At 40.7% G+C, this 288,358-nt stretch overlaps 7 protein-coding genes across 17 annotated transcripts; 5 read left to right on the plus strand and 2 right to left on the minus strand.

The window, feature by feature from the left end:
• The first annotated feature begins 16,004 nt into the window (after positions 1-16,004).
• Positions 16,005-63,379, plus strand: Tmprss7 (transmembrane serine protease 7). Its single transcript, XM_041672996.1, has 18 exons — positions 16,005-16,285; positions 18,635-18,842; positions 30,737-30,867; positions 32,794-32,861; positions 33,893-34,086; positions 35,527-35,565; positions 36,260-36,488; positions 37,677-37,807; positions 39,030-39,142; positions 43,286-43,392; positions 49,467-49,603; positions 51,094-51,201; positions 54,478-54,588; positions 55,328-55,444; positions 56,306-56,477; positions 58,031-58,299; positions 60,430-60,566; positions 63,125-63,379. Exons 1-18 carry the CDS (start codon positions 16,238-16,240, stop codon positions 63,293-63,295), a joined length of 2,490 nt encoding a protein of 829 aa, XP_041528930.1. The 5' UTR covers positions 16,005-16,237; the 3' UTR covers positions 63,296-63,379.
• Positions 63,380-65,405: 2,026 nt separating this feature from the next.
• Positions 65,406-93,431, plus strand: CUNH3orf52 (chromosome unknown C3orf52 homolog). The gene is made up of 7 exons (XM_041672995.1): positions 65,406-65,502; positions 65,670-65,853; positions 71,106-71,235; positions 81,466-81,593; positions 88,576-88,646; positions 91,937-92,118; positions 93,242-93,431. Exons 2-7 carry the CDS (start codon positions 65,716-65,718, stop codon positions 93,244-93,246), a joined length of 654 nt encoding a protein of 217 aa, XP_041528929.1. The 5' UTR covers positions 65,406-65,502; positions 65,670-65,715; the 3' UTR covers positions 93,247-93,431.
• A 7,101-nt stretch (positions 93,432-100,532) lies between these two features.
• Gcsam (germinal center associated signaling and motility) lies at positions 100,533-108,839 on the minus strand. 2 transcript variants are annotated; one of them, XM_041673357.1, is made up of 6 exons: positions 108,737-108,839; positions 106,124-106,192; positions 103,778-103,834; positions 102,762-102,808; positions 102,397-102,425; positions 100,533-101,424 (listed from the first exon to the last, which is right to left on the minus strand). In XM_041673357.1, exons 1-6 carry the CDS (start codon positions 108,763-108,765, stop codon positions 101,107-101,109), a joined length of 549 nt encoding a protein of 182 aa, XP_041529291.1. In that variant the 5' UTR covers positions 108,766-108,839; the 3' UTR covers positions 100,533-101,106. The 2 variants fall into 2 exon arrangements, with proteins under 2 accessions (XP_041529291.1, XP_041529293.1); XM_041673359.1 differs by lacking the exon at positions 106,124-106,192 and having other exon boundaries at positions 108,737-108,765.
• A 6,704-nt stretch (positions 108,840-115,543) lies between these two features.
• Positions 115,544-186,074, minus strand: Slc9c1 (solute carrier family 9 member C1). Its single transcript, XM_041672703.1, has 26 exons — positions 185,927-186,074; positions 184,550-184,650; positions 182,738-182,866; positions 181,686-181,851; positions 178,166-178,291; positions 172,405-172,566; positions 168,915-169,014; positions 167,586-167,729; positions 163,811-163,985; positions 161,491-161,572; positions 160,837-161,003; positions 158,682-158,807; positions 150,992-151,089; positions 147,480-147,599; positions 144,696-144,891; positions 143,284-143,469; positions 141,991-142,140; positions 140,639-140,690; positions 138,820-138,968; positions 127,716-127,841; positions 126,425-126,523; positions 125,373-125,546; positions 121,116-121,247; positions 120,814-120,999; positions 117,566-117,692; positions 115,544-115,611 (listed from the first exon to the last, which is right to left on the minus strand). Exons 1-26 carry the CDS (start codon positions 186,072-186,074, stop codon positions 115,544-115,546), a joined length of 3,489 nt encoding a protein of 1,162 aa, XP_041528637.1.
• A 7,033-nt stretch (positions 186,075-193,107) lies between these two features.
• LOC121461808 (OX-2 membrane glycoprotein-like) lies at positions 193,108-216,315 on the plus strand. Of its 10 annotated transcripts, none has more exons than XM_041673095.1 (7): positions 193,108-193,230; positions 193,604-193,767; positions 198,061-198,399; positions 199,049-199,348; positions 208,234-208,336; positions 209,813-209,913; positions 215,587-216,315. In XM_041673095.1, exons 2-7 carry the CDS (start codon positions 193,704-193,706, stop codon positions 215,661-215,663), a joined length of 984 nt encoding a protein of 327 aa, XP_041529029.1. In that variant the 5' UTR covers positions 193,108-193,230; positions 193,604-193,703; the 3' UTR covers positions 215,664-216,315. The 10 variants fall into 10 exon arrangements, with proteins under 10 accessions (XP_041529029.1, XP_041529038.1, XP_041529031.1 ...); XM_041673104.1 differs by having other exon boundaries at positions 209,813-209,904; XM_041673097.1 differs by having other exon boundaries at positions 193,108-193,200.
• Positions 216,316-263,874: 47,559 nt separating this feature from the next.
• LOC121461609 (OX-2 membrane glycoprotein-like) lies at positions 263,875-270,095 on the plus strand (the record flags this gene model as incomplete). Its single annotated transcript, XM_041672704.1, has 3 exons — positions 263,875-263,884; positions 268,788-269,138; positions 269,788-270,095. Coding segments are annotated over 3 exons (669 nt in total), but the record flags the coding sequence as incomplete, so codon positions are not given.
• LOC121462038 (protein SET-like) lies at positions 266,854-267,597 on the plus strand. The gene has a single exon (XM_041673463.1). It carries the CDS (start codon positions 266,854-266,856, stop codon positions 267,595-267,597), a length of 744 nt encoding a protein of 247 aa, XP_041529397.1.
• Positions 270,096-288,358: the final 18,263 nt, after the last annotated feature.

The raw sequence follows: 288,358 nt of genomic DNA on the forward strand, positions 1-288,358 counted from the left end.
ACAAGACGAAGCATCAGGATCTCTTGTATGGTCTCCTAGGAGATTATGGATGGGTGGATGGATGGAGGGATGGTTTTCTCAAACAACATTTTTTTTAAAAGTGAGAGGGTTTTTATGTTGTTTGTTTTTTATTGCATGAATTTTCTTCATTAAGAGTGGATCTCAGATCTAAGCTCACATTTATGCAGTGTCCTCCCACCCAGCGACCAGGAATGATGTAATGTGTAGTACTGATCTCTACACATCGCTTATAGAACCCGATCCCCTAAAACTCTTAAGATTACTCAAGATCAATATCTGACTAACATGAATGAATTTTCAACATTTTTTTCTCCATGGAATAAAAACAAGGAAAATAAGTCTGGAGACGATCAGTTCACCCTATTCTTTAAAATGCAGTTAGTAGCTAAGTGGAGATGGCACATGCCTTTAATCCCAGCAGTTGGGAGGCAGAGACAGGTAGATCTCTGTGAGTTCAAGGCCAGTCTGGTCTACAGCAAGTTCCAGGACAGCCAAAGCTACACAGAGAAACCCTGTCTCAATAAAAAAAAAAAAAAAAAAAAAAAAAAAAATTAAAAAAAATGTAGCTAGTAAGAGAAATGGAGTATCTTTATTCACACAGTGAACCATCAACTATAAGAAAAGGTAAAAAATAAATTATATATATATCCACTCTAAATATTTGGGTGATGGATTTTCAGATTGAGTTCTTTGCAGTTCTAGGCTCTTGCTGAGGTTTCTATGAGATCCTTCTCAACTACCCAGGAAGTCTCTGTGACCCTTTCATAGCTGTTGTTGAGTTTTCCATGGTACCATCTAAATGTGGCAAAACCTTCCTCAAACCCTACCTTGGAGCTGTCATACGAGAAAGGAGGGAAGCTGAAGGCCCTGCCAAAGTGAAATAAACCTAGGAGGAAATTCCAAGAGAAAGTTAGTTGGGTTCCTGTTTGGGTGTGGATTCAGGAGGTCTGGGAAACACCATCCACTAGGGAGGGGAAGTTGGAAGGAAGCCTGGTATCTGTGGGGAGAAAATTTTCTGCTCTTTCTAATTTGTGCTCACTGTCAATCAAGGTAATATGGCCTTAGGGAAGAACGCATTGAACAAGTAGATGTAAGCATTACTTCGCTCTGAGAGAGAATCATTTAGAATAAGCCAAGTAAACACACCAGCAGTGGCAAGGGGAAGCTCTAGAAACATAAAATGGTAATCTATTATGAGGGGAAAAAAGCCTCATTATAGAACAGTAACCAAAATGAAGAGAATAAAATGAGGCTTGTGAGGCTGGAACCCAAGGACGCATTACTAAATTAGAATACTAAGAAAATGCACCTCATGAACACTCACAGATGTCTGGTGAGTACAAAAGAAATAGTAAAAATAACAGATAACAGTCATGGGTTTAGAGTCTCAGAAAGGAGAAAAGCCAATTAGGAAAGGAAATGTAATTAAGTAGTTTATTTATTTCTTGTGCAGATGTTTTGCCTGCATGAATGTCTGTATGCCACAGGCACGCTAGAGGGATATATTTGAAGAAATAATATTAAGACTTTACCAGAGGTTTTTTTTTTTTTTAGACAAGAATTGTTTTAAAACACTTATAAATGCTGGGAAAAATCAAAGCCTTTAATGAGTAGCATTGTAGTAAAATGTTTGACCACTGAAAATAAGAAGAAAACTTTCAAAGCTTAAGAGAGTATGTGTGTGTCTGTGTGTGTGTGTGTGTGTGTGTGTGTCTGTCTGTCTGTCTCTCTGTGTGTGTCTGTGTGTCTATGTATGTGTGTGTCTGTGTGTCTGTCTGTCTCTGTGTGTTTATGTATGTGTGTGTGTCTCTCTGTGTGTGTGTCTGTGTGTCTGTCTGTCTCTCTGTGTGTGTGTGTGTGTGTGTGTCTGCTTGTGTAAGTGTGTTTGTAGGTGCACACATGCACAAGAGTGCAGAGCACATAAGACTGGCAAAGGATTTCTCACAAGCTTTGAACTCACCAAATAGGCTGGGCTGGTTGGTCAGCAAGCATCAGGGATCTACGTGTCTGGGCCTCCCCAGCAATGGGATTATAAGTACGCCACCACATCCACCTTTTAAAACCCAAACTCTGGGAATCAAATTCCTAATGCTAGCATAGAAAATGTTTGGCCAACTAAACTATCTCTCCAGCCCAAAGCTTTTCAAGAGTAAAAGCCATCACATATAAGAAAAGAGAATCTTGTTCATCTTTAGAGTTTTCGACATAACCTTGGGTACATGACATAATAGTTTCAACAAGGAATTTTCTAGTTTAGACCAGTGGTTCTCAACCTTCCTAATGCTATAACCCTCTAATGAGGTAACTCATGTGGTGACCCACAATCATAAAATGATTTTCATTGCTATGTGAGAACTGCAATTTTGCTACTGTTCTGAATCATAATGTAAATATCTGATAGGCATAGTATCTGATATGTAATCCCTGTGAAAGGGTCATTTGATTCCCGGAAGGGTCCCAACCCACAGGGTGAGAACTGCTGATCTGGACAATGTAAATTTAGAATACCACTTTAAAAATGATATTATTTAGTAATGTGAGATAAAGGACCATGGATGACTAAAAGCCAGAATCTTGAAGCAAAATAGAAAAGTTATTTGCTTTTAAGTCACTATTAATTAATTAATTTTTGAGACAGGGATTTTCTGTAACAATCCTAGCTGTCCTAGCGCTTACTTTGTAGACCAGGCTGCCCTCGAACTCACTGAGCTCTATTTGCCTCTGCCTCCCACGTGCTGGGATTAAAGGCATGTGCCACCTCTGCCTGACCACACTAAGTGGTTTTTAAAGTCTGGCTGGATTCCACCAGCCTTGGCGCCAGAAGCCTGGCCGGAGCACAGCATGAGATACACAATGTGCAACTCTTTTCCTGTGGTGTTTGGAGGTCTGCTAGAGACTTAGGTTGGTCACACCCTGATTCTCAGCTTTATAAGTCCCTCCCCTGCCTGGGACCCTTGGTCAAAGTTCCTCTAGACTATAGGAACTGAAATGTTTGCTAACAGCAGTGTCCTCTGTAGGCTGCTCGGCCTGCAGTGGGAGGGCCTGGCCTATTTCTTGCTGCGTTGTTAAGCCAGGCAGAAAGATGAATGAGAAACTAATAGCCTAGTGCCAGGCAGACAAACTAGACTCGGGTTCTCCTCTTTCAAGTCACCCCACCTACCAACAAGTGGCACTGAGGCTGTCTCACGCCAATGACAATGAAGAGCTCGCTTTTCATAAGGCTTTTCTCTCTACTTGACTGCGCTCCATCACTTTAGTTACCATCCACAGGAAGCTTTAATAGCATAATATATTCAGTGCTATTCCTAATACATTTAGTTGCCATGACTTCGAGCTGGTAATGCTGTTAATTCAGTACCTGAGACTGGAACAGTGCTGCTGACTTCAGACATTTTGTTGTCATGGTTACTGTAAAGCATAAAGATTAAGGCTTGTAAAGTATGGCTGCATTTTCCCGGAAATGATTATATCACGAGTGTGTGTGTGTGTTATGTCTGTTTTCTTTGGAAATTTTGGAGGCTGATTTTCCTATTACATGGGCCAGGGTCAACTTCTGACATGCTGTAGATTCTGGGTCCTTTTCCACAGAGTCTTCCTATTGTGCAAACAGCGAGGGATGCAATGGCCCTGCCACCCCTCATCTAAGATGCTTTGTTCCCAAGCATGAGGAGGTTCTCAGATGAGAGACTCCAGTTCCTGGAAGACTATTTATTCAGTCTGAAAAAAACAGCTGTTGGACTGGATTCCAAAGTGTATTCCAATTTTTGAATTGACTGATTTTGCTTTTCTGAGACAAGTTCTTACGTAGCGGAGGCCAAACTTGAACTCTTGATCTTCCTGCCTCCATCCAGCGACCAAGTGCAGGGATTACAGGCCAATGGCATTGTGGTGGTTTAAATAAGAATGCCCCTCCAGTGGGCTCTTAGATTGGAATGCTTGGTCACCAAGGAGTGTCAGTGTTTGAAAGGGCTAGGAGGTGTGGTCTTTGGAGGAAGTGTGTCACTGGGGGTGGGCTTTGAGGTTTCAAAAGTCCACAACAACCCAGAGTCTCTTAGCCAGGGAATTAGAATGTAACTCTCAGCTACTTCTCCAGCACCATTTCTGCCTGTGTGGGGCCATGCTTCCCACCATGATTATAATGGATTAAACCTTTGAAACTGCAAGCCAGCCCCATTTAAATGTTTTCTTTTATAAAGAGCTGCCTTAGTCATGGTGTGCTTCACAGCAATAGAACACTGACTAAGACAGGCATTATGCTGGTAAGCCCTTTGTTTTGGCAGTGCTAAAGCCTCTAACATGCTAAGCAAGTACTCTATTGTGAACTATAGCCCAAGCCCTCTTTTTACTTTTTATTTTGAGACAGGGTCACCTCAGTCATACCCAAAATATCTTTAACATTTCTCTGAAGCCCATTAAGGGCTTGAGTTAGGGGCCTCTTCCTCAAGGCTTCTGGGTAGCTGTATTACAGGCCTGTACCACCAGATCCAGATCCAGGACTATGATTTAAAAGAGCAATCTTCCCCCCTCTTAAATTGTACTCTTATTTAGCATGCTACGCATCCTTTCCCATTGCAAGTGGTAGTGATTACTGGAGAGTAAATTCTAAAGAGTCATTATGCAAACCTCAAGTGTCCTCAGTAATACCTCTCCTGTGGCCACTAAAACCACACGTTAGATGAGCCACCGGTGAGTGCTCAGCTTTCTGTGCGATGCCAACAGGCTGCTAATTGTAGAAATAGGAGTCTTTACATTAACACAGGGCAGTTCTAGCATATGCAACAAAGAGAAGAAAAAGAATTGGCTATATTTAACAATCTTTTCTTTGGCCTATGACCACTCAGAATGACCTATAGTATAGCCTACAGTAGGTGAGAATCCGAGCCAATTCTCCTTGGAGAGCACATTTGTTTCTGGAAGCCACTTTGTGTCCGTTGCCTTAGAACTCAGAAAAGTCATCTAGTATTTTGTGGTTGATGGAAGACTAAGCCTATGTCTGGGATAACCGGCACATACAATTTACCTATGCTAGCACGTGTGTGCTTATAGTATGGTTTCCGTAATCCCTCTTGAATATTTTAAGTGAGAGAGTTTATGTGGAATATGGCTAACTGGCTTATAACTCAGCAAAATCAAAGCTCTGTTTGGCTTTTAGCCTATATAATGCATTCTCAAAATAAATTCCCAAACTTTAATAGCCTTCAGCTAACACGGACAGCATCTCCTGACTCTCTCTGCCCTCATGATCTTTTGGTAGTATGTTTCCTCCAGCTGCAACCTGCTCAGCAAGAAGCCTTCTTAAGAACAAGGAGCACAGACATGTTCTTATCATGCATGTGCCATGTGCCATGTCCTAGTAAGATAATATGAGGAAGCTTATCCGTTCATCATGAAGAATACCTCCACATGGAAGCTACTGCACAGTTTACTGTTGAAAATCCACTGGATATGCTGGACACAGTGGTCCACACATGTAATCCCATTGCTTCGCAGAAGGAAGATGCCATGAACTTGAAGACAGTCTTGGCTAAAAGTAAGACCCTGTCTCAAAAAGTAAATTGAAATTAAACAATATACAAATAGAAAATGAAATCCACTGAATGGATATGTCAGCTCTTATTTAATCCCCTAATTTTTGGATTTCACTCTTGAAAATAAAACCATAAGAAATATCCTTGTAGAGATCCGTGTTTAGCCATTGTTGACTAATATTACCAAGTTAGCATCCTCACTTCCAGCTTATAGTGTCTCCCACAAAGTCTAACTCTACCAATTTCTCCAACTCCCATTTGAATGATTATTCTTTAAGTCTGCGACTATTTGAAAAGGCAGCAAGTTAGGGCATTGGTGGAATCCGAGGTCCACAGGCAGCTGTAGAGGAATTCCCAAAGGCTCACTGCCCTGCTGCAGTGTTGTTTATGTCTGCCCCATAGGACATTAAATCCATGCTCAATTTATATGGACTTATGAAGATGACAGGGTTGGGAAAAAATTGACTTGTGAGAATGACCACAAAGCATGGCACCAGAATAGAAATTATTGCTTTCAGAATTCCGCTTGAATGCTTTAGGCAAAAGAACCTAAGTGAAATGTGGTTAATTGAATTATCTCTCAACACAATCCAGGGCTCTGATGTGCCCACTGGCCTATAATATATTCTCAAGATAAATACAACAGCTTTGTAGCCTTGAGCTAAGAAGGTAAAGCCAGTTTGAAGGGCAAAGATAAAGCTCACAGAGTGCACGCTTGTCTAGTGCAAATATTGTCCTACTGACCTTTATTTTAATGAAACACATATTGAATGGCCTTCTGTAGGATAAAGTTAAAGATCCATTCTGTTCCATATTCTTGGATCAATACTTCTTTGAGAGAGTATTACATCAGTCTTGGAATGGAGCAGTCTTAGATCATACAGATTCAAGAATGACTAATGGTCTGTGAAGAGATCCTGTTTCAGAACAAACTAAGAATTAGGCTGTGGGGCTTTCACCTGAAAGATACCATAGGTCCAATGGCACTGTTCTCACAAAATGCCGTAGCCTGGCTAAGTTATAATGATGGAAATGCATTTCTTACAGGTGTAGAGCTTGGGCCTCCAAGATCAAGGTATTAGAAGCTTCATGCTTTGTTCTTACCTTCAAAGATGGAGCTTTACTGCCGTGTCCCTGGATGGGGACAAAACCTTTGTCTTCACATAGTGGAAGAGATGAAGGGGAATGGGAAACTGTCTGAAGTTTCTTTCATTATAAATATTAATGCCATCTCGAGGGAAAATCCTCATGATGTAATCACTTTATAAAGGTCCCATTTTATTCTCTCTCTGTGTCTCTCACTCTCTGTCTCCCCGCCCCATGTGTGTGAGTGTGTGAGTGTGTGTGTGTGTCTATGTTTGTGGAAACCAAGACATAACCTAAGTGTCACCCTCAGGAATACTGTCTACAGGGTCTTTCATTTGTTGGGACTCAATTAGGCTAGGTTGGAGGCCAGCGAGCTCCGGGAATCTTCCTGTCTCTCCCAGTGCTATAATTATAAATGTGTACCGCTGTACTATTTCTATGAAGGTGCTAGGAATTCAGCTCATGTGTCCAAGAAGAAAACTTAACCAACCACCCCACTCTCCCAGATCTCGGAGGTTCCATTTCTTTTTGTCTTTTTAAAATTTTCTGTTTTTATATAATTTTATTACAGGAAAAGTAATAAGCATTAGTGAATAGCATTGATTTTTATTATCATTTTCTTTATTCCTGAGAATTTCATATGTATACTATGGAATATAACCATATTCACCCCCCATTTTCTCCCTCCAACTTTCTCCATATTCCTCCACAACACATTGCTCTACAAACCTCATCTCTTCATTTTTTAAAATTAAATCTTATTAATTCAAATTAGTATTGCTGTTATGTGCATGGGGGTGGGACTGTCTACTGGGACACAGAATACCTACCAGTGGGAGCACCCTCAGAAAAAATAATTCTTCCTCCCTAACAGCCATCAGCTACCTATGGTGTAAATATTAACATGGATTTAAGAGTGACATGTGTATTCAGACCATAACAGATATTTATTTAGCATGTGATGAATGTCAAGATTTCTATATAATCCATATTATTTAATAATTATAATGATCTTATAGCATACTTAACATAATTTGATTCTTTTGAAAAGAAGAATAAATATAAATTTGGAGGCCAGACATGGTGACACATATCTTTAATACCAGCATTTAAGAAGCAGAGGTCGACAGATCTCTGTGGGTTAGAGGCTAGAGAGTTTAGGCCAGCCAAGGCCACAGAGGGAGGCCCTGTCTTAAACAAACAAACAAACAAAGAAGAAGAACAACAAAACACCCAGTATTGTGAACACTGTGATTCCCAAGTCTTATGAGCATCACTATGTAATGATGCCTTCTGCATTCTAGATCTGGAGCTGGGCTCTAGGGAGTACATGGGTAAAAACATGGGTTTTGCACTCGGATAGTACTCCATCTTCCCTCAGTATAAACTGACAGTGATGTCTTCTTCCAGCTGTAGCTCCGTAAAAAGCAGATGTGTCCATTTCTCTGGACCCAGTTCAAGGGATGAATTTAAAACTTTCCTGTGTGCATATTAATAGACAATATTTAATGTAGCTTTTAACGCATTAGAAAATTTATCATAGAGTTTTAGATCAGAATTATTCCTGCAAAGCTACATAGATATTATGGAAATTATCTTTTCTTCTTGGATCTTTTCCAGAGGGGAAAATTGGGGTAAGATAAGTGAGCATTTAATTTTGAGAAGCAAATGCCTGCAACACTCCTCTGTATAACAAAAAGAAGCAAGGACCATAAAATTAGATCTTGACAACGTTGTATAAAATAACCTAACTGATTAAAAATTAATACAAAACCCAAAATTTTTAATCACTCAGTCTGCATCAGATTCTGTGCTACCCTTCAAATAGCATAAGGAACATGACGTCCCCTAGCTAGTGTAGACTTGTCAGGAGAAGAGTCGGGCTGTAAAGCCCCCTGCTGTACAGCCACTCCTCCTGACTAGATGATTTTGAAGAATGACTCTCAAGGTTTGACACCAGCCTTGTAGACAAGTTCCCTCCTCCGCTGTTTTGCTCAAACACCAAGGCAGATGAGTGAGTCTCAAGAGCCCGAGCTCAGAGTAAAGGGATTTAGCAGCCGTGGGTGGCTGTGGGTGGATGCTGCTGCTGCGACTTCTAGAGAAACTCAACTTGTGAAAGTGGAAAACTCATTTAAGTCAGAATTCCTTCTGGTCTTATGGATCCAGTGAAGGATCAGTTAGCAGAGACATCTATGCACATGCCCTTCATACCTAAAGAGAAAGTGGAAGGATTGCTACCAAACACCCCCAAGAGACAGAAGCCTGTTGAAGAGGCAACAAGACTCCATTGGAGTCTTCCTTGTGTTGGTAGGCCCATGAACTTAATCAATTTCATGGTTCTCATTGGAACAGCAAGCACAAGACAGCCAGGAGACCTCTAGAAGTCAATACTCATCTGGGTATTTTAATGTTTAGGCAAGCCTAGAAAGAGATGCCAGTGGGATGAATAAAAAGTTATTTAGTAGCCATAACATAAAGCTCACAGAGATGCTGGTTGTGTTGGCTGGAACGAAGATAAACCTATACTTCAAAGATAAAACAACAACAACAACAACAAAAACCCTAACAAGTTCTATGTGACTTCTTAGTGAAGGCAGGAAAACCAAAACCAAAACAAACCAAAAACCCAACCAAACCAAACAACCAAACAAACAAACAAAAAGCCCCACAAAACCAAAAATGTTTATAAGGTCTAATTTAATTCTGAAATGGACCATCTTTTGGGAAGAGAGATCAGGATGAGTATGATGTGTTCCATACATTGCTGACACTGGTAAACGAATTTCAATCTCAATATCTGGACTTTGGAAGAAATAAGTAGGATATCCATTGGGATGTTTTTTTACTTGTCGTTTGTAAATTACATCAGAATTGTTGAGGCCATTAACTGGGTGCATTTGGGGGTGAGGAGCAAGCAGCTGAATGAGGCATTGTTCAGATTCCAGCGTCTGCACATAGTCTGTGGAGTGGTTGTCCTGACAACCACACTGAAGCGGGGAGTGTGGAGCAATATGATGGCCATGAACTTGTTGGCAATGCCAACTACAAGGCTGAGCAGGGCTTGACTCCTCACTGATAGTGCTGTTATTCTCCAGGCTAGTATCTACCGTAGAGCACACACATCTACAATCTCCTAGAGGAATAATTTTATTCATTTTCTCGACCTTTCTCTGTGCCCAGCATATTTGCATTCATGTTTCATTTCATTCTTTGTACCATAACTATTTTTATTCTCCATCATTTTTTCATGTTCTTAGTCATTTCCTGTCATTCCCTTTTAATACTATGACCTTTTCATGATTTCCAAAATCAATACTTTCTAATGCGGAAGATATCTTTCTTTGCCAAGGATGAAGCCAGTTCAGCTCCTGCTGTGAGCCAGCAGTCTTATGTAGCTCACGAGAGCGATGGCTTTCTGTGAGATTGTTGCTTCCTTTGGATCAGTCTGGGCCTCCAGCTGTTTGTCTGGTTAAGCCTGTGAGTCAGAGTGGTTGTGAATCTGTCTGTCACAATGCCTGTCACTTGATCTTAGCCAGCAGGTAGATAAGAAGAACCCCAGTGCACCTTAATCCAACCACATGAGCAGACCAAGTTGAGCACTTCTTCTACAAAACAATTTAAAGAGAAACACAGAGCATTGTAGTGGGACAATTAAACCAGAACAAAAGGGCTACTAGCTCGCCACACTTTCATTTTGCCTTTCTCCGAGGATTAATATGGCTAACCATGGATGTTGCCTTCTGAAGCAGCAAGATTCCCATGGGGACAGTGACAATCCAGTAAACACCAATGATGGCTGGCAAACCATCAGGAGCAAGGAATCCAGAGTTTCAGAGGAAGCATGGCCCTGCCCACACCTCCATGTCAGATTTCCGTCCTCAAGTTCTGTGGGACAGTAGGGCTCTGCGGTGGCTTTTTCAATCTCTCGGTGTGCGGTGGTGATGCTGTGGAAGTTTAGAGATGGCGGTGCACTCTGAGTGCCAAGAATGCCAGTCTTGACCTCCATATTCTTCACTTCTCAGGGTGTGTTTGTAGTGAAACTCGGGGAACAAGGTGCTACCTGCACCTTCTACCATATGTTTATTCTTTCTTGGGAAAGTAATACATGCCCCAAGCAGAGATCCCTTCCGTTGTGATGAACATAGTGCGGCACCAGCATCCACCTGTACTGTGTTGTAGCATGCTCCCATGAGACTTAAGGGGCAAAAAGAAGAATCACAAATGAGTTGATGCTAATCTGCTTTCTAAGCCCAACTCTTATGTCTTTTGCCAGCACTTATGAAACAGTAAGAGGCTCATTTATTAACTTGTAAATAGAGTAAAACCAAATCCCAGACTCAACAAAATTCTGTCAAGTCTCTCTTTCCTTGCCCCTCTTCAAGGCTATTGTATGGAAGACATTAAGAGAGAGCCTTGCCTTGAAGGAAATGAAGCGTTGTTGGATATTGAAGAGGACATGACAATCTGTAAACAAGACAATGTCAGAGATTCCATAGAGTACTGCTTGATGAATTATCATAACAGATGTCTCAAACAACAGCATGCACCATAGAGCTTTCGAGGCAGGAAAAACAAGAGATTATTGTAGGCTGGGATGCAGAAATTTGCAGGAGTGCTACAAGCAGAATGTAGAGCATGGTTAAAACATGGAAAGCAGAGTGGGCCTGATGCACAAGGCCAGGAGGGAGGGCTGCTGATGCCGTCCTCCTCTGTGGTCCAGGCTAATCTTCACATCTTTGGGACTGGACACATTGCCTCGGGATGTAATCAGCAGCCTACATGCCTTTCCCTCCTCTGAGAGCTATTTTAGGACCGTGATATATTTTATCATTAAAAATATTTGACATGTGTCACCGAACGCCATGCAATAAATGTATAAGCAGATGGATGGATGAGTGCATTGACAGTAAAGACTAAAAATGCATGATTTCATGAATCTATTAGTGTTTGTGGCAGAAGGACACAGATAGGAGCTTTTTTGTCACCCTAAGAGAGATCTTGAGCAGCAGACGGGGGGAACAGATAAGAAGGACTTCTGTTTGTGAAGGAATAATGTGACCCTGGAGTCATTTTAAAAAGCTTAATTTTTCAGTATTGAGTACACCACCACAGGGGTCAGTTTCAGCGTGGGTGGGGCCTAGAAGAGGAAATCCAGTTAAAGAGACAGGGAAGTCCAGATCAAAGAGGCTTTGCTTTTTAAATCAGATCCATGGGATGTGACACAAAGCATTAAGATCACAGTCCTCATAAGAAGGAAAAGGAAGCCAGCAGTTTATTACAGAACGTTATGGACGACCTGAATAACCTTGAGACTCCCACCCCTGTCCCGGGGGCTCAGCAGTGAGTGCCGATCAGATGGCAGCTCTCTGTGTGTGCATTTATCATAACAGGGGGGAGCGGAGCTTGAGTAGCAGAAAAGCTCTTCTCAGCTGCTGAAAAGCTGGCCTCTCCTGCAGTTGGGCAAAGATGGACGAGTCACCTCCCACTGCTGGGAGCCTCCATGCCAAGATCTCAGAACCTTTCTTGTGCTGGATGAATGACTTGGTGCTGTCTCTGAGTCTTCACCACGCAGTAGCTTTGGTGGGGAAAGTCGAAACACTTGCAAGGTTTTCATAGATCAAATTTACATTGAGGTTAAGTTTCTGTTCTCTGTGACCACTGCTGACTCCAGTGGAGAAATATTTCTTCTTGGATTCTGGTCACTGTGTGCTATCTGCTTGACTGGCAGGTACTGCCTCCCTCAGTACAGGGCCTTTGCTGCAGACAAGGACCGTCTTTCAAGCTGCTTCTGGTGGGAACACTAGCCTGCATTTGATCCTTGTATTGTCTTTGGTGATGTGTTCTGGAATTTAAGGGAGTCTGCCAGAACTTTAACAGTAAAAACAACGAGGTCAAAGATGGCTTCCTCTCCAAGATGCCTGCAAGCTTGTCTGCCTCACAGCCCAGCTTCCTTCACTTCTCTTCAGCTCTGTGCTGTCTGGTGTGTTTCACTCCCAGAAATGAGCATTTCCTCACCAACATTTTAGCAAGAGAAATTTTGAACTTTGCCTTGAAAGAACTTCACAGCACCAATAAATCTATTCACACTTAGATTTTTATCCTTAGCATGTAGCCACCCACGCTTGTTTCGTCATATACCTGTTCACTCAAACGGGATTATATTTTGCGTGTTTGTTTATTTTTAATGTTTGGTTTTTTGAGGCAGGGTTTCACTGCCTTGCCCTGGCTGTGCTAGAACTCTCTCTATAGACCAAGCTTGCCTGGAACTCACAGAGATCCACCTGTCTCTGCTTCCTGCGTGCTGGAATTAAAGGCATGTGCCACCACTGCTCGGCCGAGGTTATATTTTAATTACAACATTTTCCTCTTCCCTTTCCTTCCTCCCAACTCCAAAGCCTACTCTGAGCCCCCATTTCTGCTCTCCTTCAAATTCCTGGTCTTTCCCTTTTTAAATCAATTATTGTTGTATGCATCTATGTATTTGTATATTCCTAAATATAACCTGTGAGCCCATAAAGTGTTACTTTAAGTATGTGTACTTAAGAGATGACCATTTGGCTCCGGAAGACCAATGGGTGTGCTCTTCCCTGGGGAGGACCACCTTGCCCAACTCTATTCAGGTGCCTGCTCCTGAGTAAACGATCCCAGAGTATTAGGACTGGGAGTGTTTTGTTGATGTATCTGTTGGTACTGGATTATATTTTAACACCTTCTTTCTCTATACTTTGAAATTATTTTTTGCAAAAAAATTATATAATACAATGGACCAGTAATGTCTGTAGAAAATGGGAAAAATTATTCAGCTTTGTATATATTACCACATTAGTAAGAGTAAAATTAACAAAATAAATATTTCTCACAAAAATATTACATGTAAAAGCATAATACCTCACTGTTCCATCTTTGCATAACTATAGTGAAGTTTTAATCCAAATTAACCCTGAGTGGTCACATGGAAGATAGAAATGAAATCATTTAAATTCCATTTTCTTGTCTCTGCAGTCCCTATGACTACAATTGTTCTGAATCTCCTGTTTTGGTGTGGGACTATGCAGTCCTTCAGGAGTAGATGGAAACAAGCACCCAGCCCCATGTGAGTGTGAGTTGAAATGATTCCAGCAGCTGAAGAACTTATCCGTGATCTGGGCTTGGTGGTGTATACTTGTACTCCAGAGCTTTGGTTACATAAGGAAGGAGGGAAGAAAGATAGAGAGAAGGAAAGGAAGGAAGGGAGGAGGGGAAGAAAGAAGAGAAGAGGAAGGAGGGAAGAAAACTTAAAGTGAACATGTGTCACAGGCTTCTTGTTAAATACAACTGAGCATTCTGCAAATTAACTTCAACATTCACTCATCATTTATTAAAGCTTGAATATTAATGTAATCACTTGATATTTAGACACAAATTATGAAAACTCAATTGTGATAGCAATTAATTTAGATTAAATTAATCAAAAAATTTCCAGGATGGGATGTTTTTTATCACTGACTGTTGTTGGAGAGATGATTGCAAAGCAGCCGTGGGGGGGGGTCATATAGTTTTTACATCTGGCACTTACAACGCAGCATCTTATTATCTGGCTGCTACTTTTCCCTCTTGGGCATGTCAAAGAGGAAGGGCAGTGTATTCATTACTTTCATATTGCTGTGATATTGTGATATTCATATTGCTGAAGTATTGGTGTGATAAAACACCAAAACCAACAGTGTTTTGTGAAGAAGAAATACAGTTTATTTTAGTTTACAGCTCCAGAGGAACAGTCCATAAAGGCAGGAAAGGCGTGGCAGCCTTTGTGGCTAGAGAAGGAAAACAAGCAATCACACCTACAACCCCAAACCTGAAGCAGAGTGAGCAAAGGGGAAGCCAGGCAAGGCTATAAACTTTCAAAGTTCATCCCCAGTGACATATTTCCTCCAGTAAGACTCTAACTCCTAAAGGTTCCATATCTCCTCAAACAGGGACCAAGTGTTCAAATCCATGTGCCTATGGGGAAACACTTCTCATTAAACCACCACTGCAAGCATGAACTCATTTCAGGCTACAAAGACTGGTTTTATTGGGCACCACTGCAACAAGGGAAAAAGACCAGAATAGAAATGAGCTCAACTGCACCATAGGAAAGACAGTTGAGTTGTTAAAGCTAATGAGTAGAGTGCGGATCAAGAAGATAGAAAATGCTTAAGAGAATTCATCAACAGGAGAGGGAATCCTCGAGGACTAACCTAAGAGAATTCTTGCTCAAGGCAGCCCAAGGCTTACAGAAGCATAGAGAATGAATGTGGCTAAATATCAAGAGTCATCCTACATCAAGCACATGAGGATTTCCACAGAATCACCTTAGCAAGTCTGTTTCCATGACTGAGCTAGATGAGTGATGGACAGGGTCCAAGAACAAAGTCTAGTTAAAAAGAGAGCTCAGGAGAGTCTGACTAAACTTGGGCCAGAGATAAAGTCTTCACTAGGGACCATTGCTTAGGGACCACTGCTAAGGATCGTTATTTAGGGATCACTGCTTAGTGTGGATATTTTGCCTATATTAATAGAATATAAGTTTATTCTAGAAAAAAGTAGAATAATCAGAAAGAACCTAATTAAAGGTTTAAATTTTAAAAGGCCTAATTTAAAACCTTCTAGTGCCTTTAAATTATAAAGCCTAAAGCCTCCCCATGATGCCCAGATGGGGCTCTCCGAGAAAGATGTATTAGCTTGTGTGAGTTTCCTCAGCAACAAGAGGACTTCTGACCTTGCCTTCCAGCATTGCTCTTTCCATCCTCAGATCTAATCCAGATTGTTATTAAAGAGATGGTTATAGGGGATTTACATCAGAAAGTCTCCTAGGTTTTCATAGAATCCAAAACAATGGGGAGAGATGGGAGAAAGGCTGCTAGGTAGAAGATTTCGAAGAGTAGGAGAGCAGAGGGCAGGGTTGAGAGGGTTCCTTCAGGAGCACGCGAGATATATTAACCAGGCAGAAAGTTCATGGCTTTTTTTACTTTCTTTGGAAACAAGGATATGTAGTTGAGGATATCCTCAAACTTTGGTCCTCCAGTTTCTATCTCCCAAGACTCCATCCAGTTAAATTACATGATTTTTCTGTTGTATAATTAGTAAAGACTTCTTAGCATAAATAGACTAAATCTCCCTCCGATGGTTTGAGCCAAGAGGTTGATCTTATAGATTTAGAAAGGCAAACAACAGAAGGATGACAATTCTGAAATCACCGTTAAGATGAGGACACATTGAGGACAAAAGGAAAAGGTCTGTTCTGTTAATCTCAATCTTAATGACGTGTATCAATGTATTTGGACTGTTGAATTGAGCTCCTGGTAGGGAATTGAGCCTTTGGTTCATCGTAGACTTACATTTAGAAACCTTCCATTGTGGGTGAAATGCTGAGCGCTAGGTCCCTTTAACTTTACAGTGAAGCAACAAGGCAGCTTCAGTTTCTGAACTGGACCCAGGGAGGTAAGCTGACTCCATTCCTCTGTAAGCTAGCTGGGTACAGTGACCGTCTCTCAGTTCTTCTTGAGCGAGCATGTGCAGGAGTGAGTGAACACTGGCTGGCCTGCAGACGTCTCTACGTGGTCACACACAGATGCCTGAAAATGGACAAAGAAAATGGTGATGCTTCTTGCAAATCCTCAGACCTGAAAGTAAGTGCAGAGTGGGAAGCCCCAGCTTATTCTACTTGAACACTGTGTACTGTTGACCCTGTTGGTGAAATGCATTCATGTCCCTGTAAAAATTAAGAGAACAAAAAAATAAATACTTAATTTTTTATAGTATTTAATAGATTTTGTGACTGTGAGCTTGTTTTGAAAGACTATAGTTGGTAATTGATTAGTGCCTGTTTTTAGAAAACCCCAAGGAAAGCATACTGATCTCGATGTAAATTCCACTTTAAACTTTAATCAGTAGCACTGAGACTGCCTCTACTATGTTCTGGTACTTAAAGGTCCAGCTCGAGTCTGGGTATTCTACATGTGTTGGCATTGCTGTTTTTTTCTTTTACTCCTTTGGAGTTATGCTATGCTTGAAAGTGGTTTATTTTCTTTCCAAAAGAACAAACTCGCCCCTTCAAGAAGCCACATGAAATGAAATCTGTCTAGTTCAGTTTCACCAGGAGAGACACAAGCAGCATTTCATTCCAAGGGTTGACAAGGATGTTTGGCAAAAAGAATGAGGGCGTCATGAATAATGTAAAGTGTACTTGGCCCCTTATTTTCCCATTAATTGGCAGGATTAAAGACGGGAAGGCATGGCACTCTGAAGGAAAGAGAAAGGAGAGAGTGAGAAGATGAGAAAACTCTAACACAACTGTTAGGAGCTTATTTCTTCCTCATTACCCCCTCCCCCCCGTTGCTTCCTTTAAGAGAATGTGTGTTTAAAAGTTCTTTCATCACTGGAGTTTAGTTACCCTGACGTGTATAAATCTCTTTGTCTAAGAAGCTAAACTCTCATATGCATTATTAAAGAATTCACAGAATCAGATGACAGGAGGGAAAGGAGAAAATAAAGGAGGAGGAAGGGTAGAGTTAAATAATGTATTTTTCCTCCTTTCAAGCCATAGAATGCACATAAACCAGCAATTTCACCAGCCAATGAGTCATCTGCTTCATTCCTTGCTTTACTTTAAGATTATTCTTTTATTCATGATGGAGAAACTGAGTCACCGATCAGTTTAGTGGCTGTCTGTGACAAAGCAATTGTGTTGGCGTCCCTTTCTCCAGGCCTACACAAATCACCACACCTCTTTAGGCTTTCTCCCTAGTCCAGCAGTCAGAAAGTTACGATGAGGAAATCAATGTATTTCTGTGAGAGACCTACTTGTATTCTTATTTTCAATCTTGCCAGGAGACAGAAGTAATAAGAAACAAGAGAAAAACAGGATAACACACACATTTAAAAGTCATAAAAACGTCTGGGCATGTTAATACATTCATGTAATACCAACACCTAGGACACAGACAGAAGAATTATGAATTCGAGGGCAGCCTGATCTACATGGTGAGATCTTGTCTAATAAAGCAAATGCCCTCAAGCCCAGTCCCTTCTGAATCTCAAATTAAAAACTAAGACCTCAAAAAAATGCATAAAGAAGGCTGTGCCAACCCAAGCATCGGGACACCATCCTCATTTCCCAATCTCAGATCCCTTTGTCTCTTTGCCTCCATGTGATAGGACCTCTGCTCCTTGGCTTCATTCAATAGGCTTGGAGAGGACCTGGGAGGTTGCCTCTATGGTTGGTACGATGTCTAGTTTCTCCTTTTCTTTATATATGAGTGAGTGTGCATGTTTGTGGTCAGAGGATAACTCTCAGAAATTTTCTTTCCTTCTATGGCTGTAGGTTTAGTGCAGTGGTTTTCTTTTTTCTTTTTTTTTCTTTTTTTTTTTTCGAGACAGGGTTTCTCTGTGGTTTTGGAACCTGTCCTGGAACTAGCTCTTGTAGACCAGGCTGGCCTCGAACTCACAGAGACCCGCCTGCCTCTGCCTCCCGAGTGCTGGGATTAAAGGCGTGCGCCACCACCGCCCGGCAAGTGCAGTGGTTTTCAACCTGTGGGTCCTGATCCCTCTGGGGTCCAGTGACCCTTTCATGGGGTCACCTAAGATCATCGGAAAACACAGATACTTATATTACCATCCCTAACAGTGGCAAAATTACAGTTATGAAGCAGCAAGGGAAATAACTTTATGATGCTGGGGGTGTCCATCCCAGCACAAGGAACAGAATTAAAGGGTGGTGGCATTAGGAAGGTTGAGAACCACTGGCCTGGAGGAGACAGACTTAGGTCACCGGGTTTCGTAGCAAGCGCCTTTACTCACTGAGCTATTTTGCCAGGCCGAATGTCTAGATTTTCTGAGCTCCATTTTGTAACTGATCAAAACCACTTACTGCACTCACACAGGTTTGACTGATAGGCCTTTTGGCACCAATGTCTTCTGCATGAGTCGCTCCAAGCTTGAGATGACTTCTAATCGATGATTTGTCTTTTCTTTGAAAGATATCCAACATCTCCATTCAGGTGGTCAGCGCCCCGGGGAAGCTTCCCGGGAGAAGGCTGCCTCGAAAACCCATTGGCAAACCCAGGTCTCGCAAGCAACCCAAGAAGAAAGTTGCCCTTTGGAATGTTCAAAACAAGATCATTCTCTTCACGGTATTTTTGTTTATCCTGGCAGTCACAGCTTGGACACTTCTGTGGCTCTATATCAGTAAGTTAAAATTTAAATTCCTTTGGGGGCAGGATGAGTGCTGCCTAAATCAGCAGGCCTAGGCCATCTCTGGTACTTCCATAGAATTCCCCTCTTTCCCAGACAGACACAGTGCTTCCACGGAAGGATTTGAGATGCAGATAGGAAAGCCACCATAACTGTCTGTCATTTCTTCTTTATCGCCATCTCTTCCTTCCCATGAGTGGACAAAAGGAGGAGGGATGTCGGATGGGAAAGGAGCTGTGGAGGATGCCCAGATGAGGAGGATGGGAAGGGAGTTGACTCACTCATAAATGCAATGCATTTGTAGCTCTTAAAAAAAATGAATGGAACACTAAGCTGTTTCATTTCCTTGTTCCACCCACAGCCTGTTACTAGGCAACCTTAAATTTCCGGCTCCCGGAGCCCCCTTTCATATAAACATCTTTGTCTCCCAGTTCTGTTTTTTCCCCCGTAACTATGCTTTTGTCAGTCTGATTGATCCTTTGGGGGCAGATGTGACAACTAGACTCTTTCCTACGGAGTACTTACTGATTCATCCTGGTAACCATAGCACTGGCTGACTTGCATTGGCATTCCCTTGTGTGTAATACATTTGATATAAAGTACACTTAATTGCACAGAAGTGAAAGACACATTCCTGTGGTCTCAGTCCCTGCTTTCCAATAAGAGGCTTCTGACATTCTTATAACTTCCTAAATGATAGGAGATGGGCTGTCTTTTGTTGTCATATTTCATCACGGTCTAGTTCTTCATTGCTAATACAGAACTTCTAAGAATATTGCTTTTTTTTTGTTTTGGTTTCCTTCTCATAATGATAAGATGATTGGTACCTGAAAGTGCCCAGAAAGACAGAGGATTCATGGCATTGCCATGCTGTATCTTTCAAATCTAGGCCATATTGGAAAGAGGAGAGAAGCTAGAGATTAAATTCAATCACCAATGGCTAACAATTTAATCAATCAGGCTTTCATAAGAGGGAGGACCTCCATAAAAACACCTACAAATTAGGGTCTGAACATTTCTTTTTTTTTTTTTTTTAAATAATTTTTTTTATTAAGAAAAGAAGAAAAAAAAAACATAAACAAAAAACAAGTTTCCACCTCCTCCCAGCCTCCCATTTCCCTCCCCCTCCTCCCACCCTTCTCCCCCTCCTCCCACCCTTCTACCCCTCCCCCCACTCCTCTCCCCCTCCCTCTCCAGTCCACAGAGCAGTCCAGGTTCCCTGCCCTGTGGTAAGTCCTAGGTCCTCCCCCCTCCGTCCATATCTAGGAAGGTGAACATCCAAACTGGCTAGGCTTCCACAAAGCCAGCACATTAAGTAGGATCAAAACCCCGTGCCATTGTCCTTGGCGTCTCATCAGCCCTCATTGTTCGCCATGTTCAGAGAGTCCGGTTTTATCCCATGCTTTTTCGGTCACAGTCCAGCTGGCCTTGGTGAGCTCCCAGTAGATCAGCTCCACTGTCTCAGTGGGTGGGTGCACGCCTCGTGGTCCCGACTTCTTTGCTCATGTTCTCCCTCCTTCTGCTCCTCATTGGGACCTTGGGAGCTCAGTCCAGTGCTCCAGTGTGGGTCTGTCTCTGTCTCCATCCATCACCAGATGAAGGTTCTATGATGATATGCAAGATATTCGTCAGTATTGCTCTCGGATAGGGTCATTTCAGGTTCCCAATCCTCAGCTACCCAAGGAACTAACTGGGAACCTCATGTTGGGCACTTGGGAGCCCCTCTAGGGTCAAATCTCTTGCTCACCCTAAAGTGGTTCCCTTAACTAAGAATTGTGGTTCCGTGCTCCCCTATCCACCTTTCCTTTATCCCAATTCTCCTGATTCCCCAAATCCCCCCTCCTTCCCTTCTACCTTTTCTCTCCCCATCTCCCCTTACCCCCATCCCACCCCACCCCCAAGATCCTAATTTTCTCCCCGGCAATTGGGTCTACTTCCCTTAGCCAAGAGGATAACTATATGTTTTTCCTTGGGTTCACCTTCTTACTTAGCTTCTTTAGGTTCACCTATTGTAGACTCCGTGGCGCTAATTTATGGCTAGAAACCAATTATGAGCGAGTACATCCCATGTTCATCTTTTTGGGTCTGGGACACCTCACTCAGGATAGTGTTTTCTATTTCCATCCATTTGCCTGCAAAATTCGAGAAGTCATTGTTTTTTACCGCAGCGTAGTACTCTAGCGTGTATATATTCCATACTTTCTTCATCCATTCTTCCATTGAAGGGCATCTAGGTTGTTTCCAGGTTCTGGCTATTACAAATAATACAGCTATGAACATAGTTGAACAAATGCTTTTGTCATATGATAGAGCATCTCTTGGGTATATTCCCAGGAGTGGTATTGCTGGGTCCAGGGGTAAGTTGATCCCGAATTTCCTGAGAAACCGAAACACTGACTTCCACAGTGGTTGCACAAGATGGCATTCCCACCAGCAATGGATGAGGGTACCCGTTCCTCCACAGCCTCTCCAGCAAAGGTTATCCTTGGTGTTTTTGACTTTAGCCATTCTGACAGGTGTAAGATGATATCTCAAAGTTGTTTTGATTTGCATTTCCCTGATTGCTAAGGAAGTTGAGCACGACTTTAAGTGTCTTTTGGCCATTTGAACTTCCTCTGCTGAGAATTCTCTGTTCAGTTCAGTGCCCCATTTTTTAATTGGGTTAATTAGCATTTTAAAGTCTAGTTTCTTGAGTTCCTTATATATTTTGGAGATCAGACCTTTGTCTGTTCTGGGGTTGGTGAAGATCTTCTCCCAATCAGTAGGTTGCCTTTGTGTCTTATTGACTATGTCCTTTGCTTTACAGAAGCTTCTCAGTTTAAGTAGGTCCCAATTATTCAATGTTGCCCTTAATGTCTGTGCTTCTGGGGTTATACATAGGAAGCGATCTCCTGTGCCCAGCTCCTGTAGGGTACTTCCCACTTTCTCTTCTATCAGGTTCAGTGTGTTCGGGCTGATATTGAGGTCTTTAATCCATTTGGACTTGAGTTTTGTGCACGGTGATAGATAAGGGTCTATTTTCATTCTTCTACAAGATGACATCCAGTTGTGCCAGCACCATTTGTTGGAGATGCTTTCTTTCTTCCATTTTATACTTTTAGCTCCTTTATCGAAAATCAGGTGTTCATAGGTTTGTGGGATAAAATCCGGGTCTTCTATACGATTCCATTGGTCGACTTCTCTGTTTTTATGCCAGTACCACACTGTTTTCATTACTGTAGCTCTGTAATAGAGTTTGAAGTCAGGGATGGTAATGCCTCCAGAAGATCCTTTATTGTATAGGATTGTTTTGGCTATCCTGGGTTTTTTGTTTTTCCATATAAAGTTGATTATTGTCCTCTCCAGATCTGTGAAGAATTTTGATGGGATCTTGATGGGGATTGCATTGAATCTATAAATAGCCTTTGGTAGAATTGCCATTTTTACTATGTTGATCCTACCAATCCAAGAGCAAGGGAGGTCCATCCATTTTTTGGTATCCTCTTCAATTTCTTTCTTCAATGCCTTAAAGTTCTTGTCAAATAGATCTTTCACTTCCTTGGTTAGATGTACCCCAAGATATTTTATGCTGTTTTTGGCTATTGTGAATGGTGAAGCTTCTCTGATTTCCCTCTCTGCTTCCACATCCTTTGTGTATAAGAGGGCGACTGATTTTTTGGAGTTGATCTTGTATCCTGCCACATTACTAAAGCTGTTTATCAGCTGTAGGAGTTCTTTGGTGGAGTTTTTGGGGTCGCTTATGTACACTATCATATCATCTGCAAATAACGAAAGTTTAACTTCTTCCTTTCCAATTCGAATCCCCTTGATTCCATTATGTTGTCTTATTGCTATTGCTAGAACTTCAAGCACTATATTGAAGAGGTATGGGGAGAGTGGACAGCCTTGTCGTGTTCCTGAGTTAAGTGGGATGGCTTTGAGTTTCTCTCCGTTTAATTTGATGTTAGCTGTCGGCTTGCTGTATATAGCTTTTATTATATTTAGGTATGACCCTTGTATCCCTAATCTCTCCAAGACTTTTAACATAAATGGATGTTGAATTTTGTCAAATGCTTTTTCAGCATCTAATGAAATGATCATATGGTTTTTTTCTTTCAGTTTATTTATATGCTGGATTACATTGATAGATTTTCGTATGTTGAACCAGCCCTGCATCTCAGGAATGAAGCCTACTTGATCATAATGGATAATTTTTCGGATGTGTTCTTGGATTCGATTTGCCAGTATTTTGTTGAGGATTTTTGCGTCGATATTCATGAGTGAGATTGGCCTGTAGTTCTCTTTCCTGGTTGAGTCTTTGAGTGGTTTTGGTATCAGAGTAATTGTGGCTTCATAAAAGGAGTTTGGTAATGACCCTTCTGTTTCTATCTTGTGGAATACATTAAGGAGTATAGGTATTAGATCTTCTTGGAAGATCTGGTAGAATTCCGCATTGAAACCATCTGGTCCTGGGCTTTTTTTGGTAGGGAGGTTTTTGATAACCTCTTCTAATTCTTCGCGACTAACAGGTCTATTTAGATTGTTCACCAGGTCCTGATTTAACTTTGGTATATGATATTTATCTAAAAAAGTATCCATTTCCTTTACATTTTCCAATTTTGTGGCATATAGGCTTTTGTAGTAAGATCTAATGATTCTCTGAATTTCCTCTGTGTCTGTGGTTATGTCCCCCTTTTCATTTCTGATCATATTAATTTGCAAATTCTCTCTCTGCCGTTTGATTAGCTTGGATAGTGGTTTGTCAATCTTGTTGATTTTCTCCAGGAACCAGCTTTTTGTTTCATTGATTTTTTGTATTATTTTCTGTGTTTCTATTTTGTTGATTTCAGCCCTCATTTTGATTATTTCCAGTCTTCTACTCCTCCTAGGTGAGTCTGCTTCTTTTTTTTCTAGAGCTTTCAGGTGGGCTGTTAAGTCTCCAATGTGAGCTTTCTCTGTTTTCTTTAAGTGGGCACTTAGTGCTATGAACTTTCCTCTTAGGACTGCTTTCATAGTGTCCCATAAGTTTGAGTATGTTGTTTCTTTATTTTCATTGAATTCCAGGAAGACTTTAATTTCTTTCTTTATTTCTTCCTTAATCCAGCTATGGTTCAATAGTTGACTGTTCAGTTTCCATGACTTTGTATGCTTTCTGGGGGTAGCATTATTGTTGAATTCTAACTTTAATCCATGGTGATCTGATAAGACACAGGTGGTTACTAATATTTTTTTGTAACTGTGGATGTTTGCTTTGTTACCGACTATGTGGTCGATTTTCGAGAAGGTTCCATGAGCTGCAGAGAAGAAGGTATATTCTTTCCTATTTGGATGGAATGTTCTATAGATGTCTGTTAAGTCCATTTGATTCATTACCTCCACTAATTCTCTTATTTCTCTGTTAGGTTCCTTTCTGATTGACCTGTCCATTGGTGAGAGAGGAGTGTTGAAGTCTCCTACTATTAGTGTGTGCGGTTTGATGGCTGCCTTGAATTTTAGCAATGTTTCTTTTATGTACGTGGGTGCTTTTATATTAGGGGCATAGATGTTCAGGATTGAGACTTCATCCTGATGAACTGTTCCTGTTATGAGTATAAAATGCCCCTCTCCATCTCTTCTGATTGATTTAAGTTTAAAGTCAACTTTGTTAGAGATTAGTATGGCCACACCTGCCTGTTTCTTAGGTCCATTTGCTTGATAGGCCTTTTCCCAGCCCTTTACTCTGAGTAGGTGCCTGTCTTTGTGGTTGAGGTGTGTTTCTTGTAAACAGCAGAATGTTGGATCCTGTTTTCTTATCCAATCTCTTAGCCTGTGCCTTTTTATAGGTGAGTTGAGTCCATTGACATTAAGTGATATTAATGACCAGTGGTTGTTAACTCCGGTCATTTTTTTTTAGTCGTAGAGTTTGTGTGTTTCCCTTCTTTGTTTTGTGTTGGTGAAGGGTCTCTAGATGTCTGAGTTATTGTGGTCATTGTTGGACTCCTTGGTTAGTGATTTTCCTTCAATTACTTTCTGTAAGGCTGGATTTGTGGCTGCGTATTGTTTAAATTTGTTTTTATCCTGGAAAATTTTATTTTCTCCATTTATAGTGAATGAAAGCTTGGCTGGGTATAGTAATCTGGGCTTGCACCCATGGTCTCTCAGTTTCTGCATTACATCTATCCAGGACCTTCTGGCTTTCATGGTTTCCATGGAGAAGTCAGGTGTAAGTCTGATAGGTTTACCTTTATAAGTAATTTGGCCTTTTTCCTTTGCAGCTCTTAATATTCTTTCCTTATTCTGTATGCTTTGTGTTTTGATAATTATATGGCGAGGGGATGTTTTTTTTTGATCCAGCCTATTCGGTGTTCTGTATGCTTCTTGCACCTTCATAGGAAAATCTTTCCTTAGGTTGGGAAAGTTTTCTTCTATAATTTTATTAAATAGATTTTCTGGACCATTGAGCTGCCCTTCTTCTCCTTCTTCTACTCCTATTATTCTTAGGTTTGGTCTCTTTATTGTGTCCCATATTTCCTGAATGTTTTGTGATGAGAGTTTGTTGGACTTGCTGTTTTCTTTGATCAGTGTGTTTATTTTCTCTATGGTATCTTCAGAATCCGAGAGTCTTTCTTCTATCTCTTGTATTCTGCTGGTTATGCTTGTTTCTGTAGTCTCTATTCGTTTACCTAGATTTTCCATGTCCAGACGGCCCTCTGTTTGTGTTTTCTTCTTTGCCTCCATTTCAGTTTTCAGGTCTTGAACTGTTTCCATTATCTGTTTGATTGTTTTTCCTTGGTTTTCTAGGGTATCATTCACTGATTTATTCAATTCTTCAAACTTTCTGTTATATTTCTCATCCATTTCTATAAGGGCGTTTTTTACATGCTGTTTAAGGGTGTCAATCACTTTCATGAAGTCAATCTTTTCTCCTTCCTCTTGATTAACGGGTTCTTGTCCTCCCGTTGTGGGGTCGCTTGTTTCTGGTAGCTTCATGTTGCTTTTCAGCTTTTTGGGCGAATTCTTGCCTTGACGTCGGCCCATCTCTTCTTCCAAATGCTCCCTATGGATCTTCTTTTACCGGATTAGGTCTCCTTGCCTACCAAACGCTGTCTCTCCCCAATGTTGGCTCTCCCAATGCTGCGTCTCCTGGCGCCGAAAGATCAGGCCTCCTTGCTGGTTGGGCAGCTCGCAGACAAAGCGCCTACCCCGCTTGGTGCAGGCAGGCCACAGAAACAAAGGAACTGCTGCCCCCCCGGGAGCCCCGGGTACTCGGACTCAGCGCCCAGATAGGCTGGGCTGGGCGATGCCACGCGCCAAAAGAGGGCAGTGGGGGCGAAGTGGGGAGGGCTCTGGACGGAAGCTGGGTGGGCCAGGAAGAAAGAGGCAGCACCCGGGGAGTAGAGGCCCTGCAGAGAGCCCAAGCAGGACAGGGGGCCAAGAAACCCCCGAGCTCCCCGTCCCAGGCTGGCGCCGTGGGCCAGAAACTCACCCCAATGCTGGGTCTCCTGGCGCCGAAAGATCAGGCCTCCGTGCTGGTTGGGCAGCTCGCAGACAAAGCGCCTACCCCGCTTGGTGCAGGCAGGCCACAGAAACAAAGGAACTGCTGCCCGCCCGGGAGCCCCGGGTACTCGGACCCAGCGCCCAGATAGGCTGCGCTGGGCGATGCCACGCGCCAAAAGAGGGTAGTGGGGGTGAAGTGGGGAGGGCTCTGGACGGAAGCTGGGTGGGCCAGGAAGAAAGAGGCAGCACCCGGGGAGTAGAGGCCCTGCAGAGAGCCCAAGCAGGACAGGGGGCCAAGAAACCCCCGAGCTCCCCGTCCCAGGCTGGCGCCGTGGGCCAGAAACTCACCCCAATGCTGGGTCTCCTGGCGCCGAAAGATCAGGCCTCCGTGCTGGTTGGGCAGCCCGCAGACAAAGCGCCTACCCCGCTTGGTGCAGGCAGGCCACAGAAACAAAGGAACTGCTGCCCGCCCGGGAGCCCCGGGTACTCGGACCCAGCGCCCAGATAGGCTGCGCTGGGCGATGCTACGCGCCAAAAGAGGGCAGTGGGGGCGAAGTGGGGAGGGGTCTGGACGGAAGCTGGGTGGGCCAGGAAGAAAGAGGCAGCAGAGAGCCCAAGCAGGACAGGGGGCCAAGAGACCCCCGAGCTCCCCGTCCCAGGCTGGCGCCGTGGGCCAGAAACTCACCCCAATGCTGGGTCTCCTGGCGCCGAAAGATCAGGCCTCCGTGCTGGTTGGGCAGCCCGCAGACAAAGCGCCTACCCCGCTTGGTGCAGGCAGGCCACAGAAACAAAGGAACTGCTGCCCGCCCGGGAGCCCCGGGTACTCGGACCCAGCGCCCAAATAGGCTGCGCTGGGCGATGCTACGCGCCAAAAGAGGGCAGTGGGGGCGAAGTGGGGAGGGGTCTGGACGGAAGCTGGGTGGGCCAGGAAGAAAGAGGCAGCAGAGAGCCCAAGCAGGACAGGGGGCCAAGAGACCCCCGAGCTCCCCGTCCCAGGCTGGCGCCGTGGGCCAGAAACTCACCCCAATGCTGGGTCTCCTGGCGCCGAAAGATCAGGCCTCCGTGCTGGTTGGGCAGCCCGCAGACAAAGCGCCTACCCCGCTTGGTGCAGGCAGGCCACAGAAACAAAGGAACTGCTGCCCGCCCGGGAGCCCCGGGTACTCGGACCCAGCGCCCAAATAGGCTGCGCTGGGCGATGCTACGCGCCAAAAGAGGGCAGTGGGGGCGAAGTGGGGAAGGGTCTGGAGGAAGCTGGGTGGGCCAGGAAGAAAGAGGCAGCAGAGAGCCCAAGCAGGACAGGGGGCCAAGAAACCCCCGAGCTCCCCGTCCCAGGCTGGCGCCGTGGGCCAGAAACTCACCCCAATGCTGGGTCTCCTGGCGCCGAAAGATCAGGCCTCCGTGCTGGTTGGGCAGCTTGCAGACAAAGCGCCTACCCCGCTTGGTGCAGGCAGGCCACAGAAACAAAGGAACTGCTGCCCCCCGGGAGCCCCGGCTACTCGGACTCAGCGCCCAGATAGGCTGGGCTGGGCGATGCCACGCGCCAAAAAGCGGGTCTGAACATTTCTATATGGGTGAATTTGGTGGGAGCCACTGAGTTCTAGCCTCAGAGGGAGAGGAACTTCTTGGCTCCGGCTTGTCTAGGCTTCACCTAGATGAAGTGGTCCGCCTAATTGTTCATTTGTGTTCTTTATACTATCATATGTAATGAATAAATAATGATGAAATATCTTAACTACGATAACAAGTTATCACAACTGAGGGGGTTATGGGGAAACCCCTGATTTGTAGAAGCAGCATAGATTGCTTAGGGGTACACAAACTTCTAATTGATATCTGCCGTCAAAACATTATTATGTGAAAAAGGTAGGAACTGTATAGTTGGTTAAGTTACGCGGAGTCATTGGATACTCATTGCTATCCGCAGAGAATTGGAGAGTTGCTTGATGCAGAGACAAAATTCACACATCTGGTGTCAAAAATATTATGAGTTGAGAAACACGTTTCCTGTATCTGTTGTCAAGGATATCAAAGTGTGATTGGAAGGCAAGACAATTCTTGGAAAAGATTTCATGAATGTTCTTGAGCAGTTTGGGTCACTCACTTATCCTTATAAATTGATCCTCAATTATTTGGCATATTCCAAGTACTCAGGCAATCTTCAGAATGCTTACTGATGCATTTTCTACTTTTGAAAAGTCCACAAATTGGTGTTCAAGAAAGAATATAGGTTATGTTTTCATTCGGAAGTGATTATTTTGTAATTATTGCAGAGGGGCACTCAATGGCCCTAGAGAATGGGCCTCCAGAATGGTCTCCTGAAAGTTCATTGGATATATTGTGGGTGTGCCAAGGTGGGCTGACTTCTGTGATAGGCATGGAATGGACTGGTAAGTCAGACACTATTTCTGAGTCCAAGGACATTATCGACTGACAGGGCAAGTTAAGGCAATGGGCAATAAAGACAACACACTTCATATGAACATAGACTTTCCTGGCATTTCAACTTACATATTTGCAAAATCCTATTATTAAAGTTTTAGAAAGACATACAAAAGTAGCTTATTTATATATAAAAAAAGAGAGGGTCATTTCATGGAAACAGAACAGCAATAGGAAACAAGAATTTTGAATAAGAATTGTTCAATAGAACACAGGTTATTTTTGACATATACAATTTGGTCATAGAAGGTGGCCATGAGACTTGAGGTAGAGAGTTAATCAGGAAAAGCATCAAGGATCTTCTGCTCTGGGCCAAGCTAAAAGTATTAAGTAAATATAATTGGATTCAATGCTAAACCGATCATTTTTGCATTACTGCTATTCTGCCCCTTGATTGTTTAAAAAACAATAATATGTAAATGAATAAATAACTACACAGAAATTGTCTCTGTGGAAAAACAAAACCAAAAGCAATTACTAGTGTTAAGTGTGAGATCTAGCAAGGCACCATAAGGGTAAGACGAGATGATCTGCCATGGTCAGGAACAGAATGATCAAAGTCCAACCAACAGAAGACCAAAATATGTCCCCCCAAAAGGCTTCCTGCCTTTACCTTATGCACCCCATCATTTCACAGCCTCACTTCTTTGCTTTGGCCAAAGCGACCCCAAGTAGACTCTAGAAGAGGCTGATTTCTGTCATTCCTATAGAGTTCACCTTGTGCTAGCAAGGGTATATTCTCTTTCTGGAGGCCTAGCACAGGGATAGTCTCTTTCTCATTTCAGCACCCCTCCATCTTTCCTTCCCCACCAAATGTCTTAAGGTCCAAAAGTAAGACAAGAACTTACTACGCTGGGGGCTGAGGTAAAACAATGGTTTACTGTGCGTTCCCTCAGAGAGCTGGAAAGGGTTGCTCAGGGGTGACTGCCACAGGGGATAGGCTTGCAAGGCACTGTGAGAAGCTTCGTGGCAGTGTATTACTGCAATTCTAGCACTTGAGAGGCAGAGGTAGGAAGATTTGGTACTGAAGGAGAGCCTGGGCTGTCTTTGTGAGATTATCCTGAAAGATAATAGATGGGACTATAGAGCGGTGGCGATCACTTGACTCTATGTACAGTGCTCTGAATTTGATTCCCAGCTTCGCAGTAAATGCATGAACGAATAAATAAATATTAAAAAAATTCATGGGGAGCTGTGGAAAAGGAGAGAGACCTTGGTAAGGAAGAGAGACTGTAGTCTGGTGCTATAGTGCTTGCCTAGCAAGTGTTCAAGCCCTGATAATGTGAGGGGGTGTAAGAGGACTAGACTTTAATTCCCCCAGTCACTTCCAATTCCTCATTCTCATGGACCCTGAGTCCATGCAGATGCCGCCAGCCTCGTCTCTGTCCATCTGTCAGCAAAGTTCATGCCAAGAAACCTAGCCTTACAGTTCTCAGAGCAGATTTGAGTAGGAGTGAGCCCATGCTGAGCCGAAGGTCATGCTGGTAAGGATAAATGTGCCATATGTTGGACAGAACAGAAATGTGGCCTCACTCCTCAATCTTAGGCACACAAGTCAGCCAGCAGCTCAGTGGAAGCTCCCAAGAGTCAGGGGATTTCTTCTGTCTCTCTTCATCATGCTAACTGCACCCCAAACCGTGATGGTGTGTGTGTTAGCACCTGACACCTTGCAGACATGGAATTCACGAAAACTGCGTATGTTTTTAACTCTCTAGAGAGACGTTAGAACAAAGTTCAACACGTGTAGTTTTTTTTACCTTTAAACAGCGCTTTTAAGTATTTGCCAGTAGAAAACAGGAAGGGCAGAATGTATCAAGAGTTACAGTGATGGGATAGATGTCACTGGGGCTATTTTGACTTTCACAGATTACGATGTGCAGGAGCGTGTATCGGCCTAAGATGCAATCATTTTAGGAGAGTGATGCTGACTCGGATCAGGTGTTGCTTAGCTGCCACAATCTTCTCACTGCCTGCCTTTTTCTCTTGTTTTGCAGGTAGGACAGAGAGCAAAGACGCCTTTTATTTTGTTGGGATGTTCCGCATCACCAATGTTGAGTTTCTTCCTGAGTACCGGCAGAAGGAGTCCAGGGAATTTCTCTCCATGGCAAAGACAGTACAGCAAGTGGTGAGGCTGAGGGCTTGGGAGCAGGAGGGTGGAGCCTGCGGAGCAGGAGGGTGGAGCCTGGGGGAGCAGGAGGGCGGAGCCTGAGGGGGTGTCGGTGGGCTTCCTGACATCCTAGCTCACTGAGTTTAGGAAATAGAGGGCAGAACCCCAAAAGAAAGCTGCTGGAGGAAAACAGGGAATGAGTTCATCTGGACTTTAAAATACGCATTTCTGCCCTCTATTTAGCCCATGTTCACTGTAAGATACAGCCACATTTTTTTCTTTTCGTAATCCTAAAAGGATACAGCTTTTCCCCCCCGTTTTTCTCCTCTGTAAAATAGAGACTACCATGTGATCTCTAAAATATCCTCGAGTTCTGAAGTTCAAACACACTGATTAATTTTGTGACTTCGACATATTTATTCCAGCCTTACACTGGCCATCTCTTCAAAAGCAACAAAAACAACAAAACAAAAACCAAAAGCAAAACATCCTTTTTATTCAAATAATAAATATTATGAAAATTAGTAAAATCCAGAAAAGTATATTTTTAAAAAGATCATCAGTTTTTCAATGTCATTTCCAGAGAAAGGTCTGATTCTGTCTTGCAAGGACACGAGGGCACAGAAATAATGGAGTATTAGCAGCTATCCTGTTAGTGCGGTATTTTTATCTTACCATTGCATTGCATGCTTTCTGTGCAAGCAAATATTCTTTCAAAAGCAAGTGTTAATAGTCTCAAAGTTAACAAATCCCTTTCTAATGGATGTTTAAGCAGTTCCCCAGGTTTTTTTTTTACATCATACATAATACAAAATCAAAACTGCCATGAATTATGCATATCTCTGATTTCATCCCCAGATGATTTCCTAAAAGCGTCTATTAGAAAAAAGTCCATTCAGGGCTCCTGGCACAGGGCGAGTATGGGGAGGTTTCTGCTCATTTGGACCTCTGCAGCAATGCAGAGGGCTTGCAGGGACCTCGCTGCAGTGGGAAAGGAGGAGAGGCTTTGAGAATGACAGCAATCCTCGGAGGGCTTCCTACTGATGACCAATAGCTACAGCAGGAAATCCGTCACCTCAAATATAGGTGCACAGATTATACCTCAAGTTATGCCTGCTAGGTAGGTGGGGTGAACCCAAGCCAACATTGCCCAGCAGGTTTATGTAATATTTCTTGTGCTGTAGGGCTAGTTTAACCTTCATATTCTTTTCCATAATATTATAGAATTTTTAAAATTTGGGCAATTAGGTGGGTGCTTTTCGTTTAGAGTTGGAGAGGAGAAAAGCTAAACAAGAACAAAGATGGTATAGTGATTGGAAAAGGTCTTCTTTGAGAGCCAATTATGAAATTTTGGACCTGCTGACCTGAGAGAGTTGGCCCGACTCTGGTCACCAGGCGCCGCCTTGTGGCTAATACTGGAATTTGTCCTAAGAATTACCAGATCTGGAACAGGTGATAAACACATTTGTTATCTGTGGAGAAAAATACAGGACTGGGAAGAACTCAGAAGTTAAACTTGATGACAGACTTTAAAAGCAGAAATAAGGGCTGGAGAGATGGCTCAATGGTTAAGAGCATTGTCTGCTCTTCCAGAGGTCCTGAGTTCAATTCCCGGCAACCACATGGTGGCTCACAACCACCTGTGGTGGGGTCTGGTGCCCTCTTCTGGCCTGCAGACATACAGACAGAATATTGTATACATAATAAATAAATATTTTAAAAAAAGCAGAAATAAATAGGTAAGAACAACTGATGATTCTTCACATCAGAATAAAAGAGTTCTAAGAGATGCTTCAGAAATGAGGAGTTAATTAAATTTAGGAGATAATGTCTAGGTTTGGAGTTAGAAACCTTTGGTTTGAGGCCTGCTTTCCCCACTATTAACCATTGGAATTAGACCCTGAGTTTGAAAGAATTAATATAATTTAGTCTCTTTATTTTCAGATTAACCTGGTTTACACAACATCCGCTTTCTCCAAATTTTATAAGCAGTCTGTGGTTGCAGACGTCAGGTAATGGATGACTCTTGCCCTGGGAATCTTACCATTCTTGCCATGCACCCTGCTTACAGCCCAGAAAGGACTGAGATTTCCCTACTCAGAAACCATTTGCTGTTGGTGAACACCCCATTAGCAAAACTAACGACCCAGCTGTCTGCCAGGCTGCCACAGCAAGTCTGTTTTTATATCTACCAAGTCTTTCTTCCACCCAAATGGAATCCTGATTTCAGTGCCTCTGGAGGAAATGGCCACAAACATGGCCACCATGGTGGGTGGATGGAGGAGGAAGAATAAGACACAAACCACTACTTTCCAAAATATGTTCAGTGACAAACTGGCTACGATAGACTATCTGAGACTTGTGCTATGAATGATAACTTACTAGGAAAAGCTGTGCTCCGTATACTGTAATCTATTTCTCTTACCCTTCGTACGGATGCAGAGGCACATAGAACATAGGAAAGCTACTGAGAAGTCTTGGAGGGGATCAGCTTGTTTCCCGAGTTCTTTACTACACAGCCCCATCATATTCTACCACAAAGCATGTTGTATTTGTACACCATGAGCGCAGACTCCATGGTCAATTTGGAAAGAAATCTGGACCCTGTTTCTAGCTCCATCACATATGAATCATGTGGTTTTGAACCACATTTATTCTCAAAGTGTGCATCTGCAGAACCGGACCATTAGCAGGCTAACTGGACAAGCAGGTGTAATTCCGTGTGAGGCTTCTTGAGATATGGAACTGAACCGTCATTATTTGCAGTGGACAGTGACTACTTTGATACCCTTAAAAGAATCTGTGCAGATGGAGCTATTGCGTAATGCATCCAGACTGAATCCACCACAATGATTAGAACACGTAGAGCATGAATTTTTCTCTCTCCAGTCCTTATACCGGCACCAAAGACAACCTGCAGAAGGGCATTAGGTTCCTTCAAAGGATGTTCTCAGTGGTCTTTAATCTGTCAGCTTCTGTTTTCCTGGGAATGTTTACTTTCTAAGAGGCATCCTTGAACACTTCTCTCTCTCTTTCTCTATAGCAGTAACAACAAAGGTGGTCTCCTGGTCCACTTTTGGATTGTGTTTGTCATGCCACACGCCAAGGGCCACATCTTCTGTGAGGAGTGTGTGGCAGCCATCTTGAAGGACTCCATCCAAACCAGCATCATAAACCGCACCTCTGTGGGAAGCTTGCAGGGACTGGCTGTGGATATGGACTCTGTGGTACTAAATGGTGATTGTTGGGTAATTCTCTTTTACGCATATTTTCTGTATCACTTCTGACACCATTATCAGATGTAACATTGTAATATAGATTCTTCCACAATCCCAGGAGCAGAGGACTAGCTGGGCATTGAAGCTATCATTGGTGAGGGAAATTCTTAAATGCTATACACAGTATGACTGAAACGGAGACTTGTGAACACAGTTTTATTAAAGTGTGTTCCTTCATCATTTCTGAAACTCAGGCACCTTCAGACTGTGTTCCAAAAAATTTCCAGATGAGAAGAACTTTTTTCCTTTGTTGTATTTTACGAGTGCTGTTGCTGGGGACTGAGAGTTTAGGTTGGTCCCCGATGAGGTGGTAGAAACTAGAAAGAAGGCTCTCCTAGGCAAAGTAAATGAGAGAGAATAGAAAAGAGGCCACATGAGCTTACGGTGAGGGGAAAGGAACGTACTATATAACATGGAACGATGAAGTGAGCACAGAGAGAGGGGAAAAGGAGAACTGGCTCTCCTGAGTCTTAGCATTACATCTCAAATTGCAGATGTGTCTGTCCACCATGGCACATGTGTGTAGGTCAGAGGGCCATTGGTGGAAGGTGTTTCTCTCCTTCTATTCTGTAAGGATCCAGTCCAGGTCACCAGGATTGCCATCAAGAGCCTTTACCTGCTAAGACACTTTTGCTGGCTCCAGAGTGGTTGTTTTTTTGGAGACTTTTGAGGTTAAGATGGGGTCATGGCAACACGGATTTTGTGTGTGAAAATGAGCCTAACCATGTGAAAATCAGATTCCACTTTTCAGGTCTTTGCACATCTGTATTCAGTGTGGGAAATCCTGCCATAAAGGTTGCATCAGATGTATCCTGCGCCATGTGCAAGTGAGTGGGCCAGATGCCTGCTTTTGCCCATATAGGTCTAGTGCCCTTCGTGGAAAATTATACTGCTGTGGCTTGTGACCAGACATGGGTGTGGTCAAAGAATTAAGATGCCTTTTGATATAAGTGCTGAATGTATAAATACCAATTATACACACACACACACACACACACACACACACGACATATAGTAGGTAATTGATATTTAATTTGAACAAATGAAAACTCTCTAGTGGAAAATTCCACACTATGTTTTCTCTTTCAGTCATAGTACTAATTATTATTATTTATATAGTTGTTTTCTTACCCTCAAATCATTTAAAATTTGTGTCTATAAATGCTTGGAAGCAAATAAAATAGTATGTAGAATTCTCCTGGATCCTTAGCTGCAGTGTTGGCGTCTAGCTATTGTATTTACTTTTAAATACTGAGATAACTCTGCTCCTCACTGGACTACTGTTAAGTACAACCCATGTCAGATGTGTCTGGTTATTTTATAAAGGGACGAGGAATGTTTTTCTAAACAAATGAACCTCTGGAACTAACAGTCTTCTTTCTATACTGTTTCAATGCAGCTGGGCTCCGCTCAGACTACTCCTCAACCATAGGATCTGGTAAATTCATGCATTTCTTCTTTACCCCTCTCTAGTGTGCATATATACTAGCTACACTTTGCTTTCTCTAAGGATGTGATCTGTTACTGTTCTTTTGTTGCTAGTGACAGAGATATGAGTGACATTAGCACCAAAGAAACTTGATCGGCTGACGTGTTATGTAGTTGAGGCAAATATGGACTATGTTGAATTCAGACATGGGTGGGACTAAGCCCTAAAATGAGATGCTGTAGGAATCTCTGTCTCTGCCTTCATGTGTCGAGGCTTTGCTCTCATGCGAAGTTCCCCTTCTTGTAGCAAGTCAAAGCTTAGGGTTGATCATTTGTGTCACACCTGAGAGAAATGATCTCCTGCACACAGACTTCATGAAAGTTCCCATGGAACTTCTGAGCTGAATCCCATTATGTAGATTGGTGGATGTGCCCCTTCCTGAGACAACTGGCCAATCTGGTTATGTGTCCACTTATGGAATCAGAGGTGCATTTTCTCAAAGTGATAGGCTCTGTCACCAGAAGAGAAGAGCATGGAGTCTCTAGGCAGGCAAGGAAAACAAGTGTGGGAGTTTTCTTTTGCTACCCTTTTGTAGAGATTTCTAGAGAGGTCATGGCTTGAGAGGAGAAAGAGAGAGAGAGAGAGAGAGAGAGAGAGAGAGAGAGAGAGAGAGGACAAGACTAAGGACAGCCTTTCTCCACAGACAAAGGCTGCTCACACTACTTCTATGCAGATCATCTGACCCTCCGCTACCCTCTGGAAATTTCTGCAACCTCAGGACAGCTAATGTGTCACTTCAAGCTAGTGGCCATAGTGGGTTATCTGATCCGTCTCTCAATTGAGTCCGCCCAATTGGAAGCCGACAACTGTGTCACCGACTCCCTGACTGTTTATGACTCCCTCTTGCCCATTCGGAGTGCCACCCTCTACAGGTAAGATGCGATTTTCATACTCTTTATTTACAAACCATTTGCTTTAAAAAATTAAGTGTATTTATTATGTTGAAGACTGACCCTGATACCCCGGATACTTCAAGTGTCTGTCAGATTTTGCATTTCTTGTTCATTTGTAGTACACAAGACTCATAGAGTCCACATAGGAAACACTTTGAGCAAGATATATAAAAAAGCATCAGATATTTTGTGTAATTTGGCTTTCACTTCAAATACAGTAAAGTCTATTGTATCAATGGAGCTTGAAAATCAATACCCTAAGATGATTAGATCACATTAAACAATTAAAATTTTCTTTAATTACAAAGGTGTTCATTATAAAGAAAAATGAGGCCAGAAAAATAGTAACAATTACTTTACAATTTTATCCTCCAGCAAATTTCTGTTTCACTTTCATATAAATCTATCCATTCATATATATATCTACTAAGTATACAAATACTTACCTATTTCTTAATTTAATAGTAAATTTCTATTGTGGACACTTAATAATCAATAAGCTAATGATGGCGATTAAGATTTATTTAGGTACTGTGTTAAAAGGGCATGAGAATATTTTTAACAATATTTACATGCATCACAGTGCTTTATATGTGTGCATATGCATTTATGTTTTGGTGATGAATATACATATCAGAAGTCCAAACACAATATATGATATGCAATGAAAAGTAAGTTCACTCCTGTCTCCATTCATTGTTAGCTTCTCCTCATCCTTCTAGACACATGGAACTGATATCTCCTTTTGATCCGTACTGCAGAGCAATGGGCAACATCAGTGCAAGTGTTTACCATTTCAAGGAAAGAACTCTGGAACTTGCATAAATTTAATAGTATGACTGTTTGACATCTTTCATCCAGCTGATTCAGGGAACCACACCACTGCACACATCCTCTTTCTACCCTGTTTGCTCTCCAGAAGAGCCCACAGATGCCCGGCTGAGAAAATCCCTTGGTACTCATTACTAGAGGAATGCTTCTGCATCTCTCCCAACTCCATTCTGTCTGCAGTACTCAATCTGCGACTACTCGCTGATGAAGCTCTAACTAGCAGAGACCACCTCAGAAGAACTGAGTGATGGCTCTGGGAATGTGAGAGATGATGGTATAGTCTGGAGACCAATCAACGAAACAAGCAATTATTCATGTGTTGTTATCTGGTTGCAGACTCTGTGAACCTACAAGAACACTAATGTCATTTGTTTCTACAAATAATCTCATGTTGGTGACACTGAAGTCTCCTTATGTGCGGAGGCTGTCGGGGATCCGGGCTTATTTTGAAGTCATTCCAGAACAAAGTAAGTCTTCTCCAATTTAAACACGTCACTTGCGATACTTGTGAAGATACTGTAATCTTTCTATCCTGAGGCTATGCTGTCATATTAGTGTGCCAGGCAAAGAAGTTGTACGGGACTTTAACCCTGACTCAGAAGAGAGGTTCAGAGTAAATTCAGTAAAGAACTGTTAGCATCAACATGTTGATTAGGTAACTCAGAAGGGCAAAGGAGAATTGAACGTGTGTTTTGAAGAGTAAAGAGAAGATTGGAACTAACGTGATTGAGAGCATGGAGGAAGGGGTGTGCGGCTGAAGCTCTGGCCTCTTAGCAGGTCCACCACTTACCTACTTCTGGTGTGTCTCTGAATCCAGAACCATGCTTTAAAGAAGGTAGTCAAGTCCTACAGGTCTGTGCAAAAATGAGGCTTGGAAAACAAGTCTAGAATGTGAGAAATACATGTTAGCTGCACAAACTGTTAACATGATCACTCCGTGATATAGTTAAAAGGAAGTTTGTTTTTGTTATAAGATAGAGAGAGAGAAAGAGATAGCTAGCTAGTCAGAAGCATCTGCAAGAGTCCATAGCAGAGAGGGCCAGTAGACCGGACCTGGCCTTGAGAGAAACAGAATCAGAGGAAAGAGAGAGAGAGAGAGAGAGAGAGAGAGAGAGAGAGAGAGAGAGAGAGACGTGTAAAAGGCAGACACAGAGAGAAACAGCATTGTTATAAGGGGAATGGGTAGCTAGGGGAAGGGAAGTCAGTGAGCAGGGGAGAGTTTAGGTTAGGGGAGGAGGTTAGAAGAGCTAGGATGCTAGCATCTCTTTGAAATGTGTCATGGGAACTTGCATACTGAGGGAGCCTGCAGGCCATCACCAGCCTTGGTATGCTAATTGGCACACAGATAGCAATTTGTCCCTCTGCCAATGATAAGAGACGTAACTTCTTCTGATAGAGGGGGAAGAGTTCCTGAGGAATGTTGGCTTTTATCTAACCTCCAGAAATTCTCCTATAGTCCAGGCAGAGCCCATTTCTGTATATCTGGACTACCTTGGGAATTTTGGGGACTGGAGTTTCCTTGGGACCTGACCTTAGCTAAGTATCTACGGGGGGTTCTTTCTTTGAATAGATAATGATTCAAAACTACGCCAGTTCAATAGTTGTGTAAATATGCACATGTAGAGAAAGTGTGCAGCCATGCCCTCGTCTCCTCACGCCGGGTCCTTGTGTGTGGATACCTTCTTTCAGAGTGTGAAAACACGATATTGGTCAAGGAGATCAACAGCTTTGAAGGGAAAATTTCAAGTCCGTATTACCCAAGCTACTATCCTCCGAGGTGCACGTGTACCTGGAAATTTCAGGTAGCCTCAATCTTCTTAGTATCTCGGGGGGAAATTGTTCTATCTTAACAAAATATGTTTTAATCCCTTAGTTTCTGAAATTTTAAGAACAATACCATTTAATGTTAGGAGCTATAAACTTTGTTGAAATATATTATCTAGAAAATGAAAATTTCCATTGTCTACATCCTCTGCTGTCAGGATAGCTACAGTTTTCAACTGATTTGATCTTATTTCTCCAATTTATTTTGTTTATATTTATCTTTTAAAATCTAAAGATATTGTTGCAGAATCAACAAATTATTTTATTACAAATAGTGCTATTCATAATGGAGATTAATAAAATAATAAATTAGATTAGATTATTTATATTCAGTATATGAGTAAATCAAAATGTAAATTTTATATGAAATTCATAATCTCCCTCTTCTGCTTGTCAAGGCATTGCTTGCTATCTTAAATTTTGGTCTTAAAGCTGTTTTTCTTTTCCTACTATACTAACATATGGAAGTAGAAGATGTCACTATCACTCACTTAGTACATACGCATAAACTCATTAGTGTGTGGCATCATATTTGGACTGGATGTAAATGACAAATATATACAGTTTGAATTCATCAATATGTCACTGAATAATAGCTGTGGGCCTGGAACCACGTATTAAATAGACAGGAAATCTGAAATAGAAAGTAAGTGAAGAGTTCGTCTTTCATGGAATGCGCCTTCCAGTAGGGGGAGACAGGTGATAGGCTAACAAGCTACATAGACAATGAATCCTCCCTATTTGTGGGTTTCACATCTATGGGTTCAGTTAAACAACTCCATCAAGTGTGCACCTATATTGAATATATATAGCATATTATTTCTCAAACAATAGAATAGAACTGCATTTTACAAAAAATATTGCATCATATTTGCCAGTATGAACAAAATGGATATTTGGGGTATATGAGAGAATGTGTGTGAGTTTTGCAGATAGTATGCATTGTATGTAAGGGTCTTGAGTATCCTTAGATTTGGAGACGAGGAGGGTGTATAAATCAATCTTCCCAAGATACTGAGGGACAACTATATGTAGTGTGTCACATGGTGACACGGTGCTATGGGGAAAATGATGAAGTTGAGGAGGTGTGAGAGTTTGGAAAGGAAACTGGAAGTGTGAAGGGAAGGAAGTTGAGGGGTTGTTAATAGGAGGTCCGAAAAGCCTCATTACCAAGGGGAACATTTGCAGAGGTGCTGAGAGGAAAAGAGGAACCTCCCCTATCAGTGCCTAGGATAAGGGTGTTACAGTCATGGGAACAGTTGAGGGGAGGACCCTGAGGCAGGAGGAAATTCGACATGTGTGATCATTTATACATAGTCATGCAAATTTAATATTTCAAATGATCTTACTATTTTCACCAAATCTGATGCTTGCTTCAATGTCCTGGTGACAAGTATCCTTAAGTTGTTTGTTGCCAATAGGATGGTCATCTATAAACAAGAAGCTTGATCCTTGCTTGCCCTTTGCCAGATTTTCAGAATTTAGTGTCTCAGATGGTCAGAGGATTGGGTAGCTAAAAGGGTAAGAGAGAATAGATAAAGAACTAAGGAAAGAGGAGGAGAGGGGAAAATACCATATTTTCATTCTGCAATCCCTCCAAAGCACAGATGTATCTTTTTGAATTCATTCAACAACCAGAATAAGGAATGTACCTTTCCCTGTAATTCTGCCAAATGTTTGAAATTCCTGTGATATAGAACAAATTTTGATTCTGTAATAATCCAGAGACTTAAAATAAAAATCCATAAACACTTGTGATTTTTTAGTAAGACTAGAAATAAGAATATTGGCTTACTTTCTATTTTGCTCGAGGTTTAGGGTTGAGGGCTGAAGAAAAAAATCTTTATAAGGGAAAAGTCCTATCATGCCAGGATGTGAGGAATAGAGGAGGGGACATAGAAGGGACATGAGACAAGGCTCAGCAGCCTTCAGTGGAGTTACAATGAGCCATGGAAGTCCCCTCTCCATGTCACAGAGGAAATTGGTGGGGTGGCTTGGAAGGGAGTCACCTGTTCTCTGCCTCTATGAAGGAAATATGCAGGCATCTTTGCCATAACAATTTCTAATACTCAGCTGGCGTAATTTCCTATTCTACTTGAGTCCCTCATGATATATTGTGTAGAAAGCGGGAAGTAAAAGATTAGGTTAACTCTCTGGTCTGCATTCCCTAACCTCTAGAAAGCTAGTCATCTTCTGTCAGCTACGGTTTTTATTCGTCGGTAAAATGAGGATCATATTACTGGCTTAACAGGTTAATTATCATGTTAAAATGAGCAGTAAAATGTCCGATTTAGTCTCTCTCAAAAGTGGGTAATAATGAATGACTACCTATATTTATGTTAGAAAGAAGCAACTTTATACATGTATGTACTTGCAACACACACACAAGTGCCTAACCAGAATACGATATCTGTCAGAACAGTATGCCAATGGATAAAATCAATCTAAAGAAGAACATAATAGGATTGAATGGTAAAACATTTCCTACAATTTTTAAAAGCAATTTTATCATTTGTCAGTCTCATACACGAGCCCTTCATCTTCATCACTTCCATTCTCCTCTCTCCACTTCAGTTCCTCCTCTGTGTTCCCCTGCCCCTAGCCAGATTCGTGATCTCTTCTTATGTTATTATTATTTTATGTCGATTTAATTACATAGTTCATGTAGTGTTTCACATGTATACATATGAAGCTAATCCAGAATGAATTGTTTTGAACTGGACAGTCTCTGCAGAAGCTCCTCCATGGAAGAAACTGTTCTCTCTCAGGAGCTACTGACCACTTGTACCTCTTCACGTATGGGCAGGACCACGTGGAATTTTCATTGTCCACAATATCCTGCCAGCCGGTATTGTCATTATGCTGGTCTTGTTCAGGCAACCATATGTTGCTATTTTGTGGGTACATAGTGTAATTTTAGGGGATACTGTCTAGCAGCAAACACACTTATCATCTTTTCCCCACTTTTCAGCAGTTTTTCCTGAGCCTTTGGTATAGGGGTTGAGTTGCAGACCTATCAGCTGTAGTTAGGCATGCCACAGTCTGCCTTTTGATCCCTTGTGTATATGTAATAGTATCCATCTTTACAAAAAGAAGCTGATTTGATGAGGAGCGAGAACTACACTTATCTGTAGGATAAGTAATTAGAACACAGCTAGAAATTATATTGGCGTAGGAAAATGATGGCAGTAGACTTTCCGCCAGGGACGATGACCTCACCAATCATGAATGGTTGTGTAGGTTTATAGTATCAGGTGTAATTTCCCTGTTATCCACCAGGCCTTCAGTCAAATTAGATAGCTGTTGGTTACCTCAAAGATAAAAGTGCCACTATTACACCAAGGGGGGGGGGGTAAATTGCTCAGCAAGTCATTTTTGTGGCTTATAGACTTTATATCTGGGTAGATCTACTGGTTACTTTTCTCCTTTGGCAACATTCCTAGAACTTTCCAATGCTATGAGCAACGGTTCTCAGGGAGGAGCCTTCCAAGTCAGTTCCAGCCCTATTCCTCCAAGCCTGTGTCTGATGAATGAGTCTTCAGCAATAATAGGTTCTTACCATCAAGTTCTGGAAGGGAATCAAGGGCAATGGAAATAGCCCTTCTTGTTTCCTTTGACCAGCAATGACAAAGGAAAAATTTCCATGACTAGTATTGGAATTTTTTTTTTACACAGTGCTTGACTCTTGGGAGGAACACTGTCACCCCATGTGCTGTGACCCCATTAAAATACATACATAAACATACACATATATACATACATACATATACATATATGTGTATGTGCACGTATTTGTATTTTTAAGTAAACATAAAATAATGCTTCCCTATGACATTATTGAATATCCTATCTCCCCTTCTTTTCTCTCCCCCTGCATTATCTGTTCTTCCACCCCTATTTTCCCCAAGTCCACTTTATAGCACCTGCTTCCTACAATTCCCCTCTCCAGGTTCCTTCTCCCCGACCACCCATGGTGCATCTCACCAAGTGCTACATACCACAAAGCGCAGAACATCTTTAAAACAACAACTCAAAAGAACGAGGATGGGGAAAACAAGGGCATTTTAACTGGAAACGAGTTCTACGGAGGCATTTTCTGACTTGCTTTTCGCTTTTTACAGACTCCCCTAGCAACTCTGGGCATAGCCCTGAGATTCTACAACTACTCACTGACCAAGAAGAGTATGAAAGGCTGTGAGCATGGATGGTGGGAAATTAATGAACACATGTAAGTGATTTCCCAACGTGAGGGATCACATGGAAAGTTCCTTGTCCCCTGGGAGTCTTCAGTTTACTGAGAGAAGGAGCCAAGAATAGAGCAGGTCAGAAACATACACATGAAGAGTTGGCACCTGTGGTTATCAGAATTCAGATGTTCAGCCCACACCTTCTCTATGCTGCTGGGCTGTTCCTGAGGGTATTCTGTGTTTTACAAAGGCATTGTTGAATCCTGGAGCTACTGGGAAAATTAACAAGGGCACCTCTCATTCTGATGTACAAGAACAAGAGACTATTAGCCAGCTTTGGACATGGCTAACCTAACACTAGAAAATGGTTGACCAGAAAGAATCTCAAACATGTAGGTGCATGGGATTCCTGAATCCATCACATAGGTCCTATCATCCTATATCTTAACTTATTCCTTAGATATTATTGTTGTTGGTTCATTCCTAAAACTATAAACTGCATTAAAAAAATACAGCTGTGATCTCTTTTGGCAGAATAGCTTCTCAATTCACACTCTAAGAAGTATCTTGTGAATTAACGGCTTTTCCAGTCAATTCTTTTCTCTTTGTTGTTTTCTGAATGAAACTTTCCTTTTCCACAAGCCTTCCCTTTCTCTTTCCTCATTTCTTTTTATTTTTTAAATTTTTTTCTTTTGAGTTTATGTGTGTGTGCAGCGTGCAAGCATATGTGCATGCATGCAGTACATGCATATGAGAGAGAGTGTGTGTGTGTGTATACCCATGCTGACATCCTAGAGATTGAGATAAGGTATCATCCTCTATCACTCTCAGCTGTATCTTTTGAGACCGTATCTCACTGAACTGGAGTTTTTTGTTTTTTTTTTTGTTTTTTTGGTTAGGTTGGCTAGCTGGCCAGCAAGCCTCAGTGAGTTTCCTCTGCTCACACCCTCACAGCTGGCTTTTTATGTGGGTGTTGGTTTCCAAACTCAGGTGTTCATGCTTGCACAGGAAGCACTTACCACTGAGCCATCTGGCCAGCCCTTTAAGAGGTTTTTCTGAACAAGACATCTTTCGATTAGAGAGACAATCTGTAGAGTAGCCATGCTCCTGTTTTCATTGGAAGAGATCTAACTGAACCCCATCATTAAGATGTGACCTTTATTTATTATTGAAATACAGCTTGAAATAAGTTTATGTTATTATTTTTTTTTGTTTTTGTTTTGTTTTTTGAGACAGGAGCTTTTTACATAAATTTGACTGTCCTGGGACTTGCTATGTAGACAAGGCTGGCTTCATATCCCAGAGAGATATGTCTGCCTCTCCAGTGTTGGGATTAAAGGCATGCACCACCATGCCCAGCTTCAAGCATCTCTTATATGGGGTCAAATTCAAAACTTGTCTGCCTTCTAGTAGTTTATTGACTAGGAAAAATATTACCACTTTTTGATTACAGCTATTTTTAAACTTGTTTTTGTTAGCATTCAATGTAAGGATGCAAGCTGAATGTCAAAAGTATGTAGTGCATGCCTTTAATTCCAACATGAGAGGCAAAGGCAGTTCCAGGACAGCCTGCTATATGTAACAAGTTCCAGGCTAGCTAGAGCTACATAGTGAGACTTCCTCATCTAAAAAAATAAAATAAAATAAATAAACCCAAAACAATATATCCCTAAAGCTTTAAGAACACCGAACTTCACATATAAGGAAAGTAAAGATCTGGGGCACACGCTCTTACCCAGCTTCTGTGGCGCTTTGAGTTTAGGAATGGACAAACTGTGCCTTGAAATGGAGAGAAAACCCCAGCAGCCACCTTAAAGAAAGCTAAGAAAATGAAGAAAAAGCAATCAAAGAGGTGAAGGAAACAGTTGAGAACATGAAAATTGAAAGAGAGTCAATAAAGAAAATACAAACCGTGGGAATTCTGGAAATGGAAAATCTGGGTAAACGAACAGGAACCATAGATGTAAGCATAACCAACAGAATACAAGAGATGAAAGACAGAATTTCAGGCATTGAAAATATGATAGAAAAAATAAATTCATTGGTCAAAGAAAATGTCAAATCCAGCAAATTCTTAACACAAAACATTCATGAAATCTGGGACACCATGAAAAAACCAAATCTAAGAATAATAGGGATAGAAGAAGGAGAATTCCAACTCAAAGGAATAGAAAATATATTCAACAAAATTATAGAGGAAAACTTTCCTAACCTAAAGGACACACCTATGAAGGTACAAGAAGCTTACAGAACACCAGCTAGACAGGACCAAAGTTCATAGCAACATTATTTGTAATAGACAGAACCTGGAAACCACCTAGATGCCCATTAACCAAAGAACGGATAAAGAAAATGTGGTACATTTACACAATGAAGTTTACTCAGTGGAAAATAACATCTTAAAATTTACGAGCAAATGGATGGAACTAGAAAAAAAAAAAAACACCCTGTGTGAGGTAACCCAGACCCACAAAGACAAACACAGTATGCCCTCACTCATGGGTAGATATTAGATGTAAAGAAAAGGATAACAGGCTACAATCCATGGCCCCTGAGAAGCTAGGTATCAAGGAGGAGCCTAAGGGTGACAGGCATGCATGCCCTTGGGAAGGGAAAATAAAGAAGATCTCCTGAGTAAACTGGGAGGGGAGCAGGAAAGGAAAAGTGAAAGGGAAGGGGGAGGAGGACATAAGGCAAAAGGTTGGTTGAGTTGGGGGAAGGGCAGAAAGGAAGAGTATGGAAAGAAATACATTGACAGAGGGAGCCATTGTGGGGTTAGGGAGAAACCTAAGCTAGGGAATCCACAAGGAAGAACCCAGCTAAGTTCTCCAATAGTGGAGAGGGTTCCTGAACTGGTATTCCCCTGTAATCAGATTGGTGACTACCCTATTCCCATCATAGAATCTACATCCAGTAACTGATGGAAGCAGATGGAGGAATCTACAGCTAAGCCCTGGGCCTAGTTCCTGGAGGCCAGTAAAAGAGAGGGAGGAGAGATTATATGAGCAAAGGGGTCAAGTTCATGATGGGGAAACCCACAGAGACGATTGACCCAAGCCAGAGAGAGTTCACTGACTTCGGACTGATAGCTAGGGAACCTTCATAGGACCAAGTGAGACCCACTGAATGTGGGGGACAGTTGTGAGGCTTGGGCAGTCTGTGGGGCCACTGGCAGTAGGACCAGAATTTATTCCTAGTGCATGAACTGGATTTTTGGAGTCTGTTCCCTATGGAGTGATACCTTGCTCAGCCTAGGGGAGGGCCTTAATCTTGCCTCAATTTAATATGCCAGACTTTGTTGTCCATGGAAGGCCTTACCTTTCTGAGGACTGGATAGGGTCGGGGAGATGGGGGGAGTGGGAGGAGGGGAAGGAGAAGAGGGAGGGGGAACTATGGTTGGTATGTAAAATGAAAAAAAAACATTTTTTTTTGGTTTTTCGAGACAGGGTTTCTCTGTGGCTTTGGAGCCTGTCCTGGAGCTAGCTCGGTAGACCAGGCTAGTCTCAAACTCACAGAGATCTGCCTGCCTCTGCCTCCCTAGTGCTGGGATTAAAGGTGAAAAATCTTTTAAATAAGAAACTAAAAAACAACAAAAAATAAACTAAAACTAAACAAAAAACAAACAAAAAAGAAAGAAAGAAAAGGAGAGAAGACTTTCCCCTCAGAATGAACAAATATGATATGATCCAGGACATTTTGCTTCAAGTAGAAGAGTCTTTTCCCAACCAATACCAGGAAAACTTCCTGCCCCTAATACTTTCCCTGAAGCAAAGCTGCTTCTTTCTGGTCCTTTAGGCCAGCTGAAGAACTATAAGACTCATCTGATTCTGCTTGTCCCCTTGCTAGGTACATCCCCAGCTCTTTCTAGGCCAATACTTTCCATCTAGAGGAGAAAGACTCTGCTTTGTTTCATCAAAACCAAACTGAGAAGTGGGACGAGGGAATGTGGGCTGCAATGTGGAAGCAGAAAAACAAAAAACAAAACAATAACAACAAAAACCAGTGTTGATGGAAAGAAATCCAAGGTTGTCTCTGGAGCATCAGATAACATCAATGGGGTATTTGTATCCAGGGGAGCTGAATGCAGTATTGGAATTCTAGAGCAGTGAAGAACAACCTTTGATGTCTAAGAAAGTGCTAGAATCTAGCATTAGGCCAACTGGTGTACAGATTCTGAGTCAGCAGAAACATCTTTGCTGTCTGAACTTTAACAAATCCCTTCACTTCTTCATGATAACCATTCCTTGTCATGTGTCTGAACACAAAATATAAACAGACTCTTTCTGGGTTTCTTCCATCTTCCACTTTTTACATTTTTAATCTATAACTCACCTCCATGCCCTGCAGTGCACTAATCTTCAAACTCCAGCCCAAGCATAGGTGCAAAGGCTCCCTTCTCCTTGAGCCCCTCCTTATGTATGCTAGTTAATTTCCTTGTTGCTATGACAAAATATAAGGCAAAGAGAAGGAAGGATTTAGTTTGGCTCGAAGTTTCAGGGGATTTTAGTTTGTTGTGATGGAGGAGTCACCATGGTAGGAGTCTGGTGGCATGGGGCAGCTAGGCACATTGCAGAGACCAACCAGGAAGCAGAAGGTGAGGCAGGGGCAGGAGTGGGGTGGAGTGGGGTGCGGCCAGGATAATGTACCCTTTAGGACTCCACCCCTAACTATTTACTTCCAGTTGGGACCTGTCCCCTAAGTGATTACAGCCTTCTATAGAACTGTTACCATCTTAGGATCGACTACTCAACTGCATGCTCCTGTAGGAGACCCTTCACATTCAAACTATACCAATACACCAAGAGAAGCTCACCTTTGCAAGAAAAGTCTAGATGCTAAGAGAAGGCACAAAGCACAAGCAGCCACTCTGTGACACAGATAAGACAATGGCCATGTCTTCAGTGTACATGACCAGCTACTGTATGCTCCTAACAGCTTGACTTGGCCTTAGGTGCCTCTCAGACCCCACAATAGCCACTTTTTTCTGTGTCCTCATAGCGGGTTATATCCTTTCAACTTCCTGACTTTCAGCCAACTGCCAAAGATTTCTGAATAATATAGGTGTCCTTTTTTTTTTTCTTCAAGCCTTCAAATTTGTAGATAGTGCTCCTGACAGCAATGGGACATTAGTAGTTTCCAAATGCCTTGGGAGCCCAGAGTGCTTGGCATTCACAGGTACCAAGCAATCGCGCCCTCTATTCTTATATCGGGTGTTTCCTACAGAGTCTTGACACTTCCCATAGGTTTCCCACTGGAAAAGCTTTGCCTACACCGGGCAGTAAACTAACTTATCTTGCTATAAAGTAATATTCTATGCTCCATTAGCTACAATGCTCACACAGCGAGAATTATTAACCAGGTTGACATTTACTCAAGAGGACCCTGGGAACCCTGCTCACGTGAAAGGATGGGAAGTAGAGAAAAAGTCAAGGTAGGGAATACTGTGCTTAATTGTTCCTTTTTTGAAATGCTGCCAAGGACAAGCCCCGCAGTGCGAATCAGATTTCAATTAAGATTGAATTAATGTTGTTGTCTTTTGTCTCAATTGTGGGTGGGAGTATTTGCATATTTTCAGCCTGAGCTCACAGATTCTGCTCCGCTCTACAGAGGAGTTTGTGGAGAAAAGCAGGCCATTCTTGTTACATATTTTTGACTGTAAAAATACGAAAACTCGGCCGGGCGGTGGTGGCCCACGCCTTTAATCCCAGCACTCGGATTAAACTCTGTGAGTTCGAGACCAGCCTGGTCTACAAGAGCTAGTTCCAGGACAGGAACCAAAGCAACACAGAGAAACCCTGTCTCGAAAAACAAAACAAAACAAAAACAACAACAACAACAAAAATACAAAAACTCGGAGAATTTGAGCCATTGTCTTGTTAATCTGAAGTGTTAATAATGAAAGCAGCAGGTCAACAGTGGTGTGTTCTGTTTAGCGAAGGAGAACTCTTAACACACCACAGTCCCACAGCACAAAGTAGCTGTCATTCTTAGCTCTGCCAGAAGCCTCTCTGTTCACGGAGCCTGAATGGCCAAAGCATCAGTGATGTCTACTGGCAATGGAACAGAGTCTCTGGGACCTCACACCACACGGACCCCCTGACTCTTGTCTTTTCAGGTACTGTGGCTCCTACATGGATCATGAGACCATTTTCCGAGTGCCCAGCCCCTTGGTCCACATCCAACTCCAATGCAGTTCCAGACTTTCAGACAAGCCTCTCTTGGTAGAATATGGCAGCTATAACATCAGTCAACGTAAGTCTGGAATCAGTTTAGAAAATCTGAGGAACCCTTAATGATAAAGCAAGGCTAGTTTTTCTTTACTTCAGGCCTTGAGAATTTAAGGAATTAATACTGTCTCATTTTTGTTATTTGCTATTATTTATCTTCTAAAATAGGCAAGTAACGTATACTACAAAATAATAAAAGATATATTAAAGTATCTATTAGTTATATATTTTAAATTATAGAAAAATAGCCTTTTGATATTACTTAGAGTTAAAATACATTTTTTTCATTTGACTTCTAAAATATAGGAAAAGCCCATATTTTGGTCTTTTTAAAAAATTTTCTTCCCTCACCTTCTTTTTTTTTCTTTCTACCTCTCTTTCTTTCTCTCTCTCTCTCTCTCTCTCTCTCCCTCCCTCTCTCTCTTTCTTTCTCTCTTCTTCTTATTATTTTTTGCCTTTTGAGACAAATTCTAACTGTGTAATTTTGGTTAGCCTATGTAGACCAGGCTGGTGTTGAACTTGTGGCAATCCTCTTGCCTCAGCCTCCACAGTACTCATTGTAATGTTTTCTGTGCTAGCCACAAATCCATGTGATCATAGTGTTTATACAAACATACAGGGGCTCTGTGAGGGGCATTCTGTATTCTCCTTGGCTGACAGTGACTGTGGAGAGATGGTTAGGTAGGATGACTCAAAGGTCAGCTTTCAGAAAGTTGAAATTTGTATAAGAAACCACAGAACAGAGCCAGGAAGTGGTCCTGGGAAAGGCAACGTTGAGGGAAGTGGTTGAAGCTGCTGAGGGTAGATAATGACTTGGAGATATTTTAGACTCTTTTGAAAGGAGACAAATAAAAGTGACGCAGTGGAGATGCCATGAGGATATGACAAGAGAAGCTTCTCTCTAACGTGTTCCACTCTGCCAACTCCAAACACACCGCTTCTGGATTCAGTGCTGCACTCTGATACTTTCCAGTGGGGACATGGGAAAAACAAAGCGTATCCATTGCTAATGGCTTCACACACCCTGATGATGGTCTAGCATCCCACCCACTCTTCCCACTGCCCCTGAGACAGTAGCTGGTCTGACATGTGTTCTCTGTTCTTTCATATGACAGGAGAGAGGACTTATTATTGGTGTGATGCTTACCCATAAGCTCTGGCTCAATGGTTTTATCTTTTATGAGTAGCCTAGTTAAATTGGAAGGAATGATGGGCAGTGAGGGAGGAAGCAGGAGCTCTGGGCTTTGGGAACAGACATTGGTCTTCCTATATTCAATTTTTGTAGCTTTGATTTGCTTTTATTCTTTGCTAATGGAAATTATGCATTAAGAGTTATGCATAGTCTTGGTTGGATGGAGAAATTATATCATTGCTTCAGTTTGTCTGCCAAATCTCTAACCAACTAATACTTTGTAATTCTTTGCTAAAGTAGTCTGATGACTTTTAGGAACCAAGCCAAGAAGTTCTGTTTCTTTTTATCTTTCTTTCTTCTTCTTCTGTTTTAATTGCCTGTAGCTTGTCCTGCTGGGTCTTTTAGATGCTCGTCCGGTTTGTGCGTCCCCCAGGCCCAGCGCTGTGATGGGGTAAATGACTGCTTCGATGAAAGTGATGAGCTTTTCTGTGGTAGGTGGAATATGACTTCGTTATGAGGAAGTCACTTTTTGGAATCTTTGCTGCTGCTGGCTGACACCGGTGTCTGTAGTTGCTCTGCAATCACTAGCTAACCCAAAACTCAATGGCGTAATTAACCCCATCATTTATTCTTCATCTCGCATTCATGAGTTGCGTAGGCTCAGCTTAACTGAGTGGCTCAGGTTCAAGCACTGGGCAGTTCTGTGCTGAGTCTTTCCAGGCGGGGATTATGGCTGGTATTTATCGCATTTTCTTTCAATGAGCCAAGGAACTAGTAGTAACAAAAGCAAGGAAAAGTAACCAGAAACATGTGACTCCCCTATGGCCTGGCCTTGAAAAGTTTATCTTGTATTCCATAGCTCAGAAGACACATAGCTGTGCCCATAGTCAAGAGGGAGGGAAATTCAGTTTGCATACCCCAGGGCTGTGGCATTACTCTGACCATGGGGACTAAAGTCCTATGGATAATGACTTAAGCCACCACAATCCTATGTCAAAGCTCAGATCCTTCTCCTTGCTCAGAATCTGCAAGAATTAATTTAGTGTGGATGCTCTTGGAACACAGACATGGTGAACAATTTGGATTTATTTATATTTTCTGTTATAGTTACTTTTTTATTGAAAAAGTTTTTTCATAAAATATATTGATAAAGGTTTTTCCTCTCCCAGTTCTTCTTAGACTCTGCCCACTTCTCCACCAATTCTACCCTCTTTCTCTCTCTTTAGAAAACGAGCAAACAAAGAAAACAGAACAACAACAAAAAATCAACAGAAAAAAACCCACAAACACACACACACACACACGACAGACACAAAAACAAAACCCATAAAAGTACAAAATTGGAAACCATAATTTGCAACCAAAAGATCGGTAAGGCAGAAAAAGAAAAATACCAAACAAAGCAATAAGAGAGAAAAGGCTACAAAAATTCCACTGACTTTGTTCTGTGTTGGCCATCTACCGTTAGGCCTGTGGCCGGCCCTTAAGTGTAATTAGTATACCCAGTGAGAATCCGCTGGGAAAAAATAATTTTTCCTTTGCAAGCAGGTGCCACTTGGAGATAGTATCTTGGTTAGCTCCTGTCCACTTCCCCTTCCCAGTGCTGAGATCCAGTCTGGCTTGAAGTTATGGAGGTTTTGTGCCTGCCACCACAGTCTTGTGAACTCAAATGTGCACTAGGCCTGCCATGTCTAAAGACACTGCTTACTTACCTTCTTCCTGCCTCCTCCTCCACACATACACTGATATTCTGCTGGTAAGGACAAAGGAATGGATACAAAACAGTCCTAGTCTAGATAGAGGATATATAGCTTGGTTTTTCATTGTCATTTGCAACCTGTCCCTGAATTTATTTCTAGTTGCAAGGAATGATAGTTAGAAGATAACTTGCAGGACTATATAAAGTTATTGTCAACCTTTTTGTTCATGTTTAAATATTCTTGTAACAGTGACGGTATGCAATTTTTCCATACCTTTGGAGAAACATTATATTTATTATACTGCAACTATATAAAATTATGTTCATAAAAATAACCCATTTCTCTACAATTTTGTGTATATGTGTGTTACTGGAATCAAGCCTAGAGTCTTTCTTATACTAGGCAAGTACTCTAACACTGAACTATATGCCTAACTTCTTTGTATACTTTTAAATTGAAAAAAAAAATCTTTTTAATTTATGGCTTATTAGCACTGTAAATGTATAAAATATTCTATTTCTTTTCTTTCTTTGTTTTCTTTTTCTTTCTTTTATTTTTGGGCAGGGGTGTGTGTACTTTTTGAGACAGAGATTCCAGGGTGGCCTCAAACTCACAAGAGATCCTTCTAACTCCTTGTCTTGAGTGCTGGGATAAAGGCATGCACTGCCACAGCCTGGTTTCTATTTTTTAAGAAAATAGATGCTGTCAGTTTTAGTGGTTGAAGGTTTCTCTTTTTTTTTTTTCATTACTGCTCTTTGCTCTGATGCTCCAGACGAAAGCCATTGCCATTGCTTTATAAGGACTAATATTTTTATCATTGTAATTCACTGCATCAATTTTGAAGCTATCCTCCGGTTGTCAGCTGGGTCCTGTTGGAGACAACCAACTATTTCAAGGTAGCAGTGTACTTTCCTCACTGTTCAGAGGGGCTAAGATGAGAAATACTCTGGTGACAGAGACAGTAAAAGTGCTAATTTCACAATCCAGAAATCACTGTGAAAACGGCCCTTCTAGAGGTGCTTGATGCTGGGCCAACATTATCTCAGAGCCTATACCTTGAGGACTATAGGGCAGAAAAAAGCCTGGCTCGAGTTTGAGTAAGGATGAGACAGCAAAAACTGGGTAGATGCCCCTCCAGCCAGGAGAAGGGTTTGGCTGCCTCTCATTGACTGGAGGTACCCCCATATCACAGGATGTCACTTAACTTATATAAGCTGACGCTCACAGTAATAAACAGAATTCCTGCTTTGATTTGACTCCCTATTGCATCTGATTGTCCTGCATTGTGGGGTTGCAGAATGGAACGGATAGCACACTCACCTTTCCCTGGGGAATAAGGAGACTCGGGAAGCCTAGCATTTGCTGGTGCACTGTGCCTGCCATGGCTGTGAAGATGCATGTCAAAGAGGAAGTGGTGGTGTTTAGGGTATACATCTATCAGAATAAAACAATTTTAAGGGGGTTTCACATTAATTCATTCACCAAGCTTTTTGTGAACACCTATTATTTTTGGTCAGGGACCCAAGGTAAAGAAATGAAGGAGACAAAAGCTCTCATTTCAGTCCCCTGCACCTTCTTCAGGAGGGTAGGCAAGTTCAACACAGGTCGTAGCTGATGAGGGGGATTATTTTTCTTAGAAAAGGGTTACTTATGCCAGGCATGGTGGAGTACATCTTTAAACCTGTCACTCAGGAGGTAGAGGCAAGAGGATCTCCTTGAGTTCAGGGGTCAGCCTGGTCTACATAGTGAGTTCCAGGTTAGCTAGGGTTACGCGTGAAATCTTATCTCAAAAGGAAAACAAAATATGATTCTTTATGATGCAATGAGTTGAATTGACATAAACCACCTGATTTAAATGCACTTACACAATAACAAAAACAAGACCTAGAAAAGGAGTTACACTAAACTTCTGCTTCCTTCCAGGGATGTGTCATTTCAAGAGAAAACACACTCTGTCACTCCCCTGTATTTGCCACGTTAAGGTTCACAGCTTTAGAGGGATACTGCTGGTCGTCAGGGAGACCAGCTGATGTCCTGTGTTCATGACTTTTCTGTCTCTCACCACAGTGACTGCCAAACCTGCCTGCAATGCCAGCATCTTCCGGCAGCGGGGCCCTCTGGTCTGTGATGGCTTCTGGGACTGTGACGATGGCCAGGATGAGCAGAACTGCACTCGGAGTGAGGAAGACACACAGGGCTCTGTTCTTTCTGTAGCACCTCAGTGAGCCAAAAGCTCTGTTGCATTCAGGGAGATCATCTTGTCCCAGTTTCCCCAGACTGTTCTCAGTTTTAGCCCTGCTATCTCTTGTTTGGAGAATCCTACCCAGCCTAAAAAACAATGACATACTTGCTCACAGTAGGTGGGGTGGAATTGGATGTGCTCCCGTGCAAATATTGGCATGTTTTCATGGTTTTACTGGCTTTTCATGCTAGCTGTAGGTTAGACAATGAAGGTCTGTCATAGACGAGCCTGCCAGACACTGTGAGGACTCCTGCTAATACCGCTGTAGAAAGTTAACCCCATAGCTTGTGAACAAATGCATTGTAATTCAGAGTATCTCTTCGTTATTTTTTCCCCTAAAAGGACAGCATGTGATGTGGGTGTGACTTTTTTTTCTTAGAGAATTAAACTAAGCAATAGCTAAAAGGCCATTGATATGGTCAACCTTTTTTTTTTTTTATCTTGTGTTCACCGTGAGTATGGAGAGGCAGTTGGAATGATTCTCAGCTATGTGCTATTGGCCTGCCTTCTAAAGGATCTGCTTAGGTGAAGAAACATGTCCTTGTGGGTTTCCCCATTTATTCTGCCAGCCTTTTCCAACTACACAGAGTTCCATGTCATTCCCTCAAATCTGTTTCTGGCTAGAAGCAACAACAACAAAAACCCAAATTGTTCCTTCTTTTCGCTCATTTTTAGGCATCCCGTGCACCAATAGGACCTTTAAGTGCGGCAATGACATCTGCTTCCGGAAACAAAATGCGCAGTGTGATGGGATCGTGGATTGTGCCGACGGGAGTGATGAAGAGGGCTGCAGTGCGTAGCAGTGGCTTCTTTTGCTTCGTGTCTCTCTCTTCCTTCATCCACTGGTCATGTCCAGGGCCTCAGAGTACCATTCCTCAAGCAAAGGTGGCTCTGGATCTAGGAAACAACAATACTTATTGGTGACCTGAATCCGACATTATTCCAAAGAAATAAAAACCTCTGAGGTTTGTTCCAGCTTCCTCCTTGATAAAAGAGTTAACACACAAGATCCCAGTCAAGGAGGGAATCACCTGTGTGCAAAGCAGTGGACTCCAGTGGATGAGTTTTAGCGATGACTCTCCATAAGGACAACACCAAAGTTCTTTGTACCACATGTCCTCCTCAGCCATGTGACCTTTCATTAACCACGAGGCAACAGGTTCACGATCCATCCCTATCGATGCCATTGACACTGAAAAGCAAGGGCTCTGATAGCTAAATTTCAGTAGCTGTCCGCTTTTTGGACTTACAAATTCTCTTCTAAATGCCTTCTCTCCGATTAGCACGACTTCAAAGACATTCTCAGTTCTTTTAGATTTGGAAGTTACTGTTTCTTTCCCACATAATCACCTAACTCCAGGAGCTGTTGATTATGTCAGCTGTTAGTTAATACAGGGCCTTCCTCCCCTGTATGCATCAGCGTAGAGACTCCAAGTCAGGGCATGCTCTCAGAAGCAAAGGAGGGGTGCTGTGTTGGCCCTGATTCCAGATAGACCTATAGATTTCCTCTCTGCTAGATAAGCAGGAGATTGCCAACTGACGGCTTGATGACTCAGCTCCCAACACAGCCATAATGTGATAGAATTTCTGCTTCTCTCTGTGTGTTTCTGTTTCTGTCTGCCTTTCACTCATATGACCCTCCCTCTCCTAAAGGCTGTAGCAGGGGCTCTTCCTCCCTCCACCGCATCGTTGGGGGTTCTGACTCCCAAGAGGGGACCTGGCCATGGCAGGTCAGCCTCCACTTCATTGGATCAGCCTACTGTGGTGCCTCCGTCATCTCCAGGGAGTGGCTTCTCTCAGCAGCCCATTGTTTCCACGGAAACAGGTAGGCTATCCCAGTCTTCACCCTCAAAACCATGTATCTGACCTCCAGTTTGGGGGAAAAGCTTTCTAGTGGAAATGAACAATTTAGTTGGGTTCCTTTATGTCTTTGGGTGTGTGTGGGGGGAATCAGTTGTACACCAGTTTTGTTTTTAAATACCATTGACATGAAGGAAAAGAACACAAAGGAATCACCAAGGCTGAAGATACTTTTATTAGGCTGAGGAAATGGAGACTGGCTTTTAAACCACAGGGCCAAACCCAAGTCAGTGTACGGAATGTAGAGAAGGGCAGTGATGGAGGATAGTTGGAGAGCATGGATCTCTTCTGGATGAGGCAGGGGTACCAGAAGCCAGGACTGGCATCAGAAGGGTTCTGTCTGCCTTTGCCTGTAGGGTTATTAAGGGACAGGTTCTCTTTGAACTAAGGGTAAAGGCAAAACTTTAAAAAAATAAAAAAGAAAACCTCACTTAAAACCTTACACCTAAGACTAGAGAGATGACTCAGCAGTAAGAGCACTGGCTGTTGCTTCAGAAGACCTGGGTTCATTTTCCAGCACCAACATGGCTTATAACTGGGACTCCAGTTCCAGGGTATCCGGCACCCTCACATAGACACACATGCAGGCAAAACACCAGTGAACAAAAAAGTAAATAAATGTAAAAAGAAAAAAATTAAAAAAAAAGACAAACCAACAAACAAAAATCTTAAGCCTGTCTGAGATCTGCTGGATCTTAAGTAAAACAAAACACCAATTAATCCAAAATTTTAAATAGAGTTTTACAGTGAAGTTACACAATTTGAATCTTAGCTTTCCCTGGAATTTACAGGATTTATGCTAATTACTGAAGTAACTTCATCAATAAGTAAAATAACTGCTCCAAATATGATGCTAGCCTTTCTCTGAACCATGTCCTTAGCTTTCTTCCCAAGTTTCCATGTCCTCTGCGCCCATAATCTCCCTGGTTGCTGCACTGATTCTGTGGGAGACCAATCCTTATAAGGGAGTTCTGTGCCCCTCTTAGATAGATTGGTCAAGGTCTGAGCAACCACTACACTGACTTGCAAAAATTCTGATAGCTCACAAGAAAGTTTTTCAATAATGTTCTGAGGCTTAAAGCCCTTCAATGTCTAATCTGTTGATAGCCATTTCATTTGAATTTGAAAAAAAGGCCCCCAAACAATACCTTACTGTCCTTGTGTGTCTATATTATTAGCATAAATAAGAGAGTAACAAATTAATTGAAGTCACCCATATTTTTGACCTGTATGTGGTTGGTTCATGAGGGCAAGAAACTTTTGAGCTATTTCCTCAAAACACCACTGAGAGAATTTTCTGGAGTACAGCTATAACTTGCTATTACTAGACAACTTACATCATGGCTGTGTCTAGCAAGGAGACAAGGGAGGCTGTGGACCTTGCTATGGCTCTGAACAGAACCAGGGCTTAAGACAGGACTTGGCAGTAAGGCCCTCCTCTGTGCATCCTGATTATGGCTCTGTAAGTACTTGCTTTCAAACAGTTACTAACCCTGTGCTTCATTCCTTTTCTGCCAGGCTATCTGACCCCACTCCATGGACTGCACACCTTGGGATGTATGTGCAGGGGAGCGCCAAGTTTGTTTCTCCACTCAGAAGGATTGTGGTCCACGAATACTATAACAGTCAAACCTTTGACTATGATATTGCTTTGCTACAGCTCAGTATAGCCTGGCCTGAGACCCTGAAACAGATCATTCAGCCAATATGTCTCCCCCCAGCTGGCCAGAAAGTGCGCGGTGGGGAGAAGTGCTGGGTGACTGGCTGGGGGCGAAGGCACGAAGCAGGTGTGTATGAGTGGATGGTCACTCCCCTGCCCTACAAAGGGAAGACATCTGGGCTAACCTAAGACTTTGGCATTCCCGGGGATGATTGAGTATACATCTCAGTGAAGAGGGAGCCCCTGGGAAGGGGGTATTATTATCTGTGTTTTGTGACCTTTTTACCTGTCCTCAAATAAGCAGGACTCAATAATGGGAGAGAGGAATTTTATGAGCAAGGCATGACTGGTCATGGGCCCTTTTCAAACTCTGGAGTTTCAAACTCTAGGCAATTTTTTTATTTTTTTATTTTTAGGCTTCCTTTTTATATAAAGAAGTGATTCATTTTGTAAAGGGGAGAGCATACATATGCATACCCTACTGTGCCAACCCAGACAACTGTCTGGAAGGTTATGTAAGCATGTCTCACACCAGGACTAGTGACCAAGGGATGGGAGTGAGAAAGAAATCCATCCAGGGGCCACCTCAGACTGCAAATTCTGATCCAGGAATCACAGCATCTTAGAATCAGTCCCCCCAGTGGGGATGGCTTTTGCAATACCTTCACACACCCAGAAAAGAAATCTTTTTTCGGCAAGTAAAAGTGAAGCTGTATGTTTGGGAAGCCTCTCTATCCAACTTTCCCAGGTTTCTCCTGGCTCATGATTTATAGCTGAATTTAAATATACAGCGAGGAAAAGAATCCAAAGCCACCTGAATGTTTCCCCAAGGGTCAGTGCCCAAGTATTGCTCCTGGGATCTCAGATCCCTTTGATGTCTTTTCCAAGGCAAAAGGGCAGGTATAGTACATGAAAATTTTCAGTCTACTCCTGAGCTTAGGTGTGGTACTCTAAAGATCCTCTCTGGTAGTTTCTCAGATTCTCAGCACCCTTGTGAACTTATGATGTAATGATGTTCGCCATCAAATGGAGGCTGCTGAGGTCTAAGAGTCCCAAGGCGGGAAAGCAACTGTTCACACACTTGTAACTCTTCTTACATGTTGTTGTGCCTGGTGATTTTATTGTCTTAGTTTGCTTTTCTATTGTTGTGAGAAACACTATGACCAAAAGCAAACTGAGGAGGAAAGGGTTTATTTCACTGCACTAAGATTTTTTATGGACCATCATTAAAAGAAAGTGAGAGCAAGAATTCAAGGCAGGAAGGAACCTGGAGGCTGGAAACAAAACACAGAGACAATGGAGGGATGAGGCTTCCTGACTTGCTGCTCTGGCTTTTATTCAGCTTTCTCTCTCTCCTTCCTTCCTTCCTTCCTTCCTTCCTTCCTTCTTTCCATTTTTCTTTCTTTTCTTTTTCTTTCCTTTTATTTTTGATTTTTTTTGAGACAGGTTTTCTCTGTGTACAGCCCTAGCTGTCTGGAACTAGCTCTGTAGACCAGGCTGGCCTCAAACTCACAGAGATCTGCCTGCCTCTGCCTGCCCAGCCTCAGCTGCTTTTCTTTTACCTCTCAGGACCACCTGCCCAGGGATCTATCTGAATCCTCTCCCATCAGTCATTAATTAAAATGCTCTACAAACTTGTCTGCAAGTCAGTCTGATGGGGGCATTTTCTTAATTGAGGTTCTCTGTTTTCAGATGACTCCGGTTTTTGTCAAGTTGATAAAAATATAACCAATACTTTGGTCATCTAACACTCGTGGAAGAGACTTCCCAGCTCACTCAAGATGGAGTCATGATGAGCATGAGTGTATATGTATGTTTTTTGACTCATTATAGGCAGGCAAGTTAGAAAGGAAGAAGCCATAGAAAAGCAAGTCACTTTTAGGGCTTCCTTGGAGATTCCCATGAATCAGCGGTATGTTTCCCTTTGAGGAGCACACCTGGACTATAAAACCAGGTACTAAAAGTTGCTGGGGCTCAGTCCCACAGGACACAGTGGCACGGTGGCTCAGTGGCCAAGGTGCTGAAGTCAGACCTTTGGCTGTGTCCTGAGGTTCCTTGCTAGTTGTGTACCATTGGGCAAGACTTGAATCTCACAAGGCTTCGTTTCTTTGGAAGCAAAACGGGGCTAATAGAATTCACCTCCAGAGACTCACACTGAGGCCTCAAGGAGATAATCTCTGCTGATTGCTCAAGTGAAACCTGGAAGAAGTGTAATCCTTACCATCACCACGATATCCATCCTCCATGTGTCTTTCAGATAAGAAAGGCTCCCCTGTATTGCAGCAAGCAGAGGTAGAGCTCATTGATCAAACCGTCTGTGTTTCCACCTACGGGATCATCACTTCCCGGATGCTCTGTGCAGGGGTTATGTCTGGCAAGAGCGATGCTTGCAAAGTAAGTCTTCCGCCTTCCCCTCGCCTAGCATGTCGTGCTTGCTGTAAACACATTGACATTTCATCTACACAATACTGGGGTTATCTAGGGCAGGCCTTGTCCTTCCTTCATCTGAATTGCCCAGAAGCTAATTATGATTCAGTTGCCTAAGACCAGGGAAACATGGAGAAAGAACAGCTTTTAAAAATTACCATCCTCTTATAAGTGAGTACACACCATGTTTGCCTTTCTCAGTCCGGGTTACTTCACTCAGGACAGTTTGTTTTATCTAGTTCCATCCATTTGCCTTCAAATTTCCTGGTGTCCTTGTTTTTAACAGCTGAGTAGCAATCCATTGTGTAAATGCACCACATTTTTTTTTAAAAACCATCCCTCGGCTGAGAGACACCTAGGTTGTTTCTAGATTCTAGCTATTACAAATAAAGCTGTTGTGAACACAGTTGAGCAAGTGTCCTTGTGTATGATGGAGCATTCTTTGGGTATATACTGAAGAGTGGTATAGCTGGATCTTGTGGTAGATTGATTTCCAGTTTTCTGAGAAATCACTACTCTGACTTTCAAAGTGACTGTACAAGTTTGCATCCCACAAGCAATGGAAGAATGCTGCCCTTGCTCCACATCTTCTCCAGCATGAGTCTCTTGTGGGACTCCTAACATAGGGACCAGGGGCTGTCTCTGACTCTTACTGGCTTTTGGGACCCTACTCCTCATACTGGGTTGCCTTCACCAGCCTTAATACATGGGGAGGTGCCTAGTTTTACTGCAACTTGTTATGCCATGTTTTGTCTATACTCATGGGAGACCTGCCTTTTCCTAAACAGAAATGGAGGAGGGGACTGGAAGGTGGGAACAGAAGGGGGCTGAGGGGAGGAACTGGAAGGAGAGGAGTGAGGAGAAACTGCAGCTGAGATGTAAAATAAATAAATAAATTTATTTAAAAATAAAAGAATAGAAAGAAAATACCATACACACATAGATACACCCACAGTGCTTCAGTGCTTGTTCCCTTAGCACCAAAACTATAGGGTTCATTTTGATGCATATTCTGGGGAAGAGAAGAGGAAGGAGGCTGAGTCAGAGCACACTCATGTAGGCTCCACGGTTGCCCTGGGAGCAGCGAGGATAGCTGTAGGATACCACCTTGAGCCTTTAATTCCAATCAGTGCAGATCCCTTCATGATGTACAATGAGTACAAAGAGCAGTGGGGGCCTTTCCACATCTTGCCGACTTTAGTTGCAATGCTAGCACCTCATCTTATTATACTGATACAGCAAGTACTGGGCAAGGTCCTGCATATAAATTCCTTCACATCACCCTTTTTACCCTTATTCTATAGCAGAGTGATGGAGGAAGGTCATTGGTTAAAAAATAAAGAAACTGCTTGGCTGGCCCTCATAGGTTAAAACACAGGTAGGCGGAGTAAACAGAACAGAATGCTGGGAGAAAGAAGCTGAGTCAGGGAGTCGCCATGATTCTCCCACTCCAGACAGAAGCAGGTTAAGATCTTTCCTGGTAAACTAGCTCGTGGAGCTACACAGATTATTAGAAATGGGTTAGATGGATATGTAAGAGCTTGCCAATAAGAAACTGAAACTAATGGGCCAAGCAGTGTTTAAATGAATACAGTTTGTGTGTTGTTTTTTCGGGGCATAAGCTAGCCATGTGGGTGGCCAGGTGCCGGGGACGCAGCCCCGCCGCTCCTATTACAGCAGCAGAGCATAAATAGAGTCCCTCCCTCCAGGTTAGACAGCCAGTGACTGTGAGTGTCTTGGTGGGATGGGAGCCCTTTCCTTTCTTAATCCTAACGCTACTGTACTTCAAGTGCTCATTGTTCCTGGCCAACTAGATAGCTGTGTTCTACACAAGTGCACAGGATTGGGCATTAAATCAGACCTATAGAGCTGGCAACAACAACAATGACCCAATTTCTCTATTAGTCAGAATCTACCTAAGGAGTTATGAAATTTTTGAATGGTGATTCAGGGGATACTATCTTACCTTCATATCCAAGCTGTAACTTTACCCACCCTCCAAAATAGAGACACAAAACCCCAGATATTACACTTAAAGATCCATGATGTAGGGACTGTTTGACCCTTAAATTATTATAGCTTTTGCTCTGTGGAACTGAGATGTCAGAGGCATTCTTATATGAAAACAGTTGGCAGCCAGCAGCTCTTGGGGTGACGTAAGTCGATGTGGATGACTAAGTCATTTCTTCTTTCGCCTTGGGCCAATGAGCCAACTGCTGAAGCTGAATAGTTCACAAATGGAAGTCAGTCTTCCATGATTTGTACGATAATGAAATGAACCCAGACACTACTGGGCATATAGCCATCACTAATTAGATATCAGCCCCTAGGATTGCTACTATTTTTGCTGCTGAAATGACTACTAGTAGTTAATTCTTTGAAGATTGGTGAGAATTGCTTTCTCCTTCCTAGTGGTCACACAAGCAAAACCATGTTGGAATGAACACAATGTATCTGACACCTAAATGCTGGACTTGGTGTTCATGAGACACATGCCTTCATGTTCACGTTATCTTTTTGTGTAGGGAGATTCAGGTGGACCCTTGTCTTGTCGAAGAAAGAGTGATGGAAAATGGATTCTGACCGGCATTGTCAGCTGGGGACATGGATGTGGAAGACCAAATTTTCCTGGTGTTTACACAAGGGTGTCAAACTTTGTTCCCTGGATCCATAAATATGTTCCTTCTCTTTTGTAACTGTACCAGTTGGATTTTTAACTGATTTGTGTGGTCTATTCTTGAAAAAGAATGTAATTATCATCAATAAAATTAATCCTATTTTTCAACCAAAAATGTCAGATTAAGCTCATCTGATATTCATTGCAAGGTAAACAAATTAATATGTATTCCATAAAAATTTCCCAAGGATGTAATGATATTCATTCTAAGGTGTCAACATGTTATTAATTCATAGATGGAAGAAAACTTAAATATTGTCACAAACCAAGCTTCTAAAGTAAAATGAGAACAAAGATAGGTGTCTTTCTTGTGTGTTCCAGTGCAAGTGGAGATGCTTGCAAGGATGGAGACAAATACAGTACACAGCTAAGATATTCCAGGGAAGCCCTTACCTGACTGTTAGTGTTCCTACGAAATTCAATGCACAAAATAGTGGTATCTCACAAAGAGACATAAGGCAAAATTCAGTAATTGGCAGAGGAGGAAGAGACGGTGTTGCTTTCCAGTCCAATTTGTTCTGCCCACATCATGTTGGACCATGGCTGTAGAGGGGCATGCTGTATACGGAGAAACTAATCTACCTGTGCACAAAACTAAGCATGGATCCACCCCCACACAAGACTATAGGTTTGCAATCCTCACTAGAGTGGTAGAAAACTGTCAGTCAGAGGTGGACGGAAATACATCTGTGGAATTTTGATCTTGATAACGGTGGCCAACAGCAAAAGCCCAGAGGCATTTTTGGTAAGTGTTCTGAAGGTCAAACTTTTCAGGTATGTTATCTCCTGGCTTTTGATTGTTTTAGTAAAATTTAAATTGTCAAGATTTTCTTTTATTTTTAAAGTTAGTAATGATTTGAATATCTATGTCCACAGTATTTGCTCAACACATTCTAGTTCTTGATTTACCTTAATTTAGAGAGCTTCTATATCCTAGGATAATATTTTCATTGTCAGAGTCCAGAATTAACCATAGCACCAAACAAATAAAATGGAAGAAAAAGTGTTATTTTCCCTTAAACAAAGTCCAAGGAGAAATAACAATACTATTATTAAATAGGGCTAATAATACTGCATAGAACTGTAGAGAAAATTCAAAAATGAAAGGAGAGAGAACAGGATGGGTTATTTTCCAAATTAGTAAAAATGATTGGAAAATTCTGACTACCCTGAGATCATGAATATTTCCAGTTCACAGAACATACTTTGATGTTTTAGAAGACTTTCCTTGGGATTAAGGATAAGCATCACAATAACAGCATCTGTCTGGTACCGAGGGCTGTAACCCAGGGGTAGACCATTTACCTGGGATGGACCCCAACACTTAAATATATTCCCAAGATTTCTAGAGTAGGCAGATTGGTCTTAGTAATTGTGTCTGTCGGGGGAACGGAATGAGGGAATGCAATGACTTACACAGAAGGTTGAGAGGCAAGGTCTTTGGACCAACACCCAAACCACACTTTGGTGCACGTACAAACGTAATTCAGACTCACTAAGCCAGTTGTAAACTATGCATAGGGTGTGGAGGGCATTGTGTGTATGGGTGTGCTTACCGACACGGGCCCTGTGCTTTTTATCCCCCAGGTGGGGTGTGTTTATGGCCCCTCCTCTCAAAGATAAACAGTAATGAGTAAATCAGTAACATTTACGAGTCCTTGCTTCGGCCGGTCACTGTCTTACCCCCCCACCCCCCACCCCCCAGCCCCAGTAACACCCTATGAGTGGAGAACTAACACGTCGCTACTTCTCAAATAGGCTGTCCTAACTAAGTACTATCAGCGATACTGGCACTGCCCCTACGGCTGAATCAGCTTGCAAGGGGAATTGTGCTGCTGGGTATCACTCATCTTCCTGTGCTCACAACCCAGCAGGCTGCCCGACACACAGATTATTCATGCCTGTTTGTTGATTCGGTAGATGAGCACCCTCGCTAGACAGTGAGAACTGAAAAAGTCTCAGCAACACAGTGGTCTGGGAGAAGGCTCACTGGGAACTGCATCCCCCCCCCCCCCCCTTTCCATCCCCTCATCCCCGCCCCCGCCCCCCAACCCAGCCTATCCCTTCCTTGCCACAGTCCAGTTTGCAGTCAGGCCATGTGATCCAGTCTGGGTCCATCCACAGGGAAATGCGTCGCAGGCAGCACCCTGAACAAACCAGAAAAACAGCCCTCCTCTGTTGTGGAGCCCAAGGCAGCAGGGTCCCACCCGCCACTACCTTTCCGGGGTAAGGTCAGCTGTCCAAGGCCAGAGAGCCTCCTCTCCCTGGCTTCGCCCTTTCCCTCCAGGCCAGCCACCACAGGTAGATCTGGAGCCGCCCCAGGTCTACCTGCCGCTCCAGGTGGGTGGAGTGTGAGCTGAGGACTCTCCCTGTCTTGGACTCTGCACCCTTAGGTGCCTCGGTCTTGCCTCTCGGAGAGCGTCTGTCCTTTGCGCTGCCATGGAAGAGGGCAGAGCCCCATCGCCCCGGGAAGAGCTGGAGCTCTCCACGCTGGAGCTGGAGAGGGAGCAGGAAGAACAGACGCCTCTCAGCGTCCAGATTCAGCCTTCCTCCGCCGAGAGCCCTAGCCCAGCCCAGGTAAGGACTTGGGGCTCTGGCGGCCTGTGACAGCAGGAAAGGGGCCTGACACCGTTTTAGAGTGCTAGGGCTCCTCCCTATTAGCGTCCAGGACGCACAAAGAGGGGGGCAGGCTAAAGGAAGCAAAAATGCCTTAGCCTAGACCCCTCCACTACAGGGACCTCACATAGAGACTCTTCAGGAAACTTGGAATGGGGGCGTGGCTGCTCCTTTCAATGAAGAGGGACGATTAGGAGGCAGAGGTAGTTTAGAATTTTTAACATTGTTTTTTCTTTTTTTCACAAATATAGAGAGTGATGGATTGAATCATATGTGCTCTCTCCCTGTTTCCCATCTCTCCCTCCTCTCCCTTCCCCATCACAACCACCACCATTGGGGGCCTACTGTCTACCACCTCCGCCCTCCCCCACCTTCAAACACACTATTTTCATCTACATTGGTCGTTGCTTCCTCCGGAAGAGAGATAGGCAAAGAACACGAGGAGAAAAGAACTGCAGTCCAACTGAGGGTTGGCCCTGGTGAATTTACCGGCTCAGAAAAGGGGAAATAATATCAAAGTTTTATCTCAGAAATAACTTTGCTGTCTTTTCATCTCGGAGGAAGTCCTTGGGGGTGTGCAGGTTGTTAAACTCTTCTGATTCAGCCACGGCAGTGGCTGAACTTTATCCGCAGATCAAATACTTGTAAAACATCAGAGAGCTTGAATTCTGAGCGACCTGTCTTCTGAGTAACCCCTAAGGTTAGCTGAGTTTTATTGGGCTCACTCAACTCTCAGGATGCATCTTTAGCCTGCGTTCTCCCACCCCACTCCACCTTCATCCCTCTTGTGCCCAAGTGCTGATTTTAGTACAAAACTCAAAGCGTGAAAACTTTACTCTTGGCCCACAGTGATTCCTGGAAACAGAGTGGCAATATCTTATTTCATAAGTACCTTGGAGAAGAAGTTGGCACCTTAGGTTTGTATGAACTGGGTTCACAGATGAATGAAGTTTGGATAATATGGCTGAAGGCAAGTGCAGGTAGCCAAAGCCAGGAACTTTCTGTATAATTCTCTAGGGCAGGGTCTGGGCATAGGAATTAGAGCTAATAGCCCCAAGTCAGTCAGGCCCAGCACAACTCCAAAGATTTAATCATTCTCCAGAAAAAAAAAAAAAAGGCATGAGCTGGGACAAGGCTGTGAAGCTATATAACATCATAGGCTCCATGTGCTTCTGGGAGCCCTGGGCTGCCCATGGACAACAGTTGAGAACACGCCACATCCATGCTGAGCATTAGAATTTTATAATTGCTGAGCACCTGTCTTGTGGAGACTGTGCTTTCAAGGTCCTAGTGACTTCCTTGTTAGTCAGATGGTACAGATGTGCTGACTTCCTTGTAATATGGCTTTGTAGGTCACTATGCAGTGAAGTTTCAGTGACCCATGAAATGGAGGGAAGGTGACGGGCTCCCTTAGAACCTGAAGGGCCTTCTAGAGATACTTGAATGGTGGCATTTTAGGAAGGAGAGGGTGGACAAAACCTCACCCCCTGCCATATGTCAATCGTCCTCTGGTTCTGTAGAACAGGTGGAAATGCATTTCAGCATGAGAGGTCAATTAATGGGGTTCAGTAAGGACTGACTTGCACCAGTCCAGGTTTCAGGTCTTAAATTGTGTGATAATAGGTTCTGACTTTGATGCTTCTTTAAGTCCTTCTTCTCTCCATACTCTATGCTTTGTACCTGTCTTATGTGAAATACCATAACACATAAATGCGGTTAATTATTACCAACTTAGAAGGAGCTGTCCTAGTTACCATAAACAACTTGAGACAACCTAAAATCACCCGACAGGAGAGTCTCAATTGAGTAATTGTATCGAGTTGGTATACGTTTGCAAGGGATTGTCTTGATTGTCCATTGATATTGCAGGGTTCAGGCCGCTGTGGGGGCTACCATTCCCAGGGAGGTAGTCCTTAGGCAATAGGAAAACTGGTTAAGCATGGGTGAGTGTGGGAGCCAGCCAACAGCATTCCTCCGTGGACTCTCTTTCAAGTTCCTGCTTGAGCTCCTGCCCTGGCTTCCCCCAGTGATGGCCTGTGGCCTGGAAGGATAAGCCAAACAAGCCCTTTCTTCTTTCTTCTTCCCCTCCACTGCTTTTGCTCAGAGTGTTTTATTAGAGTGACAGAAACGAAACTGGAGTGGGAGAGGAGGAGGGATGCTAGTTTCCACGGTTTGACAGATGAAAGAACTAAGTGCAAAAAAACGTTCCAGGACAGGCTCCGAAACCACAGAGAAACCCTGTCTCGAAAAACCAAAAAAAAATAAAAACAAAAAAAACAAAAACAAAAAAACAAAAACAAAAAAAACAAAAACAAAAAAACGTAGGCTCTGAGATGCAGCCAAACTGCTCAGGTTCTCTTAGTGGAGCCCCCCTGAAGACCCCGGGATCCAAGGTCTCAAGGTCTATGCTGTTAATCAATTTTAAGAAAATATTGCATTTACTGCCTGTGTGTGTGTGTGTATGTACGTATGTACATGTGTTATGCTGCACATATGGAAATCAGAGGATGACTTTCTGGAGTCAATTTTTTCCTTCTACCATGCATGTCCCAGGGATTATCTCAGGGTGCCATGCTTGGCTGCAAGGGCCTTTACCTGCTGAGCCATCTTGCTGGTCCCTGCTAACTGATCTTATCATGCATAGATAAATACATGTGACTTGATTTATATCATTTCATTTATAGTTGCCTAAATTACAAATTGTATTACTAATAAATATATACAGTTAGGTAATATATTTTTAATGACGTATGAGGACCAGAGTGGCAGATCTGGCTGATGAGCGGGAATTGCAGGTGGAAGATGGGCAGGGAATAGCACTGAGATCGTAAGCACCTCATTACTGTAAGTGTCTTTCTGCTTGGAAAAGGTGAGTTAGGAGAGTATGTGAAGAATTTTTCTTCCCTCCTTAATCTAGATTTGTAATGTAGAGGAAAAGGAATGTGAGCCATTGATCTCTTCTTTGTCAACTGTTACCATAGGTTGATATCCCTGGGCAAAAATTATTAAAGAAATTGTAGGTGATAAGGTGATTCTGAATTTCTTTTACGGCTCACCACTAGGGCCCTGACTCAGCAATCTAGAGATGCCTTAAATGATGGCATCCTCATTGTATTAACAATAACCAAGTAAACTGAGTGTTCTGTGGCAACCAAGGCTTATTTGAGCTAACAAATTAACCCAATTGCCATGCATTGTTCAATGGAGGACCAGAATCAACCGATTCTTTTGTGTTTGGATGAAAAGTGTGTTTAGAGTCAATGCCACAGTGAAGAGGTAGAAGTGCAGACTCTCCCGTGTTCCGACAGGTTTCCCCCCAGTCTTTACAATAACTGCTCTTAATTGAGCCAAGAAGAAGACAAGCTTTTTGGACCAGAGATAGATAATCCTGCCAACATATATGAATGTCACGTGCTTAGTAGCTTGCCCAGGGAGGTGGTGGATCTCTTGTAGAGTATGCATAGAAAAGTCTTGGAAATTCCACTGCTGTCTAATGCAATCATCGAATGTAAGTTGGAGTTTGCAAGCATATATAGAAGGCACCTTGTGGAAGAACCCGCCTGAGGCCTCTCAGCAGATCAGTGGTGCACAGCAAATTAGATCCAACTAACCCTAACAGCACTCAAACCCTCAACTGTTGGAGCTGAGCCATCACTCTAGGCTTGTGTTTAAGGATTGCTTTCCAAATGCAACAATGTACAGCGATAAGGCTTTTTGAAAATAATTGGATCCTGAGGGGTTTGACTTTACTTACGGGCTTGTCTGTTGCTCAATTCATATTTTTTCTTTTTAAAAGTTTTTATTTATGTTCATTCGTGTTTTGCCTCCATATATATCTGCATGAGGGTATCAGGTACCCTGGAATTGGAATTATGAACAATTGTAAGCTACCATGTGGATTCTGGGAATTGAATCTGGGTCCTCTGCAAGAACAGCGAGTGCTCTTAATCCCTGAGCCATCTCTTAAAACCCAATTCATAATTTGATGGCATGGTTGCAAAATACTGGATACTTTAGGAGGTAGAGTGTACTAGGAGAGAGTATTCTTTGGGGTTTGTCCAGGAAAGTTATGTTTTGTGCCCAACTCTTTTGACATATTTTCTCTTTGCTTTCTGATTTCTGTGAGGTGAATGGCCTCACATTCCCTCAGCTGTGGTATTCTGCCATGGAGTTAGCTGACCATGGGCCCAAACCATGAATAGCAAATATTAAACCTTAGACCAAATAAATCTTCGCGGTAAGTTTTGTTAAAGCTAACACCCAGCTGCTTTGCTGTAGGCGATAGCTTTTTCACTCTAATCTCAATTTCCTGTCTCTTTCTGCACCTCATCCCAATCCTTAGGTAGTTCTGTTATGAATCAGCAAATGCTGCTTTCTGGGTTTTTAATACCTTCAAACCCCCTTTCTTCTATACACAATGACAAATATCACATTGTCACTTGTACGCTAAAGTTTGAAATGTTGATCTTACAGAAGCAGAGAGCAGAAACATCATTATCCCAGCAAGGGAAAGGAACAGCGGGATGGGGAGCAACGTTCTGTAGCACGGTAGAGAAACGATGGTTGACAATGACCTGTACATTTTAAAGCAGGTAGTCGAGAGGAGTTTACATGTTCCTAACACAAAAGAAATAATAAACATTGGAGCTGATGGATCTACCATTATACCTGACACGTGGGTTTGGAACTATCTCTTTGAACTCCATAAATATATTCATGTGAGTGATAAATAAATACAAGCCAGGCAGTGGTGGTGCATGCCTTTAAAGCCAGCTCCCAGCACCTTGAGGGCTTGAGAGGCAGAGGCAGGCAGATCTTTGTGAGTTTAAGGCCAGTCAGGTTTGCAAAAGGAGTTCCAGGAAGGTTTGGTTTGGGCTGTTACACAGAGTAACCCTGCCAAAAAAAAAAAAAAAGGAAAGGAAAGAAAGAAAGAAAAAGAAGAAACAAATGAAAGAAAAGAAAAGAATACAAAAATTTAAAACTTCAAGAACAAAAATCCTGCCTCCCCTTCAGATCACCCAGAGGGCCTTTGACTAACCTCCTCTTGAGGCTCTATTCTGCCCTGTTCTTAGTTTGATTCAGTGTAGTGCAACCTGTGAGGTTAAGAGCCAGATGACTGATGACCTTAATTCTGGGTTACTGGTCTCTAGCTGGACTTTGATACTATTTGTCGAAACCCAATGACTACCTCATAATCTCTCTTTACTTTCTAGTCGGACAAGGAAAGTCCCTGGAGTCCCTGTAACAAGATGGTGTTTGGACGATGTAAACTGTGGATGGTCATTGTCACCATTTTCCTGTGTTTCGTCGTAGTGATCACTATAAGCTTATGCCTTATAGGAGGTAAGTATTCCACTGACTCTGTTGACACATTTGACTACCTTGTCAAAAGCTGTGGCTCACAATGAAATGGAAAATGTACTCATTGTTATTTTACTAATTGTAGCACGAATTGAAATAATGGTTGGGCAACTGGGCATGATTTACACCTGTAATCCCAGTCCTTGAGAGACCAAGGTGAGAAGGCCTCTCTAGTTAAAAACCAGCTTGGTCTATATTGTGAGTTTGAGGCCAGCTAGGGGGTACCTTGCCTCAAACAAACAAAAACAGAAGCTAAAATCAAATAGAACAAAACTGGCTTAGAATAATGTTGTGTCAGTGTAAGATATATACAAATCTTTTTGTCTCTGTGTGTGTGTCTATGTGTTTTGCTTGTTTTAAAACTGAAGAAATATGAAGACCACTCTTTTTCTTTAAAATTTTCTCACTGGTTCTAGAGGTCATTCTGATATTAATTTTTATTATTTTAAAATCCAGCGTCTAGATGTGTGTGTGTGTGCGCACGCGCGTGTGCGCGCGCACGTGCACGATATTGGTGTGTGCACATGAGTGCAGGTGCCACGGAGGAGTCCAGAAGAGGGCGCTGCAGCATTTGTAACTGTGGAGGCAAACTGTGAGCTGCCCTGCGTAGGTGCTGAGAACTGAACATGAGTCCTCAGAAGAGCCCTGAGCACTCTTATCCCTCAGCCATCTTTCTGCTGCTTAAAATTTGAACTTGAACTCTAATCTACATTTTATTACCTTTTAAAACCGGATTGTTTTAATTTTCTTATAATTTGTTCAGTGAAATAATTTTGTATATTTTGTATGCACATGATAAATAATAAATAATATATTTGAGAGAATTAAAAACATCTTTCCTGAGGTATGTAGCAATAAGCCAGTGGTTCTCAACCTGTGGGTTGTGGCTCCTTTGGGGGTTGCATATAAGATATCCTGTATATCAGATATTTACAGTATGATTCATAACAGTAGCAAAATTACAGTTGTGAAGTAACAACAAAATAATTTTATGGATAGGGGCTACCACAATATGAGGAAATGTGTTAAAGGGTCAGAATTAGGAAGGTTGAGAACCATTTATTGAATAAGCTGTCACTATTTTAACTTATTTTAGAAATAACTATTATATTTGTGTTGAATTTGTCTATGAAACAAATATTTGCAGGACACTAACTATATACTTTATAAATCATATTTCACTTTATTGCTTTATGCTTTGAATTAAAAGGGACACAGTTTTAGTCATCTCCTTCCTATTATTAGTTTTCCAATTGTTCTTCTCTTTTTCTTATTTGCGTTTTTAATCTGAGATCATATTTTTATATTCTAGCCTATCTTTATGATTTTAATGTTATATTAAGATAATTTTTACAGGTTATTAAAATGTTTGTGAACAGAATATATAATACATATAGTCTTCTATGTAGTGACTACAGTATATTTAGTTTTCTGTATAGTGATTACAGTAGATATAGTCTTCTACACAGTGATTACAGTACATATAGTTTTCTATATAGGATTATAGTATATATAGTCCTTTATACAGTGATTACAGTATATACAGTCTTCTATACAGTGATTACAGTACATATAGTTCTCTACAGTGATCACAGTAGTACAGTCTTCTATACAATGATTACATTATATATATTATATGTGTATAGTCCTCTATACAGTGATTGCAGTACATATAGTCTTCTATATAGTGATTACAGTATGTACAATCTTTTATATAGTGATCATAGTATATATAGTCTTCTATATAGTGATTACAGTATGTACAATCTTTTATATAGTGATTATAGTATATATAGTCTGAAATATAGTGATTACAGTATATCTATTCTTCTACAGCATTTTAAAGTCTTTTAGGTTGTTACTATTTTAAAAATTATTCCCTGAATTTTTAAGATGCATAAAGATGTTAAACTAATGAGGTAGATAATTTTTACATCAAAATAGGGGGAGGAGGGAGAATTGTTTTACTAGTACATGGCGGTGGTTGAGGGGAGGAGTGCTCATTCAGAGCTGGGGTTCTTCTAATGTGCTACCTCCAAGAGGTCTGAGTCTGGTTCTCAGTGGCAAACCTGGTCACAGAATGTCACAAGGACAGGGAGCTCTGAGTATCTCCAGAGGGAATCTTGGACACTTTTTCCCAGAAAGCCAATTTGCCTGTTCCTTCCTGGAAGATTTTCACAATTTTTGAGTTTCTCAGATAAGCACCCTGTCTACTCTGTTGACATTGTTTAGGTGGGATGGGGACATATTTGAAGCTGTGAGCTTGTTTTAAGCAGGGAGCATCTCTGAGGTGTGCTGCAACTGCTCCACCATGCTGAGGACAATGGCTTTGTTGTGATCAGCTGTCTCCACATCAGCTGCCACAGGCGGATGCTGCAACCAAAGCTGAGTCACACAGTCTCCTCCCGTCTCAAGTGCCTGGTGCAATCCTGAAGCTTGACTGATTTGCCTGGTAGCGACCAAAGAGCTAGTCATACAGCTGATGGTTTAATATTCAGGGCTTGAAACACAAGACTGGATGTCTATCTATTCTTTAGAAATCACCTGACTTCAACCAGAAAAAGCTATCTGCAGTGAGTTATTCAGTTTCCCATGGAAGATTTTTTGGGAGATGTGAAAAGTTATACTATAAAATTCCAAAGTAACTATTTAATATTATAGTGTAAACTTTAATTTGGTTGTAAATTTGCATTTTAACATATGTTAAAATTATAAAAGAAACCTACAAAATACCTTTTTTCCCCCCTCTCTGGGAAGTACTTATTTTACACGGAATCTTGCCTATTGGACTCTAAGACTTGCAGGGAGAATCATGATAGACTAAAAAAATTGGAAACTACTGCAAAGACTTTGAATTAGAAAATATGGCACATTCAGTTAATGTGCCAGCTCCATTTATGTTGCCTTGACACAAGCTGGGATCACTGGAGAGGAGGGAGCCTCAGTTGAGAAAATGCCTCCATAAGATCAGGCTGTATGCAAGCCTGGAGGGCATTTTCTTAGTTAGAAATTGATGGGAGAGGGCGCAGAAGAAAGCAGACTAGCTAGCAGTGAGGAACAAGTAGTAAGCAGCATTCCTCCATGGCCTCTGCTCCTGTCTCCAGGTTCCTGCACTTCCTGAGTTCCTGTCTTGACTTCCTTCAGTGATGAACAATGTTATGAAAGCATAAGCCTAAAAAACAAAACAAAACAAACAAACAAATCCAAAAACATTTTTCTTGCTTTAGGTATGGTGTTTCATCACAGCAACAGCAATCCTAATGAAGACACTAACATCTATCATTAATACTTTTTTATATTTTCTTATCTCTGATTTGTATTTTGAAATAATTTGAGATCAATTTTTAAGACAGTAGCCTTTCTTGAAGGTTTTTAGATCATTTTGATATTATTTTGCTAAGTCACTAAAAATTCAGGGCTAAATCTGAGTGGGGTCGGTGTAGACCACAATAGATTAAAAAGGAGAGACAGGGCAGTCTTCCCTGTGTGATCGTGCTAGCCACACCCAGAGCTGCTCTGCTAGTAGTTCTGGGACAACAGCTGACAGCCAGCAATCATCAGCCACTGCCCAACTGCCAAGCCCACTGATATGAATCACACACACATTTGCAGAACTTAAGGCACTGTTTGGGAAATAGGGGAGAGAGTGGTGTTGGGAGTACCAGGGGTCAAGATTGAGTGAGACAAAAAGGTTCCTCAGGATCCATATTGCCCAGTCCCTTCCCGAGGCTTTCTTCTCTCAAATCTCTGGTATTCCAATCTCAAGACTCTTTAGTTCCCTGGCAAACTGGACATTGAGGTGGAACTAACTATGCAGTTGGAATGGATGTCGAAAAAGTGAGCACACCCTGCACACAAAGGGAAACTAGCTGAGCAACCAGGAACCCATGGCAGGGCATCAGGTGAAGAGGTGTGATTGCCATTGCTAACACTCACCTGTATGTGGTGATATTTAAGGCAAAGTGGTTGGTCTTATGTTTGTTCTCAGTCCTCTGAAAACTGAACACATGTTATTGTCTAACATCTGGCGTGGCCTCACCTCCTTCTTGCCATATAGAGGGGAATTCCACATCAGACAATTTCCTTCTCCCTGAAGAATTATACAACTTTTGGTGTGAAGGGTAAAGGGTGTCTTAAGCACAGTTCTATTGCTGTGAAGAGATGCCATGTACAATGTAACTCCTAGAAGAGAAAGCATTTAATTGGGGGCTTGCTTACAGTTTCAAGAGTTAGTTCATCATCACCATGGCAGCATGCAGGCTGGCACATTGCTGGAGGAGTAGTTGAGAGCTAATCTTGATCTGCTGGCAGAGAGTGAGAATGAGAGAGATGGGGGCAGGGAGAGAGAGAGGAGTGGGGAGAGAGAAGGACAGAGACTGGGCGTGGCTTTTGAAAACTCAAACCCCACCCCCACTGGCACATTCCCCCAACAAAGTCATGCCCACTCTAAAAGGCCACAGCTCCTACTCTTTCCAAATAGTTCATCAAATGGGTGGTAAGCATGCAAATGTATAAGCCTGTGGGGGCCGTTCTCATTCAAACCACTATGCCACATGGAAGATGTGAAGGACATCTTCCTCTTTCCCTCTGAGTCATTTTCTTTGTGGACAATTTGGGGAACCACTCAGGCACCTTCAAGGGCTTCCTTTCACTCGGGTACCCTGGTTAGAAAATAGTAACACCACACTGTGGTACGCCTTGTGACAGACAGGTGCATGCTTAAACGTGACGCCAAGTTCGAACATGCTGAATGACCCGCACATGACCTCCCCCAGCATTAGAGCTGACACCGGTCTTAGTTTGCAGGGCTTTTCCTAGAAAGGAATGCTGTGGCACAGTTGAATCAGAGACTTTCTAGGCGATGCAGTATTGAGTGGATTACTGAAGTCTTCAGCAGAAGGTGAGACTTTCATTGTTTTTGGTGTCACATGAACCTGACACACTGTTTTCACAGGGAGATACTTCCTGGTACGGGTGACTCAGGGGAAATCCTTGGCAGCTGTCACCTACAAAGGTCCCTCAGGGCAGAAACTTCATTGCTATTTCCTAGACCCACTTTCTTAAAGTTACATCACTTTTTTGCTTTTTAGCCTTTCCTCCAAATCTTTGGAGATTTTCCACCTTCCCGAGACTCAATTCTTACTTCTCTTCCCTACATAATAGCCTACGTATCCAAAGGGTCTTCTAAGTGAAGTAGCCTCATCTCTCCTTCATGGGAGTTGCCCTGTCATGGAAGTATTGTTTTTTTTTTTCTCTCTTCTTTTACTGAGAATTTAGAGGTGGGTCTGCCTTTGGGTCCTGCTCTCTGAATATTTTCAGACCTGTTTTGTAGTCCATAGTTTTATCATACCAAGTTGACTAGCAATTACTTGATTGTGAAGTCTGACCTTTATCCTCCTTTGGTCCTATTTGTAGCTGTCATCTCTATCAATTGCATTGTACTCCCTGACTCTCTAGAGTATATATATATGCATTTACACATATGCACTAGAGAATGTAGAGTCCTATATGTTAGGTAAATGCTGCAGCACAGAGCTACATCTTCAAGCCCTTAATTTTCTGTATGTTTGTCTCTGTCCCTGTCTCTGTCTTTCTCTCTCTCTAATACAGGATCTGTAGCTCTTGCTGGCCTGGAACTCACTATATAGACCAGGTTGGTTTCAAGCTGAGATCTGCTTGCCTCTGCTTCCCAAGTGTTAGGATTAAAGGCATGTGCCATCACAGCCAGCTGGTTACCTTTTTTTTTCTGAGACAGGGTCTTACCAAGTTGCCCAGACCCATGATCCTCTTGTCTCAGCCTTCCGAGGAACTGAGATTATAGACTTGTGGGTCTCCTTTGGGTCCTGCTCTTTGAATACTTCTAGACCTGTTGTGCCTCTTGTCCACAGTTTTATCATACCAAGGTATACCATTCTCTAGTGCATATGTGTGTGTGTATGCATGTATGTATAGAGTCATGGAGTCCTAGAGATTCAGAGAGTACAAGGCAACTAATAGAGATGATACTATAACTAGGACCAAAGGAGGATAAAGGTCAGACTTCACAATCAAATAATTGCTAGTCCACTTGTTTGGAGCTGGGTTATTTTTGTTACTTTTGCTTTCAGTATCTGCACTGTGAGTCTATGAGTCTTTTCTTTAACTCTCTCACCTTTCATATTCTTAATTTTCCTCACTTGGAAAGCTCATTGCTAGCATGGGCAGCAGCCTGCCCTTTGGGAGAGAGATTTGGTGCACACCTTCTCAAGCTGCTGAGTGTTAGAGATGTTCTTCATAAGATATCTCCACTCAGAAAGAACTTTCACCATTTCCATCATTATCTATGTGAAACTAGTATACATTTGTATTCTCCACCAGTCTTCTTGGCTTACTGTAACAAAATGCCATAAGCCCGATCGCCTTAAACAATAGAAATTGATTGCTTATAATTCCAGAGTTTCAGACGTCAAAGTTCAAAGCATCAGAAGATATGTTAACTAGTAGTGATCATTTTCTGAATGGTAGCTGACTCCTTATAGCCTTTGATTAAAGGGACTAGGCAGGTCTCTGGGGCTTGAAAAAAAAAAACGATAGTAATCCCATTCATGCTAGTAACTGATTTCAACATTTGAGTCTGGGAAAACACACAATCAGAGCACAGCTAGCTCCTCTCTTGTCACTTTTTATCACTTCAAGGTGACTGGGGAGATCAAATACTCTTGCTTTGCTAACATCTGACTATGTAGCTTTAGACAAAATCTCTAATCATCTGGATTTTTTTATTTTTTTTTAATTTTTTTTACATTGGTAAAATAAAAATGAAATCTGAATTTATTAACATACCTTGTTCATAATACATATTAACCTATTGGCCTGAAAAAATATACACATCTTCTTTCAGCCTTTTAAGATGAACACAATAGTATTGAGCTTGTGGGAATGATGTGAGGTAAAAACTATAAAATGGTAGCAGGCTCTTTTATTTAATGATTACTAGAGTAGCTGTTCTTCTTGGATAGCTTTGACTGTTATCCCTCAGGGCCCTCCATTTTATTTTTCAGCTGGTCTTTCACCTTGGTCTCAGACTCAGTAAGTATGCTAGGCTGGGTGTCCAATGAGCCCTGCAACTCCGCCTGTCCCCTCCTGGAACTGAAATTAGAAGTACAATCCATCATGCTGGGCTTCTTTGTTTTGTTTTCTAGCGTGGTTCTGTTTATTAAAAGTTCAAAATAAGCAAAGCTAATCTATGATTATTGATGTCTGAAGTCAGAAAGAACATTCCCCTTTTGGGTGGGTCAGTGTACAGAAGTTTCTGTCAGGTGTTAGTGGCAGGTTTTTTTTCAATTTTAATATTTCTATCAATTTTATATGATATAGTTTGATCATATTTACCCTCACTCTTCCTTCTAACTTCTCCTAGATCCACCGCTGTCTCCCTACCCTTCCCAACTCCATGTCCTTTTTTGTTGTTTATTTGTTTTTCTGAATGATCTATCACGTCTAATTTGTGCAGATCATATACTCCTAGAAGTGGGACCATCTCCTGAAGCATGCTTGACTTACTTTGGGCTACATCTTAAAATACTCTTTCTCCTAGTGGGAGGGCTGGTCCTGTCCCTCGCAAGTTTCAGCACTCAGGACAGTGGGCCCTGCACCTCACCTTGGCAGCATAGCAGAGCTGGCCCAGGTGGTGTGGCTACAGGTGAGCTGGCCCTGAGGGCCTGAGCAGGAGAAGTGGCCCTATCCCTTGTTGCTTGCAACAGTGGGAGAGCTGGCCAGGCAGCGATGGAAAGCTTATCTTGGTGGTGAGAATAAAAGAGAGCTGGCAGGTTGATCAAGCCAGCTACTACCTAGGCCTAGAACCAGGGCTATGAGTTGTCCCCCTCATCCTCCCAACATCCACCCCATCTACAAACTGCTGGAGCACATGAAAGGGCTGGTCCTGTAGATGCAAAGCTGCAGGATCTCTGTGATATAGGGCAAAAACAGGATATCCAAGAGGAGTCCCACTAAGGGCCCAGTATTGACAGTGTAGCAGAAACCAGAGGCCTCAAGCCAGACCAATGACTCATTGCAATGAAGTCTCACAAGTAGATATATGATCCGAAGGGTACACTGTGTGACTCACTGAGACACACTACATACAGCTTTCAAGATGAGATTTTTTTCTTTTATATTTCATTTTGGGGAGAGGTTACAAGGGCAGAGGGTAGATACTAGGGGACAGGGAGATGAATGGGATTGGGATGCATGGTGTGAAATGCACAAAAAAAAATCAGTAAAAAGTTAAAAAGAAATTTAAAATTCCGTCTCTCCCTTCCCTGGAAGCTTTTAACTGCCAATAGCTCCTAGAAGGAGGAGGCTCTGAGCCCCCCTTCCTCCACGTTAGTGCTGACCAGCTTGGTCTCGTGTGGGCCTCATGCAGACTACCAGAACTGCCATGACTTCATGGCTGCAGCCGTCCTGTCATGTCTATAAGACACCGCTTCATTCTTGTTGTGTGATTCCAAGTTCTTCCAATCTTTTTGATCCTTGACGATTCTTCCACAATCGTCCCTGGGCTTTGGTGGTGGGTTGAGAGATAGATGTAGGTGCTCCAGTCGTGGCTGAACATTGAGACACATTCTCTGCACTGTGATCAGGTCTGAATTTCTGTGTTCACCACTATCCATTGTACTAAAAACTTCTCTGACGAGGTCTGGGAGCATCACTAATCTATAGGAATTTAGAGGCAGTTTGCGGTGACTCTGGCCATTTAGCGGAGTAATAGTAGTATGTTTACTCCTGTGGCCTATGAGTTTTCCAGTCTTGGGCTCCTGGACAGATTTTAAAATACCAGGCACAAGCTTTCTCTAGTGGACTGGACTTAAATCGAATCAGAGAGCAGTTGGCTACTCCCATAACATCCTTGCCTCTCTTTCATCCGTGGGCATATTTTGTTACACTGGTCGTTATTGTAGTTCACAGGATTAACAGCTGGGGAAGACTGTTGAACATGTTCATTTGTCGTTTGTGTGTGTGCATGTCCACATGAAAGCCACCGTTTGACATTGGGTATCATCTTCAATTGCTTTCCTTTTGGATTTTTTGAGACAGAACAACCCTGTATTTTATCCGCATTTCTGTCACAAACACTGAATCCATTCCAGCATGGTCTTTCAAAGGCCAGTAAAAGAGGCAGAGTCGGTTACGTATGCTGTACAGGATTTCAGGGGGACGCCAGAGAGCACCTAGCTCCTCAGCTGCCCACGCCTTTCACAGGCCAGATGAGGTAGCCCCCTGTGTGGAGCAAGTCTGTGAGGCTGGACTGGAGCCAGGAGAGCTGTAATAAGCACACCAGTGCCAGCTTCTGGCTCCTGGCTCCTTGGGTGGCATTCCTTCATTCCTCCAGCTTTAACTGTTTAAAAATCAATTAGCACTGGTCATTAGAACACAAGCCACACAGAGCTCATTGTCCTAGGAGTGGCTCTGCAGGCCCTGGGGCTCCAAGTGAAGTTTGGCTTCCTTTCTGCAAATAGAGTATGTCAACATCCCCCTTCTGTGGTTGGAGTGATGACTTCATGCCCATGCCCTGACTCTTAGAATGCTTGGAGACATAGACTCATATCCCCATTTTCTAGTCTTACCTCCATGCTTGTTCGTGACATCATTGTCTCTTCATGGTCTTTGACAGCACTGAAATGGAAGGTGGTTCCCTGAAGCTGCTTGCGATCACTCCCTGTGTGGGTCTTCGCTGTCTTTTAGCCCTTGTCCTGACACCTGAGTACCCTGCTAACCTTCAGGTTCAGTATTGCAAACATCTTCATGCTTTTCCAGTTCTTTCCTCCTGGTCTTTCCCCTGGTCTATATTCAGTGGTGTCAGAGACCCCTTTGCCCTAAAACCAACAAAACATTTATCACAATGAACACAAGCTACTCTCTTTTATTCCATTTTGCTGATCAAAGGAAGAATTCCTGCTTGTACTTACTGTGTCTAGGCTTCAGCGTCCTTCAGTACTGTTTGTAATGTTTTGTTATAGAAGTTATGTCTTTTTTGGCTTTGTATATTTTGAGATTCAGTCTCACCATGACGTCATGGGAGCTGGCTTTGTAGATCAAGCTGGCCGGGAACTTGAAGTGGTTCCCCTGCCTCTGTGTTCTGGGATTACAGGTGTACACCACCACATCTGTCTTTATTCAACTCATTATTTTATGCTTGTTCTCACCTTCATTTTATCTCCTGAATCTCTTTAGTAACTTACATCGATGAAGATGAGAATGAAATACCGGAATTATCGTCAAACAAAACATTCTTCGTCATGCTCAAGATTCCAGAGGAGTGTGCTCATGAAGAGGACTTGCCTCACTTGCTCACTAAAAGGGTGATTATGCCTTATGTGTTGGCTATGGAGGTCTTAACATTGGATTATAAACTCTGTTAGAGCGGTTGGCAAAGCTCTAGAGGGAGCAGCAGGAGGAAATGCTTGCCAGTGGGTCTTCTGTGTGGCAAAGCCGCCAGAGGTTGACGTTAGGTCTTTTCTTCAATTGCCCTCCACCTTATTTTTTGAGATAGAATTTTTCCCTGGGACCCAGAGAGCACCCAGTTTGGCTAGGGTGGCTGACCAGTGTGTCCCAGGATCCTGCTGTCCCTGCCTCCCCAGGACTGTGATTACTGGCGGGTGCTACTACGCCTGACGTTTTATGTGACTTCTGGAGATTGGACTCAGATTCTCCTGCTTAAGCAACAAATACTTTATGAATGAGTCATGTCCCCAGTCTCTCACACAGTGTTCTACATCTACAAAGGAGGTACATCTAAACTGTGTGAGTTGGGGGTGGAAGCAGATGAAGGAGCTGGTACTCAGGATAGTTATAAAATAAGGGCAAAGATGTTACAATATCTATATCTATATGCATATAGGATATATATGCAGGATATATATGCATATAGGATATATATGCATATAGGATACACACACACTTTCCTTGTAAAGGACAGGAAGATGGACGAACAGGATATGTATCTATTTCAAGGGTCTGTGCAGTGGTATACTGGGCTTGAGTATGCTGTATTGAGGATCTATAGGGGTTAATCTAGACAGAAAAGTAGGGGGTAGGTCATGGGATTTCCCCACCTTTGGGTAGACTATGTAAAGATTTTAAGTTGTAGACTGACAAGGCTAGAGTTTCATTTTCTTCCTCCTGTGTGGTTCTGGACAATACTCGAAGAGACTAGTTTTGAGACAGTGCAGCTGTGTGCATCTGAGAAATGAAGGCAGTTTCAATTGGGGCAGCCTTGGGGGAGGTAAGAAAGAGTTGAGATTTAAGGCATCTTTACTCAGAGGAACTGAGTGACTGGAAAGGGGTAAAGAAGAGTGTACCTCCAGCCTCCTGGTTGGAAGGTTGGCTACATGATCTGTGGGATGGGAAATGTTGAAGAGTCTTCTGCAAGATGGAAGCTCTGCAGACAGATTGAAAATTTTGTGGGTCAGTCTTGGCTACCAAAGATGGGAGTTCATGCCAGACCCAGGAAAATTCTGAGGCAGAGTCTCCTATATAGCCTACACTGTCCACTTGGTCACCGGGTTCCTGTTTTAAGCTTGTGCTAGCTGCAGGAATGCACCATGCAAAGCTTAATTGGCTTTATTCCTCTCCAAGACATGTGAAACACCTTAATCCATAAAGGAATAAATCCTCTGGTTTGAGCAAAGGAGCTTGGTTTTATAGAACCAGAAGGGCTTGAAGAAAGGAGTTCTGAGAAGAGAGTGGTTAGGTCATCCACAATGACATCCTTGTAAAGTGGAGACAGAGAGAGAGAATGGCAGAAAATAACTGGTTTGTTAAGCATAGATTGGTTCAGGATATTGGATTTTATAAGAAAATATAAAGCCTTGAGGGAACATCATTTTCAAGTTGAAACTGACCTGTCTGGCTGTCACTTTAATCCTGACTTCTCAGACAGTTGGACACACAGCCTAGTTTCAGCCTGGTAGCGTAGAAATTCGGCTTTGGTGACCTTGGTTGGATGTCTTAGCTTGCATAGGAGTGTAACAACAACAGCAAAGACTTCCTGCAATTTTTTAATTATTTAAAATATTTTATTTACGAGAATGCATGTGTGACTTTGTGAGTTTATATGCATCACACACATGGCAGTGTCCATGGAGGCCAGAGGGTGTCAGACACCAGAACTGGAGAGAGATGGGTTGTGAGTCACCTGCTCTGGGTGCTGGGAACCTGCGTCCTCTACAGGAGCAGTGAGTGGTTCTAACCACCGAGCAACCTTTCAAGGTACCTTCCGATAATTTGTATTTGACAGTTCTCATCCTTTGGTTGGGTGGCCACTCCAGGGAAAGTGTGACAAAAGCAGTGTACCAGAGCTACCCTTGGTCATTGCCATTCTGAGATTCAGGTCTCAGCCCATCATTCCTTGCTCCAAGAGCCTTCTTGTTCACACAGTTCTCTGATATTGTCATTCCAGCCAAGGATAGCACACTTGATGTTCAGCAGAATATTAAGTGTTTAACTTTTGAGTAGGTACATGGGATAGTGAATGGCTCTAATTCCAGCATTTAGGAGGCTGAGACAGGAAGATTGCAACTTGGCCTACGTAGTAAAGTTTCAGGCCAGCCTAGCCTGGAGTGAAATCCTGTTTCCAAAACCAAACAAAACCAATCAACCAACCAAACAAACTCTGAAGAAATAAAAACATCCAAACAAAAACACTTTTTAAAACTTTTGTTCTTCTCTCTTACATTACATCCCAACTGTAGTTTCCTCTCCCTCCACTCCTGCTAGTTTCTTTCCCAACATTTCCTTTCTCTAGATCCTCTGTTTCCCTTAGAAAAAAAAGTACAGACCTCCCAGGGGTATTCACAGAACATGGCCTAACAAGGTACTATAAGATTAGGCACAAACCCTCATATCAAGACTGGATAAGGCAACCTAGTAGAAGGAAAAGGGTCCCAAACACAGGAGAAAGAGTCAGATACCCCCCACTCCCACTTCTAGGAGTCCCAAAAGAACACTAAGGTGTGTAACCATAAGATATATGAAGAAGACACAGGTCAGACCCATACAGGATCCATGTTTGTCACTTCAGCCTCTGTGAGCCTCTATGAGTCCTGTGGGCTGTATTCTGTGGTGTCTTTAACCCCTTCTGCTATACTCATAGATTGGTACCTTGCTCAGTTGTCATCGGAGGGATGTCATCCAGCAACTGATGGGAACAGATGCAGAGACTCACAACCAAACATTAGGTGGAACCAGGGGGACCCAGCAGAAGACAGGGAGGAAGGAATGTAGGAACAAAAGCAGTTTTTAGATGATATTGTACACCATAAACATTGCTATTCTAACTATCAAGTGGACAGTGCCTAGAGCTTGGAATAAGCTCTGTAACCAGGACTCCTATGAAACCAATGCAAAAATCAAATAGATTAAAGAGTGAGACAGATGAGTCTCCCTATCTCACCCAAGTAGTCTTGTTAATTTTTATAACTGAGTTTGTGTAATGCAAATATAGCTGTGTGTGCAATGAGAAGCACCAGCCAGAGACCCTTAGAGTGCACACTAACTGTGCACCAGCCATACATTCCAACTTTTAATTCACAATTTTAGCTTTGACATTTTGCTGAGCATCTGCTATGTGCAGAGTGCTAGATCCTAGGGTAGATTTCGGAAGGAATGTAGGGAAAGAACAGGTTGGAAATAATAGTGGGTATTGGGGAGGTGGCTGTGGAAACATGGGGACCTGAATTTGGATTCCCCAAACTTATATAAAGCAGCCAGGCATGGATGTCTGAATCTATAATCCTATTATTGGGGTGAGTGAGTCAGGAATGGGAGACTGGAAGACCCCTAGAACTTGTTGGTCACCTAGCCTAGTTTGGTGAGTTCTGGATTCAGGGAGGGACACTAGCTCAAAAGACAGAGTAGAGAGCAACAGAGAAAGAGGACTTCTGGCCTTCATACAGGCAGGTGCATGCACACACACACACACACACACACACACACACCATACATATGTAAGTTTTTATGAAGAATGATAGGCACAGTCTACAAGAAGAGAGGCCTCTGGTTACTATTAATTACCAGTATTTTTAGTGCTTGAGAAAACATCCTTTGTAGCATCCTCTAGCTACCATCTCCTTCCCTCCATTCTGAGCAGTGAGTGTTGCCTTCTAGAACCTGAATTTCCCCTCGTCCATCATCCACCTTCTTCATACTGGAGCTCAAGAGCTGAATGACTTCTTCCCACCTTCCTCCGAAGCTCTTATTGTGTTTTGTTTTTTTCTTTCCTGATACTTCAGTGAAAGACACATCCCTCACCCGGGCTTCATGTCTGTCACATATAAATGTGAATTTGGCCCTCAGAATCTACGAGCTGTGTATGAAGAAACTCTCAAGTTTTTAACTTCTTGGAATACTGGTTCTTAATCTGTAGAAAGGGAATGACAAAATTCCTCTCATGTGGAGTTCTTTTAAAGGTTCCATTTCTAAGATGAGAACTGTACACACCCCGAGTACCACTGGATTTTCACTGAGTTAGGTGAGAGTGCTTGGTTGTGCAACTTCCTTGAGATTAGGTAGGAAAGAAGGTGTGCACCTTCATAGGGTTCTACTGCGTGTGGTATGTTACAATGCTTACTACTGGATAAGTTCATGGCTCACTAGGGTTTCCTGGTATACCTGGAGATGGCTAGCTCACCACAAGCTCGCTACTGGCGAAGTGAGAAGCCCAGAACAGAGCTGAGCAGGAGTGGGTCTGGTCTTGCTTTTGATGTAGCTGTGACTTTAATCCAGAGCTGTGCTCATGCTGAAAGTGGTACCAGATCCCAGTCCACGGCTGACTTACCCTAGAACTAATGCTTTGGGAAACAAGATTTTAATTTTCCAATGTAAATGCAGAAGAAACACTGTAAATTTCATCTGCCATGTATTCTCTAGTACAAAGGAGTTAGGATTTGTATCTTTGAACCTTGATGAGAGGACCAATCAAAGTTTGGAAAACCAGGCTGGAGAGATGCCACAGTGGTGAAGAGCACGTTTTGCTCTTGCAGAGAACGCAGGTTTGGTTCCCAGTATTCACATGTCGGCTCACAACATCTGTAATTCTAGCTCCAGGGCATCCGATGCCTTCTCCTGCCTCCATGTGCACCATGTACCTGTGCAGTACCCGTACAGACAAATGCAGACAAAATGCACAGGAAAGCAAAAATAGCTTTTCAAGGTCAGAAAACGATGATGTCACATAATGCCAATAACTACTGTCTGTAAATAAAACCAAACACTCCAAATAGATAGGGAAAAGCTAAGAAAAGGAAATGACAGATGATTCAGAGGTCTGAGAGAGTTGAACACCTAGAAAGGTACTCCCCCTATATTAGGATAGGCAGTATACACAGTGTGACACACAGTCCTACATCCCCAAAGTTGGGAAAATTTTAAGTCTAGTAAGAGTATGAGTGCGCGGAGGAGAGGAAAATGGAGAACGTTCATCAGGAGTGAGCTGAGTTGAAGATGCAGCTGCTTTTGGACCAGTAGTTCCACTCCTTGCCATGTGCCTCGGGGAGATTCTCACATGAACAAAGAGGTGCACAGAAATGTCTGGGGATGATTGCATCAGCATAGTTTACGGTAAAGACAACATGGACAGAAGTCACATGGCCATCGGATGAGCTGGGGTAATGATGTAATGCAGTCTCCATGGGAGCCTGAAGGGCCTTCACTGAGATGCCTCTTAGAAGTGACTCTCAATGTAATTTTCAGCGAAACAAAAAAGTAAGTATTAATTTGCTCACAATGGTACACATCTGTGGTCTCAGCTACCTGCGAATGTGAGGCAGGAAGATACTGAGTCAGGAATCTGAGACCAGCTTGATCAAGCTGTTAAGAACGTGTCTGAACATAAATAAAATGCTGTTATGATTCTATAAGAAGTAGTGATTTCTAAGCATAAGTGAAGAAAGGATGCATTCCAATGTCAGGGTGTTGGTCAGTGCCACAGAAGGGAGAAACTTTGCCTAATTCTTAATTTATGGTTTCCAGACCATAAATATACAGCCTTTCTGGTTTGGGGTTTAATGACAATACTTAGACAATTTGTATGAGTATAGCACCTTACTATAAAATGGGCTTTGTGTTAGATGGGTCTGTCCAGTTGTAGGCCAACAAAAGAAAGTGTTTTGGGCATCTTTAAAGTAGACTGGGCTAGGCTAGATGTTGAGTATGTTAGGTGTATTAAATGCATTTCAACCATTCTATTTAGAATATAAAGTAAAAAAGTAATATTTTCATATGCACAGTTTTGTCCCTTTCTCCCACTCGCTCCTCTCCCCTGTCTCCTAGCCACCATCCTTGCCATAGTGCTCTGTCCTGAGATGTCCCCCTTCCTCCTTCCCATCACATGTGTTCTATTGGTCTCCCCATCCCCTCTCTCGTCCAGATTCATTTGCGCAATTTCATGGGCCTCATTTTGGTTTTGCAGCCTCTACCTCATTTGTACATTTCTGACTTTTGGTAATTTCAATCCATGAATTGGCTCATTAGGAAATAATAAACAATCATAGACTATGGAGCTATTGCATGGCAAATGTGAAGGCATGAGGCGCAGGTGGCAGAAATATGGGCGTTATCATTTTTAGGATGAATGCAATTTTTACTGCAAAGCCTCCATATCTTTGGAACTTCATTACTTTGTTCCCTTGCCTGGGGAAATGCTGGACCTGACACTCAGGATAGACCTTTCTCCTACCAATGAAGTTCTGTAGAAGAAAGAAAGAAGCCCACGACCAGTGATGTCCCTAGAGCTGAGTGGCTTGTGCTGAACCGATCCATTTCCTTTTCTTCCCCTCACTCCCGAGCAGTTTGTGGTGCCTCTGTGAGCTTCTGCTTGAGGATCACTGACCGTAGTACCACTGAGGACACCAAGTGTCAGCTCAACTCCTAAGTGATGTAGACAATTCCCAGTGAGTTACTCGGACCTTATCATTAAGCCCATTTTTATTTTTTATTTTTTTGACAGAGTCTTGTGCAGTCTTGGCTGACCTAGAACTCACTATGAAGACCAGGCTTACTTTGAACTCCTGGGCAGTCTGGCTTCCTCAGCTTTCAGAATGCTGGGATTATAGGCATGTGCTTGACTCTCAATGAGACTCTATTTTGAACACTGAACTCACTGAGTGTTAGCCTGAGCTTTGATCTGTGGTCAGCTTCCTCTGTCTTACTCTTAGTCTAGAGCTCCTAGATAAGTGAATGCCTACCCAGAATGAATTCCCCTTTGTCCAGAAGTCCTTTGCTTCTGTAGCTGACTTGTGAGATGATCACCAGTGACTTGTGTGTTTTTTCTTGCTGTGTGTTTAGCTCACCGACGTATATACACAGTCACCATCGCTGAGTCGTTATTTCACCTCTGCTGACATCGTGGACTTCAGGTAATGTCGGGAACCAGCCACAGCAAAAATACCTCTTGCCAGGTCAAAGGCACGGGGATTAGAAGTACAGAATATAAGAAGCAAATGACAATAATAAAACGGAGAAACATATAGGATAGTATTGGGAGGGAACTTCAGTGAGTACTAAATTTCTCCCTTTTTGCCCGCATTTAATTTCCTGCTTAAAATACCCCTGACCCCAAAAGGTAGGAGTAAGACAAAAGACTGCATTAAACATGATACAAGGGAATGAACATACCAATCGAAAGTCATGGGCTACATTCACAGTTAAACATTAAATTGCTAGAACAAAACAAATCATGCTTACACCCTAGACCAAAATATTTCTGTAGGCAAACCACTCCCTGGGTGGAATCCAAAGTTCCATAAAGGGAACTGGAACTTAACTGGATCCTTAGACTTTTGTTTGAGGTAGGAACAAACTACTTCTCTATTCCTGGAGTACAAGGTCTGGCAATTAGCCACACCTGTTGACAATAACCTTGAGAGAGCAGAACTCTCTGTTCATTAACTAGGTGGGAGCTTTGTTTGAGGTGGAAGCACAATAACCTTTAAGGAACTAGGGTAAAACTCCAACCCTCTGACCTTTGGTCCGTGTGGAAGCAGGCTCACATTTTGGACCTCCACCAGGGTAGAGCACAGAACTTGGCCTCTTGCTCAGAAGAACACCCACCCACCTGTCCAGCCCATCACTGTTTACCCACCCACAGTGATTGCCAAGAGTCTTGGTGCAGGGAAGGGGCCAATAATAGATTCACAGTGCTGTGCTGGACTAGGTCCTGGAAACCACTTAGTTCAGCTGGTATCTCACAACGCAGAAAAAAACGGAAATGACAGGCCTAGACATAAATCTCAGAGAGTGATGGACCAGAAGTGACACGATCTATGTGCCACAAAAGAGATCTAGGATTATATTGTCCTCATTTAATATTAAGAATATAGAGACAAACCTGTCAGTCAAGTCTACCTTCTGCCTCCTTTCTTTAGTGCTGCTACCAATGACTAATTACACTCACTTCTACAGAATTAACAACCCCAACACTTTGTCTTGATTTTTTCCGTGTACAAATTTACTATACACAGTGTGCATGTATACATATATGTATATATATATACATATATATATATACATTTTTAAATTCCATAACATTTTTAATAGTTTGGGGATATAGACCAAAGCGTGTGTGTCTGTGTGCTTGTGTGTGTGTAAGGAGTCAGTTAATAATTATAGTTTTATATCACAGAGATTACTGAAAGTATTTTAAACAAGATTTATGCGACAAAGCCTTGTCAGTTGTTCCTCAGGTGTCACCGAGAGGCAGTCATCAAAGTCAGTGTTATCTATTAAAATTCTCCCACTCAAGCTCATAGAACTGTGGGAAGCATCTAACGCCGGTGGTGGCCTGATTGGGGAGGACAAGAAAGTATCTGCAGTCTAAGGCTGTCCTCATTCTTCTTCATAAGTCTCTGTAGGCACCCACTGCCCAATTCTGACCATATTGCCTTCAATCGTAAGTCACTGGCACAAAAATGCAAGCAGGAAAGGAAGAATTGCAGAGTTGGACCTCACACACTTGGCTTGATCCAACTTTCAAGGTTGCTGCCCTTGCAGGTGGGAAATGACATCCCTGTCCCTTGTACTTGTATTTACATTGATGGAGAGTTCTTTACCTCAGACCAGGCTGGCCCATCAGGAACCTGAAAATATTGTTTGCTGCATCAGTCGCTAGACCCCCTCCAGTGGTGGGCTGCTGTGGTAAAGCCCACAGAAAAACAGTTCTCAAATTTCTGCCTTTTATAAATCAGCCGGGAGTCAGGGGTGGCAGTTGGGGTTGGGGAGACAGGGGTCAGAGGGATGGCGTTCTCAGACTGGGTCAGGCAGCCTGATGCTCTCACTTTCCTTCCAGTTTGATCTTCTGAAATCCACCTCAGGCCCTTTTCATCAACTAGCTCATGTCCTTAGCAGTGTGCATACAGAACTGCTGCCTGCCCGCCTGTCCATCCTCCGTCGAGATAATTGCTAGAGGATAATTCAGGTCACTCTCAAACTCAGGTAGCTGGACTGGAGATAGAAAACGGGCTTTAAAGACTGCCTTTAGTGGCATCTTGTACCTGGGCTTTGTTAGAGTCTAAACTTCATTATTTATTTGGTTCACAGAGCTTGGCACACTTCTTTGTTATTGGGGAAAGTTTGCAAACTGAGTTCTCCCCTGCATTATAGAATGTACAGACAGTAGCCTATGTGACGTCTGGCCTCAAGAGGGAGCTCTTTGCCTATCCTTAGCAGGGCAGGGGCCTGATTAACTCCAGAGACTGAAGCCTCTATAATACTCTGCCTAGAAGAAATCTCTCTGATGTGACTGTTTATTGATTTTTTTTTATTGCTGAGCCTAATCTGGGTCATCTTAACCATATAACTAGAATAACTGTGAGGTAGCCTCTATAGTGCAGCTTAAGCTACTAATTAAGGATAGACCTATAATTATTTTTCATTATAAAAAATTGGAAAAAAATGTGTGCTAAAAGATGAAAAGGTTAGGGCCTCCTTGGGGTTGGAAATTCCTTAGGTCTCATTAATAAAGGATTAATAGTTTGTCATCATGTCTTAGGGGGCTCTGGAAGTGGATATAGGGGAGTATTACCCCCAAACACAGGGGGTAGGACTCACTGCTGGAGCACAGGGCATTTTGGGCAGGGGGATCATGAGGTCTGGAGCTAGGTCAGGGTAATGAACCTTGGCTCAGACCATAATCATGTTTATAGGTTAACTGGTTAAACCTGGGGGAGGGTGTGATCAAAGTGTGTGTGCGCGTATGTGTCTGAGAACTTACGAAAGAATAAATAAATAACATTTTTAAAGAACTCATTAAACTGACTAGCTCTGATGCATACACGTAGTGGCAACACTGAGAACAGGGAGATGAGCATAGAGGAGGAGGAAAGGCCAGGCTTCCTGCTCGGCCCTACAGGATGAAAGGCTGATGTAGGGGGTGCTGTGCCAACTCTCAGTCTTTCTTTATATAGCGGGGCTGTGTCCTTCCCTTTCAAAGGTGGACCCCTAAAGTGTGAGCAGTTGGTGATGGTTGTGTAATGGCCTGCAGAGGCGGGGTCAAGGGCAGTACGTTCTCCTAGGCCAGTGCACCCTCTGAAGCTGCTCACAGGAAGATGTGGAGCCAAAGAAGTGTTAACGCTAAAAGTGGCTTCTGAGCCTCACTGTGATTCTAGTTGTTCACTGTAATGTCTGTCTGTTTCAATGACTTGGCCTCCAGCGTTGAAAATGCCACGGTAACCTACCACTTGCAGTTTGGAGTTCCAGCTGAGGATGATGGCTTCATGGAGTTCATGATGAGTGAAGAGCTGGTGCTTGGCATTGTGCGACAGAATTTCCACGATAAGAATCTGTCTAGTTGTGAGAGTCTCGGGCAGGACCCAGAATCTCTCTTGCTCTATGGTAAGTAGAGAAAGCAAAGAATTAGGACCTGGAATGCTAAGCCAATGGACTGGGGCAGATGACCTGGCTTGGCAGTGTTGCTGCCTTGTCTTTTGCCAAGTCATTATTCTACTCACTCTTCCACAAGTCAGTCCTTCTCCGGAGCTTACAGCCTGTAAGCAGACAGAATAGTGAGAAGGCAGTGTAGGGAAAAGTAGGCCTTGGGGACTGGGCACCCCACACAGAACAGCAAACTCTCCCCGTAGTGTCCACCAGGGCCAATGTGAGGACCTCCACCTAAGCCAGTCACCTAACACCGTGTCCCTTGTTTGTTTCTCCTGGCACACTGAAGGTGGTTTGGGGTGCTCATACGTTAGTTATTGCCACAGTTGGAGTACAGAGAAAGGTCAAATGTCAAAATGCCTTCATTATCCAAAAGACTATCACATATTTGTCACCAATAGTACCCAAAATAAATGAATATTCACTTAGTTTGCAAATAAAAATAGAAATTATTTTGCAAATAAATTAGCATCCAAAAAGGGAAATGCTATTTGCCTTTTGAAGAGTATCCAGCATGCTGCATGCATTCTATCTATATGCATGTATTTGTGCATGCACACAGAGAGTAAAGTTTCTCTATTCATAATCAATGGTTATTCCAATTTGATCTACTATTACATACTCCAGAAAGCCAAACGTTTCAACAAATGTTGAAAATAATTTTGGTTTCTGAAAATTAGTGACTGGCCTAGTTTCGCTTCTGTTTCTGGGATAAAACCTGATGTCAGGTTCCAGTTTGTGTTTGCAGGAAACTCGGGGCAGCAGGAACTTCAGGTTTCTCATTATTATCACAACCACGGTCAAGAAATGAATGCACTTACACTCGGTGCTCAACTCTTTTCTCTCCTCTTACCCCATTCAGAGCTCCAGACTGCAGAGTGGTGCTGCCCCCTTTCAGACAGTCCGCTCACATTAATTAAGACAGTCAACACTACCCCCACCCCCAGACAGGCCCACAGGCCAAGCTGACCTGGGCAACCCCTCATTGAGATTCTTTTCCCAGGTGATTCCAGCTTGGGTGAAGCTGACAGAGGAAGCTAGGCATGGCAGTAACTTTGGTTTGTCTTTGTTTTCTTTCTAGAATGAAGTGGTGGAGGTTGGTCTGTGTCAGAAAGCAATGCTCTGCAGTTTCAGAAGGAAGAGAATTTAAAAACCTATCTTGTAGTGACCAGCAGGAGAAGACAGTCCATCTTGCAGTGACCAGCAGGAGGAGACAGTCCATCTTGTAGTGACCAGCAGGAGAAGACAGTCCATCTTGTAGTGACCAGCAGGAGAAGACAGTCCATCTTGTAGTGACCAGCAGGAGGAGACAGTCCATCTTGTAGTGACCAGCAGGAGGAGACAGTCCATCTTGTAGTGACCAGCAGGAGGAGACAGTCCATCTTGTAGTGACCAGCAGGAGGAGACAGTCCTCCCACTCATGCTGCACAGACAGGGAGCCTGGCTCCATTTGCTGAATTCGTGAGAGCTGTCCCAGCTGGATTCAGGAGCTAGATGAAGTCTGGGGCGAACCAAAGATCCACAACCCAAGATTCCTGCTGCCTTTGAAGCACTGGCTGCCTCTGCTCGAGCATGGATGATTTTCCTACAGTACAAGCAGAGTACCTGGCTGTTAACCTGTGTTAATGGGGCAAGGCAAAAGCAAGTAGTCAGGGGACGGGGAACCGAGTCAATCGTTCTCATTCAAGCCCTCTCTCCACTCACAATTATATTTGATAGACCTCTAAGCAAAGGATGGGAGGGACAGGAAGGTGCTTCTAAGACCTAAGGACCATAACTCTTTGCCTACCTCCACCACCTATACCTAGGTGTCTGAACAACTGAGCTCAGCCATATCACTGAGTGTTACATATAGAAATAAGTTCGATGCATCTTGTTTCTCATCTCTTCATTGTTCCTGAGATGCCTCAGTATCTTTTTTTTTTTTTTTTTGGAAAACATAAGTCTGTGAGTTTTGAACATGCTGCCATCTTTTAAGGTTGCCAGCCATTCAGGTTTTTATTACTATCATTGCTCTTTTATGTAAAACTCATCAAAGGATCATTAGGACTGCTTAATTTCTGCTACCGATACCACATACTGGCTTTGCATTGACTGGTGTCACCAGCCTTTCTGTAGGACACAGTTTCTTGACTTGTTACTTGTGTGTCTTACTGCAGATGATTGCTAAGCAGAGACTCTCTGTCCTTTTGAAACTGTCAAAAGAGGCATGCCTGTCCTTTGGAAGGCCACAAGTTAGTGACTGTATCAGTCACCTGCAGATAGAGAATGCCTGTCATGAGGGAATAGAATATTTGTTTTGTTGGGGGAAATTGTCTTTCTGGAAATTCTGGGGGAGAGAGTTTCATTGTGGAATGAGAAATTTCCCAGCCTGATACCTCAGATTGATGAGCCATGGATGCAGGTCACTGGCAGACAGCTATGTATCAGTCTGCATCAAATGTAGGGCTCTGAACAATGTGAATTTGCTTTCTTATTTATCTTCTATATGTTATAGTAATAATAATTTCTATATAGTAATTTATTGTTTCATTTTCAGTATAGTTCCTTAAACTACTGAAACGGGTGGATTTTTCTTCTTCCCCTTTATTTTTTACGTCAAATGTGAACCTCTCTGTGCCTGTACTTTTTGGAAAGTGATGAGGAATTTTAATATATAATGCCTTAGGAGCATTAACAATAAATTATTTTTTTACAACTGTGTTGTTTTATTATCTGCCTCTCAGGCCTTCTCTCTCTAAGACTATATGTTTGGTGGGCTTTGCCTTGCAGAAAATGGGGGTAGAAGTGATTGTGTGTGTGGAGGCAGCTTCCTCTTCTGTGTGAATAAGATGGAGTCCAATTGGACCAGGCTGGGCTGGGATTGGCTGTGGCCTCTCATTTCTCTGCAGTCCTTCTTCTGCAAAGTGTTACAGTATTAATCTGCAATGTCCCCCACTGACTTATGTGTTCAACACTTGTTTAGAGATAGTGATACTCTTTGGAGAAACTGTATAACCCTTAGGAGGTGCTCCTCACTGACCTCAGGAGGCTGCTACAGGCAACCACTGGAAGCCCAGTCCACTTTGTCCAAGCTTCATATTCTGCTTCTCAGTCCACCATAATGTGGAATTCTCTCACTCCCCACCATGTACACTTGCTGCCATTAATTCTGCTTTCCCTATGACAATGGGCTGAAACCATGAACCAAAATAAATCTTTTCTGCAGGAAATTGCATCTTGGGTGGGGCTGGAAGAATGGGTTTGTCCATGTATGGAGATGGGGTTGGGTTTGTTCCTCTTTTTTTTTCCCAGGAGAAACTAAGATAAAAATAACTTAGTTTTGATTTTGACCATTTGACCCTCGAGAAGACTTTCCAAGGTTTGGCTTTGGGTATAATACATTATGGGTAGCTAAAGCACACGGAGATGTTTTGTAAAAACAATCCTGTGCACATACACATTGCTTTGTTATAGAAAGCAAGTCTTGCGGTCACCGCATATCTTAATGACAAGAATAACACCTGGTGCATCATAAGGTTCAACAAGTACCTGTAAAATAATTGAAGGATTTAGAATGAAAACCTGTTGCTTTCAGAAAGTCATTTAGCTATGGGTAGAAACATTTGTCCTGTTCTCAACAAAACTTCTAGCCAGGTGTCCACCTTTATAGCTTTGCAATTTAATTTTGTTGCAAAGATAATTTTTATCTTTTAAATTTTTTATTTATTTCATTTTATTTATGAATCCGTGCATGAGTGTATGTATGTGCACCATTTGTGTGTAGGAGTACGAGGAGAAGAAGGCATCGGATCTCCTGGAGCTGGAATTGTAGGCAGTTGTGAAAGTCACAGTGGCGCTGGGACTGACCCTAGGTCCCTTGCAAGAGGAGCAAGCACTTTTAATCACTGAGCTATCTCTCTAGCCACCGGTAGATGTGAGTCATATGGTTTGGTGCATGCATAGATGATACCAGTGAAGAAGAAAAAAATAAAAGAAGTTGCTAATGTGATTAGAGAAACAGGATCTGTGTGTATGAAACAGGAAACAGTAGAGAAAAAAATAGCCAGGTTTAACTGTAAACCATACAGACAAACTGTAGGATTGTGGGTCAGAGAAAAGAATGGCCGGTGGAGTCTGCTTGCAGACTTTGTGTAAGAAGTAGACTCATGCTGACCCTGAAGTGCTAGTGAGATTTGAACAAGCAGGTTTGTCCTTTGTCCTTTGCCCATTTGTCTTTTGAGAAAGGGTTTCTCTGTGTAAGAGTCCTGGAACTCACTTGGTAGACCAGGCTCCCTTTGAACCCACAGAGATCTGCCTGCTTCCACCTCCTGAGTGCTGAGATTAAAGAAGTGGGCAACCAAGCCTGGCTTGCCCTTTAGACTGATAAAGTGAACATGGTTTTGTTTGTTTCTTTGCTGTACTGGGGCTTGGACCTAAGATCTCACACATACCAGACAAACACTGTGTCTCCAGCTCCTTTTTAAAAGATGCAGATGCTTGACATGAACCCAGAGTTCAATGTGGGAGCAGTATCCCATTCTCCCTTCTCTCCCATCATTAAATAAAGTACATGACCCTGTTGCTGCTCTCCTCATTCTGTATTCTGTGCATTCTTTAATGTCTTTTCTATGTTTATTGACAATGATCCACAACATCAGAAGGCAGATCCACATTTTATAGCTAGAAGCCAAAGCCTGGAGGTGGGATGGGGGGAGGAAGAGGGAGAGGGAGAGAGAGGGAGATCATCTATGGTCCTATAGTTTGTGAAAGACAAAGCCTAGCCCACTGGGTAGTCACCCATGATGAGTAACCACCCATCCTAGTGGATGCCCTGAGGGCATCCTCAGTTCAGCTTTGGTTGGCATCAGAGAATCTGTCAGGGACACAAGTGATGGGGGAAGAGAAGAACGGACAGATGTAGCCGCTGGGCTGCAGAAAACCAATGAAAATGACGCTGTGGCATTTCTCCATTGAAAATAAAAAGATCAGAAGAATAGGATTGATTTATATTGATCTATTTAATAGTTGGCTGAACCAGTATATCTTCAGATTTAGTCAAATGTGTGAACTTCAGAGACCAGGTTTGGAAAGGGCCAGTCATGTGCAACAAGAGAGAATCTCGTTTCCTCTGTAGGCTCCTCTGGTGACCTGGAAATGCAGTTGTCCCCCTCATAGCCTTCCATCCTGGTCCCCCCACCTATTCCCATCTATCATGCTCCTCTCTTCCTCTCTATGACCTTCCACACCTGTTCCTCCATGCCCTCTATCCTGTCCCATACCCCATGCCTTTCCATCCCATCCCCTATCCCCATGTCCTTCATCCTGAGAGACTTAAGAGGCTGTTCTAATCATGTCAGCATTTGAACTTGTCACTGGTACACTTTCCTGCCTTGTCTTCACCCTTTCCTATTTCTCTCTTCTGTTTTCAATAAGAATTTATTCACAGAATAGGAGTTTATTTATAGGTGCTAACATGAATGTAAGCGGAAACCACAAAGCCTGCCGTGGCTTGTACAGCGGCTCTCTCCATTTTCTGTGCGCTGTTTGAAGGCCTGCACAAAGGAGGGGCATTTCTCGTTATAGCTGCGACTTGAAAGAGTAAATTAGAAACTCAGCCTCAGTTTCTTTCTCAAGAACAGGGATTCTGTAAGTGAGATACACACACACACACACACACACACACACACACACAAATCTATGTTGGTGTGTACTTTCTGCAAGGCTTGAAATGTGTGGGAAAGGGCAGCGGCATCAGCCTGTGGTAGCCATTAGGATTCTTTTTTCTGAGAATTAAAAACATATATATGATAAAACTGTTACCCCCATTTTCCCCTTCAACTCTTCTCATATCGCTCCAATATAACCCAATCCACTTCATGCTTTTTTTTTAAAATAACATGCTAAGTCCAGTTAGAGCTGTGTGTGTGTGTGTGTGTGTGTGTGTGTATTTGTGTGTACGTGTGTCTGAGTGTGTATATGAAAGAGGACAACTTTCAGAGATCAGTTCTCACCTCCACTGTGGAGTCCTAGGATAGAACCCCGGTTGTCAGGGTTGCCTGGTAAGCACTTTTACTCCCTGAGCTATTACGGCATTTGCATCCACAGCAGATGTTTTGAAACCCCCCAGGGACTCTTCCGTCCAGACAGGCTGGTGTGCAGTTTCTCTAGCTTACCATATAGCCATGCTTCTTCGTCTCTGCATTTAGATTTAGTGAGGTCCTGATAAAAGATATTTGCGTTTGGGTGACAGATAGTGCTTCACTGGATGAGGTGCAAACAAATACAGCTTATTGTATTGTACTGAGAATATCTCTTCGCCACCTACCAGCCACAAAGGTGTGGTATCCACGTGAAGAGCTCTAACATAGAGCCATCTGTTGAGGGAAGTTGGGGGCTCTAGGCTTTATTCTTTACTTTAGTTTCTCCTCTGGGTCTTTAATAAATGTTATGATGGTTAGTCTTTTTTTTTTTTTTATCATCTTGACACAAACTAGAGTCAGCTGGGAAGAGAGAGCCTCAGCTTAGGAATCACTGCCATTGGCTTGACCGATTAGCATGTCTGTGGGGCATTGCCTTTATTGATGATTGGCGTGGGAGGGCCCAGACAACTAGGGCAGTGCCGCCCCTGAGTGGCTGTTCCTGGGTTGTATAAAAAGCAAATTAAGAGAGCTATGGAGAAGAAGTAGGATTCCTCCAAGACCTCTGCCTTATTTCCTGCCTCAAGCTCCAGCCCGGATGAACCACAATTGGCACATATAAGCCAAATAAACCCTTTCTTCCCCAGATGGATTTTTGCCACTGCTTTATCACAGCAGTAGAAAGCCAACTAGAATAGGTGGCCATATGTCAGGTGTAGCCCGCCAATGTGTGGGTGCAACAAACAGCCTAAACTAAGTAGGTCAGAGTCAGAGGCAGAAAAGAAACGAAGACTTGAATCAGTCTCTGGCCCACACTGCTTCCCACAAGCCATGTGCTGCATCTTGTAGAGCAAACCAAGTGACTTTTGGCCAAAGTCTAAAGTTAGGCTTCTGTGTGCAAGATCACTGGAAGAAGGGAGTTAGCAGAGACCAAGGCACTGGGATCTGGTCAGCTCGTCAGCTGCAGGGGATCAACCGGCTTATGCCTCAGCAAACTCATGCAGAGGACCGTGAGCGGCTGCGTTTACTCTCAGGGGGCCACTTGGGCTGCTTTATATTCCCTTAGCTATTTATTTGTGTGCATGTGTGTGTGTGTATGCCTTGCCCATGCTGGACAAGGATCCTACTACGAAGCTGCCTCCCTAATGCCTTGCGATGTATTCAGCTTGGAGAACAGAGCAGTTATTAAATAATAGCATCCAGAGCTCATCTCAATGAACATCTTGCCATTTTAGCATCTCTAAAATTAGGAGAGTGGCCATGAAGTAAATACAATAACACCTTGAGGATGCAGGTGTGAGTGTAGAAATAGTCTAATTTGCTAATAATTGCTTTAGTCTCGGTCATCTCATTTGTGTTTTCATATTTTCCCGCCATTTCATTGGTCTCTCCTCCTAAAGGATTGACTCAATGACCAAACATAGTAAATCTCAAGTAAATCACAAACTGTGCTTATTTAGGGCAAAGGTCTGCAAAATTATTATCCAGACTAGGTTAAATTAAAGGTATTTTTAGTTTTGCAAAGCCCTGGGTCTGTGTTGCAAATCAACTCTACCATGGTTGAGCAACCATAGACAGAAGGCAGACAAATCAGCGTGGCTCATGTTTCAGTAAACCTTTATCTCCAAAGACAGGTGGGGGGTCAGATTTGGTCTGTCTGCTGGTTATGCAGACTTGGCTAATGTAGGGCAGATGCAATTCCAGAAACTCTAAAGAAAAACTGAGTGAAAATAAAGAAGTGAGGCACAGAAGGTGCTCATGGAGAAGGGGTGTTTGTGTTATCTTCCCCATGTGGACATTCACACATGCTGGGTTAGTTATGGAGAAGTTTACTCTACTCTATATAGTATATAGCAGAAACACAGACTTGGAAGCTAGAGTAAGGTTCTGCACTAATGCTAACAAAGTACCTTTGGGCAAATTATGATCTCCCAGTCAAAAAGAGAAGATGGTGGGATCAAAGTTTCGTCAGTGGCCTTTCTCCTCCACCGTTCTCTGATACTGTGGTGATTCTACTGAGGTTTTTGCTTGTTTGTTTGTTTTGTTGGGTGAGGCAGGGTTTCTCTGTGTAGCCCTGGCTGCCCTAGAACTCACTCTGTAGGCCAGGGTAGATTCTTCTGAGATGTATGTGAAGGCATTTGAACTCTCTCTTCATGGTAGATCACTTGCCTAGCATGGATGAGGTTCTGGAGATGACTTCCGCACCATAAAAGGAAAACAATTGTGAGGGGAAAATCAGTGTTTGACAATGTAATTTAAAATTATATTAACAATAATCGTACAGGAAATTATAAGCCATTGGGACCGTGAGGGAAAGCACACCAAGTAAGACATGTCTTGGGACCATGGAGTAGAAGAAATATAGCAGGCTGCATAGCAAGTGATGCTGAGCTGGAATTTCACAATAATGAGGGAATTCCCCCTGGGGACATGTAACATGATTAGTAAGCTTCCTCTGGCTTCAGAAAACAGTTGTGGGGATAATTTATAAGAACTGAGTGAGAAGAGAGGAGCCTCTTGTGGTACTCCAAGGTGTAGATACGGGGAGCCCTTCCTACCACAGAGTATTTTTAACATCACTTAGAAACAAGAGTGATGTTCAAGACAACTGACTAATTTTTGAATGTTGGCCACTGTCAGTCTTTATAAGGCTTTGTGGTTTGCAGTCTGCCCTGCCAAGGTCCTCCAGAAGAAATAAGCTAAGGATCATTATGCCCTGTGACCGCTTCAACTAGTGTCCCCAAATCCTACGTTTATCTGTCATGAAACAGGGTCCCTAACTCCTCCTTTGATCTGTCAGTGCTAAACAAACTCTAATCTCGTCACATCATTTTAGATGAGAAAAGTGAGTCTCAAAGGCAGTTGTAAATGGCCGTGGCTGTTGAGGGGCATGAGATGGGAGTGTGCTGGGCACAAGAAGTTCATATTCATCCTCTGTGGAAGGTGGGGACTGAGGGGTGGGAGAGAAACGGAGAACGGAATACTCAGTCTCTGCTCCTCTTGAAGACTCTCTGTGTCTCTCAGTCAGGCTGGAGACATTCTCATAGAACCCCTCAGCAGAGGTGCCTGGCGGTCTTCCTCCGAGGGCCTTGTGATCAACAAGCACATAGCATAACTCCTCTGTGTACATCTGGCTAGCACTGTCCTGTAGGTCAAAGGAGAGTCATCATAAAGAGCTGACCTCTTTCCGTTCCATTTATACTTCAGTGACCACACGGGCCTGATGGGGGAGATTCTGTCTTCCACCACCACCACTTCCTCCATTTCATGGCCATCTTTTCTAAATGGCTGCAGTGGCATTCCAAACGCTAAACTAGAAGATGTGGTGTTCATGTCACCCAAAGTATATGGCTAACTTTGTGTGTCTTTTTTTGACATGTTCCATAGTGACCCTTGGCCACCTTGTATGCTTCCCTTGGTCATAGAACACCGGGTTAGATAATATTTAATTACTCATCAAGAGATCATTATTATTATTGTAGTCATCATTTGAGATAGGATCTCATGTATTCCAGTCAATATGTAGCAGAAGATGACCTTGAACTTCTAGTCCTCTTATTTTTATCGTATGAGTGCCATGGGGATATGTATGTCACCACATTCAGCTTATGCTGTGCTGGGATCAAACCCAAGGCTTCCTGCATGCTAGATCAGCACTCTCCACCCACAGGCTCCCTATTTGCAGATTACTGTATTCAAGGCAAGGTCTAACTTAATAGTGGATTCTCAGGAGCTAAAATTCAAAGGCAGCAACAGACAGTGAAAAGCATGTTGCTGCAGGAGCGGGACTGGAGTTTGGAAGCTGGCTCTGCCATTTCTCAGAAGTCTGGATTCAGAGACTATAACTCAAGCTCCCAGGCTTAGTAACCGGGAAGTGAGAAGACTAACACAGTAATACAACAATATGGGTAGCTGAGACAGCTCCATGAGATGTCTGTCAAACACTCAGCATATGGCCCGTCATCAATAAAGTGCTCAGCAAATGTTAGTTCTCTCCAGTCAGTTACACAACAGGATTGCTGCTGTCCCTGCCACCAGGCTCTGCAAATAACTGTGGGATCCCGCCCTGGCATCTACAGTGTTCCTTCCATCTTGCGATCAGAAGGGCTCTTATTACCTGCATAGGAGCTGAAGGCATCCCTTTATCTGCAGAAAGAAAATAGGCTTAATGAATTTCAGCTTGGAAAAAGACTCCAGGGGGTGGGGCTAGGGTGTTGGCAGTCAGACAGCTAACGGACAGCTAGAGTAGTCTACAGAAGTCCATAATGAACAAGGGTCTCCAAAGTACAGAGAAAGGACATATTAAAAATGTAAGTCCATCAAGAGTAAAAATGAAGGGGAAATGATGACTTATTTTGCTGGGCATTGTGGTGCCCACCTTTGATCCCAGAATTCGGGAGGCGGAGAAAGTTCTAGGATATTCAGGGCTGTTCCATAGAAAAACCCTATCTCAAAACAAAACAAAACAAAACAATGACTTACTTTGCTTTGGGGATTCCTTTCTGGCTTTAAATGTGCTTAGGTTTTTCCTGCAAGAAAAGAATGTAGATGGATTGTTTTAATATTCAGAAAGCCTTAAGCATTATATTATGAAACTTCAATTTCTATCATTGGTAATTGGCAGTTCTTATTCTTTTTTATAATACTTCTTTCAACAATAGGACTGAAAGAATAAGAAAGAGGAAAAATATAAGATGCTGTCATGTAGAAGTAACCCCCCCCTTTTCTGTCTATATTTTGCAATCTGATATGTGCATATGTGGTGTTAAGAGGTTATATATTTGGAGACTATATTTCTGACACAAAGCTCTATTTTGTTTTATATCTTATCAAATATATATTGTTTTATATTTAAAAATATATATATATCTATGTTTTATATTTTATCAAATGGAGGAGCAGGCATTTTTCAATCCCAAGTTTAATCTGTGACCCACCCCAAACAAAAACCAAACACTTCCTATTAAAGTACACTGCATAGGGGACGCCTTGGAATTATGATGGGAGCCCATTGTCATCTAGTGGGCAAAGACACAATTTCTTATCAGGATGACCCCCGGGGCTGCTATGCTAAGTCTGGTTAATGTCTCCATTGCTCACGGAGTGGTGGTAGGCTAATTTTAGCAGTCCTTTCACTCTCCAGAGTGTCTCAGTTTGGACAACAAGTTATCACCTGGACTACAAACCATGCAGAAGGCAGAGACGTGTGCTTCTATACAAGGAACTTGTAGTGAGAAGACTCTCAGTATTAATGGGCAGTTTCGTTCTTACCCCTGAGGCTTACCCATGCGAGAAGACGCTACCACCCATGAAACAATTATTCTTGATTCTTACCACACTCTGGATGCTGTTTCCTTGACTGGCTCTCAGTGGGTTTATCTGGGTTTGGTACGTGGCTTGGGTATAGCCACAAGGGCGAAGGAGCTCACAGATATCTTACAAGCCCCATGCTAAAAACACAGCTAGGGAGCGATTCACTGGAGCAGTGCTTCACTTACCAAGGAAGGCAGGAACACCCTTCAACGATGTGGCAACAACTCCAGCATCTGGAATAACTGAGAGAAGTAACAGGAAGTTGATGAGTCTGGTTTCTGGAACTTTGTTAACGGTGACTTCTTTCCCCTTGCTGCTTCTATCCTCACGCCTTGGGTGAACTGGTCATAGGGCTGTGACACCATCCGTTTTTAAGCAGGGTCAAACCTTCCTGTCTCATTCTCAGCAAGGGACACAAAAAGTTTTAAAACTCACAATTCCAGGGATTTACTTGATGCCTCTCAATGGAGTTTTGCCAGAAAATCAAGGTATGAGTATGCAGACGCTTGGGTCCAGCAGCATCTCCAGAGGATGTCACTGAACTCAGACTCGCAATCTCTCCTGCATATCCTCCACTCCAGCAGACTAGTCACATGTCTATCTCCTTCACTAGAATGTGAACTTCACAAGATTGGGAACTATATTCGTCCTGCCCATCACGGTTTTTGTCACCAATGTATGGCACTCTATCTGATATACAGCAAATTTGTTTTCCACAAATATTTGTTGAAGCTATAGTGAGTAGCTGTGAGCATAGCCACCAGGCCTGCTACCCAGATTCCGATGGAATAGCTAAGTACGAAGGCTTATGAGTTTTACAGCAGAAATTGGGAAACTTATTTGGAAGTCAGGCATTTACGATGAAGTCTAAAGCACTGTGCTCCTCTCTGGATTGGAGGGATAGCTGACTACCTACAGGGTTTATCATAAAAGCGCCTCTTTAACACACTACATGTACCAGTTACATTATATAAAGACATTTGGAAAATAGCTCTCAAAAATGTGCCCTCAGTGAACTTCCCCAGGAGTTCCCTCAGAAGGAGAACAGAAAGGGCTGGCTATAACCTGTGGCCGTGGCTATGACTACCAGCTTGGGTGAACATCTTAATGGCTTCTGGGTTCTCTGTGCTATCAGAGACTTTGGGGCATGGCCACAGCTCTCTTCCTTAGGTCATCCTTGATGTCCTTTGTGCCCTGTAAATCCTTTGCTTTCCTCTTCTGCTCCTCTTGTTAAAAGGCATCATATGGAGACTCCTGAATAGGCCTAGGGCTAAGAAAACAGGTTCACTAAGGAAACATAAAACTGAGAAGAAAGCGGAGGGTAGAGTTCTGAGGTACTGGATTCATACTCTTACTTCTAAAGAAAAATTGAGCCACAATTTAATTTGTAAAATGAGGGTATATGTTCTACTTATTTCATGAAGCCGTTGAGGATCAGACGAAGGTGATGATTTGCAAAAGTGACTTGGAAGTTTTCCTTTTTTTATACATTTCCTGGCAGTGCATTCTTGCAATTTAATATGTGTGTCTTGATTTAAGGAGAGCTCAGGTAAGCAAAATAACATCTAAAAATGTGCCCTCTGGTAAACGATCCCTGGAGTTCCCTCAGAAGCAGGAAAGGTTGCATTGCGACCTCAAATTAGAGACACAAACCTCTGTGACATCAGAGGGATGCCTTCAATCTTGAGTGTCTGTTTCTTCATGAGGACTCTGTCATCAAGTCTATTATTTCTCTCTCCTTTGTCCTTGTCCCCCTCCTTTTCTCTCCCCTTCCAATCCTGTGATGTATGTGTTTTAACAGATGACCAATGATACCCTCGAGATACAGAATTCTCAGCTTGCACTGAAGATATGCAGCCTTGGGTGGGAAGGATCTTAGCATCTTTCCCTCAAACATAGTCATGATTTTTTTTTTTTTTAGGTCCTCTCTCAAAAGTGCGTCCTGGAACACTATGAAAATGGCTGCTAACTCTGTAGGTTATAGAACAACAGACTTTGCCATAATTTGGAATTCTTAGACCTGAGAAACTTGTACATCGCAAGATTCCTTCCTCAGGAGTTATTTAAAACTAGATACTCAAAAGGCCACCCAGGAAGGATGCATGAAACTCTATTAGTTTCCACAGAACTGCCATAAACACAAGCACCTCTCCACAGGTCTTTCAACCTCGTGTCATGGGAGAATGTATTGAGCTCAGAAATAGGAACTTGAAGCTTAATATGACAAAGCCAACGTAGAGATTTGAGTACAAAGGTACTTTATTCCAAAAACAAAGAGACTACAGGATTTCAGATCTTTATTTCAAGCTGTCCCAGGGACTTAAGCATCTGATTTCCTGTTGCCAAGGATACACACGGTTCTTAGAATAGCAGGATGTCTCCTGTCCAATGTGGGGAAGTCTTGTTTTCTTTCCAAGTGTTTTCACACTGATTGCCATTGTGGCTGCTACTGGGTCTCCACTGTGAGAATGTGTAGCCCCACCCCTGATAGGCTTTTTCTTCCTGGGGAGTGGGGTAGCCTATTCTCTCACCTGCGTGTCCTCTGCTTGGCATTCCGGAGTCTCATATTCCAATGTGTCTCCTGAGTGTCCAGCTGCCACCTAAGATGTAAATATCAGACATGGGCCATGTGTTTTCTCCCATAATTCCCACTATAGTTTTGTGCTTTTAGCCAAGCTTTCCATTTCTTCTGTGTATGTGTAGTCTTGGAACCACCTTACCACTTCCCTCATTGTTTTGGCATTTATTCGTGTCCCCTCCTGAAGCACGGGACATAGCCCGTTTCAGATCTAATGCCTTATCACTAGAGAAGCAGCCCACACCCACAATCTTAAGATAATGTCTGAGAGTCCTCATCACAAGCATGAACGTGCCACCGCCCAGGGGGAGGCCGGAGCCTTTCTGTTCCTTCTCTATTTGCTGCAGTTCTAGGAGCTGCACGCAAGCAATGGCTTCTATGAGACACCATCTTTTCCAGAAATCCAGAGAACAAGGGAGAGTAGAAGGGGAAATAAACATTAAATAAAGATAATTAAATTCATTCCCTGTTTGGATTTGGTGCCTCTTTAGTCATTCTTTTTCCATTTTCTGGAAGTTGAGGGTGTGGAGAAATAAACTTGGTGAGTACTTCCTAGTATACTTCCGCCTTTCTATGTGCTAGACTCCATTCAGTTTCAGAGGAAGTCCGCTGGTTGATAGTATTGTCCCATCATTTATTAACAAGGGAAGCGGGGAGAAAATCTAGGCAGTTTGTTCGAGGATCTTTGTCCCAAGACCTTGGGCTCTCCTTGTGGGGGAGAGATGGTTTTCATCCTATGATCTGCAGAGGCATGGTAAGGAGTGTGCCCACACAGGTACCAGAGGAAAGATGGACAAGAGATGCCAGTTGATGTAAAACAACAACTTCAATTAGCCCGGGAATGAGGACACTGGGGAATTTATTTAGGGACACAATGAGATCTGAACCACGGGCTGAATGTATAGGACTAAATGTAAATTCCTAAAGCCACACGAGGAAAAGAGAGTGTGAGCTGGTCAGGAAAGACTGCAGTCAAAGGTACCCAAGCAATTTCCAGAGTGAATTCAATCATCTCTAAAATGTAACGGACGCAGCATCATAAAAATCTAGCCACTGAGTAGAAAATTATTATTTTTGCATATTTATGAGAAGAGCTCATTTAAAAAATACAGAGGGCTTTTCACTTTAGAAACAAAATAGAGTAAGCCCCAAACAAAAATTGAAGGAAGGCATTACTGGCTCTCCTTAGGTAAAGACACACAAATGACTGGTGGACACAGGACTAAAGGAATAAAGACTGTGTATGTAACGCTGCAACTGTTAGTGTGAACACCAGCTCATTCCATCTTCTCCTACCTGTATCTCTATATTTTCATCTCTCTCACAATCAATATACATCAGTGTCATAACACAACCCCGCAGCAAGGTTCTGAGACTCGAAAGTGCGTGTGTGTCATCCATCACTACATCCTCATCTATACTGATCTCCATTTTCTTTCCTCTCTCCTCAGGGATGCTTCCAGCCGTCCATCTAGCACTTACTGTGCACCTGTTGTGTGCCAGGAACAAAGGCAGGAGCCAGGACTTCCCAGAGCAAAGAGCAGAAAGTAAAAGGCAATCCTTACATTAGCGGCATTCACAAAGAGATATAACGGCAGGCAGTAATTATAGAAGGCCATTAGCAAGTGGAGGAGGTAGAAGAGAGTCCAGGGCAAACACTCAGGTAAGGCTGGCTCTCAGAAAACTACACAGACACTCCCAAGTCTCCTTGGGTAAGTGGTGTTTTTGCAGGACCTCATTCTTCTATATTCCCCTTTATATGCTATGTGAGACCACAGCAGCAAGCACAATCCGGAAAGACGCCCTGCCAGCTTACTCTCTATAGATCACCTCACTTCATACCATAGAAATTCCTTTATTTCTGGTGATACAAATTTTCTTTAAGTGTGTTTGCTTTGATTGAATGAAAACGATAAGCTGAAAACCGAAATTAGCCTCTCATCAATGAAGCCTTCTCTGTCAGGGACTATGCAGGTAGCTGCCATCCACACTAGGAACCTCTGGGTAGGATTACACTATTATTTCCATTTAAAGTGAGGAGAACAGCCCTGCTGTGGTAGCCCACAGATTTAATCCCAGCTTAAGGCCAGCCTGGTCTACCAAACAAGTTCCAGGACAGCCAGGGCTATGCAGTGAAACCCTGTCCCAAAAACCCATCCCCAAAGCCAAAACAAACAACAACAAAATAAAAGTGACCGATGTCCAGGAAGGTAAGTCTTTTCCCTAATGTCATGACCCTCCTTAACCTGCTTGTAAACGCATCAACTGAAGCCTCATGGTGGCAGGGAATGTCTATTTTAAATTTATAAAGAATCCCCGAAAGGGTGGATGCTCATGAACATATTTAGGAACATCAAGAATCCATGAGAGCATCCCTGAGATGGAGACATTTCAACCATTCTCCTCCAGCAGGAGGTAAAACCTGCAAGAAAGTCACCTGGTGTGCACCTCAGGAGGTGATGAATTTTTGTCACACTCCTTTCCCGGTCCCCTCACCCTAAGAGTAGTCCTCCATTTCTCTTTCAGCACCGGGCCAGGTCCCTGGTCTCCCAGAAAGAGAACTCACCCGATTTTCCTCTGTAGACAGTTCCCCATCAGACTTCTCAGCCCCTTCCCCGAGTGTGTTCCTATTTCCTTCTCAAAGGTCTTGCACCTTACTCTTTGGGGCAGCTTCCAACTCACAGCAGGGCCAGAGCAGCTCTGGCCCAGCTGCAGACTGTCAAAAGGAGGAGGCGCCTGCCTGCAGCAGGAGGAAGAGGGCTGGGGGAGCGTGAGAGGCACATGCACAAAGAATATTCTGAAAGCCAGTCAAAACCCTGCTGCACCAAGCTACTAACCAAACCGGAAACTGCTGGTCAGGGAGACTGCAGGGTTGTGGTTGCAGAGGGGCTATGGGAGTTTTTCATGGCAGACACCCGCATTTATTAAATCACTGCTTCAGGGAAGACAAATGGGGGAGGACCTTGGTAAACAAGTAAACAACAAAACCCAAAAAAACCCTGCAAAACAACAACAAAAACCCCAGAATCAAGCCACAGTCTAGCTGGACATACATATATACACACATATATATTATTAGTTTATATATACACACACATTCTGACTTAAATAAAACTTTCCCATCTTGGCTGGCAATGCTCCTTCCAAGAGCCGAAGACCATTGAACAAAAACTGCAACACCACACACGAGAAGACCTCTTCTGAGTTGTTGGTCAGGACTCTCAAAGAGACTCCCCAGACACACAGCCTATTGCTATTGCCCTTGGCTGCCCCCTGAAGGCGGAAGGTAAGTCCTTATTGCTGAAGACGCCTTGCACTTTAGATGGCCCAGACACCACTGATCTGGAACAGACCTGAATGCCTCTTCCCTGAGGACTAACTCTTATGGTGCAGAAGGCACCCTGTAGGCTTCCAAAGGAGGGAGGTAACCATCAGTCCTACCTAGATAATAATGTCTATGTATCTACGAATCACATGATGACCAGCATAGCACAATAGTTTTAAGGGTGCCACAGTGGCACACATAACATGGTGGTGACCAACAGCTCTCTAGTTGGACCTCAGAGCCACTCAACAAGAGGGAAACTATGCCTGGCACTGGAAACCTAGCCCACTCCCCGGAGCTAGTGAAGTCACGGATCTTGGAAGTCTTTATGTAAACCAATAAGGCACATTTTGTATACAGAAAAAAACAGGCTTTCCAAATAAGTCAGCAGGCCTGTGTTTAGGTATTTTTCCAGGTTGAAAGAATCTGGATTCTGGATATAAAATTTTATATCAATTCACACATCACTCGCTAAAAATTCACAAATGAAATACAGCTCTGAAGGCAGTGAATGGGTGAAAACACGTTATATGCACACGGTAGACTATCGCCTGGCAGTGAAAAGAACGGACCCCTGGGTTACAGAACAATTAGAATAACTCTGAGTGCATTGCCTGACAGAAAGAAACCAGACCTGTAATGGGTTTGTGACTTTCTGGATAAGGCAAGACTAGGAGCAGAAAGCAGGAATACCTACCAGGAGCACCCCACCAACCTCTAATACATATGGGTGGTACTAATTCATGTTAGGGGGGATTTTGATCTTGGTCTTGACTGTAGTGGCTGTGTGTTTATGCCCTTCTCGCTCTTTACAGAATGGTACCAAGGGGGGATTAACTGTATAGAAATTATATTGCAATAGAGAAAAAGCTTAAAATGAATTCTCAGACTGCAATCTTGTTTTTTTCTTCATTGCTTTATTTTTTTTTCTTTAATCTTGTTTATGATGGTTATTCACTCATCCCTTCCACAAGTATATGGTGAGAACCTACTGTGTGCTGAGCACCTTGGGCTCAACAGTGAGCAAAACAGAGGGAAAAATACTTCTTTATTTGGCCTTGAGTAAATACAGAGGTCATATCTAAAGCCAACAGCAGGATGGGAACTGTCTTAGTTGCTGTTCTATTGCTGTGAGAGATAGGTGAGCAAAAACAAAGCAACTCTTACAGGAGAAGAAAGCGTTCAATTGTGAGCTTGCTTATAGTTTCAGGGGACTCATCACAGTGGGAAGCAAACAGGCGTGGCACTGGAGTAGTAGCTGAGAATTTTCCAACCTGATCTGTAGGCAGCAGATACAGAGGAGGACGTCGTCTCTCCTGGCATTTTGAAAGCGCAAAACCCAGCCCCAGCGACACACCTGCTTCACAGTCACACTTACTCCAACAAGGCCACACCTCTGAATCCTTCCCAGTTATTGACGGTGGCTGTATAATGACTAGAGGTGGATGTACTAGAGGTGGGGACTGCAAATCAGTCTTGAGTCTCAGTTTTCAGGCGTCAGTTTTATTCCGACCACTAGGGGGAGACATTGAGCTGTGGAAGTGTCAGATTCTGGCCAAGGAAATGGTGTTGATTTTGCATGAGGTGGGGCACTGTTTAGCGTGGTCCAGACTTTGTGCTAAACTCTCTCCACTGCACAGAAGAAACTGCTGCAATTCCAAAAAGAAATCTGAGCCATCCTCTCCTTCTTCCCATCAGTGTTTACTTCAGTACTTAATATCCCTGAGAAATTGTGTGCCCTGAACTGTGAGCAAAAACCTCAATATTTATACACAAGTGAGCATGAAATTAGAAGATTTAGGAGATCTTCGCACTTACCTATTTATTATTTGTCGTTGTGTGGGGGAGTTAAGAACCAATGTAAAAATGGTCCCGTGATACTTTCATATTATAAGGTAACGAGATCAGAATAACCATTGGTTACTGGATTTGTGAGAGTCCCACACTCCAGCAATTTCTTTATGTGAGAATTCTGTGGTTATCTCAGAGTCATTTCCTGCCTTTTTCAGCTGAGTAGGGATGAAAGAGCCTCTCGTGCCCTACCCAGGCCTGACCCTGCGCATTCTTTCAGAGCTCCGGGTGTGGCAGAGAGCTACACTTTGGTGACAGGATCGTTTCTTACATCAGTGTCTCATGTAGGGAGGGCTTTACAGTCCAGCCAGACACCGACAGTCACTGAAGCTGTGGCTAATACCTCTCTTCAGTAGCCTGGTTTCCAAGCTAGAAGCCAGACAACCTAAGCAGCTTGACAAATGGCATGGGGTTAAACGAGTTCACGACTATCAGGTCGAAATACACAGTGAAGCTGTGAAATGGAGTAATTCAGCCCTGCTCTCTAAGGTCCATGACTTCCTCTGCACAATGAGGGTCCCTCCACTTCTAAAACACGTGTGATGTCCTCATGAGCTGTTGGAAGAGAACACTTCTTCCCTTGTTCTGATGCTTGACTCAGACTCAGAGGGGACTCTCCGTCCCTTGTCTTTGCAGTCTTCAGCTGCCTCCTGCTGTTTACTCGACCAGGCTGCATATCTGTGCTGATGGAAGTAGAACGTGGGCAGTCTCTGGGCAGTGGGTAGTCTCTGTGTAATTCTCCTTCTATTTGGGGCATGGATTAACCCTTAGACATCCCAGATGTTCCTCTGTTCCCAGCTGTGCACCAAGCTTAATGCCAGATGTCTGCAATAGTCCATTTCCAGTTCTATCAAAGAGAAGGTAACCACATTCTTTTGTTGGCTCCAACAATAATGGTGTGTGTTTGTGTTTGTGTGTGTGTGTGTGTGTGCGCGCGCACATGCTTGTGTGTTTACATCTACCTGTGTGTGTATACGCATGCAAGTGTGTGCTTTACTATGTTAATTCTTTTACTTAATTCTTCCTCAGCCGAGAAGGCAGAAGCAGATCTAATGCAGTCTCTGAAACAATACTGCACTAATACTGGGAAAGGTTGGTTGACGTTCCCAAGAGGATCAGATCTGTCCACGACAGGGACATCTCCACTTGGCTCCTCTGTCTCCATCATAAGTTGTTGCCATGACATTCATAATTCCCAACGCTCGATCCTAAAGATAGGCATTGAAATTTTTATTAATTCTTCAGTTTTTCATTTAGGGTTGTCCATACTGGAAGAATGTACCAGCTTATTTTCGACTCCCCATTCTGTCTCCTAGAAACTGTGAGGTTTTTTTGTAAATTACTCGAAATTTCTGTCTTCCTTTGGTCTCCCATAAATGGTATAAAAAAATACATCTACGTTGTTGTATCAATTTTATAATGATCAAGTTCCAGAGTAACATACAATGAAACATGTCATGCACCCTAGTTTTTTAAATTTATTCTTCTCTCATATATTACATCCTGACAGCAGTTTCCCCTCTCTCCTCTCCTCCCCTCCCAGTCTCCCCTCCCAACTCCCCTTTCTTCCAGATCCACTGTTCCTCAGTTCCCTTCAGAAAAAAACAGGCCTCCCAGGAATACCAACCAATCCTGGCATAACAAGTTACAATAAAACAGGGCACATACTTTTGTATCAAGGCTGTACAAAGCAACCCAATATGAGGAAAAGGGTTCCAAAAGCAGACAAAAGAGTCAGACACAGTCCCCGTTGCCACTGTTAGGAGTCCCACAAAACACCATGCTACATAATCATAGTTTCAAATGTTCCTGGGACAAAACCTAGAATCACCGGATAAATCCCTCTCCATTGAGGGATTGCCTAGATCAAGCTGGGCGGTGGACACGTCTGTTAGGGACACTTTTGGTTGTTAACTGAGTTGGAAAGGTCTGGCCTGAATGTGCTCGCACCATCTCATGGGGTCGGCCCTGAACTAGGAGAGAAGGAAGCGGGCTGAGTGAGCTCCCTCTCTGCTCTTTGCTGTAGACATCATTTGACAACCTGCACGAAAAGGGAGGGACTGGGAGCCAGTGATGTGGCATTTTGATAGCAGTGGTCAGATAGAGAGAGGAAACCAGGAGGATGGAAAGTCTTAGAGTCTTAAAGTTACCACCTCCCTCCCTGGTCTGACTCTAGAAACCCCAGCATTTGGAGAGTCGGTTGGCTTGTGGGAGACTCTTTAATTCACACTGTCACACAAAGGGCACATGAACTCTGGCTTGTCTCTGTCTCCAGGAATAGACGTTTTCTGGTCATGTTGAGAAGCTTAGGCTGCTTGCTGAACCTCTTTACAGGTTGTTTCTAGGAGACGTCTTAGATGCTAGCATTGTGTTTGAGCACTGCACCATTTTCTTGCTTCTAAAAATGGATATTGAAACAGAAGTCAAATTTCGAATCTTTTAACAAGGCATGACTGCTTTGGCAGCTTGATACTACCTAGAATCATCCGAGAAGACAGTCTCAACAAGGGATTATCTACAGCGGGGTGTCTCATGCCCATGTTTATGTGGCACCGCCTCAATTAAGTCACTTGGTGAGAAGGATTCAGCCTACTGTGGGCGGTTCCATTCCTTTGGCAGGGGGTCCTGAGCTCCTCAGTAGAGAAATTGAACTGAGCATGAGCAGGAGAGTGTAAATGCATTTATTTCTTCCTGCTCTTAAGTGTGGGTATGATGTGACGTGCCTGCCTTTACTCTCCCTCAAAGATAGATATAAAATTATAAGATGAAATAAATTCCTTTCTTCCCTAAGTTGCTTTTTGTTGGTAATCTGTCACAGTAAAAAGGAAACTAGAACCCAAGGGTTTGCTAGACAGAGGAGGACTGGTGTGGGATGTGATGCAGGGCAGAGGAACCAGGACCTCTTGCCATGGTCACTGATATTCCATCTCATAGGACCAGAACAAGGCAATCTGGATGTTGTGACAGAGCTTTGAAGGGGAATCTCGCCTTGTCAGGGAAAACCATATTCTGGCGTGACAAGAGAGCTGGCCCAACATAGCCAAACATCTGATAAGTGGGAATAAAACATCCCTTGACAACACAACTTGATGGTTCTCTACATGGTCTACTGACTTGTGTTTCTGTCTTTTAATGAACCTTCACCTTCTCAATGCCGTTGCTTAAAGCAGGAAAGAAAAGAGAGAAAGGTCACACTGTAACTTCCTGTCTCTACTTCTCAAGGGCTAGAATTGCAAGTGTGTGACATTTTTATTGCTGGATAAGCACCATCCTTTAAACAAGTACAAGAAAAACACTAGCTTACCTGACTCCCTTTCTGTCGCCCAGACACCATGAAAGAGGATGAGTCCCATAGGCTTGGCTGGCTAACCATGTAGCTGACATTGTGCTCCAGAATTACCTTCTATTTTTACCTTAACTGGCTTCCTTACCTTTTTGTTTTGTTTTTAATCAAAGTTTCCTTTTGCTCTTCTGGGCCTAGCGAGACTGGTATGGGGCTTTCTGAGAAATTCAGTTTTGTCCAGGACAGAGGCGATTAGAATGTTTAATACTGTGCACTGTGTTCATCCAAATTATGATGCGCTAGGGCAGTTGTTCTCAACCTTCCTAACACTGCAACCATTTTAATACAGTTATTTATGCCATGGTGACCCCAACAATAAAATTATTCGGTTGCTACTTCATAACTGTAATTTGGTACTGTTATGAACTTTAATGTAAGTATCTCTATTTTTCGATGGTCTTAGGTGACCGCAGTAAAAGGGATCAGTCAACCCTCAAAGGGATCATGCATGACCCACAGGTTGAGAACCAGTGCTCTAGGGGCAGCCTGCTTTTAGACTGGAGAATTCTAGTCTTTGCAGAGGTCTTTGTGGCAGCCTTGGGATCTGACCAACTTCAGCACACGACAAAGTGAAGGGGCTCAGATTAAATTCAAAAACATCCTTGCTGATGCTTGCATGCGATTATGATTCAAGACAAGCATTCTGCCATCTCTTGAACTTGCTAGTCATTTGCATATTGTTTTTATGAAAGTATATTAACAATGGCTATTATACATTGGGCAAAGAGAAACTTTTCATACCCAAATCTATAAAGTGACTGTAAGGTAAAGTCCTCCAGGATAAGAGAAATGCATGGGTTCTTTTCATAAGTTGCAGACTCTCTTTTAGCTCAATAAAACATGAAAAATTGCTCTCACGTTACCTCTGCCTTGGCATTCTTCTCTTCTTCAGAGGTCTCCTCCAGGGTTTCAAGTGATTCTTCTACAAAGGAAGATGGGGTTACTTCGTCACTGGGGTGAGTCACACTTTTAAGTAGGTTAACTATCAAACTAGATCACATTTAAATTTCAGACACCCCGGATCTGTCATCTGACATGCCAGTGGGACGACAGGTCACTTCTCAAAGCGTGTGTGACAGGCTTTAATTGTAAAGATATGCAGCAAATGCATGAGACAGTTGAAGAGCTGGGGGAAAAATCCTTTATTTGAAAATCTCTTCTATATTATAAATTATTAGATAATAAAACTTTTATATTAATATGTATTAGGAGTGTCCACGAAAGCAGAAAGGTCCCATATGAGAGCAAAAAAGCAGCCATGCTTTCTTGGAGTTTTTAGTTAGCAGAAAGTGCAGGCAAATAAACACAGAAGCAAGGATAGTGTTGAAAACATAATGGGGGAGAGAGAGAGAGAGAAAGAGAGAGAGAGAGAGAGAGAGAGAGAGAGAGATTGAAAAGGTAAGGTGTGGTAAGTCCATGAATGGAGAGATGTGGGGTAGGCTTGAGGGAAGTAGGAACAAGGAAGAAGGAGCACTCTGTGAAAACACCCAAGAATTAGAGACCACTTTCTTTCTTTTAGGGGAACTGTTGGTTAACTAATGTGTTTAGGGTTTTGGGATTTTGGAGAAGCGGTGGCAGTTGCAGAGAAAGCAGATGATAACAGCCTCAGGACCATAATCCACAGTCACGTGATCCTATGGTCAGTAGGAACCCATAAGATGGCAGGATTTTATGTCCACAGCGATGCAAAGATTTGGGGACTGGAGAGGAGGCCTAGCAGTTAAGAGTGTGTACTGTTCTGCCAGAGAGCGGAGTTTACTGCCCTGCACTCAGGCTGGACAGTTCACAATGGCCGACAGCTCCAGCTCCAGCTCCAGTGAGATCCTCCATCTCTGCCTGCCTTGGGCAACTACACACACATGAACATAACCACACACAGGCACACACACACACACACACACACACACACACGCTTCATTAAAATACATTTAAAAGCTTTGAGAGTACATCATTATAACACAATAAAGACAAAATGCACTTAGAATTAACAACATAGTATTGATAGTTTTACTTGACATATACCACAGGTCTTTTTCACATTGTAACATGGAAATGTATTATTATAGTGAATATGTAATATTCAGTCTTGCTGATTAAATTGTTAAATAGTAATTTATTATTAACTAATTCATTATTATTTTAGATTACATATATAATATTTTATTATTTAATTTATTATTTAATAGTAATTTATTATATAAATTATTCTCTCTCCCTCTGTCTGCTCTTCTTCTGGAGAGGCAGCTTCTGCCTCTCTCTCCCTTCTCCCCCCTTCTCTCCCTTCTCTCCTTCCCTTTTCCCTCCCTAACCCACTAAATAAACTCTATACCCAAACTCTCTCTGCATGGTGTATCTATCTGTCTGTCTTCTACCAAGGCCTCAAGCCACCCGCCAGCGGACCCGCCGAGTTCTCCATGGTCCCCATGGGACCGTTTCCCATCACCTCTTTATAAATGATAACATTGGTACATGACATGGCCAGGCTCTCTCCATGTTTCCTCCCATCCACTGGTGGCCAGCTGAGGACACGTGGGGACCCTGGACTCGGACCACTTTCCAACATCCTGTGCCTGCTTCATCTCAGGCTTCTGAATCCATGATAGCATACCTCCCCCAACCCCCCATAAAAACCTATGGCATCAGAGGAGGTAAAGACCAGAGTGAAATCTCTGAGACCATGAACTGAAATGGAGTTCTCCTCCTGTAGGTTACTGATTGCAGGTTTTTGTCATAGTGATGGGTAATTTAGCATATCAAACATGGCAGATAAAAGAAGTAACTCCAGGCAGAATGCATACACCTGTTCCAAAATGCAGGCATCACTATTTTTTATGAAAAGTAAATTCTTATAATTATGCCAAAGAAATGTAACTCACCTATACAATCTGGTTTCACTGAAATTCTTCGAGGTGGTATATACTTTTTTACATTCCATCTGAATTTCCTTGCAGCAACTGAGGTTTGAATAATCATTACTTTTGTGAATTCTTCAGTGCCTTGTATCTGAAAGTTGATGGAAGATGCGTTGCTTCTGAGTGTATGTTATGTGGTTACCCCAGCAAGCTTGTTTTCTAGGTTCTCAGCCTCCTGACTGCTGGGATGACCAACATTAGGCACCATACCTTGTTCTGCATGCACACACTTCTTTGATGTATTCGGGTATATTATTTCAGACAGACTTTATGGTAACAACCCTAACAGTATGCTGTCCTTAGTAGATGAAAACCAAACCCCACTAAACACACTGCTGCTTATTCAACAGAGCACTTGAGACATAGTTTCTTTACTAAACATCAGAAACTGCCAGGTTTTGTCTTTTATATGATTAATGATAGATGGTCACTATTGATAACATATCTTTAGGATGAAGTACGGCTCAAAGTCATTCTTAAGGATATTTGGATACAGGGTAAACCCAGTAAGTATTGCTGAAAATGATCATTCCACAATGTGTTTATTGTAAGCACCATTTAGTGCCTATTCTGTTTTTGAGACGTTAAGGGGCTGGTAGGGCCATTCGGCATTTTGACTGACAGCTGACAGACTCTACCTTACGTCCTATCGTCTTGAGTCCCGAGTTGTCAGACCAACAGTTTCTGCTCTAGTAACTCCTGTGATCACCCAACAAACTCCCCTCTGGCTGCATGGACCACAGCATCCACAAGTGCTGTTCAAGCTTCAGCTCCTGCTTAAGGAGGTCTTGCTCTACTCAACCACCTCTCCAGGCAATTAGCATCAGCTCTGCAACATCCCACTCCAGGAAAAATATGCCCTTGTCAACTGGAGGAGACCATGTTCATCCCGCAGCTATTCTCACAGGGGGCAAGAGATGCAGCCCTCCCCAGTGCCAAAGCTATGGCTGGTCATAAAGGATGTAATTGGTGCGTACGAAAGGGTTGTGATTGGTGGAAATAAAAGCTGTGCAAGCACAGGCCTGTGATTAGTATACTACCAGGGTGCCCTAACCCCCTTCTGTATATATAATATATACATAGAATACATATACTTATAACGTATGTATATGCATATAAACAAGCTTTCACTAAGTCTCCCACAACAGTGGAGCATTGAATCCAAACATACTCTCCTATTGTTATCTTATTGCAGATACAGTCAGCAGAGATAGCGGAGAAAAGAATAGAACAGGACCTCGGGAGCAGGGGCAGCAGCCACAAAGCCACTAAAGAGTTGCAGAGAATATCCAAGGCAGAAACCATATGAAGTTAAGAAGGTGATTGACATTGAAAATGCTGTGAAGAGCCAAAGGCAGACATTGGAAGGACAGAAGACAGCAGGCTGTGGTTGCTAGGAGACTGGTTGCTAGGAGGCCAAGGATTATGGAGCTAAGAGTCCAGACATGCAGATCTCACCACAGTAACCCCCCAGCTTTGAATGGTTGGAGCTATAAACCCCTGGTCATGGCATAGACCTCAGGGTCAAAGCTGTCAGTCACAAGGGAGCTACCAGGTGAGAATCCAGGATTTACAGCGGGGTGGCTGAAGTAGTAACAGGCTGTATTTTGACAAGAAGGAATTGACTCAGTAGGTGAAAGGAATTAGCTGTGTCAGGGTCTCAGTGAACAGAGAGAAAACAGGAGTTAGGGAATCAACAAGAAAACCTACAATCACAAAGGCGCTGGCCCCACAACGTTCAGCTAAGTTCACCAAGCTCAGAGTATTTTTGTGTCTATCAGCTTTCCATTTGAAAGAAACTCACCCAAAATAAAACAAGCCTTCTCATGTGCATAGCTAGGACGCCTGTTAAGGAATTCCACATAACAGTGTGCTCTCTAGGGTGAAAAGTTCATCTGACCTGACCTTCAACAACGGCCTGAAGACAGCCTAGCAGATCTTTGTAGGGGGATTTCAGCTCCAGTCAATCAAGGAAGCTGATAAAATCATTTGAATGAGTTCTTTTGTGGTTGTCTGCCTGGCTCCCCGACTCCCCACCACCCTTGCCACCACCCTGACAGTGGTTGCACCATTCCCTGGTGACTAAAATCCAGTAAAAACTGCCCAGAAGCTTGCTTTCTATCCCTCGGTCCCAAGTCTATCCTGGAAGTACACATATGTACTGTTCCATGCCAGCTGTGCACTGTGACTACACATATGTACCTGTTCCATGCCAGCTGTGCACTGTGACTATACACATGTATTGTTCCATGCCAGCTGTGCACTGTGACTACACACATGTATTGTTCCATGCCAGCTGTGCACTGTGACTACACACATGTACTGTTCCATCCCAGCTGTGCACTGTGACTACACACATGTACTGTTCCATCCCAGCTGTGCACTGTGACTACACACATGTCCCTGTTCCATGCCAGCTATGCACTGTGACTACATACATGTACCTGTTCCATGCCTGCTGTGCACTGTGACTACACACATGTACCTGATGATTTTCACGGGACTAATGTCCTGTGGGCAGTCACATTGGTCTTGCTCACTGTGCTATTCTAGCTCTGCTCCTGTGTATTCAGCTGCCTGGAATGTATCTGAATGCACCCGTGGCTAATGGAACTGATTTCTGTGTCTCTCTGATTCACTTCCTGTAGTTCTCTTTCACATATCCCCAATTCCTCCCAGATTGTGCCTCTTGTACTCTCTGTCCGCTGTGTACAAATGCATACCCACACTCGCACACACAAAGATTCTCTCTGACTTTGCATCTGGCTCGGATTGTCCTTTTGAACTCCTAACAGTTTAAAGGGGTAGTGCTCGCTTTTATATTCATTTTCTGAGCTTTTATATTCATTTTCTGAGCCAGAGGAAACCATCTGCCACTCTGGTTAGTGGGGTTTGTCAGAACCTTCCAGAGTACTGCTGGCACAGTCCTTCTGAAATATATGAATGAAACTAGTAGGTCTCACAGAAGTAAAATGTAACTGTGGCCGAAATTCTGCACTTTGGTGTGTTTCGTTGGCTTTGACAGTGGATGGACAAAGCTCGCCTCTAGGGCACTGGATGCAAATGCAGTCAAGGAACACTTGTGCGTGTGAGTGCACACAGGTGTGGACGAGCATGCGATTGTGGGGATGGAGGGAAGGTGCAGATGGGAAGGTGGAAAGCCTGGCTGTCGTGACAGTTTTCCTGATTTTAAGTCATTGTCGGGAGTGTACCTGGTGGCATGTCACAGGAATTAGGAAAGGTGCCTTGTAAATTTTTCGCAACTGGCAGTCTTCTGCAGCTCCGTGGATTAGGACAACGTGGGTTACAGTCTCATCGTAGATGTCGGTTTTTGTGGTCTTGGGGATGTCCCGGATGAAGACGTTGCAGAGTTTCAACTGCATCTTGTAGTTCCAGTCCTGATGGAGAAGCACAGCTTCATGTCTGTTAGTTGCTCACAGTTTCTGCCACCATCTCTGTGCTGGTTTGCTTGGGGATGGGGGTGGGTAGGAAGACTTCAGAAAGAACTTCTTACCTCAAAAGGTAAGTGTTCCCGGATCTTTTGGGCAGTAATGGCAAGCCCGATTTTTTGCCACATTTTATGTTTTAGGTTAGGATATCTTTTTTCAAAACCTTCATACAAGTGGCTGATGGGAATGAAATATGTCTGCAGAAAGCAAGGTGGAAAGTGAACAATTTGTGCATGCCCATGGCTGAAGAAATATCTGCATCTCCATACAGTGGCATTCAAGCTAAGAATCAAGATGCTTGTGCAGTCCAGAAATCTCACAAAATACATTCATTACCTCATACTTGTCATCTTGCCATAGCCACAATTCTAGAAAGTCTCATGAACCAACAAGGACTCTATTATTTATTTTTGTAAACTGTATGTCTTTCTGGGTGTAGACTGATGTTTGCACGTCCTGAAATTGTATCAAGCTAAACACCAGCCCTCACCTTAGGTATTTAATTTTATCCTTTCCATTGGCAAATAAGAGCTATGAGATGCACATCAAGCTAATTAACGTATCTTAACTTTTTCAGCGTACAATGTTTTTGTGTCAAGGCTATTCTTTTAACTGTTTTGACATATACATTGTTATTACTGTGTTCACCATGCAGTGCTAAACACTAAAATATACTCTTCTGGTAAACTGAAGTGTACCCGTGACTACCACCTTCCCTTCCCCTTCCAGGCACTTCAGGTCACCACCCCTCTGTGCTCTCGGAGACAAGTCTGCTGCTTTACAGTCTACCTGGAGGTTAAAAAACGCAGTATTGTCTTTCTGTTCCCAGTTTGTAACAGCTGCACATTCTCCTTCAGGATCATTCACCCTGCTGCAAAAATGGAATCTCATCCATTAAAAAGCTTTTTTTACTCTGATTAACATTTATTCCATCAATTAATTAATCAACACGCATGCCAAGGCACAGCTGTGAAAATCAGGGGGCAACTTGCAGTGAAAGATTGCTGAGGTTCATCGTAGAGATTCATTTGTTATTTGGTCACTGAGAGTCACTGCAGGCTGGCTGTTATAATTTAGATAGTTGAAAGCCTTAGGTATGTTCTGAAACAGTGTAAGATGGAGGCGAGTTAACTTTCTGTCTCCTCCGTGAATCACGTCAGTGCTCACTCTCAGCACTGACACAGCAGATCTAGAGAAGGCGGGGCTCATCTCTGCCTCGATGGGGCAGGTCCTGAGAAGGCTACTTGACGTGTGCTCTCTACTTCCATGGTCTATTATTTCTGCTTCTTAAGATGGATGCTGCTGGTTTAAAACAGTTTCTGCTTTTTGACAACTGAACCTTAAATGTTCTTAATCTGTGGTGGCATTTCTTCTATTGCTTTTTATTTTTTGAAACAAGGTTTTGCTTTGTGGCTCTGGCTGGCCTAGAACTTGTTATGTAGAGCAGGCTAGCCTTGAATTTGGGAGGATAATCTTGTCACTTTCTGAGATTACAGGTGTATGCCCCTGCACCTGGTGGCTCTTCTTTACCACTAATATCTCTAAGTCATTCTCAACAATCTATGAAGTGTGATTTTCCCTCAGCCTGTTGGGATCTTTCAGCTGAGGACATGTAGAGTGTCTCCATGGGATTCTGCCTGTGGGACACCAGCTGGATGCTGGACTACAACCAGCCATTTAATTGACTACAACTGTACAGTTCATCAAAACCACTGTGCCTGGAGAACAGTTGAGGGAGGAGAGACATGAGTGAGGTGGAGGGTTGTCCTAGGGGAACAGTCTCTCTCTCTCTCTCTCTCTCTCTCTCTCTCTCTCTCTCTCTCTCTCTCTCTCACACACACACACACACACACACACACACACGGTTAGGTGAAGGAACAGTGTCACACACACACGGGTGAGAGGAAGGCTGTCCTAAAGAACAGTGTCACACACACATGGGTGAGGGGAAGGTCTGTCCTAAAGAACAGTGTCACACACACGGGGTGAGGGAAGGGCTGTCCTAAAGAACAGTGTCACACACACATGGGTGAGGGGAAGGTCTGTCCTAGAGAACAGTGTCACACACACGGGGTGAGGGGAAAGGCTGTCCTAGTTTCTCGTGTTGCTGTGATGAAACATTCTGTCAGAAAGTATCAAGTATCTAGAGTAGAGATTTATTTGGATTCCCACTGCAAGCTAGAGTCCGGCATTCTGGGTAAGCCAGGCAGGAGCTCAAGCAGCTGCTCACTCACATCTATGGACAAGAGCAGAGAGATGAATATGTCTGTCTCTGCCTGCTCTCAGTCAGCTCTGTCTTCCCTTTTGATGTTTGTGGCCTGGAGAGCAGGGCCTCTGACAATGGGCCAGGCCTTCTCCATTGATTAAAAACCCACACGGTCCCCTACAGACACACTCGTGTGTCAGCCTGGTCTAGATCATTGCTCATTAAGAATCCTCCCAGGTGATTCTAGACTGGTCAAATTGACAGTTAAAATTAACACGCTTTTTTTTTTGTCATTAAAAATGTAACTTCTCTTCCCAGGACTTCCAGACTTATCTTCATCCCTGCTTGTTTATCGAGATGAAAGGCATGGCCCCGTGTGAGGTTTCGTGCTTGGTTGTGGTGGGTGTACTATGTCATACAGTGGCTTCATTATAGTTTGCTAGTGTTATTTTTTTATCCAAATCCTAGTTACCCAGAATGCCATATGTGTTTATTTTACTCTGTCATTACTTAAAGATGTTTTAAAAATGGAACAGATGTGATTATCCTACTAAAACAAACAAACCAAAAAAAAAAAAAAAACCAAGTAAATAGGTCTATAAGGCTGTGAGAAACTAGGTAGCCATGTAAAATCCATACCTGAATCACTGGCCTCCGAGTGGATAATGGTAATTGGTGTGTATGTGAATGCACAGATATGCGCTCACATCTAAATCTATTGTGACTGACAGCTCGACTTTCTGTGACTCTTTCAAATGCCAAGCTTTATACAACTTGTTTGAAATACCCCATCAACACCGTGCTTGTTCCTCTGTGCTCTACCCAAACCTAAGCTAAAGTGCACAGAAAAATATGGGCTCTTGAGCATCAATCTGGAGATACGATAACAGATCTCCCTATCCTCTCACCGTGCACTTGTAGCCCTGTTTTCACTTATAAAAGTATCCTTTTTGCAGGAAACACAGACTCCGGCTAAAATTCTGCTTCTTCTTTTTAACCACATCCTTTCCCATCTTCCCTACTCTGTACCTAAAATGTATGTGGAATGAGCTCTCTATTAGTTAAACATCTTCACTTTTCAAATGAGATTCTAATGCTCCTGGCCACTCGAACCCTTTAAAAATTCTCTTCACCTAAAACTCATTATAAAAAACATCCAATATTTTGTTCATATTAAAATTTCACAAGTTGTCTCCATTACATCTCTTTATACTTGGTTTATTCAAATGAGAGCAATTGCACACGGGTGTCCATTTTCACTAAAATTCCCTTGCCTTCACCGAATTTCCACTTAATGCCACTAACTTGCTAGAAAAGCTAGGGCGCTTGTCCTTCAAACCCTCCACATTCTAGATAAATCAAACTGTTTGCTCTTGGCTTCACTGACTTGTCTCCTTATGTGCCCTGGAAAAACTGTTCCTAGAAAGAACCTCTGGTTTTGCTTCTTCCCTGTGCTTTTCTAGTTGAAAGTCATTGCTCTTTCTGTGGCAGTGGAAGCTCCTGCAACCCTGTTTTGCCCTCTGTCATGTGTGGGGTGGGAGGAGGGCTTTTCATCAATCTGATCAGCTTTCCTACCACATGCTAGTGCTGACTCCCCCCCCCCCCCCCTTCTTTACCCTACAATTTATGGCACATTCTTTTCTTTTCCTTGTTCTTTTTAACGAAAATTATTTTATTGTGGTGAACTCATAAGTTAAACTTCAGACAGCTAGATTAAAGCCTTCATTCAAGTAGGAATTTACCTAGTCCTAAACTCTATATATGTTAGCGAACTTCTAGCCAATCTGTACATGCTATTAATAGTTAAAACATTCTATCCAATTTTACCATGAAACAGCTCATCTGACTCAGATTCCTAAAATATTCTTTCACTGTGGTAGGCTCACTTTTGAAGCCGCTTTGCTAGGGTATTATGTAAAATGTGTATATATTATATTATACAATATATAACATATTATGTAAAGTGTGTATATATCTGTAAACAATGCATGCTCCTTTACCATTCCTATACTTAAAGTACATGTTGACACTGGCCCTTGAGCCCTAAAAGTATCCTAGATTTGATACCAGGCATGGAATGAGCTATAACTGCAAGCCGGAAGCACGGGGCTCCCACCTCCACGACGGTCTTGCAGGTGGCTGAATACTGCATCGGCTGTCTCGTCAGACAATTGAGCTCTCCTATTATTTCCCCGCTGAGTAAATACTCTGTGTAATGATGAGTGTAAGTTTTAATGTCTGACTCCGAGGGTACCCGCTCCAGCTCCAGCTGCGGCTTTGACCTTCGAAGCTGTTAAGAGAACAACGAGGAAAACGCGTAGGCTGGTTAATTTACAACACCCAAACTCGTCACTTCAGTTTTAACCGTTACATTGTAACCACAGGGTTCTAGAAATGGTTCTCCCTCTTGAAGTCAAGCTATTAAATTAAGCACTATGGTAGTTTGAACGTTAATTGGTTCCCATAGTCTCACAGAGAGTGGCACTCTTGGGAGGTGTGGCTTGGGCCTTGTTTGAGGAAGTGTGTCACTGTGAGGCATGCTTTGAGGTTTTCTGTGCTCAGGATGCTACAAATGACTCCATTCACTTCCTGTCCTTGCATGCTGTAGGGCTCTTAGTTATTCCTCCAGCACCATGTCTGCCTGCACGCTACCATGCTCCCCACTGTGATGAGAATGGATTGAATCTCTGAGCTGTCAGCTGCCACCTCTGTTAAATGCTTTCCTTTGTAAGAGTGGCTGTGGTCCTGTGTCTCTTCATAAGGATAAAACACTAAGACAAGCAGTGACTTTCCCAGAGAGCTTTCTGTAGCAAGGTGAGGATTTCTGACTTCCCTCTGCAGGCCAATTTGTATAAATCTTAAAGGGCTGAATCTCCCATTCATATAAACACAAGATGAGCCATGACTGGTAAGTTTACATCTTCAGAGGTGGCCCTTTGTGGTGTTTCCTCTTATATATTGAGACACGTGGCTTGAAAAGTGGCAGGTCGCTGGCCATTGTGTCTGTCCTGGAAATTATCATTTGCGTGCTAATTGCTCCCCTAAGGAAAGATCCCAGTTATGGTATAGAAAATCAATAATTCTTCAATTTGCAAAGTTCTTTCTTTTTTTTTTAAAAGAAAACAATTTGAATATTCTCAATTACATTCACAAATATCTCTGCTTTACCTTGACCATGCCTGAAATTATTACGTAGATTCCTTCTGGTTCATCACCTTCTTCAAATATGTTATTTCCACAATCAAATGTTACAACTTTTGCTTTTTCCTAAAGAAAAAAAAAAAGAAAAAGAAAAAAAGAAAGTGATCCGGGATGTTGGTTTATCCTTTGATAGAACTTTTGCACATTTATGGTAAATATTCATTAAGATCTAAGAAGCTGTGTTGGTTGTAAATTTGTAAGAGAAAACAGGAATTATGAATGGTATGCAGAGAAATGTAGAGGGTCATGAATATTATAAATTTAATATGAAATGCTCATTTTATGAAGAAAAATAATCTAGAAATAAGAATGGAGTGGGAGATTGAAAATGTTTCATCTAGGTGAAACGTTGCGGGGAGATGGAACTAGTGTCATGTTCACATCTTAGTCACTCGAAGACGCTAAGCATGTAACTATCCAGTGTTAATACCGAAGAGAAAGAAGTGTAACTTGTCTTCTTCTACTGCACACGCACTGAAAAGAATACTATGCAAACAAGTCAGGCCTATTGATTTATCCATTCCACAAACACTCAATGAGTGTGTTCTATGCATTATGCGGAATCATGGAGTAGACATTCAAAAGATGCATGAAGCCAGACATCATGGTTCATGTTTGCAGTCCTGACATCTGGGAAGCGACTTTGAAGCCAGCTTGGGTTACATAGCAATATTCTTTCTCTGAATCAACAACCAAAGGGAAAGAAAAGGAAAAATAAAAGATGAATGAGCTAAATAGTGGGGGAAGAGATATAAAATTACTTGTTTTGTAATGTACTAATAGTATAGCAGAAACTACTAGAAACAATGGTAGCACATTTCCTTACTTCAAACTAAAGACAGCATGGTTGGTATTCTGGTGAGAAATTAGCCTACTTCTGGCAGTCTACAGAAGTACAACAAGTAAAGAAAGCTTGAAAAAGGTCTAGGACCAGCGGACATTTTCAGGAAGTCACACTGGATGTGCATATTAATGGAATTAGAAAGCAGTGTAGTACAAATGGCACCAGCAGTCGTTCAGCATAAGCAGAATGAAGGGTGCGTGACATGGGAGAGACGGAAGCTGATGTGGAGAGGCAGGTGGGAGGCAGCTTGTGCTAGGACATTGGGTTGTATTCAGAGAGATGCTGATTGTATCCTGAAGATAGCAAGGGGGAAATGACACAGTTTTAACTTGTAGGCATCCCAACTAAATTTTTCTTGTTTTAATGATTACTTGCCAAAACATTAAAGGTATTATTAGGAAGTGAAAATTTTACCTGAATAAATTGTATGGCTTCAGCATCTTTACTCAGCCAGGGGATATAGTATGGGGATTCTTCAATGTTGAGAGGCTGGACGATGGACTGCATATCAAGTACCTCAATCTTTTTGGCCATGATTAACTAGAAGCACAAAATAGGAAGCAGGGTGAGCCAAACTCATGTATACAGAATGAGGGTGAGGAAGAGGAGGAGGAAGGGGGGGAGAACAGCAGTGTTTTGTTTTGTTTGTTTTTTACTGTATTGTGTTTATCCACTGTCTGCTCTGGAGGACACTGCAGACCCAAGACACAGGATGCGAGGGTCTCCCATCCTGGATTGTGGTACTTTGACTGAGAAGTGTCCCCTATAGGGCCACATATCTGAACACTTGGTTGTCCCTTACAAGCTCATATCTTTGAGCACTTGATCTTCCATTGGGAACCTATTTGGGGAGGGTGTAAGAGGTGTGGCCCTGCTGGAAGAGGCGTGTCACTAGTGGTGGGGTTTGGGAGTGTCTAGTCATCTCCTGCATAAATTCTTTCTCTCTCTCTGCTTTCCATTTGAGGTTGAGGAAGTGATCTTTCAGCTCCTTCTTCCTGCTACCATCCCTACACCTATGACCATGCTTCTCCACTATAATGAACTTTACTCCCCTGGTACTGTAAGTGCCAATAATGCGTACTCAACACTGGGTTAGTGTCTGTTTGCATCTGGTTTAGTCACTACACATTTGTATTTCTGAAGTTTACCTGTGATTGCAACATGATGTATAAAAGCTCAGACTGAAGCAACTCAGGTGTCAGTCAATAGTAGAGTGCTATAGTCATAGGATATATATATATATATATATGCATATATGTATATATATGCATATACACACACACATATATATGCATATATATATACAAGCACACCATCTTTGTTTATTTGAAATTATGAAGTGCTAGATCTAGGAAAAAAATCTTGAAGAAGAAAACTGAAAGATGCAATCAGATATAAAGAATTATTTAACATCTGTCCATAATCAAGATAATGTGGCTTGGTACAATGGCAAATACAGCAAGAAGAAGGAATCCAGAAACTTACACACACACACATACACACACACACAAACGCTTGCACACATGCAGTCACAAAACCCAAGACAGTCTCCGACAGTGTAATGGGGAGTGAAGTGGCATTTTTCATAAGAGGTGCTGGAACAAATGGATCAAATAATTATCCATGAGGGAAAATGTTCAATTTACTGTGTAGCATTGTGATGCCAGGCTGTCTAAATGCCACTACTGCCCTCTTCTCGCCTCCCTCCCTATTTCCTATAGGATAAACTTTCCTGCTGATCAACTTGAGCTTTTATTTCAAAATGCTTAAACATTATTATTATTATTATTGTTTTTGGCTTTTTACAGTATTGTGCATAGTAGCACGGGTTCTGGATTCGGAATGCCAGGATTAGAAGACAGACATCTGGGGCTGGAGTGATAGAGCAGCTGTTACAAGTGCATCCTGCTGCTCCGGAGGGCCTGTTTGGTTCTCAGCACCGATGTGACTCACAGCAGCCTGTAATCCCAGCTTTGGGGGACCTAATGCCCTCTTCAACATGCTGTGACTATCTGCACTTTGCACTCACACACATTCTGCATGTATGCAATTTTCGAGTATTTTATATGCAAGTACCATATTTAAATCATTTCCACCCCTCCTTCTCCTGCCTCCAACTTCTTCAGCTCCCTCTCAAATGCATGATATCTTCAACTATTGTTAGATACACATATACCTACCTACCTACATAATACGTGTGCATATATATCATGTATCATCCTGTTGAGTCCATTTGGTGTTAGCAATATATGTGTGTGTTTAGGGTTGACCACTTGGCATTGGATAATGAACCGGGGCATGTGTTTTCAAAGCTGAGTTTTTTATTCGCCATTTTGATATAGGTGCTGATTTGTATTTAGTCTATAGTATTTAAATTTAGTTTATATTTTTGAATTTGTATGAGTTGACAAGAAAATATATCATTACTAGTTTTCATTTTCTTAGTTCTGTTTTTCTTTATGACAGTGCTTGTGTAGTCCAACTAAGTCTCTAGTACATCTCTACGCCAAGATCATCTTGAATTCCTGATCCTCCTGCCTCTGCTTCCATTATAGGTATACCCTAGCACTACCAGCTTTTTTTCATATATGTAATTAACCTTGGTATTGAAATCAGGGCTTTGTTGATGGTAGGCGAGCACTCAACCACTGAACTCCATCCTTAGTTGCTTCGTTTCTATTTTTGTAAGATTTATTTTTAGTTGTAATTATGTACGTATGTGTGCGTTAGTCTGGTGCCAGTAGGGCTCCCAGATGCAAGAAGAGAATGTGAGGCCTCCTGGAGCTGCAGTTACAGGCTGACTTGAGTTCACAACATGGGGACTAGAAACTGAGCTTGGGTCCCTACAAGAACAATATGTGTTCTGAAAGAGTTCAGTCATCTCTCAAACCATCGCTCCAGTTGCTAGCTCATTTTTCTTTTCCTTTGTTTTTCTTCCTTCCCTTCTTTCCTTTTCTTTTTCCGTCCTTCATTTTTGTTTCTTCCTTTCTCCCTTCCTCCTTCCTTTTTTTAATTTTTTTTCTTAATGTAGTTATTGCAGCCCTGGAAATTCTTTTGTACACAAGACTGTCCAGGAACTCTCCGAGATCTGTCTACTTCTACCTCCTGAGTTAATTTCTCTTTTTTTCTATTGATTTGTATTGAGCTATACATTTTTCTCTACTCCCCTCCCTGCCTCTGCCCTTCCCTTCAACCCTCTCCCATGGTCCCCAAACTCCAAATTTACTCAGGAGATTTTGTAGATTAGGTCCAGGTATGCCTCTCTTAGCTTCCTCATTGTTGTCTAGGTTCTCTGGGATTGTGATTCATAGGCTAGTTTTCTTTGCTTTAAGTTTAAAAATCACTTATAAGTGAGTACATATGATAATTGTCTTTCTGGGTTGGATTACCTCCCTCAATATGATGTTTTCTAGCTCCATCTTTTGCCTGCAAATTTCAAGATATCATTATGTCTCTCTGCTGTGTAGACTTTATTGTGTAAATGTACCACATTTTCCTTATCCATTCTTCACATGAGGGACATTAAGATTGTTTCCAGGTTCTAGCTATGAAAAACAATGCTGCTATGAACATAGCTGAGCATATGTCCTTGTGGTATGATTGAGCATCCCTTGGATATATACCTAAAAGTGGTATTGTTGGGTCTTGAGGAAGTTTGTTTCTTAATTTTCTGAGAAATTGCGATACTGATATCCAAAGGGGATGTACCAGGTTTTACTCCCACCAGCAATGCAGGAATGTTCCCTTTATCCCACATTCTCTCCAACGTAAGCTGTCATCAGTGTTTTTGATCTTGGTCATTCTTACAGGTGTAAGATGGATTCTCAGAGTTGTTTTGATTTGCATTTCTGATGGCTAAGGATGTTGAGCATTTCCTTGAGTGTCTTTCAGCCATTATGGATTCCTCTGTTGAAAGTTCTCTGTTTAGGTCTGTACTCCATTTTTTATTGGATTATTTCTTTTGATGACCAATTTCTTGAGTTCTTTGTATGTTTTGGAGATCAGACTCTGATCTCCTGATGTGGGGTTGGTGATGATCTTTTTCCATTCTGTAGGCTGCCATTTTGTCTTGTTGACTGTGTCCTTTGCTTTACAAAAGCTTTTCAGTTTCAGGAGGTCCCATTTATTAATTGTTTTTCTCAGTGTCTATGCTCCTAGGGTTATATTTAGGAAGTGGTCTCCTGTGTCAATGTGTTCAAGTATACTTCCAACTTTCTCTTCTATGAGGTTCAGTGTGACTGGCTTTATGTTGAGGTCTTTGATCCACTTGGACTTGAGTTTTGTGTATGGTGATAGATATGGGTCTATTTCATTCTTCTACATGTTGATATCCAGTTATTCCCGCACCATTTGTTGAATATGCTTTTTTCCCTTTAATATTTTTTGCTTTATTGTCAAAAATCAGGTGTTTGTAGGTGTGTGGATTAATATCCGAGTCCTTGATTCAGTTCCATTGGTCCGCCTGTCTGTTTTTATGCCAATACCAGGCTATTTTCTGTACTGTAGCTCTGTAGTAGAGTTTGAAGTCAAGGATTGTGATGCCTCCAGAAGTTCCTTTATTCTACAGGATTGTTTTATCTATCCTGGGTTTTTTTTTTTTTTTTTTTTTTTTGCTTTTCCATATGAAGTTGAGTACCATTCTTTTGAGCTCTGTGAAGAATTTTGCTGGGATTTTGATAGACATTGTATTGAATCTGTAGATTGCTTTTGGGAAGATTGCCATTTTTACTATGCTAATTTTACCTACCTAAGAGCGTGGGAGATTTTTCCACTTTTTGGTGTTTTCTTCAATTTCTTTCTTCAAAGATTTAAAGTTCTTGTCGTACAAATTTTCCACTTGTTTAATTAGAGTTATTCCAAGACATTTCATGCTATTTGTGGCTATTGTGAAGGGTGATGTTTCTCTGATTTCTTTCTCAGCCCATTTATTATCTGTGTAAGGAGGGCTGCTGATTTTTTTTTTTTTGAGTTAATCTTGTATCCTGCTACATTACTGAAAGTGATTATGCATTGTAGAAGTTTCTTGGTAGAATTTTTGGGGTTGCTTATGTAAACTATGATATCATCAGCAAATAGTGAGAGTTTGACTTCTTTTCTGATTTGTATTACCTCGATCGTCTTTTGTTGTGTTATTGCTCTAGCTAGGTCCTCAAGAATTATATTGAATAGATATGGAGAGAATGGACAACCTTGTCTTGTTCCTGATTTCAGTGAGATCTCTGGGAGTTTCTTTCCATTTAGTTTGATGTTGGCTGCTGGCTTGCTGTATATTGCCTTTATTATGTTTATGTATGTTTCTTGTGTCCCTGTTCTCTTCAAGACTTTTATCATAAAGGGATGTTGTAGTTTGTTGAAAGTCTTTTCAGCATCTGAGATGATCATGTGGTTTTCAGTTTGTTTATATGGTAGAATATGTTGACAGATTTTTGTATGTTGAACCATTCTGCATCTCTGGTATAAAGCTGACTTGATCATGGTGGATGATGTTTTTGGATTTTATTTGCCAGTATTTCATTAAGTAATTTTGCATCAATGTTCATGAGTACAATTGGTCTGTAATTCTCTTTCTTAGTAATGTCTTTCTGTGGTTTGTGATCAGGGTAATTGTAGCCTCATGAAAAGGGTTTGGCAATGTTCCTTCTGTTTCTATTGTGTAAACAATTTGAGGAGTATTGGTATTAGTTCTTTGAAAATCTTATAGAATTCTGTGCTGAAAACCTCTGGTCCTGGGCTTTTTTGGTTGGGAGACTTTTGATGACTGTTTCTATTTCTTTAGCAGCTATAGGTCTATTTAATTTGCTTATTTGGTCTTGATTTAATTTTGGTAAGTGATATTTATCTAGAAAGTTGTCCATTTCCTTTGAGTTTTCCAATTTTGTGGAATACAGGTTTCCGAAAATATGACCTACTAATTCTCTGGATTTCTTCTGTGTCTGTTATTATGTCCCCATTTTCATTTCTGATTTTGTTAATTTGAATATTCTCTTTCTGCCTTTTGGTTAGTTTGAATAAAGGTTTTCTATTTTGCCGATTTTCTCAAAGAACCAACTATTTGTCTCATTTATTCTTTGTGTTGTTTTCTTTGTTTCTATTTTGTTGATTTCAGGTCTCAATCTGATTATTTCCTGCCGTCTAGTTCTCTTGGGTGAGTTTTTGTTCTAATGTTTTCAAATGTTTTGTTAATTTACTAGTGTGGGATTTTCCAAGCTTCTTTATGTAGGCATTTAGTGCTACGAACTTTCGTCTTAACACTGCTTTCATTGTGTCCCATAAATTTGGGTATGTTGTGTGGTCATTTTCATTGAATTTTAGGAAGTCTTTAATTTCTCCCTTTATTTCTTCCTTGACAAACTGATGATTCAGGTGAGCATTGTTTAATTTCCTTGTGTTTGTCTGCTTTCTGGAATTAGTGCTGCTGTGAATTCTAGTTTGAAGTCATGGTGATCCATTAAGATTTATGGGGTTATTTCAACTTTTTTGTATCTGTTGATGTTTGTTTTGTTACCGAATATATGGTCAGTTTTTTAGAAAGTTCCATGGAGTGCTGAGAAGAAGGTATATTCTTTTTTGTTTGAATGGAATATTCTGTAGATGTCTGTTAAGTCCATTTGAGTCATAACATCTGTCAATTCCCTTATTTCTCTGTTCATTTGTTTTGTCTGACTGACCTGTCCAGTGGTGAGAGTGGAGGGTTGAAGTCTCCCACTATTAGTTTGTGGAGTTTAATGTACGATACGCTTTATAAGTATTTCTTTTACATATGAGGATGTCCTTGTATTTGGGGTATAGATTTTCAGTATTGAGATTTCCTCTTGATGGATTTTTCCTGTGACTAATATGAAATGTCTTTCTTTGCCTCTTTTGATTGATTTTAGTTTAAAGTCTATTTGTTAGATATTAGGGTAGCTATACCCACTTGTTTCTTAGGTTCAAACCCTTTACTCTGAGGTGATGTCTGTGGTTGAGGTTGAGGTGTGTTTCTTATATGTAGGGTTAAGCCAGCCCCTTAGGGGGTGGGCTTGCCTCGGGCGAATGTTTTCTTATAAATCGCGCACCCCTTCTGCTTCCTGTGCTCCGCGGGAACCTTGGTCCTGTAAGCTTATTTCTTCATTAAAGCTGTATATATTCTTTACAATCTGCCTGCATTCATTTACGCCGCTACACTTATAGTTACTTATATGCAGCAGAAGGATAGATTCTGTTTTCTTATCCAATTTGTTAGCCAGGACAGACAGGAAGGTACCATGAATCTCCTGTCTGAGACATACGTAGATCAGATATGCTGAATCTTTCCTGGTAAGCCACGACCTCGTGGTGACATACAGATTATTAGAAATGGGTTGAATCAAGATGTGAAAGTTAGTTAATAAGAGGCTAGACCTAATGGGCCAGGCAGTGATTTAATTAATATAATTTCTGTGTGATTATTACGGTTGTAAGCTAGCCTAGAGGGACCAAAAGCAGGCCTTCTCTCCTCATAACATTCATTGTCTCAGGTCTGTTCTGGTCTAGGTTGCTGACTCAGTCCTGTTTCCATAAATGAGCCTGGTCTGGATCTGCTCCCCTTCTCGCAGAGTTTACTGTCTCAGGCCTGCTCCGGCCTAGGTCACTGGCTCAGTCCTGCTCCTGTGGAGTTCGCCATTATAGGCCTGCTCTGGCCCAGCTCAGTCCTGCCTCCACAAATGTCCCTGGTCTGGATCTGTTCCAGGTCCCATGGAGCTCACCCCTTCAGGCCTGCTCTGGCCTAGGTTGCTGGCTCCAATTTCTATTTCTTAAAGAGTACAGAGATAATATGTATTCTTTGTTATTAGATATGTTTTACTATATCTTAAAAATAGCCATTAACAAATATTCTTTTAATATCTGCACCGGTTTCAGTTCCTATTCAGGCCTTCTGTTGGAGTTTCTGCCCTTTCTCTTTATGGGAACACTGTGTGGAAATAGCTTTTTCTGAAAACACCTCTCACCTTCAGAAACTAAATTTTGGCTGCACCTTGCATCCAAGTTAATGATATGCCTTGAGACCTAAACAATGTACTCAATCTGTCCTGCTTACTCAGTTGGTATAAATTTAATCTGCCTTTAAGAAACAACATAACCAGCTTTACTATGCCTTGGATTTTACATGTAATCAGTTTTATAATCTAATCTAAATCTAAGATTTTATAATCTAATCTAAAGCTAAGCTTTATCCTTAAATTAGATATTCTTCCATGTTCTTGATCCAAAATAATGTATTCCATGGAAACCATTTGCTGAAATCTATCAATAAGTTGAAAACAACCTTAAAGTAAACAAAGCACCCACTGTAAAGGTTGTAAGCAACCCTTGGCTATAGCTCAATAACATCTGTTCCTGGCTTTTAAATGTTATTTTTGTCATTAGGGGTCATAAGGTAAATTTTTTCCTTGCAAAATCTGACAAAAATGATGAAGAGATTCCTCATTCCTTTCTCGTGTTGTGTTTTTTTTTGTGCAGTTCAACACATATTAAGAACATGTTAGGGACAGACAAGACACACAGATGGAGGACGTGAAAAGAAGTGGAAAATTCAAAATTGGGTTCCCCCTAAGCTATTCAATGACTCTTATTTCCTTGGGTGTGGCACTGACACATTCTGAGATTCTTTCTTTCATTACTTGGTAATTTTGGTTATAAATGTTGTCTTCTTCACTGTGCTGTCTGCTATCTCACTTTCAGTACATTTAGCTTTTATTGTTTCTTCATGGATTTCACACATGTATCCTAGTCCCACTTAACTCTCCATCCCCTCAAATCTGCCCCTGCCCATGGAACCTTCCCCCAAGACAAAACAAAATTTAAAAGAAAATCAAAACCCCCAAACCAAAACCAACCAACCAACAACAACCATAGAGAAGACTCTCATCGTGGAAGCTGTAGTGTGGCCCATTGACACACACAGTTTATTTACCCTTTAGTCCAATCAACTTTACTTGTAAGTATCCAATGCCATGAGTCATTGGTCTTGTTTAAGGCCGCTTGCTTCTGCTGCGTTATCGATAATGGTCTCTCATCAGGGTTCCTCTTTGCTATCCTGTTGTTGCCCTATGTCATGGATTTCCTGCTGTTTTGAATCTGAAGGTTTGTCCCCTTCAGAAGTTCCAATGGTTCATAGATGAGATGGGTGTTGAGGAGAGCTAACTCAGCCCTGGTTGTGGGCCTGGCTGGTAGCTGGGTTGGTCACTGGACCAGCTTTCCCTCATTGTCTTTACCAAGGTGAGTAGTACATTTCAGTGTGAAAAATTTTACATTCTATGTGGTGTTATCTACTTAACTTTTTACTTAGAAGATATGGGCTTTGCAATAAGTGCTTTAGCAAGGTGTTTCCACATAATGAATAAGAAATCAATATGTAGCATTATAGTGATTTGTAGGCAGAGGCTGTTCATTCATTTCCGGTTGCCCATACTATTAATTGAAACATTGCTTGGCCTATCACTGAGGTGTATTGCTAGCTAGCTCTTATATTTTAAATTAATCCATCTCTATTAATCTGTGCAATACCATGAGGTAGTGGCTTACCATCATGGTTCTGGCACATTCCCATGAGCATCTTTCTCCTTCAGCAGCTACATGGCATATCTCTGACTCTGCCTACTCTCTCTATATATATCTCTTCCAACCTGATTATATTCTGACCTGCTATAGGCTGAAGCAGCTTCGTTTATTAACCAATGGTAGTAAAACATATTCACATATCTACAGAGGGGAAGCCTAAATCAGTGATCTTGTAGTTTAATAGTTATTTTCACAAAGATTTTGAATCATTTGTTGAGTAATCTGTCATTTCTACCAAATTTTCAATATCAGTTTAACATTAGAATACTGTTTACATTCAGGTTTGTCGGTTTGCCACTGAACCCAAGTATGATGTATTCATTCATTTTTCCCTTTTGGGGTAATTTATCATTACATTATTATTATATCACATCTAAACATCTAGTATAATAGACAGATCCCCACTGTTCTCTTTCTCCAAGCTAAAATATATAAAGTGTATCTTCACTAAGTTAGATACTTTTAAGCACTCTGTGGTAGTACTAACTATATCTATATTGTGAAGTTGTCACCATTCCCCTCCAGAACTCTTCATTTTGTAATGTTTTATGTGGACTGCATGTTTGTGTCTGGGTCATTTAGCTATCTTCAATGTTCATCTACCCATGGCTAGCTTTTATTTATTTTTTATTAAGACTGAGTATATTCAATTCTATACACAGGGCACATATTGCATAATTGTTAGTCTCTATCTGGAAGATACTGTGCATATTGTTTCTATGAATATAAATGTAGAAATCTCTCTTAAAGAAACAGTTCCCTACCTTTGAGTGTATGTCCAGGAAAACTGTGAGTCAAACTGGCAATGTTAAGGTACTATGAGAATTCAGTATTATTCCCAGAGAGGCTGTGCCCATCTATAGTGTGACAAGTGGCACATAGGGATTCCGTTTCCTCTACTTGCTTACTAACAAGTGGTGTTTCTGTTTTCCTGAGTCAGTGTGCTCATTCTGCTGAATACAAAACGTGATTTCTTTTCTACTTGTTGTCTTCTATATTTTGACTTTCATATCCCTGGGAATCACTGATCTTAGACAAATTTCTACATGCTTATTTGGGTCATTTGGATGTCTTTTCAGATCTGTTTTAAATTTTTTGTTGTTTGAAAAATCATGTTTTATTAGTTTTAGGAAAATTATCTATATATCAATATCTTAAATGTATAGATTGAAAATATAGCCTCACTCCACAGGTCACATTTTTTAGTATGTAATAATATGATACACATTTTAAAAATGTTGTTTCTTTTCTTTTTCCTTTTTTTCTTTTTTTGGTCTATTTTTGCAGGTGTTCTTGGCATTAATTCCAAGAAATCAGCCTAGTTGGTAATGGAATTTTAGCTCTATGATTTCTTCTTTCAGTATTAAGGTTTTAAGTTTTATTTGTAGGCTGTGGATGCATTTTGAGTAATTTTCTCAGCATGGTTTTAGGTAAAGGTCCAACTTCCTTATTTTCCATAAATAGCACGTTGCTTGATGGTATTGTTTTAACCATTCTGCTCATCTTTTTCTTTTCTTTGGAGAGCTTAATCTAAAGTTAAGGTAATTTCTTTATTTTTTTCTTTAAGATTTTATATCTACACACAACTTACTTGTTCCCCACAAGATTTGTTTATGCCATTTTGACATTTTTTCTGTTTGCCTTTTCTGAACACTTAGAGTTTCCAGTAATTATTGTGTTATTTTTGATCTGTTTAGTATGATTTTTATAGTGAAGCACTTAGGTTCTTTTTCTTTGTGTACATTCTTTGGAAACTTTTTGTGAGTATCATAATGAGTACATTTAATCTTGGGAAGCTCCAACACTGTAGTCTGAGTTTGTACAAACTTCATTTTCAGAGAGCACAAAAGGTCTAAAGCTTTTAATATCTCCATTCTCATTCTTTTCAGTTTCTTGTGTCACAAAACTAAACGATTACTCTGAAAATATGCCATCTTACCTTACTAATTTCAGTATCTTCCATTTTATGTAGAATTCCTTTGGTCCGGAAAGTCTTGACAATTTCTCTAGCCATATTGAGCATGACATTAATCTCCTCCTTGGTTTTCATTGTGACAGCAATTTCTGGATGATCATACTCTAAGTAGCCTGAAAAACAATGCAATATTTTCAGATAAAATGAGAAAATAGCCTTAAGTGTTTGTGAGGCTAAGAAGCTAACCCCTTCTCCTCTAAGTCAGCAAAGTTCAACCTTCACCACAGGGGCATGGATCCCCCTCTCTGGCCTGCTACCATCAACCCCTCACCAGCAGATTCTGGGATTTTTTTGGATACACCCACACTTGTGCTAAGCCCATGGAGAAAGGATGGAAAGCCCTATCCCTATAACCTATGAATGGTTACACTGGCCTGCTGTCCATGGGTTCTGCAAGCATGCTTGGGGCCATGTGTCTGGTGTTCAGATCCACTTTCTTGTCCAATTTAAAACAGGACTTTTGACTATATACTACATGCTCAGCTGTGGTATCTGATTAAGTCCTACAACTTTTCCTGGGTTATTTTCCTCATGTCTTGTTGGCGAATTGAGAAGACACATCCTTCTGTACCTTTCTACTTCTCTTCTCTGCATTCTGAGATACCCATGTAAACGTCACTCGTTCACATGGAACGTGTGGGCTTTCCCTTGGTCTTGCCCTCTTCTCTTCCCTGTGACTAGTTGCCCTACTGCTCTCTCTAGCTTCATGTTTAGGTTCTCTGTATTCTTTGTTGCCTGCCACTTCCTGCCAATCCCTGCCTTCACATGTGAGCACTGTGTCTTCACATGTGAGTACTGTGTTTTCACATGTAAGCACTGTGTCTTCACATGTGAACAGTGTCTTCCCATGTCAGCACTGTGTCTTCACATGTGAGTACTGTGTTTTCACATGTAAGCACTGTGTCTTCACACGTCAGCACTATGTCTTCACAAGTGAGCACTGTGTCTTCACATGTGAGCACTGTGTCTTCACATGTGAGCACTATGTTTTAACATCTGAGCACTGTGTTTTCAGCATGTTTGTTCCACTCAGGATTTGTCCTCTACCAGAAGTACAGCCTGGCATGACTCAGAGATGATGCTCTTGCCAGGTGGCCATTGAGCCTTCCGTGCTCCTCAGAGAAATCCTCAGGTTCTGATACAATCCATAAATCCTGAATCTCTCTATGGCAATATTCTTTGAGCCGCTCAGAAAGGTACAAGATATATCTGGTTTGGAAGAGACAAAAATTGATAAAGATACAAATGATATAAAGAATCATGATGTGGTAATGTGGGTTATTTGAACACACATTAAAAACCTTTATTGTGTCTGAGAGAAAGTGTAATGAAAGTGTAATAGTATTCTAATATATTTATTATATGCTATATTACCTTTACAGTAATATTACACACTAGAAAGCACAATTCTGTGGGTTGTTTAAGTTTACCATGTTACTACTAAGAATTATGGTTTGGGGGATAGAGATGGCTAAGTGGTTACAAATACTTACTGCTCTTGAAGAAGACCAGTGATCAGTTCCCAAAACCCACATGGGGGCTCACAACTGTCCAACTCCAGTTCCAGGGAATTCTACTCCATTTTTCTGCCTCTTGTGGAAGTGCATGGATATGGTACACAGGCGTGCATGTAAACAAAACACTCATGCACATATAATAAAAACAAACATTTATGAAAAAGAAGTAGGTTTCTTTGTAGATTTTTGGTTCTAAAATCCACTGCTCTTCTGACATTGTCATGGTAAGAGAGGGTTAGGTTGCAAGTTTAGAGGGAAGTACCTACCGAGCTCTTTCATAGCATGCTCCATGTTCCTCACTACCCGCTTTAACAATATCTATAGAACAAAAAAGACGTTGTCTCTGTTGGAAAAATAAGCCATTACAAAAGAGCTTTACATTTGTAACTGATTTTTAATCTAGTGGGATAACTTAATTAAAATGCACAACGGAGCATCTGGAGAGATGTCTCAGCTGTTAAAAGAACCTGGGTTCAATTCTCAGAGCCCACAAAGCAGCTCACAACTGTCCTTAAGTCTGGTTCTACTGACCTCCATTAGAACCCAGTACTCACATTGTGCACAGACATACACATATGCAAAACACATACACGTAAAAGAGAAATAAATATTTTTATGCATGATGAAGAATGTCTTAAGGGTCAGGATAGGATTGGGGCAACGTGCTTTCAAATTAGAGACACAGGGGTGGTTTTCAATCTCATAGGCATAGGAAATTAGACCAAAGTGTATGAGAACTGAAATCATAACAAACACTGGTTGATATTTTAGAAACCCAAGTCTTTTATATCCTATTGTTTGCCCTCTTAACTCCCATTGCTAGGTATTAATCATGAGAGATGGTGAGCAAACTTAGGGAAATTGGCTTACAGTTGCAGGGAGCAGAAAGGAGAAATGCTGTTTATGTGTTCTACCATGAGATGGGTGTACAATATTTTTACTGTGCTTGTGGCATATAAAATTTGGCATTCGGGTGTTACAAATTACGTTGAAAGGCAAATACTGAATTCCACCTAGCTGTCAAACTTCTAGATATGTACAGACATTAATATGCTTCAAACTAAGAATGAAAAGAAAAAGAAAAGGAATTTAGGTCCAAGGGTGTGTTTGCCACCTATTTGTTGTGGCGGTATAGGCATGATCAAGCAAATCTCTCTTGGCCCCATTTCTCATCGGCAAGAGTGCATGTGACTGGGCCCCTGTAGGTAACTCTTGTTTTCCTTACTCCTTTCTGTCTGCCGCCCCACTGGCCTCTCTTTCCCTTACTTTTGATTTGGGTCAAAACCAGAAAATGGAAAGAAGTGGAAAGATCTTTGGAGCACGATGAGGAAGCTCTGCTCAGCTCTGTGGCCACTCCCCCCCCACTATTTCCTGAATGATCCTGAGAGATTTGGGCACTGTGCATGGATGCAACGGCCCCTCCCAAGACCCCCCTTGTGTGCTAATATGGCACAGGCTTTCTAGTTAAAGAAGGTAAGTGGTGTAGTAACAGAAATAGACCAGCAGCTCAGGAGTTAGCGACTACACCTGGGTGCAAAGACACCGGCCAAGGCACGTGACGGCAGTAGGGCAGTGAAGGACGTCAAGGTTTCTCCTCATGCTTGGCTTTTTCTCTCACCTGTTTCGCTTGTTTGGAACTTGCAATGTGATCGATTATATTCAGTACATCCATTTCCCCTTGGACATAGCCTTTGAGTATAGAATACCGGAAGGATATCTGATGGCTCAACTTTTTGTCTATTATTTGCAGCAGCTTTGGTGTTATGAGCTAAAAAGAAGACTATTATTAAATACTAACCGCATATTTTTTTTTGTTTATGTTTAGCTTAATTTGGCCATTGCTTTCTCTGACTTGCTAGGGGTGCAAGAATGAGCCCTTAGCTTCCGCTCCAGCTGTCATACCGCCGCCCCTTCCAAGACAGACTTTTGTCCCTGTGAAACCCAAATAAACAGTTTCTTCTATAAGTCTCCTTGGCCACGGTGTTTTATCACATCTGTAGGAACGTGACTACTGTGCTGCTGCTTTGCACCCATCCTGCTCTATGACATAGAATGTGTCCATGCCTTGCCATTTCCTCTGGCAGCTTGCCAGCCCCTCATCTATTTAGTAGACACTGTATACCTCACATTAGAAAAAAAATGAACTATAAACTTTGGGATACTGTAGACTTGCTATCCTCGGATTACATTGTGTACGAGTGTTATTCATTGTCTCACAGAAGACTACAGAAGTAGATAGTAATAATTGGCTACTTTAGGTCTCAGAAGCAAAAGCTCTTTTTAGGTATAATGTATAATCTATATTGTATAAGAAAGACACAAACGTTGTATGACTGTTTCCCTACCCATACATCCTCATATGGGGTATCATGGAAGAACTTTCCAATCACTTACATAGTCATATAAGAAACAAGTGGCTGCCATTATACACGTGAAAGCAACATTGATTAGACATGTAATTTTTGACACCAAAACATTAAATTTACACAATATGAAATGTGTACTACTTTAGTTCTTGATCTCTGTGAATATATACTATTGGCTTTGTCGTTGTGGATTTTTTTTGTGATGATTGTTTTGATTATTTCCATTTTTTAACTCCCAGTTAACTATACAAAGAAGTATTACTTAGACTGCACTAGGATTTACACAAACATGTTTTTTTTAAAAAGATTTCTCTATTAAATGGAAAAACTGTGATATATGTCTATAGTTCCATGAGCAAAACGGATTTATAATATAATTTGAATATTTGAAAATTTGACTTGTTATATGTAGCTAAAAGCTCAGACTTGACATCAGCCCACCAGCAAATGTTTTCTCTGAAACTGTTGAACTGACTTTCAACAGACATTTTTTGACACCAAACTCACAGAGGAAACCAAAGCCATGTTTTTGACTTGCACTTTACCTTCAAGATGCGTGGTATACGAAGGAGTCGAATGACGTTCATGAAGACCACAGTCTCACTTAAGTCAAAATTATAATTAATGGAGTTTGTTTCTCTAAGTATTAAATCTATGATGCCAATTAAGGTAATCCCCAGCTCAAACAAGAACCAGGTGTGTGAAAAACATTTCTTCCTCAATGCTGCCATCTGTTGAGAGACGAAGAAATTGCATCATATTTTCTGCTTTTATTAAACAGGTTTCCCCCCATCCACAACAAGAAGGTAAACGTTATCAGTTGCTCTGCCTGTGACTCTGTATGTCAAAAAATACCACCAACACGAAAGAAAGCACAGGATGCTCCTAATGCCATCCCGGAGAGAAGAAAAACTGCTAAGACTATTGATGTTGATGTAGGCTCAATTGTACAGCACATTTATCAAATACACTGGAGTTGTCACGAGACAGCAGTTGGGGGGGACAAGACAAATGCACAAACATCCTCTGTTGGTGTTCCTTAACTTCAAACAGCTCTAAATGCCAGAAGAATTCTAAAGTCTCTATTTTATATTATTTAACTATATCAAATGTGTGATGCTGAGTGGTAAAAAATCATGCGCAAAAAAACCACACACACACACACACACACACACACACATAAACATATTTGTAATTCACATGAGATAGATTTTATTAAATCAGTTCAAGAGCTAAAGATTCAGTGAAATGATGTCTTCTATTCTATTTTGTTCTGTGATGATATAAATTAAAAGTCACTTTTAATATTTTGAAAATTTAAGTGAATGTAAATATTTTATCAAAACTGCCTTGGTACTTGCACCAATGCTTTTATTTCAGTGCACTGTAAAGATAACAGAAGGCATCATATATGGCACATGCTCAAATACGTACATTTCAGAAATACTTTCATCTTATTTTTTCAAACCATGCAGTCTGCCTTAGAGTATTCGAACACAAAATAGCCTCTGTGGGTTTTGTGTGCTTTTTATTTTATTTTGCTATTTTTGTGTTATTAATTTTTGTTTGATTTTTCATCTTTTTTGAGGGGGTAGAGAACATGAAATGGTTTGGATACGGCAGTCGGTAGGATCTGGGAGAAGTTCAGGGAAAGGAAAGAATGAGATAAAAATACACTGTGTGAAAAAACGTCTTAAAAAGACCATTACTAGTACAGTTTAAACTCTACTCTGCACTATTTTGACCTGCATCATTTTATTTTGGCAATTGCAGAGTCAGTGCTTAAAGCATCCATATTATCTGATGTTGCTCTCAACATCACCTTTTTAACTTAAATTTGAAAAATTTGTGAACTCTGAGAAGACACAGAGAAGCTCACAATACTCGCTGAGAAAACTCTAATTGTTGTGGACACGTGTCTCCCATAACATACTCATAGGCATGGATTTTAGATTACCTTAAGTAGAGCCTCTAGAAAGTAAAAGACAAGGAAATAGTAGTTAGCACACTTTATTTCATTTTCATAGATGGCATTTATGCGGGATATCCAACAGATTGTCATAGGAAATATGTTCATTAATACAGCAAGGTATCCAATGTATTCAAATTCATCTGTAAAGACTATTTTATAGCATACATGATGAAAGAAGTATCTGCAAAAAATAAAAAGAAAAAACAATTTTATCTGAAAAAAATTACATGAAATGTTTTTCTTTTATTTGATCAGTTCTGTTTAAGTTAATGGGAGCCAGAGAGCCCTGCTGAATCTAAGTACTAGCCTTACTAGCTAACTATTAGGGCCTTGAACAAATCTGATGATTAGTGAGTGATTTTTTTTTTAAGTTTCAGTGGAGATTCCTGGTGTGGGAAAATCAAGCTCTTCCTAGAAGTCACAAGTTTTTTAGCGACAATTCTCGTGACAAGGGCAGGCTCCCTTCCTATGAACTGTTGGCATGGAGTTCCTTCAGAACCTCCAAACAATAAAGGCATTTTTTTTACTGCTGTTGCTGGCCTTTCAGACTAGTTAGTAAGATCCACAGCACACAGAGAAGTCAAGCTGAAATGGAGTGGGAAGTTTCCTCCCTGCTGGCTAGTCCCCATGCCTTCCGAGGACAGCATGAAGGATGGGGAGATTGTCATCTCCAGTTTTGCTCAGCTGAGGATACTGTGTAACAGTGCTGTCTGGGCAGGCCAGAGGAGCTCACTGGAAGAGCTGTGCTAAGTCTGTCACAGGGATGAGCAATTGACTTCTGATTGGATCTGATGCTCATGCCACACGCGGGAATTCATGTCTAATATGGACAAAACGTTTGTGACTGGGGAGACAGGAGACTCTAGTGGAGAAGCTAATGCTCTCTGTGTGATAAACCGGCATGAGGAACCCACCCAAGCTACTAAAGAGCCATGTTTATGCCCACAGACTAGTGCTATCGTCAGCATTGACCAGAGAAGTTTCCTTTAGAATTTGCACAGAGAGTAAATGTCTGATAAATGTCCAATCACAAAGGGGGTATCTTTATTACCCTTTGAGAGGCTCAGGACATCCTGAAAGAAAGGACAGGGAAAAAGGTGCAGCAGTCAGAGACAACAGGGAAAGCAATGCAGGACACTGACTTCCAGGTCTAACATGGTTGCTTCATTCTTGAACTCAAAGCAGCTTTAATTGCAGAAGATCTGCAAAAGACTAGACTGTCAACATAATGTAGAGTCTAGAGTCTAAGGGCACCTCTTTCCTGTGGGCATATATGCAGTTAATAGCTGATGGGAGAATGAGAGGAACATTTTCTTTAGTGCTGTATCCACTAGTAAGTAGCAGACCACAGACCTTCTAGCTGTTAGGAAGTCTCACTGACTTTTGCCATAACCCTAGCAATCTTTTTCTTTACAGATGTCTCAAGAACCATATTTTCTCATCATGGGAGTGGGCATTTACAGATACTAAATGCCAAATGTAGAAGGTTTGCAGACAGAACTGTTTGATAGGCTATTAGCTAGGCCCATTGTTCTTGCACATGCCCCTTATCCAGTGATATCCTGGGATCTTTTAAAATACCTGCTCCATCCAGAAATACAAGCCAATGGAATACATCCAAGTCTCACTGGATGAGATTAGCCCACCTTTGGCCAATTTTGGGGGATATAATATCTTTCTGCTCCCCATTCTTGCATAAGGGCCCTAAAAGAGCTAACTTTTCTTTCTCTGAGTGAGTTGAAGCCTTTCCTTCATCCCACCCCTCTGTCCTGATATCTATTAAGCATTTGACTAGATCTATCAATCTCTTTCAAACCCCACTTCTTCAAAAACAAAAGTTAGGTGCAAATGGTCCTCTAAACAAGCTCCTACCCATGCACCTGCAAAGAAATTCCCACTCATGTTCAGGTAATCAACTGTGCTGGCTAGCTTTATGTCAACTTGACACAAGATAAGGGTCGTTTGAGGAGAGGAAACCTTAGCTGAGAGAATGCCTCCACCAGACTGGCCCACAGGTACATTTTGTTGATTAATGACTGATGATAAATGTGAGAGGGTCCAGCCCATCATAGGTAGTGCCACCCCTTGGGTAGATGGGGTTGTGATGTATGAAAAAATAGATTGAGGAAGCTATGCATAGCAGTCAGTAAACAGCTTTTCCCCACAGCCTCGGCATCAGTTTCTACCTCCAGCCTCCAACCTTGAGTTCTTGGCCTGACCTTCCTAGATGATGAACTACAAGCTGAAACATGAAATGAACCATCTCCTCCCCAAATTGCTTTTGGTCATGGTGTTTGATCACAGCAACAGAAACCCTAACTAAGACAACATTACTGAAACTCATGTAGGGACACAGACAGACAGACAGACATTAAAGTAGTAAAATGACTGAGTAGTTTGGAAGAAGAGTTTGGGGTGAAAAAAGAATGTAACAGGGTAGAATGTGTATGTGTATTAAAATGTCACAATCAAACATTATTGTGTCTAATTAACATGGTAATTAGATATTAACTAGACATTTAGCACAGTAGTAGTATGCTTGCCTAGCATACACAGCATACACAGCATGTTAAGAAAACAAAATACGCCAGTCTACAAAATATAAACAAAATGTTATTCTTATATCTTTTTAAAAATAATATTTGTATTTATGTAAAGAATTAGATTTTAATCTACTTCAAAATAGTTTGCAAAGTATTTAGGTTATAATTTGAAAAGGAACTAACTTTCGGAAGTTAGCATCACATCTCTTATTCTAGGTTTGCTCACCTCGATGGAACCCCTTTATCTTTTTTAGTATTATATACCCAGTTGAGTAGTAATTTTCTAAGGAAGGAGAGGAGTTTTTTGCCTTCAGAATAACTCTTTAAGTTCTCAGGACTCATATACCTACAAATATACAGAGAAATCATTCAATATGTTTTAAATACTTTGACAGAAGTCCAATGCAACACTGTCAGAACACAGAAGGACTATTTTGTGCAATAATGACTAAGCAAGATGTTTCATAGCATAGCCCCAAGCCCTGAATTGTAGATATACAAGTGTGTCATCAGGTTGTGAGACCAAGTCATTGAAAGGAGTCCAGATTATTAGGGATACATATACTAAGATCTAAAGGTCCAGGGAGAAACAGTCAGCCTTCTTTCAAGTATTTGTCACCTAGATTTTTATTTCAGATGCCCTCATCTGTTATGGCAATGAAGAAATGATCTACCTACCATTCTTGTTCGTGGAGATAGAATGAGCTATGTCAGGCGGGGATAACTGAGCAGTACATAAAACATCCATCGCCCCTCATACAGGATTCCCTTCAGACAAGTAGTTGGGTTTATGTAATTACAAAACGGTAAACGTTAACTTGGAGAGGTCATTCTTATAAGAGACACAAAGGCAGGTTGCCAGCACTTACCAGAAGCTGCTAAAACAGATTTCTTTTAACTTTTGTATTGAAACAGCTCCAATCTGTGAGCAGTGGCTTGGTTTTTCCTTAGCAAGCCCTCTTGATTTGATAAAGAGCTTATCTTTACCAGGTATTTCATTGTCTTTATTGAAAAGTTCACCCTGCTTTGCGTCCTAATGTGTCGTGTTGCTTACTTGAAGAATATTGGAACCCTGAGTGCCAAGACTGACTTTGTTTTTCCTCTTGATTAGTTTGTCTCACCCTGAAATCCATGTAATTCTTTTGTTCTAGATATGTTGATCTCGTTGAGAATAACGAAGTCATTAGTTTTGCAGGATTTAATATTATAAAGCATTTACATGGAAATTCTTCAAAGTCTATACAATCCAATTCATCTTTAAGTTATAAATAGTTATTGAACTAATCTAAAATGGTTGTTACATACTACAGATAAACTGTGAAGAAATACTGATTTCTGTCCTTAAGGGTCCAGTAGATCGATGTGTTGAAACATGCAAGTCACCACTTCTATAACTGTTGTCATGGAGATAATAATAGGAAACTCTCTACAGACAAAGTGGACATATAAACCAAGTTCTGGAGAATTAGGAACCCTTTTTAACAGAATTATTATCTTAAAGAAGATCTGGAAATTTACAGGTTCTTATGAATCCTAATATTATGTGATCCCAGACCACTAATTACAAAGTCATCAATCACTAAGGCAAAAGCGAGATGTCCGGAGGACTGAGAGGGAATGGATACAAGGGAGTCAACGGTGGGACCAGGAAGGAGCACAGAGGGCCTGAAGGGACAATGTGGGAGGTGGTCGTGACATATGGCAATTTTACTCACACGCACAGAACACATATTCAGTATCCACATGTCAGGCCACATACTCGGTAGCTCAGGCACTTAGATTTCCGTTTCATGTGAACATGTTCACCACTGACACCTCACTTGGAGAAATAGTGTTGCTCTGAATCCCAGCTCTGCGACTTGTTAGATAAATAACCTCAAGTAAGCTAGTAAACTTTTCTGTCCTTCACATCCTTCCAGTGCATCATGAAGATAAGAAGAGCATGTCTTTTAGAAACTTTGGTGAGGGAAAACTAGGAAATGCACAGAACATGTTCAAAGTGTTGTCTGGCACTCAGCAAGAACAAACAATGTATTCAGAGTGTTATTTCACAGGGTATTGCACAGGCCCTATGAATAGGTTCTGGTACCCTTTGCAAGTCTTCTGCATCTCCTATTCGTAGAGTTGTTTTTCTTACCCCAGAAAACCCCAACCTGTGGAGCTACTGAATGACTCCAATAAAGAAATGGCAAAATCAGTTTCAATGCCACCAAGGGAAAAAGCACACACTGAGAACAAGTGTGATCAATAGTTCTCTAGCAGTGGGAATATAGGGTCACTACTCTGATGCTGTCTTTAGGGCCTGGCATGCAATTTGGCATGCATTGCTACTAAATATGTGTCCCACATGTGTGAATACATTTTCACATGTCCCAGCAATCTCCTCCAGTCTGTTTGTGCTCCACCCTTGTGCCCACTGTTGACCCTGTCTTTGTGTCAATTCCCTCTGGGTCCTCTGGTCATGGCTTGCTTCTGCCTTAGTGCTTGATTAAAGATTAAAAACAAATCAAGTTGGCGTTTTGCTCTCTGATGCTTTGTTTTTGTCACTTTGCCTCTCCCAGACAATGGAGTGACAATGACTTTTTTATTCATTAAAATATTTCTGCTGGGCTCTGTATATATCTGTCTTCTCTACAGAGGACATTGCATTATTTCAAAAAGACATATCTTCCAAGCTCCTTCAATTATATGGAGATTATCCAAGCATTTGAAAGGTATGGGTTTAGAGAAAAAATGAATTCTGTGTTATACATTGAGATATTTAGATACATACTTAGGAACCCAAGTTTTAAGTAGCATATTCTTTATCTTCCTTCCTGGATATATAAAATGTCATAATGATTTACACAGACTGGCTGTAAATGAAAACTCTTATGCTCTTGGAAGAAAGTCTGTGCTTAAACTAAGAGTATTTATTGAGCATCTGTGTTCCTTATAGATGTCTGTGCTGCATGTGATGGATAAATCATAACTCTCTTCTCATATATAGTTTTTCTCTTTACTGTATTGGGTAGCACATGTGAATGGACATAAGATTGGTACATCACATTTAGGATGTATGGTCACCAAATGTGTCCCATTTATGTGGGATAATGAGCCAAGTGTACAGCTCTAAGCAGAATCTGAAAATGACCTTGGCATCATTTCAGCTAAATTTGAATTTCTTTGACATTAAGGGGGAGATCCAGATCTGGGAGGCATGTCTGGGCTTTGGGTAGACATGTCAACTGCACTGCATTTGAATTGTTCTCCTACTCCATAGATCTTTCATTCCCTTACTGAGGGCGACCTGAGCATGCTCCCCCAACTCAGCAGCTTTCCTTAGACAGTGGATCTAAGGAAATCAGTACCAGATTGAAGATATATGCTTAGTGTTGACAGAGGACATGTGGGGTCCGTCTGTGCTTTGGGAAGGCACACCTGGAGAGATTAAGGAACACTTGGCCTCTGTTCAGAAAGGCTAAAAGGACAAGTACTTCACTACTACAGTTTAGCTTTGCACATGGGAAACAAAGGAAGAAAAAGGGCTATTTCCTTCAGAAGATTCTTGCCAAATACTCCAGCCTGGAGGACTCAAGGTGGAAAACGGAAAGAAGGAGATTCAGTTTGAGGGTGGGGTGCAAAGCAGGGAGTGGTTTGCGCATGTGATACCAGATGGCCAAAGGTTACAACACACAGGCACGAAAACTCCTGCACACAGTGGCTGAGGGTCAAGCCCTCTCTTGGTAGTGTACTTACTCTCCCTTCTTCTCACCAAAGCTTCCGGCTGCACCTACCAACAACTGCACTGCATTCTGGGATAGGATCTCATTCCTGTATTGTCGTTGGTAGCTCGCCTGAAAGAAGTGTTGATTAAAATTATTTATATGCTTTTGGGCACAATGACAACTTATTCCCTCCTTAATAGAAAAAAAGGATGTGTGATAAAGAAATTAAACTCCCCAGATGACCTAACATGCTTGAAGAAAGAATCTTTCTACAGAATCTGGGTCAGTATGTCAACATAGCGAAGATCTGGGCCTTTGGGTAGAATAACCTGCTTCTGCGGGAAACTCTGGAACTTCTAGTCCTTGCCCATGATTCCAAAAAGTAGAGTTCAATGAAAAATAGCTCTGGGGTTGTTACAAGTTGTGTCCCACTGAGAAACTCCTGGTGGATATTAGAATATTAAGGGCATTTAGAAATACTGACAAATTAAAGTGACCTTGGTTCATCTTTTTTTTTTAAGCCTATGTTTCCAAATATTTCACAACACAACTCTGCTGGCTTCTATCTATTAGATGATATAGTCACCCCTTCATTGTGTTTATTGATGATCTGCTGAGCTTCAGCGACTGTGAGAGCCATCACCGGTTGAGTGGTACCTGACAGAAGCAAGCTGATGATGGTTGAGAATCACTGCATAGAATACATTTCTAAACTGAAATGTAGAATGTGATGGAAGGTTCCTGGGTCTGTAGTTGGCACTCTGTACACAACCAATGATGAGAGTACAACTCTTTTCCTCTTGGAGGGTACTAGAAGGATAAATTCACTAGCTGTAGGAATGAAGGATTTAAAAACTGCTCTTGGGGCTGGGGATCCAGCACTTGCCCAGCATGTAACGGCCTGGGCTTCATCCTCAGTGCAATTAAAAAAACATGTTTCAATAAGGCAGCAATCTTTTCTTTAAACAGCATAAAAGAACATAAAAATATATATATAATTAAAATATTATTATTAGCCTTAAAGTTAAAAATAGCAGTTTGTTGGGAAAAATTGATGAAGTTGAAAACAATATGGACACCATGAAATCTTAGAAATGTTAATAGCAAAGTGGCTAGAAACTAGAAAATATAAATTTTTAATCATTTTCACGAAACAGAAAACATAAAACAACCCCAGTTTATTCCACAAAGCAACTCTTCTTGAGTTAATTGGTCTATATATGTTTTATTTTGTGAAGAGTCTAGTCCATTCTATGTCTGGCAGATGCAAAGTTGCTTTTTCAGGACAATGTTAGAGATCCAGGTTTATCTGAATTTGAAGCCTTTCTTCCTGGATTCTGAATAACTCTCTCGTTACACTATACTTTCTTTTCTAGCGTATAACAGTAGAGAAGATATTCTTTCATTTAGTCAGAACTGGTTGAAATCTGAACAACAGTATCAAGTTTTGAAGATTACAAGAGGCCAGTTGGAATAAAGACTGCGGAGATGAAACTGACCACATGACAATAAACATGCAAAGAGGGATAAGGTGAAGAACGAGTACATGCATGCGCAAACTGAGGAGATTGAATCTGCCTTGAAAAAAAAAAAGATTTCTTGTTTAAGAAAACACAGCACAGAAGCCCAATATCAAAAATCATGGGTGAAACAGCCGTAATCAAACAGTTGAGGGGAGAAATAAAGAAGGTACAGAGGCTGTTGATTGTAGAAATCCCATGTTGAGATGAACAGAAAGAACTGCAAAGGTCACGCAGTCATCTTAAGTCCCCTCTTTATCACACGGGGAGAATAAAGAGTAAACATGTTAAGCTCTGAGTCACACACAAGAGTAATTAGAGAAGACCTTTAGTGGAGTCATCTGTATTTGTTTTGGGGTTCTGAAATGCTGTGTTTTCTTGAAATCAATCAAAAAAAAAATCTTGAAGTGACTTAAAACCATGGTCTTGTAAAATGCTACACACCAATGAAATCAAAATAAGTTGGCAAACATCTAAGTGGGTAAAGATGCTATAATTCATTTTATAAATATTAATTATAAATATATACCACTCTACTGCCTTTGTATAAACATTCACTAACTGGATACAGCTCTTGTATTTTAGGTCTGAAAAGAGTCTTTAGAAAATAAATGATCAAATGCTTGTCTACATCAGGGACATGAGCTACCAGGTCACGCTATACTTGTTCCATAGCTGCATTGAGATGTGTGCCGCTGCTGCTGGTGATGAATGTGACCATCACAAGCTAATAGACTTACTTAGAACGTTAGGAGGGCTGTGTGTGTGTGTGTGTGTGTGTGTGTGAGAGAGAGAGAGAGAGAGAGAGAGAGAGAGAGAGACAGAGAGAGAGAGACAGAGAGAGACAGAGAGACACAGAGAGATTTTTTTTGGTAACTTGATGGCATGACTCTTGAGTACGAGCTCTGTAGATGATAATGGCATTTTGCAATGTCAAAAGTTAAGGCACACCTAACTACTAAATCAATGAGAGGTAAATTGTATAGATGTTTTTGGTTGGAAATGTTGAAAATATCAGCAATAAATATAATAGCAATGTTTTGAAGAATGTGTATTTAAGAGGGTATATGTATAAAAAGCTGACTGTTTACAGAGTAAAGAAATTATTAGGGGGCTGGAGAGATGGATCAAAGGTTAAGAGCACTGACTGCTCTTCCAGAGGTCCTGAGTTCAATTCCCAGCAACCACATGGTGGCTCACAGCCATCTATGGTGAGATCTGGTGCCCTCTTCTGGCAAGCATACATGGAAGGAATGTTGTATACATAATAAATAAATAAATCTTTAAAAAAAGAAATTATTAGGGAGAATATAAAATTAAAGAGAAAGCCATGAGAAGGAAGTAAAATTGTTTTAGAACACTGAACTAAATTAATATTTATATACTCAGCCATTGGTACAGGGCCACATATGCTATTTTTCTTCTCTAAAAATAAAATTATAGGAAGAATGAGAAAAAGAAAACAATATATAATATATATTTATTATAAATTAGTCTATGGTAATGCTTTTAATTAGAAATTGGTAGCTAAATAATAATTCATAGTTTATGATAAAGTTATATATGCTTTTTTTTTTTGAGACAGTATCTTACTGTATAGACCAGGCTGACATGGAACCCACAGAGATTAGCCTACCTCTGCCTCCACAGTGCTTAAAAAAAGGCATGTGTCACCATGCCCAACTAAATATGCTTTTCAAAGTTAGCTTAACAGACAGAGGAACAAAAACACTGAGCATTTCTACATTAAAGAAGGAAAGAAATGTCAGGGAAGGGAATGCAGGGAAGTAAAAGCAAAAATACCAAGAGAGATGCCAGAGATGAAGAGACTTAAGATGTCCAAATAGCCTGACTGCTTTTTCTAATAAAATACAGACATTGCTCAGAGAGGTTTAAGTGAACAAATATTGGGTACCAACTATGCACCTCATCTTATGCTGTTTAGTATTACACATACATTATTAGATGTATTAATAAATCACAGTTGTTGGGATTTTGCTACTTTACTAGATTTACATGGAAGGGAAAATGAACTCATTAAAAAGTAAAATTTATTCTATGTCCCTTCCTAGAGAAATCCTCCCTAGATAGCTATGGATTGATGGGGATGGGAGAGAGAGTGGGGAATGGAATGGGAGGATGAAATGGGGAGGCAGAGGAATGAGGGACAGAAGGAAAGAGATACAGCTAAAACTAGGGGTCATTTGAGGGGTTGTATGGAAGCCTAATACAATAGAAGTTTCTTAAAATAATACTTAAGTGAAAGAAAGCTAAACAGAATCACCAAGTAACAGAGGAGACAGAATCCCAACTAGAAATCATTTGCCTCCAAAGGAAACCCAAAGTGCTGGTGATGAGTTACGTATAATTGAGTTGTTGGCCAAAGAGCTTTCAAATAACCCACCCGATGGCCAAGGCTATTGGTTGCTCTGCACAAAGTCATGGTAAAATCCCATACCTAACAACAACACTTACATAAATCAGTGAACACAGAGGAGCTGAGCCAGCTCCCACCTAGAGTCTTCCTTCATCTTTACTGACGAGTGTTCACGATCGTACAAGGTACTCTGCATGCCACTAGAGGCACTAGAGAGCTAATCACCAACCCAGCTGAAAGCACTGTGCTCTACAGGTGATGACTTGCCAGCAAGGGAGGCTGGGGCAACGGTGGAAGAAGAGAGGGACAGACTGTAGGAGCCAATAGGGATGGACCGACACCTGTGTGCACTCACAGAGATGGCGGCAGCAGGCACAGGGCCTGTGAAAGCCTAAGTCATGGTTCCAGCACTGAGAAGTGAAATGGACACAAGCCCCCATCCCTAATCCAGAAACTATCTCCAACTGGCAACCTCTCAAAAAGCAAAAATTAGTTTTCTTCAACAGAGAAAGAACTCCACTGGGTAAACAAAAGTGAAGGGCTCACCACAAACCCGGAAGTAGATGGCCAGCACAAAATGGACTCAATAGTATTTTGAGAGATATTTGTCCTCTAATTCTTTTTTTTTAAATATTTATTTATTATGTATACAATATTCTGTCTGTGTGTATGTCTGCAGGCCAGAAGAGGGCACCAGACCTCATTCCAGATGGTTGTGAGCCACCATGTGGTTGCCAGGAATTGAACTCAGGACCTTTGGAAGAGCAGGCAATGCTCTTAACCACTGAGCCATCTCTCCCGCCCCCCCTCTAATTCTTTATATGTGCTATTTTTTGTTTTTACCTTACAAGCCTTTTGTTTGTATACTATGTTTTCCAATTTGATGTTTATCTGGGATCTCTCTCTCTCTCTCTCTCTCTCTCTCTCTGTGCATGTCTACATCTATATTTATTTCTTGTGTTTTTCTTTGGATCTTTTTTTCTGTTTGTTTTGTCCTATTTCAGTTTGTTTTTATCGTAACTTATATCATTTATCATTATCATTATTATTGTTATATGACTATTGGTTTTCTAATGAGCTAGAGAAAAGAGAGGTATAGATTTGGGTGGGTAGGAAGGTGGGGATCTCGGGGGAGTTGGGAAGGAAAATTGTAATAAGAATACATTGTCTGAAACAAATCTATTTTCAATAAAAAAATTTTAAGTAAAATTTAATAATACAATGTAAAAAATTACCAGTATACAGTCTTTTTTTAACTCTGGGAAATAACGTGTGTATGCGTGTGCTCGCGTGAAGTATGTGTGGCAATAGGAATGGGGCAGAAACAGGTGTTGGTGGCAGCTGTGGGGTGGAAGCCCAATTGCAGAAACTGTGTGGTAAGCACATTGCTTGGAGAAACTGAGCCATGCAGCAAGGTGAGCATTGAAGATGATCAAGTGTGTCTGCCTGTATGTGAGCAGGCCATGCATCAAGGAGACACGCAGCAAGAACATGGCGGATGCTGAGGTTTGGGCTTTTAGGTGGCAGTCTCGGGATGCTGCTGACTTAAGTGAGGAGTGGGTGGCAGCTTTTCATGCAAAAGGGGAGGCTGAGCCAAACATTTGGAGAAGTAGGTTGGAAATAGTCTGCTGTCCTGATTTTAAGATAGTATACTGCATGAGCGGCATATTCAGATAGATATAGATTATACAGTTGTACTAGTGGCTGGTTTTTCCACAGCTTTTTCTGTGACACTGAAATGTTTCATTCTGGGAAGTTTCACAGAAGAAACAGGAAACTGACTTCTATTTCATAGGCCCTGTAACAATAGATGGCGTGCAGTTCCCCGTATGCCATCACATTCTTCTTCAGAGGTGGAGATGAACTCAAACGCCCTTTCTGATTCCCTAATCAAAGGGAACAGTCAGTCACCAGAGTTAAAACAAGTCAAACAGGGCAGGCCTGATCACTCAGAGTTAGGCCAGCGCCAGCCCTGTCTCCCTTCTTTCTAAATCCTCTACTTTGAAACCGAGGTTTGGTTGCTGTCTATCCTGTTCCGGTTTCCTTCTGACCTGCACTTGACTCTCATTTCTGCTGGCTTGCCTTCAAGAAAGTGCACTTCCCTGTCTTTACTTTAGAAGCAATTCAGACGTAATTCCAAGGCAATACCCTGGTGATTGACTTTTCTCCATTTACCAGGGTCCATGATCCCCTGGATCATAGCTTTCAAAGAGATGGAAGAGCTACAAAGCAACAGCAGCAGCAGCAACAACAACAAAGACCAAAACCCCTTCCCCCATGCTCACCTAACTGTGTAAGAGGCCATTCTTGCCCTTCAGGTGGGAACCCTTAATTTGCTACGACAAGTTTAAAGTCTGCAGGTGGGGTTGAGCATGAGACAGCCATGGCATTCACCCAGTGTGGGTCTGGTATTGCTATTTCCAAGTACTCGGGTTCGTGAGGAAGCCCAGTTTAAGAGAACATGTCTGCCTTGATTACAGACAAAGAGAGAAGACTCACAGCTTATAGATAACCCATTTCCCAAGCTGAATGAGCAAGCAGAGGCTTGGAATCCTGAATGGCTGTAATAGGTGAAAACCACAGATTATTCTATGTGTGAGAAGAATGAACGTGGTTGCTGCGGAAGGTTGAGTCACAGCCTGTGGTCAGAATTCTGACCTGGACGGAAAGCTGAAACTAGGCTGGAAGGAACTGCCCCAAGTCCTGTTCACTGCTGCACTACAGAACTGCCCTAATTTTAACTGAGATTTTGAGTTAAAGCACAAAAGTCTCTGTAAGTGTTACAACCCAGATGGGAAGGTGTCTTGGCAGCCCAGAGCCAAGGAATGACCTTGGTGTGACCACAGTGTCACAAGGCACAAACCTCACACAGGAGAGATTTGTTGGGAGGGAAATACCCAGGAGGGTAGCTGCCTCCGCAAAGGTGAGGAGCAGGAGAGAACTGTGCAGAACATGAGATTTATATAGGTTTTCTTTTGTGTCAGGGAGGCACTTTCCAGGGTGGCCTGGGATTTGGAGGGTTTATGTGGTTTGGCCTTGGAGCTAGATCAAGAGTAGGGATTTTTCTTGTAGGGTGGAGCCTGACCTCTGGCACAATTTGGGACTGGGAATGGTGGTTACCACCTTTAGGAAACAGCTGTTAGGACCCTTAGGGAAATTTCAGGGAGGCGCCTGGCCACTGGAGCTCCTCAGGTGGGGACCTGGCCACTTACATGCTTTGAGGGTTTACAACGTTTATGAAGTTACACGGCGGCGTTTACAAAGGGAGTGTCTGCCTGCTTGAGTTGTCATGAATAGCCCACAGCCTCTATCTGTGTTTACTGGAAGATATGGTAGAAATCTTTGGAAAATAACTGGACAGAAATCGTAGAGGACAGGGCCTTAGAGCCAGCTAAAGGCACCCATTTGCATCTCTGAAACTCTCAAATTAAACAACCTTTCCTTAATCTGTTTTGAATATCTTTCCTTCCTCCTCCCTCTCTGCCTCCCTCCCTCCTTTCTTTCTTCTTCCATTTTCCTCACTCCCTCACTGTCTCTTTCACTCTTCTCTCATTTCTCTCTGAATTCCCCCAGACACTGGTGGTGGATGTTGCATAGCATTCTTAGGTAGACAGAATCAAAATATATTGGGCAAGGGAAAATCTGCCCAGTCCAGTTTTGGGTCCCCAGTATTTTTTTTTTTTTTTTTCGAGACAGGGTTTCTCTGTGGCTTTGGAGCCTGTCCTGGAACTAGCTCTGTAGACCAGGCTGGTCTCGAACTCACAGAGATCCGCCTGCCTCTGCGGTCCCCAGTATTTTTAAAGGAGTTGCAGAAGAGAACTAACTATCTGTGCTGAGAGGAGACGCCTGTTGGCCAGCTCCATTGCTTCAATGTTGAGGGTCTCATCTATTTCCTTGTTACAGTCTGGACACTTCACCTTCTGATGCTCTGTTGTTTCTTCTTGGTTCAACTAATAAAACAAATGAAAAGAAACAAAAACTCTCCATGAATATTAATGTATTGTTTAGCAGAAATGTCTACAATCTCACATTAGATTTTTGGGGGGACATGGCAGAAAATCTGATAGATATATAAAAATATCTTAGTGCTCCACATTTGCTCAAGTGTCCAAACCATTGATTCAGTTCTAGGAGATAAAATAATTGCCAGGTGGTGGGGAAGGAGTTGCACCTTTCCTTTCTGTGAAATTCGAGAGCTTATAAAAGCTATCACATAGAAAGTCACACTTTGACTTAGTGGTCCTATGTGGTTTCCTCACAGCCTCAGCATCCCTTGGAAACACACATACTCTCATCGCCCACTGCAACAGAACTGGGGGAGCTGGGTAACAATCCCTACGTCTGCTGCTCTTAGAGATTGATGTTCACTGGTTTAAACGAATCATTTAAGACAGGAAAAAAAGTGATCATGAGTTTAAAAGATATGAATTTAGAAAATTTGCCAATGGAGTAAGCTGAAGTTCGGAGGAAATCATTCGCTCAAGCTGATGGAACAGACCTACAGAGACAGCCCTCTAATTCCAGCTACTAGGGCTGTGGTTCTCAACTTTCCTGGTGCCGTGACCCTTTAAGACAACTGTTCCTCATGACGTGGTGACCCCAACCATAAAATTATTTTCGCTGCTATTTCATAACTGCAATTTTGCTACTGTTCTGAATCATAAACTAGATATCTGTGTTTTCTAATGGTCTTAGGCAGCTCTTGTGAAAGGGTTGTGTAAACCCAAAGGGGTCATGATCTGCAGGTTGAGAACTATTGTACTGGAGAGACTAAGGCAGGAAGATGGCAATTCAAGGCTTTTGTGGGCTGCAGAATATGTTTGCAAGGTCGTTCTTCATGACTTAGGTTGGAGATGTAGCTTTGTTGTAGTGTGCTTTCCTAGTGCAAGGCTCTGAGTTCTGTCCTCTGCTTTTAAAATGAGCAATTAGTTAAAAGCTAGAATATAAACCAGGTCTTCTGAGTGTGAGGCAAGGGACACATCTATAATGCAGTAATCACCCCATGACATAAAGAGGACAATACTAGCACTTGATTATCTGCTCCCAAAACGAATCAAGCGTCAAGACCGATGGCCTGGGCACTGCCCTATGACCAGATGGGGAGTGGAGTGGAAATGCTCCACACCACAGCATGCATCAGAATCTCTTGTGGGAGCAGGGAGCTCTGGAGTGTTCCAGACAATTCTGATGCAGCAGGTCAGCAAAACGCTGTAATCAGATACTCAATAAAACTGAGGAAAGCCTTGGAATCAGCTCAGTTTCTGTCTAACCAGAAAGTGAATGAAAACGGACATGGTAGAAGGCATTGGAAGAGAAGAGTGACATTGGGAAGACCCAGGAACACTGTAGACTATTTCCTTCATGGCAGCTATGATTTAATGCTTTGAAAAAAAAAATCAGGTTCTCTCATAGCCCAGACTGATGCTCTGAGCCCTTTAAGATGAGTAAATCTGATCTTGGAGATCCTAAGGTATTTCTCAGCTATAAATAGTGCTATTTCACTCACAGATGAACTTTTTGGTGCTGATCTTGGCTTCTGCTTTCTTCAAAGATACAACTGACTGTAAACTAGGCTGTAACCAGTGCTTGGCACACATAACAACCTAAATAAACTGTGAACAAATAAGTGATTGTAAGACCATTCTCTCTCCTAATCTGGTGAAAAGAAGACATTTTCTGAGCCTCACTTTCTTCTTTTTTACACTATCTTTAAAAGGCAAAGCCAATATGCTGCTCTCTCTTTCCAATTTACATGTATTCCTTCTGTAGTCAAATGGGTTGGGGCTTCTGCCTTGTCACACAATAACCATAAGTCTTCGGATATTTTCCTTACTATTATAGAAAAAAGGACTGACAAATATACTTCCCTATGAATTAAAATTATGAACATTTTGAATTTGAATTAATACTTACAATTTGATCTACATTTAATGGCAATCATATTTACCCTAGTGGAATAGAGAGCTATTGTATGCTTACTGCATATGGATTTTGAAGTATAATTGCCTTCTCAACCATGTTCCAGTCAGCATTAGCAAGATCTTTGTCAAATTTGAGTGCCATGGCTGTAGACTTGGTTAGCTCTTGGAAGTGTTGGAATGTATAATAAACTGATTTATGTTTTGTTGATGTTACATCACGAAGACCTTAGGGACAAAGAATAGATTTTACAAACGGTAGAAGGACGTGATTTTGATATAATTATAAAATTTCCTTAGTTCTTATCCTTATTCAGCACTTATGCATATGTAGTGTGTATTCATCTACTTGCAGGGATACTTGTCTTGTCTGTGTGGTTGTATGTGAAGGCCACATGTTGATGTTGAGATGCCTTCTTCCATCACTTCCTCAACTGTATTTTGTCATGAGAACCTAATAATTCTCACAATAGCATTCTTATCAAAAAGTTGGCTGAATAATTGGATGAACTTACACTACTCTTTAACTACATGAGGTTAATGTAAATAATCATATGAAATAACTTTATTAGCCTGAATAATTTATACATTTTTATACAGTGATTCAATTAGAAAATACTGACTTGCATTTAGATGGATATTTTTTTATTAGCTCTTCTAATGATATTTGGAATAATTTTTTTCTTTTCTCACCATAGTAAACAGTAGAGCTTACCTAGTTTTGTAACTGCCATTGGCAAAATCAATCTATTGATAATCAGGGTAATTAAGCATACTGACACTCCATGAAATAATATCTAGAATTGAAAAAATACATTAAATAAGTATTTAGGATTATTTATTACAATATATTCTGTATTATAGATTTCACTGGGTTGTTATATGCTAACAAACGATTGTATTAAGTGAGGAAGCTGGATGTCGGGCATGAGAAAAGTGATCTGGAGACTCACTATACTCTTGCACACATCCATCTCCAGCCATGTTTTCGGAAAGCAATCAAACGAACAAAAACAGAGTCAGGACTCTGGCTTCCCTCTTGAGGCCTGCAAGATTCTTTGTAATAATCTCACTTTAAGATACAGTAAAGGGAGAAACACTACCATGTCTGTTAGGACTCTGCTGGTGACCACGTCAGAGGAGCAGCAGGTGGCAAAGGAAGCCCAAGGTGTCAGCCCACTAGGAGGGTGAATTTCATTTAGGCAAAGCCATGGGACTACAGAACCCAGAATGTCTTTGTCTTCTGCTGTGATTTTACATGCTTGTTAGTGCAATATTCCTCTGGTATCTTACCTAGTGTGAGTAGATGTGGGGAGATCTACACTGCCTATAATAGAGTCTGTTCATATCTTGGGAACATTCCGTTCAACTGGGTATTTTATCTGTGGATTGTCAAGAAGATGAATCTCCCCCAAGCTGTACTATCTAATTGATAATAAAGATGTCTTATACAGAGTTTTGATGAATAAAAATAAATACAAGGAAAGGCCACACAACCAGGGTCTGTGAGTTTCATCTAAGGAGCTGCCTAGATTGTAGCTCAATTTATTGACAATTAATAATAACAACTGAGTCCCTTAGCCCAGCTAGTTTAAATTTTTTTGACCTTAATGTTAGGAGATATGTTCACAGGTTCGGAGTTTAGAAGTTATCACAGCTGAAACAAAGCTTTGAAATCAACAAAGTTAGACTAAGATTTTTTTTTTGTTTAAATAGCTTTGTAGTAAAACACTCAAGAAGACAATCTGGAGTTTTCAAAAGGCACATAGTTAAATGTGGAACTCTTTAAGGTCAGGGAACAAGAATGAAACAACCCAATTATCATCGGCGAATGTACTTTTCTTGCAAGGACTGGTTGAAAACCAAAGGTGATGATTAATTTCTTATGCCCATTTCTGCCCTCAGTCTCCTGATATAAAAAGTTATTAATGAGTTTTATATTTTGAGTTTCTTTAATGTACCCTAAAGATTAAAGTAGAGCTGACTGATTCTTTTTCATATATAAAAGTTTAGATTTGTGGTTCCTTTAAGATTCCTTAAAAGATTACTATTCAAGATAAGTAATAAAGTAATTGGCCTTTTCTTTGTAACTGTAAAATGCAGCCTGCCAGTAAAAACCGTGACCGAGAAGAATGCCTTTCTGCCCACACGCTTAGTCTACACCAAGTTGTTTGCGTGTGAATGTATGTAGGTTCTTGGGTTAACTTACTCTTCACCTATAGTATGCTTAATCATGTAAGAAAAATTAAAAACATGTTTTTATAGGTATTCATTATAATTCACTAAAAAATAGAATATAAAATCACATTGTAATGCCTAATTGCCTAAAAAACTTTGTTGAAGTATATAAGTTGTAGAAAAAAGGATACAGTAGAAAAAGGAACATGGAAAGAACATAGAATCAAGAAAAAAGCCATCGACGGAGTGTGAGTGTCTTTTTCCCTAAACCCCCTCCAACAGAAAGTCTTAGCTTATGTTGACTCCATGGATTCCTTTCAAAGCCCTGCACTGCTGGAGACTGACCCCGACAGCAGTAGACACTACTTAGACAACTCTCACTGACCAAATCTTTGTTTCCTACATTATTAAATGTGATCCATGAGTGATATAAGGAAATAGAGCAAACACTCAGCGAGAACCCTCTTTGAATGAATGGATTCTAGAATACGTAAATAAAAACTGCGGAGTGGATGTCCTGCAACAGCTGCTGTTTAAAATGACTTACAGATTTTAATTCATCTTCATCTGAAACCCCTTAGACCTGTGAAGAAGGCTGGGTGTCTCTAAACTGGAAGGGGGATGAAAATTATTGGATTTCCTGCCCTAGTCTTGCACGTTCTATGCCAGAAGCCTCACTCAGTCCCTTGTCTCTTGGCTCTCCCTATAGGTTAGTCCACAACTTTCTCGGAATGAGCAAACCACAAAACAAGAACCCTCTCTCTAGGGATGACACGTGGGATGTACTACAAAGTCATGTTCAATACAGAACAACACTCTCATCAAATATTCAAACAGGAAAATGCAGCTTTCTTTACTAGAGATTTTTCCCTCTCGGAACCAACAGAGACGTCAGAGTAAGCAAGCAGAAGGGCCATGTTTATGTTCGGTGTCCCTTTCATTTCACTCCAGACCATGATGAACGCCCAGCGCCAGCTGAACCCATGACCAAGTCGAGACAAAACGGGGCTCATTAGGAGAAACACCAGGAGTCTGGAAGACAAAGCACGTTTTTGAGTTATCTTTGTGGTGGAAATGCCTTGCTGCATAATCCTAGTACTCCCAAAGAGCCATCTTTCATACACTATTATCAGGGCTCCCAAGGGAGCCACGTGTCACAGAGACACTCACAGAGAGAATGACGCGCTCTTGTTATTTCTCTGCACTGCTCAGTGGTAAGGTGACTTTGCATCATGCATGGGGTGCTGCTTTCACATGTGGAAGACAAGCATTAGACATGTTATAAGGCTGCAATAAGAAGGGTAAACAGAAGATGATGGGAGATGCGTTTTCCTTACAGATTTTCTTCTTGCTCAATTTGTCCGTATTGTCCAGTTCTTCCCTACTCCCCATGCCACTCCAACTGTCATACCGATTTTATATGATAATTTGGACAAATATTTGGAATTAGTGGGTTGATGTCAACAATTTAACTGATTTTCTTATATGGAAGCAGAATGTTAGCTATTTGAGGGACAGGTAGCTGTGAGATTGCAGTTGAGGTCAATTTTATTAGTGTACAGCCCCATGTGGTGTGGACTCTTCTTTCTCCTAAGACTGGGAAAAGGGACTGCAGAAATTATCATGGGGAAAAGGAAGACATTTATAGGTAGGCTCTCATTCTGATTTCTTTTTTTTCTTCAATAAATCTATATTTCAGCATGGACAATTATATACCCATTCATGAATATCAATTTTTGTTAAATCAAGCTTGGCACAAGAAGTCAATCTTAGATAAACATAAACTTCATTTTTCAGGTTAAAAGAAAGCTTAGCACAATGTTTTATTTTATTGATTTTATTATATTTCTCTCTGCTCTCCTCCCTTTCTTTCTCTCCCCTTCAATCCTCCCTATGGTCCCCAACTTCCAATTTATTCAGGAGATCTTGTCTTTTTCTACTTCTCATGTAGATTAGATCCATGTATGTCTCTTACTTAGGGTCCTCATTGTTGTCTAGGTTTTCTAGGATTGTGTTTTGCAGACTGGTTTTCTTTGCTTTATGTATAAAAGCCATTTATGAGTGAGTACATAAGATATTTGTCTTTCTGGGTTCTGGGTTACCTCACTCAGTATGATGGCTTCTAGCTCCATTCATTTGTCTGCAAATTTCAAGATGTCATTGTTTTTTATGCTGTGTAGTACTCCATTGTGTAAATATACCACATTTTCCTTATTCATTTTTTGGTCAAGAGGCATTTAGGTTGTTTACAGGTTTGGGCTGTGACAAACAATGTTGTTATGAACATAGTTGAGCACATGTCCTAGTGGTATGATTGAGCATCTTTTGGGTATATACCTAAAAGTGTTATTGCTGGATCTTGAGGTAGGATGTTTCCTAATTTTCTGAGAAACTGCCATACTGATATCCAAAGGGGCTGTACTGGCTTATATTCCCACCAGTATTGCAGAAGAGTTCCCTTAACCCCACATCCTTTCCAGAATAAGTTGTCATTAGTGTTTTTGATCTTGGCCATTCTTAGAGGTGTAAGATGGAATCTCAGAGTTGTTTTGATTTGCATTTCACTGATGACTAAGGATGGTGAACATTTCCTTAAGTGTCTTTCAGCCATTTTAGATTCCTCTGCTGAGAGTTCTGTGTTTAAGTCTATACTCCATTTTTATTGAACTATTTCTTTTGATGACCAATTTCTTGAGTTCTTTGTATATTTTGGAGATCAGTCCTCTGTCTAATATAGGGTTGGTGAAGATATTTTCCCATTCTGTAGGCTGTCATTTTGTTTTGTTGACTGTGTCTTTTGCTTTACAGAAGCTTTTCAGTTTCAGGAGGTCCCATTTATTAATTGTTTCTCTCAGTGTCTGTGCTATAGGGGTTATATTTAGGAAGTAGTCTCCTGTGCCAATGTGTTCAAGTGTTCTTCCCACATTCTCATCTATGAGGTTCAGTGTAGTTGTTTTTGTTGTTGTTGTTGTTGTTGTTGAGGTCTTTGATCTATTTGCACTTGAGTTTTGTGCATGGTGCTAGATATGGGTCTATTTTCATTCTTCTATGTGATGATATCCAGTTATACCAGCACCACTTGTTAAATATGCTTTCTCTTTTCCATTTTATATTTTTTGCTTCTTTGTCAAATATTGGGTGTTCATAGGTGTGTGGATTAATATCCAGGTCTTTGATTTGATTCCATTGGTCAGCCTCTCTGTTTTTATGCCAATACCAAGCTGTTTTCATTACTGTAGCTTTAGCAATAGAGCTTGATGTCGAGGATGGTGATGCTCCCAGAAGTTCCTTTATTGTACAGGATTGCTTTGGCTGTCCTGGGTTTTTTGTTTTTCCATATGAAGTTATCATTCTTTCAAGGACAATTATACATACATTCATGAACAACAACTTTTGTTAAATCAAACTTGGCACTCAATTTTAGATAAATATAAACTTCATTTTTCAGCTTAAAGGAAAACTTAACACAATGTTAAAGTCTAACATGATCGTTAGTTCTTAAAGCAGTTCTTATGTTAACTCTTTTTTTCATTATTTTTTTTTCATTTATTTTACATGCCAACCACAGTTTCCCCTCCCTCCTTTCTTCCTGTTTCCTCCTCCACCTCCCATCTACCCAGCCCTGCATCCACTCCTCCTCCATTCAGAAGGGGACAGGCCTCCCAAGAGGGTCAACTAAGCATAGCAAATCAAGTTGAAGCAGGGCCAAAGTCCTCCCCCTGCATCAAGCCAGGGCAAGGCATCCCAACATGGGGAGTAAATTCCAAAATGCCAGCTCATACCCCAGGGACAGGTCCTGATCCCATTGCTAAGAGACCTACAAATAGTCAACCTACACAACTAACTGTCACACAGAGGGTCTAGGCTGGTCCCATGCAGGTTCCCTAGCTGTTGGTCTAGAGTCCCTGAGCTCCCATGAACTTGAGTCAGCTGTTTCTGTGAGTTTCCCCTTCATGACCTTGACCTTCCTTGATGGTGCAGTCCCTCCTCTGTCTCTTCCACTGGACTCCCAGAGCTCAGCCCAGGGTTTGGCTGTGGATCTTCGCATCTGCTTCCATCAGTTACTGGATGAAGGCTCTCTGATGACAATTGCCATGATGACAAATGTCTTAGTCATTCTGACAGGTATAAGATAATCTCAGAGCCATTTTGATTTGCATTTCCCTGATAGATAAGGATGTTGAACAATTCTTTAAGTGTTGCTTAGCCATTTGAGATTCTTCTGTTGAGAATTCTCATTTCTTAAAGAGCTGATTCCAATTTAATTTAGAATTCAAAGAAATGATAAGATAATATTGCGCTAAATCCTAAGATGCAATTTCTAGTGTTAGGTAGAAATCTTGAACAAAGATAGGAAATAGAGAATGAAACATACAAAATATTAATAATATTTACCTCTTAGCAATCATAATAGATTATAAAGCTTTTTTTTATCTCCAAAAAGTTTACAAAGTGTTGGCATTACTCTAAAATTCATGGAAAATTTGTCAAAATTCCTGGGCATTACTATGCCAAGGTTTACTGGAGAAGTTAGAGCCAACTAGTTCAATCTGAGGTATGAAATAATTTTGTTATTTTGGAAAATAATCATCAGATAAATTACTATAAACAAAGTTCAGATGGTATTCTTACCTTAAAACAATCAGTGTGAAGCAGATATTTAATGAATAATATACATCAGAAAATGATATATACAAATATGTTTGTGCAGGGATTAGAAGTCCAATGAAAGTAAACACCATAAGAAAACTAACGAAGGACAGACAATTCCAGAATCTGCATTTTTGAGAAGAATAAAATATAGTTATAGTAACAACATGTTTATTATAAAGCTTACCTCTTACTTATATGAGACATTATGCAATTGTCAATAAAATAAAGGAGAACATGGCATTTATCAACACTCAACAAGGATTAACCCTGAACTGTGAAGAAAGGCAAACCAATCTAGGTAAACAGGTAATTTTAAAGCAACTAAATTAATTTATTTGTGTCAATTAATAACTTGCTTTTTTCTGCTGAGTCTGAAAGAAATAGTGTACAATCATCTGCAACATGGCATAACACAGGGACTAACCATCCAGAAACCACTCTTCACAGAACTAGAAACACTGAGAGTAAAAAGGTCCTATAATCACACCCTGATTCCGAAATGCTAAGTGATAGAATCAAGCAGTGGCAGTGAAAGTGACATTAGCACAGAAGTGGCAGGGGACAAAGATCACAGGTTTGCCATGCAACACCTCAGTTCATATGTTAAGGAGGAAAAGACCATCCAGTGGTTACAAAATGACCTAGAGGAGGAGGGGGATGGAGTAATAAGATGGGTGAGTCAGTGAAGGACGACAGGATCAGTGGGTTGACAAAGGGGTGGCAGAGTTGTGACAAATGGAGGACCCGAGAGAATTAGAAAAATTATGGGAAGTGGGGATGCTTTCTCTCTCAGAGCATAGAGTGGATCATCTCTTAGGTTGATGAAATAAGCAATAGGATGAATTACCATTATCTTAGATTTCTACCATCTTTAAGTATAGGGCCTGGTGAATGTTATCTTTTAAATAGATTTATGGCATTGAATTGAGATTATGCAATTGTTATTTCTATGTCTGTGGAAGTGAGTGGCTTGAGCAAGATAGTAGCCATACTCATAGGAGGGGAGAAGGCTTGGAAACTGAAAACCAGAAGAGTTTATGTTCATCACCATCACTAGGAGTGATGATAGGAGGATGGCGACGAGAGTCAGAGGGATGTCCCAATGAAGTCTCTACTAAAAGAGATGTAGAATCAAGGCAAATGCAAGATTAGGTGATAAGTTTTGTCTAAGACTATGCAAAAATGATTGTTACAGAGAAATTAGTGGGATAGTATATAGCATGCCATGTATCTCTAATAGCTGTTGTAATATCTTAGCTTCCAGTGAATAAAACAAAGTCAACAACAACAAAAAGAATAGCTACTCACTCAAGGAGAAATGCTTCCACTCCTGGTTTAAAACTTGTAGAATTTAGAAAAAGTCCCATGGTGGCCACAGTAAATATCCCAGACAATCCAATGATCTCACCTATGTTTAGAATGAACAACAACAACAAAAGGATCAACTTCAACAGCAGTGTGATCTCTACTGGGTGTGAAAATATCAAATAGTGTGACTTTACACAGATGTTATCCTCCTAGATTTCACCTAGAAAACATTACAAGTTGTTTCTACTGTCCGTATTTTAATCCGCCCACAGATGTCCATCACATTGAGGAGTAAAACATGTGATGCACATGTGTATAATAGTGTATAATACTTTGGCTTCACATCATCTTCATCCATCCCAGTGAAGCTAAGCATCCTCTGCAGATCTGTTTCAGAGGAACTCTGGGTGGGTGCATTGGAAATGACCTGGCAGATTCTGTAAGGACCAACCCCCTTCATGCACTGTCTGCTTGGAAGACACTAAAAAAACCTGTGTTTTGTAGTAGAACTATGGAATTGGGGCCAAAAATGTCACAATATGGATTTCTTCCTGTTTAATTTTTTTTTTAAATTGGTGCATTTAGTATAGAAGAATTGAAATGGATTTTTGTAACGTAGGTAATATACTTGTAAAACCCTCAATTATGTGATATAACACAAAGAGAAAGCTAATAATCCCACTTTCTAAGGCTGTAAATATAATTGTAAAGAAATTTTTGGAAGCCAGGTAAGTGCTGCAAACATGTAATCCCAGCACTTGTAGACAGAAACAGAGGCAGATATAAACAGAGGTTTCTCTGTCCCACCTGGTCCCGCAGTTGCTTCTAAATAATCACTCAAAGGCTTAACATTAATTACAGAACTTTTGGCCTATACTTCAGGCGTATTACCAACTAGTGCCTACATTTGAATTAGTCCATTTCTATTAATCTAAGTGTTGTCACGTGGCTGTGGTTTTTTCCGATCTACAGACATATTGTTTCTTGGGTAGCTGGCTGGCATCTCTCTCCACTCTGCCCTTCTTTTTCCTTGTATTTAGTTTGGCTTTCTTCCCTAGCTATATTCTGCCTTGCTATAGGCCAAAGAAGCCTTTATTATCAACCAACGAGAGCAACATATATTCACAGTGTACAGAAGGTTTATCCTACAGCAGGCAGAGGCAGGGCAGGGACATGGACAGGGGCTTCTTCGTGAGTTTAAAGCCAGGATGGTCTGTAAAGCTTGTTGCAGGACAGCTAGGTCTATATAGTGAGCCCCTGCTTCAAAAGCAAAACCCAAAGGAAAACAATAAGAGCAATCACCAAAATAAAAGAAGAAAATGAACTTTTGATTGGAATTTCTTTTAGGAAGAATATTATATTTGTCTGGAAAGAAATCCTTAGTTAAGCTTTGACTATCAGATGAGGGCCAAGAAATAGCCACAAGCATCCATGTACGCTTGCTGAGTTTTTAAATTGAAGACAAACAGCAAAAAGGAAACTGGAAAGATGAGGATATGGGAAAACAGAGGAGCCGTCAGAACTGAAAATAACTCATGAGCCACTTGGTATAATTTTATTTTGAGTTTCCCAGAAGAGAGCGAGCTTTGAGCAAAGACAGAGGCAGTAGCAAGGAAACAAATGCTGGACATTTCAACAAGGCTCAACATGTTTGAGTTTACAAAGAAGTTTGGTAGAGTTGGAGATTTTAAATAACTGAGTCAGAATCCTTTTTAGGATTAAAGAACTTAGAGAACTCCCATTTCATAATCCATCATGAATAACCACAGTCATACAGTAACAGCTCTGCAGTAGGATTGCACAGCAGTGCGAGTCTATGATAGGCTCCCGGCTGATCTAGCACACACTAAAATATTTATTCTTAAAGTTAAGAAGCATTCTGGACACACTACTCTTACTGAAGTTCCATACACATACACATTTGACTCAGTTCTGGTCCACTCTGTCTATTTGATTTACTTTATATTCTTGTGTCTCAAGGGCTGCATTTTAACTTCTACAGACTTATTAAATGCTCTGATATTTGTCTATTAGGGAATTTTCTTTGCTTAAAGTACCTACTTTTACATATTTATTTCTTTTGATGTAGTCTCCTGAGGCATCTAGGCTGGCATCAAGCTTACTACATAGCTGAGGGTGACCTTAAACTCCTGATTTTCTTGCCTTCACCTTCCAAGTTCTAGAATAGCAGGTGTCCACCATGATTTCCAGATATACACTCATTTTTATAAATGCTTTTGTAAAATACAAGGTTCCAAGACTAAAAAAGTGCTATTAATTTGATTTGAATTATGGTTAAAATTTAATTTAATGAAATTAATATTTTTTCCACAGCATTTAGGCTTCATGCCTAGATCTTAAGTTCCATGTTTTAGAGTTTTGTCTCAGAAATGTAAACAGAAACATTTTAGAAGCAAACACTTTAATTCAGCATTTACAACTTTTTATTTAAGTATACTGAATCATGAAATAAAAAAAAAACTAGGCATAATTACCTTGAGAAGATCAAGTTCAGAACAAATAGTTAGAACTTTTTAGGTGACAGCCAAGGTAGGAAAATATTACTGATTCCTGCTTTGAATATGATCATGGACACATTAAGGCAGATCATGATGAAGGAAATTTTGTGTTATGTATATTTTTTTCTGTCTCTTGTCTTAAAAAAATTCTGTTCTAGCACCTTCTTTCCTAAATGTCTACTGAGATGTCTTAATTTGAAAGTTTAGAGGTGTGTGTGTGTGTGTGTGTGTGTGTGTGTGTGTATGTGTGTGTAACTCCTACTTCTGGCTATGCTTACATTTCAGATATTAGGGAAGACTGCATTTGTTGGAATTCATTTTTATAAGAACTTAGCTGTATGTCTTTACACCAATACACATGGAATGTACATCACTTGACTGATCATCCTTCAATGTTTTAATTCATTAACTTGATCCTATCACTTTTTAGCATCATAATCGGCTCAATACAACAGACTGATTAGTTGGGATTTCTTAAAATTGTGTTTATCCTTTCGCTGGCATGAGAGTAATATGGTTATTTTCAAATTTCTAAACAGAAATGTTTCTTCATTACAATTTATTCAAATTATATAGATCTTAGTAACGTTGTTCTTTTCTGTATTGGTCCAGGCCCCCTAAATCTAAAGGTTGATAGTTTATAAATTTCTGTTAATGCAAAATAATCAAAATTTCCAGATATGGAGGGCATAGTATCTCTATAGAGGGTCTACAGTCTGTTCTGGTACATAAAATTCTTTATATATCTTATAACACAGGCATGTAACTTAGTTTTTACTCATAACTTTTGTAAATTGGTTAGGAAATTCTACAGGAAAGGTATAATAAAATAGTACAACTGTAGTTTTGCCAGATTCCTCTGGGTTTTGTGTTTGTTTTCTGTATCTGGGTACACTGTTCTCTTTGCACAGGTATTCACATTTTTTACATTGAACTGTAATTTAATGTGAAGCATGGACTCTCCCACTTACAAATGTAAAAGATGAGGTAGAAAACCGAAAAAATGAAAATGATGTGATTGACATCATCCCCAAAAATGGTAGACATCCATAGCTGGATCAGCTTCGTGCTCAGGATTCCAAATATGAAGCTTTCGAAAATATATGCCCAAGCTGTGGATATGATGTTATGGGCTATGGGAGAAGAGAGAAATGGAAAGCTGTTAATAGAAGCCACCTGGCCTTCACCTTGAATGATGCACCTAATCAATTTTTCTTTTTGTCCTTATTAACGTTAGCTCATTGCTGTAATGAACACTGAAGTACAGACACCCCTTCAAGACACCAAATTTACTGTGTGTTAATCCTGTTTATGGTTTACCATTTTCCTACGACTGACTTAGTTTCTGCACAGGAGTAGCCTTTTCTTCACACACTCACCAACATCTCTTAAGGCTTTTCCTTATAATGAATTTTTCCTATATACATAAATACAACCTGCTCAGTCTGTGTAAGACTATTTTTATGGAAAGGATGAGGAAATGATGTAATTATATTATAATCTCAAAAGTAAAATAAAAGAAATAATTTTAAAAATATTTCATTATTTTAAGTGGAATATTTTATTGTATGTTTTGGCTCCATACATGTCTGTGCACCATCTACGTGATGGTGCCTGAGAGAGCCAAAAGTGTTGGATCTCTTTACACTAGAGTTATGAACGGTTGTGAGCCAGCATGTGAGTGCTGGAAGTAAAACTCAAGCCCTCTGGAAGAACAGTCAGTGCTCTTGATCACTGGGTGTTCTCTACAGCCCCAAGTCCTGTGCTTCTTTGCTTTTACAAATAGGTTGTCATTTCCATAGGTTTGAGGTGATATTGTGTGTTTTGTTTGTATTTTGATAATTATGACATCAATTGGCTGAGTGTTTTCACATGCCTATTGTACATTTGTATGTCTTCCTTTGAGAACTGTCTGTTCAGCTCTGTCTTAGTTACTCTTCTATTGCTGTGAAGAGACACTGTGATCGAAGCGACTTGTAGAAGAAAGCATTTAATTGAGTGCTGCTTACAGTTCCAGAGGGAAGCATGGTGGCAAATAGGCATGGTGCTGGAGCAGCAGCAAAGAGCTTATATCCTGCTCTGCAGGCAGCAGGCAGAAAGAGGGAGAATGATTCAGGTGTGGACTTTTGAAACCTCAAAGCCTACTCCCACTGACACACTTCCTACAGCAAGGTCATAACTCCCAATCCTTCTGAAACAATCCACTAAGGACCAAGCATTCAAATATATGAGCCTAGGGGGCCATGTTTATTCAAAATACCAGAAACTCCTTTGTCCACTTAAATTTATTATTATAATCCTCAACTTAATCAGCAGCAGCACTACTATTGTTATCATTATCACTATCATTAATGTGTATATATGCATGTAAATATGTGCAGCATGCATCTGGAGGTCAGAGGGCAACTCTGTGGTGTTAGTTCTCTCTTTCCACCTTTATGTAGTTTCTAGGGATTAAATTCAGGTTGTGGGAAGGTAGAGAGAGCAGGAGGAGGGTAGGAAGAGGTAACTTGGATTGGCATGTAAAATAAAAAAAAAGATTGTTTTAAATAAAAAAATTAGGTCATTAAGCTTATGTGTCAAGCTCTTTTATTCACTAAGCCCTCTTACCAGCCCTGAAATTGCAAATATATCTTTCCAAGTTATGGAAAAAAACCTTAATGTCCAGCATTAAGTGGATGAACAAAGAACATTTGATTTACAATGATGATAGCACCCAAATTAATCCTAGCACTTACAGGAAGAGGTGGATCTCCATGAGTTTGAGACTAGCCTGCTCTACAAAGTGAGTTCCAAGATAGCCAGGGCTATTCTCTGAACCCTGTCTCAAAAAACAAAACCAAACCAAACCAAACCAAAACCCAAATCAAATCAAACTAAAATAAAAAATTAGAATTATTTGGTATATACTACATGGGAATAATATTCAGCCTTTACAGAGAAATTCTGCCATCCACACCATCATATTTGGTGAATATTGGTTCACCATAAAGACAAGCTAAGTGAAAAAATGCAAACGCTGAAACACAGAAAGACAAATATCAAAATACTGTGTGAACACACACACACAAAGACACACACACACTGATATACATACATATATGCATGCAGTAAACATTACAGGTCACATTTGGTCACTTGAAGAGTTTCTTTGGTCAGATGGTCCAATCTTGGAGATTCAAGAATGATCAAGGACTAGGAAGTCCCAGACTCATGGAACAGATGTAATAGGGTAGGTATGAGGAAAGAATATGCTTCTGAACCTGTTATGATTGGGTTCTCAAATGTCCCACATGGGCATATGTTTTGAACCTTGTTTCCCAGCTTTGTGGCACTGTTTGGGGAGCTGTAGGACCTCCAGGAGGTGGGGAGTCTTGCTGGCTGAAGTAAGCCACTAGAGGTAAATCCTGGCTCTTTTCTTCATTGGCTGCAGCAAGCTCCTGCCATCGCTTACTTTGTCAGTCCCCCTTGTTTTCCCATTGTGACAGACTGTAACCATCTGCAATCACAAGCCAAAATCAACTGTTCCTCACATATACTGTTTCTGTCAGGTGTTTAGGCAGAGCAACACAGAAGGAACGAATACAGAGTCTCTACATAATCAATCCCTTACATTTTGTTGGCCTGTCAAACAGATTGACTAATTATTACTGGACAATCTGTTTGTTTTCTCTTCCTGAAAGCTATTCTTCATTATATATTTCTATACATAATTTTTGTGTTTCTTTGCTATAAACAAGCAAGATAGAGATTGTTTGGAATAGAGAAATATGAGGTTTCTTATACCCCACAAGAATGTGCCCTCCTGAGTGATGTATGTGGGTCTTCTGTCTATGTGTTACTTTCATTGGTTAATAAAAAAACTGCCTTGGCCTTTTCAGACTTTTTTTTCTTTCTTTTTTTTTTTTTTTCGAGACAGGGTTTCTCTGTAGCTTTTTGGTTCCTGTCCTGGAACTAGCTCTTCTAGACCAGGCTGGCCTCGAACTCACGGAGATCCGCCTGCCTCTGCCTCCCGAGTGTTGGGATTAAAGGCGTGCGCCACCACCGCCAGGCCCCTGCCTTGGCCTTTTGATAGGCCAGACAGAACAGAATTCTGGGAGAGAGAAAGCAGAGTCAGGCAGTCGTCATGACTCTCCTCTCCGAGACGGACACTGGTTAGACTCATGCTGGTAAGCCACTGTCAAGTGGCAATACAGATATTAGAAATGGGTTAGATCAATATGTGATAGTTAGCCAATAAGAGGCTAGAAATAATGGGCCAGGCAGTGTTTAAATGAATACAATTTCTGTGTTGTTATTTTGGGGGTAAAGCTAGCCATGCGGGAGCCGGGTGGGATGAAAAGCAGGCCTGCTCACCTCATCATTACACCTGAGAAACTGCCATATTGATTTGCAAAGCACAAGTTTGCACTTCCACCAGCAGTGGAAGAGTGTTCCCTTTACTCTGTGCCCTCTCCAACATAAGCTGTCATCAGTGTTGTTGATCTTAGCCATTCTGACAGGTGCGGGATAGTATCGTTTTGATTTGCATTTTCCTGTTGACTAAGGGTGTTGAACAATTCTTTAAGTGTATTTCAAGTATTTTGAATTCTTCTGTTGAGAATTCTCACTACACGCTTTAAAATTTTTGCAGTGTTTGGTCATGATGTTTAAGATTTGGGATTTTTCTTTGATCAACAATGTTGCCATGGCTTCAAGATATGCCAGGGCAATGGTGGTATAAAGCTCATGGGAGTAACCAACCAACATCTTATTTGACTAAAGGTCCACTTCATGAGATGGAACCCATATTCAGTAATGCCTGGATCACCAAGAACCCGAGGCTAGATATCCCAGAGACCTAGAATTTAAAAAAAAAGCAATGAAATAAAATAACTCCTAATGATATTCTGCCATTCTCATAGATCAGTGCATGTTCATTCACCATCAGAAATGCTTCCTCCTACACCAGATGAGAATAAATACAGAGTTCCTAAGTCAGACATTATGCAGTGAGTGAGAAACCTTGAAACACCCAGCTGTTTATGGGATGTCTCCATCAAATCCCTCCCCTCATGGCTGGGAAAACCCTGTAGAAGAGGAGGCAGAGTGTAAGAGCCAGAGGGAATGCAGGAAACCAGGAAAACAAGACCCTTTGGATCAACATGATCAATGCATATATGAACTCATAGAGACAATATTCCAGGGTCTACATGAGTCTTTATCAGGTCCTCTGAAAATATATGATGGCTCCTAGTTTAGTGTTCTAATGGTATTCCTGGGTGTGTGCCTGATTCTTGTGCCTTCTCTTGGGCTCTTTTCCTTCTTTTGGTTTCTTTTGTCTAATTACAATGTGCTAGTTTTTGTTTTATCTTAATATATTTTATTGCTATCCTTTAAAATACTGTTATTTTCTAATGAGAGACAGAAAGGGAGTGGAGTCAGATGGGAGGGAATGTGGGGAGGAAGTAGGAAGGGTAGAAGGAGGGAAAAATGTGATTAGGATATAATGTGAGAAAAAAATCTATTTTCAGTAAAGGGAAAAAATAAGTAAAATTTTTTAAAAAAGAAAAAAAGGATGTGGTCTACTGGTGAGTTTGGAAAGATCAGTTGGGATTTTCCTTCCTTTCTAAGATGGGGGATATTAGAAGGATCATATTTCAACAGAATGTATTTAGAAATCATATAAACCCTTTGTTCATATCCACATCTTCTAGTTTTTCCTTAAACAGTCTACCAGTTAGGGACTAAACATTCAAATATCTCAGCCTATTGGGGGCTACTCTCTTTAGCCAGCACATACTGAACTAAGACCATCCCACCGAGGGCCTCAGAACCCAGTGAGTGGCACAGTGTGTGCTGATATCTTCAGAAGATTGCTTTCATTGCTTTTCCCAAGGCTGTACAAAAATTGATACAATAAAAGGAAACTACCTTCTTAAATATTTTTATGAAAATATTTTTAGTCATAGAAATCTTTAAGAAGGCCTGAGGAGTTCTTTCTCCCACTACCCACTGATTCAGAGACTACATACTGAGACCAGTATTCTAGATTTTGATCAGAAATGAGCACTAAGAAGCTGTGGGGTGTTGGAATCATTAGATTTCTTGTCTTATGTGATAACTGCACAGCTGTATCATTTATCATTTATTATAATGATATTTATTCTCCACACACATATGTATATGATACAGCAAGGGGACAGATACACTTGTGCTTCAGGGTGATGTGTAAAAGCTGTGCTGGAGAGCTAATGCACAGACTGCAGCTGCTGCTCCTGAGCTCTACTCCAGCCTCTGCAGATGAATGAGTAGCTCACTTTTCTTCTTTAGTGAAACTTTTAGGAGGTTGTGCCAAGGCAGAGAGGTAGAATGAGCTGCCTTCTCTTCCTGTAACTGGACGGCACTCTTAGCTTATCTTCTAAGTTCTTTTTGTTTGTTTGTTTTTTGGAGGGGGTAGAGGGTGGGGCACTACACTGTAGACAACAAAATGACAGTAGCACTAATAACAAAATCCCATCTCCTCGTTGCTGAGACCAGCGGAAGGCTGCTCTTACAAAGGGCCTCATGGGAGTTTCACCCCAACCCACAGTAGTCGCAACATGAAGAAAGAACATGCTACATAAACGTCACATCAACAAGCCAAGCCAATCTGATACTTTCGATAAGCATAATTTATCATAAGATACAACATTCATGACCACATTCAGAAATAACAATTCCTATGTTAAGAAGTTGGAAGCATGTCCTTACCTAGGGTATGGTTCATGTGTTTTGACTGGAAGTTGATCCTCACAACGGCACTATATATAATTAAAGATATAACCGAAGTCATTAGACTGTCTCCATTAATTAAATTTGTGAGGCTTCTAGAAAGACCTACATATGTCAAAGAAGAGAAAATATCATCAATATTTAAGAATATAACTGTATTAACATGCAGAAGGATATTCTTTGTCATGGACTTGTGTCACCTAAACTACTGTCGTGTTGAAAAAAGCCAGTAAATTTAATCATTTACCAGCTGCAAGTCTTTATCATCATAATCAAATACTAACTTAACTATAGTTAATTATGTATATGTAAATCAGATAATTTAACTTGAGAGCTTATGCTTTCTTTCAAAGCATTGGTGACATCATGAAATTTATCAATATAAAGAATACAATTACTTGACTTACATAGGTAAGCCAATTCCTTATAATTCATTTGTATTTAAGGTGAGACAAAATGATGGCAGAAAGGTAAAGTAAAATAATAGACCAAGGACTTATAACCCAGAATTGAAGTAAAATATTAAGATATTTGTCTAGATAAAATTAAAAACTGGCTGACTTTTTCATGTATTCTTTTTAATGGCATTAGAATTCAAGTTCCATGGGCAAAGAACCTTCGGGTATGACCTCCTTTCTTCCTAGTTTTCATCTACCTGTCATGAGGTTCTAAGTTTAAGTGTCTTATCAGTTATACATTCCCATTGCCATTAGACATGTTAGTATTGTTAAGATTCTTAGTCGGAGCATCTTTCGTGATTTGTGAGCCACAGGTCATTTCCTAGAAGGAACATTCCTTTCGGGAAAATTCTTGTCCTATGATTGCAGTCACAATCTACCCATGATCAGGTTGCTAATAGACAAAAAGCCTGAGCACCATGTTCCTCTGGCAGTTTCATTAAGTATATTAATGTTCCAGTTCTTTGCTCTCCTGGTAGCCATGACTGTTTCTCTAACCCAGTGTTTTCCAATGCTCTGACCCTCTAATACAGTTTTCATGCTGTGGTGACCCCCAAACATAAAATTATTTTCAATGTTACTTTATAACTGTCATTTTGCTACTGTTATGAATCATAATGTAATCGTCTGTGTTTTCCAAAGGTCTCCAGTGACCCCTGTGAAAGGGTCATTTGACCCTCGGGGGGTCATAAACCATAGGTTGAGAACTACTGTTGTACCACTACACAAGAAGATCCTGTCTGTGTGGTTATCATCTTGGCAGAAACAGAGACTTCTGCCTCCTTTCTCTTGCACACCAGTGACCATCATGGCAATGTCCCCTCCAAGGGATGCTACAGAAAAGTATATGGAGGAAAGGTAGTCCTCAGATGCTCATCTGTTGGCTGACTATAGGTTAGTGAGTAATGTAGCCGAGATCAGCAAGCCTTGTTTATAGTTTCAAAACTCCCATGCCCATGAAAACTAATAAGCAGCAATTGCTTTAAGTCACCACATTTGGGGTGTTCATTAGCCAGTAGTACCTACTGTTGTGTAATTACTGTAGTTTATAAAATAGAGCTAGCTCAGCAAATAGTGGTTGTTTTTGAATGAACAACAAATTTGGACTTAAGGAAAGAAAAAAAACTCAGGACAATGTACATCCATCTGTTCATGTCCTCTACGGACATGGACACTCCATCCTAAGGGGATTTTCTTGTGAATAATGTACAATTATATATGACTTATAGAAGTAAAAAAACAAAAGAACACATTTATGGAGTTTTAAACTATTTGGAGGATAGAAACAGAGCACACTCAGTGAACTGCTTGTGTGCAAGCCTGAGTACCTGAGATGGATCCCCAGAACCCATGTGAAATGCCTGCTACAGTGGCAAGCACCTGCAATCCCAACACAAGGAAGGGTGAGGAAGACAGTCAGTTCCCAGCTTCCTGACCAGTCAGCCGAGCCTAATCAGTGAGCATTGGGTTAATTAAATACCCTGTCTCAAAGGTGGTGAGCAACAATCAGGTGGATATTTCTGAGGTTCTTCTCAGGCCTCCTTGGGCACATGCCCATATGTGCCTCAGTTGCACACACACATGTACCTACATGCACAAAATCTTGTTTTATAAGACCAAGCAAAAATGCTACTAAGAGAAAAATACCATTACAATTATTTTTTTGAAAGACACCAAGTTAGAAGAGCAACAAAATTCCAAAAGTAATTTGGTAAGATGCTCAGTACTTATGAAATTGGCCTTCCCAGGTACTGGTGATTATTGCAATTTTTAAAAGACAGGAAAAGTTCGGTGGAATACTAGATTATAAAATTTTGAGATTAAAATAAGTGCAGAATTGGCTCTTCAATGCCAAAAAAACTAAGTCTTTTGACTGGAAAAGTTCTGGAATGATGAAATCTCTAAAAGGTAGGAGCTTGGAGGGAGAGTGTAGAGAAGAGGAGAACCAATGGCTCATGATGAATTCTGGCATTTTAAAGTGGGTCTCTTTATGATGCTCAGGTTGGCCTTGAACTCATGCTCTCCCTGCTTCAGTTTCCTATATTCTGGAAATCCAGGTGTGTGCCACCTACCTAAGAATATTCTTCTTTTAAAGTCTCACTTGATACAGTATAGCACAATGACAGAACACTTGCCTAGCACGTTCAAAACCTGATTCCATTCTCGGTACCACAAAACAAATAGATACAAATAAATGTACTCCCCTTTTACCATCTTAATCTCTTTGTCTTAAAAACTCAGCTTCAAATACATATATTTGATATGTCTCCTATATTCTATTTCTACTTGCTAAAAGCAGTCCTGTTCCATTTATCTGGTCATAGAGTAGAAATGAAGTTGACAAGAGCATGTTGTGTTATTAGTGTGCATATGTGCGTGGGGGTACACACAATTAACGCATAGTCTATCTAAAATAAAATATCTAGTGCCCAACGATTAAAAGTGAATAGATAAAGAAGCTGGGTCATTTTCCTGTAAAAAGAAAAAGAAAACCAAACCCTAGTTTGGATTATTTTGCTTTTCTGAATGCTGTAACTTCCGAATAATTTTACATCTAAATATAGATTTGCCCATCCTAAAATAGTATTTGCCAAAATAATACTATAACTAGTGATGTTATTATTTTTCCCTCTTCTGGCTTTTGATTGATGGCGACCGTGACATAAAGGCATTTTAAAAGCCATTGTCCTAATGACTGTCTTACATCATCCTAATGACTGTCTTAAAGAACACGGGATATCAAGCAAAAGGAAATGTGATGGCCCAAACCCTTCTGTCAGTGCAAGGTAACTGCTCATATTACCCTAGTCCATGATGGGAGACTGCTTGTTTTAGATGCAGCATGAGCTCGTCATTGGCCTTTCCTGCTGTCCTAAGCAATACCAGCAGAATATTTGCCAGTCCTCCATGTCCTGCAGTCCCTCACACCACCACACATGGTGAAAATTCATCTCTAACAAAGAATCTTACCATGAAAACGAGTAAGCCATGAAATATGCCCTCAGTGTAGGAAAGGAAAAAATAGAGAAAGGGATACCTACCAAGGTCTCTGATGGAGGCTGAGGTCAGCATAGGATCAGAACTTATAAGAACAGCTGAAAATAATAGCCAAGGGATAGTCTTCAAATCCAATTTATTCACAGATTGCAGATACCAAAGTATTAAGGTATAATTCATCACATATCCAGGAATCGTAATTACAAGTATCTGCAAAGACATTTGGTGGTAGAAAATCAGATTGCTTTTGCATTCTATTTTGAAAAGCATAAGACCAGACAGAACTGGCTTAGTGTGGCCCTCGGGTGCACTTTGCTGGAGCAACCCCCTCAACCCCCACCTCAACAGCTATACAAAAGCAGCTGAGCAGAGATCCTCTGGGTCAACCCAAACCACTTTGACAATGTGTTCTCTGCTGCTACTGCTCCCCCATCCTCCATGCTTCCTGGTCATTTCTCTGGACTTCGGATGCCTGGCTTTGAGTTCAGTTGTATTGCTTCTGTTGGTGTTTACACAGGCAGGACTATTTACAAAACTATTCTAATAGTATGGAAGATGTGTGTGCACAGCTTATAGTCAGGTGTGTTTTCTTTCAGAGTCTTCCCTTAATACAGCCCTTGCCTCCTGGTCCTAAGAAGGCACTGAGATTTGGGTTACAACTGCTTCTGTAAGTTTCCCTATGCCCCTTTCCTGTTCTTGAAGTTGTAATGCTAGGCGGTAAGGATTTAAAACCACACATTTGTCATCAAATTCTTTCTTCCCTGAGACAATACACTTCACAGTCGCACACTTACATATTCCCAAAGTTAAAATGATGATTGGTATGAAATTCTGTCAGTAAAATAGTCAGAATTGTTTCTTGTTCTCCACGATTTTTTCCTGAGCTAATAATATGCTATAATATTACCAATACACACACACACACACATATATGTATATATATATATATTATAGATACAAAGCTGATTTTACCACTTTGATATCGTATACCTTCCCCCTCTTCTTTATTTTCTATTTTGGAACAAAACATTTTTATAATTTGAAAATAATTAGCATGGTTCATGAATGGATAGTAATATAAGAGCAGAATGATTACCTGCCATAGTAACTTCTGGAGCATATATATATCCATGTCAAATGCGACATTAAAGATAATTACTGGCGTAAATAAACCAAAAAACATTTCTGGATCCACCCACTGTATGGCATCTGCATATATCTGGATCTAGTAATACAAAATTGGTTATTCACATATATCCATTCTTTGTTAGCATACAACACATGCCAGAGGTCCTTCTCTCACAATAGAGATGGTATGAGGGCTAAAGTCTTTCTCTGTTGAGTGTTCAGAACTTTCCATCTGAGTGGCAGAAGGAAACAGCTAACAGAGGAAAGCTTATTCATATCCCTAAGTTCTTAACAAAGAGCAGATAGAGGAACCATATTGACATAGGTAGTAAGGAAGACATAGTGGATTTGCAGGTACAAAAGAGAGAGAAAGTATTTCAAGTAAGTGATATTTCATGCATAAGAATCAAAAAATGAGTAAGTCAGCCTATGAAGACCCAGAAGCTACAAATAGCCATATTTAGTCGACATCTATTGAGTAAGGAAAAGACTTGCCACAACAGAGAGGAGAAAGTTCATGTGAGTAGTGAAATAACGCACGGTGTCTCCCCTGATGCTAGCTGGCACCAGCAGGTTGGGTCAGGAGCATTCATTCTGGTCTTGTTTCTTTTGTGGTGCAGCCTACCACATGCACAGATTTTACCTGGCCTGTGTGGCTTTCACCTATCTGAGTTTTGAGAACAGGCACAGGATAAATACTCCCATTACTGCTGTTGCTGTGAAAATCTTTTATCTCTGGCCCAGTTCTGTGCTTTTTCTTAGAAGTTGAAACTATGGCAAGCTGACTAATTAGCTTGCATAATACTAACGTAGACAGGCACAGTTCATGACACAAGATAGCTTCCCTTGGAGGGCTCTTTGGAAGTACTTAAGATTATATTTATGTCAAAATTGGGATTAGGTTGTGAACAATAATTTGGTTTTTGTTCTTACCTGGATAGATAGTCTCTTTTAACATTGCAGCCTATATCTGAGAAAGTCCATTATTTTCAACCCAGATTCCACACCCACAGCAGTGACTGACGAAAGTAAGCATTGGCTAAATATGCTCTCGGGCTAAATTTAATACATGCTGGGTGAGACCCAGCTGTGCCTTTTCCTTTGTGTGTTGAGAAGGCTTGCTTTTGAGCCACCATGACAGAGTTCAGTAGCAGGACCAGAGATCATATGGCCTGCCCAGTGTAAACCATTTTACATTATGGCCTCTTACAGAAAAAAAAAAAAACTTTACCACAAATTCCTGGATCAAGGTAGTATTTAATGTGTCAGGAATACAGTCTACATTCCTTCTAGTAAGTATTCTCTCCTGTCTACATAATCCCAACAGTTCCTAATGTTGTCACTTATTGTCTAAATCTAGTTTGTCTTTGTTATTTCCATTTCAAGGAGAAGGCTACAATAAGCACCCTTAGAGACTAGCATACCTTATAGAAAGTCTATAAATCATTTTTTAAACTAAAGCAACGTTATTGGATCACGATCAGAATCTATTATACTACCAAAATTGTATTCTAGCAACTCCAAATTTCCCTAAATACCTATCTTACTGGCTAAATTCTTGTTTAAGGTTTGAATTTTGCTCTTTCTTCTGTAACTGTGCACATACCTCTTCTAAATACCTCCATGAGTTCAGACTACGGACTCTGTTCTTTCAGCACTGCTATTTTTCTACACTGCAAATATTCTTTGCTTGTTTGGGTGGGAAAGAGATGATTTTTTGGTCTTCTTTACATTTATGCAATTCTAAGATATAACGGTGATATTCATTTATTATACATACCTGGGTAGATGCAAAACTTAGAATTTCAAAACAGCATCCAATTAAAAACAGTATCACAGGAAGAGGAATTGGAAAGTCTTTCAGGTGCATGTTCAAAAATGCTGCAAAAGTATACTTGTTACTGATAGGCAATGTGACATCAAATTTGTGGACTATTATGTGTTACATGACTTAATACCAAGGAAGTAGAATGGTATCTACTACTAATTTACTATCGCACGTGATCGAGATCCTCTCTCAAGCTTAAAGGTATAATATTCATGTGATCATTAATTTATCAAATTTCTGCTTTACAACTCTTATGATGGACTGCATTTCTTTAGAGGTTTAGTTAAATATTCCTAGACACCATAAATTCTTGTGTCAGTACTGATAAATTTGTAATTTTTTTATAACCACTATGAACCATATTGGTGTAGCATGCAATTCTGCAATAAAAGGTAATTAACTCTAACGAAACCACTGTCTGGCTTAGGAACAAAATGAACCTAGCTAAAATTTACCCAGTAGTAAAAATTTTAGTTACTTATTATTAGCAATGTAAAATGAAGCTACTTAGCCTACTTACATAAAAATCTTGGTTAGTCATTACTAGTCACAGAGTATACACTGGAAAGCCCAAAGTAAATAGTAGATTTCCTAGGTTTGTTTGCCATTTCTGTGAAAACGCAGCATCTGAAAGTCTGATAGGTAGAATCAGAACATTTTCTTCTGTTTACTATTTATTTAGTATAATCTCCAAAGAGGTTAATGGAAGTGAAGAAAAACACTGTTTCCAGTCTCTATGGTCGTCATCGTCATGGTCTTCTTCTTCTTCTTCTTCTTCTTCTTCTTCTTCTTCTTCTTCTTCTTCTTCTTCTTCTTCTTCTTCTTCTCCTTCTCCTCCTCCTCCTCCTCCTCCTCCTCCTCCTCCTCCTCCTCCTCCTCCTTCTCCTTCTCCTTCTCCTTTTTCTCCTCCTCCTCATCCTCTTCCTCCCCCTTCTCCTTCCTTTCTTCCTCCTCCTCCTTCTTCATAAAAGCTAGATATGGGCTTTTATATTTACAAAAAATTTCTCAATCCTTCTATTTTCACCTTTGATCCTCCTATCTACATCCTTCAATCATATTAGTTACTGTGAGCTAAGTTATGACCTAGCAGCAATTGTGCTGTGAGTGCCTTAGACCTGACAGAGGTGAGATATACTGATGATGGATATGAAACATCTCTTCCCAAAGGCAGAGGATTGCTTCCTTCAATTGAAAATATTATAGGAAATGTATGAATGTAGGTATAAAAATTCTAATTTCCTATTACAATTCCTTTCTTTAATTCTATATGATAGCATTTACAAGATGTATCCATAGACTAGACTAACAAGAGGGCCTTTTTAAGCTTACCTCCAATAGTACAGATCAAAGACAGTATCAGGATGATTTCAGGGAGGTCCTGAGGAGTGCTCAGAAACACACTTTTGAAAAGATCCAGCCATGCACTACTTAGTTTGACACTTCTGGTCGTAGTTAAATTCTCTGCAGTTTCTTCCATCCTCTTGTTTAATTACAGTCTGTCTGCCTCCAATCCTATGTCTCTCTGCAAAACTCAGAGGGGACCAAAGGAAAGACACGTTTTCTTCTTGGTGTCCTCCTAATGCATCACTAAAAGAGAAGAAAATCACATATTTCTCCCTTAATTATCTCAAGTCCTCACTCGTGGTCTGTGAACATTAAGAAAGCCTCTCTTTTCTGTGATGCTTCCAACTGAAATGAAAGGGAAAAGCCAGATCCCCAGGTGATGGGGGCTTGCCAGCGATGCCATGGATTCTCTCGCAGCCCTGAGTGGTACCCAGCCACTGCCCACCTTGCTCCTGTGCACCTTCTGGGGATGGTTCTTCACCTAACCCTTCTCCCACCACAGAGACCTCAGCTAGTGCAAGTTTCTCACATCTAGAAACACAACACTGAGAGATTCATCCTCGGTTTACCCAACTGTCTGCAGTGGTGAAGGAGCATTTTCATTTGCATCAACATTTCAAGAGGACAGCAAAAACAGACCATGCTGATAGAAACTAGAGCTTTCTTTTGTCACAAGAGGAGCACCCACAGGTCAGGAGCCTGTAAGACTTTAGAACAATGAACAATAGCCACATCCAGAGAACTTATCTCTTCCAAGGTAAGACAGTTTTGCATCAAAGGTCTTTAACTTCCTTCAAGAAATCACACATGTGGGATGTGACAAGGACTCTTCGTGCCCATGCTACCTCAAATGCACACACACACACACACACACACACACACACACACACACAGAGAGAGAGAGAGAGAGAGAGAGAGAGAGAGAGAGAGAGAGAGAATACTTTTCTAGTGATAAACAGTATTTTGAAATAATTTAATGTATGCTTTTTGTAAACATTGAAATACATGTGTAAGCAAACAGTAAACAAATCACCCACACGAATTTCATCCAGGCTTTTCTGTGCTCTCTTTATGCTGATGACCTCATTCTCTTGTAAGGATGCTGCTTGATGCTTTCTCCCTGTTACTGTATCATCAGCATCAACTAGACCTGTGGGCAATGTTCAGTGAGTGGATCACATGAGCACAAACTCCGTGATCAGGCTCACTGGACACAGAGGTCTGACAAGCTTCCCTTTGCAGTGTTAAAAAGCCTGCTTTCTCTAATCCATTGATTTGTTTTCAGATCTCTTTAATTCCCGAGTCAGTGTAACTTCTCTCTCTGCATTAATTATTTTCTGAAATCTCCTAGTGAGTTATAATGGTACAGAGTAGTCTTCTCAGAGGTCGCCTAGGTGTCCCAGGTGACTTAATATGTAGCTATTTAATAACCACTGCAACTGTCCCAGTCCATGGGCAATGACTATTCAGTTTTCAGTCTTATAGACATGTTTTGACTTTGATGAGTTTTTGCGGCAAAATGTCTACAATCAGAAATAACATCTGTAGTCAAAAAATTTTGTTATCTGTAGAGGTTAGGGTGACTACTCACCCTGTGGAGCCATGAGACACCTAGATAAAATGATACTGCAGAGAACTCCCTATAAGATCTGGGCTTTGGATCACTCTGGAAAGGGTTTATGACTGTGGTCTTTAACCTTTCTAATGTTATGATCCCCTAAAGAGTTCCTCATGTTATAGTGACAACAAACGTGAAATTATTTTAGTTCCTACTTCATAACTATAATATTGCTACTGTTATTAATCATAATGTAAATATTCAATACTCAGATGTTTAGGCAATCACATAAATTGTCATTTGATCCTTAAAGGGATCATGACCTGCAGGTTGATAACTATTGGTCTATAAGATGAGGCTATCCTAGAAAGTGGGTGAATCAGGGACAGTTCTGTCATTAGGTCTCTCAATAAATCTTATCTAGAGGGAGAGTGGACTTGAGTAAATGACACCATGTCACACGACTTTCACAAGTATCTTATTTCTGTCTTCCTTTGCTCATGTTTTGTTTGTTTGTTTGAGACAGGGTCTCACTATTTAACACTAGTTGGTCTTGAACTCATAGAAGTCTCAGAAGTATTCCCAGCCTTATGCTATCGACACCTCCAAATAACAGGGATCGTGGGAGGAAATTATCTCTACAAATTAACAGTGTAAATCCATTTTCACAAGTGCTCAAAGAAACCGTGAAGTATTTTAAATCTGATAAACTACTTATTAAATTTTACTGAAATAAAAGTTAAGATTACCACTCATCATTTAGATGGAAATTATGAGGATTATATTCCTATTTTATATTAGAGATATATTTATATTATTAAATGAAATAACCTCTCTATGTTTATAGAAAGATTATTAATATTGACAAATATTCAGTGTTGATATTGACAAATAGACATTCCGATATTCTTTTGATTGGACCATGTAGTTTGACCATATTCAATTCTCATAACCTCTATTTTGTTCAGAGACCAAGGGCCAGTGGGAAAGGTCATCCTCTAAAAAGAGAAACAACAGGTGTCTCACCATCCAGAGTCCAGGAGTGTCCTGGAAAATGTGAGGAGGGGAGGCCAGGAACTTCCTTTCCCTCCAGAACTGTCCAAAACCAACTGCAACCTCACTGACAGTTACTTGATCCAAGCCCCGCCCCTACTCTCCACCTACTGGCTGTAATTTCATAACTCCTAATGTGATTGGCTGATGAAAACAGCATCCTTTTCCTGTTTATTAAAGGCATTTAAAACTATAAAGCTGTGCTATTTAAAAAAGAAAACAACAACAAGCAACCGTGAAAAGACACTGCCCAAAAATATATTATTTATGTATATTTTAACCTGTTGCAGTGAGTTTCTGGCCAGGAACCCAAAGGACAGTCTTTTCTCTGCGTTCAAGTAGGTGGAAGACTCCCGGATAGGGTGAGGTTGTAAATATCTTGAATGCAGGATTTCTGGTTGGTGAGTTTAAAGCTTGGGTTTAAGGCGTTGGTTCCGGGCGTCTTAAAAAAAATGTAATCTAGACAGACAGAGAAAGTAGATTCTCAGTCACGCTGTGGCAAGTGTGAAGATGTTTTCAGAAATGGTAATATATAAATGGTATTTTTTCTAATTTATATAAATAGTAATTTAATTGAAATTATTTAGCAGTATTATTGTGGAATCAAGTTGTATGTTTTTGTATCTCGTTTTTGTCAGTATTCTCAAGAAGAATAGTACCTGTACGATTAATATGTATATTCTAATTTGTGGCAAGTTGAGATTCAAACCAACCATCCACTTTTCTAAGAAAATATTCGGGGAAATATTTTATACTTTCAAAATCTAGGTCATTTTTTTGTCATGTGGGAAACCGCTTTATATTGGGACTCACACAACAACTTAGTGAGGGTGTGTAGGTGCCAACAAGGAGGAACAAACAGAAGGAAAAGGTGGGGAACCACTAGTGTAAATGCAGAGAGTAACCATTGCATGGTCCTCTTGACTATAGGGAGAAGTAGCATTCCCAGCCTTATAGAGCCTGCCAGTTCCAAACTGTAGGGCCACTGACAGTGGCACCAGGATTTATCCCTACTGCCCATACTGGCTTATAGTTATCCACTGTCTTTGGAGGGATACCTTGCTCAGCCTAGATTTAATAGGGAGATTAATTGGGCCTTCCTCAAAGCAATGTGCCTTACCCTCTCTGAGGAGTGGATGGGTAGTGGAGTGGGAGGGAAGGTGGAGATAATGGGAGGAGGAGAGGGAGTGGGAACTGGTATTGGTGTGGAAAATGAAAAAAGATAGTTTTTGCTTTCTTTTAAGTAAATAAAAATAGAAAAACAAACTAACAAAAAACAATTGACAAGTGTGGTCAGATTTATATCAAGGGTTTTAATCCATTTGGACTTTGATCTCCTTTTGTTGTCTTATTTCTTTAGCTATAATTTCAAGAACTATGTTGAATAGGTATGGAGAGCGTGGGCAGCCTTGTCTTGTTCCTGATTTTAGTGGAATTGCTTTGAGTTTCTCTCCATTTAATTTGATGTTAGCTGTCAACTTTCTGTATGTTGCTCTTATTATGTTTAAATATGTACTTTGTATTATGAAGGGGTGCTGAATTTTGTCAGCATCTACTGAGATGATTATATGTTTCTTATCTTTCAGTTTATTTATATGGTGGATTGTATTGACAGATTCTTGTATGTTTAACCATCCTTGCATCTCTAGGATGAAGCTGACTTGATTTTGGTGGCTGATTTTTTTTTTTACGTGTTCTAGGATTCGGTTTGCCAGTATTTTATTGAGTATTTTTTGCATCAATGTTAATGAGGAAGATTGGTCTGTAATTCTCTTTCTTGATTCAGTCTTTGTGTATTTTCAGTATCAGGTAGCCTCATTTGGTGATGTTCTTTCTGTTTCTATGACGCAGAACAATCTTAGGAGTAAGGTATTAGCTCTTCTTTGAAGTTCTGTTAGAATTCTACATTAAAACCATCTGGGCCTGTTTTTTTTTTTTTTCTTGGAGGCTTTTGATGACTGCTTTTATTTCCTTACAGGTTATAGTTCTATTTAAATAGTTCACTTAGTCTTGATTTAATTCTGGTGTGTGGTATTTATCCAGAAAATTGTTCATTTCTTTTACATTTTCCAATTTTGTGGAGCACAGGTTGCTTTTTTTTTTTGTTTTGTTTTGTTTTTGTTTTTTTGTAGTATGACCTAATGATTCTCTGGATTTCCTCGGTGTCTGGTGGTATCCCCCCCTTTTTATTTCAGATTTTGTTTATTTTGGTGTTTTCTCTTTGTCTTTTAATTAGTTTGGATAAGGGTTTGTCTGTCTTGTTGATTTTCTCACAGAACCAGCTCTTTGTTTCATTGATTTTCTGTATCGTTTTATTTGTTTCTATTTTACTGTATTTTAGCCCTTAATTTGATTATTCCTTATCATCTACTCCTCCTGGGCGAGTCTTCTTTTTTTTTGTTGTTGTTGTTCTAGAGCTTTCAGATGTGCTGTTAAGTTCTTAGTGTGAGATTTCTCCACTTTCTTTATGCTATTTCATTTAGTGCTATGAACTTTCTTGTTAGCAATGCTTCCATAGTGTCCCATAGGTTTGGGTATGTTCTGCATTCGTTTTCACTGATTTCTTGGAAGTCTTTAATTTCTTTATTTATTTCTTTCTTGACCCAGGTGTGATTAAATTGGGCACTATTCAATTTCCATGAGTTTGTAGGCTTTCTGCAATTAGTGTTTTGTTGAATTCTAAATTTAAATCATAGTGATTCAGTAAGATACAGGGGGTTACTCCAATTCTTTTGTATCTGTTGAGGTTTGCTTTCTTACTGAGTGTGTGTTAATAGTTATGTACAGCTATTATACTGTCATAGACTCTTGATCAATTGACCCCTTTGTCAGAACAGCATATTATGACCTTCTTTGTCTCTTGTGCTCCTGTGAGTTTGTCAGCTAAAATCTGTTTCATCACCTTCAAGTTTAGTCTGTTACCTTGGTTACAGTTTGCATCACAACCCCTGCCCAATTACTTCACTTTTAATCTATTTGTGTTCTTAAAGCTGAAACAAGTCTCTTTGAGGATGTATAGTTAATAGTTAACCCACTCTTGACATTACTTCACTTGCCTTTAATTCTTTGTTGCTCTTTTACAGTTTCTTATGGTATATTATAGTCATATTCTTCTACCCTATTATTTCCTCTTATTTCTCCACACTTTCACATTGGCCCCTTTCTGCTTCCCAGCTGGTCCTGTTCCAAATTTTACATCCATCTTTAGCTCTTGAGATATGGTTTCCTTTTGAACATCTTGGTGGAATTTGAATAATTGTATAAAATTTTGAATCTCTCTATCACATCATTGCTTACAAAAAGAAATCTAGGTCTGAGTTTTCATTTCAATAGAATCCGCTGCCCATTAACACAGCAACAGTAATATTCATTGACTCAGAAGTCACGTGGCATCCAAGGCATCCTTATTCACACTCAGTGCTCTCTACCTCCAAAACCAGAGTTAATAATAATAGTAATGATCACTTCATTTTTCTTTGGAAATTGACTTTGCTCTGCATGAAAGATGAAAATGTCTCCTAGGTGGGCAGTGATATTAAAGGTAAGGCATGTAGACGTAGTCAAAATTTACCTTGGCGATGAGAATAAAGAAAGGTCTCTGTCATTTCAACCTTAGGAAAGACAAGTATTTATGTATTTTTGTGAGTAAGGTGTACCTGACACATGACCTTAGTGACCTTTATTTTTACAAAGTTTAAGGGAGAAGTTAAAATAAGGAGATAATGCTTCATAAGGATTTATAAATGACTATGAAAAAGAAGGCTTATTACCCAGAATTTGTCTGTTATTTAGCATGAAGAAGAATAGCGTGAACATACATGTCTGTGACATGCAGGCTGACTACTGATACCAATGCCGAGAAACCAAGACCACTCTCCAGAGTATAGCATCATTTTCTGGTTCAAGGTTTGAGTTCTATAACCAAGAGTTTATCTGGATGTTTTAGTTAGGCTTTCTATATTGTGAAGAGACACCATAATCATGGTAACTCTTATAAAGAAAAATAATTAGGGTTGGCTTAAGGGTTAGAGAGTCTATTATCATCATGGCAGGAAGCATGGCAGTGTGCAGGCAGACAAGGTGTTGGAGGAGCTGAGAGTTCCACATATGGATCTGAAGACAGCATGAAGAAATAGAGACACTTGTCTGGGCTTGAACATTTAAAACTCCAAAGCCTAACCTCAGTGACACACTTCCCCCTGCAAAGCCACACATACTCCATCAAGTCTCATCGCCTAAGGACTATCAAGTAGTGTCATTACCTAATGAAAAACATTCAAACCTATAAGTCGATTGTGGCTGTCTTTTTGAAGCCAAGCACACTGGGTGAAATTTTATCTGTATCTTTTTGTATCTATTGTTGGGGAATATTATATTAAGGTGTGTTTAGGCTGCATTTGTTTAAACTCAGTGAAGCTGTGACTCTTTGCCTGGATAAAATACGTGATGGTCATAAAGAAGAACTAAATGGCCAATAGCAAGGCAGGAGCAAAGATAGGTGGGCCTGGCAGACAGTATAAACAGAGAGAATAAATAGCAGGAGAAGTGAGGAGAAGGAGAAGCAAGAGAACAAAGAGAAGAAGATGTCAGGGACCAGTCATACTGTCATCCAGTCATCCACGGAGTAAGAAGGAAAGTAAGACATGAAGTAAGAAAAGGAAAAAGTTCAAGGCAAAAGGTAGTTGGGATAATGAAAGTTAAGAAAAGCTGACTAGCAACAAGCTGAGCAAAGGCCAGGCATGTATAATTAAGAATAAACTTGTGTGTGTGTTTATTTGGGAGCTGGGTGGTAGGCCCCTCAAAAAGACAAAAAAATAAAACATCAAGCAAAAATATATAACTGTATCTCTATTTATGTAGCTACACACACAGATATATATATATATATACACACACACACATATATATATATATATATGTATATTCTAGTTTAGCTTGTGATATAGAATTCAGACAGGTGTTGATAGAAAGTGGAGATGAGGGGTGTGTATCGCCACACCTTGGAGTGGAATGATTGCAAAATATCTTGATAAGGTATAACTTTTTTTTAGCAGGAAACATTGGAAGAAAATTACAGTCTCCTTTTTATGACTGTTCTGCTAGGAAACAAGATATTCTGACTGTTAGTGAAAATTTTCACCAGGAGAGTCAATGGAGTTTTCACTCAATTGCCTTCTCCACCTCTTAATGCTTCCTGTCTGCACACAAGAATCAGGTAAGTCTTGATTTCCTTTTGTAGATGTTAAGCGGAAGTTAATGGCAAAACCGCCAGGTTATAGACCATTTACTTTTATCCTAGTAAAAGGTAAAAAGGTATCTATGCTTGGTTCTGTGTATTAATCATGCACACATATAAACACAGAGCTGGCAAATCATTTAATGTGAGAATAGTTGAAACAATGACTACAGAAAATTGGAGAAAGGGGAGAATGATATCAAGCATGCAGCTTCTGAGGTATGTGCACCATGCTCAAACAAGATAGTCCCTATGCCTGATTTATGCACATATAAAGGTGGCAGACCAGCTAGCTGCAGAGATCTCCTCACAAAGTCTGTTTGTTGCTGTTTTTGTAATTTTGCTCATGTTCACAGTCAAACAACATACATACCATTAAATTTTGAAGTTGAGCTGTTTTAAATCTTTTTTTTGTTTTGTTTTGTTTTTGTTTTTCAAGACAGGGTTTCTCTGTGTAGCCCCTGCTGTTCTGGAACTCACTCTGTAGACCAGGGTGGCCTCAAACTCAGAGAGATCCACCTGCCTCTGCCTCCCAAGTGCTGGGGTTAAGTGTGTGTATCACTACACCCAGCCCAACTTTGGCTTTTTTAACATACTATTTTTGTTAATTGTAATTTGTTTTTTTTAAATTTATTTATTTATTAAAGATTTCTGCCTCCTCCCCACCACCGCCTCCCCTTTCCCTCACCCTCCCCCGAACAAGTCCCCCTCCCTCATCAGCCCAAAGAGCAATCAGGGTTCCCTGCCCTTTGGGAAGTCCAAGGACCACCCACCTCCATCCAGGTCTAGTAAAGTGAGCATCCAAACTGCCTAGGCTCCCAAAAAGCCAGTACGTGCCGTAGCATCAAAAACCCATTGCCATTGTTCTTGAGTTCTCAGTAGTCCTCATTGTCCACTATGTTCAGCAAGTCTGGTTTTATCCCATGCTTTTTCAGACCCGGACCAGCTGGCCTTGGTGAGTTCCCGTAAGAACATCCCCATTGTCTCAGTGTGTGAGTGCACACCTCACGGTCCTGAGTTCCTTGCTCATGCTCTCTCTCCTTCTGCTCCTGATTTTGACCTTGAGATTTCAGTCCGGTGCTCCAATGTGGGTCTCTGTCTCTGTCTCCTTTCATCGCCTGATGAAGGTTAATATTCAGGAGGATGCGTATATGTTTTTCTTTGGGTTCACCTTCTTATTTAGCTTCTCTAGGAACACGAATTATAGGCTCAATGTCCTTTGTTTATGGCTAGAAACCAAATATGAGTGAGTACATCCCATGTTCATCTTTTTGGGTATGGCTTACCTCACTCAGGATAGTGTTTTCTATTTCCATCCATTTGTATGCAAAATTCAAGAAGTCATTGTTTTTTACTGCTGAGTAGTACTCTAATATGTATATATTCCATACTTTCTTCATCCATTCTTCCATTGAAGGGCATCTAGGTTGTTTCCAGGTTCTGGCTATTACAAACAATGCTGCTCAGAACATAGTTGAACATATACTTTTGTTGTATGATAGGGCATCTCTTGGGTATATTCCCAGGAGTGGTATTGCTGGGTCCAGGGGTAGGTTGATCCCGAATTTCCTGAGAAACCGCCATACTGCTTTCCAAAGTGGTTGCACAAGTTTGCATCCCACCAGGGATGAGTGTACCCTCCACAACCTCTCCAGCAAAGGCTATCATTGGTGTTTTTGATTTTAGCCATTCTGACAGGTGTAAGATGGTATCTTAAAGTTGTCTTGATTTGCATTTCTCTGATCGCTAAGGAAGTTGAGCATGATCTTAAGTGTCTTTTTGCCATTTGAACTTCTTCTTTTGAGAATTCTCTGTTCAGCTCAGTGCCCCATTTTATAATTGGGTTGGTTAGCCTTTTATGGTCTAGTTTCTTGAGTTCTTTAAATATTTTGGAGATCAGACCTTTGTCAGTTGCAGGGTTGGTGAAGATCTTCTCGCAGTCAGTGGGTTGCCTTTTTGTCTTAGTGACAGTGTCCTTTGCTTTACAGAAGCTTCTCAGTCTCAGGAGGTCCCATTTATTCAATGAGGCCCTTAGTGTCTGTGCTGCTGGGGTTATACAGGAGTGTGTCCATGTATTGTAGAGTACTTCCCACTTTCTCTTCTATCAGGTTCAGTGTGTTTAGACTGATATTGAGGTCTTTAATCCATTTGGACTTGAGTTTTGTGCTTGGTGATAGATATGGATCTATTTTCATTCTTCTACAAGTTGACATCCAGTTTGCCAGCACAATTTGTTGAAGATGCTCTCTTTTTTCCATTGTATACTTTTAGCTCCTTTATTGAAAATCAGGTGTTCATAGGTTTGTGGGTTTAAGTCAAGGTCTTCTATTCAATTCCATTGATCGACTTCTCTGTTTTTATGCCAATACCAAGCTGTTTTCTATACTGTAGCTCTGTAATAGAGTTTGAAGGCTGTAGACCAGGCTGGCCTCAAACTCAGAGAGATCCACATTCCTCTGCCTCCCAAGTGCCGGGATTAAGTGTGTGTATCACCACACCCAGCCCAACTTTGGCTTTTTTAACATACTATTTTTGTTAATTGTAATTTGTAAATTGAGAATTTTATATAATGCATTTTGATCATATTTACCTGTAGCCTCCTATTTGAAATGAGGTCCATGTGCTCACAGATAAGCATAAGAGAAAGCAGAATTGTTAAACATTCTTCTTTGAGGGAAGAAACTGATACCTATTCGCCCAGAAACTAGAGTAGATGTTTTCTAACAACATGGTGAACTTTTGCTATTCTATGGATCTAGGCTTCACCTGAACCCCCTAAATCCTGAGTATTGTATACCCGTCAATAGAGCCTGTCCTTATGAAAGGCATTCTCATGCAGTAGAGTTTTCTATTATGCTTATTACAAGCCCATCCCCCCTAGGCTTAGACTACTGAGCGCTGTTTCTCAGTCAGTAGCACCCATACCTGTGAAAAACATCACAGGTGCTTTGCTAAAATGATATGTTTTGCAGATGAGTTTTGATGTAGCCAGCTTTGTTGTGATAATTGTTACGTGGTAACACTTCCAATGTTTTACTGGGTTTAAATATGAAAAAAAAAAACAAAACCTTTTCATCAGACTCCAGAAGTTTTGGTCCAGCACTAGTTTGCTAAAGTCAAGCTGAATCCAGGTTTCAGTCTTACCTCACCGAAATCATTGCCCTGCCCACCCTGACCCTTGCCACTCTTCCTCTTATGCCGCTCAGATCCACCCTCTTCTCCCCACTGCAACTTCATGGCCTTTAAAAAAATTAGCTGACTAAGTCTAATTTGTTCTGGTCTTATATCCATGAGTATGGGTCTATCCTCTGTAGTGTGGCATGAAATATATTCCTCATTTGCATAAAAATCTTGTTCGCGTTTTTGGAGAATACATGTATTAGCTTCTATTAGGTGTATATTAGGGGTAGACTTGCTGCTTGTAGGGTATCCTTATAGTCAGTGATAAGATAACCCCAAGGGTTGCCACTGAGTACCCAACAGAATTTACACTTCCTTCGGCAGTGTGGATGAGGTGTATTGTTTCTGCAAATTCTCAATAAAACTTGACATTGCTTGCCTTTCATTTTAGACAACTGGCACATATGTAGTCCTCAGAGTAGCCTGCATTTCCTCGATGACAAAATCGAGCAATTTGAGTACATGAACTATCCATCAAGGTGTTGAATAATTCATAACCTAGGGTACATATGTACATATATGTATAATTATGATACAAGTTTAGCACATATATATGTAAGCAAAGTCATATATATATATAACTTTGCTTAGTATATATATGCATATATGTATTAAGCAAAGTGTTTTATATCTAAATACATCTTATATATATTTATGGATATATATTTATTTTCTTAATTTTTACCCTTAATAGTTATTTATTAGGTAATATGTGCTAGAATTCATTTTAGATACTAGATATTCAATGTTGAGGAACAACTGTAGTTCTTTCTCTCTCTCTCTCTCTTTCTCTCTTTCTCTCTCTCTCAGTTCTGAGGATCAAATATAAGGCCTTGCCTATGCCAGGCAAGCATTCTCCTGCTGAAACTGTACATAGGTTATGGCTCCACACTTTTTCCTTTTCATTGAGACACAGTTTCTCTTTGTATCATAGGTTGCTCTTGAATGCACGATCTCTTCCTCAGTCTGGAGTGTGTCAATTTCTGTTTTGCAGAAGAGGCAAATAGAATGGTAATCATAAAGCCAAGTGGTTTTAGGAACGCTGGAGTAGAATGGATGTATATTTCCCTTAACACTGGACTTCGTTTTCAGTGTATTCACAGGAAATAAAGCATAAGAATTATGAAACAGCTGTACTGGGAAGAAACGTGACCATCTTCTGCAATTTGACAAGTCTGGAAAATGTTCTGCAAGTCACCTGGCAGAAAATTGAAGGCTCTTTGCCACAAAATATCGGCACTTACAGCCATAAATATGGAGAAAATATTATCCCACCATATGTGAACAGGCTGCACTGCGAGATCCTGGAACCCAGTGCCTCCTTCATAACCATCCAAAAAGTGACATTTGAAGATGAAGCCTGCTACAAGTGTCTGTTTAATTCCTTTCCACATGGCAGCCATGGAGGACAAACCTGCCTTAACGTCCTAAGTATATAACCCTTTCTCTAGGGTCCTATTATGGGGGCAGACATCATGGAGTTATAGTGTTTAAGGGCATGGTTCAGAGAAAGGAAGTTAGATGGTGAAAAAAATTGACATTGATGAGTCCAAGTGACTTAGACAGGAGAAAATCATGGAGGCCAATGAGATGGTGAGCTGAGGCAGGACCTTCTACCACCCCACCCCGATTCTTCACAGTATACTGCACTGGCTTCAGTGAAGTGGAGAAAACCCAGAAGAGCATCAGAGTTTTGTTACTAAGGCAAGGAGAAAGTAGGGTAAAGGAAAGACAGCAGAAAAGATCAAGGAAAGGGGAAGGCTAAGGGAATTAGAGTTCTCCAGTCCTCAAATAAGCAATTTATCCCAGGACTAGTAAGAAAACAGGAGTTCTTTATTGTGCTGCTCTAAGCATGAAATACTGGGGGTGTGTCTAATATAATTTATAATTGCAAAGAAGTTAAGATAGCAGTCAGTAAACAGAGCAAAAGGTATTGAAAGTTTTATGATATGTGACGGGTGGTACCTAAGAGGAATATGTTTTCAGCATTTATGTGTCATATAAAAATGGGGGGGAAGCCATTTATTAACAGCATACTAAAATTGATTATATTAACTTAATTTCTCTCTCTTTGCCTCAGTTGTTCCTGAATTAATAACAGAACTCCATCCTGTTCCTGGCTCTGAAGATCTCCTTAACCTTCATTGTTCAGGGGTGGGAAAGCCTGCTCCTGGAATCTCCATTTACCCTTCAGAAGCACTAGTGCTCACACAGAAAGAGTACTTTACTGAGAACCCAAATAGCACAGTGACCACCACTAAAATATACAACATCTCTTTGAAAGCTGTCAGGTCCTTGGGCCTCCAGCACCTGGTTGTGTCCATGACTCACCCCATAGGAAATGAAGAGAAGATAGTTCCTCTGCCAGTAAAGCAAGAAGGTAAGGAGAAGTGACAGCAAATCTGGGGGGGGGGGTAGTTGGAACTGGGGAAACAGCTTAGTCTGTAGAATGTTTGCCTTGAGAGCATGGAAACCCAAGTTTGAACCCCAGCACCCACATAAAAAGCCAGGTATAGGTATGTCCTTGTGATCCCAGAGCTGGGGAAGTGAGGAAAGGCAAATCCCTGGGCTCACTGGCCAGTCAGCCTGGAGTAATCAGTGATCTTTGGATCCAAGTGAAAGTCTCTTAGAAAAATGAAATAAAACTAACAAAATCACAAGCTAGACAGCTCCTCTGATTGATCCCCGGCTTCCAGTACATACATTCCCATACAGATACATTCAAATGCACAAAGAAGCTCAGACATTTACACACATGTACATATACAAGCATGTACTTACACATGCAGAAACATGCACACACATAGACACCCAAGAGAGGATGAGAGAGTAGACATATTTATCTTTTTAAAAATCCATAATGAAAAATATTCATGTTAATTAGCTGCTTTTGAAGAAGTAAACCAATATAATGCATATATATGATTAAGAACTCAAGCAATGAAGCTGGGCATAGTAGCATGCACCTTTAATCCCAACTCTTAGGAGGTAGAAGCATGAGGATCTCTGTGAGTTCATGGCCAGCCTGGTCTACATAATGAGTTTTGGGACAACCACAGCTATCGAGTGAGAGCCTGTCTCTGAATAAAATGAGCAGTGGGATTCTTTACAGCAACTCTTCGCTTACTTAATTGCTTTCACTCATCATTTTAGTTTTCCTTTAGTGCATTAGTCACTTTTGCTTTTTTCCACAGACTATTTTTATTTTTTAAATTAAGATAGAATGTGTTCTATTAAAACATATGATTTGAAGGTTGTTGCTGTTTTCTAAGTACTTTGCAACCATCACTGATGTGCAATTACAGAACACTTCCATGATTTCCTGAAGAAACCAAACACCTTCTAGCAGTGGCAAATTTTCCAATGGCTTAGGTGTGTGGCCTCCCAATTGCCCGTAGTCACCAGCTTGTTTTACATGCAGATAGATTTATCTATTGTGGTTACTTCATATACAAGCAAAAACATTATATGTTTGCTTTGCCTGTAACTTCTTTCATGTAGCAGAGTTTTCAAGGTTCATCCACACGGTGACATGCATCATTACTTAAATTTTTCCATGAGTAAAAAGTATTCTACAGTATAGATGCACCACACCTCACTTATCTATGCTTCAGTTGATAGATATTTGGATTATTTACATTTTTGGCTACTGTGGATAATTCCTCTTGAGCATTTATGCATAAGGTTTTACATAAGTATATATATCATTTCCCTGGGAATAAAAGAAGTGTCCTTTGTAGGTTTTATGGTAGATTAAATGTTCAGTGTTTTCATGAACTGCCAGTGGTCAAATGGTTTCAAGTTTCCAGCAACCATGTGAGTCTGGTTGGCTTTTGTTTGCATCCTTGCCAATACTTGTTATTCTATAGATAGAAGGGATCTCTCCATATGGCCTCGAACTCACAGAAATATGTTTACCTCTGCCTCCCGAGTGCTGGGATTAAAGGTGAGGCCACTACCACCCTGCATATCTAAGTGTTTGTAGTAGGCCTAATTTCCTGTATGTCCTTAATCCCAGCACTCAGGGAGGCAGAGGCAGGCGAATCTCTGTGAGTTCAAGGCGAGCCTGGTCTGCAGAGTGAGTTCCAGGACAGTCAGATATACACAGAGAAATAGGGTTGGGACTATGGTTCAGTGAGAGAGGGCTTGTTTGCCATGGGCAAGTCTCCGAATTTGATCTCTATCTGGGAAAAAAATGGAAAGTGGCAGGAGTCATATGACTTCTTCAGGGGACAAAGCCTGAGAATAGGAGGAACAAGCTCTTATTGTGGCAAGGCCCTGGAGACCCTCACCCATTTCGGCAAAGCCTGTGGACACAAAGCTTGTGGACGGTTCACTGCGTAATTCTGGGCATGACCCCAGGAACATGTGTGCTACCTGCTTTCCTGCTTTCACAGTACAAGCCGTATTGCTGGCTGCCTCGAGTTTCACTTTCTCAGCATTATAAAATGGCTACTAAAAAATCAAAACATTCTCTGATGACTCTCCTCTGAGTGAGCCACAGGGAGTGTCCTTAAAAATACACTGGACCTGATACAGCTCCTAAAGTCTTTGCTGTTTGAGGTGTGGCCATGAATTTAGACTTCCTAAATACAGATGTTGCCTTTCCCACCCACCCTGTGACTAGCCGGAAAGAGGCACAGAAGTTCATGAAGTTTAATATTACAAATCTGCACGATTTTAATCGCAAGAGCCTAGAAGAAATGCAAAATAAATAGGTGATATCAAGAGTTAATGGGAACAGTCTAGGAACAGGAAATTAAGTAGAATCATAGATGCCCACGGGTCTCTCATGGCCGTGTCAGCAACGTAAGAAGTTGAGAGGAGAAGGACGTGAGAGCAGGGGATGAACAGCGCCAGCCTTATACACCAAGTTATGGTGACACACACCTTTAATCCCAGTAGCCACAATGACATGCACCTTTAATTCCGGTAGCTCCTCTAGCTTGCCATAGAAACCATTAATCGCCTTTAATCGCAGCCTAGAGAGGAATATAAGACAAGGGGAGACAGCTCTCAAAACACAGTCTCATTCTGAGATTCATGGAGGCAGGATCGTCACTTCAGATTGAGGTTGAGGTAAGAGTCAGTGGCTGGCTGTTTTGCTTTTCTGATCTTCAGGTTGAACCCCAATTTCTGACTCTGAGTTTTTATTAATTGTGCTTCCTTTAATCATGCTTCACTAGGCCCTATGAACTCTCTATGATTTGGGAAATCTTTAATATTTTAAAAGAATTGTTGAAAGTAATTTATTCAGGTTTTCTGAATAGTTGCAAAGGGAAGCTTGGACCCAGACTAACTAGGTGAACTCTTGAACTCAAGCCATCTCTTATTAATCACTTTCAAAAACCCCACTTTTATTATTTTACAACATTTTTTAATCCCACATCAATCCTTTTATTATTTGACAGCTTTCCTTCTCACAGCCTGTCTACCTGGTCTTTATAACTCCTTTCTTCAGTTACTGAGCTTTGAACCTCCATTCCCAGCAGAACAAAAGTGTCATTTTCGATCTTCCTCAGAGCCCTAGATCAAGTGGTGCAGTTCCTCGGTTTCCAATGAACTGTGTCTGTCACTTCCTCCTGTAGAGTCTAGAAATGTTGTTCATAGTCTATAAAGCTCGGCTCCATTTCCAAAAAGCACGCTATGGAAGCAGAGTTACCACTGTAAGTGACTTGTCCTCATATCTCACGCTCATAGAATCTCAAATCATTCTCTCCTAAAAGTTTATGCATTCACCTCCTCTTATTCATTTCATATTTCACAGCCAATAGAATATTTTGTTTCTACCAATATTACCACTGTCTTCAGGCTGGTTTTAATGTGTCTCAACCCTCACAAGCCTTGTTCAATTAGTTTGTTTCTTGTTTGCACTAATTAGCAGCACTGCCATCACAGTGAGTGGCATTATCCCCATGGTTAATCCAAGATATAGTGATGGAAGTCAACCACTACGGGCTTTTTGATGGTTCTATCTGTTAACATTCTTGAGGGAATGGTTTTATTGATTATAATTATTAATTATTAATTTTATTATGGGAAATGTAGAAGAAAAACCTAGCATAAAAATAGAATAGCATTTAAACATATCAGGAGTAGCCTAAAGAAATCTCCAGTCACCAAACTTTTATCAAGGAAAGGGTTATCCTAATATTTCAACAGTCAAAAGTATTAACTCATTTCTCTCTCAGATTCTCAACTCCAAATTGTCTAAACTGGAAGGGAATTTGTACTTTCTTTCTAGTTCCCTCCCAACTGTTTTACTTTGATTAATGGCAAAATACATTGCCTAGCACCTGAGAATTTTCAAACCAGTCAACCAGCCTCCACTATTCTCTGATGTCAAGTAAAGCCTTCTAGCTTCAACAGTGGATGCAAGATAACAGTGAATCATTCACATTGTAGGGAAATGGTCTAATTATTTTTGTTCCACGGCTCAGAGAGTTGGTGACCATCTTGCCACAAGCAAACCAATTATTTGAAATAATAAATACCTGTATGAAATAAAGCAGTCCTGAATTGCCACACAGCCTGTAGGTTTTCATTAACTCTATGCTATCTAAAGCTCACCAACTTTTCATTTGAGTTTTGTAGACCAAAGCATGCTACATGGCATACCTTGATTTGATTTCAAATTCATGGATACAGTATAGGCTTCAGAGAGCTAAGGAAACTGTCATCCATCCTAGTGAAACCTTCCCCTGCTTAATGCCCTTACAACACACTTGTCAGAGAGTGGAATGTGTTGGAGGAATTCTTTTCTCCCTGCTTCTCCTGGGTAATATCCTAGAATCTGAAGACACAGGTATGAAGATCCTGGGGTCTTTGTGTCTATTGAAATTCAGATGCCAGCCTATGGGGACACAGTTGGGACAAAACTCAGTTTGAAGTATAAACATAGGACATAGAAAGAGGTTTGCTACCAAATCTACAATAATGGGATCCTAAGTATTCTGCAGGAGAGAATAGGGCTTAGAAGACTACATCAACCACCCAGTTAATACTATTTACACAGTAAGTGTTTGAGATAAGTGGAACAGTAACCCATGAACCTTAAAATAAAAATCAAAGACTATAGTTTCTTTCTTTTATGTACATTGACAAGGCAAGCAGTTTACTGCAAACCCAGAATAGGGAGTTCTGTAAATTTCTCTTTCCTTCCATGCTGTATATCAGTACAAAGGTTATGAGTTTTATAGGCTTTCACTTGATAACACAGGGTACAGTAAACCTCTGGCTATCAGTCTTGTTCCTGCTCCTGTATACTGATAGCGTTCATGGAATTCCTGAAATGAGAATGAAGTGAGACCCGGAAATGGTATAATTTGGTAAGAAGATCTGTTCTGTGTTGTCCCAATATTAAAATATAATGACTGACATTTTGTTTTAGGGCTAGTGGGAAGGATCCAATTTTTCCAGAATTTTATCACATTAACCCACACACCAAGGAGAATCACTAATCATCAGTAAATTCTGAATGTTTTCTCAACTCATGGAGAATTTCCTCCTGTTAACTGATTTGTTTTGTGAACCTCTCATTAAAAGTACATTAAAGCATCTGGGGTGGCTTTCACTTCATTTCAAAATCCATGACTTCGTCTTTTCTTCATATTATCTGGCAGATTGTATAAACATCTTCTTCAAGTTCTTTTAAGGAACTTTTCTATCTTTTGAGAAGCAAGTTTTTAATTAAAAATTTCTTTTTCAACTTAAAATGAAAATTATTTATTTTTTTGGTTAGGTTATATCTCTGGCAATTTCATACACTGATTCCTTTCTTCTTTTCCTCTTCCTTATCTCCCTCTTGATCCTCTCACCCCAGCCTCACACCCCTTCTCCCCACAGCCACTTTCCTAGGCTCATGACTTTTGGTCTTTCCTTGGCCCACTTCCTTTAGTCAGGGCTGTCAATGGCAACATCCACTGGAGACTATGGGGTCACTAAGGGATGGATGTACAACTGAAAGCAAAACTTTCCACTTTCCCTGAATGTAACAGTAGGAAATAGTTCAAGATGGCAGAGTGGAGAATTCTGTGCTTCTCCTCCACCCAGGCTTGCACTTCCCTAATTATATTCAAGGGAAGAAGGAACTACTCTATGAGAGTTTACCTTTCTTTCCATGGTATTTAGAAAACATCTTTTTTTAAAATTTATTTATTTATTAAAGATTTCTGTCTCTTCCCCGCCACCGCCTCCCATTTCCCCCCCCCAATCAAGTCCCCCTCCCTCGTCAGCCCAAAAGCAATCAGGGTTCCCTGCCCTGTGGGAAGTCCAAGGACCCCCCACCTCCATCCAGGTCTAGTAAGGTGAGCATCCAAACTGCCTAGGCTCCCACAAAGCCAGTACATGCAGTAGGATCAAAAACCCATTGCCATTGTTCTTGAGTTCTCAGTAGTCCTCATTGTCGGCTATGTTCAGCAAGTCGGGTTTTATTCCAGGCTTTTTCAGATCCAGGCCAGCTGGCCTTGGTGAGTTCCCAATAGAACATCCCCATTGTCTCAGTGTGTGGGTGCACCCCTCGTGGTCCTGAGTTCCTTGCTCATGCTCTCTCTCCTTCTTCTCCTGATTTGGACCTTGAGATATCTGTCCTGTGCTCCAGTGTGGGTCTCTGTCTCTTTTCATCACCTGATGAAGGTTAATATTCAGGAGGATGCTTATATGTTTTTCTTTGGGATCTCCTTATTTAGCTTCTCTAGTATCACTAATTATAGGCTCAATGTCCTTTATTTATGGCTAGAAACCAAATATGAGTGAGTACATCCCATGTTCATCTTTTTTGGGTCTGGTTACCTCACTCAGGATAGTGTTTTCTGTTTCCATCCATTTGCATGCAAAATTCAAGAAGTCCTTGATTTTTAGTGCTGAGTAGTACTCTAATATGTATATATTCCATACTTTCTTCATCCATTCTTCCTTTGAAGGGCATCTCGGTTGTTTCCAGGTTCTGGCTATTACAAACAATGCTGCTATGAACATAGTAGAGCATATACTTTTATTGTATGATAAGGCCACTCTTGGGTATATTCCCAAGAGTGGTATTGTTGGGTCCAGGGGTAGGTTGATCCCAAATTTTCTGAGAAACCACCACACTGCTTTAATGTAGTTGCACAAGTCTGCATTCCAACCAGCAATGGATGAGTGTACCCCTTTCTCCACAACCTCTCCAGCAAAGGCTATCATTGGTGTTTTTTATTGTAGCCATTCTGACTACAGAATATGTAAGATAGTATCTTAAAGTTGTCTTGATTTGCATTTCCCTGATCACTAAGGAAATTGAGCATGACCTTAAGTGTCTTATTGCCATTTGAACTTCTTCTGTTAAGAATTCTCTGTTCAGCTCAGTGCCCCATTTTATAATTGGGTTGGTTAGCCTTATACGGTCTAGTTTCTTGAGTTCTTTATATATTTTGGAGATCAGACCTTTGTCAGTTGTGGGGTTGGTGATGATCTTCTCCCAGTCAGTGGGTTGCCTTTTTGTCTTAGTGACAGTGTCCTTTGCTTTACAGAAGCTTCTCAGTCTCAGGAGGTCCCATTTATTCAATGAGGCCCTTAATGTCTGTGCTGCTGGGGTTATACGTAGGAAGCGGTCTCCTGTGCCCATGTGTTGTAGAGTACTTCCCACTTTCTCTTCTATCAGGTTCAGTGTGTTCGGACTGATACTGAGGTCTTTAATCCATTTGGACTTGAGGTTTGTGCATGGTGATAGGTATGGATCTATTTTCATTCTTCTACAGGTTGACATCCAGTTTTGCCAGCACAATTTGTTGAAGATGCTCTCTTTTTTCCATTGTATACTTTTAGCTCCTTTATTGAAAATCAGGTGTTCATGGGTTTGTGGGTTAAAGTCAAGGTCTTCTATTCGATTCCATTGGTCGACTTCTCTGTTTTTATGCCAATACCAAGCTGTTTTCATTACTGTAGCTCTGTAGTAGAGTTTGAAGTCAGGGATGGTAATGCCTCCAGACGATCCTTTATTGTATGAGATTGTTTTGGCTATGCTGGGTTTTTTGTTTTTCCATATAAGTTGATTATTGTCTTCTCCAGTTCTGTGAATAATTTTGATGGGATTTTGATGGCAATTGCATTGAATTTATAGATAGCTTTTGGTAGAATTGCCATTTTTACTATGTTGATCCTCAATACCTGTACTCCTTAATGTATTTCACAATATAGAAACAGAAGAGTCATTGCCAAATTCCTTTTATGAAGCTACAGTTACCCTGATACCAAAACCACACAAAGACCCAACCAAGAAAGAGATTTACAGGCCTATCTCACTCATGAATATCGACGCAAGAATTCTCAATAAAATACTTGCAAACCGAATCCAAGAACACATTAGAAAAATTATCCATTATGATCAAGTAGGCTTCATCCCAGAGATGCAGGGCTGGTTCAACATACGCAATCTATCAATGTAATCCAGCATATAAATAAACTGAAAGAAAAAAAACCATATGATCATTTCATTAGATGCTGAAAAAGCATTCGACAAAATTCAACATCCCTTTATGATAAAGGTCTTGGAGAGATTATGGATACAAGGGTCATACCTAAATATAAGAAAAGCTATTTATAGCAAGCCGACAGCTTACATTAAATTAAACGGAGAAAAACTCAAAGCCATCCCACTAAAATCAGGAACACGACAAGGATGTCCACACTCTCCATACCTCTTCAATATAGTGCTTGAAGTTCTAGCACTAGCAATAAGACAACATAAGGGGATCAAGGGGATTCGTATTGGAAAGGAAGAAGTTAAGCTTTCGTTATTTGCAGATGATATGATAGTATACATAAGCAACCCCAAAAACTCTACCAAGGAACTCCTACAGCTGATAAACACCTTTAGTAATGTGGCAGGATACAAGATCAACTCCAAAAAAAATCAGTGGCCTTCCTATACACTAAGGATAAGGAAACAGAGATGGAAATCAGAGAAGCATCACCTTTCACGATAGCCACAAATAGCATAAAATATCTTGGGGTAACTCTGACCAAGGAAGTGAAAGATCTATATGACAAGAACTTTAAGTCTTTGAAGAAAGAAATTGAAGAGGAGACCAGAAAATGGAAGGATCTCCCCTGCTCTTGGATTGGGAGGATCAACATAGTAAAAATGGCATTTCTACTAGAAAACATCTTATAGAGTAAATTTGAATGTCAATTAAGCAAACCCAGAAAACGTTATAAGTAAGTTAAAGGCTCCAAGATGACAGTACAGTGTAACCAAAGAAATACCATGCTATGGTCTGTGTTTTTCAGGTACCGTGGATCAATTCAGGATAACTGCAATTATATTCATCATTTTATTTCTCATTTCATGTATCATCAGTGCTTTTTTCTATATTTACTTTAAAAAGAAAAGGTAAGCTGTAGGACAACCTGTTGTGACAGAGACACTGGATACAATACTGCTAGATGGAAATACTATTTTTAAAAATTTCCAGGGGTTCTTGAAAAATCCGTCGTGCAGAGAGTAGTGAAAGAAAACTCATTTCCACATCCTTGACAATTTCTGAAATTGATTGGTTATACAAGAAGGCCATGGACAAGCATTTATGTTTTTGATGAATTGAGTGTAATATTCTTTTTTATTTTTTAGAAGGAAAAATTATTCATTATTATTTTATGTGTATGTGAATTTTGCAAGTGTGTGTCTGTACTCTACAAGTGTGTGTCTGCTGCCTGTGGAGGCCAGGAGAGAGTTCTAAAGCTTGAACTGGTTGATGGCAGTTGAAACTGGTTGCTGGGAGCTGAACCCTTTATTGCTGAGTTGACTCTTTAGCCCCATGTTTAAGACTCTTTATTGAGAACAGATTTTCACGGGAGACAGCAGAGGACTCGGGACAGTAGGTGCGAGGGAAGGTCTGAGTGTAAAAACAAGGCTTAGAAGGAAAGCCTGACATATGTGCCCCTGAGGTAGAGGGTGAAGCTGAGATCTTATCTTATAGGTTAATATAATAAAATGCCCACCCGTAGACAGCTCCCCTGGTGGACAGAGGTATATGATGGGGAGGAGATCAATGGAAATAGGAAAATCCTAGCCAGTGGCAGCAGGAACTATAGTCATAATTGGTAGCGTGTGATTTGTCTCGCTGTTACTATATATTCTTTAAATTAAAAAAGTGGTGGGGTTTTTATTCTGCTCCATCTTGATCCAGGGAAATATATAAACCAAGGAAGTGTGAGAATTTGATCTATAATCTAGAAGGCTCTCTCCCTGGGATGTGGAAAAGGCGCCTTACAGGACAAGAATGAAGGAGCATTTTGAAGAGACGGCTACAGTAGTCAGGAGACAGATGGAAACTGTGTAGACTGAAGAGGTAGAAAAGAGGAGGAGGGGTTAAGGTTCTATCCAGGATCAGAAGGCTTCCTGAGGAATGGGAATGGAGAATGAGGGAGAGGAAAGCATTATCTTACCCAAAGTGAGTGTTTCAGCAGTAAAGAGAACGTTCACAAATATGTACAGAGGGAAAGCAAGCTTTGGAGGGAGGATTAAGAATTCTGCTCTAATGTTGTCATTTTTAAATGCCTATCTTATACTTGAGGGAGTATGTTAATTAAGTATCAAGAGTATGAATCTAGGATTTGTGGAGCAGACGATAAATTTAGAATATAGATGATATGATCTCCATGGAGATAGTAGATCACAAACTATTGCTTCAAACTTTAATGTAAAAACAATAGGCCGGTTCTAGTATTTTGGTGAACTGCTCAAGAGAATTTGTGTAGCAATCTATCAAATTTTACTTAATAGCCTGCTCTTATAATGTGCTGTCATGGGAAGGAATGTTTGGTCAATATTTACTTGATTTCTGTAACATTGTCACGGTATCTCTAGGTCAGAGAACACGCCTGTCTCATTATCGACACTGCGGCCCGGACCATCATCAACAGAACCTGAAGGCTTAATAGGCCACCACCATCAGACAGGTATAAATGATAGTGTGCATTTATTTTTTCTGTCCCTGCATAGCATTTAAGTTTAAGACAAAGCATTCTAAATTAAAGCTTGCACTGGCTAGCAGTAATTGCCATTTTAAAAATAAGTGGAGAAAAATGTTTTATAATGTCATTGCAGGCAGCAGTAGATTCAAGTGGGGCTTTATTAATATTAATGTCTTTAAGTTTTGAAATTAAAATTAGATTTATTTTAACTGATACATAAAAATTAAAGATATTTATGGAGTACCATGTACATTTTGATAGCAGATTAAACGTATCTGCTTATTCAGACATTGATCAGTTTTTTTTGTACCTGAAACTTAAATGTTTTCTGCTAGGTTTTAAAGATATACAGCACATAACTCATTATCTATAATTACTTCTGGACATTTGCACAAAGAAGTCTCACTGACATCGAATTATAGCTTCGTCCTATTGATCAACCTTATCCCTCATACCCTCTACTAACCCAGACCTACTGACCACCACTCTACTCTCAACTCAGACATGGGTTTTGTAGATTCCGTACCTAGATAAGACCATGTGGTACTTTTCTTTACGTTTCTTGATTATTCTGCTTGACATGGATGAACCCCTAGTAACACCCACAATGCTGCACATGATAGAATTTCCTTTTTATGGGCGAATGATATTCACACGTTCACATGGGTTCTCACTCCACTCATCAGTTCTAGGCAGGCAGTAGCTTCGCCCTGCATCTGTTGTGACTAGTGCTACAGAGAACGTGGAAGTCCAGACATCTCAACATGAAAATTTATTGATTTCGTTTCCAATAATGGAACAGCTTGATCATGTAACAATTCTTTTTTTTTTCTTTTTGAGAACCCTTACTAGTGTGTTACATTTCATGTACAGCATGAACTGGTTCCATTCTCCACATCCACACATCTCTTGACTTTGGTACTTTAAATAGTAACTATTCTTCTGGGGTAAGCGGCCATCTTCTGGGCATTTCTACTTAAATTTCTGTGATGATTAGTGGTGTTAAGCATTTTCTTTCTCATATATCTATTAGCTATTTTGTATACTTCCTTGAGGAATGTCTGTTTAGGTTTCTTACCCATAAAATTTAGCAGCTTATTTTTCTTGAGTTCGTAAGCTCTTATAGGTCTTGAAATGCTAAACCCTTCTCAGATGTGGAGTTTGCAAATTTTTTCTTCTTTTCTGATGTTGGTCTCTTATATGGAATTGACGACTGTTTTCTTTCTGCGTTATCCAGCTTCCCTGGCACAGCATATTCTACATCACCAACCGTTCCCAGGGTCTGGGTGTGTGTCCTTATCACCTTAATTGAAAGTTTATCGCAGTGTCTCTGGTCTGCTGTGCTGATCTGTGAGTCTGTGTCTTGCAAATGCCATGCTGTTTTGATTAATTACTGCTCCATGGTACATTTTGAAGTCAGAAGGTGCAGTGGCTTCTGACAAGGGATGAGGTTTTGCTGTTCAGACACATTTGGGTTCTCTAGTTAGTTCTGAGTAGGATGTCTTTGAAATTGCACAAACTCTTTGCCTCACTTTCAGGAGTACAGTTATTTTAATGATTTTAATTCTTTGTATATCTTCAATGTGCATATCTTCTTTGATTTCTTTATTTGATAATTATTATTTTTTTACTACATAGAGCTTTTGGAAGGCTAATAGCTATTTTTAGTGTAATTTCTTCTTCATTATCTTGTGACATGTTTATTCAAGTCTTTCCTTTTTAGGAAAGCTCACATTTTTCTCTATGCATGATTTTTGAAATTTCTACTAATAGATTGCCTTGGTTCTTTTTATTTGTTCACTTTCATGAATGATACCTTATTTTTTAAGTGAAACCTTGGTGGCCTATTAGTAGCTAGGAAGATTTGTTGCTATTGTAAATTAATTTGTGTTTTGAATCCTTGCTAAATTTTACAGAAGCAAAGTCTTTAACTGATTCTGGTAATTTTCCATGCACATAGTCATCCCTCACACATCCTCTCTTGGCTAGTTTATATTAACTTCATACAAGCTAGAGTCATCTGAAAGGAGGGAACCTTAATTGAGACAATGCCTGCAGAAGGTATAACTCTTAGACATTTTCTTAATTAGTGATTGATGGGGGAGAGCTGAGCCATTTGTGGGTAGGGCCACCCTTGGGTAGGTAGTCCTGTGTTCTATAAGAAAACAGACTGAACAAACCATGAAGAGCAGGCTAGTAAGCTGCACCCATCCATAGCCTCTGTACCAGCTTCCTCCCTATTTGATTTCTTGTTCTGACTTCCTTTAATGATGAACTATGATGTGGAAGTATAAGCCTAATAAGCTCTTCTGTCCCCAGCTTGCTCTTGGTCATGGTGTTTCATCACAGCAATAGTAACCATAGGAACTATCACAAAGACAAATGCATGGATTTTCTTTTCTAAATTTATATCTCACTTTAATTCTAAATAACAGGTAAAGAAGCTTCTTTTTTCTCATTTTTGTATTTAAACATATTGTTTAATATGCCATTTAACAAATGCTGGCTATTAAGAATATTAGTATGGGTAAGAAATATCTTATTACTCTGATTATTTTTTCAAATTTTTATTATGAAAAGGAGATTGATGGTTGAAAAAAAACATTGTAAGTAAAGTGATCATCTGGCAGGCATGAAGACTTGAGTTCTATTTCTAGAACCCACATAAAAATGTCAGATATTAGTGCATGCATCTAGTCCCAATGTGTGCTGGAAAAGTAGAGACAGGGTTCCAACACGCACTGAAGATCAGCTGAGCCACCTAGCCTTGTGGACTGAACAACTACTAGATTCTTGACTTTCTTTGGTAAACAGCCATTGCCAGGCTAGCCAAACCACAACCTGTATGTTACTCTAAGAAAACCCCTTTATTTATCTATGTATACACTCATTCTATCAGTTCTGTTCCTCTGGAGAACACTGACTAAAACAAGCCGCATCTACTTCCATTTTAATATGCATATTTCACTTTATCATGTTTCTTGTCCAGCTTTTATTAAACTACATATTTTTTGCTAGCTTGAGGCTCATACTTATAAACATATGCTATAACAATTTATTCTAATCTCTTTAGTTATTTGCTAAAGACAATATATGTGCTCATTTTAATGCCGGTTTAAAAGTGCTTTCAAATATATAGCTTAGCATAATTCTCTCTACCTTTCATAATCATATTGTCTTATCTCCATTCTTTTTCATGTAGGTTTTTCTGAATTATTTAATATTTTATAGATGCAGAATTTACATAGTAATAAATTTTGTAGGTATTTCAGCTTTCCATATATCTTACAACATACCTATTGATTCACTTTTCCATTTATTTTGGAAACTTTTGAAAATGTTTTCAGTTAGTCTTGATACAATAAAATTTCTAAGTATTGTGTACTTATCTTTTTCATTCTATTACTGTATAGCTAAGTTCTTGAATCTAGTTCAAACATCTTAGCAGGTTAAAAGCAAAACAATGCCTAGGAAAATATTGTTTACCTGCTAATGAACTAATAAGAACAGAGAAAAGTTTATCATAAAATGATAGGAAGTTGTATTCCATAGCAAAATAAAAGGTAACCAAATAGAATGGTACACACACACACGTGCACACACACATTCATAAGCTTATGAAATGCCATCTATTAAAAAAGAATATTGGTATTACCAAAATAAGAATAACCTCTAAGTCAGGCATTGTGGCTCATGTCTGTAATCTCAGTGCTTGGAAGGCTAAGTCAGAGGATCAGGCTGATCTACAAAATAAGATTTTGCTTCAATTAACCTATCTATTAACCCACCAATCAACAACTTTAATTTGGAAGACAAAAAAAATGTCACTATGATTATTATATGTAAGCAGTTACAACTTAAGAGTATTTACGCTCTGGGCCTGCAGGAGACAGTGAGAAGGAACAAGTTGCAACTACATGCAGCACCAGACTTTCACACCTGCCCTTGGGTGAAGGATGCAGGCACAAACGGACGGATAGAGAATGCAGTACTCACATCAACCCATAAACAAGGAAGCCTAGGCCATGGTGTCAGGTATAGGCTCACCGTGGCAGATAGTGCGGCGTAGCGGGATGTGAGGAATGGGCAGAAGTGTGAAACAGGCTCTGTAGAGCTAGTCTTGTTAACTATTAAAAAAAAAATCTATGTTCTGTGTAGGCACCTGTTCAAATTCTTCATGCTCTGTGGATTCTGTTTTGAACAACTGGGCCTCAATGTGAATTTGTGAAGAACAACCTATAGTCTTGGCAGCAGCCTGGATTGTTTAGAGATTCCTATGGGATTCCCCTTGGCCAGCAGCTCAATTAGAAACAACCCAGTGAAGGATAGGAAACTTCACTGGGTGACAAAAAAATGAGCAACTGAGACTCTGTCTATCCTATTATTTGGCGATTTCATTTAGATCACCTTCACATATGTATATATTTTAGGAAGTTTATACTGTATTAGGCTTCCATAGTACCCTTAAATGCCCCTTATTTTAGGTCTGTCCTTGTATTCCCTTCCATAACCTCCTCTCCCCTCCCCTACACCAATTTATACTCCCATTCCAGTCCCACTCCATCTGATTCACCAACCCCTTTCTAGTCTATTTTTATTTCTTAACAAGATCTATTTATTCCTCAGTCCTTTACTCTATACCTATTCTCTGCGGTATTTTTTGATATCTAGTTTCTAATATAATTTTAATATTTGTCCTCTATCTGATGTGTAGTTGAAAAATAAAACCAACCACCACCATTTCCCATTCTGTAGGCTGCCGCTGTATATGAATGAAGGTGTCATTTGCTGTGAAGAAACTTTGCCGCTCTGTATGAATGAAGGTGTCATTTGCTGATATGACATGAAGCTTAAAGTTTCATGAGGTCTTTTTGTAGTGTAATTTCATTTATATTTTAATAAATAAAGCTTTCCTAAAGATCAGAGAATAAAACAGCCCACTGGTCAGCCTTACAGATCAGACAGTTGTAACACACACCTTTAATCTCAGTAGTCGGGTTAGTTTGCTATAGAAATTGGCAGTGCATGCCTTTAATCCCAACCCCAGAGAGGATTAAAAGACCGGAGGAGATAGCTCTCAGGCTCAGTATCATTTTGAGACTCCTGGAGGCAGGATTACTATTTTTTGGACTGAGGTTGAGCCTGTGGCTGGCTGTTTTGCTTTTCTGACCTTCAGGTTGAACCCCAATATCTGACTTTGAGTTTTTATTAATCATGCTACATCTCATTTATTAACTGTTGGTTTCACTGCCCATGTTTATGGCGTTCTGTTCAGAAAGTCTTTTCCTGTGCCATTGAATTCAAGGTCATTCCCCATTATAGACCCTCAACACCCATGTTCCAACATTTTTGATACCATAAATTATTCTGCACTCTACTAAAAGAGAAACTTACACATCAAGTTAGCCACAATCCCTTTACCTACAAAGGTGTATTTTCCTTGCAAGATGTGCTAAGGCCATTGTGGCACAAAGCTTTTAGGTGTAACCAACCAGAAACTGATTTGACTCCACAAGATGAAACCCATATGGGATACTGCTTGGGTGACCAAGACCCTGAGCCTAGATATCCCAGAGACTTATGGTAAAACTAAATAACAGTGTCCTACAAAAGGAGGGGGGATACAGTGATAAGATGACTCCTAATGGTATTCTGATATTTCCATAGATCAATGTCTTGCTCTGCTCAGTCATCATCATAAGAGCTTCCTTCAACAAGGTGGTAACAAATACAGAGATTCATAAACAGACATTTGTTTTTGGAGAGTGAGAGGCCTTTGAACACTCAGCCTTAAATGGAATGTCTCCATCAAATCCCTCCCCTCGGAGCTCAGATGACCCTGCGAAAGAGCAGGCAGAAAGAGTGGAAGAGCCAGAAGGGATGGAGGATGCCAAGAACACAGTCTCCTATATTAACATGAACAAAGCTTCTATGAACTCACAGAGACTGAGGTGGCATGGAAAGGGCCTGCATGGGTCTGCACCAGGTCCTCTGCGTATATATTATGGTTTCCAGTTTAGTGTTTTCATGGGATTCTTTTGTGTGAGAATTTGTTAGTCATATATATTCTTTTGGCCCCTTTTCCTCCTGGTGGCTTGTCTTGTTCACCTTTGATGTGATTGGATTGGCTTTGCTTTTTTATGTTTTGAAGAAAGTGAATGAATGAATGGATGAATGAAAACCTAGTTACAAGGGTAAAGGTTAACAACTCAACTGTCATTTATAGCTGCGGGGAGAGGGAAAGCAGTTTTCTCCAATAGTGACATACCAACCACTCCAGTGCAGGCTTCATGATCAAGAGTAGCTGACTAACCTATATGGACTCCATATATATTTCTTTTTGTTTTATTTTGTGTTGTTGGATTTTTTTTTTAAAAAATAAATTGTATGCTTCAATTTGGCTATAGTTTGTTGATTATTTCCTTTTACCTTTTTGGATGCTGTCTTGTTTTCTAGGATTTGTTGTTATATTGGGGTTGTGTTTTATGAGAAAGAACTTAAAGTTAGGCGGGTAGAGAGAGAATCTGGACGGACTTGAGAGAGGGAAAGGAGGGGATCAAAATAGATGTAAAAGGTGATGTAAATAATAAAAATAGAATAAAAAGGAAAAATATTACAAAGTAGAGAAACTAATTTAAATGCTGGCCAAATAAACATTTCAAATTGTGTACTTGTGACTTATAGCCTTTATAAAAGACACTTTTAACTTAAAAAGTCTGTAAAATAAGACACTGAGGTAGAAACATTCATAACAGATAAATTGAATTCAGTTTACTCCAATAGTTTGAAAATAGTGATTTGTTGGAGCTAGAGTTAGGACCAGCAGATAAGAATAGTTTCTACTCTTTCAGAGGACCCAGGCTTGATTTCCAGCACCCACATGGAGGTTCACTACCATCATATTTAACTCCCAAGACTATGAATGCCCTTTTCTGGCCTCTACAGAGACCAAGAATTTACATAGTACATAGACATACACACAGGCAAAGTAATATGCCTGCAGGCATCATACCACAGGACTCCTCAGAATGTCGCTGAGGTAGAAGACCCTTGAATTTTGGTGTCGTCGGGGTCCAGTGCTAGCCCGGACCATAAATTATTTCTCTCAACAAGACCCCAACATAAACTCTCTCTGACCAGCCTGGAGGCGCGGTAATAAAGACACAACTCACATGGCTTAATTGGGAGGGAGATTCTCAGTGGTCCCTCTTGAAGTCTTGAGTTCACATCTTGAAGAATTCCTCTCATTTATTCTCCAAACAGCTTTTATACCAAAACTTAAACTGAGCGGGAGGAAAACAACAGCATTCCGTCTCCTAGGTAACCAGGTGAATGGCATTTTGTCATGTCTACATGGACCTGTTTGCTGTGTATGCTAGCTATCACTGGCTTCATTCCTTAGAAATCAACGAAACATAGCAAAATAATCATGTGGTTTTTTGTTTGTAATTTCTCAATTTTTTATTTTATACATATGGGTGTGTCACAAGAGTGCCTGGTACCCAAGGATGCCCTAGAGACCATTATTCCCTTAGAATTGGTGATATAGAATGCTGTGATCATCCTTATGTGTGCTGGGAATCAAACCAAGGTATTCTGGGTATCATCCAATACTCTTAATTCCCGATATATCTCTCTAGACCCAGTTTTCTTTTTCTTCTTTCCTTTTTTTCTTTTTTCTGTCTTTTTTTTTTTCTTTTGGCTATAGGGTTTCTTATAGACAAGTGGTCCCTGGAACTGCCACCCATCTAAGTCTCAGGTTATCTGACTCCCCGTAAGATTGCTACAGGTACTTTAGAGTCTCTGTTATAGAAGCACATTTGTGTTTTATTCTGTGGGATTCTGTAGTGCCCAGTGCTAATGGTTTCTTTGTTCTGAGTTAACCTGTCATCTAGGAAGCTTGGGAGGAAAACATGACTGGTCCTGATGCTTGGGAGCCTCCTCCTGTTGCACAGAAATGAAGAAGATGGGCAGTAGAATTGCCCCTGCTACAGACAGAAGACAGCAAAGAGAAAAGACAAATGATGTCAATCTCAGTGACGAGACTGAGCACCTGGCCAAAAGGAAGAGACTAAACTTTAAAATGATTGATTTCTTGTTTGCCTTTGCCACATCATAGGGCTAAAGAAGAAATGGAAGATGTTTAATATGTGAATCTGTTGTCTTCTCTGACCACTGGTTCTATGAGCGAAACATGGATTAAACTCCTGGGAGTTGCCTATGTTCCAGAGAGCTGAGACCTAGTTACAGATCAGCAGACACAGGGAGACAAAACATTCATTCACGTAGGAAAGAAACAATAAATAAATCTAAAACAAACAAACAAACAAAATCTATAGGATGATTCTTCTACGTTTTTGCTCAGTTACTCTAACAGAAGCTAGGGCGAGAACCTGGATTCCTGGCAGGGGTGGGGACAAGAAGGGGAGGGAGGGCGTGTCCTCATCTGCATACAAGGCTACACTGCTGGCGCTTTATGTATGATTGCTAAATACCACTGCTGACAGGTGTTGCTACCTCCACAGTGGAGGAGCTCAGACCCCAAGAAGCTGGTGTCTAGCTGAGGCTCAGAGCAATGATGGGCAGTCCCCTGAGTGGAGTCTGGGATCGAAGGAGGGCAGAATGAGCTATTCAGAGCCTGTGACTTTCCAGAGCCTGCCAAGTCAGCAAGGGAGGCACAGGAATCTGATCCTTGGAGAAAGGATCTCCTGGACTTGGGACTGCCTAAGTGAACATGGGCCAGGAGAAACCCCAGGATCGCGGGTCCCACGGGGTGAGCGGCTTTGCTCCTGGCTGCAGATCCCACTGCGAGGAAAACATGGCTAGTGCGCAATGGCTCCCAGAAGGGGAAGGGTAGTGCTGGGTAACCCCTGTGTTGGTTCTTAATCTGCATCAGGGCACAGCCCAGTGATATTGCTGCTTGCTGCATTCTTGGCCCTTGCCTGGGAAGCCATGAAGCATCATCCAATAGTGCTGCAGCAACCTTCAGAAAGGATGTCAGCTCCGTGGTCGTGCTATATTTAGAGGGGGGCGACATTTTGAGTCTTCAGTACTGTTTACAAGAAAAATTTTTTAAAAGGATGGGTGGTCATAGGCCCTATTCTTTATACACACGAAACTAGTAGAATTGGGTGGAAATCTAAATGCAGTTAAAACCCAAGGTACTGTTTTCATAGGATTGGCAAGACCACAGGCCAGATTTTGCTTTACCTTTCTTAACAAAGAAGAATGGTGGTGTGTGAGCTGATGTCTTCTGCCCAGCAGATGCTCTTAATCTTTGAACAAGGAATTGCTTTTTTGTTTTACAAATAAACAGGCAGGTGGGGGAGGCTCATTTCTTCTAAGACCTTATGGCTGCAATGAAGATACCAATTCAGACCCAGGCTGTAATGAACATCCACCTTTTTGGTGAGAATTACAGAAGGATTTCTGTGTCTACATAATTGGCTTCACTAGTTAATTCTTGAATGGTTCATCTTTTAGCATCTGCTAAATTCTGGATACTGAACAGTTGTTTTAACCATGGAATTGTTACCTTAACCCTATGTTATGACTGCTGTTTTTGAAGCAGACAGGATCCTAGGATTTTTATCATCAGAATGCTATTGTAGATTTTTTAACATTTGCATATGCACAATGAGATCTCTTGGAAGTGGGGCCCAAGACTAAGCAGGAAATTCACTCCTCTTTCATGTAGATATCTTCTGTGCAGACCCTCAGATAATGGCATGATTATATAGTTCCTTTCAGTGACTATGACCATCACATAATGGCAGGTGTGGAATTTTCTATAGTAATATCCTGTCAGTACTCAGAAGTTTCAGATATTGAAGCATTAGGATTTTTCAGTTTGTTACCTATGCTTCATTTAACCCTGAGAGTGTACTGTCATCTTCCTCCAGGCTCCAGGGAGGTTAAATAACGTATCTTACCTAATGCATCTGCCATCCACTTTTGGCCTGGGTCTGCCCTGGTTAACACCCAGCAATTCCTTCCCCTTCCTGGGAAACAGGCAGCCATTATTCTGCATGGACCAGAAGAGCATATAAATAAATACTACATAAATTTTTGGCTGCTTGCCCACAGTCTCTATGTGGTTTTTTGTTTGTTTGTTTGTTTTTCACCATCCCGAGGCCCCACTCCTCAGTCTTATATATGCATCTGTTTTTTTCTTCTCACTCTAAAACACAGTTTATTTCTATTACAGAAACCAGATAATAATTTTCTTATTACAGCCTTTGTTAGGGCTTTGGTTTCATTGTGACAGAAAGGCAAAATATGTAAACAAAAAAATAATAATACGGAACCAACATACCATAGTCTATCCCTCTGATTCCCTTAAGATAAAGTAAAATGTGTTGAAGATAAATACTTAAAAATAAAGTAAAATGTATTGACCCTTGGCAACAGAGCCAGAGGATACATTGCTGGATTTTTCTAGCTCTCCAGTACCATAAGGAAGGACAGAGAACAGTCTCAGCAATATAAAGAAAAATTTTCAGAAGTCCCTAGGGCACTTCAGAGTTAAAGCCCATTCGAAGGTGCTGCCTATGAGGATGAAAGGGGGTGGCAGAACAGGTAATGTGGAGGCTGTATCCTTTTAAGAAGTTTGCTCTTTTGAATAAACCTGAATTTAATAATTTTGTTTGATTGGCTTATTACATCAGTATGGCAGGCATCAAAACCAGGGATTCAAAACTTACATATATGATCTTGAAAACATGCTTAACATATCTCCAAATTTTATTGTTATCGATGACTAACTACTAACCTATGTTTCCTTATTATCCTAACTAGTTTATAATAATAGTGTTCAAAAATTGGCACTTTGATTTACATTTTTAAGTGAACTGCATAAGTACAATACCTTAAACAAGAATAGAAATATAAATACAAAAATAACTTTAAATTAATATTAATACACTATCTTCCACTAAATGATATCAGGTATCTATAATCCAACAAGTAACCAAAGACCACTCACCCACCTTCAACAACTGGGAATGTGGGCATCATCTTCTCTAGACTGTGTCCTGCTGTCTGCAGGCAAAGGAATTTTTAGGGGTCCCTGAGAAAATTTGAGATAATGGCCAAGCACTGCAAGACTATAACCTTTTTTTGTTATATATCACTTGTCAAGTTTCATGTGGTCTCTCTTGTTCAAACCTGATCCATATTATTCCTGAAGGAATCCACAGCTTCTTGTCTCCTGTGGGAGCAAGGGCAAAAGCATTCTCCAAAACATTTTTAATCTCAACTTGAAAAATACATTTTTTACTTCTTTTTTAAAGTTAATATAGCTCTAAAGTATCTAGGTAGGATCAGTTCTCCAGTCCTGGTCACAAGCCCATATCTGCCAGCAGCTGTCTTTTACTTATTAGCAATCCAAAATTTCAGAATCAACACAATACTATATAGGATCCAGATTCCCCAAGTATTTCCCATCTTTATGTTACTTTTTTCTTTTCTATTACTTTTATTCTCTCATTAAAGATTTTTTTTATAACTATTTCTTATTCTCTGTGATTGTCTGTAGCCTACACACATTGTAAAACACATTGGGACATGTTTAGAGTTTTCTTATTGCCATCGGGAATTCTTTTACTGCATATCTCTAGTTTTTTTGTCCGTGTGTGAACAAACTTTTAACTGCTAAGCCACAGTTGAGTCCTCCTCATGGCTCTAGTGGCTAACTCTGCTCCAAACACTGGTTGTGAAAGCCAAGCCTAAGGCTTTCAGCCTGGTCAGAGATGCATCACCAGGAACCACATTCAATCCCCTGAATTCTAGAATGCCAATGCATGCAGCAAATGTTATTTTACTTATTTTGTTGTTGTTGTTGTTGCTATTTACCATGAAAAAGCTGCTTACCTGCTTTGCTGTACAGCAGAACATCTTAAAGGAGCTGTATTTATTTATTTATTTTTTTTCCTCTTTTTACTCTTTTGGCTCTTTGAGTTAGGCCCACCAATCTACTTCCAAATAAATAACAGGGACAGAGACTTATTATTACTTATAAATGCCAGAGCTTAGTATGGCTTGTTTCTAGTCAGCCTTTCTTAATTATCCTATTTATATTTTGGCTTTGGGCTTTTATCTTTCTCTGTTTTTGCATACCAGTTCTTCTTTCTCTGTGACTTTTTGTGTAGCTGGGTGGCAGGCCCCTAAAGTCTTCCTTTTTCTCTTTCTTTTTCAACTTCTCTTCCCGGATTTCTCCTTCTATTTATTCTCCCCTGTTGTCACGGTGCCACATATCCTTTCTCCTGTCTACCTATTAGCCATTCACCTCTTTATTAGACCAACCAAATGTTTTAAACAGGCAAATTGACACAACTTCACAGAGTTAAACAAAAGCAACTTAAAGAATGCAATGCATCTTTGCAGAATTAAAAAAATATTCTACAGCATCAATGAAGTGTCACACCTTAAAATAATATTCTGAAGTAAATTAAAAGTAGGACAAACCACCCAGTGACTTGAGCTAAGACCGGGTACTAGAACAGGAAGCGAGAGCTTCGCATGGCAGAATTTATTGTGTGAAGTGACTAATGTCTGGTAGGGAGAAGAAGCTGACAGCCAGTGAGACTTTCTTGCTTGGGAAATAATGTCCAGAGCAAACGCTTTATGGGATGAAGTTATGATGAATTTCCTGTCACTCACAAATTTACTAACTTATCTATTCTATCTATTCTTTCAATTGGGAACACTTTAGGCAAAAGAAAGAGGTAATGGAACTAGGGTACAAGAGAGTTTGTTAATTTGAAGGGACTCAAAGGTTGGCATGAGAGCTTACTAAGCAAGCAATATGAGGTCTGAGAGCATGTGTGTGGGTGCTGAGATCTCAGTAGTAGGAAATGGGCTTTGAAGACTCCATAAGGCATCAGGTGGGAACTTAGAGCCAATTTCACAATGCCTGTTAGATTGATTGACTCTGGAAATTTCATTAAACATTATGATCTTGTCTTGACAAACCAGCAAGGGCTTGATAATCCTCACAATCATGGTTCTCAGACACACAGTACATAATAATGTTATAGTTGTGCCTAGTTTTTCAAACCAGCAATGCTTTCAGCACAGGGTAGGCTGTGTGGTTGTGTGTCCCAGCCAGTGGGACACGAACAGAGGGTCCCTGATAAACCTGGAAGAGGAATGGAAGGGCAAGAGACATGAGAAATGACAGCTGTTGTTCTTAATTCTGTGTGTTAGATGGTAGAGATGTTACGAGAGGAAGAAGACACAGATACGCGGCAGTCCCTCATGGGTGCACTTTAATGGGGGAGGGGTAACAGGCAGGTAAGGGGCATGCAGACACGGTAGGAAAGGCGGGGGAAGAGAAGAGAGCGAACTCGTGGCGGCCTTTGCTTTTAACGGGGAATGCAAAGGCTTCTGGGAAATGTATTCCACGTTTGCGTGTGCTGGCGCTGGAGTCCAGAGGAGTGCTGGGAGTTGTTTTCTTGCAAGAGAACAACATTTCACCCTTTTGGTTTGATTAAAATAATTGGGGGACCTTAAAGGGTAGGGAATGGGGGCGTAGTCCGGTCTCTCATGGCTGCTTCCCGCTGGCTTTGGGCTTTGAGGGGTCCAGGAAATGTCCGATTATTCTGGCGATGTCCCATTGGTGTCTGAGGTCGCTGGTGTCTGGCGATGGCTGGTTGTACTGCTGGCATTTGAAGTCCTGGCTGTCGTCTGAGGTGGCTGATTGAAGAAATCTGTCTGGCTTTTCCTGAGTAGCTGGGTCATCATTAAGATGCTGGAAGGCAAAAGTTGCATTAGTAAAAGGAAAAATCAAAAAAAGGGGGGGATTTAAGGGAATTTTGGGGGGGGAGCTGGGGTGAGGGGGGAGAGGAGATCCAGGTGAGGGAGTCTTAAGGTGTCCGGGGTTAAGAATGATAAAAAATTAAATGATACTTATTCTGTTATTCCATTTGTGTTTGATTTGTTTAGATGGGTTGGGCTGGCAACCTGGAGCTTAGAGAGTGTCTTAAAGGAAATAAATTTTAGCCGTATATTCCTTAACATTTCAGGGGTCACTGCTCCAGTCAGCGGCTGACCTGCTATGTCAAAGAACTTTGTTGAGGAGAATCTGCTTACCACTTGAGCCCTTGACTCCGTATTTGATGATGGTACCTGTAACGACAGCTAAATGGTTATTTATTAATTTAAAGAAGGGAGGGTGTGTTAACACAGCGACGGATGGGGACCACTGTTTTCCTTAGACTGTATTAGAGGGGACTGAATCTGGCGTCCTTTGGAACTTAAGAGAACAAGGTCCAATCCGAGTTACCGTGTATGAAGGATTATCTTGAGCTGTGGAGATAAACGGTTTAAGATGTGACAGGTGAATCCAATGAGGAATTCCTTCAAGCTTGGCAATTGTGGGAGTTAAAAGAATTACTCTGAAAGGGCCCTGCCATTTAGGGGAAAGAGGTAAAGGGCGCTGGCCTGGGGGTGAGAGTAATACCTTATCTCCTATTTTAACCTGTGGTGGACATATATTAGCACATGGTCGAGGTAGTGAGTGATCTGTGAAGTCCCACAGTAGTGAGTGTAAGTGGAAAAGGAGGGGAGTGAGCAGGTGGTCAGGAAGGGGAGAGGTCTCCGATGAGAAGCCGGGGGTTAAGACCGGCCGCCCATACATGAGTTCAAAGGGTAAGATGAGGAGGGGGCCCCTTGGAAGGGCTCAGAGCCGGAGAAGAGCTAAGGGTAGGAGTCTTACCCAGTCAAGGTGGAGCTCTTGTGACATCTTAACGAGGGCTTCCTTTAAAGAGCGGTTAGTTCATTCTACCTTACCTGATGACTGAGGATGGTACGGTATGTGAAAATTCCAGGGGATTCTGAGTGCTTTAGACAGAGTTTGAGAAATCTGAGAAGTAAACTCTGGACCGTTATCTGACTGAAGAGAAGTTGGGAGTTCAAACCGAGGAATAATCTCTCGGAGAAGAATATCAGAGACTGTCTGGGCTCTCTTGTTAGAGGTGGGGAAGGCTTCAACCCACCCAGACATTGTATCCACCAGAACCAGGAGATATTTAATTATCCTGACTGTGGGCATATGAGTAAAATCCAGCTGCCAGTCAGTTCCCGGAAGGGAGCCCCTTGCTTGGTGGGTAGGGAAAGGGAAGCTACGATATTTAGTCCTGGGATCTGACTTTTGGCAGATCTGACAGGAGGCAGTGGTGGCTTTTAGAAACCTGATGTCCTCAGGCATGGGTTTGATATGTGTTTTTACAAAATGAAGCAGAGCATTCTCATTAGGATGAAAAAGCTGGTATAGGTAGGACAGGATCTGTTGGGTGTTAGGAGATGTCTGCGGGGTTGTGGGCTGTGCTGTAAGGACTCCCTGAGGTAACTGAGGCAGGTCTGAGCTAAGTGCTGCTGTCTTAGCTGCTCTGTCCGCCCGGTTATTTCCCTTGGAAACAATAGAACTGTCAGACTGATGGGACCGACAGTGAATAATTCCTATAGCTTTAGGGAGATAGGAGGCTCTTAGCAAGTCCATAATATGATCTGAGTTGGTAATAGACCCTCCCTTCGCTGTGAGAAGCCTGCGTTCCTTCCAGATGGCCACGTGAGATAACAGGATATGAAAAGCATATTTAGAATCTGTGTAAACATTTAAAGATTGTCCCGCGGCTAACTGAAAGGCAAGGGTGAGGGTTATCAGCTCAGCCTGCTGGTTGGTAGTATGAGCAGGGAGTGCCTTTGCCTCGACTATCTCTGTGTCCGACACTATGGCATAGCCTGCTCTGCGGGTCCCATCACATAGAAAGGAGCTGTCGTCCGTGTACCAGGTGTGAGTAGCCTGGGACAGACTGCCCTCCTGTATATGTGAGGGGTGGGGCAGTAGGTCCTCTAGTACCTCAATGCAGGAATGGGATGGAGAATCATTAACATCAGGTTGAGGTAGAAGATTTGAAATGTTGAGAGGTGGGCAGCACTGGAATGTGAGACTCGTATCTTCCACCAGCGCCACCTGAAGCGAAAGAACTCGAGAAGGAGGTAGGGTCTGTAGGCCTTTGTAAGTTAAGAGGTTAGACAGGTTATGATGAGAGAAAACCGTAGTAGGTGTTCTGAAGGTTAGCTTTTTTGACTCACGAATAACAAATTCCGCAGCTGACAAAGCCCATATGCAGGGTGCCCAGCCCCGAGTGGTGAGGTCCATCTTCTTTGACAGATAAGCTACAGGTGTGAAGGAAGGTCCCAGTTGATGGCCTAGAACTTCCAGGGCATAGCCCTCTCTTTCTGCTACATAAAGGGAAAAGGGGCGAGTTAAATCCGGAAGATGGAGGGCTGGGGCCTGGGTAAGGGCCTGTTGGAGTCTCTGGAAAGGTTTGGTGATGGGGTGAAGGAGGGGCTCATGCATAGAGCCAAGAGCTGCTTCATATAGGGGGCGGGTGAGGAGAGAGAATGAGGGAATCCAGGATTGCAGGAAACTGGCCACTCCCAGGAATGACAGAACCTCTTCTTTGGTGGAAGGAACTGCAAGAGATTGAATTAGTCTTTTTCTGTCTAAGGTGATAGCCTTTTGTGTTGGGGTTATGGTTAACCCCAAATACATTACCTGAGTGGTGGACAATTGAGCCTTAGAAGGCGAGACTCTGTAGCCCTTTTTGGATAAAAAATTTAATAAGGTGGTGGTGTCAGTCCTGCTAGTCTCCAAAGAGGGGCTATATAGCAGGATGTCATCGACATAGAGTACCACTTTTGATTTAAGGAGGGACAGTGAGAGCAGATCAGAGGCCAGAGCCTGGCCAAAGAGGTGTGGGCTGTCCCGGAATCCCTGAGGGAGAACGGTCCAGGTTAGTTGTGTGGAGAAATTAGTATCAGGATCTGTCCAAGTGAAGGCAAAGATGTTCTGAGACTGAGGGCTGAGAGGAATAGAGAAAAAGGCATCCTTTAGGTCTAAGACTGAGAAGTGGGAGGTCCCTGAAGGAATGTTAGACAGAAGTGTGAGAGGATTAGGTACCACTGGGTGTAAAGGAACGACAGCAGAATTGATGAGCCGGAGGTCCTGAACCAAACGATAAGTTCCGTTAGATATTTTGACAGCCAGTATAGGAGTGTTAAAGGGGGATGAGGTGGGGCTAAGCAGCCCCTTCCTCAAGAGATCAGTGATTATAGGTTTTAGTCCTTTGAGGCTTTGGGAAGGAAGCAGGTACTGGGCTTGAGTGATATACGCAGTAGGGTTTTTTAACTGAATAACAACGGGGGGGGGAGGGGTGTTTAGCGACAGCTGGGTTTTGGATGTCCCACACGAGAGGGTCCACCTGGGAAGCTGGGAGGGGAAAGGGCATGTTAGTATCAGAGGGTCGCGGAGCCAGGAGAAGCAGTAGCTGTGTCACCGATGAATCTGAAATGAAACGGGTGGGGGGGCGCAAAAGAAATGGAAGCTCCCAGCTTGGTCAGAAGATCCCTTCCCAAGAGTGGGACTGGACAGGTTGGTAGAACTAGGAATGAATGAGTGAGAAAGATACCTCTAAATATGCAATTGAGAGGTGGAGTTTGGAGAGGTAGATAAGGCTGTCCCCCTACCCCGACAATAGGGGAACTTGAGGGGGAGGTTGACCCCCCAAATTCCCTTAGAACCGAATATGTTGCTCCGGCGTCCAAGAGAAAAGAGATGAGGAGTCCCGACACTGTAAGAAGTACCCGCAGCTCCTGGTTGCAGATGGGCTTAGCAGTTGGGTTGTCGGTGGAGGAGCCCAGGAACCTTCCGTCTTCCAGAGACAAACCCAATAGGTCAACCTGGGGGTCCTCTGGGGCGGCTGCCCGCGCGTCATCGAATGCACGAGGGCAGTCTGTGGACCAATGACCCTTCCTGTGACACCTTGGACAGGGGCCCCTTGGGTTGCGATGGGGATTGGGGCATGCCTTTGCCCAGTGACCTGTCTTACCACACTTGAAGCATGGGCCGGGGGGCGGGAGAGCCGCGCGTGGAGGGCAGGCAGTGGAGTCCATCACCTCGTCTGGCCTGGCGGGTGCGGTGATCACGTGGCAATGATTCCGGGCCTTGTCATTCCTCGCGTGGTGGTAGATCTTGAAGGCCGTCTCCAGGATCTGTGCCTGTGGGGTTAGGGGACCCTTCTCTAAATGTCTGAACTTTGCCTTTATGTCTGAGTAGCACTGGTTGACAAAGTGAGTCATCAGAAGCTATCTGCCCTCCGTGGATTCTGGGTCCATGTTTGTGAATTGTAACATAGCTTTAGTAAGACAGTCAAGAAATGCAGAAGGATTTTCCTTAGTGTCCTGGAAAATTTGTGCAAGTTTAGAATAATTTACTGGTTTGAGAGCGGCCTTCGTTAATCCCACCAGGAAGCAGGTTAGGAATCAGACTATGGCCAGGATGCCCCCGGGGGAGTTGTAATCCCAGTGGGGTTCCTGGTCGGCATGGCCTCTGCGCCGGGTGGATGAGAAGGCTGAGTCTGATGCACTTCATCAGCATGCAGTCTCACCTGCTCCCAGACCCGTCAGCGTTCCTCAGGAAGCAAGTTGTTACAGAGAATCATATAAATATCATGGTAAGTTAGGTTGTAAGATTGGGTTAAATATTGAAACTCTTTTGTAAAATTAGTGGGGTCAGCTGTGTATGACCCTAGTAGCTTAGAAATATGTGAAAGTTCTGATAAGGCAAACGGAACGTGGACCCTCATCAATCCCTCAGCGCCAGCTACTTCCCTTAAGGGCAGGATGGTAGCTGGTTTGAGTTGATCAGAGTCTGCTGTTGCAGCAGCGGTAGCAGCGGCTCGCGAGCACGTGAGGGGAGGGGTGAAATTAGGCGCAAGGCGGCGGGTGGGGTTAGGGTCTGAGGGGGTTTTGGAAGACCGAGGCAGAGGGGTGGGGCGGGGAGGTGAATTGGAAGATTCCGAAGTTGATCCGGACAGTCTCCGCCTTCTGTGACAGGACGAAATTGTTAGCTGCCTACACGGTCCTGTCCGGTGGCAGGAGAAGTCGGGTGAAGGTGGATCGGAAAGGCTGGGATATATGAGACGGGGGGAGTGAGATTTTTCAGGGGATTTAGAGGAGCGGGAAGACGACCCAGAAGGATATTTATGCGGAACTCCTGGAGACCTAGGAATGGAGCGTTTAGAGGCATGGGGGGAAGGTGTAGGCGACTCCTTTTTGTACCTAAAAGAAACCTTTGAAGGGGGGGATAGGGGAGGTGGCCCCCGATTGGGCAGGGCGGGAAGGGGTGATCCCACGAGGTCAGGGGTGGGGGGGTCTTCAGCGGGGTTCATGGTCAGAGCGGAGGGCTGGGAGCCCATGGCGGGAGCAGAGGGTTCCTAGATGGAGGGCAATGCCAAAAACATGTGAGCAGGTGGACAGTGAGATGAAGAAGATGGATCAGTCTTTAGGGCCATGTAGAAAAAGGCCATCACGTACATTAATTCTTTCCATTTAGCTGATCGGTGACAAAAATTGGCCAACTCCCGCAGAGTGTCAGGGTCAAACGACCCTTGGGAAGGCCAGCGGATAGAACCTTGTAAATTGTACTTAGGCCAAGTTTTGGAACAAAGCCGTGTTAACTTAGATAGTTTTATGGAGGGGATGAGGGCGTGAGGCTCAAGAGCTTCCAGAAGCTGCCCGAGCGGGGAGGATGGGGGAACCGGCTTAGAATGCTTAGAGCCCATAGCTGAAGCGCAGCCTGCCCGCAAAAAGGTACTGGAGTACCGCGAACACGGCGGGCACGAATACAGGCGTCCGAGTATTTGTGGGGTGTGTTATGGCTTAATTGGCCCGAGCCCAGCTACCGGACGGGGAGAAAAAAGCCCCAGCTGGGAGGAGACAATTAAGCTTATCGGGGCTGACCGTACAGCCCAAAAAGGCACCGCAGCGGAGCGGGCCGGGAAGAGGACAGGAAAGGTTAGAAAAAGAGAGAAAAAGGCCGGAAGCACCGAACTCCTGGGCACGGACTGAGGCAGGTTTCAGCCGAGGGCAAAAAGCCGGGGGGGGGGGGAAGGGGAGTGAGGTTGGCGACCTTGCCCAGGACGCGCCAAAGAAAGCCGGCCGGACATTCTCTGAGCGCCCCGGGGGGAAGGAAGCCAACTTAGGTTAACTCACGGATCAGACGATGGTGGATGGCCTGGGCTAGCCAAGGTACTGCCTGGGTGTATCCTGCCAGCATAAAGCCTGAATGCTAATATTCATACCTTTTTCTTATTATAAATGTGCGACAACTAAAGGGGATAGCAGGTAGGACAGGGATAGAGGTGCTGGGTTCTTAAGACTGCTTCTTGCTGATATGTGGGAATTGAAATCTTGGGGGACATCAAAATTTAGTCTGTTTATAGCCCTGTGTTTTGTTTCCATGCAACTCTGGTGGGTAAACACTTGGAGTCCAACATTTCCTGAAGCAGGTAATACAAGGACAATTCCCTGGCTCTGTCCCAACGCAATCACTCATTTCTATCATTTGCTTTCTGTCTTCAGGTATTCAGGAGACTTTTCTGCCATCTCTCCACCTACACCCTGATTTGGGCCATGGTGCTGGCCACAGATCAAGGTAAAGTAAAATGTAGAAAGTAGTGACACTCAGAGGTGCATAAGCTTACTTTTTCCTGTTCAAAACACAAGCTCACACCACTCTCTCTGAATTTCCTAATTTTTCTTGTTGTTGAAGGAAGGCCATTGCTCACAGTATGCTGGCTTTGCTATTGTTAGTAGTCACTTTTCATATGATGTTGTTCATCATTAGCCTCCTGAGGAAGGCACTGCCCACAATGGATTGGTAGGCTTCATACCCACCCACAGTCCTGACACACTTTGCCCATTACAGCATTTACTTACTTTGTGGCAGAATTGAAAAGGATTCCAAACAAGCACCAAAGAATTGCTAAATTTCCCACTAAGAGAGATCCTGTATATTCATGCTTGCCCATATGATCAATTCCCATTTTTATCATCTTCCCATCTTGCTTTCTAAAAGAAATACCTTTGTTTTTCCCCAAATGTGTTCTGTAAGATCTCCAAAAGTTTTTAGGCAACATCAACCTACATTCCAAAACTTCCCTTAGCTTTGAGATATTCCCATCATCAAATTACCAGCTAGATAAAACTTAGTCCAGGGTATCTTGGTTGCTATTCCCTCATTTGTTCTCCAATACTCTAGGAAATATTTGTATGGCCTTCTTCTACCTGCTTATAATTGTTAGTATTTGTTCTGTTTGGTTATACTTAAAGAACAAAGTTTATTGTTTTTCTGTAAGTCTATATGTTGGCTATCATTTTAGTATTTAAGTCCCTGCTGTTGTCTGATGTGGAAAGGAAGAGGTTTGTAAGTAGGCATCTATTCATTTTTGATGTAATAGGGGCTGCAGGCCACTTCATGCCACCCGGCTAACTTTACCCGAAATAATTACATGGAAACTGCATTCTTTTAAACACTGCCTGGCCCATTAGTTCCAGCCTCTTATTGGCTAGCTCTTTCATATTGACCTAACCCATTTCTAATAATCTGTGTAGCCCACAAGCTGGTAGCCCACAATCTGGTTTACCATGAATCATCTTAAACTGCATCTGCCTGGAATGGGAGAATCATGGCGACTCACTGACTCAGCTTCTTTCTCCCAACATTCTGTTCTGTTTACTCCGCCTACCTAATTTTCTGTCCTATTAAAGGGCCAGGGAAGTCTCTTTATTTAACCAATGAAATTAACACAAAACAGAAGACTCTCCCCCATCACATATTCAATATCTTTGGTTCCCAATAAATGTAGTTAGTATTAGTATTAAATCTCTCCATCAGAGAAATGCTTATCAAGTATTACAGATGCTCAATGCATTACATTTACATTACCATTTGATTATGATAATTTATGAATCTTGCTATGAGTTCAGCTGTAATTGTAGATTAAAAGGTTTGTGGGAATTTCTCTTCTATTGTAATGTAGATAGTGTTCAGAAAGAGTAAAATTTTAAGACCAATTTCAAGTTCAGTTTGGAAATATATTTTATATGTGGTTTAAAAAGCTTATTCATTCTCTCACTTACTAGTGTACATATCAGAGTCATATATATATATATATATATATATATCATATGATGCATTTATAAATCTAGTATATTTAAATAAAATATAAAACCACACATAAAAATATTTTCAAATTTTCTATATAATACTTGAATTTTTGCCTTAATAGTTTAATATTATGGAATTGAGGGTTCTGAGAGATATACAGAAAACTCTAATTATTTTTTTTCAAGACAGGGTTTCTCTGTAGATTTGAAGCCTGCCCTCTTGTAGACTAGGTTAGACTCGAACTCGCAGATATTAGCCTGCCTCTGCCTCCTGAGTGTTGGGATTAAAGTCATGTGCCACCACTATCTAGCAGAAATCTCTAATATTATGACTGTGAATTTATAAGTTGCTATGATAGTTACATAAGCGCTTGCTTTATATATTTCAGTGTTAGGTTGTCAAGTACATGAGGTTTTATTATTAGTATGTTTTTTCATGTTGGATTGCTTCCCTCATCATTTTATAGTTCTTTGGCTTTTCCATATGAAAAGTGCAAATGGATTAATGTTAAAATGCTTACGTCTATTCTTTGAGTTTTTCTTTAATCCTTTGCCTATATATATATCCCTATGTGTGGCATTCTGGGGGAATGTCATGGCCTGGCCTTCTGGCCTACTAATTCCTTATTCAGTATTAGCCATTCTACTAATTTAAACCCTTTTTTGAAATTTTGTGTTTTCTATTCTTCACATCTCTAATTTCTACCATTTACAATTTTACAGTTTTTTTACTCAACCATATCCATGCCAAAATGCTTGTTGATTTCTGATTCCTGGATTTATTTATTGTGAGTCCTTGGATATAGTATTTATTATTCCTTTTTAATAGCATTCCTTCTCTCAAATGTTTAGTAATTTGCTATTGGTTATTTGTTATTACATGGATACTAATCCATTAAGTCACCTGTCATATATAAGTGACCTGCATTGCAGAGAAGAAATTATCGCCATAACATCTAATGAAAATAGAGAACATGTAGATTATTAGTTGAGTGTCAAAACTTCTTGATCATATGAAGTCTTCCACAGCATCATCTTGTACATCACTTTCCTTGTATGTTTTCTCAGTCTTGGTTTCCAGAGCCTGAGTTCACTGTGGTGCTCCCTCCCTCTCTGTGGTGTGTGTGTGTGTGTGTGTGTGTGTGAGAGAGAGAGAGAGAGACAGACAGAGAGAGAGAGAGAGAGAGAGAGAGAGAGAGAGAGTTTTCTGGTTATAAAACATTTTGGGAGTATAATTAAATTAATATATGCTTATTATTAACATTATGATATATGTGTAATTAAACAGTAAAATGAATCACTGCCCATGAATCTCATCCAGTGGCTTTTCTGTGCTCTCTTTATACTGACGAACTCATTCTCTTGTAAGGATGCTGCACGCCACTTTCTCTCTGTTACTCTACAGGACTAGTTAGCATTAACTAGACATGTAAACAGTGTTCACAGGGACTGGATCACATGAGCATGAACTTCACAATCAGGCTGCATGGATCCCAGATGTAGTTTGCATATGTATAAAAAGTCTGGTATCCACAAGCAAAAGAAAACTTGACATTTCTCTTTCTGAGGCTGGCTTATTTTTGATTATATGTTGATGGACAGTTTCATCCATCTTTGAACAAAGTTATTCTTTTTTAATTTTTAATGTCATTCTTTATGAATATAGATATGCTATTTTGAATATATTCCACATTTTCCTTATTCATTCATCTGTCGATGGGTACCCAGGCTGATTTTATAAGTTGGTTTTGTAATGATACTATAATAAACAGTGGATGTGCAAGTATTCCTATGGGAAATTGACTTATAATTCTTTCTGTGATGGGTGTGCCAGTTTGCAGTCCACAAACTATGTTTAAAAATATGTGTTTCCCTGCATAATTGTCATGATTCATTATTATTTGATGTCATTTCAACAGGGAAAATGGCATCTCAATGTTGTTTTAATTTTCTCTTCCCTGAAGGCTAAGGATGTTGAGCATTTTTGATGTGTTTATGGATATTTGTACTTCATCTTTTAAAAATTTTATTCATTCTCCTGAAGTTTAAACAACATGCTTTGATCATATTAAGCAAATCCCTAACTCCTGCCCTTTCCCTTATACATCCTGTGTTCTATTTTTTGTTGTTTATTGTTTCTGTTATTTGGTTGTTTGCTAGATTGGTTGATTTGTGGACTGGGAGATTTGGTTTAGTTTGGTTATTTTTGTTACTGTTGTTGCTTATGTGGTTCCTTTGCTATTCAGTATAAAGGAGAGTAATGTGAATATACATGTATTTGAAATGCAGGTTGAATACAGACACCAATGCATAGTAAGCAAGGACATTCACATTGTTCAGAGAAGATCATCACCAGATCCAATGTCTGGGTTCCATTTCCCTATCAATAGTTTATTAGGGGTAATAATATTTATTTCTCTTTGGGTATTTGATAGATATTAATGATCTTTTCACTCAATCTCACTCTCTGGTGTTGCTACTGCTTGTGTGCACAAATAATAAGACAAGCACATTAGCAAGACTCATGACGACTCTCATAAGAACATGAACTGGAATTTTCTTGCAATTCAACAGATTTTCCAGAGATCTTGTAGAAAGCATGGGATAGCTACAAAGAACGGGATGTTATTGGGAAAAAATATCCTTATATCCTCAGGGGCAAGCAATAGAATCCAGGGACTCTAAGGTACTGCCTTGAAAAAAGAATTTTCTGCCCTTTCCCAGTAGTGGACAACACTTAAAACTTCCCAATGATTACTCTGTGTTCAGGCATATCCTGAAAGGATGAGATTTTTTATCTATATGTACATACACATATATAACAAATATGATATATATCTGTATCATTGATATCTATATAATCTACATTTGTATATCCTTTTATATACATATCATCTCCATCTATATCTATATTTAGTCATAGCCAGTCAGACAGATGTTGTAAATATCCAAGAAAGGCCAATCTGCCCTTGAATTAAACTCCTAAGAATAGAACTATTTCCCCTCTCATACTGAGGCATCATACTCTTAAATTAACAGTGGATCTGCCCATCAACTTAAGGATCCGCTTCATTTGTGCCGCTCAGCTCCTCACTCCATCTAGGAACCTCAGGAAAGATTTCATGGTTCTTCAATACACATGCTCTTGGCCAGATTTCCTTCTATGGGAGCATTCTGTGTTTTACTGTAACTTTAATAAATCTACACTTTTCTTTTTAATAAGTTACTGCTTTTCTGTTTTTTGTTCAGTTATCTGCCCCAAGTACAAAGAACCTGGGAATTCCATCATAGAAGAGCCCTAACATATCTTCTACTAACATATATTTATGAACTTTCTGGAGGAGAGGATAGGAAGAAAATTGAAAATTTTTTCAAAAAAGAATAATTTAAAATAAAAATAATTTGAATAACCTTTTCTGATAATTTCATACATGAACACTGCATAATTTTTCCTTACCTTTTCTAACTCCAATTCTTCTTCTGTCCTCTCTTCCTTACGAATTCTCCCACTGTATCTTAACTATCTGAAACTCTTTATGTAGCATTTTCTAGGCTGGCCTCCTACTCACAGAAATCTGACAACTTCTCTCTCTGAACGCTGAGCTTAAAGATGTGCAGCACTGAGCCTTCATAGAAAAAAAGGAGGAAGGAGTCATCCTAGTTAGGGTCCCTGTTCCTGTGACAAATATTATGAACCAAAGCAGCGTGGGGAGGAAAGGCTTATTTTGTTCACAGTTCCTTTTACAGTTTATCCTCAAAAGCAGCAAGGGCATGAACTCATGCAGGAGCTGATGCAGAGGCCATGGAGGGGAGCTGCTTACTCGCTTGCTTCCCAGGACTTGCTCAGCCTTCCTTTTATAAAATTGATTTTTATTGAGCTTTACATTTTTCTCAGCTCCCTTCCCTGCCTCTCCCCTCTCCCTAGCAACCCCCCTCTAAGGTCCCCATGCTCCCAATTTACTCAGATCTTGTCTATTTCTATTACCCATGTAGATTAGGTCAATGTCTTAGGGTCCTCGTTGTAGACTTACTTATATAGAAGGCAGGACCATCAGCCCAGCAATGGAAGCAGCAGTGGCCATCCTCCCTTAGCTTTTACAAAGGTTAATGATTAACCCCCTTTGAAGGAGAGCTTTGGATTCAGGAAGGTGGATGTCAGTCTCACTTGGAAGTTCAACTGGAAAGTAAGCTATGACTGATTGTGAAGACTTTCATCATCGGATATAATGGACTTTTCACTGCATTTCCTTCTCCATCTTTTCATGTTTCCCGTCTTTGTACAAGAATCAGGTAACTCTATTTTTTTTTGTTTCTACAAATTTTTACCTAGAAGTCAATGCTAAATACACACTAGGTTACAGGATATTTACTTTTATGCCAAGAGGTAATGAGAATGTATGATAACTTTTGTGTTAATCATACACCTATATAGTTGCATAGTTTATATCATTTAATATAAGCATATTTGAAACAATGACTACAAAATGGGATAAAGGTGAGAATAAAAGCAAACATACTGCTTCTGAGGTATGTACAACTTGCACAAACTATAGTTTCATGCACGGCTGTTTCATGTAATAAAAATTGCAGACCAGCTGTATGCAAAGGATCTCTTTAAAAATCTGTCATTTCCTTTTAATTATGCCTCTATCCATAGTCAAATAGCACACATACCCTTTAATGTTGAGAATGACTTCTTTTGAGGCTTTTCTTGGTCATAAAGACTTTTTGATTATGTGGGAAAGCCTATACATAATTGCTTCATGTCTTTGTCTATCATTACAAACTAGTCTAATTTAAGAATTATGAAATAGCTCTGGTTATGAAGGAAAAGAGAACCTGGGAGCAAATGATGATGAGGGGCAAAACAGTATAAGGGCTGTGGTGGAATCAGTGATGGCATCTTGCTTGTTGCTTTTTAATGGTTTGCTACTTTACGTTTTCACATGTAATGTTCAGTCTTTCCAGGAAGGCAGAAAATGAAAATGTTTGCAGTGACTTTTAACTATTATAGAACAATTTTTTCAAGATGATGAGTCAGGTAATGCCAAGCCTATTTCTGAGATGGGAACGCTGAGGTACAGCAAAGGGAAATATTGCTAGAAGACCACAGTCCTATAAACCGTCCAGGTGAAACATTGGCACAGACAGACTGATGAACACAGTGTTTCTCTAAACTGTAAGCTTGCATCACGTGTTCAATGGTTCATGATACTCTAGTGTAATTTAGATTCATCACATTCATTTTGAAAAATGTTTGATACAAAGGCGCCTTTAATTTGATCATAAAGATGAAATGAGTGACAAGCTTATGACACCCTACAAGTAAGATGGGTCAAGGTATGCATCTGAGTTTTTAATCTATGTATTTAAATATAGCAGACACTGGGAGAAATAGGTAATATTCATAGCAGTTTTCAGAATATTTTCCTTTTTCTCCCTGCATCCTAGCTCCCCACACTATGGGTTTATTTTATCTGTTGTCGACTTAAAAACATAAATGACCACTTAGCATCTATCCATTTGCTTTTGGTTTCTTTAGTTTATTGATAAATTTAATCACATTTTTAGAGGAAATGTAGTTCATTAAATCTCTTCATTTCACGAATTACTTTTTGTAAGATTATAGTCTATTCACATAATCTCTTCTTTTTAATAAAATGTTATTACTAGAGAACTTTATATAACCTATTTTGATCATATTTGCCCACCTATTCTTTTTTTTTATTTTAATGAGAAAAGGAAAAAAAGTTTCAGCCTCCTCCCAGCCTCCCATTTCCCTTCCCCTCCTCCCAACATTCTTCCCCTCCACACACTACTCTCCCCCTCCCTCTCCAGTCCAAAGAGTAGTCAGGGTTCCCTGCTCTGTGGAAAGTCCAAGGTCCTCCCCCCTCCGTCCATGTCTAGGAAGGTGAACATCCAAACTGGCTAGGCTCCCACAAAGCCAGAACATGAAGTAGGATCAAAACCCCGTGCCATTGTCCTTGGCTTCTCATCAGCCCTCATTGCTCGCCATGATCAGAGAATCCGGTTTTATCCCATGCTTTTTCAGTCATAGTCCAGCTGGCCTTGGTGAGACCCCACTAGATCAGCCCCAATGTCTCAGTGGGTGGGTGCACCCCTCGTGGTCCTGAATTCCTTGCTCATCTTCTCCCTCCTTCCGATCCTCATTGGGAACTTGGGAGCTCAGTCCAGTGCTCCAGTGTGGGCCTCTGTCTCTATCTCCATCCATCACCAGATGAAGGCTCTATGGTGATATGCAAGATATTCGTCAGTATTGCTATAGGATAGGGTCATTTCAGGTTCCCTATCCTCAGCTGCCCAAGGAACTAACTGGGGACCTCGCCTTGGGCTCCTGGGAGCCACTCTAGGTTCAAGTCTCTTGCCAACCCTAGGTGGCTCCCTTAACTAAGAATTGTGCTTCCGTGCTCCCCTATCCAACCTTCCTTTATCCCAATCATCCTGTTTCCCCAAGTTCCCCCATCCTCCCCTTCTCACTTTTCTCTCCCCATCTCCCCTTACCCCCATCCCACCCCACCCCCAAGATCCCAATTTTCTCCCTGGCAATTTTGTCTACTTCCCATAGCCAAGAGGATAACTAAATGTTTTTCCTTGGGTTCACCTTCTTATTTAGCTTCTTTAGGTTCACCAATTGTAGACTCTGTGACCCTTATCTATTGCTAGAGACCAATTATGAGTGAGTACATCCCCTGTTCATCTTTTTGGGTCTGGGTTACCTCACTCAGGATAGTGTTTTCTATTTCCATCCATTTGCATGCAAAATTCGAGAAGTCATTGTTTTTTACCTCCGCGTAGTACTCTAATGTGTATATATTCCACACTTTCTTCATCCATTCTTCCATTGAAGGACATCTAGGTTGTTTCCAGGTTTTGGCTATTACAAATAATACTGCTATGAACATAGTTGAACAAAAGCTTTTGTCATATGATAGGGCATTTCTTGGGTATATTCCCAAGAGTGGTATTACTGGGTCTAGGAGTAGGTTGATCCCGAATTTCCTGAGAAACCGAAACACTGATTTCCAAAGTGGTTGCACAAGATTCCATTCCCACCAGCAATGGATGAGGGTTCCCCTTCCTCCACAGCCTCTCCACCAAAGGCTATCATTGGTGTTTTTGATTTTAGCCATTCTGACAGGTGTAAGATGATATCTCAAAGTTGTTTTCAGTTGCATTTCCCTGATTGCTAAGGAGGTTGAGTGTCTTTTGGCCATTTGAACTTCTTCTATTGAGAATTCTCTGTTCAGTTCAGTGCCCCATTTTTTAATTGTGTTAATTAGCATTTTAAAGTCTAGTTTCTTGAGTTCTCTATATATTTTGGAGATCAGAACTTTGTCTGTTGCAGTTACCCACCTATTCTTACTCTTCCCAGATCCATCCTCCCCTCACCATGCCAAAATCTTGTCCTTTAAAAAAAAATAATCTGAATGGAAATTATCCTGTTGCTTTTCCCAGGAATGTGGGTCTATTCTCTGCAGTGTTTCATGAGGAGGGATTATATGAGCTTGGGGAGGAGTGGTGTCAAAATCATGATGTGAAAACCATAGAGACAGATGACTGGAACTTGCAGGAGCCCATAGGCTCTAGATCAAAAGCTGGAGATCTGCTTGGGACCCCTGAACCAGGACCTCTGCTCAGTTTTGCAGCCATGTTTGTTTTTGGACCACCTAGCAGTGGGTAAAGGATCTATCCCTAGTTTATAAGCTGGCTTATTGAAGCCTATTCCATAGTGGGATACCTTGCTCACAGCCTTGATGAAGCAGGCAGGTGGGGGTGGGTGCTTGTTCCTGCCTCAACTGAATGTACCAGGCTTTGTGGGTTCCCCAAGGGAGGACTTACCTTTTTTGAGGAGTGGATAAGGGATGGTTGGGGGAGGTGGGAAAGGGAGAGGAGAGAAGGGGGGGGAACTGTGGTTGGTAAGTAAAATGAGTAAAAAAATAAAATATAATATAAGAAAGAAATATATTCTTGATTTGGGTTTTGATTATGAAAAATAACGTTCCTATAAATATCTTCATCAATATTTTTGAAGAACATAAGCATGCACTACTATTAGGCATATGCTAGGAGTAGACTTACTGCTTATAAAGTTTATGTTCATAGATAAGATAATCCCACTAAGTATCCCAAAACACATCTAGTATATATGTTGTCCTCAGTTTATCTTCTATTTCCTTGAACACCTTAAGCACACAACTATTCATCTAGGTGTGGAATAATACATACTTTCAGTTTCATATGTTCATATATACATTATCATTAAATACAAATTTGGTCATATATATGTATATATATATGTTTTATCTTATGTTAGTTAATTCATAATTCTTGATTTTTACCCCTAATAAGTGTTTATTAGGAAGTATGTACCAGAAATAATATTAGAAACTAGATACTCAATGTTGAAGAATATACTGTAGTTCACTTCACCCTCCTAGTTCTGAGGATCCATTGCAGGGCTTGAATGTGTCACGCAATCATTATACCACCAGTACTGTACATAGAATCTCCAGCTATATTCCTTTTCATTAAGATACAATCTCACTATGTACCATAGGCTGGTCTTAATGCATGATGTTCCTTCCTCAGTTAGCAGTGTATTATTTTCCATTGTGTAGAAGAGGCATATAAAATGGTAATCATAAGGAAGAGAGACAGATGGTATTTGACTACTCCACTGTAATAAGGAAATAAATATCTCGTAACACTGGCTCTGATTTTCAGAGTCTTCACAGAGGATAAAGCCTAAGGATTAGGAGACAGTTGTTTCCTTCAAAGAAACAGGTTTAGAAGTCCTGGTTTGACTGACTGGGGAAAACAGAATCATCTTCATGTCTATTAATGGGATTTAAAATGTTAAAACTGTGTTTATTTAAAATATAATAAGATACTGTAAAAGTAAACCCCAGAAACTATTGATTTTTATACATCTAAGCTCTGGGACAGTGAGTTTCTGGCCATGAACCCGTGGACAATAGTTTCTCTGTTTTCAAGAGGAAGAACTCCAGCTGATGGTTTAGATTGCACTGTAAAAGAATACAACCAAGACAGGCAGGGAGAGCAGCTTATTCTCTCTGGGACAAATGGGAAGACTCTTTCAGAAACGTAGTAGAGTGTGTATTTTTTCAAATACACATATTTACTGACATTCTTTATTGGCGTTATTGTGGAATCGAGTTTTGTGTTTTTGTATCTTATTTTGTATTAGTCAGTGTTCTCTAGAGGAACACTGTAGGTGGAATACCTGTGTATTCTAATTTGTGGCTAGCTGAGATTCAAAGCAACTGTCACAGTTCCTCTGACTTACAGTCAGACACAGCAGATGGAGGGAGAAAGACCCTGTCTTCTATTGTAAGGGGTTTATAAAACACAAAACCCACAAAACAGTCACAAGATTACAGTCTCAAAATACAAAATCACATATCCTATATCATAATTGGCTAGACTGGGTAAATTTCAACTGTTAGTTCCTGATAGGCTATTATTACTAAGGGGGATAGCAACAGCCTCCCTGGTTACATCTTCCAGACATCTGCTGACCATGTGCTAACCACAAGGGCTGTTTGAAATATTATCAAGCTGGTAGGAGAAGTTGGGTGGTCAACATTCTCTGAATGACTACAGGTGGGGGAATGGATTGCAGTCAGCAACTTTGTGTCACTTAGTTTCCCCATTAGCTAATACTTCCCTAAAGGGGGATCCCAAGGCCTTCCTCTTATCCTGGGGGCTGGGGTGTGGTTCAAGGTCCCAAAAGGGCCCATAACAGAAATAGAATCTTTTCCAGCCTTTCAGATTTATGTTGAAGTCTTTGATACATTTTGACTTGAGTTTTATCTATGGTGATAGATATTGGTCATTCAGTTATACCAGCACCATTTGTTCATTTATAAGTTGGGGTACACTGATTTTTGTATGTTTAACCATCCCTCCTCTCTGGGATGAAGCCTACCTGGTCATGGTGAATGATTTTTCTGATGTGTTCTTGGATTTGGGTTGCCAGTATTTTATTGAGTATTTTTGTGTGTTCATGAGGGAGATTGATCTGTAACTCTTTTTCTTAGTTGAATCTTTGTGTGGTTTGGGGAATTGATGACTGCAGTCTCATAATCATTTTATGATTATGATTCATTTTAATGAATGCCCCTTCTGTTTCTATTGTGTGGAACAAGTTGAGGAGTATTGCTTTTAGTTCTTTTTTAAAATTATCATAGAATTTTGTGCTGAAACCATCTGTCCATGGGTTTTTTTTTTATGGTTTTGAGACTTTTGATGATTGCTTCTATTTCCTTGGGTGTTATCAGTCTATTTAAATTGTTTAACTGATCTTGATTTGATTTTGGTATGTGGTACCCATCTGGAAAATTGCCCATTTCTTACACATTTTCCAATTTTGTATAGTACATATTTTCAAAGTCTGACCTAATGATTCTCTGGATTTCCTCACTGTCTGTTGTTATATCTCCCATTTCATTTCTGATTTTATTAATTTGCATATTCTCTATGCCTTTTGGTTAGTTTGGATAAAGAATTTTCTATCTTATTTATTTCCTCAAAGGGAAAAAAAACTCCTTGTTTCTTGATTCTTTGCCTTATTCTCTTTGTTTCTGTTTTATTGATTTTAGTCCTCAATTTGATTTTTTCCTGGTGTCTACCCCTCCTAAACGATTCTTTCTGTTCTAGAGCTTTCATGTGTGCTATTAAGTTGCTAGTGTGAGATTTCTCCATGTTCTTTACATAGGCACTCAGTGCTATGGACTTTCCTCTTAGCACTGCTTTCACAGTAGCCCATAAGTTTGGGTATGTTCTGCTTTCATTTTCATTGAATTCTAGAAAGTCTTTAATTTCTTTATTTCTTCCTTAACCCAGTGATGATTCAGTTGAGCATTGTTCAATTTCCATGAGTTTGTAGGCTTTCTGCAATTAGTGTTGTTGTTGAACTCTAAATTTAAGCCATGGTGATCCTATAAAATACAGAGAGTTAGTCCATTTTTTTTTTTGTATCTGTTGAGATTTTGTTTTGTTACAAAGTATGTGGTCAATTTTAATGAAGGTTTCCTGAGGTGCTGAGAAGGTGTTTGGGTAGAATGTTTTATAGATGTCTGTTAAGTACATTTAAGTCATAACATCTGTTATTTCCTTATTTCTCTGTTAAGCTTCTGTCTGGCAGTTGCTAAGACTGGGGTGTTGAAGTCTTTCAATATTAGTATGTGGGGTTTGATATATGCTTTAAGATTAATACTTTTTTTTTTACAATGTGGGTGCTCTTGTATTTGGTGCATAAATGTTCAGAACTGAGACTTTATCTTGATGGATTTTTTTCTCTACATGCAGGTAGGGCTAGCCTTTGGAATCTGGAGCCTAGAAAGCAGGGCTGCTCAGTCAGGAGCTCAGACTCTTTCTTCTTCTTGCAGGTTTAGGTGGGGCTGTGGGTCCTGTGGTTGTTGATGTGACAGGGGCATGGTTGGGTGGGAGGATGGAGAAGATGCTGCTGCCTGGTCATTGGGCCTGTGGTAGATAGGGGTTGAGCACAGGATGTGCCCCTGGGTGCTGGGGTCTAGAGACCAGGGCTCTCCAGGTGTAGTTGTCATCATTTCTGTACAACTTTCCTTACTTCTTAATCTGGCTTGCTGTTTAGTTGGGTGTTTGGCCCCTGGTGTCTTCTTTCTTTCTCCTTTACTTGATCCTCAATCTTCTTTCCAACTTTCTCCTATTTATTCTCTCTGCCTGTCAGCCCTGCCTATTGTTTTCGTGCCTAACTATTGGCTATTTGTATCTGCGCAAAATAAATGCAATGCAGATATCAAAGAATATTTACCACTTTAATGATAAACTTACAGAACCAAAGTTCCAGCGTAGTACAGGAGGTAGGGAGGAAAAAAGGGCCGAGCCGCCTCTCTGCGCGCCCATTTATTGGCAGGCATTCGCCCGAGGCAAACCCCGCCCCCTAAAGGGGCTGTCTTAACCCTACATCTCCCCCTTTTGTCTAAATAAGACACAACTAAACCAAATATAACTATAAACAATAATAACAAATGATAAATATAACAAACAATATTGAGAACAAAAGTTTTGCTAGAGAGTAACAACAATTAAATAATCTTCAACTCCATCAAAGATCTGAGAAGGGAGTAAATATTACTTAACAAATGAGAGATATCCAAAATGTGCAACAAATGACAGAGACAACTGACTACCTGGGCAATCACCCAAAATCTTGTTTGCAATGTTGAGTCAACCAACTTTGGCTAAGGCCTAACATAACTGACATACCATTATCAAATGCAAGGAACTTTCTTAGAATTATCCTACCCTGTCTTGGCAAGATAAGACAATCCTGTTTTATATCTTAGTCAGTAGTTGAGGTATGGGTTTTTCTTAACCCAAAGGCCAGTTCTGCCAAAAAGACAAGCTCCCAGTGGAGTGTCTTTGGTGCTCAACGTTCTCTCGGGAGTAGAGTGGTGTTGCCAGGAGTAAATTGTGTCTCGATGGCACAGAATTCTAGGTTAGATTAAAGGCCATTTTCTACAGCTCTTCAAAGAGGCTGAAGATTATACTATCTATACTAAAAATAATCTCTATGTATCTAAAAGACCTGATTAACCTAAAAATAATATGAAAAACATATAATTCTCAATACCTATCTAATTTGAAAACTAAGAGAATAAACAATTGTGCAATATATGAAGACAATGATCTTCACCTATAAACAATGTCATTACTTATCAAATGTAAACAATGTTATTACATAAATAGTACCAGAGGTAGAAATGTACATTGTGATATGATAGATGTATCCATACAATATAAGCATACTCTTATACCAAAGTAGAGGTAGGAACACTCACATTCAATATTCAATATATCAATATACAAGAAACAGGACCAATATAATTTTCTAAAAACAGTAAGTCACAAATACCAATCATCCCATCAAACCAGTTAATCCCCCCCTTTTTTTGGAATATACCCCTAAATCCATACAATATCTCCCCATCCCCTCAACCCTAAACCAACCACTAAAAGATGTCCCTAACCCTGCAGGCAAACTCTGTTGGGAGAGGGGACATCGTCCTCTTACATTGCTTCTAGCTGACATGGGGGCAACGTTCTTCTTAGGGGCCCCTGTGAAAGCAAATGATGGTAAAATTCCCAAATTAACCTTTGACTTAAGAAAATTATAACTAGTCTCTGAGTGTTTTGAGAAGGTCCGGCCAGAGTGTTGTCAAAAATGTGCATCATATGAAATTGTCTCTTGCAGTTGGTACCAAAACACAGGTCTAAAATTAGTGCTTAAAAAAATATTCATGACGTCATAAAAACCAGATTGAGTTGATGTTGTGGGGCCCCATCTTCATCCTGGAAACTTCAAAGATTACTGTAGGAAAATATGTTGCCTGTTATGGGAAATTTAAACATTAACAACAAGGACATATACTGACATATAAAGAAAGACACAGATGTGAGGGAAGGCAAAGAAAATTTATCAAGTATAAAATTATTCTTATTCTGTCCCATTTCATGGCTCCTGACCTGAGACAGAAACTCTGAAATATCTCTTATCAACAGGCTTGGAATTGAAGAGGGACTGAGCCATAGTCCAACTTCAAAACCAGCTCTACACATTTATAAAGAAGTGTTCAATAAAACATATAAATATATACAAAATAATCAATACTTACAATATGTATAGAATTTTATTGTTGATGTTTAGTGGGTCGTAACTATTTTCCATCCATCAGTAATTAAATATTCAGGGTCCCTTAAATTCTTTGGAGATGAATATTTTCCTGTGGGGATAAGAAAAGAACCCTGCCCCCATCCTATCAATAATCCTTACCATCTGAATGCCGGTCATCCTTGTGAATGAATTGTTATTTATCTTTTCCAAGTGACTTCTCTTCCTCAAACCGAACCTTTATTAATTTTGACAGTATCCATAATTTTTCCTCACCTGTGGAGATAAGAGCAAAACCCCTTCCCCAACGCAGCACATCTCCTGGCTTCCATTGTGAGGTCAGCACATCCTTGAAATAAACTGGTTGATTTAGTTCAGCAGACTTTTCCATTATCCAATGTCTTTCTGCAGCCGTCGTTCCCTTCTCATTAGCGTTGAGAAAATTCAAGGTTAACAAAGCATTATGTAACCTATTTCTGGGGGTGTTTTCCACCCCTTTCTGTTTGTTCAACATATCCTCTATAGTTCGATTTGATCTTTCTATGACTGCTTGACCTGTAGGATTGTATGGTATACCTGTAACATGCTTGATATTGTAATAATCAAAAAACCGTTTCATTTTCCTAGAGACATAAGCAGGACCATTATCTGTCTTTATTTGTGTAGGTATACCCATGATAGCCATGACTTCTAATAAATGAGTGATTACTGAATCAGCTTTTTCTGAACTTAAAGCAGTTGCCCACTGAAAGCCTGAATAAGTGTCAATGGTGTGATGAACATACTTCAATTTGCCAAATTCTGCAAAGTGGAACACATCCATCTGCCAGATTTCATTTCTATGGGTGCCCTTTGGATTAGCCCCTGCTGGCAGTGGCGTTTGGTTATAGAAAGAGCAGGTAGGGCATTTCTTCACAATCTCCGTAGCTTGTTGCCATGTAATTGAAAACTCTTTCTTCAAACCTTTGCTATTAACATGATGTTTTTTATGAAATTCAAAGGCTTGTAGCACACTGCCAATCGATAATTGATCAATTTCTGCATTACCTTGTGCTAGAGGACCTGGCAGACACATATGGAATCAGATTTTTGTTATGTACATAGGGCAAAGCCTGTTCCTGATCAAATCTTGAACCTGGAGAAACAATGAGGTTAGTTCTGTATCATCAGGTATAAATTCAGCAGTTTCAATATGTAAAATAACTCTTTCTGCATATTGTGAATCAGTAACTATATTAATAGGTTCTTTAAAATCTCTTAGTACCATAAGAATGGCATATAATTCTGCCTTCTGGACAGAATCATAAGGAGTTTGTTCCACCTTACCCAAGTCTTCTGATTTGTAACCTGCCTTCCCTGATTTATTGGCATCAGTATAGAATGTATGGGCTCCAGTTATTGGAGCATCACGGACTATTTGAGGAAGGATCCAAGAAGTTCTCTTTATGAAGTTGAGCCGCTTGCTTTTTGGATAGTTGTTATTAATGTCTCCCAAAAAATTAGCACAAGCTCTTTGCCATGGTTTGAAGGCGTAAGTCACAAACAATGCCACACCAATTCGGGGTTATGATTATTAGGGTGGTATTTATTTAAAGGGGAAAAAACTTACAGATCACTGTCCCAGGCAACAGCCCTCTACGCAACCAGGAAAGGAGTCTAGTCGCCGGCAGAGCAGGAAGTGAAGAGAGAGAGGAGAGGGAAGTGGCCACTTTTTTATAGGGAGAGAAACCACGCCCCAGTGGGCTGGTACCTCAGCGGTGATAGGCTGGAGGAGTGGGAGGACCTCCCGCAACACCTCCCCCTTTTGTTTAAATAAGAGAGTTCTAAACCTACTTTGAAATTATATACAATAAGTACAAATATCCTATTCTAACTAGCTTAGGTCTTGTATAATAAATAACTTGGCCAAGTCATGAGAGAAAGTAACTACATTTATATAGTCTTCAACCCCATCAAAGATCTGAGAAGGGAAATAATGTTACCTGGGTAATTAGGAAGTTCAGTAAAACAACTTCCAAAACATGCAACAAATCACAGAGACAACTGGCTACCTGGGCATTCACCCAAAATCACGTTAGCAGCGTTGAAGCAACCAACTTTGGCTAAGGCCTAACATAACTGACATACCATTTTCAAAGGCAAGCAACTTTTCAAAACTATCTTACCCTGTCTTGGCAGGATATGACAGCCCTGTTTTATCCACTGATGCACGCTCTGTATCTTTGTCAGTCGTTGAGGTATGGGCATTTCTTTGCCCAAAGGCCAGTTCTGCCAAAAAGAAGGCTCCAGGTGGAGTGTCTTTGGTGCTCAACATTCTCTCGGGAATAGAGTGGTGTTGCCAGGAGCAATTGTGTCTCACTACCTCAAAACTCTGAGTTAGATTAAAGGCCATTTTCTACAGCTCTTTGAAGAAGTTGAAGATTATCTATACTGAGTATAATCTCTATATATCTAAAGAACCTGATTAGTCTATTATAAATGACAAACTTAGATGACTATTAGTCAATATAATTCTCAATATCTATCTAACTTAAAGACTAAGACAATAAACGACTGTGAAACAAATGAGGACAATGACCTCCAAATATAAACAATGTACAAATATACATTGCAGTAGGTAAATATATATCAATACACAATCATTATATAAGTATCTTAATCAGAGGTAGAAATGTACACTGCAATATGGTAAATATATACTATATATATATATATATATATATATATATATATATATATATCAATACAATATATGTCAATACATAAAAAATGTTTTAAACAGAGGTAGAAACATGCATGCGTACAATAGTCAATATAATTTAACTTTGTATCAATATACAAGAATCTATACCAATGTATTTGTCTAAAAACAGTAACTCACAATTACAAATCTATTATCCCATCATCCCTCTTTTTTTTTTTCAAAATGATCCCTGAGCGTATAAAATTCCTCCCCCAACCCTCAATCGTATACTAATTATAATCAACCCGTAAATGATGTCCCTAAACCCAAGGGCAAGTTTTACTGGGAAAGGGGACATCGTCCTCTAGAATTACTTCCAGCTGTCATGGGGGCGACGTTCTTTCTGGGGGATCCTGTGAAAGTGAAATGATGGTTAAATTTCAAGATCAATGTCTTTTAAAATTGCCAATAGTCTGTGAGTATTTTGTGCAGGTCTGGCCAAAATGTTGTATAAGATGTGCACCATTTCAGCTAACCAAGTTGGAACTGTCTTGTGCAGCTGGTACCAAAAGCAGGTCTTATAGTAGTGCTATCAGTATCATGACGTCATATCAACCAGGTGGAGTTGTTGTTATGGGGCCCCATCTTCTTCCTGGAAACTTCAAATGTCACTTCAGGAAAAACTCATTGTTCATTATGAAAAACTTAAACATTAATCATATAGACATATATATATATATATTCAATGAAAGACATGACAGATATATTCAATGAAAAGTATGATAGATACAAAGAAAAGCAAAGATGTTTTCTAAACTCATATTTCTTTCTGTCCCACATCATGGCTTTTGACATGAGACAGAAACTCCAGAAACTCTGGGTTTTTCTCTTACTAACAGGCTTGGAATTGGAGAGGGACTGAGCCAGAGTCCAACTTCAAAACCAGCTTTATAAATTTAGAAATATGGTTTAATATTACTTACACAGCCCATTCAGTTGTCTTGATATTTCCTATTGGGCAGGTATTTTTCCATCTGTCAGTATCCAAACATCCAGGGTCCCTTGAATTTCTCAAAGATGAGTGTTTTCCTGTGGAGATAAGAACAGAACCCTGTCCCCATTCTATATGTTTTTCTTACCACCTGTATGAATATCATCGTTGTGGATGAGTTGTCATTTCTTCTTTCCAAGAGGTTTCTCCTCTTCAAATCGAAACTTTATTAATTTTGATGGTATCCACAATTTTTCTTCTCCTGTGGAAACAAGAGCAAAACCCATTCCCCAACGTAGCACATCTCCTGGCTTCCACTGAGAGGTCAGCACATCTTTGAAATAAATCGGTTGATTTAGTTCAGCAGACTTTTCCATTATCCAATGTCTTTCTGCTGCTGTCGTTCCTTTCTCATTAGCGTTAAGAAAATTCAAGGTTAATAAAGCATTATGTAATCTATTTCTGGGGGTATTTTCAGTCCCTTTCTGTTTGTTCAGCATATCCTTTATAGTACGATTTGATCTTTCTATAACTGCCTGACCTGTAGGATTATTTGGTATACCTGTAATGTGTTTTATATTATAATAATCAAAAAAGTGTTTCATTTTCTTAGATATATATGCTGGACCATTATCTGTCTTTATTTGTGCAGGTATACCCATGATGGCCATAACTTCCAATAAATGTGTGATTACTGAATCAGCCTTTTCTGAGCTCAGGGCAGTAGCCCATTGAAAACCTGAATACGTGTCTATGGTGTGGTGTACATATTTTAATTTACCAAATTCCATAAAGTGGAACACATCCATCTGCCAGATTTCATTTCTCTTAGTACCCTTTGGGTTACTCCCTGCAGGCAATGGTGTTTGATTATAGAAAGAACAAGTAGGACATCTCTTTATAATGTCCTTAGCTTGTTGCCAAGTAATGGAAAATTCTTTCTTTAGGCCTTTACTATTGACATGATGCTTCTTATGAAATTCCGAGGCCTGCAACACACTTCCAATCAATAATTGATCAATCTCAGCATTGCCTTGGGCTAGAGGACCAGGCAGACCTGTATGGGACCGGATGTGTGTTATGTACATCGGACAAAGCCTGTTCCTGATTATGTCTTGTACCTGGATAAACAATGAAGTCAACTCTGTGTCATCTGGTATAAATTCAGAGGTTTCAATATGCAAGATAACTCTTTCTGCATATTGTGAATCTGTAACAATATTAAGAGGTTCTTTAAAATCCCTTAGCACCATAAGAATGGCATATAATTCTGCCTTCTGGACAGAATTATAAGGGCTTTGTTCCACCTTACTCAATTCATCTGACTTGTAACCTTCTTTCCCTGATTTATTTGCATCAGTATAGAACGTATGGGCTCCAGTTATTGGAGCATCATGTACAATTCTAGGAAGAATCCAAGAAGTTCTTTTTATGAGATTAAGTCTATCACTTTTGGGATAGTTGCTATTAATTTCTCCCAAAAAGTTAGCACAAGCTCTTTGCCACGGTTCATTGTCTTCCCATAACTTTTTTATTTCTTCAGTAGTAAAAGGCACTATAATTTCTGCTGGGTCTATACCTGCTAGTTGACGAAGTCTCAGCTTACCTTTTATAATTAATTCAGAGACTTTTTCCACATAAGTTTTTAATTTTTTACTTGGTTTATTAGGTATAAATATCCACTCTAAAATAATATCTTCCCTCTGCATTAGAATCCCTGTAGGAGAAATTCTGGAAGGCAATATGACTAGGATGCAGCTAAGATTTGGGTTCACCCTATCCACATGTGCCTCCTGTAATTTTTCCTCAATCATTGTCAGTTCCTTTTCTGCTTCAGCTGTCAGTTCTCTTGGACTATTCAAATCTTTATCACCATCTAAGGTTTTGTTTAAATGAACTATTAGATCAGGTGTTATCCCAACAGCTGGTCGTAGACTGGAAATGTCTCCTAACAATCTTTGGAAGTCATTAAGAGTCTTTAACCGGTCTCTCCTAATTTGTGTCTTTTGCGTTTTAATTTTCTCTAACCCTATTCTGTAACCTAGGTAATTAATAGAATTTCCTCTTTGAATCTTTTCAGGGGCAATTTGTAATCCCCACCTAGGCAAGACTTTCTTTACTTCTTCAAACATCCTTTCTAAAGTATCTTTATTTGAATCAGATAACAAGATGTCATCCATGTAATGATAAATGATGGACTTGGGGAATTGTTTACGAATTATTTCCAATGGCTTACTTACAAAATATTGGCACAGTGTAGGACTATTGAGCATACCCTGTGGGAGGACAGTCCATTGATATCTCCTATTAGGCTGAGAATTATTATAAGTAGGCACTGTGAAGGCAAATTTTTCTCTATCCTTTTCTTGTAACGGTATAGTGAAAAAACAATCTTTCAAATCAATAACTATAAGAGGCCATCCTTTTGGTAACAGAGAAGGCAAAGGAATTCCAGATTGTAGTGGGCCCATAGGTTGAATTACTTTTTTGACAGCTCTTAGATCTGTCACCATTCTCCATTTACCAGATTTCTTTTTTACAACAAACACAGGAGAATTCCAAGGGCTGGTTGATTCTTCAATATGGTGAGCATCTAGTTGCTCTTGCACCAGCTGTTCCAATGCCTGTAGTTTATCTTCAGCTAGAGGCCATTGTTTGGTCCATATTGGCTTCTCAGTTAGCCATTTTAAAGGTAGGGCCATTGGTACCTCTAAAGGTTTGGTATTTGCTGTATGTTCTTGTACAGCCTGAATGGCTGGTGACCTTTTTCCATAATGCCTCATCATATCCTTCCCAAAATTATGAGTTCCTGGAAATACAGGAATGTTAATCTGGGTATCCCATTGCTGTAGCAGGTCACGGCCCCATAAATTTATGCCAATATTGGCTATATATGGCCTTAGTCTTCCTATTTGCCCTTCGGGCCCTATGCATTCAACCCATCTTGTGCTTTGTTTTACACGAGATAGGGTTCCAATTCCCAGGAACTGAACATCTACCTCTTGAAGAGGCCAATTCGGATGCCAAGATTCTGGGGTAATGATACTTACATCCGCACCTGTGTCTAATAAGCCTTCAATAAAAGTGCCATTTATACAGACTCTTAGCTTTGGTCTTTGATCATTAATAGAAGTCTGCCAAAATATACGTTTACTCTGTCCTATTGGGTTTTTTGACTCATCCTCCACACGTAATTCTTCATTTAGTCCAGTATTACTTTTTACAGCAGAAATTGGAGCTTTTAATTTTCTTGGTGAGGCATGTTCTCCACTGTGACTGGGAATGACTGGGCCACTGTTGGCTTGGGGGCCTGCGAGAGGCCCCCCAAGGAGTTTCCCAATGATATCGGATTGCCCCGTCTGTCTGTTGTTGACCTACATTCGTTGGACCAATGCCTGCCTTTACCGCATCTCCTACATATACCTGAAGGCCGAGGTCTCCTATTTTTGTCATTCCCAGAAGAGATATTATTCCTAGAAATTCTTTGCCTGCAATTCCTTTGCAAATGTCCTAATTTACCACAATTAAAACACCTGGCAGTTTGATGTCTCCTCATTGCTTTGGAAATTGCTTCTCCTACCCAAGATTCATCATTATAGCTAAACGTCTCAACATTCATCGTATGCTGAATCCATTCATCCATAGGTGCTGATCTAGACTTTAAAGGCCCAATTATCTTTTTGCATTCTATGTTTGCATTCTCAAAAGCTAGAGATTCAAGAAGTATTCGTCTAGCTTCTGGGTCTGTTACCCCTATGTCCAGAGCCTTAATTAATCTTTGCAAAAAGTCAATAAAGGGTTCTCTCTGTCCCTGCCTAATTCTGGTATATGATTCAACCCTTTTTGCTGGGTCTTGTATCCTATTCCAAGCATTTAAAGCTGCTTGGTGACATAGACACAGTACTTCATCGTCATAAAGAGCTTGGACCTGTGGATCAGCATATTCTCCTGCACCAAGAATTTGATCTTGGGAAACCTCAATACCTTTTGCTCTTCCTTGCTGTTCCATATGTTTGGATTTTTCTCTGAAATAAATTCCAAACATCAAGGAAGGTCCATTATCTAAAACTGCAGACACTAACTGATGGAAATCATGGGGAGTAGCTCTAGCATTAGAAGCCCAAGTCCTTATCATTTCCTTTACATATGCATTGAGCAAGCCAAAATTAACAACAGCTTGCTTAATTTCTTTCAGATCATTCATTGCTATTGGTGTCCATCTAGCTTCTCTGACTCCCTTTGAGCCTTTAGAAGTTGATGCTTTTTCAGAATTAAGTATAGGGTATGTTGCTAGAACCCTGGGTAAGCCAGTTCTAATAGCTGGTGGAGGCCTTGTATCCTGTCCTTGTGCCTCCTTACTCTATTCACCAGCTGCAATAATTTCCCCAATCTTTTCAAATCTTTTTATCATTGTCTCTCTTAAATCCTGAATCTCCTGACCTGTATATATTTCCAGTGATTTCACTGAGGTATCAATTTTTTGGTCCCCATTCTGCACCTGTGATTCCAAAGCTTTAATTTTTTCCTTCAAAGATAACATGTCCTCCTTAAACTTTTCTTGTATATCATGTAGATTCCCATCTTGGAGGTACATTCTGTCTGTTACCTTATCAAAACTTTGTGATAAAGTCTGAACGTCAAATTCAACAGCCTGAACCCTTTCAGGTAACTTTCTAATACCCTTGGATATGGAATCAATTTTGTCTGTCATAGTATCCACTTGTTCAGATAACCTCTGATTTTCAATAATTTTAATCCTGTCAATTAGTTGTTCATTATTAGTTTGTAAAGATTCTATCATTCTTAGGAGTGCCATATTCTTCTGTTCATTATTAGTTTGTAAAGATTCTATCGTTTTTAGGAGTGCCATATTCTTCTGTTCATTATTAGTACGTAAAGATTCAATCGTTCTTAGGAGTGCCATATTCTTCTGTTCATTATTAGTACGTAAAGATTCAATCGTTCTTAGGAGTGCCATATTCTTCCTTAATGATAGAATATGGAAAAGAAAACTGAAGGCTAGTAACAAGCAAATTAAGGTATCCCCATAATCATATAAACCTTGTATGATGTAATTCATTGTATTAGTAAATATAAATTTACTAATCCATTGTATTAGTGAAAACAAAGCAGTAAAATTTGCATTAGAAACGAAAACTGCCATATTACCTATTATCCAGCAGGTGGCGCTGTTGTAGAGTCGCGGTGAAAACATGGTCCTGTTTCAGTGCCTTAGTAGATGTTAAAAAATGGAAAATGCAAGTTTCTCAACAAAGTAAATGTAATTAAATCAATTCCTGAGACGGAACCAGAAACCCAGAATCCAGGGGTAGAGAAGAGCAATCTGGAAGCCACTTATGCCTCCACGTGACAGAGTCACCCTGAGGGGTTGCAGCTTTCAGCAACAACGTGCTCTGGTTCGTGCCACTTAAGAGCTGTACTTGCAAGGGAGATTTAAAAATGACTCAGAAAAGAGCAAACCACGGGGCCAGAGACTACGCAGCCTGTGGAGTTTAAATCCACGTGGGGAGTCCAAGGCCGCTGGCGGCTGAGGAAGGGAGGGCTCCTGCCAAGCCGAACTAGAGCCCGCCAAGCCCGCGGCCGCCAAGCTGAACTTGCGCCCGCCAAGCCCGCAGCCGCCAAGCCGAACTTGGGGCCGCCAAGCCGAACTCGCGGCTGCGAGTGGGGAAAGGAGAGGTTCTAAAACAAAACGTTGGGTGCCAAAATGAAGGCGTAAGTCACAAACAATGCCACACCAATTCTGGGTTATGATTATTAGGGTGGTATTTATTTAAAGGGGAAAAAACTTACAGATCACTGTCCCAGGCAACAGCCCTCTACGCAACCAGGAAAGGAGTCTAGTCGCCGGCAGAGCAGGAAGTGAAGAGAGAGAGGAGAGGGAAGTGGCCGCTTTTTTAAAGGGAGAGAAACCACGCCCCAGTGGGCTGGTACCTCAGCGGTGATAGGCTGGAGGAGTGGGAGGACCTCCCGCAACAATGGTTCACTATCTTCCCATAATTTCTTTAGTTCATCAGCAGTGAAAGGCACTATAATTTCTGCTGGGTCTATGCCCACTAGTTGACGAAGTCTCAGCTTGCCTTTTATAATTAACTCAGAGACTTTTTCCACATAAGTTTTCAGTTTCTTACTTTGTTTATGTGGTAAAAAGATCCATTCCAAGATAATATCATCTCTCTACATTAAAATTCCTGTAGGAGAAATTTTTGATGGTAATATGACGAGAATACAATCGAGCTCTGGATTCACTCTGTCCACATGTGCCTGTTGTAATTTTTCCTCAATCATTGTCAGTTCCTTTTCTGCTTCAGCTGTTAATTCTCTGGGACTGTTTAAATCTTTATCACCATCCAAGGTCTTGTTCAAATGAATTATTAGATCAGGTGTTATCCCAATAGCTGGTCGTAAACTGGAAATGTCTCCTAACAGTCTTTGAAAGTCATTAAGAGTCCGTAGGCGATCTCTCCGAATTTGTGCCTTCTGTGTCTTAATTTTTTGCAAACCTATTTTATAACCTAAATAATTAACAGAATCTCCCTTCTGAATCTTTTCAGGAGCAATTTGCAATCCCCATTTAGGTAACAGTATCTGTATTTCTTCAAACAGTCTGTTCAAGGTATCTATGTTTGAATCAGATAACAATATGTCATCCATGTCATGGTATACTATAGATTTGGGAAATTTCTTGCGTATTATTTGCAATGGTTGGTTCACATAATATTGGCACAGGGAGGGGCTATTTAACATACCCTGGGGGAGGACGGTCCAGTGGTACCTCCTCGAAGGTTGAGAATTGTTATAAGTAGGCACTGTGAAGGCAAATTTTTCTCTATCTTCTTTTTGCAAAGGTATAGTGAAAAAACAATCCTTTAAATCAATAACTATGAGAGGCCATCCTTTTGGTAATAAAGAGGGCAAAGGAATTCCAGATTGCAGAGGGCCCATAGGTTGAATAACCTTGTTGATGGCCCTGAGATCTGTCACCATTCTCCATTTACCTGATTTTTTCTTAACCACAAATACAGGAGAATTCCAAGGGCTGGTAAATTCTTCTATATGTCCAGCATCTAGTTGTTCTTGTACCAGCAGTTCTAAAGCCTGTAACTTTTCCTCAGCTAAAGGCCATTGCTTTGTCCATATTGGTTTCTCAGTCAACCATTTTAGAGGCAAGGCTGTTGGTATTTCTGAAGGGACATCAATTGCTTTTTCTTGCACAGCCCTAATGGCCGGTTTTCTCCATTTGTAATAACTTTTAATATTATTTTCAGAAATATGGGCTCTAGAAGTAGCAGGAATGTTAATTTGGGTATTCCATTGTTGTAATAGGTCACGACCCCATAAATTCATTGCAATATTGGCTACATATGGCCTTAATTTTCCTATTTGTTCCCCAGGCCCTATACATTCAACCCATCTTGTGCTCTGCCTTACTCGAGATAGGGTTCCAATTCCCAGGAGCTGAACATTTACATTCTGAAGAGGCCAATATGGATGCCAAGATTCTGGGGTAATGATACTTACATCAGCACCTGTGTCCAGCAGGCCAGTAATAAAAATGCCATTTACACACAGTCTCAGCTAGGTCTTTGATCATTTATAGAAGTTTGCCAAAACACACGTAACTCATTTTTCTGATTACTATTGCTTGTAACAGTAGGCATGTGGCTTTCTAATTGTCCTGACGAGGCATGTTTTCTGCAGAAACTGGAAATGACTGAACCATGTTTGCCATGGGGGCCTGAGAGGCCCCCCTCTCACGTTTCCCATCTGTATCAGGTTGCTTTGTCTATCTCTTGTAGACCTGCATTCATTCGTCCAGTGTCTGCCCTTTCCACATCTTCTACATAAACCTGAAGGCTGAGTCCTTCTATTCCTGTTATTTCTAGAAGATGCGTTATTATTATTTCTGAAAACCCGTTGTTTACAATTCCTTTTCATATGACCCATTTTGCCACAATTAAAACATTTGGTATTCTGGTGTCTCCTTTTACCATTGGAAATTGCTTCTTCTACCCATGCTTCAGTGCCATAGTCAAATGTGTCAACATTTAGTGTATGCAAGACCCATTCTTCCAAGGACGCTGATCTGAACTTTAAAGGCCCCAAGATCTTTTTGCATTCCACATTAGCATTTTCGTAAGCCAAAGACTCAATTATTATACGTCTTGCTTCTGGGTCAGATATCCCTATTTGTACAGCCTTAGTTAATCTTTGTAAAAAGTCACTAAAGGGTTCTCTCTGACCCTGTTTAACTCTGAAAAATGATTCCATTCTCTGTCCTGGGTCTTGTACTCTGTCCCAAGCCCTTAAGGCTGCTGTAGTACACATGGAAAGTATGTTTTCATCCAAATTAGCTTGTTCCTGAGGGTCGGAAAAGAGCCCTTCACCTAGAATTTTATCTAGGGAAACGTCAATTTCCTTCGCCTTTTCCTGCTGTTCTAAAAGTCTAGCCTCTTGCCTGAATAAGCATTTCCATTTCAATTGCAGTCCACTCTCAAGGACCGTATAGCTCAGCTGGAGCCAGTCCAAGGGGGTTGCTCTGCTTGTTGTGGCCCAAGATTTTAGCATCTCTTTAACAAAAGAGGCGTACATCCCAAAAGTTATGACGGCCTGTTTAATTTCTTTGAGATCATTCATACGGACAGGCTCCCATGTATCTTCCTTGATGACCCTAGGGTTTCTGGAACCAATCACCTTTTCTGTTGTTATTACAGGAAAGACATGTAGAGCTGTAGGTAGAACTTTGTGGAAATTGTCCCAGAGGGATTTATCCACAGATGTAGTTAAAATTTGCCTTTCTACCCTTTGCTCTTCTTCATCAGAATTTAGAAATTCCTCAATCTTTTCAATTCTATTCACCATTGCTTTTTGTAATGTCTGAATCTCCTGCCCAGAATTATGTTCTAAAGCCTTCATTGAGGATTCTAAAGTATGAAATTTGTCCAGTAGAGATAACTTGTCATCTTTGGACATAATTTTTATGGCATAAACCGTGCCTTCTTGTATTGACAATCTTTCCGCCAATCTGTCATAAGCTTTAGACAAAATTCGATTGTCACATTCAGCAGTTTTGATTCTCTCAGTTAATGTTTCAGTTCCTACAGAAAGGGACTGCTGGAACTTACGATCTAATTCAGCTGTTCCTTCTTCCATAGTAATGAATTTCTCCTTAACATCAGCCTGTACCTTTTCTAGATTTTGCTCAGTTAACCGAGTCATGTTAAACAAAGATTTGTTTTCTTCCTGGAGAACTTCAAACTGATTCTTGAGAAGATTGTTGTCATTCTCAATAGTTTTTAAACGTTCAACCTCTGCCTTAAGGGATTTGATCATTTTCCTACTATCAAACCAAATATTGCTAAGGAAAATTAAGAATCCCAGGAATATCCATAGATGTGGGGTGGTAGACACCTCTTGTAAGATCTCCCAAATGGTGCACTCAAAAAAGCTGTTGAAATCTGAAATTTTCACGTTCTTAGACATTATTTATAAAAGAAAAAATTCTCTTACCTGTAATGACTGTTTCCTGCCAGTGGTGGCGAAATAGTCCAGTTGAATCCACGTGTCCTAAATCTGAAATAAAATGACTCAAAAACAAAATTGAAACAGACACCAGGCTGATAAGTAGCAATTGGGCCAGAAAGGGAATAAAGAAAGCCAGAAAGTAAACAAATCAAAGGGATGCCGGTGTTTTTGTGCCAGGGCTCGCAGGCCGCTGTCACGTGACCCGAGCGCTGGCGGAGGTGGGAGGGGAACAGAGACTTAGGCGGCGGCAAGTGTGGTGGGGAACAGAGACTTAGGCGCTGTTAAAAAGGCTCTGTCGATTTCAAACCCGCTGCTTGATTCTCTAGCAAGCAGCAGGGAAAATCGAGTCGCTCAGAATCTCAGCTGCTTCCACGTGGGCCCAGAGAAACCGCCGCAGTGGCCCGGGGTGCAAGAGACTCCGATTTTGGGCCGGTTCTCGGCAAAGGCCCACGGGGAGGGCGCCAATTGTATCTGCGCAAAATAAATGCAATGCAGATATCAAAGAATATTTACCACTTTAATGATAAACTTACAGAACCAAAGTTCCAGCGTAGTACAGGAGGTAGGGAGGAAAAAAGGGCCGAGCAGCCTCCCCGTGCACCCATTTATTGGGAGCATTCGCCCGAGGCAAACCCCGCCCCCTAAAGGGGCTGTCTTAACTCTACAGCTATTCAGTTCTTTATTAGGACAATCATGTGTTTCAGGCAGGCAAAATAACAAAGCTTCACAGAATTAAACAAATGCAACAAAAGAATGTAACCCATTTTTGCATTATTAAACAAATGTTCCACAGCATAAACAAATGTATCATGTCTTTAACTAATAGGTCCAAACAACATGGGTAATGGAAGGTTTTTATCTCCACAAGTTAACCATGTAAATCCACTTCAGGTAGTGGTCAAAGAAACTGTGAAAAGATTTTAAAACTGATAAAAATAATATGAAGTTCTCATAAGAACAATTACTGAAATTTCCTTGCAATTCAAGAGCCCATGTATAAATCATGTTATAGTTAAAAAAAAGCCATGTTGATATTTAGAAAAATGTCTCTATATCCACAGAGACAGGCAATAGAGATAATCTAGGAACACAAAGAACACCTATCATAGAAAAAAAATATTTCTTCCCTTTCCCAGTAAGATAGCACTGAACATCTCCCTATAGATAATTCATGTTCAGGCATCTGGGTAGTAGGAGAAATTTTACATGTATATATGTATATGCACATGTATACAATATATATGTATATGATGCAGATATATCTAAATCATTGATACATATGGATTTGCATTAGTATAGATTTACTTTAGTATGAAATTTTGATCCATTGATACAAATTTATCCATTGATAATTTTGCTACACTTAGCACTGTTTGTTGGCTCAAGCATATTTCTAGATAGTTCTTACATTTTAAATTATCCCATTTCTATTAGTCTATGTATTGCCATGTAGCTATGGTGTTACCTCATTCTCTGCTTATCTTGTTTCCTCAGCAGCTGACTGATGTCTCTTTGACTCTTCCTCTATCTCTCTATCTCTCTATCTCTGTTCAGATTTCCTGCCTGGCTTTCTGCTAAGTCATTGGTCAAAACAGCTTTATTCATCAACTAATAAAAGCAACACAAATATAGAAAGAGATCCCATATTATCTCCCCTTTTCTGTCTAATTAAAAAGGAAGGTTTTAACTTTAACATAGTAAAACTACATAGACAAAACAATTGTCAAGTAAGAATTATAATATTAATCCATTTATATTTGGCAAACTAAGGAAAATACTCTATTATCTATCCTATATTTTTAGTCTAAAGCTTTATATCTAATTTATCTTTTATCACAATAAAGGAAAACTTTATTTATGACTATCTAGTCTTGAACTCCATCAAAGACCCCAGGATATAATATTACCTAAGTAAACAGGACGTGCATTGGAAGCAACTTCCAAAACTCTAGAATTAACAGAGACATTTCTCTGCCTGAACAGTCACCCAAAGTTTTTCTATAATGTTAGGGCATTTATCTTCTATATCTGTCTATATCTGACAGACTTTTCCATGAATTAGAAAATTTGAAAATCTGTTCTGCACTGTATTGGCATAGTTCATCAGTTGCTTTCTCTGTGTCTTGCAGAATGTCTGGCCGTTTCTTCTGTAAAGAAAAAACCCTGAAGGACCATCCTGTCCTTTTGAAAGTTCAGCAGTCACTTTTCTGTGGGTCCTGCATGTTAAGTTCATACAATTTATAATCAAGCATTTCAGGCAAGAGCAGTTTCTTACCTAAATGTCTAGTCTTGTCACATTGAAGGCAAATTTTGTAATGGGTATCTTCAACGTACTTCAATCTCTCTGAAGCAATTGGTGCTGCAGAAGTACACATGTATCACTGTGAAGAAAAGTCTAGGTCCTTAAAACCTTTTAAATGACATATTCTGTTGGTCTTCGAAGTTTTGAAGGGTATCTATCTAACAAAATATGTCCCTCCCTATCTAGAAAACCTAACTAACATGACTAAAAGTTTGATTATTATAGATGACTATCTATTAATCTGTATTTTTTAATTGTACATTACATTTTTAGATGAACTGCATAAATGCAATAACTAAATAAATAAAGGATAGAAATATATGTATATATGTATATATATATATATATATATATATATATATATATATATATATATATAGTGTTGTTGTGAAAGGCCACTTGTTTATTACCAGCTGCACAGACTCCCAAAATAACCATATAGAAACTATAATATTTGAATCACTGCTTGGCCTATTAGCTCTAGCTACTTATTGGCTAGCTCTTACATCTTTATTTATTGGCAAAATTGAGGTTCATCTGTCCCCTGCAGCACCTACATGGCGTCTCCCTGACTCTGCCTTCTTTCTCCCAGCATTCAGTTTAGTTTTCCCCACCTACGCCTATTCTACCCTGCACAGGCCCAAGACAGTTTCTTTATTAATCAATGCTATTCACAGCATGCAGAGGAGAATCCCACATCACATCCCATTTTCTTTCTAAATAAAAAGGAAGATTTTAACTTTAACATAGTTAAATTACATATAACAAAACAGGTATCAAGAAAAAATTACAGTTATAATATCTACATCTACTTTATCTTTTATCATAACTAAAGAAAACTATAATTATAACTGTCTATTCTCCAATTCCATCAAAGACTCAAGAAGGATATAATATTACTTAAATAAATAGGATGTGCATTGTAAGCAACTTCCAATACTCTATAATTGACAGAGATATCCACTACCTGGATAGTCACCCAAAGTTCTTCTGTAATATTGGAGCATCTATCTTCAGCCTACCGGCCTATAGCATCTATCAGACTTTTCCATGAAGGAGGAAATTTCAAAGGCAGTTTTGCCTATATTGGCAATTTGTCATTCACTTTTTTCTGTGTCCTACAGAATGTCTGGCAGACTCTTTCATAAATCAGGAACCCTGAAGGACCATCTCAGATTTAAGCAAGTTCAGCAGTCATTTCTCTTTGGGTCCTGCATGTTCAGTTCATACAGCATAACTTCACACAATCTAGGCAAGAGTAGTTTCCTGCCCAAATGGCTAGTAAACTCCATGAAGAGCCTCTTTGATGCCCATTGTCCTCTTAAAGTAGATTGGTGCTGCTAGGAGCAGATGTATCTCACTGTCATGAAAAGTCCTAAGTTCTTAAAACATTTTGAATGCCATATTCTGTTAGTCTTTGAAAGGTTTGAAGAATATCTATGTAACTGAAATATATCTCTATATTTCTAGAAAACCTAACTGACATGACTATAAGCTTGACTATTATAGATGATTATCTATTAATCTATATTTCTTAATTATGCATTACATTTTCAAATGAGCTGCAAAAACACTATACTTTAATCAAGAGGAGATATATACATACAACAAAATTGACCTTAAATTTGTATCAATAAACCAAGATCCATGCTAATGCTAAGTATCCATCTCTACAGCATAGCTTCCTTTAAATGTAAACAAACACTTGTAAACAATATTTGGAATATGGGCATAGTTCTCTCCAAACTGCTTCCTTCTTTTTGTTGGGTAAAGTATTTTGGGGGTGCTCACAGAAACCTGTCAGGGGTCTTGGTCCATCAAACCACATTAGTCTGAAATTAATCCACAGGTTCTCATCTTCTGTGGAAACAAAAGCAGAAATTCTTTTCCAAAGCAACATATCCTCAGACCCATGTTTTGAACTCAAGATACCTTTAAAGTATATATGTTGGTTTATCTTAGCAGTCCCCAGAATCAAGTTTCTATAGTCAAAAAGTTCAAAGAACACAATTATATACATAATCCAGACTCTTTGTGTATAGTCTATATTTGTTTGACTTATTTTTCTTTATTCCTATTACTTTTTACAACTTTACTCTGTCTCTTTAAAGACTTTATTTTATTTTTAAAAAAAACCCTGTCTCAAAAAACTAAAAAGAAAAAATAAAAGTAAAAGAAACAGAAAAAAAAGCCATGTAAAGATGGAAAATACACAGAGTCTTGGTACTGTATGTTATTATGCTTGTGTTTTCTTTGAATGTTTTGACTACAGAGAGACATTTGGTTCTGGGGCTACTAAGCTAAACCAAGATATATATTTTAATAGTTTATTGATTTCAAAATTTGAGTCTAAGGATATGTTACTTTGGAAAAGACATTCTGTTTTTGCTTCCACAGAGGATGAACCTGTGGATTCCTTCTAGGATAAAGTGGTTTGATAGAACAAAACCCCCTGAAAGGTCTCTGTGAACTTTCCATGTACTTCACCCAACAAACAGCAGGACGCAGTTTGGAAACATTATGCCCAAATTCCCAAAATGATTGTTTGTAAATGTTTATTTTTATTTTAAAGTGGTTGGTTATAAATAGTTAATGGGTATAGCCAATTTCTAAAAATAAAACAGAACAGAAATGAGGGTATGATATATAGATACATTGTTTACATTACTATGGATTTATATTAGTATGGATTTTGGTCTATTGATACAAATTTAAGGTTGATTTTATTACTTTGTGATGTAGGATTCCCTTCTGTATGCTGTGGACACTATTGGTTAATAAAGAATCTGTCTTGGGCCTGCACAAGGCAGAATAGAAATAGGTGGGAAAAACTAAACTGAGTGCTGGGAGAAAGAAGGCAGAGTTAAGAAGACATCATGTCGTAGCTGCTGGGGACAAATGAGCCAGAACCTTACCAATAAGCCACAGCTATGTAGTGATAAACAGATTAATAGAAATGGGTTAAATTAAGATGTAAGAGCTAGCCAATAAGAAACTAGAGCTAATAGGTTGAGCAGTGATTTAATTAATATAGTTTCTGTGTGGCTATTTTGGGAGTCTGAGCAGCTGGGAATGAACAAGTGACCTCTAACAACAAATTGGTGCTCTAGTATGTGCCAGCTAAATCCACATAAAACCTGAGAGAGTTTGGAAAGGAATTCTACACACTTAAAAAATGAAGTTTAACTGCATTTTTTTTAAGATGACCTTTGCTTGCTGGCAGCCTGCTGCAGCTCCTTTAAGAGATGTCTTCCTAATTCAGTGGTAGCAAAAACAAAACAAACAAACAAAAAATACCATGTTTTCTGGGGTTGGAACTTGCCCCCCTTGTTCAAATGTATTTCTACTAGTTTTCTATTGTTGATGTTCTCCTTCACTGATTAAATTTTTCTTTAATTGTTTTCTACAGTTTGAAACTTGGCTACATTAGGTCCTGCCTATTGGTTTTGACTCCATTAAATCTATTTAGCATCAGACTTTTCTTTGAATTTTTTTTTACTTTCTTGATTACAAAACTTAACTTTCTTATAATCCATAGTGCTCCTTTTCTCCTCAAACTCTACATTTGTACTTTTTCTTTTTCAGCTTCCTCCTTTTCATTACAGATCTGCATAAGAGTGATTACCACAAACCATATAACAGAGTCAACAGTAGGGTCTCTTGAAATCTCCTCTGCCAATGCCAGGATTCTTAAACTCTTCAATTTAGCTTATGTCAAATTTTCAGGAAAAGAGAAAAAGAGCAGCCAGATTCTTTGCCAAAATATCACAAGAACAACTATTAGGTCACTTCCTAATATTCTTCTACTCTAAAACTTCATAATCCAGACCATCATACTATACATTGCTCTAAGCCCTACTGCTTTTCAGCTACTTTGTCTCATTAAACCATGCTTGAAACATCCAAATGTTTCTCTAGTCCAAATCCCCAAGTCTATATTATGTCCACAAGCAGGATAGTTAGGCCTGTTATAGTAATATCCTGGTTTCTGGTACCTACTTCTGACTTAATCACTGTTCTATTGTTATGAATGATACCATGACCTAGGCCATTCTTATTAAAAAAAATTAGCATGTAAACCGACATGGTAGCTGAGAGCTCTAGATCCAGATCCACAGGCAGCGGGAAGAGACAGACACTGAACCTGGCTTGAACTTTTAATAGCTCAAATAGCACCTTCATTGACACACTTTCTAAATGAGGGCCACATTTATTCTTAGAAAGCCACCCTTCCTAATTCCTCTCAAGTAGTCTGACTCCCTGAGGACCAGACATTCAAATATATGAGCCTATGGAGGCCAATCTTATTTGAACTCCCACATTCTTATCCTAGTTCATCACCTTATGGATTTATCTGTTGATAACTTTAATAATAATGCATGGTCACTTAGCATCTATTTATTTCTTTCTGCTTCTTAATATATTGGTAGGATTTATCCAAAATTTTAGAGAAACTATAGTTTATTAAATCTCATTTTTGAATGAGTTTCTTTGTGCAGTACTATAATTTATTTATGCAATCTACTCTATTTAACATAATATTTTATCAATTATCTGGTAAGTTTATATAATATATTTTGATCATATTTATCCCTCACTGCTCAAACTCCTCTCAGTTCCACCTTTACTTCCCCACTCCAACTCCATATCCTCCTGAGGCCAATGTGTCCTGCTCCCATACCTATAAGTGTGGGATCATCCACTGTGATGTGGTACAAAATCCATTCTTAATTTGATTTTGGTTTTGATCATAACGAATAATGTTTCTATGAATATCGTTATGTTTTTGGAGAACACATGTATGCACTTCTATGATATTTAAATTATAAGTAAACATTTCTTATAGAGAATGCTGATGTTCAGTGATTAGATAACTCCAAGAATTTCTACTAAGTAAACACCAGAATTTTCATTTGTTTCAGCACTGTGTGTGAGATGTATTGTTTCTGTACATTCTCAAAGTTGACATTGTTTGCCTTTCATTGTAAATATCTGGTGCATATGTAGTACTCAGTTTAACCTGCATTTTCTTGATGATGAATTTTCTTAAGTAAGTACATGAGCAATCCAGACAGGTGTGGAATAATGATTACTTTATGATACATGTGTAGACATATACATTAGTAATATGATACAGGCTTGATCATATATGTGTGTGTGTGTATGTGTCATTTACACACAAATATGTCTGATAAGTATATATATGTATATATTGCTACTTTATAATTCTTAATTTTTATCATTAATAAGTATGTATTAGGTAATATGTGCCAGAAACCAATTCAGAAACTAAATATTCAATGTTGAAGAACATACGCAGTTCTTTTTCTTATCATTGTCTTGGTGTCTGTCTCTTGTCACTTGTCTCTGTGTCTGTCTGTCTCTGCCTTTCTCTCTCCTACTTCTGAGGATCCAATGCAGGACCCTGAATGTGCCAGGAAAGCATTAACACTGATAATATACATACAATCTCCAGAACTTTCCCTTTTTACTGAGACATAGTCTCAACTATGTATCATAGGTTCGTTTTGAATGCACAATCCTCCTTCCTCCATCAGGAATATGTTGTCACACATGCCTCATTTTTTTTATTGAGCAGAAGAGGCAATGAAAATGGTAATCATAAGACAGGGAGATGAAGTTCCTGCGAGTTTCTTCCTCCTCTCTGCAGCTGGCCTCCAGCCTCTAGCCACTTCCCTCGTGTCATGGCCCCGAAACGGCAATCTGCGCTTCTGCCTCAGTCCAAGAAACCCAAATCGGCTCTGTCCCCGAAACTGGAGGACAAGTCTGCCTCTCCCGGCCTGCCGAAGGGAGAAAAAGAACAGCAAGAAGCAATTGAACACATTGACGAAGTACAAAATGAAATAGACAGACTTAATGAACAAGCAAGAGAGGAAATACTAAAAGTAGAACAAAAATATAATAAACTCCGCCAACCGTTTTTTCAGAAGAGGTCAGAATTGATCGCTAAAATCCCAAATTTTTGGGTAACCACATTTGTCAACCATCCACAAGTGTCTGCACTGCTTGGGGAGGAAGACGAAGAGGCTCTGCATTATTTAACCAGAGTTGAAGTAACAGAATTTGAAGACATTAAATCAGGTTACAGAATAGATTTTTATTTTGATGAAAATCCCTACTTCGAAAATAAAGTTCTCTCCAAAGAATTTTATCTGAATGAGAGTGGTGACCCATCCTCAAAGTCCACTGAAATCAAATGGAAATCTGGAAAGGATTTGACAAAACGCTCGAGTCAAACACAGAATAAGGCCAGCAGGAAGAGACAACACGAAGAGCCAGAGAGCTTCTTTACCTGGTTTACTGACCACTCTGATGCAGGTGCAGATGAGTTAGGAGAAGTCATCAAAGATGACATTTGTTTAATAAAAAGAAAAAAAGGGGGGATTAGAAGGTCAGCAATGGTGTGTTTGAGGTGTCTGGGGGGGTAAGTGGGCATTGTGACAACATGGCTTCTCCTTTGGCATGTTTAATTGTGATGTTTAACAGACATCCTTGCAGTTTAAGATGACACTTTTAAAATAAAATTCTCTCCTAACGATGACTCGAGCCCTACCACTCAATGGGAGAATCAGCAGAACCTGTAGGGGTTTATTTGGAGTTCACATTCTCTGTTGTAACTTTATTTTTAATTTTTTTTTATTTTTAGTTTTTTGGTTTTCACTGGAAGGAAAAGATGCTCATTTTAAATGTTGAAGTGTACAAGTTGCTTTGTTACAATAAAACCAATGTGTACACAAAGGACCGGATGCTTTTCTATCAGAACAGATGTTCAACATGACCTTCCGAGTTTGACCTGCATAATGACATCATGTCAAACTTTGTCTCCCTAACTTCATATTTTTTGATACGCACTTTGCAGGATGACCTCAGGGCTATGCAGATTGAGTTAAAGGGATGTGAATCATGTCTTAATGTCTCCGTAACTGGGTGATGTGGGTACAGTTTGCTGCAATGGACTTGTACCCATGATTTTTATCTCAATTTGGCATTTTTTAAAAACGGGCCTTTAGTTACCTGGATATATGGCAGCACCTGCTCCCACCATGTCACAGACCTGTTGCTCTAATGCCATCTGTACGAAGGACAGCTGCTGGCGGGTCTTCATTGGCAATTTGAACTGACCAAGGAAATGGGCTTTCAGAGTCAGCAGTCTTTGGGGTGGTTGGGAGTGCACTGTCCCAGGTATGTAGCAAAGCTCTCAGACTCTGTGAATCTGGGTGGATAAAGAAGTTTTATCTGCTCAACGCCATTGTGCAGAGAATAATGTTTTGGAAAGCTACCTGATACATAAGCTTTTTAATGCTGTAAAATAGAGCTAAAATTAAATGCCACTTTTTTAGAGATGATTAATGGACAGCCTGGTCAAATTCAAAGCTTTTTGATGTATAAAACTTTATAAATGGAACTACTCCATCAGTAGGCAAAGTGTAACCAAATCTGTCTAGATGGATAGTGTGTAATTTCTGCACAGGACTCTTGTTTAGTAAATACATCACTGTATACGTCAGGAATCTTGCTCCAATAAAGGAACATAAAGATTTAAAAAAAAAGGCAGGGAGATGAGAGCTGTTTGAATAGTCTGCAGAAGGATGGAAGAATATATCTTTTAACAATGAACCTCAAATTTCAGAGTCTTCACTGAGGATAAAGCATAACAATTATGAGAGAGCTGTCCTAGGGAGAAATGTGACCATCTTCTGCAACTTGACAAGTCTGGCAAATGTTGAGCAAGTCACCTGGCAGAAAGTTCAAGGTCCATTGCTTCAAAATATCAGCACTTACAGCCATAAACATGGAGAAAATATTATCCCACCATATGTGAACAGGCTGCACTGCAAGATCCTGGAACCCAATGCCTCCTTCATAACCATCCAAAAAGTGACATTTGAAGATGAAGCCTGCTACAGGTGTCTGTTTAACACCTTTCCATATGGCAGCCATGGAGGACAAACCTGCCTTACTGTCCTAAGTATATAACCCTTTCTCTAGGGTCCCATAATGGGGGCAGACATTGTGGAGTTACAGTTATTAAGGACATTGTCCAGAGAAAGCTTCATTAAGAAAAATTGTTGATGAGTCCAAGTTACTTAAACAGGAGAAAAATGATGGAGGCCAGTGGAGTTTGTGTGTTCTGGCAGGAGCTATTACCTAGTGTTTCTTCCTTACATTATACTTCACAGGCTTCCATTAGGTGGAGAAAACCCAGGAAGAGCATCAGAAGTTTGTTACAAAGGCAAAGAGAAGATATAAGAAAAAAAGGAGACAGTAGGGAATAACAAGGAAAGGTGAAGTCTAAAGGAAATAAGATTTCCACAGTCTTCAAATAAGTAATATGTCCCAGGTAGAGTGAGAACATCGGAGTTCCTTATCATGCATACGAGTGTAAAATACTGGGAGTATACAATATAATTTATAGCTTTATAGAAGTTGAGACAGCAGTCAGAGGACAGAGCAAAAGGTTTCAGGAGTTTTACAGCATGTAAGGGGAGGTATACAAGAGGGTTATGTCTTAACATTCATGTGTCATAAAAAATTGGGAAAACACCATCCTTTAACAGCAGATAATTTGGTAATGACACACCTTTGTATTAATATTTGTTTCCCTCCCTTTGCCTCAGCTGTATCTGAATTAGCAACTGAACTCCATCCTGTTCCTGGCTCTGAAGATCTCCTCAGCCTTCACTGTTCAGCGGTGGGAAAGCCTGCTCCTGGAATCTCCATTTACCCTTCACAAGTCCTAGTGTCCATGCGGGAAGAGCACTTTACTGAGAACCCAAATAGCACAGTGACCGTCACTAAAATATACAACATGTCTTTGAAAACTGTTAGGTCCTTGGGCCTGCAGCACCTGGTTGTGTCCATGACTCACCCGCTAGAATATAAAGAGAAGATAGTTCCTCTGCCAGTAAAGCAAGAGGGTAAGTAGAAGTGACAGCAAATCAAAGGGGACAACTGAAGCTAAGCACCCACATAAAAAGCCATATTGGGGTATTTGTGCCTGTGATCACAAAGCCAGGGATTCAGGAAGGACAAACATCTGGTGTTTGTTGGCCAGGGACTCCAGGGACTGACACAAGTTAAACAGTGCTACTTATTGATCTCTGCCTTCAAAAGCACATACGTTTACAAACACGCACACATACACACCTGATGGAGGAAGGTCATTGGTTAATTATAATAAAGAAACTGCTTGGCTGGCCCTCATAGGTTAAAACATAGGTAGGTGGAGTAAACAGAACAGAATGCTGGGAGAAAGAAGCTGAGTCAGGGAGTCGCCATGATTCTCCTACTACAGGCAGACGCAGGTTAAGATCATTACTGGTAAGCCAGCTTGTGGGCTACACAGATTATTAGAAATGGGCTAGTCCAGGTGCGAGAGTTAGCCGAGAAAAGGCTAGATATAATGGGCCAAGCGGTGTTTAAAAGAATACAGTTTCTGTGTAATTATTTCGGGTAAAGCTAGCCGTGTGGGCGGCTGGGTGCCGGGGACGCAGCCTGCCACTCCTACTACTACACACACCGTCTCATGTACGGACACATATGTATACAAGTACAGACATGCACATATGTATAAGGACATGAAGAAGTAGAGATATTAGATTTTTTAAAAAAAAATCTGTAATAAGAAATATTTGTATAAATCAGCTATTTTTGATGAAGTAAACCAATATTATATACATGTCTGATCAAGCAATCAAACAATGAAGCCAAGTGCAATGCTCCAAGTCTTTAATCTCAGGCATTGGGAAGCAGAGGCAGACTGATCTCTGTGCATTAGGGACCAGCCTAGTCTATACAGTGAGGTATCGGACAACCAGAGCTATATAGTTCAACCCTGTCTTGAGAGAACAAACAGCAACAACAAATCAAACAATGCTGACCATCTCCACCCTAACTTTCCCGCTGGGATGGAATCTCTTACAGATTCCCTTTCCCTTACTTCTTAAATTTTGTCATTTAAGGTTTTTTGTTGAATTTCTCTCCTACACAAAGAATTCGCTTTTTTTCTTTAGTTGAGGCTTGTAGATAGACATTGTAATATTTTTGTCATGTACTATGTTCATGTTTTAAGCAACATTTCCATAGCACTTTAATTCATGTTAGGTAGTTTTGTTCTTTTCACCAATTTTGTGACAGTCATTGACTTTTCCTCATTTTTAATTAGCAAATAATATGCTAGATAGCATTACAATATTTTCAAACATTTCAATAATTCAAAAGTAAATTTTTGTGGTTTCCCTTCTTCCCATTTTCTCCATAGCCCAGCTACCCATTACTCCTGCCTTAGAACTTCCTTGTTCCCTGTTAATTTTCCTCTTCCATTACTCAATTGTCCCTGTGTTGACACCCCTGATCCTACCTCATAACCTGATACAATCACTCTCTCTCTCAGTCACCTTTCCAGGGTTTGTCAAACTTTCCTCACCCTTAGTCTTATTTACACACACACACACACACACACACACACACACACACACACACACACCTTCACACACACACTGGCTATAATCTACATTTGTACACATTGAGGAAGAACATGTACATTTTGTCATTCTAAATTTGTTTTCTTTTTGCTTAATGTTCTTGCTTTCCAGAACTATCTTTTTCTTAAAGCAAATTTCATGATTCTGTTTATATTTGTAACTGGATAATATTACATTGTGTGCATATATACTACATTTTAATTAGTCACTCATCTGTGGATGGACATCTAAGTTATTATGAATGTAACTGCAATAAGCAAGGATATTCAAGTACATCTATGGTGGAACCTGGAATCTTTTGGGTATTTTCCCAAGAAGTATATAGCTGAATAATTTGGTAATTCTCTTTATAAATTTTTGGGGTGCTTCCAAGCCAATGTCCACAGTAACTGTATCAATTTTCACCCCCCACAGCAGTGAGTGAGCATTCTTCTTTTTCCCATATCCTCTTGAACATCTGTGGTGCTTTTTCTTCTTAATAGTCCTTTAACTGGGGTGAAGTGGTATCTCAGTTTTAATTTGCATTTCCCTGATGTCTACAGACATTGAGTATTTTGAAAATTAGTTACTGGAGGGCTAAAAAGATGACTTAGTGGCTAAGATAACTGGCTGCTCTTCCAGAGTATGGAATTGGATTTCTATCACCTATAGGGCAGCTAAGAACTCCCTGCAGTTCCAATTCTACAAGATCTGTTGCCATCTTTTGGGCTTTTAGACAACCATGCATATAAAGTGTCCAGTGGTGAGAGTGGAGTGTTGAAGTCTCCCACTATTAGTATGTGGGATTTAATGTATGATTTAAGCTTTAGAAGTGTTTCTTTTACATATGAGGGTGCCCTTATATTTGGGGCATATATGTTTAGTATTGAGATTTCCTCTTGATGGATTCTTCCTGTGACTAATATAAAATGTCTTTCTTTGTCACTTTTGATTGAATGTAGCTTGAAGTCTATATTGTTAGAGATTAGGATAGCCACACCAGCCTGTTTCTTCAGTCCAATTGATTGGAAAATATTTTTTCCAACCCTTTTCTCTGTGGTGATGTCTGTCTTTTTGAATTTTTCACTGAAAAGACCCATAGTCCTTTTTCCCTTGACACTTTATTTTCATTAAGATGGAATTTACTCCACTACAATGTATTGTTTAAAGGTTGTTGATGTCTTCTTAGTACTTTGCAAAAATCACTGTCTAGTTACAGAACATTTCCACCGCTCCCTGAAGAACCAAATACCACCAATATTGGGAAAATTTTCAAGGACTGAAGTGAGTGGTTTTCCTATGGCCTGGTCATCACTGGCTTATTTTCTACGGTGCTGGATTTATCTATTGTGGTTACTTCATACACATGCAATAATATACATGTTGCTATTTGGCTGTAGCTTCTTTCATATAGCAGAGCTTTCAAGGGTCATCCGTGTGTTAACACATATTGACTCTTCAGTTTTTATATGAGTAAGAAGTATTACATAGTTTAGATATACCACACTTAATTTATCTGTGATTCAGTTCATTTATATTTGGATTATTCACATTCACATTTTTGTGAACAAATCCTCTTGACCATTTGTGTACAAGGTTTTACATAAGCTTATATTTCAGTTCCCTAGGAATAATAACCCAGAACTGAATTTGAAGTTATATAATAGATTAAATGTTCCATGTTTTCAAGTGCTATCAGTGGTCAAACTATTCTAAGTTACCAGAAGTCATGTAAGTATGTTCTTATCTGGATCTTGTTATTCTATTTTCAAAAATGATCATACTAACCGTAGTAGTGGGTATGAATTATTGGTATCTCACTGTGGTATTCCATACTTTTTAATCATAACTATTAGATACCCATTCCCTACCTCAAGGGATCTAGGAAACTAAAGTATGTCTCACATGTATATTTCATATGAGTGGAATTATTGATAAGGTCTTCGCAGTGAATGGTCTGATAATTTCTTCCTCCAAAAGACATTTATTTTGGCTGCGCTTAGTGTTTATGGCAGACACAGTTTGCTTAATCCACTAAAATAAAATAGGAGAGAGCTGGGACTATTGCTCAGTGTTCGAGTGCTAGCTTGCCATGGACAAGGCTCTGAGTGTGATCTCTAGCACTGGAAAAAGTAGAAAGGACATAAACACTATAAAATGTGCCCTAGTCTTAGAAAAGTCATGGCTCTTTCTGTCCTACCTCTTGTCTCCTGGAGTCTAACTATGGAGATTCAAGCCTGAGGTAGATACTAAGGTCTTTGCCCTTGCAAATATTTACCTCAGATTTATTACTGCGCTTGATTGCTGTAATCTACTCAGCTTTCAAACTTAGTTTTAAGTCTTGTTTAGTAAAACGTGTTTTTAAATGTCAAGCTTGTCATGTGGATTCTTTCTCTTACTATATCTGGACCTTATGAACTCTTTGAGAAATCTTTGATATTTTAATAAGACTTTTAAAACTAATTTCTTCAGATTTTCTTAACAACCACAAAGGGAAACTTGGGCTGAAATTAATTAAGTCTCTTGGAATTAAAGTAACTTTTCTTATACTGTTTTACATCAAGCACTTTCCATAGTCTTGTTACCATGTTCATCGTTAATGCGCTTTGAGCCTCCATTTCCAGCAGTATAAGACTGTCATTTTGAATCTTCATCAGACCCTTACACATTAAGTGGAAGTGGTAGAGGAGCGGCTTACCTATTGTCAAGAACCGGCCTCAACAAAAATACTTCTTACCAGGTTTGGGGCTTGGGAGTTGAAGAAATATAAGTAAAGAATATGAAGACACATAAAAATAATAAGACAAGAAAACATAGAATGTATTAGGAGGGACTTCCAGTGACTGAAATCCTGAAGTTCACCCCCAATCAATTTTCCACAATTATATATCCAACATAAATGGGGGGTGGAAGAAGGTAACTAAAGACTTTATTAACATGACACACAGTTGATGGTTTTATCACTCTGAGACACAAAATCATTAGCATTCTGTTATTTAGGTAGCTAAGGTGCCCTGGGACTCTTACACTGAAGACTACCCTTCCCTAGGTGACCTCATAGTTACAGCAGAAGGAGCAGAAGTACATTTGCATATCCTGACCACCTGTCAGGATGGCATGGAGCTGTCAGGCAACCACCTCCTGAGTTAGGAGGTATAATTATGCCTGTCAGTCTCCAAACTCTCTGTTTGACAGAGTGGAAATGGGCTGGCATTTTTCAGCCTCCATTACCTACTAAGTACTTTCAATCGCCCTTTTGACAAGTGGTAGAAATATTATTCCCAGTCTAATATTTGGAATTATTTTCATAAGCCCTTTATATTAGGGTAAACATAATATGGATGTTCATATGGCAACTGTGTTAGCTACAGTTTTATTACTGTGAAGAGACACTATGACCACTGTAACTCTTTATTTAAGTATTATTTAAAAGTTTTTTTAAAAAATGTACCAATCACAGCCACCCCTCTCTTCCTTCATTCTGTTCTTCCTCCACTTTCCCTCATCCAACCCTGCATCCACTCCTGAGAAAGGGCAAGGCCTTCTATGGGAAGTCAACAAAGTCTGGCATATCACTTTGAAGCAGGACCAAGGCCATCCCCCTATGTCTAGGCCATGCAAGGTATCCCTCCAAAGAGAATAGACCCCCAAAAGCAGTTCATGTACTAGGAATAATTCCTAGTCTCACTACCAGTGGCCTCACAGACTGCCCAAGCCATAGAACTGTCACCCACATTCAGAGGGCCTAGTTAGGTCCCATGCAGGTTCTCCAGCTATCAGCCCAGAGTCAGTTTCTCCTGCTGGGCAGCTTTCAGCTAAGCTGTCCTCAGGTCTGTGGTCCTTCTGCTGAATGCACTGAATCAGTCACTCTGAAAGCCATCTGGCTTGATTTTCATCCTGGGAGAAAACACAGACATGCCCTTGACCCCATATTATTATGGGATCTGGCCCTTTTCATTTTCCAGTTCAAGGTTGCCTCCATTTGCTTTAGCAAAGGTGGTCTTTGTAGTATTATGTCACAATCTGTCTGCTGCTGATCACCCATAGACATCCGTATTTAGAAAGTTTAGCATAAACAATGCATGATTTAAGGCATTGTGTGGCATCTGAGGATACCATTCCCCTGTTTTTCTCTTTTGGAGTTGTGTTTTTAAGGAGCTATGTGCACGCTCCACAATTCCTTGCCCTTGAGGATTATAAGAAATATCAGTCTTATGAACGATATTCCATTGAGTACAAAAATCTTTGAAAAGCTTTGTTAACATATCCAGACCCATTTTCCATCTTTATTACTTTTGGGGTTCCCATGTATAAAAAGCATTTCAAGCAATGAGTTATTACATGCTTGCGGCTTCTCCAGTTTGTGCTGTGGCCATCACGAATCCTGAATACGTATCAATTTTCACATACACATATCTCAATTTTCCAAACTCAGTAACATGAGTACATTCATCTGCCATATATGATTAGGAAGCAGTCCTCAGGGATTTACTCCCAAATGAGGCACACGTAGATATTGTGGGCATCTTTCACATTGCTTAACAATTTGATGATGGCCGGGCGGTGGTGGCACACGCCTTTAATCCCAGCACTCGGGAGGCAGAGGCAGGCAGATCTCTGTGAGTTCAAGACCAGCCTGGTCTACAAGAGCTAGTTCCAGGACAGGCTCCAAAACCACAGAGAAACCCTGTCTCGAAAAACCAAAAAAAAAAAAAAAAAAAAAAAACAATTTGACGAGCTGTTTGTCTGGTCAGCTTATATTGCTTTTTTAAACTTAAGCTGTTTTGATGGTGTATAGCATGCAATTGCTGAGCGAGTTCAATCTGAGATAGAGCAATTATTTTTGTAAGTTTGTCAGCTAGAGATTACCTTCAGCTAACGGACCAGGAAGACTTGAATGTGCTCTGATATGTCCCACAAAACATGGTAACTTTCTACGTTGTATGGCTTCCTGAAACAATATCTTAATTTGTTCATTGCTAGTTCCTATATATGGCACTGTTTCCAACACTTGAAATGCATTATAAATATACCGGCTATCAGTATATAGAGTAAAAGCCTTATTAGTAAAATTCTTAAACACTAGAGCTACTGCTCACAGCTCAACTATTTGAGCTGAAGCTGGTTCTGTCTATACCATGTGTCCTTTGCCATTGTCTACATAATCAGCCTTTCCATTAGATTAGCCATCAGTGAATATCAACAGAGCATCCTTTATGGGATTCTTTGCTAGTGTTTTAGGAAAAATGAATGAATGCTGTTGAGTAAACTGTAGTAACTGATCAGCTGGGAAAAGATTATTAATCTGACCTTGAAACTGAGCAAATGCAATTGCCCAAGAATTATTATTCTGAAATAACCATTCAATTTGTTGCTTAGTTTAAGGAACACTGATTACAGCTGGTTCTTTGCCAAAATATCTCCTAGATTCTATTCTGCTCTTCTGTGCTAAGCATGCTACTGCTTCAAAAATAAGGATTTAATATTTTAACTGGTGATTCAGGAAGGTGCGGCCACAGAAGTGGTCCGTTCTGTCATAAAACTGTTGTAGGAGCTAGTCTTGTAGGTAAAACACATGCCTGCCATGTTTGACTGTAATCAATATAGTACACCTGCTGTTCCTGTATAGCCTACTCTCTCTGTGAAAGAGTCTGGCAGCTTTTGAAAGCTGCCTGCTGGAATTTGGATCACTGTCTCCTTTAAGGATTTCACTTAGAGGCTCAAGGTCTCCTGTAAGAAACCTTAAATCAGGCCTCAGTTATTGTATATTTCCTAACAATGTTTGAAAGTCTCTAATCCTGCTCTAGGAGGTCTACTGTCTGGTATGACAGCATAAACCTTTTCCTTATTATCCTTGCCTAGACCTTGTTTAGGTAACAATCTTTGTTGAAACATCTGATTTGTAACAGCTGTGCTGGGAGAATATATACTCCCATTCTGGACATAAATTCACAGGTAAATAAGGAATAATATATGGCTTAAAAGTTCCTTCATGGCCTTCCTCATCTTTCCAATGCAATTCATTACTACTCTGCTCAGGATTTCTAGTCTGACCAACTCCTTGTAACTGTGTAATAGTCTCCATTGTTGGCCACTTAGAAGGCCACTGGCTGGTAGTTATAACTGAAATATCTACGCCAGTATCTAGGAGGCCAGAAAATATTTTTCCATTTATAAACAAAGTGAGTTCTGGTCTTTGAGGGCCTATTGTGTGTACCCAAATGCATTAGACAAACCAAATCTGTCCTTTCCTCTCTTTTCTTTCTTACTCTGATTATTGGTTTACACAGTGGGAAGTAAGATTAATTATAGAAGCCTCTGACCTGCTTTTACTACAGAAACTTCATTTGGTGAATAAATCATCATCTTGATCTCTCCCTCAAAGTCAGCATCTATGACTCCAGGAGCCACACAGATCTCTTGCATAGTCAAGCTACTTCTCCCTAGCAGTAATCCTACAGTGCCTGTGGGGAGAGCTTGCATCCCCATCTCAGGCATTAGAACCATTAATACAGCTGAACTGAGGTCAAGTCCTGTGTTACCTGGGGTGGCTCTTAAAAGGTCCTGTACAGATCTCCTTGTGGGGGTGTAGGTTGCTGGATTGACCCATAAATTTGCTGTGGGGCCTGAGGCTGGCCCCTGAATCTGTTTCCCAAAAGGAAAATTTCCTAGATCATCTCTTTTTGGTCTGCACTCGCTAGTCCAATGCTTTTCTCTCTTGCATCTTCTACACAATCCAGGTTCTTTTCTAGTCCTAGGGCTTGCCCTCCTATCAGGACATCATCTGACCTGATGTCCCATAAGACCACATTCTAAACAGCCTCCAGGTATTCCTGTGACTTGCGTTTTTCCTGGGGCTAGGTTTCCCTGCTGGGACAAGACATCATTAATTGTCTTTCCTTGTAAAGCAGCAGCTAATGCCATTCCTTGTTTATATGGTTGGCCAATATCTGAGCAAATTCGGATATAATCTGCACCATTACCCTGTTTCTTAAAAGGTCTTATAGCTGCCTTGCATATAGCATTGGCGTTCTCAAATGTCAACTGTTTAATTATTATCTGTCCTGCTTCTGAGTCTTCAATCAACCTATTAGATGCCTGTGTTAGTCTGGAAACAAAATCCTGAAATAACTCATCTGGTCCATGTCTTATACTAGATAACTCCTCAGTCTGTTCTTTTGATGATGGAAGCTTAGTCCTTGACTTCTTGGCCACTGCATTGATCTGGACATATGCTATCATATCATATTCTAACTGCTGATTTGCTCCCATAAAGGGTCCTTCACCTGCCAGCATCTCGTACAAAATAGAAATCTGCTGAGTCCCATTTCTCTCAGCTGTGGCCTGACATTGTTCTGTAAATTCAGTTTTCCACAACAGATAATTTCCTCCTGACAGGCAAGCCTTGGCTATCTACTTCCAATCCACTGGTGGCAGAGCTTCTACAGCTATATTTTTCACCAGTGTCTGAGTAAAGGATGCTGTGGCACCGTATTGAGTGCAAGTGGTTTTTAATTCTTTGAGTAACTTAAATGATACAAGAGTATGTACTCTAAGCAGATTTCCTTGTGCATCTCTTTGCTCCATTACTGGGAACAATTGAAATCCTTGCATCTCTTGTCCTCTGCTAGTGGCTTCTCTAATACAGTCTTGTAGAGGAGATTCATTGCTATCGTTATGCCACTGCTTCACCTTTGGTATACTCTGAACTGTGGGTGGATCTAAACCTGCCATTGCAGTAGAAAGACTATTGCTCTTCTGACAAGAGTCCTTTATTTGCATAGTTCCTAATCTGTGCAATAGTGAGGTTACCATCCTTCTAAAGCCTTTTATTTCTTTCTGAACCCTGTCCTCATGTCTTAGACTCTCCATGTTTCTGTTTGCTAGTGAGAGAGATGAAGACTCCCTTTCAAGGCCTAAATCATTAGTCTCTGGCCTGTTGTAACTGCTCTGTTCTGAAAGCACATCTAGCAGTTCCTCAGGTAGAACAGATGGAACTATCTCCTGCTGGTCAGGATCTGAGTCCAACCTTTCCTGTATTAGCATCCAGAAATAAGGTGTATCTTCAGAGATGCTTTCTGGTCCATTATTACAATAATGTTAATTGGATTCTCATTCCTACTTCTTTCCATACAGCTGTCTAAGGTCCTATGCTGAGAAAACCGAGGGTATATCTCCTCTATGAATTCTAAAAATCCTTGTATCTGATGCTGCTGTACTCTGTCTTTTAATATATCTTCAATCAACTGCATAGCCATTCGAATGCTTTCTCCTTGTCCCATATTTCTATATTTACAAATTTTACTCCTGATATTACTGTCCCGTTTTGCTATCTAAGTGCACATTACTCACGTACCCACCAATTTTTTTTCTCACAGGTTCCTTACGTCTGGTCACTTCTTCCTTGCTTTTTGGGGTTCACAAATCAGCTTCATGTTCTTCCCCATCCTTTCTCCGGCTTTTCTCAGGGTTCAGTGGTCAGCACCACATTGCTGACACCATTATGTCAGGGCCCATATGCCCCAATATAGAAACTACTTTTCCCTAACTGGACCAGTATGGAGGCATGAGAAATAATGAAACACAGTTCACACAATCATCTTGGAAGGGCATCTCAGGCTTCATCCATTCCTCAAGATTTACCCGCATTTATTCTATAAAAAACCTTTTATCCTCCAGGTAAACCACGGTGGATAATCATTAATATTCTCTTTCCAGGGTACCCTGGGCTACCAAAACACCTGCAACTTAAGTCACCAGCCTTGGAATCAACACCTTTCCCCAGGTGATCTACATAATAATAAAGGAGGAGATATACATACTGGCCTTTGTCAGGTGGCTAGCTTTTTTGGCAGGATTGCAGCTGTCTTGGAAATTAAGCATGGCCAGAGAGCCTGCCTGCAAACATCTTATATGAAATATGGTCCCACATCACAGCAGTAACCCAATCCTGGTACCAACTTCTGTCTTAGTTAGGGTTTCTATTTCTGTGAAGAGACATCATGACCATAGCAACTCTTATAAAGGAAAATATTTAATTGGGGCTATCGTACAGTTTCAGAGGTTTAGTCCATTCTGGTCACAGTGGATCATAGTGGCATGCAGGCAGACGTGGTACTGGAGAAGAGGTTCTACCTCTTGATCCAGAGGCAGAAAAAAAGAGACTGACACACAATCCTTGGTTTGAATATGAGATCTCAAAGACTACCTCTACAATAACATACTCCATCCAACAATGTCACACCTCCTAATAGTGCTGCTCCTTTTGGACCAATCATTCAAATACCTGAGTAAATGGGGGCCATTCCTATCAAACCAACACAGATATATACAGAGGTTTGCTACCAGAGCCTAAAAGGGATTCAAATTATTCTCCAATGGAGAATAAGACTTAGAAGATTAAATAGGCCACTCAACTCAATATTAGTTACGCTATAAATATTTAAGATAAGTACAATAACACCTCATGAATTTTAAAATAAAATCATGTAATATAATCTTTCTTTAAACCTTACATTGACGAGCAAAGCAGTGTGTTGCAAGTCAAAAGAACAAAGAAGTTTTTTGTATTTTTTTTCTTCCCATTGTATATTAGTACAAGCTGGTTAGTTTTCCAGCCCTCACTTGGTGACATAGTGTGCAATAATCCTTTAGCTTTAAATCTTGTTCCTATTCCTGCATTTTGACAGCTTCCATAGGATTCCTGCAATGAGAATGAAATGAAAACCTGTAATGATATAATTTGGTAAGGAGACCTGGTCTATTTTGTTCCAATATAATGATTGACATTTTGATAAACTTAAAGGGATAGTGAGAAAGATGTAACTTTCCATTTTTTTTTTTTTTTAGTTTCATGGAGAATTTACTCCTGTTAATTTAGTTGATTTGTTTTAGAAAACTTTCATCAAAATTTCATCCAACCATCTGGGGAAGCTTTCTACTTCATTTTAATAGCCATGACTCTTTTTTTTATTCATATTATCTGGGAGATTGTATAAATATTTTCTTCAAGTTCTCTTATGGAATTTTTTCTTCTTTTGAGAAGCAATGTTTTTAATTGAAAGTTTCTTTTTTTCATCTTAAAATAAAAATTGTTCATATTTTGTTGCAAGGAGAAGGCTACTTGTTTGTCCTGGCCACCCAGCTAGCTCAGTCGGTAGAGCATGAGCCTCTTAATTGCAGGGTCATGGGTTTGTGCCCCATGTTGGGCACTATTTGTTGTTGGGGTTCCTGTCCTGCCTGGATCCCACAGTTGTTAAGTCCCAAAGCAATCACACAGAGGTCTACGTTGGTTATAAACTGTTTGACTCATTAGCTCAGGCTTCTTATAAACTCTTATAACTTATATTAGCCCATTATTTTTGTCTATGCTAGCCACATGACTCAGTACCTTATTCAGAGAGGCAGTTACATCTTACTTCTTCTTCTGCTGGATCATGACTGTGGATCAAGATTTTCTCTTCCAAGAATTCTCCCGCTCTTTTCTCCCTTCCTCTACTTTTTGCCTGATAATCTTGCCTATACTTCCTGCCTGGCTACTGGCCAATCAGCATTTTATTAAAATACAAATGACAGGGTACAAACCATTGTCCCACAGCAATTTTTATTAATTAAGGTATATTTTTGGTAATTGCACACATACACACACTCACAAATACACATGATACATTCTGATTCCTTTCTGTTCTCTTCCCATTTCTTAACTCTTATCCTCTGCAATCACATCACCTCCACATTCCTTCTCCCCACACTCACTCTCCTAGGTTCATGACTTTTGATATTACCTTGTGTCCCACTTAGTTTATCCAGGGCCATCAGTGGTAATATCCCCCTGGAGACTGTGCAATCACCAGTGGATATATATACAACTGTAGACAAGGATTTCCAAGTTCCCTGAATATATCATCAGGAAATACTTAAGCATTGCAGAGTGGGAAATGCTGAGCCCCTCCCCCCCATGGTTAGTGGAGGGGGGGGCTAAATGTGTTCATTTTGTCAAAAACATTTCCTCAATACTTACGTTGGGAAAGTCGTATCTCTTTAAGTATATCTGAAAATAATAACTTGTCTTCTGTTTCACTGTCTTCATCCTTCACCTCTGGAGCTCATTCTTTTCACATTACATATTTTTTAAGTCTCCTTCTGAAGGCTATGTCAATATTCTTACTCTTTTTCATTTAACAGTTTATATTTTAATGCTACTTTTAAAGAGTCTCAAAAATATTAGAGATAAGTATTTTAGTTATGTTTGTTTGAAACTGAAGTTGGCCAACTACTTTTCCTTGTCAATTTTCCCAATTCAAACAATTAGGTTATATGAATTAAATACTACAAGTATCTTCTGTAAATCTATTGGATGTGTTATGACGGTTAGTTTTAATTATTTATTAAAATTCAGGTGCCTACAAGAAGTAATTTACCACTTGAGAAGATGGTTCTTTATTGCTTAGTTCTATGATAAATATTAGTGGCGTGAATTCCTGATTCTGGTGAAATTCTTGTGAAGTTACTTTGCTTCTTTTGATTTGCCTTCAGAAAAGAGTTCATATTCTAGTATCAAATTCTTCATATTCAGTCTCTTCCACCCACATAAAATGGTTCTGTAGTATCTCATTGAAAAAGAATAGCAGATAAAACCACACCTGTGCAGTCAAAGGCAAAGTCATGGTGTCTCACTTAAAGACATACACATCCCTAATTATGTTCAAGGAAAGAAGAAACTACCTAGAATTTTCCTTTTCTTTACATGGTAATGGGAAATTATCTCATAGAATAAGTTGGAAAGTCAATTAAACTACAGCAAGTCATAAAACATTACAAATTAAAGACCCCAAGATGGCAGTACAGTGTAATCAGAGAAACAATATGTTCTGGTTTGTGTTTTTCAGGGACCAGCAATCATGTTTTAAAATGGAAGAATACTGCAGTTGTATTCATTGTTCTGTTTTCAGTTTCGTGTATCAGCTCTGGGACCTTTCTCTATATTAATTTAAAAAATAAAAGGTAAGCTATATGAGAACTTTTCAAAAGTTACAAGGGATCTGAAATAGTTCATCATGAAGTGGATATTGAAGAAAGACTCATTTCCATAGGTTCAGCAGTTTCTGACATCAAAGAGTCAAAAAGGAGACTGTTGGAAAGCATTTCTGTTTGTGGTGAGTTGAGTATAAGATTGGTTTTTTTTAAAGAAAATATTTGTTTATTTTTACTTTCTATATACAGGTTTTTGCCTGTGGGCCCCTGGTGTCCGTGGAAGCCAAAAGAGGGTGTTAAAATTCCAGTTGCAGGCAATTATGAAACCTCCACGTGAGTGCTGGGAACTGAATCAGGATCTTCTGAACAAGCAACAAATGCTCTTAACTGCTAAGCTATCTCTCCAGCCCAGTTTTAATATTCTTTTTTTTTTTCGTGTGTGTTTTAAGATTTATTTATTTTTTTTTAAATTTATTTATTTATTAAAGATTTCTGTCTCTTCCCAGCCACCGCCTCCCATTTCCCTCCCCCTCCCCTAAATAAGTCCCCCCCCCCCCCCGTCAGCCCGAAAAGCAATCAGGGTTCCCTGTCCTGTGGGAAGTCCAAGGAACCCCCCACCTCCATCCAGGTCTAGTAAGTTGAGCATCCAAACTGCCTAGGCTCCCACAAAGCCAGTACGTGCAGTAGGATCAGAAACCCAGTGCCATTGTTCTTGAGTTCTCAGTAGTCCTCATTGTCCGTTATGTTCAGAGAGTCCGGTTTTATTCCAGGCTTTTCCAGACCCAGGCCAGCTGGTCTTGGTGAGTTCCCAGTAGAACATCCCCATTGTCTCAGTGTGTGGGTGCACCCCTCATGGTCCTGAGTTCCTTGCTTGTGCTCTCTCTCCTTCTGCTCCTGATTTGGACCTTGAGAATTCAGTCCTGTGCTCCAATGTGGGTCTCTGTCTCTGTCTCCTTTCATTGCTTGCTGAAGGTTAATATTCAGGAGGATGCCTATATGTTTTTCTTTGGGTTCTCCTTATTTAGCTTCTCTAGGATCACTAATGATAGGCTCAATGTCCTTGGTTTATGGCTAGAAACCAACTATGAGTGAGTACATCCCATGTTCCTCTTTTTGTGTCTGGCTTACCTCACTCAGGATAGTGTTTTCTATTTCCATCCATTTGTATGCAAAATTCAAGAAGATTCTTTATTGATTCTGCGGCAGTGGTGGTGCATTCTTTTAATCCCCTCTCTGGGCAGGCAGAGGCAGTCAGCTCTCTGAGTTCCAGGCTAGCAGGGTCTACAGAATGAGTTTCAGGACAGCCTACACAGAAAAACCCTGTCTTGAAAAATGAAAATTTTTTTATTGAGAACAAATTTTCACAGAATAAATCATAGGCCCAGGACAGTGCGTGGTGTGGAAGAGACACAGAAGACTGAAGTAGGTCTATCTGATGCCTAAGGTCAAAGAGAAATTTTACTTTTATATTTTATTTTATTTTAAGCCAATCTTTTTTATTTTACATATCAATCCCAGTTCTCTTTCCCTCTCCTCCTCCCACTTCCCCCACTTTCCCCAACCCCACTCTCCACACATTCCTCAGAGAGAGTGAGGCCTACCGTGGGAAGTATCAAAGTCCGTCACATCACTTGATAGGATTAAATAGTAAAATGTCCATCCATTTGTCCAGCTCTCCTCATGAACAGCAGTGCATGATGGAAAGATAAATGGAAATAAGTTACTAGGCCGTGACAGTAGAAACCATAAACAGAAGAGGCAGCGTGCGGTTTATTTTGCAGTCGTTATGTATTCTTTGAATTCAGCCATCTGGGGGGTTTGTTCTGCACCAACTCAATCCAAATATACAAACCAGAGGAGCATGTGGATCTGATCTAGAATCTAGAACTCTCTCTCTCTCTCTCTCTCTCTCTCTCTCTCTCTCTCTCTCTCGGATGTGGAAGGTAGATCTTAGAAGACAAGAATGAAGGAGCATTTTGAAGAGACGGCTACAGTAGTCAGGAGACAGACTGAAAAGGTAGAAACTCAGGATGGGAAGGCTTCCTGAGGGACAGGTATGAAGAATGAGTGAGAGGAAAGCATTATCTTACCCAAAGTAAGTGTTTTAATAGTAAAGAGAACTTTTACAAATATATACAAGAATAGAGGGGGAGCAAGCTTTGGAGAGAGGATTAAAAATTCTGTTTTAAACATTGTCATTTTTAAATGCCTATTTTATACTTGAGGGAGTATGTTAATTATCTGTATGTATGGATCTGGGATTTGTGCAGCAGATGATAAGTTTTGGAATATAGAGGATATGATCTCCATGGAGACAGATTATAAAGTATCGCTCTCAAAGTCTAATTGGTACCCTTCACTGACAATGTGCTGCCAGGAGGGGGAGTGTTAGGTCAGTATTCGGTTTATTTCTCTAACAGTGTCATGGTATCTCCAGGTCAGAGAACACACAGCAACAATCAACACAGATGCATGGCCAGTTATCAAAGCCGGTGACCACATGGCCATCAACAGAGACTGAAAATTAATGAGCCAACCTTGTCAGACAAAGGTATAATTTGTCGAATGTGATTACTTTCTGTCACTGTATTCCTTAAATTTAAGAAGTGACCTTACAATTTTTTTTTGTTTTTTTGTTTTTGTTTTTTAATTTTTTTTATTGAGAAAAGGACAAAAAAAAGTTTCCCCCTCCTCCCAGCCTCCCATTTCCCTCTCCCTCCTCCCACCCTTCTCCCCCTCCCCCCACTCCAGTCCAAAGAGCAATCAGGGTTCCCTGCCCTGCGAAAAGTCCAAGGTCCTCCCCCCTCCGTCCATGTCTAGGAAGGTGAACATCCAAACTGGCTAGGCTCCCACAAAGCCAGAACATGAAGTAGGATCAAAACCCCGTGCCATTGTCCTTGGCTTCTCATCAGCCCTCATTGTTCGCCATGTTCAGAGAGTCCGATTTTATCCCATGCTTTTTCAGTCATAGTCCAGCTGGCCTTGGTGAGCTCCCAATAGATCAATCAGCCCCACTGTCTCAGTGGGTGGGTGCACCCCTCGTGGTTCTGACTTCCTTGCTCATGTTCTCCCTCCTTCTGCTCCTCATTAGGACCTTGGGAGCTCAGTCCAGTGCTCCAGTGTGTGCCTCTGTCTCTATCTCCATCCATCACCAGATGAAGGTTCTATGGTGATATGCAAGATATTCGTCAGTATTGCTATAGGATATGGTCATTTCAGGTTCCCTATCCTCAGCTGCCCAAGGAACTAACTGGGGACATCGCCTTGGGCTCCTGGGAGCCATTCTAGGTTCAAGTCTCTTGCCAGCCCTAAGGTGGATCCCTTAACTTAGAATTGTGCTTCCATGCTCCCCTATCCATCCTTCCTTTATCTCAACCATCCCATTCCCCCAAGTTCCCCCCATCCTCCCCTTCTCACTTTTCTCTCCCCATCTCCCCTTACCCCCAACCCACCCTACCCCCATGATCCCACTTTTCTCCCTGGCAATTTTGTCTACTTCCCATAGGCAAGAGGATAACTATATGTTTTTCATTGGGTTCACCTTCTTATTTAGCTTCTTTAGGTTCACCAATTGTAGACTCCGTGACCCTTATTTATGGCTAGAAACCAATTATGAGTGAGTACATCCCATGATCATCTTTTTGGTTCTGGGTTACCTCACTCAGGACAGTGTTTTCTATTTTCATCCATTTGCATGCAAAATTCAAGAAGTCATTGTTTTTTACCGCAGCGTAGTACTCTAATGTATATATATTCCACACTTTCTTCATCCATTCTTCCATTGAAGGACATCTAGGTTGTTTCCAGGTTCTGGCTATTACAAATAATACTGCTATGAACATAGTTGAACAAATACTTTTGTTATATGATAAGGCATCTCTTGGGTATATTCCCAAGAGTGGTATTACTGGGTCCAGGGGTAGGTTGATCCCGAATTTCCTGAGAAACCAAAACACTGATTTCCAAGGTGGTTGCACAAGATTGTATTCCCACCAGCAATGGATGAGTGTACCCCTTCCTCCACAGCCTCTCCAGCAAAGGCTATCATTGGTGTTTTTGATTTTAGCCATTCTGAGTAACCTTACAAATTTGGTCATGCAGTGCCTAGTGGCAATTATCATTTTGGAGAAAAATAGTTCTTCCAGTGTACAATTCTATTCTGAAAGCAGTGAATTCAAGTGAGGTTTTGCTTTTGTTAACGCCCTTACATTTTGACATTAAGATTAGGTTTCACTGATACATAACAATTATAGATATTTTTGGAGCACCATGTAGATTTGATCATGTCATACCTGTCTTTCTGTCTGGATTATTTTTTTTTTTACTTAAACATGGATGAACCCCAAGTTCCATCCATGTTGCTGCAAATGACAGACTTTCCTTTTATGGCCAAATACTATCCACAGGGGTGTGTGCATCACACTTCTCACTCCGTTCATCATTTCCATACAGGCAGTTGCTTCATCTCTCGTCTATTATATATAGTGCCCAGACATCTCTTCAACATTGATTTCTATTCCCTTTGAATGTATATCCTGAAATAGTATAGCTTTATCACATAGCACCTTTGTTTTCAACTTTTTGAGAAGTTTTCATGCCGTTTTCCAAAATGGCCATTCTAATTTCTACTTCACCTCCACTATGCAGGGCTTGCCTTCTCCATCTGCACACCCACTTTTCTTTGGTGTTTTTAATAGTACCTATTTTATTTAATAGTAGCTTACTTTTGTGGAGTAAGCTGTTATCTTCTGGT

Source organism: Microtus oregoni, unplaced genomic scaffold, assembly GCF_018167655.1.
Source record: "Microtus oregoni isolate MIOR12 unplaced genomic scaffold, Mior012 000023F_ref0000262, whole genome shotgun sequence".
Classification (NCBI taxonomy): domain Eukaryota; kingdom Metazoa; phylum Chordata; class Mammalia; order Rodentia; family Cricetidae; genus Microtus; species Microtus oregoni.

Coding starts and splice junctions, on each gene's coding strand:
- Tmprss7 (XM_041672996.1), top strand. CDS start 16,238: ATGGACAAAGAAAATGGTGATGCTTCTTGCAAATCCTCAGACCTGAAA. Junction 37,808..39,029: donor TGAAGTCATTCCAGAACAAA/GTAAGTCTTCTC, acceptor ACCTTCTTTCAG/AGTGTGAAAACACGATATTG. Junction 39,143..43,285: donor CGTGTACCTGGAAATTTCAG/GTAGCCTCAATC, acceptor CGCTTTTTACAG/ACTCCCCTAGCAACTCTGGG.
- LOC121461808 (XM_041673095.1), top strand. CDS start 193,704: ATGGAGTTTTCACTCAATTGCCTTCTCCACCTCTTAATGCTTCCTGTC. Junction 208,337..209,812: donor ATTTACTTTAAAAAGAAAAG/GTAAGCTGTAGG, acceptor CGGTATCTCTAG/GTCAGAGAACACGCCTGTCT. Junction 209,914..215,586: donor CCATCAGACAGGTATAAATG/ATAGTGTGCATT, acceptor ATATTTCCATAG/ATCAATGTCTTGCTCTGCTC.
- Slc9c1 (XM_041672703.1), bottom strand. CDS start 186,074: ATGGAAGAAACTGCAGAGAATTTAACTACGACCAGAAGTGTCAAACTA. Junction 163,986..167,585: donor TTCACACTGATTGTTTTAAG/GTAAGAATACCA, acceptor TTTGTCTTCCAG/ACTCCTGGTGTTTCTCCTAA. Junction 143,470..144,695: donor TTCTAGAGGCTCTACTTAAG/GTAATCTAAAAT, acceptor GTCTCTCAACAG/ATGGCAGCATTGAGGAAGAA.
- LOC121462038 (XM_041673463.1), top strand. CDS start 266,854: ATGGCCCCGAAACGGCAATCTGCGCTTCTGCCTCAGTCCAAGAAACCC.
- CUNH3orf52 (XM_041672995.1), top strand. CDS start 65,716: ATGGAAGAGGGCAGAGCCCCATCGCCCCGGGAAGAGCTGGAGCTCTCC. Junction 65,854..71,105: donor AGAGCCCTAGCCCAGCCCAG/GTAAGGACTTGG, acceptor TTTACTTTCTAG/TCGGACAAGGAAAGTCCCTG. Junction 81,594..88,575: donor CTCACTTGCTCACTAAAAGG/GTGATTATGCCT, acceptor CTGTGTGTTTAG/CTCACCGACGTATATACACA.
- Gcsam (XM_041673357.1), bottom strand. CDS start 108,765: ATGGGGAACTGTCTACAGAGGAAAATCGG. Junction 103,835..106,123: donor GCCAAGCAGAGGACACGCAG/GTGAGAGAATAG, acceptor TACTTCTCTCAG/TTATTCCAGATGCTGGAGTT. Junction 102,809..103,777: donor GGGTGTTCCTGCCTTCCTTG/GTAAGTGAAGCA, acceptor CTTTTCTTGCAG/GAAAAACCTAAGCACATTTA.